This window comes from Myotis nattereri, assembly GCF_964212035.1.
Source record: "Myotis nattereri genome assembly, chromosome: 3".
Taxonomy (NCBI): Eukaryota; Metazoa; Chordata; class Mammalia; order Chiroptera; family Vespertilionidae; genus Myotis; species Myotis nattereri.
Window position 1 is genome coordinate 206811762 of NC_138077.1, and position 282054 is coordinate 207093815.

A 282054-nucleotide genomic window follows, 5' to 3' on the forward strand; every position below is an offset into this window, starting at 1 on the left:
TGAAATCAACAAAATATATATCTATGTGTGTGTGTGTACACACACACACACACACACACACACACACACTAGAGGCCTGGTGCACAAAAATTTGTGCATTCTGTGGGGGAGGTCCCTCAGTCTGGCCTATGCCCTCTTGCAGTCTGGGACCCCTCGGAGGATGTCCACCTGCTGGCTTAGGCCCACTCCCTGGGGAATCGGGCCCAAGCTGGTAGTCAGACATCCCTCTGGCAGCCCGGCAGCCCTCATCTGGCCTGTATTCTTCTGGCTTCCCTACTAGGGAGCTGTGTGGCCTTGGATGGTCTCAGGGCCTCTCTGGGCTTCAGTTCTTCATTGAAGGAATATTCAATCCAGAAGTACCCCCAAGAGAAATTTAGCCCAAACTCTATCTTGCCATTTAACAGATCGGGAAACGAGAGAACAGAGACAGAAAGTATTGGGTTGAAAGCAAATGACTGGTTTTCCAGCTATGCTGTCAAAAGTAGTGCTGTCCAGCCCTCGTGGTATGGCTCAGTGGTTGAGCATCTGCCCATGAATCAGGAGATCATGATTCAATTCCCTGTCAGGGCACATGCCAAGGTTGAGGGCTTGATCCCTGGTAGGGGGCAGCGGATCGATAATTCTTTTTTTTTTAAATATATATTTTATTGATTTTTTACAGAGAGGAAGGGAGAGGGATAGAGAGTTAGAAACATCGATGAGAGAGAAACACATTGATCAGCTGCCTCCTGCACAACCCCCACTGGGGATGTGCTGGCAACCAAGGTACATGCCCTTGACCGGAACCGAACCTGGGACCTTTCAGTCTGCAGGCCGACGCTCTATCCACTGAGCCAAACCAGTCAGGGCGATAATTCTGTCTCATCATTGATGTTCCTATCTCTCTCTCCCTCTCCCTTTCTCTCTCTGAAATCAATAAAAACTTTTTTTTAAAAAAAGTAGTGCTGTCTCATAGAAATAACCACAAAATTTGAAATATGTAATTTCAAATTTTGTGGTAGCCACACTGAACAGAGTAAAAAGAAACAGCTGATATTCATTTTAGTGCTACATTAAACTCCTAAGTCAAATATTATTTTGACATGTGATCAAGATAATAAGTTATTCGTGAGATCTTCCCCGTCCTTTTTTACTGTGCTAAGATTTTGAAATTCGGTGTAAGTACACTCCCGGTGAACATCTTGAGTGGCACTGGCCACATTTCCAGGGTGTTCAGAGCCACGCTGGATGGGTGAAGGTCGAAGTTGTCTCATCCTACCCAATGTACCAACACAGACCATTAGGACCAATTTTCCTTTGTGATCATTTTTTCACTGACACTGGACCAGAAAATTAATCTTCCAACTGGAGGTGGAGCTTCCTTTGGCCAAGTTGAATAGCATTCCATTTCTGGGAGGGACCTTCAAAGTAGCCTAATCTCACTAGATACTTGACCTTAAACACGAGAAAAAGCCGAGTAGCCTGCGGCGGGGTCCGGTGATGGCCGGCTGGCAGGTGGAATCCACGTCCCCACAGTTCTGCATGTGGCCTGCTTATGATCCCGAGCCAGCCACCTTGGAGATGCCCCCCACCTTCTTTCCCTCCTCCTCTTCCGGTTTTGCACCAAACTGATCTGTCCCCGAGAGGTTGCTCGATTAAAGTGAGATACAGTGCAGAGCACATCTGGGAGGAGGAAGTGTGACTTCCAGTTTGCCTGGGAGGTGCACCTCCCCAGGTAACATTTGTTACATAAGCGGCAGCGTGGCAGGCCTCACTGGTGAGTGTCTGCAGCGCCCGTTTCAGCCAGGCAGGCCGCGCGGGCTGTCCCTGGATCAGTGTGTGGAACTGAGGCATCTGACGAGTAGGGCCAGTTCTCGGGTGTTAGCCCCAAAGTGCTTTTCTGCTGCCGCACAACCTCAAGAAAAACCAGTTTTCGGAGCACCACACCTAGGATCATATGATGCAATCCGATATTAGCGTCTCATTGCATCAGCGTTTCTGACGCATGTGTCTTTTGCTCTGGCAAAGAGGTTCCTAATGGGAAAGGAGAGAAAAAAAAAAAAAGAATGAAAAAGGCTCGCAGGCTGAAAGCTTAAAGGTACTGTCAGTACTGTTCCTAATTGGCCACACAGGGCGTTTGGAGAATAAACACTCAACCAACTACCGCGGCCTGACAAGCAGCAGCGTGCCATTTCCTGAAGGGGCCTTGATGGCGTATTTAGGCGAAATTCTTCTCTGGTTGGTTCTATTTGTGTTTTATATCAAAGCATCAAGGTTTAATCTCCTAAATCTCTCTGACTGCTATTAAGAAGAGGCTTTCAAAGGGTGCTTCGACTCCCTGTCTCGACCTTTCTGAACATCTCATTTCCAACGTTCTTTCACATAACGCTCTTGGCTCCCTGGACACAGACGTTTGACTTTGATCAAATACAGTACCTTAGATTTGGACCTCGAGGTTTGTCTGTCTTTCTTTAGACATTATTTTGCCTCTCAAAATAATCTTGCTTCTTGCTATGATGCTTAAGGAATGAATGAACGGCAAACATCCTAGAACTCTATCCATCTTCAGGAAGTTGCCTGAAGAAGGAACTTCCTTGTACAGCATAGCTAAGGAAAAAAGGAAGCAGGTAGAAATCTGTGGTAGTGCCCTAACTGGTTTGGCTCAGTGGATAGAGCATCGGCCTGCAGACTCAAGGGTCCCGGGTTCGGTTCCGGTCAAGGGCATGTGCCTTGGTTGCGGGCACATCCCCAGTGGGGGGTGTGCAGGAGGCAGCTGATCGATGTTTCTCTCTCATCGATGTTTCTAACTATCCCTCTCCTGTCCTCTCTGTAAAAAATCAATAAAATATATTATAAAAAAAATCTGTGGTAGGAGACCATGTGATGATGCTGAGATCATAACACAGACCCCTCCCAGGAGGCACCAGGATCTTCTGGCAAAAAATCAATCCTTAATGTGGCTCACTAGGCTCTCCGAGTCAGCTCTTGCCTACGTCTTCAGTTCTAGCCTCATGGCTCTTCTCACTCAGCCCCAGAGGACGCTTTTCCTCCCAAGGGGCACGTCTCGCAAGATCCCTAGACTCTGTGTCTGTGTGTACTGCTCCCTCCAGCCGACCTGGGATAATCTTCCCATCCCTGTTCATCTGGTGGGTTGTTGTGTGTGTGTTGTTGTTATTTGTTGTTGTTTTAAGGGAAAGAGAAGAAGGGAGAGGGAGAGAGAGAAAGAGAAAGAAACATCAATCAGTTGCCTCCCCCGTAAGGGCCTGAAGTGGGGATCAAACCCGCAACCTTTTGGTGTACAGGACGACGCCTCAATGAACTGGGCCACTCGGCCAGCGCTGGTGAGTTCTATCCATCCTGTAAGTCGGCTGAACTTCCCACAGGGATGCCTTCCCTGGCCCCGTGTAGGATGAAGTCCCTTGCCGTGATGGTCCAACGAAGGCACCACTTTGCAGCGCTTGTGTGGGGGGAGGAAAAAGCTGTCCTCACCCCTCCCAGTCCCCAGCTGGGCCTGGAAATTACTGGCAAAGACAGAGACACAGGAGGAAAGGATACAAGTTTATTTTAATGTAAGTGCCATGTGAAATAGGAGGACACGAAGACCCAAAGGACAGCTTTTGTGTTTTTCTGTGAAGAGTGAGTGGATAGCCGTGGAGGACGAGGGTAGGTTGAGGAGTAGGAGGCAAGTGTCTAGTTGAGGGAAACTTATCGAGGCTTGTTTGCTAGGATTCTTCCTGGTGGCCCTTGATCACAGATAAGGATGCTCCTTTCCTCCCGGTACCCGCGGGGCACCTCTCCCCTGAGGGCTTTATGGCTTATTTCAAAGAAGGTCTGAGGGTGGGGGAGAGGGCCAGAGTGACCTGCCAGCTCCGGCCATTTTCTCAAAACTCCTTCAGCTTAAAATATTCAATGTGCCAGCCCGTGTGCTCAGTGGTTAGCGTGGACCTGTGAACCAGGAGGTTACCGTTGGATTCCCTGTCAGGGCACGAGCCGAGGCTGAGGGCTAGATCCCCAGGAGGTGTGTAGGAGGCAGCCAATCAATGATTCTCTCTCATCACTGATGTTTCTCTCTCCCTTCCACTCTGAAATCAATAAAAATATAGTATTTTAAAAGCTATACCCGATATGCCAAGGTGCCACATTTTGGGGTAGCCTGCCCTGAACCCACCCCTTACCACACGTGTATTGAGGGAAGTGTGCCTGTTAGACCTTGCATTCCTGCAGGGCGGGTATCTTGTATCCCCAGCACCTCATCCTGTGTGTCTTGCATGTACCAGGTGCTCACTAAATAGTTGTCAAACCATGAAAATTTTCCATCAAAACTAGCTTTCAGGACATTCTTGGCCTCCAAGTTAGCTACTAACTAATCAGCAAACCTTTATGTAACTCTACCAGGTAGCAGCATCCTACTACATCCTGGGGACACATCCATAGGCAAGGAGAAAAAAAAAAAATACAACGTTTCTTTTTTTCTGTACAGGGGGAAATTATTCAAATTGTATTCGTGCTTCATTCCAATCACTCAATTAGGGCACGTCCTTGCTGGCGGAGGCGTGAGCAAAGTATTTTCCAGCGAGTGTCCTCAGGTGACCTGTCTAGACATGCCGGGGAGAAACAGTCTAACACTCCCCCAAGCCCCGCAGGAACCTCTGGCGCTCGGCGGGGCAGGCCCAGGGCGTGCTGCGGGGCCCGTGAGACGGGCGGGGCCGGGGACCGCGGCGGGGGGTGAAGTCCGCGGGTGCGGCGCCCCGCGCAGGTTCCGGTGGGCCCAGCTGTCCCGCGAGTGCGGGCGCGGGCCGGGCCGCCGCGGGGTCCGCCGGCCGGCAGGGGGCGCGCGCGCGCCGGGCCCCCGCGCCGCCCGCCCCGCCGTGCGCTCGCTGGCCACCCCGGGCCGCACAAGTGTTTCTGTTTTGTGTGTAGCGTTGGTTCTGGAAGCCTGTATTTACATTTTAAGTCTATCTGGTGAGTGGGCTGGAGCCCTCGTCTGGGCGGGGGTGGGGGCGGAGGAGGGGGGCGGGGGGAAAGCCCTCGGGTTCGTCTTTTAGTTGCTCCTCTTCCTTTTTTCTCTTCGGATTCTCATCACTCCAACCAGGTAGGGGCTGAAAATCAAAATCAACAAAGATCAGTTTGCGGGATCTGGGAAAGTTGGTGTTTTTTTTTTTTTAAAGGAGAAAAGGTTAAAAGAAAAAAAGACCTGAAGAAGGGGAGGGGAGGGGGGTTGGGGGACTGAATGAATAAAAAGGGGAAGGAAGGCGGATCCACGTGGTTTAATCCGAGACAGACAGAGATCCCATTGTTCAAAATCAATAAAAAAAAAAAAAAAAAGGCAGACAGGGCCAAAGCGCAGGGACGCCCGGGGAAAGTCGCTGCGGGGCAGGGCGCTAGGCAGCCGGGATCGGAGGGGTCGGCTCAGGCGCACCTTTGGGGAAGGACCGGGAGAGTTGGGCACCATTAAAGTTTTTATTTTTCGCGTCTGTGCGAGCAGGTGTTTGGGGTTGGGGGCCTGCTTTAGTCGCCCCCGCTCCCGCGTCGGGGGCAGACCACCCAGAGGGATTCGGGACATGAGAGCCTGAGGTCGGAACCCCCAGGCTGGGGCGGGATTGGGGACTCGGGCGGGGGCGAAGGCGGAGGGAATCGCCTTTCATGGAGCGGCCCGGGGGCGGGGGGCGCGAAGACAAAAGCAGCAGGTGGGGTGGCCGGGGCGGGGGGCGCCCTTCCTCCCCCTTGGCGGTGCCTGGGAGGCTCCGCCAAGTGCCCCGACGCCTTCTCTAATGAGAACGCAGGGGCCGGAGGCTGCGCCTCCTCTCCCTTCACTTTTTTGGGAACCAGCCTGCAATGGTGCTGCGATGGAGACGAGCCTAACTTGAGGATGGGTCGGAGTCTCCATTTTTTTTTTTTCTTTCTCTCGCCGGATGGCGGTCGGGGACCCTGGCTCCCGTGTGGGATTCCCCGGAGGAGGCGCGCCGGGCCCGGGAGGGGCGCGATTTCCTCCCGGCTCACCCCCTCTCCGCCCACCCCGCGGCCGCCACTTTGGGGAGGGCAGGGGAGGAAGTGGAGGCCGGTGGCTCCGCGGCGCTCCCCTCCCCCCGCGCAGTTTATAACCCGTCCATTGTGCGCCGCTGCCCGTGTCTCTCCAGCGCGACCATGCCCAGGAAGAAGGCGGCGGCGGCCTGGGAGGAGCCCAGCTCGGGCAACGGCACGGCCCGCGCCGGGCCCAGGAAGCGCGGCGGCCCGGCCGGCAGGAAGCGCGAGCGGCCCGAGCGCTGCAGCAGCAGCAGCGGCGGCGGCAGCAGCGGCGACGAGGATGGCCTGGAGCTCGACGGGGCACCTGGCGGGGGCAAGCGCGCGGCGCGGCCGGCGGCCGCCAAGGCGGGCGGCGCGGCGGTGGTCATCACCGAGCCCGAGCACACCAAGGAGCGCGTCGTGAGTGCGGGGTCGGAGGGCAGGGGGGTGAGGCCCGCCGCGCGCCACGCGCGTTCCGGCCGGGGCGGCGGGGCCGGCGCAGGCCACGGGCTGAATCATCGCCGCCGCCGCCGCCGCCGCCGCACAACAAAAGGGCGCGGGGTGGGCGCGGGCCAGAAGCGGGCGCGGCCGGTGGCCTCTTCCCCCCAGCGCCGCCCGCCCGTCCGCGCGGCGGTTGATCCTTGGGGCGCGCGCCCCGGGCCCCCCGGCGGGGGAGGGGCGTCTGCGGCCCGCGCCCGCCCGCCCGCGCGAGGGGGTCATGGCCCCGCCCCCGGCGCCGCTCGAGCCGACCGCCTCCGCCTCCCCTCCCCCTCCCGCCCCGGGAAGGGAGACTTTTGCAAGTTGTCTGGGACCGGAGTAGGGGATGCGCGCGCGGGGCCTGACGCCCGGTGCCCCCGGCCGCCCCCGGCCTCCTGCGGCCGCCGGTCAGCCCGGGCGCGGGGGAGAAGGGGTCTCCTGCGCGCCGCGGGGAGCGGCGGTTTGCGCCTCGGCTTTGAGGTTCCCGCCGCCTCGGCTCCGGCTCTCCGGGGGGGCGGGGCCTGGTGGCCGCCGCGCATGCCCCTTGCGGCCCTGCACGGGCTCTCGCGCCGCCGGGGAGCCGGGGGCGGCCGGCGCTGGGGCGGGTGCGAGGGCGCATGCTCCGGAGAGTCCTCCCCCTGGAGGTCGGAAGCCCCCCGGCTGGGAGGTATTTGGGCTTTGTTCCCCGCTTGGGGTCCGGAGGCGGGGCGCTAGGTGAGAGCTCCGTGCAGCGCTCCGCCCCTCCGCTCTGCAGGAAGCATCTCCGTGTTCTGAGTGGGCTTGGGTTTGCTCGGTAGAGTGGGCCTTCGCATCGCAACATCGCGACCGTCTCAACTTAGGTGCCCGCAAAACCCTGCAGAGCCAGAGCTCTGAGCCTGGTGCTGCGATCCTGGAAACCTGTGAGATGCATGTTTAGGAGCGGGTCCGAGCTCCCCAGGCTCCCAGGCAATCCCGGGAGAGGAAGAACTTCCACGGAGGTCCTTGACGCTGACCTCTGGAGAGGGCCTGTGCTCTCCCCAAAGGGTTAACAGCGCCCGATTGCTTTCCTCCCAAGGAGCGCGGCCCATGTTGAAATGGTTAAAAATAATCCGCTTTATAGACGAGAAAACTGGGGCAGCGAGTGTCAGGGCCCAGCCCAGAATCACATGCAGCTGGGTTGCCACACGGGCCCAGGTGTTTTCTGACGTCATCCTCACGCCCCTGCACATTGTTCCTGTGAAAATGCTTGGTAATTGCCCTCCCTGTGGTGGTGGTGGTGGTGGTGGGGGGGGCAGGTCCCTAAAATGGCTTATCTGGGGTGGGGACGGTGCCGGGAAATGGCCACAGTCTTAAGAAACTGAACGGAAGAGCTGTTTCCCTCTGGCCAGTCGAATCCTCTGTGTGAGGCCCCCCGACATTTGCCCTCAGTCTCTGGATGGTAGGAGAGAGCTGAAGGGAGAGCAGGTGGGCGCTGCCTCTGCTCTCCTCTCTCCTGTGAGTTGACAGGCAACCTATCAGAGCAGTGAGTTTTGTTGTGAGGAGGTAAGATTCTTACCCAACGCTGGGACTCACCCCAGGAGCTAGCCAGGGAGAGAGAGTAGGGGGGTCTCCAGGCTCCCACCAGCCAGTGCACAGCGGCCTCTCTGGTGGCAGTGGCACCGCTGAGTCTGAGACACGGCTGTCCATTGCTGTTGAAGGTGGTGTTACACTTTCGTCTCCTATCTTTTGAGATCCCGAGAGAGACATCCTATGTGCATATCCGTGTGTGTACATCCCTTCCCCTATCTTCTTAAAAAGCAAAGGGTCTCTTAAGCAGTTTCCTTTGCACTGGTCAGCACGCCATCCTAGGCTCAGGAGACGGAGGGTTCAACAAATGCCTTTTTATGCCTCCTGGAAAGTGCATACCCCAAGTTTTTTAAGTTTTTATTAGCATCCAGGAGGCCCGTGCTGCCCCATTGCCCTGCCCCAGCTTGGGGTTGGCACTGCCCAATCCTGCATGGACCTCCCGCCCAGTATCCCCGGCCCCAGGTCCCTGGACTGCAAAGGAAAAAAACGCGAGGTCTCTGCCTGTTAAGCAGTCCCAGGCCCACAAGTCCCCAGCTCGTCTCAGGAAGAGGCTTTCACTGAGAATTCTGCCAGCCTCGCCACCGTTCAGGGCCGCTTGAAGGCGGTTTGTGTGAGAGCAGCCTCCAGGAGTTTGTCTGCAATTGTGCTGCCTTCAGTTAACGCAAAGCTGCAGACTTTGGGCTTGTGAAAGAGGAACCCCAGATACTTGTGTGGTTGAGGGGAGCTGCCTTACGTGAAGGGTGTGCATTTTTATAAAATGTCCTTATTTCGGTTTCAGGAAATGGTCTCTCCAAGGTCCTTGGGTTTATATGTCGCTGTGTCAGACGTGAGCATGTTGTGATGGTCTGGGGTTGATGCAGCCTGAATTCCCCATGAACTTCATGATCCTGTAGATAAAGCAAGCCACCTGGGCTCAACTAGAAAACATAGTTTTTACAGTGTTGGGTTGCTGAGGCTTTGTGGACCCTGAGACAAATCTCCCCTCTGAAAGGGCCAGATAAATACAACTGGAAGCCGAGCTTCACGTTTGGGTGGAAAGCCCATTCGGGAATTGGTTGTTGCTGGCATTTCTCTGTACGGTCTCCCTCCACCGAGACAGCAGCAGCCTTCTGAATGGATAGATGTTAAAGGTTGACTCTCGGTCTCATAAACCTGCTCCTTGCACTTGGGCAATAATTCAGAACTTGCTTTGGACCAGAAACCCCATTTTGTTGATTGAAGAAGCTCAGTGCTTTTTCGCACCGGGGCCGTTTATCCCTGCCCAGCTCACGTGGCCGGTTGTCAGGAGGCAGCAAGGTGAAGGGAAATTCATTCATCCGGTTGAGAGTCTTCTCCCTCCTTTAGGCACATGCAATGTCGCAGGCACAGAGTTCATCCATCAGTGAAGGTGGCTGCAACTTGGGAGGGTCTCCCAGCCCTGACAGCCACCCCTGGAGCGTCTCTGGACGGAGCCCCCAGGCATTCGGGGTCTCTCCCAGCTGGGTCATGCAGCTCTCTGACAAAGTGGGACGTGGGCTGTGATTTAAGGGGTGATAGGAATGCTCCTTATTTTAATTTTTTATTTCAGAGAAGATAGAGGGGAGAGTTAAATTATAGAGAAATACAGGTAACAGCAAACAACTGTATAGGTAATAAATAGCACGGAAAGAGGCAACTCCCTCCATCTGAGTGAGGAATTCAGGCCCATGACAAAAACCCAACGCCCACACCTCAGGCACTGCACCAGGCTCCATTTACCAAGGTGTTTTAGAAACACCACCTTGTGTCAGAAAGGTTGGGTTTTTGTGTAAATGCTTAGCTGGCTTGATGGGACCAGTGTCCACAGCCTCTTGACCACCGATGGCATCTCCAGGTCACAGAGGAGACCCTGCTCCTGCCCAGGGCGCTGGCAGCACGTTCAGGCGGCGATGGAGCTGCTGGTCCTGCACATGGCACCCAGGACCTCTGCCCGCCAGGGGAAGGAAGGGAGGGAGGGGGGCGGAGGGGACCTGCCAGCCTGAGCTGCCCTCATTCCACAGCCCCATTCCCACCAGCCATTCTCTGGCCTGGCAGCTCCTCCCATGGTGCCTTAGTTCCTCCGGTGTCTGCCGCCCTCCACACGCACCTGAGGAGTACTGGAGAGCAAGTCAGTGACATGGCAGAGGCCCAGGGCTGCTCCTTCCTTCCACAGGGAACTTGACAGAACCCACTGGCTGCCATTCATCTGCGCAGACCTGTAGAATGTTCCAGCCAGGCCCGCCAGTTAAACAAAGAAGGGGAGAGATAACCAGAGGAAACTAGGCTCCCATTCAAGTAATTCGAGTCTGGGTTCTGCAGGGATGGACTACCCTCCGATTAAGGCCGTTCTCTAAATTATTTAAGTGCAGCCAAGTCGGTCTCCATCCCTGGCTGTCTGTTCCTCCTCGCATGCTCGCTGCCAGAGGGGTCCTGTAGGTGGACCAGCTTCCAGCCAGGGAAAGTTGGCCAAGCGGGCGAGCGTGATGGGACCTGCACTGTGGGGTCACATAGAGGTCTTAGGAGACGGAGTCATGGATGGTGAAGACATGTTCCTCTTTACAAATGACGCACCGTATCGCCAAAACGTCCCACCAGGGCAGCCACCGCGTAGAGGTTAGAATGACTGGGTCCAGAGTGGGTTGGCCCTTTAAGCTCCCAAGAACAATTCCATAGACAGAGGTTGTTTCCTTCTTCCCCCGGAGGGCGGTTGGGGGCTGGGATGTAAGGTCACTGCTTCCCTTGCCTGGTGGGATGGAGTGGATAGTTCAGAAGTGAATCTTTGACAACAACCTATTTTACAAAGTGTATTTGGGCATTTCAGAAGTAGAGCAAAGTGCTGGAAATATAATGAGTGCCACCCAGAATTGGGCAGTGGCTTCAAAGGTGGCACATCCTCCTAATGACTTGTGAGGATGAGGACTGGCTCACAGCCTTCCCGCCTACGGCCCGCCCTGGGTGGTCCCTTGTTCCACTCCACTGATCCCGGGCTAATGGGCCAGCAGTGAGGATGAGGCCGGCTAGGGCCACCGGGGTAGGACCCGCCAGCCCCACCAGGTGGAGAAGCTGAGCGCTGCGCTGTGATGCCTTCCCCATGGAGATGCTCGGAGGAAGGATGGGGAATTACTGGCCAAATGACCGTGCAGAGATGACGCGGGCTCCCCAGGCTGAAGGCCATGTGCGGAACTCATCCTTGTGAGAAAATGTAGACTTTGCCCCCAGGACAGCTGCTTCAGATTCCCTCGGGGACACCGGCCTCTTGCAGAGTGGAGGGGAGGGATGTCATTTGTTTTGCAAAAAATATTTTAAAGAGAAATCAAAGGATAAAAATGGGCCCGTGCATAACTGGGGCAGCGCTGGGATTAGCATACTGAAGTGGGCCTACTAGGTGGTGAGCACGTGGGGCGAAAGTGTTGGTATTGTATTAGCTTTGTTTCCTGCTGTTTTGGGATGAACTAAGAAAGCTGGAAGCAGCCTTGCAAGCTAATTCTTTTTTCCTTTGTGTCTCTGCAGAAACTTGAAGGGTCTAAGTGCAAAGGGCAGCTTTTGATTTTTGGGGCAACCAACTGGGACTTGATTGGTCGGAAAGAAGTGCCTAAGCAACAAGGTATGACAAACAGTTCTAAAAATGTAAGAAGCTACTATTATGTGCTTCCTATGTACTAGATGTTCGATGGAATTTGGTGACCACCGCCAGGTAGGTATTCTCTTCATTTACGAGATTGCTCAGAGAGGCCAAGTAACTTTCCTGAGGCCACACAGCCATTCTAGGGATGGAGCTGGATTTGAACCTTAAGGCTCAACAGAAAATGTAAATAGTAGCCTCAAATAAACATGGACACCTTTCCCCCATCTATCTTCCTTTTCATGTCAGTTATTTTTATTAAAATGTAAAAGCTGGCCCTGTGGGATGTCAGGCTGTCCCAGACACCTGTCACATGTCAAGCTGTTAGAGATTTCAGAAGAGTCCACACCGCTTTGCAAGCTGCCGGATGTGGAGTCCCAGTCCGGAGCAGGGAGCCAGAAGTCGGAGAAGGAACGTCAGTCCCCAGATGCTCTTAGAAAATCGGTGTCTTTCCTCAGGAGAGTGCCGGCCCGTCGGGGAGAGGGAGGCTGGCACCGGGCCATGGTTTATGGCTTCTTGATTTCTTTTGGAGAGATTCCCAAAGGCCTTTCCAGCATTGCCCACTGAGCAAATATTTGCACCCTGACACTCCCTGCTGCCTCGGGCGTGAAGATTGTCTTATTTCATGAAAACACAGGAATCTCCGGGCTCGGGGTGGGTCCCGCTGTATTAGAAGTGGATCCCAGCCATTTTCTCCTGCTGTGGGAAGTGCCCACACGTAAGGCCCATGTCCCCCCGGCTGTTGGTGTCACCAGGCAACCGCTCCTGGTGTGTGATGACCTAAGCCTGCCAGCCTTGGGCATGGGTGGCATCTTTACTCAAAGCTGCTGCTCTCGTGGTGGCTCACTCGCAGAGATAACACTCAGGCCCACGGAGGGGAAGCAAACCGGTGGGAAGCGGGCGGCAGAGCCTGGGTTGTCTCCTGCGGGTGTGGGAGGGGCTCAGAAGGCAGGGAAGCCAGCCGCCTTGTGGATTAGAAACGGCTCCCAGGCTCCCACGCTCTAGATCAGCGGGTCGCGACCCCTTTGGGGGTCGAACGACCCTTTCACAGGGGTCGCCTAAGACCATCGGAAAACACATATATAATGACATATTGTTTTTGTGATTAATCACTATGCTTTAATTATGTTCAATGTGTAACAATGAAAATACATCCTGCATATCAATTATTTACATTATGATTCATAACAGTAGCAAAATTACAGTTATGAAGTAACAGCAAAAATAATGTTATGGTTGGGGGTCACCACAACATGAGGAACTGTATTGAAGGGTCGCGGCATGAGGAAGGTTGAGAACCACTGCTCTAGATGAAGGAATTTGGCCCTCGGGCTCATTTAAGAGCCTTTTGTCTTCTCTCATTTTCAATTTTGCTTTCTTGGTTTTTCTCCCTCTGAATGAAGTTTTATACTGTTTTAAAAAATATTTAAAATTATTTTTGAATATCTCTCAGCTCTCCCTGGCCTTGCCAGTAGACAGAAAGAGAAGGGAGACAGGATGCCAAATGTGAAGGGAAGGGGATGCCCCCTCACCCCAATATATCCCATGTCTGGCCATCCTTGAAGCAGGTCTTCCCTCAGCGAGGACTCGAGAGCCCTTAGACACTCAGAGCCCAAGGATCTTGTGAAATTAGTGATTCACGCTCCCTCTCTGCTTAGGACCAGGCCATGGGAGCTCATGCCCTCCAGCCTGGCCAAGGGGCCAGGACTGCTGCCAGCCATTTCAGGGTAGCCTGGGTCACTGCCGGCCAGGGTTCCTCTGCCCAGCTAGTCAGCTATGGCACTTCACCTCCATGGTGCCCCTGCTGCCATGTTCTTCACAGAGATGACACAGGTCACCTTAGCATTGGTGTTGGTGCTGTGCTACCATTGGTTCTGCCTTGATAAATAGGCCTTGGGTTTTTTGTTTTGTTTTATTTTTATTGATTTCAGAGAGGAAGGGAAAGGGAGAGAGAGAAACATCAATGATGAGAATCATTGATTGGCTGCCTCCTGCACGCCCCCTACTGAGAATCAAACCCTGACTTCCTGGTTTGACGCTCAATCACGGAGCCACACTAGCCTGGCGACCTTTGGTTTCTCTTAACCAGTTAACTGCCACGGATATTTTGAATTTAATTTAAAAAGGTCCGCCATTTGCGTCTGTACGCTTATGGCGTACAAATGCTTGAAGAGTTTTACTCTGACCTGTGAAGGCCGTCCTTTGGGGCTCGCCCTCTCCCCGGGAAGTTGCTGGTTTTTCTTCCCACCTTAGTAGTCGAGGCGTGGCTTCAGGTGAAGCTCATGGCTGTCGCTGTGACATTGTGACCTGTCCTGCGTCTAGACTGCCCTCCACCGCCTGACTGGCCCCTTGTCAGGAGATGAGGACACGGTGGCTCCCTCTGCTGGTGGGGCGCATGCAGGATGGGGCCTGACACTGAGCAGTCTCCTCGACACTCTTCACCGGAGCCAGGAAGTTGATGGAGAAAGGAGCCTTTCAGTCGGTTCCCGCGGTCGGATCGGCCTGACGGTGGATCTGACGGGCTGGCATTCGTCATAGTCACCAGAGGCCTAGAGACGCGGTCACGCTTCTGGCCTCGAGAGTCCCAAACTGAAAATATTCAGCAAACAATAGTGCCCCCTCCGCTAACGGTGCGGTGGGCTCTGGAGGCGGCAGCTATTTCTCCTTCCTCCCACACGCCCGCTGGCGCTGCTGGGTGCTTACCGTGTGCCGGGCGCTGGTGAGGCCGGTGGCCGGTGCAGAGTGGGAGGTGCCCGAGTTCAGTGGGCACGTGCTGTGACAGGATGCCCAGGCGCTGGTGTGCAGGGAGTGACAGGTTCAAGGGGGTGTGACAGGGAGGGCGTCCCGGAGGAGGGGGTGCTCGGCCAGAGGTTTGAAGAACAAGCAGGGGGCAGCAAGGGGTTCTCTGGGGAAGTGAGTACATGAGCAAACGCCAGGGGTCATGACCAACACAGGGGGAGCTCCTGAGAAAGGAGCCAGCTAATGGGGGGAGGTTGGTTGGTGGGCAGAGGTGTCAGCGCGGGGCCCTGCAAAGGGCCCGATAGGCTTGCAGGGAGGGCAGGTGGTTCCGTGGAGCAGGGCGGTGCCCAGAGTCATCCAGAGAGCGCCTCCTGGCTGCAGACAGTGAGGAGGAGGGCGAGGGAGACCCCAGGTCCACTGCCAGCTTTCCTGGGTTACCAACCCCCCTGCCCCCCGCCCCCCAGTGGGGCTGCAGGAAGGTGAGCACCCAGCTTTTGGCCACTGGCCTGGTGGGCATGCTCAGTAGTAGTTTCCATGGGTCACGGCCACAGATGGAGGTGGAACGTCAGGGCCCACATGGCCACCAACTGGGCCCGCACCAGCTCGGGGGTCGTTTGCTGGAGGCACTAAGGTCTCAGGTGGCACCCCGAGGACCCCTGCAGCTGTACCATGAGGGAGTGGACCCGGGTGGCTAGTGACCTTTTGGGGGTGCTCTGCACCGGCGCGACACTGCAGGAGTCAGGTTTGCATTCTTCTCTTTGCAGCTGCCTACCGCAATCTGGGTCAGAATTTGTGGGGGCCCCACAGATATGGGTGCCTGTCGGGGGTCCGGGTGCGGACGGTGGTTTCGGGGTCGTGCGCTGCCCACAGCCTCCTCATCACCACGGAAGGGAAGCTGTGGAGCTGGGGTAAGTACGCCGGCTGAGTGCTGGGTGACTCATGCAGCCGGTCCCCCGCGGCCGGCTTCCTCCTGCGCCGCCTCTGAGGCACAGCTCCTGGCTTCAGCCCCGTTTCCCCTTCCTGGTTCCCGACTCGTCTACACCCTGCGATGCATCTCCTCCCTCCACTTCTCTGCTTTTTAAAAAAATCTTTACACAGCCCCCTAATCCTTCAAATCCTCCTTTTGAGGCACCCTTTTCCTGAACATTCCATTGACTCTGGGACTTTCTGATAGCAGGGTGCCTGGAACTCAGCTTCTATTTCGGGCCTGCGGTTCCCCCAGCACACGTCCTGCCTCTTGCTTTGCAGCGGTGACGTAAGACCTCTCTTCTCGCACTTTAAATGCCACCAGCTTTCCTGGCGGCCACACGGTGACATCAGCCCTGCGTCTTCTCTGCAGCCCTGTTCCTCTTCCAGGGCTCACGCAGCTGGGGCAGCTCATTGCACATCCCGACCATGTCTTCCTGTGTCTCCCAGGCAGTTTCCCTTTTCCAAGTTGATTGGCTTCCCCTGCTGCTGGGTTTCCTTGCTTGGGGGCAGGGGCGGGGATGGGGTGGGCCCGCAGAGTTCCCCATCCTTGCCTCGATGCCCGCCCCATTTCAGTGCCCCCTGCAGGGGCCTGCGTGCATTGCGCCTCCCAGCCATGATCCAGGTGTTGTTAGGCTCAGCTCGCCCCACGCCCCCCTGGTAGCTGGGACTCTGCCTCTGCCCGGGAACTGCCGCGGCCCTGCCCTTCGGCCAGCTTTTAGCCCATGTGACTGCATCTTTATTTGGGTCTGTTTGAACCATTTTTTGCAATTTCATGAGCTGCTGAACCAAAGTTCAAATATATTAACATCTGCTCTCCCTGCACTCTGCTAATTTTGTCATTCAGTGGGAAAAAAGCTCACAAGTGTGTCTGGCCCAGATTTATACTTTCCGTCTCTTGACGCCATGCTGACATTGCCTTGATTTTCGCTTTCCCCGGCTGGCACAGAGGTGTGTCCCGCCCCCTCGTGTTCCAGCCCTGAGCACAGCAGCCTGTCAGCCCCCCTGTACAGTCTCACTCCCGATCTCCACCGGATTTCACTGACGTGGTGCTTCTAAAAACGTCCCCTCTGCCGGCCCCGTGGCAGGGGACGCACCTGTGGACTGTCCACCTGACCTGGCCCTGGGGCGGAGACGTGTCCCATGAGGAGTCGTGACGGGCCAGTGGGGGTGTCACGAGCCCACTGCTGGGCACTCTAAGGTGCCGGGCCTGACCCCCCCTCCCCCCCCCGAAGCATCAGGTCTGTGCGCACATCACCCACGAGGGGTCTGCCCCTGCCAGCCCCTCTGGCCGCAAACCCACCGGCACTTGTTCAGTGTAAAGTGCCTTTCACAGTGAACTTGGGCGGCCCCGCTGGAGCTGGTGTCTGCCTCTCCTGCCCCCCTCCCCCTCCTCCCCCGCGCTACACACTGTAGCTGAAACCAGGCTCGTGTGCAGACAGGCTTCCTCGGGTCACTCCTCCTCCAGCCCTCTCCAGGGCGGGTGCTCGTCTGGTGGCCCTGCTCTCACTTCCCAGACCCAAAGGTCAAGTTCATTGTTCCGAGGGGGTGTGAACACCTTCCCGAAGTGCCCTGACCTTTTGGGCCTGTGAAACCTCCCCAGACCCCCCATTTGTAGCAGGTGTGGTCTTCTCCACTCCAGGGACCTGCTGGGGCCCGTTGGGTGGTTTTGCTTTGTAGCGCTTGTAGCCTGTGTTGAAAATGGGGAGGTTTAGGGGTGTCCAGGCTCCTTGTGGCCCCCACAACTCGCCACGTCTGCTTTGGAGCTGAAGGGCTTTGCCAGAGGCCTGGGCATGGCGGGCACTAGGCACCGGGGTCGCCTCCTGGCCTCCCTCCGCCTGACCCCACAGCCAGCGCAGCTCCGGAGGCAGGGCTTGTGCTCAGAGCGGGCCTGGCCTTTGTCCATGGCTGGGGTTCCCACGGCTGGGCGTCCCGTGAAGGGTGGCCCTGGGACGTGGGTTGGCACTGTTCGGGGAGCTTCGTTTATAGGCAGATAAAAGGAGAGAAGCGGCAGGCAGAACCAGATGGGCCACAGTAGCTGCCCAGAGCACTGAGGTAATTAAGCTCCTGTGCGGCAGGTGTCGGAATGGTTGCCGACTTAAAATACATCGTGTAGCGCAGGGGATGAGGGAATTGGCTGGCGGCGACCGTGAGCAGCGAGTTTCCATGAGCTCTTTCGCTGGTGTGTGACATCAGGCCACACGGAAGTGCTCAGGGCGGGCCTAGCTGCCGCCCCAGAGAGAGGGTCAGAGAGGGTGACGCCGGCCCTGTGGCTGCCGCGGAGACGTCCCTGTCCCTGGGGACCCAGTGCGGCCGGGCAGGCCTCGGGAGCCAGCCCTTGACTGGGAAGCTGGCGCTTCCTTTCACCTCCTTGGCTGTCGCACTGGGGGTGGGGGCACGTCTGGGAGCCAGATTTGCCCCGGGAGCTGCTCCAGCTGCCCTCCTACCTCTTCATCCTGCTCTCGATCTGCAGGCCGAAACGAGAAGGGGCAGCTGGGACACGGTGACACCAAGAGAGTGGAAGCCCCCAGGCTCATCGAGGGTCTCAGCCACGAGACGATCGTGTCGGCAGCCTGCGGGCGGAACCACACCCTGGCCTTGACCGGTAAGAGGGGTCGGTTCCTTGGTGCTGTGGCAAGAGGCCAAGTGGTCCTCTTTGGGCAGTGGGGTAGCATTGCCATGGCGACCTTGGTCACCAGCAGAAAGACGCCCCAGGGAGAGCCTGGTGGATGCTTCCCCTGTGGGGAGGGCGTGGAGAGCCTCACCCACAGGCCGGGCGGTTGCCAGGAGGCGAGGCTGTGAAATGGCTTTGCTCTGAGCCATCCGCTCCACCACCTTTTGGAATAAGTACCATCTCGCTGGCGTTCTTCCTGGCAAAGGGGCTGCTTTTATCATCTGGGAGCCTTTGATTCCAAACCCGGTTCCGAACCCACAGCATTATGTTCCCTCCTGTGGTGTCATTCTTTCCTTCCAGAGACGGGCTCCGTGTTCGCATTTGGAGAGAACAAGATGGGGCAGCTGGGCCTGGGCAACCAGACGGACGCGGTCCCGAGCCCCGCACAGGTACACGCCTCATCGCCCTCGTGTGCTGACTGTCTAGGGTGGGAGTGTGGATTTGTCTTGATTCCTGGGACAGAGTCGTCTTTAAAACAGGTGTAATGTATGTCCACAGTTAAAAATGCCCTGACAGCAGTTCTTTCGGAATGAAGTAATTTCTTAGAGGCCTCATTTTAAGCTCGTTTTATCCCAAAGAAAGGAAGAAATCTTACGTGTGGGATGTGTTTATCTGCCAGTAGTCACCGGCCAGATGCTTAGAACACAAACAGGAGTTAGTGGAGGGGTGGGGTTTATATCTAAAAACTGAACTTACTGCAAGGCAGCAGGATGCTGATAGGTGTCTGGTGAGTGGGTTAAGGATGGACCCAGATCTCCTGGTGTTAGCCCAGCCGTGGGCAAACTACGGCCCGTGGGCCGGATCCAGCCCGTTTGAAATGAATAAAACTTAAAAAAAAAAAGACCGTACCCTTTTATGTAATGATGTTTACTTTGAATTTATATTAGTTCACACAAACACTCCATCCATGCTTTTGTTCCGGCCCTCCGGTCCAGTTTAAGAACCCATTGTGGCCCTCGACTCAAAAAGTTTGCCCACCCCTGTCTTAGCCTGTGGTTTGAAGGTTTTTGAAGGGATCCCGTTTTGTCAGCCATGTGCCCTGCAGCAGGTGTGAGGGTTTCTAGAGAAGCAGGGAGGGTGGGCAGGGCCCCGATTCCCACCCCATCCCGGCTCCATCGCTGACCCCTTGGTGCTGTGACTGCTTCTGCCCCTCGTCGGGGCTCTCCCAGGCCCAGCAGGGCGCCGGAAACAGCAAGTTTCCGAAGTACTTTCTTAGATTTGTTTCCAGACCCCATGTTCAGTTACTCAGGGCCTTCGCTGTCTTCTCCCTTCTAACTCTGAACCAGTGTTTCTTGTTCACACCTTCAGTTAAGACCGTTGGCCAAGTATCTCTGGAGAGTAGAGGAGAACGTCCGATAGTCCTTTTACTGATTGGCAGTAACACTTACAAAAGCTTTTCTTTGCAAAGTTGGGGCTGAGCTGTTCAGAGTGTCCCTGTGAGAGCTGAGGGTTCCTGTTGGGGAGTTCCCGCGTTCTTTCGTCCCCATGCCCACGCTGGTCAGTGGAATTCCCACTCACTGGCACCAGCATGCGGGAGCCACCGTGCTGGCTGTTTTGAGGGTTAGAGTTAAAGACCTGGGACACAATTGACCTGTCTTTGAACCTGACTCTGGTGGAAGGTAGGGGTCACGAGTATTTCTTTACGTACACACTGAGTGGCCAGATTATTATGACCGGCCAGATTATTATGACCACCCCATCAGTACTTTATTGACACTTCCAAAAATAGTGAATATTGAAAACTTCCTAAGCAAATACTCTCAAGCTTTTATTATTATTATTATTTGCATAACTAATTCACTTCATTGTACTGATGGGGTGGTCGTAATAATCTGGCCACTCAGTGTATGTATGCTAAGCTTTTGCCTTCAGAATTATTGAGCCCATTAAATCTCTTTTGTAGCCTAGTAACTGTTTCAGCACCAACCAGAGATAGAGACTTTTTAATCAATCTTTTAAAAAAAAATGTCTGAAAGTCTGCTGTCTTTTCTTTTCAGATAATGTACAACGGCCAGCCAATTACCAAAATGGCCTGTGGGGCCGAATTCAGTATGATAATGGATTGCAAGGGAAACCTCTATTCCTTCGGGTGCCCTGAGTACGGTCAGCTGGGTATGGAAGTGTTATTTTTTTGAAAGCTCTGTGATCTCTCTGTATATTTAGAGCTGAAGTCGGCGGGGCTGCACACCTGCTAGAAATGTGCGTAATTGATCGCAGATAATAGCCTTGGTCCACTAAGTGGGTCTCATGTCTAGTGGGTGGAGCTTGCGTGACTCACAGGGGTGCTGAGTGACTTGCCTTAAAGAAAAAGCCAGGGCTCTGGTCTGACAAAAGATTCCTTTTTCTGATTTGGGAGTTCATTTATACACAGAAGGATTTCAAAGTGGAAAAGAGGAGATCAAACCATCTTCGTTCAGTTTCATATTTTTAAAGATTTGCTCTTATTGGAAATGAGGGCATTACCAAGATGAAGTTGTTCTGGAAACCCTGGCCTGGGCGGTCATTTCCAGGACACACCTGGGGAACCACATGCTACAAAAAAGCTACAGGAAAAGCATCTGCATCCCTTCCCGTTCTCATCCCTAAACAGAATGTACGCTCCAAAAACATACCTACCTAAAGTTCATTGAGTAGAAAAGAAAAGCTCGGGAAGCAGCTCTCAGCAGTTCCAATAAGCGGACAAGTCTCTGCATCGTGATCTTACAAGGTCTCCATTTTCTTTTCCCATCTGACACCGAAGTGTTTTTCCCTTCCTGGCGCCTTCCCACCACCCCGGCCCCTTCCGAGTGGGAGGTGAGGCGTGGGCGCCCTCTGCTGGCGCCTTGCTGCATGCCACGCCAGATCCTCGCCCCCGGATCTGGGTTGCTGGGCTCCACGTCATGAGAAGCAGGCAGATGGGAGGCTGTATAAATAGAAGGAGGAGCATCTCGCTGGCCTTAGACTTCAGGGAACAGTGACTTTGTGAAACTAAATATAACTCAAGTCAGAAAGGAATAAGAAAGAACAGCCCCTTATGCACTTTCAGGGCTGGTTGCCGGGGAGTTGCCGGAGACGGCTGGAGGAGCCGTTTCCATAGCCACAGGCCCTCCGGCTGTCCCCAGTCCCGAGCAAAACACCAGAATTGCGTTTCTGTCTACTTCCGGAACGTGTGCGGCTCCCCTGCCGCCCATGGCTGCCCCAGCCTGCAGACAAGCGGCCTGCCAGCGACTGGATTTTCCTTCAGGGAGAATCAAGTGCTGTTGGTGATAAAAATGGCTAACACTTAGTGGCTGCTGCCAGTCACCTTTTAAGCACGTCATACGGAATCTCACCTGCATAGTTTATACTCGTTTAAAGGTATTGAGAAATTGCCTTGATTTGTAGCTGTAGAGTCAGTGATTCTTTACTTGCCAGCTTGCAAACCTGTTTCCAGTCTCATTGTCCAAATCCAGAGAGATCTCTTCTGGAAGTGTGACCTTGGAGAGGCGTACCGCCAGCACACACTCCCCTTCTCAACACATTTTCTGGGTCAGGCAAGGCAAAGGCGAGAGCTTGCCAACTTACTATTTTACCAACCATAGTGATACATTTAGGTTATAATAATGCATGAAAACGCAAGTCTGGGGCCGTGTGTTGAACTTTTCTGTCCATCCTTGGCCTTGTCCAGGGGTTCCTTGAGGCCCCCAAGTGGGGTACTGCCCATTCCTTTGGGCCTGTACTTTCCAACTTTGTCCCTTGCAGCCCACGGTATGAAGTACATTCAACATTGCAACCGAATCTGAATGTAGAAATACAAATACACAGAATAATGTCCTTATTGGTATTTATTCATTAAAAAAAATAATTCAGTAACTGGTTTCCACCCACAAAATTGATTTCATGCCACTAACCAGCTGTGCCCCAGATTGGAGATTGCTGCCTTAGTTGGCAAAGGTGTCCTGCTGGACCCCAGCCGGCCAGGTGGGGGCAGGCGCTCGGCCCGCTGCTGTGGGGACTGGGCCCTGTGCCGCGGCTCCCGCTGACCACCGGCTCTGCTCGCTGCAGGACACAACTCGGACGGGAAGTTCATCGCCCGTGCACAGCGCATAGAGTACGACTGCGAGCTGGTGCCCCGGCGAGTGGCCATCTTCATTGAGAAGACGAAAGACGGGCAGATCCTGCCAGTCCCCAACGTGGTTGTACGAGATGTGGCGTGTGGCGCCAACCACACGGTGAGTCCACCCTCCATGGAGAGGGTGCGAGTGCCCGGGGCCCCGGCACCTGGCTATGCGGCTTCCTTCCTGCTTCCGTACACAGGCTGAGCAGACATTTGGGGTTGGGATCATACAGTTTTTCTGCTTTGCTTCTGTCTAACAGAACTCCGCAGGCATCTTTCAGGTGGAGAGATGGCATCCTGTTAGAGATGTTGAATAGAAACATCAATGATGAGAGAGAATTAGTGATCGGCTGCTTCCCGCCACCCCACGCTGGGGATAGAGCCCACAACTCAGGCATGTGTCCTGACCGGGAATTGAACCTCTGAGCCACGCCGGTTGGGCTGTTGAGTAGTTTTTATACAGCTTTTAGTTACCCGTGTGGTTTCCTTACGGCGGTGGTTCTCAACCTTCCGGCCCTTTAAATACAGTTCCTCATGTTGTGGCCCAACCATAAAATTATTTTCGTTGCTACTTCATAACTGTAATGTTGCTACTGTTATGAATCGTCATGTAAATATCTGATATGCAGGATGGTCTTAGGCGACCCCTGTGAAAGGGTCGTTCGACCGCCAAGGGGGTCGCGACCCCCAGGTTGAGAACCGCTGCCTTAAGGTCACTAGATAAACGGCAATCCACTTTGTAAATACCGCCTCGTCTTAGTTGCCTCCTTGCAGCCATTTTGCTGCGAATGCCTGTGAGTTGCACGTGTTTTTTTTCTCTGTTGAAAGAGTGAGGGGTTGCCCTCGCCGGTTTGGCTGAGTGGATAGAGCGTCGGCCTGGGGACTGAAGGGTCCCAGGTTCGATTCCCAGGCAGGGCATATGTCCAGTTGTGGGCTCGATCCCCAGTAGGTGGCATGCAGGAGGCAGCCAATCAATGATTCTCATCATTGGTTTCTCTCTCTCCCTCTCCCTTCCTCTCTGAAATCAATAAAAATATATTAAAAAAGAAAAGGAAGAGCGAGGGGGGCGGGGAGTCCAGAGACTCAGCTGGTCCTGGTGGCCGACTGGCGGGGTGGCCTCGGGCTCAGCTCCTCACCTGGAGTCTTCCCTGTCGGTGCTCAGGGACTTGGACCAGGAGGCTGCAGTCGCTTGAGGTCTGAAAGCAGTCTAGTCGGGGGGGTAAAGCCAGATCTTGTTTAGGCCTCTTGTCAGATTGTTCTACTAGGTCGTACTTCACACGATCCAAACTTTAAACATCACAGACACTATGAAGAAAAGGTCTGGGTCACCTGTGCGCACGGGTGTGGAGTCGGGCCTCCCGGTTCCCTCTGAGGTCCAGTCCGCATTGTCAGGAAGTGGATGCGGCGGCTGCTCTGGAGACAAGCCCTCTTCTCAGGAGGGAAGGGAAAGAACTGCCCACCAGCGTGGCTCAGTGGCTGAACGTCCACCTATGAACCAGGAGGTCACGGTTCGATTCCCAGTCACGGCACATGCCCGGGATGTGGGCTCGATCCCCAGTAGGGGATGCGCAGGATCAATGGTTCTCTTACATCATTGATATTTCTCTCTCTCCCTCTTTCTTCCTCTATGAAATTAATAAAAATATATTTTTAAAAAGCCAACCAAACAAAAATAATAACAGAAAACAGTGTCCCCAGTGGAGCAGGCAGCCGAGCCCTCGTATTGCTGCTCCTGCCACCTCCCCCGCCCTGGGAGGCGGGTGACGGTCAGAGTCAGTCTGTCCAGTGTTGCGCCGTCAGCCCTGCACCGGTTTCTCCGGGACAGAAACGAGGCCTGTCCCTACCCTGTGCTCTCCCGCAGCTCGTCCTCGACTCCCAGAAGCGCGTCTTCTCCTGGGGCTTCGGCGGCTACGGCCGGCTGGGCCACGCGGAGCAGAAGGACGAGATGGTGCCCCGCCTGGTGAAGCTGTTCGACTTCCCCGGGCGCGGGGCGTCCCAGATCTATGCCGGCTACACCTGCTCCTTCGCCGTCAGCGAAGTGGGTGAGTGTTGCCCGTCTCGGCCTGGGCAGGAAGGCGCCGAGCACTCGTGGGCTTCCCTCCCTGGCAGAGCCCTGCGGGAGCCGGAGCTGGGCCCATTTCAAGGCCAGGCATCTTGGTCTCATCGGCTTCTTCCCAGTGTTTCTCCTCATACGACACTCCTTGGTCCCTGGTGCCGAGCGCCCTGTGCCTTTGTCCTTGATGTTGCTGACGGTAAGAATTCACAGAGGGTCGTCTTTGCCTCTCCAGGTGGCCTGTTCTTCTGGGGGGCCACCAACACATCGCGGGAATCGACCATGTATCCGAAGACCGTGCAGGACCTCTGTGGCTGGAGGATCCGGAGCCTGGCTTGTGGGTACGTGGCTGTGTCGGGTTGAGCAGGACTGTCCCCCTCTTGGGGGTGTTGCACCCCGGAGGTGCCTCTTCCCTGGAGGGTCTGCTGTCCGTCAGGGCATCGATGGAGGGGGCGGGGGGCTGTGCTTGTTCAGGGCGGCCGGTCCGAGAAGGGGACTCGTTTCGCAGTCGTTGTGGAGGTTTTTGTTTTTAGGCTTGATGTGCGCTGCTCATATTACAGATTCAAAATTATATTTAGTCGGAAATGGTGGGGATTCAGTTGCTCTGACACACTGGCTGGAAAAAATGTAGGCCCGTGATTTTCACCTTATTTGGAGGAGCCTGTTGAGCCGTCCAGCAGTTCTGGTGGGGAGTTTGTTAATCAGCGGCCAGGTTGTGGAGGGAGCAGGGCGGACGGGGGTGGGGGGGTGTCATCTGCTGGAACCTTTAGCTCCGCCCAGTGACTGGGTCCAGCCGTTGCGAACGAGCTTCCACTTCATCCTGATCTGGCCTCCTTTTCCCAGTGTGTTCACTTAGAAGTGACTACCACCCCCACCCCCACCCCCGGGGGCCTGGACCCCAGGGCGGAGGTGAGGTGGAAGGGGGGTCCTGTGTGAGACTCCGCAGTGGGTTTTCCCGCCACGGCCTGCGCTCACTGGCTTGCCCTCCCTGTGCCCAGTTGCTAGGAAGTGAGTGCGTGGTAGAGTTTCAGGGGGGCACGCTGACTTTAAAGCAAGAGGTGGCACCCGTCTTGAGCAGGACGCACCTCGTGGGCTGGGCAGGGCACAGCTCGCTGCCGGCCGCGGGGGTGACCGCCTTTGCCTGTTGCAGGAAGAGCAGCATCATCGTGGCTGCGGACGAGAGCACCATCAGCTGGGGCCCGTCGCCGACCTTCGGGGAACTGGTAAGCTGGCCCCTCCGGCGGGGGGCTCGCCCAGTCCGTGCCACTGACACTGATCCCTGAAGCACGTGGAGAGGAGACATGTCTTTTCCTTGCACATTAAGGCCTGTAACAGCTCTGATCTTTGAGGACATCAGTCTTCAAAGATGGTTCTGTGCCATCAGGTACAGCCGACCCTGGACAACACAGCTGTTATCAGTCGACTGCAGGTCAGGGGACCCGCACAGCTCAAACCTGTGTCCCAGGGTCACCCCCACAGTTGGGGATGTGTGTGTGCAGGGGGCCGACTGTGGTTACATGTGGATTTTCAACTTTGGGGTGATTAGTCCCTAACCCCCCGCTCCCGAGCTGTCCGAGGGGCAGCCGTACTCGTGATAGCCCTTTCTGTCCACATCAGCTGGGGCCCGTCATGGACGGGGAGGAGCCAGCCCTCATTTCCGGTGTTTCGTACACCTGGGTGTGGTCCGAGGGTGACAGGAAAGGCGATGGCTGCTCTTCCCTCCAGGAGGGTCAGCTCAGTAGGATCAAACAGCATCCTCTTCAAGGGGGTGAGCGAGCATCCACGCTCCTCTTCCCTGGGTGCCCGGAGCCCTTTCACTCCGCACGCAGCCCTGCTGGCTCGCAGAGCAGTGTGCCATCCGGCGGCCTCGTAGGTCACCCGGGGACATTCTGCTCTCGTGTTTTCTGAAAGGTGTAAGTCTGTGCTCCCTCCCGCTTTTATCTCAGTTGCTTGAGTGATTAGAACCGATGGCTCACTTTCTCCCACATCTTGGCCTTCCCCAGCCAAACGCTTCTGACTCTCAGGTTCTGATGCTGGTGAGGCCTTGACTTCCCATGTCCTCCAAGAACAGCTTGGCTGTGGCTTGTCCTCACCGTCGCCTGTTGTGCTTTGGTTTGATCCTCAGCGTGGCTCTTGTATTTCCTGCCGGGAACCCTGTCTACCTCTCTTCCCTGCTGTCTCCTGTCGCGGGCGGGAGCTGGCGGGTGATGGAGCTGGTGGGTGAGGGGGCTGAGGGGTGATGGAGACGGGGAAGAAGGGCTTGATCTCTGCGCCACTTCCAGGACTGCTGAGCTACGTGCCTCCTCCTGGGCCTGTGCACCTACGTTCAGTGGGCGGCTTCTGAGGGGCCCCATGTGGAACCTTGAACTGAGAACCTGGCCCAGTTTTTATGGCCTATTCTTAGAGAGGGGGCCTCAGAAATAGACTCTGAATTTCAATTTAAAACTAGAGGGGAGCCCAGCCAGCGTGCTCAGTGAATGAGCATCGACCTACGAACCAGGAGGTCACAGTTCGACTCCGGTCAGGGCACAGGCCCAGGTTGCAGGCTCAATCCCCAGTAGGGTATATAGGAGGCAGCCAATCAGTGAATGATTCGCTCTCATTGATGTTTCTATCCCGCTCCCTTTCCCTTCCTCTCTGAAACCAATAAAAATACATGAAAAAGGAAAAAAAAACAACAACTAGAGGGGAATGAGAGGGGCTTTGGGGCAGCCTCTCAGGGTGAGGCGCTGGCCTGGCACTCGAGGAGCCACCCGGAGGGAGGCCCTTCCTCACCCGCCTGCGTGTTCCTGTTAGAGCTGAGCTGCGGGTCTGCAGCATTGAGACCACCATCCCGAGCCTCTGCACATGGCACTCCGCCCCACCCCTTCCCCACCCCAGCCGGCCTTGACCAGTCCCTTTGGTCCCTGGTAGGGACCGGGGTGTCATTCCTAATAATACCGGTTGTTTGGTCTCAGCCCGCAGGGTGGGCAGGAGGCGGCCGGCATTCCCTGTGACCGCGTAGCCCTGAAGGGCTGCAGTGCCGTTTCTCCCGGTGTCTCACCAGTGAGCACCCCGAACGGCACCTGTTGTCACACACCTCTCCACAGGCTACAGTTTAGGGTCCGTCGTCTTCAAGAACCAGTCCGTGTTGGCGGCAGCTTTTGTGGGTGCATTCTGCTACCTCGGCCTGGCCCCGGCTGAGCAGTGGGGTTCGGTCACAGAGCCTGCCAATTCTGGCGCTGGTTGGTGGGCTGCCTCCGTTCCCATGTCAGGCCTCGCCACAGCGACACGGTTCTGAGCGTCTCCTCTGCTTCCTCGCCAGGGCTACGGGGACCACAAGCCCAAGTCTTCCACCGCCGCGCAGGAGGTGAAGACCCTGGACGGCGTTTTCACGGAGCAGGTGAGCGCGAGGCGCTGGTAGCCGAGGGATGTGCCAGCTCGCGCCTTCCTGTTCCCCTTGTGGTCTCTGCATGTGCTTGTGCTGGCGTTCTCTGAGCGTGACGGCCATCAGCAGGCACTCAGAGGCACCAAGGCCAGGCTCCAGGGCTGTCCTCCTGGGTGACATTCACCTCCCTCCAGCCACCAAGCGGGTTTGCTCCAGGGCGAGGCCATCTCACAGCTGCCTGTGGCTGCCCCCAAGACCGCACCCCCTTGGGATGGGGCTGGTGGTGGGGTGAGGCCCCTTCTCTCTGTTAGGTCTACCAGCTGCCGGCTCTGTGTGCCAAGACGGATGGTGGGTGCACCTCACACAGACAGACTGTGGTCCAGAGAGGCGGGCAGAACGGGGAGCGCGATCCGAGTGTCCCCGCCAGCCCCTGCTCAGTGGGTCTCCCTCTCTCTCCTCCTCGGGCAGCCTGGTTGGGGACAGGCTACACTGAGACTAGTGGCCCTGAGTATAGGGTTTTAAAGCACTTTTAGGCCATTTTCCTTCATATTGACCCATTATCCCACCTTTACCCTTCCACCTGACTAGTGTCCTGCTGTCTGTGTGTCTGTCTGCTCCAGACTCAGTGGCACGCCTGAGTGCCAAAGTGCCCAGGCACACCCAGCACTGATTTGTCCCCCCAGGTTGCCATGGGCTACTCGCACTCCCTGGTGATAGCGAGAGACGAGAGTGAGACTGAGAAAGAGAAGATCAAGAAGCTGCCAGAGTATAACCCGCGCACCCTCTGACTGCCCCGGGGCCTCCGCTCCCCCTCTCGCGGCAGCTGTCATTTCCACGTGCACTGGGACGGACGTCAGACGAGGAATTTAAAGGAGAAGTTGACAGGAGGTGCATTTTTGTTAGACTCCCTGAGGTTCCGTTTAGAAGTGATTCAACATCAACTACCTTTTCTGTATGCTTTCCAAAGTGTTTTTTTCTCCATGTTTGATTAAAATATTTGCTCATAGTTGACTTACCATTCCTACAAGAGGCAGAAACTTTGAGCAACCCAGGTTTTTTTTTTAAAGGTTTTCTCTTCCCCACCCCCTCAGATATACTTCTCACAACTCTCTCCTTTCCATTGTAATTAGCATTGTGATCGGAGCGGGTGCCACCGGGGGGAGGACCGCCATTTGCTCAGAAAACAATGTCCCTCACGGGCAGCGTTGTTGGCAGAGGGTCCCCGGTGGTCCATCTCCATCCGAAACCAGACCCACGTGCTTAGGAAGCATCTGGGTCACTTCCTTCCGCTTTGAGAGTGGCTCTGGCCGCCTGGGTTCCGTCCTCCCCGCGGCTGCTTGTAAGCCCCGCCTCTTGGCTGCAACATTAATAGAATCTGCCGTTTCCCCCCTGGTGGGGGCTCTGGGGTATGTGTTTAGCCATTTATATCTACTTTATCTGTACATGAAGTCCTAGTGACAAATCAGGTGACCATGGAACCATGCGGCTCCGGGGGGCCCGCCGTGGGGACATAGAATCTGGTTCAAGAACCAGCTTTACGGTTCCTCTGAGGGGCCAGGGCCGCCTCGCAGCGCTCGCCATTAGAGATTGATCTGCCAGCTGAGAAAAGTGCATTCTGAGTCCTTGCAAAGGACCTGCCCTGTGTACCAGCCTCTAGCGCCTTTGTGCTTGTTTTTATCACACCCCCGCCCCTGCCCCCGCCGCTGGATTCCGCTGCAACAGCCCGGGCTGTGTCTGAGACTCGGGTTCCAGTTCTGCTAACCCAGCTCTAGTCACGTTGGCTTGGCTGTGGTACCAAATAGATGGGATTGTGCAGAAGTCCCGTCCCCGCATGTCAGCGCAGAAGCTGAGACTGCCAGCTGCCTCCCGCCAGGCACCCTGTGCCCAGCGCGTCCCGCGGTGGCTGCTCTGCGTGAGCTATGAGGTGCCTTTCCCGGAACCCTCCTCTCACTGGGACCCAAGAGAGGCGACAGCGCTGCCTGGGGCTCTTGGCTTCGAGAGGGTCTGGACTGGTTTGGGTGCTTTAAAATAGGTTTTTTAGTTCAGTGGTGCTTCTGGGGGAGATGGGGATAGAACTTCAGCGTGAGACTTGGGTGGATGGGAAAGTTAAATATTGGTCTTTGATTTTGTTTTGCTATTGTTACCACTTGTCATTGTCTTGATGTTAAAATGCCAAAAATGATCCGGTTGTTGCTTTTCCCCTGCTGTCCTCCGCTCCTTGCCGTGGCGTCTGCCCTCACAGGGCCTGTGTCTGTCCCGGCCAGTCCCAGGCCAGGCGTGAGGAGCCCGCCTGTGGCCAAGACTCAGTCTCACTTCCTGCTCATCTCCGCCGTCCTGGGTCCAGCCAGTGCCGGGAGAAGCTTCTGCTAAACTAACCTGATTTGTCCAAATCACCCGAAACCATCTCTAACTCAAGCTTCCTCACGTGGAGCCCGTTTCCCTGAAAAGTCACTCTCGGAGGGGGCTCGGTGCCCGTGTTCCTCAGACCCGCACGGCTCCCCTCGGGCCCTGTAGGCACTGAGTGCGGGAGCGGAGCCTGGGTCCGGCTGCGGGAGCCGCTCGTGGCCACGCTGGGCTTCCATGGCCCGTCCTAGAGCCCGCGCAGGGACCGGAGCAGGAGAGGGACTGCCTTCCGCATAGAGACGGTGTCCTCTCCCCCAGGCACTCCTTTCGCTGAGTTTAAGGTGAACTTCCTACCGGGAAACCCTGTAGAACAGGAGGGGTGGCCCCGCGCTCCAGGGAAGGGCCGCGGCCCCGGGAGTGCTTGGCGCTGACCTGGGGCGCGTGCCATGTCTTCCAGCGCAGGAAGGAGAATTGGGAAGAGGCTCAGAGTGAAGGGGAGCCTGAGGAGGTGGTGATTTGGTCGAAGGTGCCTGGTTTAGTGCTGTAATTGTCTTATTTTTTTTATATATATTTCTTGGAGTAAACATTTTAAATAAACGACATCATTGTTTACTCTGTTTTGGCTTTTGCGCTTATTTTTCAGAACAAAGGTAAGAACGCGGTCACCTGTTTATCCCTGCACACACCTCCTGCCTGCTGCCCAGTGGAGGCTCCCGCCAGGGGGCAAGCCCAGGGCAGCGGCCCCTTTTCGCTTCTGGGCTTAGATTACAGGGGGGTTGGGAGGTGTGTGGAGCTCCCCACTCTGTTCCTTGGGGAGGGGGCAGGGTCAGCACCTCACTTGCCCAGACTCAGATTCTGTAGGTACCGGCATTGGGGCTGTGAGGATGACGGGCACAGAAAGTACCAGGACATGGGTATGTTTTGTGCCCAAACGCCTAGTCACTTCTCACCCTTCCCACCAACGCTTCAAAAGGGAGCCTGGTCACAAATGTGCCCCTTCGCCCAGCAGCCCACCAGGAGGCCAGGTGTGTGTGCAGAGGCCCTGGGCAGTTTCTATTCTGCTCAGGCTGCTGCTCCAGGCCTACGCGGCTGAGCTACCCCACACCATCCACCAGACCCCTGCAACCACCACATCAACCCTGCTCAGCCGTTCACGGAGCCCTCGATACTGGCTGTTGTACATCATCAGACTCGCCCTTTCCAGGAGCTCTTGGCCCTGTTCCAAGTGCCTAGACTGCTTGCAGCTTCCCATCACGGGAGGGGCAGGGTGGGGACGGCCATGCTTAAAGGTTCTCAGAACCATTTGCTTTAATAGCATCCTTGTGCCATTAACACAGGGCAGATGGGAATAGGCGGCTCCGTGTCCCAGGGCTGCCCTTGCTGTACCTTGTCCCTCAGGCTACACCGGACCCCAAGGAGACCAGAGCCACTTGTGGCAAAGCTGCTGCTCCTGAGGCAGGTATTGCCCTCCATGGCTGGGCCTCCTCCAGCCTGGACCAGCCCATCAGGCTTCCAGACCTGGCTGGCCTCATGCTTTCACTAGAGAATTCAAACCATCAGATTTCCTACCACTTCCCACTACAGACAGGATGGGGCTCCGTCACGTGGGACAGCCTGACTCCAGGTGTCCCAGCTGCTCCGCTCCATCCTGAGCCGTTATCCTTCCCCCAAACAAGGCAGCCACTGCCAGGATGCATTCAGAACAACTAGAGCTTTAATGGGCACCTAGTAACCACTTCTCAGCTGAAGAGTTTCCCTCTCTACCCAAAGCATTTGCCGCCCCACTGGATTCTGAGGGATGGGGAACAGGGTAAGAAGGGGGTTTCTCAACTCTCCAGGCTCCCCCTTCTCCCCCACGTAGAGGGGCAGGCAGGGCTGGCAGCACCAGGCCGGGTCTAAGGCATCATCTTCCACCATTTATAGGCAAAGGGCACGCGGCGGACATTGACGCAGGCGCAGAAGTCTCCGATCTCGGTCATGTAGCAGTCAAAGTCGTTGATGAAGGTGCATTTGAAGCCCAGGGGCTCCAGCAACTGGCAGATCCTCTTTTCCAGGCAGCAGGTGCCCTTGATCTGGGGCCCAAAAGGCTTGGGGATGCCCAGGTGCTTGCCCATCACAATCATCTGCAGCTGTCAGACAGGATGGGCAAGGCCTGGGTGGGCTGGCGCCACGGAAGAAAGCGCCACTGGGTTCAATGCAAGGGAACACCTGGCTGCTGCGGGCTGACTGGACCAGCAATAGCAGGCGCATACCCGGCCCTTCTCCAGGCCTGCGTTCATGCAGACATCGCCGTCAATGGCAGGTCCAGCCCACTTCTGCTTGAGCCTCCCACGGCCCTGCCCAAAACCCTGCCTGGCCAAAGTCTGGCTTTGCCAGCTTCCCTGGTTCCCGTCCCTGATCTGTTTGTTATTCTGGCCTTCAGTCCTGTCTGCGTCAGTCTTGCCTCCCTCGACTGGAATGTCCATTGGTTACATCTCAACGCTAGCATCTTTCCCCTTAGACCAGTGGTTGGCAAACTCAGTCAACAGAGCCACATATCAACAGTACAACGATTGAAATTTCTTTTGAGAGCCAAATTTTTTAAACTTAAACTATATAGGTAGGTACAGTGTTATTAACTTAATTAGGGTACTCCTAAGGCTTAGGAAGAGCCACACTCAAGGGGCCAAAGAGCCGCATGTGGCTCACGAGCCACAGTTTGCCGACCACGGCCTTAGAGCAACTCCCTCGGCCCGCACCTACTCCCGAGGTCTAGAACGGCTCCTGTGTCATGCCCAGAGGGCCACGTGGGTCTTGTCAAATTAACAGGTCCCCGTGTGTCCCTGTCTCAGAGGAGAGGCCTGCAATTGTTGAAGGAATTAATCAGCCCACACGTCCGAGAAAGCATGTGCAGTGTCCACATGGCAGGTTGCCGTTGTATGAGAAAGGCCAGGTCTAGGCCAGAGGTGCCCTAGGCTTGGCCCAGCAGGGGCTCATGTACACACACACCCCCAACTTCAACTCCTCGTCTACATAGGAGCAGTGCTCCCTGGAGTGGACACTTCCCGTTCCAGACGCAGCCCTGATCACAGGCTGTGTTGGCAGGAAGAACCTGTCTCAGGAGCTGTGCCCCCCCTCCCCCCCACACTCCCTGGCCCCCGTCTCAGCCAGCAGCTGCCTGGCCCCTTCGAGTCTGGTGGTAGCACAGCATCCTGGTAAGGTGGCTGTGTAGTGACTACCCTAAGGTTGGGGATGAGCCCAGAGCCAAGCCCATGGTCACTGCTTGGCAAGTCACCCAGCCTGGGCCCCATTCACTGCTCCCATGGGGGTGGAGGGGGGCGGGTCCTCCCTCCACCTTCTCTCAGCACCATGTATGTCAGGGAACCAGCCAGTTGGTTGAACAGCCCCCCACCCAGAGGGCAGCCAGCCCACCCCGTGCCTCACCAGGTTGGGGAAGTAGGGCCTGGCGTAGAGTTTCTCCGTCTGCTCCGCGGAGGGCACGTTGCTCAGCTGCTCCAAGCAGAAGAGCTGTGGGATGTGGACGATGTCCCTCTCCAGCAGGCCCAGCTCCCGCTTCAGGATGTCTCGGTTCAGGTGAATGCACTTCTGCGGGCGGCGGGTGGGCCGGGAGGGAGTGAGCTCACCGAATGGGGGAGTGGCCTCAAGTAGCTCCCACCTTTCCATCACTCGCTGCCGTGTGTGGGAGTCAAGGCCTGACCTTGGGAGGCCAGGATCTCAGAGCCTGTCAGCCCCGAGGCAGCTACTAGTCCTAATTCTGTAGCATGGTCCCCTTTGGCCCTCAGGCCTGGCCAGGGTGGGAGACCTGGGCAAGGGCAGGAAGCTGCAGGGCCTTAGGAAGGACGGGAGCAGTGGTCCCCACACGGGCACTGCCCAGCTCAGACCTGGTGCTGCCCAACACCTGAGCATCTCCCTGGTCTGATGCAGGGCTCCTGACCACTATTCCCAGGACACTGCCCAGGACTGTTCTGACCCCATACCCGGCCGGCACCCACCCTGCTGTGCCAGGAAGCCTTCCCTCCCTGTTTTGGCAAAGGTCAGGGCACCAGTGCACTGTGGCTCTGAATACGTCTTTGCCAGGAGCCATGAGGTCCCAGTGGGCAAAGCAGTTTTGTGCTGACCATGTGACCTCGGGCAACTCGGCCCTTCTTCCAGAAGCTAGGTAATCTCTCCTGGGAACTCCCCCTCCCCGCCCCCCAATGCTTCTCGAAGCCCACAGTCCTCATTTCCAGAGATCCGAGGTGCTGGGTGATTCTGAACAGCGAGCTGATGGGCCTGAGCATTGAGAAGGCCCCGGTCTGTTCCTAAGCCTCTTAGGGAAGTCAGGGCAGGGGGGCCTCTGCCCGGAGGCTGCCGAGCTACAGCACCGTATTCTGGTCAGACACTGAGTAACAGTGGATGCAGCATGAACTTGGCAGTCCTGTGGGTTCAAACCCAGGACCCAACTCATCAGCTTAGGCCCATGATCTTACGCTGAGCCCGTCATACACAAGATGGGTTTGACTTCACAGGGTGACTTCGAGGATTACAGAAACATATCTCTGCATGATGCTTGGGCTCTAGTAGTTGCTCAGTTAGGAGCCTGTCTAGATCGCCAGTGCCTCCCCCACTTTCTGGAGCAGGCCCCTCACGTCCTTGACTCCTGGCTCCTACCTCCACGTAGTCGTTCTGCTTCCTCATGTCGTCGTCATCCAGAAGTTGATTGATGGTAGTGGCCTCCCTCCCTGGAGGAAGGAGAAGGCAGGCGGGCCTGTAGGCCAGGGAGCAGGCAACGCTGTCCAGGGCTGGGGAGACTCAAGCCCCGAGCACGGCCAACGGGGTGTATTCCTGGGCCAGTGACTAGTGTGGGTGGCCTGGCTAGTCTCCAGGGACCCACCAAGGTCAAACGTCACACCTGAGTCCATGAAAACCCAGGGAGGACTTTTACTGCCACCGGCCACTCTGTTCCTGGTAGGATGGGGAGTCCATGCTTTGGGGGAGGCAGCCTAAGACAGGTTAGCAGGTGACTTCAGCCCCACGCACCTCGTACCTGGGCACCTCCGTGCTTTCTGTGGCCTGTACAACCGAGCCACCTTCTACCTGGGACTCTGACCCTTGACCAAGTTATTTAACTTTGCTCCTCCAGTGCCTCATCGTCAGGAACTTCAGTTGGGGTATCCGCATTCAGCGTGTGGTGTGTGATATGCGGCTCATGCTCTGCAAGGGTCACCTTCTAGGAGGGTGAGATTCCTGGGCCCCTCCCCAAAATTGAGGAGGCGTAGAGCAGGGCTGAAATTCTGCATTTCTAATAGGTGCCCTCAGACCTTACATGGCATTGCAAGGGTCTAGAGCAGCAGTTGCCAACCTGTCAGACCTCCACCAGTTGGGGACTGCTGGTCTAGAGAACTCCCAGAGCCCCACCCCATCCCGGGCCCCCACACGTTTAGAACAGGCCTGCCTCGGCCCCAGCCACACCATCCCTGCTGGTTTGCTTATGTCTTCTTTAGGGGCGGCCAGGAGACCCCTGAAGTCCTAGTGCCCAGGTACTTAACCTAACATTCCCTGAATAGTTCCGGAGACTGCAGTCAGCATCTGATCCGTCTCCTCCCACCCCCACCCTGAGCCATCTGCCTGCTGATCGAGTCCCCTCCTCGTCCTAGCAGCCTCAGACGTCCAGAACTTCCGGATCTGCCTGTGCTGTCCCTGTACCGCCCGCCAGAATAGCCCTGCACTGGATGGAGTCGGATGTTCTAACACAGTCCACGCGATGCTTTCAGGCTTCCCTGGGAACTTCTCTAGCAGGAAAGACAAAGTAAAATGACTCTCCAGAAAGGACGTCTGGGGAAGACGGGCCGGCCTCCGCCCCATAGCCGGCTTGACGCCTTACCGTTAGAAAGGAGCTGGTCCTCCCGCACTTCCTCGAACAGGGCCATGTCTCCATAGCCCTCCTCCTGTTTCTCCTGGAAGAGTTGGTAGCAGGAGCGGGGGCTGGCCAGGAGCAGCCGGAAGCCCTGGGAGACAGAATGAGGGTCAGAGGCCAGCATCCCTTCCAGAAGCTTCCAAGGGTCTCCAAAAGCAGGTGGGAGGCCCCGCCCCGTGCAGTCCCCAGCACAGACCTTGTCGCCCTCACCCTTGACCTGCGTGGGGACGAAGCACATGAACTGGTCCACGTGGCCGGTCAGCAGCCAGTCTGAGTAGAGCTCCACCGGGGCCTGGACTTGCTGGGCGTAGAGGAAGTCCCGGAGGTCCTTTCTCATGTCCCGGGCCTCCTTGCTAAAGGGAGGAGGAAGGCACAGCCTCTGAGCCCGCGTGGCCCACGAGGGCCGCCAACTGCTCGCTGAGTGCCAGGCTACCTTCAGGGAACCGGCTGTCCTAACCTTGGGGCTCAAGAGAGTGGCCCGTAGGGGGAGGGGTGGTGATTAAGAATCCCTCACTCTGGCCCAACTCGGGACTGAGCCAAGAGAGTCTAGAACAGCCGTGGGCAAACTACGGCCCGCGGGCTGGATCCGGCCCGTTTGAAATGAATAAAACTAAAAAAAAAAAAAAAAAGACTGTACCCTTTTTTTTTTTTTTTAAATATATTTTATTGATTTTTTACAGAGAGGAAAGGAGAGAAATAGAGAGTCAGAAACATCGATCAGCTGCCTCCTGCACATCCCCCACCGGGGATGTGTCCGCAACCCAGGTACATGCCCTTGACCAGAATCGAACCTGGGACCTTCCAGTCCGCAGGCCGACGCTCTATCCACTGAGCCAAACTGGTTTCGGCAAGACTGTACCCTTTTATGTAATGATGTTTACTTTGAATTTATATTAGTTCACACAAACACTCCATCCGTGCTTTTGTTCTGGCCCTCCGGTCCAGTTTAAGAACCCATTGTGGCCCTCGAGTCCAAAAGTTTGCCCACCCCTGGTCTAGAACCAAGACTAGACCCTGGGACACAGCGTTTCCTGGCTTTGGATGAACGGCCACCAAGGCGTCTAGCTTGGAGGGCGGCCCCCTGGAGGCCCGTCTTGTGGGGTCAGGAGGCCATCCTGTGGGGTCACAGGCCAGCCGAGCTTAGCAGGCTGCAATTTGAACCCGGGACCCCCGCTCAATGAGTCATTTGTCTGCTTTTCCCCCTTTTAGTCTCCGGAGATTGGCAGACTCACAATCCTCACGTGAGAGGATAAGGAATGGTGTGGGGCAGGTGACCAGCTGCGTCACGTGGGGGTCAGACAGAGCCAGGTGACGACCAGGGTCCCTTCCTTTAGTTGGAAGGCGTCGAGCCGCCACCTGACCTCTTCCCTCACCTGGGGTAAAAGCTGCCGCCAATGAGGATCCTGCCGAGCGGATACTCTTTCCCTTTGACCTTGACGGGTGGGGACACCATCAGGTTCCCAATGGAATCCATAGTGATCACCTTACCGTCCTCGGTGGGTCGGGTCACGTAGCCAATCCCCGGGCTCTGGAAGGAGACCCGGCCGGGGCAGGGGTGTTAGGAGGGGTGGGCTTTAAGCCACAGTCTGACCCCTAATCCAGCCTCTCGGGTAGACCCCCACACCCCTGCCTCCCCGAGGCCACCTGGGCCCTCTCCCCTGGCACCCCAGCGTTTCTGGCCAGGCAGCAGGCCTGAGAAGTTGGACCGAGTTCAGATCAGCCAAACCGAGCCCCACACCAGGGAGTATTTCATGGGGAAATCTTCGAGGTTGGAGACCCGGGGGGTGTCGAAGACCAAGGAGATTGTCTTGTAGGGCGCCTGGGTGTAGCCAAAGGCCATCTCGTCCTGGAGGGACAGGAGAACAAGTGGGATGTATTCTTGCTCCATCAGCTGCTTTCCGGCCTGGGACCGGCTCGCCTGGCACAGTGCTCCCTGTACCCGGGCCACCTCCGGGGACGGGGGGTGGGCAATAAGAACCCCTTCTTCCTGCCAACTCCTGCTCAGCCCTCAAAACTCAGCTCAGGCCCGGCTGGCATGCTCAGTGGTTGAGCATTGTCCTATGAACCAGGAGGTCCTGGGTTTGATTCCCGGTCAGGGCACATGCCAGCTGGATCCCCAGTGTGGGATGTGCAGGAGGCAGCCGATCAAGGATTCTCTCACCATTGATGTTTCTATCTCTTCCTCTCCCTTCCTCTCTGAAGTCAGTAAAAACATTAAAAAAACAACACCTAGCTCAGCAATGGCCCCTTCTCGGGGTTTTGTCCTCACCCATTCTCCCATCCATCAGGTTTAAGATGGGCGTCACCTGGAGTCTCACTGTCTTCACCAATCTAGGAATAAGCCTTGTTCGGCTTTATGTCTAAAACCCATTCAGCGTGGACGCATCCCTGAGGCCATGTGGGGAAGCCACCGTGACCTCCCGCTAAGCTACGCCAGGCCCTCCAGCAGCTTCCCTCCCATTCCTGCCCCTTCCCCAGACCTGTTCTCGCTCAGCCAGAGGCGTCTTCTCAAACCCAGACCAGAACATTCACACCCTGATGCGTCCCTCAGTGTCATCCCACCTTGCTCTGGATTCGCTTCTCTTCCTACCGTTGGCTAAAGAGGACCCCGACATACGACCCAGCACCTACCTGGCCTGTGACCTCTGCACTCTGACCTGGCCCGCCCAGCCCCTTTTCATAGTGCAGCCCACATTACGACCTGCAGGCAGCTGTCCTCTGCCCAGAGGGCTCCTGCTTCTAACCCGATCTTTGCCTGGCCACCTCCGGGTTTCCCGAGTTTGAAGATTTTCCACCCTGACCACCTCGTTTGGTCTAGTAACTCAAGACAATCACCTCATTTCTTGCATTTACAGCACTTGAGTGCGGCGTCTTTGCTAGAGCAGGGGCAGGGTGTTCCCTTCTGTTTTATCTCTAACACTTAGAATGGTGCCCAGCACGTGGCAATCACTCAGCTATTTGTGGAGGATGGAGCACCAGGGGACTTCCTGCTCTCAGATCGGCTGGCCCCTGGAGCAATGCGCCAGCTTGGCCCACCTGTAGCTGAAGGTGCCGGACCCTTCAGCTGCCTAGGGCAGTGGTGGCGAACCTATGACACGCGTGTCACAGGTGACACGTGAACTCATTTTTTTGGTTGATTTTTCTTTGTTAAATGGCATTTAAATATATAAAATAAATATCAAAAATATAAGTCTTTGTTTTACTATGGTTGCAAATATCAAAAAATTTCTATATGTGACACGGCACCAGAGTTAAGTTAGGGTTTTTCAAAATGCTGACACGCCGAGCTCAAACGGTTCGCCATCACTGCCCTAGGGTGTTCCATGGTCCTGACCACGTGCACTGAAATAGGAGGTAGACTCTAAGCTCAGTTCCTTAGGGGCTACGACATGGGCTGTCATTTCACCTGAGCCTCCATCCACTGAAGTCCTAAAAGCAGAGGCACCTCTAGTTAGGCTTAGCTTCGCTGGGAAGGTTGACCAGAAGCCTGAGATGCCCGTTGTGTGGGCTACAGTCGGAATCTCCCCTGCCCTTCCCCCACCGACAGGTCTCCCCAGGTGGGGCGTTACCTGGAGCCACCTGCCCAGGCGGTTGGGGTCCTCATAGACAGACGCCACCTGGCTGTTACTCTTCTCGCTGAGCTCGGTCACCGTCTTCACAAAACCATGCACCTGCAGCTCTCTGCCGGGGGAGAGAAGCAGGCGCTGGGAAGGCCTTGGGGCTCCCCCGTGGGCATCACCTTGCTGTCCCAGGGAAGGGGGCACCTCCTTGCGGTCAGGAGAGATTATGTCCCTGCCCGTGAGATATGGAGAGTGCTGTCCCCCAACTGCAGGGACACAGGCTGGTAGCTCAGAGCACTGGGCCCAGCTCATGGCAGGGTCTGGTCCAGAACTTAGTATCTGTTCCCGTTCTGGTGGCCTAGGCTCTGTCCTCATCTGCAGCCACATCCACATTACCTTCCACCCCTGCCCCAGGCAGCTGGGGAGCCGCCCCAGGCTCTCCTGCCTCAGTCTACCCAGAAGGCCGACTCCTCTCCCCAGGGGGCTGTATTTCTACCCCAAGAAGTCAAGAAGCAAAGTGTCGCCTTGCGATGGCCAATGAGGTTGTCATGTTTGTATGGGTAGCAGGGGATGGGCCTTAAATCCTAGGATCTTAGCACAGTTATCCTGTCCATAATGTATATTTGTTCCTTGTTGGAGATAAACAATGCTGTTTGAGATTAAGAAGATCGCCCGTTTTATAAACAGATCCCGAGTTGAATGCCAGCAAGGTCACACTATCGGAAAGTGTCAAAACTGGGGTTCTAGCTTGGTTCTGGGTATAAAACGTGCATCCCCATTCTATGTTATTGTTCCAGAAACGCCGTTTCTGGGGTCTACGAGGCTACAGGAGCTGATCAGCCTGACGATGTCTAGGGCGGCCTTGAGGATGTGTGCTGGGTAAGGACGGGTAGCCCCAGTGTCACAGCCATCTGTGGCTAAGCTGGATCAAGCCGTGCCTGAATCCCACCACTATGGGGACTCTCAGAAGACCAGGGTTTCAGCCGATGCTTCCTGTGAGTGAACATGTCTTTTTCATTTTCTTTTGTTAATCCTCACATGATGTTTTTTTTCCATTGCTTTTTTAGAGAAAAAGTGAAAGGGAGGGGAGGGAAGGAGAGAGAGAAACATTGATGTGAGAGAGGCACACTGATTGGTTGGTGACCTGGTTCTACATCTGGGGCCAGGAATAGAACCCATGACGCTTTAGTGTGTGGGACAATGCTCTAACCACTGAGAAACACTGGCCAGGGCTGAACAACATGTCTTCAGGTAGAAAAGACAAAGATGGAAGAGCTGGAGCCTGTCATGTGTTATCAGCAGCACTCCTCGAGCTCCTGGTCTTTTCCGTTCTCATTCTGAAACCTGCCGTTCCTCTGCGGACCCTGCTCCCCAGCCGCCCCCCTCGGAAGAGCTATTTTCCTTTACGCCCCACGGGCCTGGCGGAGGCTGTGGTCCTCGCCACGTGTCGCTGCCTCCGGGCCATCGTGGCCTCTCTGGGCCCTTGACTTGACAGATCTCATTACCTACCCTACCTCACCTTCTAGCCCGAGATCGTGATCTAATGTCCAGTCCCATCCACGCCCTCCCCCCTGCTCGCCCCGTCCAGTCGCCGGGCCAGAGGCCTGACCTCACGGGGACCTCTGGCCCTGGACTGCTCTCGTTCCCATCACTCTGTCCCTTCACCTTCCTTCCTCCCCGCTCCGAGTCTAGGATGCGTCATAATGATACCCTTGCCCACCGCCCACCTGGGCTTATTTGCCTGGCAAACCTCCAACCCTGGGAGACCTGGTTCTGTGTTCCTGCTTCCCCACAACTGAAGCCCCGAAAACAGACCAGTCACCATGGGCGCTTCCCCAGGTGTCAACCTAGAAAGACCCTCAGCACTGGCGGACTTTGAACCATTGTACTTGGGGTCTGTTAGAGCCCCAAGGCCATGCCCCGATACACAGGGGCTGCGGGGCCCTGCTGGCCTTGACCTATTCCCCCTCCTTCCCTCCGTCCTCCTGTCCCCTGCCTTCTTCCAGCTCTGCAGGCCTCCTTGCTGTCCCCAGAACACTCTCGTCCTTGCCATTCCTTCCTCTTACCTCGTGGTAGGGCGCTTATTGCTCCCTGAAGTAATGCCCTTTACTTGTCGGCCTCCCCTAACACCTGGGGGGGGACCGCTCACTGCTCCATCCCTCGCGCTGTAAGTGCTCAGACCCCTTTGAGGAGGACCCTCGGGGACCAGGCAGCTCAAAGGGAAGGACTTCACTTTGCTGGGGAGAAGTCTAGTTCTCTACTCAACCGCCCACAGATAAAAGGGGGTGCTGGGGAGGAAGCAGCCTGGCACAGGGTTCTCACCTGCACAGGTAGATCTCTAGAGGCATCTGGGTGCTCGGGGTGAAGATGCAAGGAGCCACCCTGAACACGACCATGTCCTTGTGCACCAGGGTCTCTGGAATTAACTGCAATAGGCGACAGGGTCCTATTGGTGACCTGGGTCCACATCTCCCGCCCCGGCCTCCAGCTGCTCAGTGCGGCCACCTGCAGGCACTCACCTGTGCTGTCTTTCCTCCAAGAGGGCAGGAGGCTCCAGCTCCACCCACCACGCCTTCTCCCCTCTCCCCGCAGCGGACACTGCCCCTCCCCACCCAGTCCCTGCTGCAAAGGTGGCAGCCTCCTCAGGGACTTACCATGTTTTCAGACTCTTCCACCAGGGCGACCGAGTAGGAAATCAGGCCGGAGAAGCTGGCGGATGGGAACTCCGTGGCTTCCACGTAGAAGGTCTCCTTCAGGGAGCTCTCCAGGGGGGGAAAGGTGTAGGTGTGGCAGCCAGGTCCCAGCACCAAGTCGAAGGTGAAGGTGTCTGAGTTGTCTGCTAGGAGGGAGAGGATGGACAGACCAGCTGTCACCTCACCTGCTGGCCCAGGGTCCCCGCTCCTTCCTCACAGCTCGCCTCTGCTGCCGCTGGCCGTGTAGAAGCTGGGCCAGCTGCGCATGCTCCTGGGGCCTCCTGCTTCTAGTCTTCCAGAGGCTTCTCTGCTGGCCCCAAACCAGGCCTCGAGGCGTCAGACTGCACAAGGTGAGTTCCACCAGGACCCCCACAGCTCCCCAGCCCGGAGGCACAGCCCTTTCGATTCACTGCAGGGCTTCCAACTGTGTGACTGTGCAGGGGGAGGGCGTTCCCAGCTTCATAGACTGGATCACGGCTGGCCGCCCCTAGAGTTGCTGCAGACCCAGCACCTTCAGCCACTCCAGGGCCCTGGGCTCCCCATAGCTGCTCCCCCCTAAGATGCTTCGCTATGTAGCAGGGGCGAGAGGGTCCCAAGTTCACCTGCTACAAGCCCCTTACCAGCCCTCTCAGTTCTTCTGCACTTGACCTTCTGACCCAGTTGCTGGTTTTGAAACAAAGCTAAGGTTTCATTGCGAACTTACTATGTGCCAGGAACTGTGGGGAAGGCTCACCGGCCTCCTCACCCCCGAGAGGCAGGTGCTATGATTATCATACCCATATCCGGAAAAGGAGGGAGAAGAAGTGGCAAGAAGCCCACGACCCAGGCACGACATGGTCATTTTACCTAGAAGGCCCTTTGGGCCTTCGCCTCACAAGCTGGCGCTGTTCCCACACTGGACACAGGCTGGTCCATTATATCTTTATTTTATTTATATATATAGTTTTTTATTGATTTCAGAGAGGAAGGGAGAGGGAGAGAGAGATAGAAACATCAATGATGAGAGAGAATCATTGATCGGCTGCCTCTTGCACACCCCCTACTGGGGATTGCACCTGCAACCCGGGCTTGTGCCCTTGACTGGAATCAAACCCAGGACCTTTCAGTCCACAGGCTGACGCTCTATCCACTGAGCCAAACCAGCTAGGGCAGGCTGGTCCATTATAAACCACAGGTTCAACAAAGGCCCAGCTGAAGCTAAACATGGCTCCACTTTCTAGAACAGGGGCAGGCCGCCTGCCTGCCAGGTGGATAAGGGCTGAAGGTGACAATGTGTGACATGGTGCCCGAGACGGACATGCCAGCATCGCTGCACCCGGCTTCCTGGCCTCTGCATTCTGGAGGCCTAATCTAGTGGGGTCCTGGTTCAGAAATGTCAGAAATGAAGGCCATTCCTCTGGCAGGAGAAACGGGGAGGGGCCGTTACCTAATCTGCATCGGCAATCACTCTCATTCTAGCTATTGTGCAAGTCGCCTCCTCCAGACACGAAAACCCGGCAGGACGGGCACCACACTGGGGAGAGAGGCCCTGCGGTGCAAGGCCTCACCCATGTGTGTAGACAGTTCAGTGGCTGTGGCAGCCAGACAATCCTAGGCATACAGGTCTGGCCACAACAGACCCTGGCCTGCACCTCTAGGACCCCTGCAGGTTTCTGAGGGGACCCTGCGGCGTGGGGGGTGAAGCCACAGCTCACCTGGAGGTGAGGGAGGAGGCAGAGCTGGTGCTAAGCACTCACCTTGGGGCCGATAGACTCTCGCCTTCTTGGCCTCTTCCTTGGAGGTGTAGAGAACCAGCCGGTAGGTCTTTAAGAAGCAGCTGGGCCCCTGGACGCTTAGCATCATCGGGGACAGATTGTTTATTTCTGGGCAAGAGACAAGGCCAAGGTTCGGGGTGTCTGGAGGCCAGCACTTCGGGGACCGGGGCTTGCGTATTGGAGCGCCGGGACCTCCACCCCCTGTGCTGGCCCAGGCCGCCCAGGCCTGCGTTGCGTCCCGCTCCCTGGGAGGCCACAGGAAGCTTGCGACCCTTGGGCCCACTTTCAGCGAGGATGGCCCTGACCCCACGGGGCAGTCCACGGGCACCTAGGACGAGGCCTGGCGTGGTCAGTTCAGCGAGGGGGTCCCCTCCAGCCTCGGTGTGAACGGCTAAGACCTAGAACCTAGGTCCCGACCCCACCTTGGGACCAGACCGAGACTGCTTTTGCCTGAGACGGTCCGGATTCCTGCCCCGGACCCAAAGGGCTTTTAGAAGAGTCTTACATGCCCTTTTGAGTCTTCATTTAGTCTTCTAGTCCACCTTGTAACACAGCGGTTCTCAACCTGTGGGTCGCGACCCCTTTGGCGGTCAAACGACCCTTTCACAGGGGTCGCCTAAGACCATCCTGCATATCAGATATTTACATGACGATGCATAACAGTAGCAACATGACAGTTATGAAGTAGCAACGAAAATCATTTTATGGTTGGGTCACAACATGAGGAGCTGTATTTAAAGGGCCAGAAGGTTGAGGACCACTGTTAAGGCATTGGTGTCACGCCCATTTTACAGATGGCAAAACAAGGTCAGGGACGTCAACATGCTCAAGTTCATAGCCAGGAAGTAACTGTGTGTCACAGGACATCAGATCCCATGCTCTCCCCATTGGGCCGTGGGGCCTCCTCCTTCCTACTTACAAGCTTCAAGCCACTGATAAGAGACTTGATTGGCCCAGATCAGGGACCTGGGCCTGGATCTGGGTTGGCTGAGGGGCGGGGCCATGAAGCTGGGGCAAGGCAGAGCCCCAGGAGGGAAGGTGGCAGCATCCCTGGTCGGGGCCGGTTCTATCTTACCCTCAGACAAGAACACCTTGGTCTTATCTATGTCCTGGGCCTTGCCATCCGGGTTGCAGTTCACCAGCAGGATGGCTCCCCAGCCACTGGGGCCCCAGGCCCAGTTTTTCTGCAAAGGCGATAGGAATGTTGGCTCAGGAAGATGTCAGGTGAATCCTCTGCTTCCCAGATGCCTCCCTCCCTATCCCCTCATTGGGGGCAGAGCCAAGTTTTTCTTCAGGGTGATGGGAACTTCTAGGTCAGAATCTGCCAGCTCAAGTGTCTTACAGCCCGAGGTCCGTGGACCAAGAGCAAGGGAACACTGCCCGGGGATGGGCCACCGGCTTCCTGCCTGGGGTCAGGGGAAGTGGGGACTGAGGACCAGGGGAGGAGGCGCGCCCCATCTGACGGGGACCCCTAACCCCCTGCTCTTGCTGGCTACACCACCAGGCGTGGATGTCGACCCAGTGTTGCCAGGCGTTCTCGTTTTGTGAAAAGCTAGAAACGGGCTTTATCAGCTCCGATCTATGTGGCAGCACTTCAACAGACAGGAGGAAGGTCACATAGCAAGGTTGCTGCCGGGTCTGGCTCCGGGGCCCCGGTCTGCACCGGCCCCCGCTGCCTCACCTTAGCCCATTTGTCACTCGCCAGCTCCACTTGCCCTCTGCGGTAGATGTCCGCATCCAGGGAGACCCCTGCAACGGGAGGGAAAGGTCGGCCCCTGGACTGCTGGGCGCAGCCTCAGAGCCGTGGCTAAGCCCCCGGGGCTGCCCAAGGCCGGCAGCAGGGCATTTGGGGTGCACTCGGCTTAGCAGAGAAAGTTCCTCAGAGATAGACGCTTCTGGTGAGGAAGCCTGGAGAGGCCCAAGTAGTCCTGTGTCTCCTCCAGCCCCTTGGGAACTCGAAACAAGTCCACTGTGGTCACGATGCCACTGCGTGCCTGGTGGCCGTTCCCCAGGGGACCCCTACCTGGAAGGCTCGCCTCCCCAGCCTTCTGGAAGGCTCCTGGTGCTCTAAGACATCGGAAGGTCTCAATACCTGGCCACCGCAAGCCCCTTCAGCGCTTAAGGACCCGCGCTCCGCCCAGGTGTCACCGTAGAGGCCCTTCCTGCCATCTACGGTTCACGTTCTCCGCTCCCCACCACTAAGGACCACCGTACACTTTTCCAGTTGCAGCTTTTGGCACCCGACATGCTGTTTCCCAACCGGAATGTCAGGGCCATGGAAACGGACGTTGGCTGCCCTGTGCACCTGGCACTGAGCTTAGGCCCCGATGCCGGCCAGGAACCAGGGACCCTTCTAGGTCCTAGGGCAACAGCTGCATGCCAGACGGCCCTTTCTCCTTCAACTGTAAAGCTGTGTGTGCGCACCCACAAGCGGCAGGGGGAGAAGACATAGCAACACACACATCTGTCCGATGGTAAAAGTGCCATGGGAAGGAGGAAGGGGATGGAGCGGGTTGTCTCTGTTTTAAATGATCAGAGGAATCCTCCAAGTGGAAACGTGACCAGAGCCCCAAAGGAGGCCAGAAAGCGATCCGTGTTAGTATCGGGAGGAAAAGCAAATCGCATAGGAAGTGCAAGGTGGCAAGGTCAAGGGGCAAAGACACACACGTGCCAGGGCAGAGTGAGCGAGAGGAAGAGAGGGCGCAGGTTAGAGGTCATGTGGGCTAGCTCTGTGGGTAACGGTAAGTGTGGGGGGGAGGGGGTGAGGAGGGAGACACTGGCTTTCTTCCAAGGCCATGGAAGCAGTGGAGGGCTCAGATCCAGGGAGACATTAGCTGATATTCTGCCACAGGTGAGCCGCTTGGGGGGCTGAGCTAAGACTGGACCTGTCAAATGGCAGGGACGGAGCAGGGAACCCCACTGGGGGGCCTGCGCAGTGACACAGGCAAGAGAGGACAGCAGCTCAGACCAGGCTGAGGGCATTGCACGTGGTGAGTAGCTGGATTCCAGCTAAACTGAAGGTTTAGCACAAGATTCTCGGATCAACACAGGCCACAAGGAGAATAAGGGTGGCACCAAGGTGCTTGGTCGGATCAGCCTAAAGGATTGACTATCTACGGCGATGAGGAAGGGAATTAAAAATAGGTGCTTGGGGTAGAGACATCTGTCCAGTTTGGGATATACTGCGTTTACGGTGTTGGTTGGACACTCAAGAAGTTGTGCTGGGTCAGCAGATAGCCAAGCCAAGTTTATGGGAGATGCTCAACTAGAGTTTGGGGAGTCGTCTGACTGTAGAGCCACGTAACAAGCTGCCCGAGCCCTGAGGCACTGCAGGGCTCCAGGAGGATCCATCAAAGCATCGGAGAAGGACCAGCCAGCTAGTTGTGGGGAAACTGAGGGCAGGGTCCCTGGAGTGTTTCAAAGGGAACATCCAAAGATAACAGGTTGTTTTAAATACTGATGGAGGTCAAGGGAGAGGAAGATCAAGGTGACCACTGGCCTCAGTGGAGAAGTTAGGATCCTCAATAAGGGCAGTGCATGTGCGAGGGGTGTCTGACTGGAGCAGGTTCGAGAGGGAGGGAGACGTTGAGGATGCAGATAGGTGGGGAGTGAGTTTGAAGATAATATAGAGGGTGTCCCCCCAAATGTATATACATTTTAATAGCTGATAGCTCAATTTTGAAAATGAAACGTATTTTTAATAAACATTGCCTTTATCATTACTCAAAGTGTATACATACATTTTTTGGGGGGGCACCCTGTAGAATTGGATTGAAGAGACTAAACAGTACAGCTTATCTTTAAGAGAATAGCCATTATAGCTTGTGCTGGACTGACCCAGAGGAGGCGCGAGGTGGCGGCAGCCTACATCAGTTAAGAATTAGGAAGGAATGTTCTTCGATAGGAGCGAGCAGGGAAAGGCTCTGGTGTGATCAAGTTAACTTTGAACCAGACACTTCATCCGTTGTGCCAGAGGCGGTGAGTGTTGGCACCAGACACGGGTAGGTGGGTCGATGACAGGAACACGGGGACAGATTGGGTCCGTCCTGAGACTTAGGTCACAGTGAGGGAGGTGGAGAGGAGTGGCTGAGCTTGAGGAGGGAGTGCGCATGGGCATGTCATGTGCACCCATCGAGGGCCCATGGAAGGCATCTCATTCCTGGGACAGCCCCTTCCCTGGCTTCTGCCACGCCCACCCCTCCTCTGCAGGGGTGGGAACCCCACTCACCGATGCCAGTGAGGAAGAGCTCAGCGGTGGCCACCGGGACCTTCCCATCTGGCTGATAGTACGAGACCGAAACCTGTGGAGACAGCATGCAGAGCCCGTGGGAGCACTGAAGCAGGAGCGGGGCCTGGGCCACGCACCCGATCCAGCCCCTTGACCTTGGCCTCACATCTCACGTCTGGCTGTGAGCGGGACAGGACTGCTGTGCTGGAACTCAGTAGGTGAAGAGCAACCCTTTCAACATGCCATGACCACTCTAACGACTTCCACGCTCGGGCCTCCTAACCACCCCTCCAGGTAGGCTCTACCCCGAGGGCAGAGGGACCCGGGACTTGCCCTTGACCTTCATCCAAGAAGGGGGGTCACACAGGACTGAAGATCCAGGCCACTGGCTCTGGAGGTCACGCTTTAAAACGACATCCTCCTCACTATACCTCCCTCCCGGGGTTCGCCTGTCACCCCATGAGGGGGGCAGTGGGGCCTCCTATAGGTTAAGCCACTGGCTCAGAAGGAAGTGGGACACCTGGGTGGGGACTGGAGTTGGAACTGTCTTTCCTGCAGACAGAGGCCCGCCCTTCAGCCACTGGCCTTGACCACAGGCTTCACCACGAACCTGAGAACCAGACATGAGCTCAGGCCACACCTACATGCCCGTGACCTCCTCAGTGGGAGCTCGTGTCCTCCAAGGTCAAGCTTCTCACTCCTACGCCCCTCCTGACAGCGCTGGAGGCTGAGCCCCGGGCAGAGAATGCTTCTCCGGTCGCCTGGGCTCCGCGGGGACACATCACAGCCTCAGCTCTCTCCTGGGAGACTCGAATGCTCGTCTAAGTGTACAACCTGCCCCTAGGGAACTGTCTGCCCAGGGCACAGTGTCCCATGGGCATGTACCACCCACCTGCCATCCCAGCCGAACCCTCCCAGCGGGCCACGCCAGCAGGCTCTGCCGGTAGGCGGCGAGCCCTGAACGTGCCTCACGTGCCTCTCACCCTCAGCATCTCAGTGGAGTCACCTGGAGAGCTGTGAGCTACCCTGAGGTTGACCTAATTGGTGGGGGCTGTGGCTCAGGTGTTGAGCGTTAGAGTCCCTGGCGCTTCTAATTACTCTGCACGAGGGACCTGCTCCCTCCAGGAACCACCACCAGAGCCTCACGCAGATGAGCCTCAGGGCCTGTCCTACCAGGTGGACACCAACCCACCTGCCACAGGTGCCCCGTTAGAGAGGCACTTGCCCAGGAGGGCGGGCACAGGCTTGGCTCAAATCCAGGACCAGCCCCCACTCTAGTTACGCCACTGAAGTTCAGATAGGTCCCTCTGTTTCCTCGTATGTAAACGGGGTAAAGTACCTAGCACATAGCATCGCATTAGCTCTTCGTTTTCATTAGAATCTCCGCCTCCGGGGGACTAGCCTTAGCCAAAAAGCGCGTGGGCGTTCTGCGGCCGAAACCTTTTAAGGCAGATTTTTAAAAGCAGCCGGTTTGGACGCTGGCCCAGCCTGGTGGTCAGAAGCACACACGGAAACGGGCATGTCTGAGCTTGAATCCCGGTTCTGCTGGTTACCGGCTTGGGCAGGGCACTGCCTCTCAGGGCCTCGGTCTCTTTATCTGTACAATGGGGTCATGGGGTGCCCAGCTCACAGGTTTGTTGTGAGCCTTGAAGAAGATCAGACATGCAAAACACTTGGCGCCCAACTTTTCACAGACTCGGGAAATGCCAGCTGTCTGGAGGGAGACCCCGTGGTGTTAGCTGCCCCTCCCCCAACCCCTGCCTCGCTCCCGGGCCTACCTTGTCTTCCTTGCTGATGTCAGAGCTGGGGGACTTCACCATCACCAGCACATCCATGGACTCACACAGAAGCAGCTGGGGGCTGGCCCCCTCCTTGTTGGTTGCCACGGGGACCAGGTTGGAGATGTTCACCAAGACCCTCGGGGAGCTGCTGATGGTGAAGGACGTGCACTTGTGCGGGGCACACCTGGTTGGCCCAACAGACAGACTTTAGGGCCTGGACTGCCCGCCTCTCTCCCCTGGGGGGCTGAGGCACCCTAACTTAGGCTCGGCAGTGGGGGGGGGTCCTAGGACAACTTCAGCCTTACTCTAAGGACCCCTGAGTCCTCTCTCCCACAACCTCCTGCTCAGACCCACCCTCTCACCAATGCTCCAGAAACGACCAAAGCTACATCTCCTCTATAAAGCCCCCAACTCCCAGGGAGGACGGAGCCACGGGGGACCCCTGTAGCAGAGAAGACATGGCCGGGGACTCAGGGGGTCAGGCTATGACCCCGGGGGAGACCTCGCCTCTTCCCGCCTCAGGCTCCTGTTTACAGGAGTCTCCCTTGAGAGCCAGCCTCCCCCCATCTCAGAGGAAGGGGACAGAGGGAGGGGCACCCGCTTCTAAGGCCCCGCAGCCCACCAGGGGCAGATATAGGATCTGGTCAGATCCCTGCAGCATCTGGACTTAGCCCTTAGGGACCCGAACTTGGCCCCTGGAGCTAAGACAGGAGGATGAGGGAAGATACGGAGAAAGGAGAAACCCCCAACCTCCACATAACCCAGGGGAGGCCTGGGCGGGGGAGAGCCAACCCCAGCAGCCCTGGCAGAGCCCCCAGCTCCTCACCCACTGAGTTCCAAGCACATCTCCATGCCCACCACACAAACGACATGGGTGGGCTCGTCCAGGGACAGGTGGATGATGCTCTGGTAGGCCATGGCACGGCCCTGCAGCTCAGCACCCTCACCCAACACAACAACCGCAGCCGACCCACGGGCGCGCCGCTGCCCTCCCCTCTTATAGGCTCAGGGCCGTCCCTTGTTAAGGAGGCGGCAGCAGCTGCCCAGGTGGGACTGATGTTCTCCTTTGAGGCTGCAGAGGAGCAGGTGGGGTCAGAGCCGCTCATCACAACTTATTGGGCAGCTTGTGCCTGCAGACACGAGGCCTGTGAGGGGCCGGCTGCTCAGGTCTCTGGCCTGCAGATGGGAGCAGGAGGGCCTCTGGGTGCCACTGGCCAACCTGGCCCCAGTGCTGGAGCTGGAAGCTGTCGGGCGCAAGTATCGGCAGGGGCGCTGGGGCGCTGGTCGGGGTGGCCAAGAGTGGTAGCCGAGCCAGGCTCTGGGGCCTCAGTTCTACGGGCGTTTCCTGGAAATCGACAAGGTGAGCCCTGCAAAGTGCTCGGTCAGTGGTTCTCAACACTCTAGAGCAGTGGTTCTCAACCTTCCTAATGCCGTGACCCTTTAATACAGTTCCTCATGTTGTAGTGACCCCCAATTTCATTGTTACAAATTGAACATAATTAAAGCATGGTGATTAATCACAAACACAATATGTAATTATATATGTTTTCCGATGGTCTTAGGCAACCCCCGAGAAAGGGTCGTTCGACCCCTAAAGGGGTCTCGACCCACAGGTTGAGAACCGCTGCTCTAGGGGTTGCAAAAATGCCCGGGGAGGCTGGTTAAAGTCACCCATTCATGGCCCGGGAAGCCATGCCCCACCCCAGGCGATGAGGGGGAGCTCCTTGTCCACACCGTGTCGCCAGGTCCCTGCGGGGCCCGGCAAGTGTTGGGAGGATGAACAGAGGAGCCGGTGTGGAACCGCGTTCACCAGCTGCGCCTCATCTCCGCTGAGCTCACTGAGCAGAGAAACGGGAACTCCTGCTCCAGCCCCCGGGCGCCCAGCTGACTTCAAAACGGTGTTCATTTCACGGGTGAAGTGAGGGCGTTGGTGATTCTTGAAAAGTACCATGTTCACCTGGTTCCAAGTTCAAAAGGGGCTGCTACCAAGTCTCCCTCCTTCGGTCTCTTGCCCACTCAGTTCCCTTACTCGGGGGCAGAGCCTGTGGCATCACTTTCTTCTCTGTCTTTCCAAACCAATGTGTGTGCGACCCTGCAAACATGTGTGCATACCCTCCCCTCCTTCTGCATAAATGGCAGGATATGCTACACAGTATTCCTTACCTGGCTTTGTTCACGTCACAGTACAACCCACACAGAAGGTCCTCATATCAGTGTGGAAAAATCAGCCTCGTCCTTTTTAATGGCTGTATAGTATTCCACACAGGGCTGTCCCATCCTAGAGACATAGAAGCGGTTGTTATCTGTTTTCAGCCCTGACCCACGACGCTGCAATGTGACAGCTAACGGTAAGGTGGGCGTAAGCTGGGTACCGAGTGAAGGCTGCTCGGTCAGCCAGGCTTCCTAAATTTGGGATTAAAAGTAAAGATATGGTGGTGGCTTTGTTTTGGGGGTTCTCGGAGGCAGAGGGTTGGCAAGGAGACCCCAAAAGCCCCTCTGGTTGGGTTGAAAGTGGCAAAATTGATCAGGCAAGTGGTGTTCCACACATCTGTGCTCTCCCCACAAGGGGCTCACCCACCCTTGCCTGCCATCTGCTCACACAGCTGGCCAGAGGGGCCTATAGGGCAGCGATGGTTAGATGGGGTGGGGAGGGGTTCTGGGAGCTCTGTGGCTCCCAGTCCTCAGAGAGCCCTGCTTAATGCCGGGCTCTGTGTGAGCTTAGTGGGGCTGGCACCCTTGATTTTTCTGGGCTTGAGAGGGACTTGGAGAGATCTAGAGGGGGTCCTGCTCCCCCTCCAGTGGGGCTTCCTGTTCACCCCTGAACCACCAGCTCGCATAGGAATCTTGGACATAGTAGATGCTCAATAGCTTCTTGGGCAGCAAATGGCTAACTGACCCCCACCCCACCTCCACCCCCCACCAAAAGATAACCCATAGGCGCCCACAGGGCTCTCCAACCGAACCGAGGGGTTTGCAACCACAGGGCAGTTCTGCAGGGGCCGGCCCACAGCTGCGGGCGCTATTAAGAGCAGGGAGTTCTCCAGCCACTCCTCGGTGGTCAAGCCCCATGGCTCCTCAGGTCACCGTGGTGGGCGCCCTTGACCCCCACACTCACCCCCACCCGCAGCTGCTGTGATGGCTCTCAGCAAGGCCTCCTGGAACCGTCTACTCCCACTACCCAAGGCTACACCCCCCTCCTGGGGGGCAGCTACATGCGATGTGGGGGACAAAGGCCAGACGACTTCTCTTAATTCAGGACAACTCCGAGGGCTATCCCAGCCCCAGAGCTTTCCAGGGGATTACCGGAAACTCTGTGGCCACCATTTCCCAGCCCATCCTCTCCCACTGCTCCCCACGCCTCCTCCCCACCCCAAGCCTCCGGCGGGCCAGTCCCCCTCTCAGAATCAGGGATCAGACAGTCGCCAAACAATCTCCGTTCAGAAGTTCAAAAGTCCAGACCCACACAAAAGAAAACCTCCAAACTCGGGCTTGTAAAGGGAAGTCTTTCCCATTAGGGTTTAGAGGAGGAATAAGGCTTGGGGCTGTGGGACGGGGACACCGGCTTCCTTCTATCCTTTCTGCCTGCGCAGCTGGGAGGGGTGGTTCCTGACCTGCAGCTGATTGAATAACAGCCCCCAAAGCTATCAGGCCCTGATCCCCGGAACCTGCGGGTCTCATCTGGCAAGAACCTTCACAGATGTGACGGGACCTGCAGGTGTGACCGAGTCTTTGCGATGGGACCTTATCCTGAAACATCTGGGTGGGCCCTGAATGCAATCGCAAGTCTCCTAATGAGAGAGGAACCCCCTCAGAGGAGAAGGCGCTGTGACCACACAGGCAGAGATTGGAGTGACGCAGCCACCAGAGGGAGGAAGAGCCGAGGAACAGACTCCCCTGGGGCCCGCGGAGGGGACCGGCCCTGCCTACACCTCGACTTCAGCCCCGTGGAGCGGAATTCGGACCTCTGGCCTCCAGAACTACGGGAGAATGAATTTCTGTGTTCTTAGCCACCCCGTTTGTGATTTGTTACCGCAGCTGCAGGAGACTAACCGTGGCCCCTGGGGGAGGGGGGGCAGCAGGCAAGTGAGGCACTGTCGCAGGATGGCCCCGGCTCTGTGGGGCTGGGAGGACTTACACCTGGCGCTTTCTCCACCTGGGCTTTCCTGGCTCCTTGACAGATGCCCCCCTGCCTGCCCCCCATGAATGGCTGGGGGTGCTCACTGCATTGACCTGGGTGCAAGGGCTGCTTTAGCCACCAGCTCCTCTCTTCTTTTTTATTTTTATTTTTAATTTTTATTGATTTCAGAGAGGAAGGAAGAGGGAGAGAGAAACATCAATGATGAGAGAGAATCATTGATCGGCTGCCTCCTGCACGCCCCCTACTGGGGATCGAGCCCGCAACCCAGGCATGTGCCCTTGACCAGAATCGAACCCGGGACCCTTCAGTCCGCAGGCCGATGCTCTATCCACTGAGCCAAACCAGCTAGGGCATCATACCTCCGTTCTCTGCAGCGTCAGGAGGCCTCGGCTCCAGGCAGCCCTATCAGCCAGGTTTGGGGATGACCTCACACCAACATCCTCTTGCACAGGCACCTTTTTTGCTTCGTAAGAAATGCTGGCGCATCATGCCCAGCACTGCGGGCGGGGAGCAGCTGCTTCTCTCCAGCGAGGCAGGAGGCAGGAGGCAGGAGGCAGGAGGCAGGAGGCAGGAGGCAGGAGGCTCGTTTCCCCAGGTTCATGGCCCCTTTCTCCCTAGTGCGAGGGCAGAGGCTTCTCATGCCCACCTTACCCACCCGTGTCCTCCACGAGCCACGGGACAGCAGTACCTCTGGGTGTCTGAGCACCCAGCTCTGTGAGCCAAGACCCGGACTCCATTTCAAAGACCTCAGGTCGTCATGTTTTATTTCCTATTTGGAATCTATGTCCCCATGTCAGGGCCATACAAGGAAATATGCAAAAAGGACACAGAAGAAGGGACTAATGAATCCATCCCACAATCACCCGGGGCTCCTACTGTGCACCCTACCCTGCTAGGTGGTCCTTGGCGAAGCCGCAGCAAGAGCCCCTGCTTCAGGGGCTTTCAAGCTGGAGGACTGAAACGATCGAGGGAGGACAGGCGGATTCGCCAACCCCTGGGCTCACTGACACACAGTCAAACCCCATGTCCCCTTTGGGCTCTTGCATCACCCATCTGCTGCCTTTTCCCCAAAGCACAACATGAATGGCATCCAATTCTCAGGCGCAGGCAGGAACACCGGCCTTCAAGTTTGCAATGTTCGGTTCAACCGTGACAGCGAGTGAGAGGGAATGAATGGTCGCTTGACTTCATGTACAAAGTGATGATTATGAAACTTTATTGCAGCTTCTCACAGCAGAACTGAGTTTGCAATGCCAGGACCATCTTGGGATCTTCAGAGGGGACAGAAGCAAGCTACTGCCCGGAGGGGGGCCACCCCTGGGGAGCCAACGTGTCCCCGAGAACTCTTGCTATGCCACACTGCAGGGGACCAGAGCCTCTGGCCAGGAGCTTCCCAAGGGAGAGGACGCCCGGGAGCCAGGCTCAGGGCACCATGTGCCACCACTTGAAGGAGAAAGGCTGCCGGCGCACGTTGGTGCCGCAGTGCACCTCCCCGTGCTGAAGGTGGTACGGGGTGAAGTCGTCGATGAAGGTGCAGTGGAGGCCCAACGGCTCCAGCAGCGACCGCACCTTCTCCTCCAGGCAGCAGCGGCCGTTGACGATGGGCCCGAAGGGCTTGGGGATGCCCAGGTACTTGCCCAGCACCAGCATGTTCACCTGCAGAGCGGGGAGGTCAGGTCAGGGGCGGTGGCGTGCAGCCTGCATCACTATCCCAGCGCCCCCTCCTTCTGACCTTCGGAAATAACAGCCCCACTTCACAGATGAGGAAACCGAGGCCCACATGGTATCGTGGGCTACCTAAGACCACCAGCCAGTCTAGGACTTCCACCCAAGTCTGTCAGACTCTGGGACCCAGGCTCCTTCCCCACCCACCAGCTTCTGGCCAACTCTACTATTCAACTGAGCTCAGCTCAAATGCCACCCCCTGTGTGAAGGCGCCTGCGAATCCCCAACTCCTCATGGATGTTCCCATAGCTCCAAGCACAGTGCCTGGCACACAGCAGGCGCTTAATAAATATCCGTTGAATGGATGAATGTGATGACCTCTTTGTAGCACTTTCTGTCTATTATCACTGATGCAAATGGCTGTTTCCTCCATTATACTGGGAGGTGGCCTGGTGAGATAGGATTTGGCTCCAGGCCAACGTGGGTTTGGATCTCAGCTCTACTACTCAGTAGCTGTGTGACCTCAGGCAAGTCCCTTGCCCTCTCTGAGCCTCATCAGCAAAATGAGCCCTACCCGGTTTCCATCGCTATGACAACACAGTAGGTGCAGAGTCAGTCTCCAGGGCTCATGAATCACTGACGAGGTACCCCATCGTCAGCGCTCAGACACAGGCCACACTGAGAGCCCTGCACGCTTAATTTCTCTGCCTGCTCCCCGCCCGCGCCCACCTCCCACTGCAGCTATGGGAGAGCGAGGCTTGTGCGGAGCCTCCCTGCAGGGGCCTCAGGCGGTGAGGCCCAGAGCCGGCCCTCACACAGCATTTGAGACCCTCATCCCCCGCAGGCCAGGCGGCATCAGCCTTCTCTCCGGAGCTTGGAAACCTGGCTGGGCCCCAGGGAGAGAAACAAATGCTTGGGGCCAAGGAGTTCTGTTCGGGGTGAGAGGAGGTGCCCCCTCCTGCCTGGTGTTGGCCAAGGAGTCCTTTATTCTAAACCAGCGGTTCTCAACCTGTGGGTCGCAACCCCTTTGGGGGTCGAACGACCCTTTCACAGGGGTCGCCTAAGACCATCGGAAAACACATATATAATTACATATTGTATTTGTGATTAATCACTATGCTTTAATGATGTTCAATTTAGAACAATGAAATTGGGGGTCACCACAGCATGAGGAACTGTATTAAAGGGTCACGGCCTTAGGAAGGTTGAGAACCACTGTAAACCTTCTGCAGAACTCCAGTGCATAAAACAGAAAAAATCTTAACCGCTGGATTTGAGGCACTGCCATGGAACCCTAGCATCCTGGGGAACCCAGTTTGAAGACCACTGTGCTCCTGTAACCCCAGCTTCCAGCAGGAGGGGGTGCCTGAGGGGCCCCAGGAGAAGTGGGTGAAGTTACTTTGAAGAGACAGAGTAACAGGAGGAGGAGTGGTAAAAACACAGCCAGCGAGGTAAGATGGGGCTTGGGTCAGAGTTAAAAGTTCTCCACAAAAGGTGGGACCCCTCAAGTCCCCCCGTCAGACAGGTGAGTGCCCCCCGGCACTGCCAATGCCACCTCCTCAGAGAGGCCTTCCCAGCCACCCAGTCTGAACAGGTGCCCTACCTTTATTTCCTTCGTGGCCCTTCACCCAACCTGGGAGCATTTTGTTTGCTGCATGTGTCCCCCAGCCCACTCCTACCTCATCCCCTCCCCACAGCCCCGCCCCGCCCCCCATGCAGGGAAGCCCAACTCGGGCAGTGCAGCCTAATGGTTAGAGTGTGGGCTCTGCCGTGGACCCCTGGCTCTGAGTCCCCCCTCTCGCCGGCTGTGTGTTCTTGTGCCAGAGACCCCCCTCCCTGCGCCTCATCTGTCAGTGGGGGTGACGATCGTCTCTGACTCCCAGGGTGCTGCTGACACGCCCACAGGAAGCCCGATGGGCCATGAGAACCCAGGCGCATGAGGAGACAACCAAGCCCCGGGGGCCGCACCCAGAGCCCAGCTGGCCTGTCTCCCCCAAGGCCACTTCCTCACCATGTTTGGGAAAAGGGCCTCGGCCTTGGGGGTCCCGGTGAAGTCCGTGCGGAGCCGGAAGAGCTGGGGGATGTCCACGATGTCCCGCTCCCGCAGGCCCAGCTCCCTCTTCAGCACCTCCCGGTTCCAGTCGATGCAGCTCTGGGGGAGGGGGGCGGAGGGTGGTGGGCATGGCCAGGGCCAACACTGGCCGGGTGGGGACTGCCCGGGGGAGGGGGGGGGCAGGGGAGGGTCAGGAAGGAGTGCAGACGCCTCCTTTTCTTCTCTCTTTCCCCCACTGTCCCTGTTTTCCAGTCCCCGTCACTGCAGCGCCTGGCCTCACTCCTGCCTGTGTCCCCCTGACTTTCTCTCTTCCGTGCAACACCTGGTGTGTGTGCCTGTCGAGCTCTCCATCTTCCTACAGCTACCCACATCCCAGGGCCCGCGCCCCTGAGCCAGCACGCAGCCCTGGAGGCTCTGCCTTGTGGGAAGGGGGCTGGGGTGGGGGTGTCAGCTCTGATCTCGGGGAAGAGGGCTGGGGTGGGGGGTGTCAGCTCTGATCTCAGGAAGGGGGCTGGGGTGGGGGAGTCAGCTCTGATCTCGGGAGGGGGGCTGGGGTGGGGGTGTCAGCTCTGATCTCGGGAGGGGGGCTGGGGTGGGGGTGTCAGCTCTGATCTCGGGGAAGGGGGCTGGGGTGGGGGTGTCAGCTCTGATCTCGGGAAGGGGGCTGGGGTGGGGGGGTGTCAGCTCTGATCTCGGGAATGGGGCTGGGGTGGGGGTATCAGCTCTGATCTTGGGGAAGGGGGCTGGGGTGGGGGTGTCAGCTCTGATCTCGGGAAGGGGGCTGGGGTGGGGGTGTCAGCTCTGGTCTCGGGGAAGGGGCTTTGTGGGGGGTGTCAGCTCTGCCTGGTCTGCAGCATCTCCCGGCACCCAGGCTGGCACCTCCACATAGGAGTTATGTTCTCTCAGTTTCTTGTTTGACAGAATGTCCTTTATTTTCTGCTGCCTTTTGTCTGTCATGAAGAAAAAGAAAAAAAATGCAGATGAATCAGACGAATCAGCGGCCCACTTCCCTCTTCCTAGTTAGCAGTGGGGACTCAGTTTTCCCACCTATACAATGGAGCAGCAACAATTCCTAACACAGGTTTGTGGTGAGCCTCTGGGGGGCACATGCCTTTAATGACATATTTCATCAGGGTGAGTTCTCATTAAAAGTGTTGCTCTCACTCCTTCAAAGGCTCTTCTCTCCAAAGGGATCTTGTTCACTGAGGGGCAAGCAGAGGTCAGGCCATTGCCCGAAGCCACATGACACACTACAGATAGTAGGTGGAAACTCTCAGCCACGGAGACTTCTCAACCTCTGACCCTGGCCTGTGTCTGTGGGTCTTACTTAAAAAAAAAAAAAAAAGAATTCATTCTGTGCTCGGGCCAGACTAAACTTTTTTTCAGGTCTGTGAACACATGTTGCATCCCCTTGCCTCTGAGCCCTTGCATTCACTATTCCCTCTGTCTGCAATATCTCTCTTCCTCTTACCCCACCACCCCAAACGCCTGGCCAACTCATGCGCATCCCTCATGCTCTTGCTTGGTCTTTGCCTCCTCCAGGAAGCCTTCCTTGATCTCCTTCCAGACGCCCCCCCCCCCCAGTCCCTTTGCTATAGTTGTTTCCTTCCTTTCTTCCTCTATTCCTTCCTTCCTTCCTTCCTTCCTTCCTTCCTTCCTTCCTTCCTTCCTTCTTTCCTTCCTTCCTTCCTTCCTTCCCTTTTTTGGTAGCTGTTTTCTTGACTCACTTCCCCTGGGCTGTAAACCCCGAGGGCCTTGCTCGCGTAGCAGCCCCAGCGCTGAGCACATTGCTTGGCACACAGTAGGTGCTCGGAAGCTAGCCAATGCCTGAATGGTTCCATCTGGCCATAGAAGGGCACTGAAGGCAGAGGAAGGTGCCCACATGGAAGAACAGGCATGGCCCACTTACGCTTGACCCCCTCGAACAGCACAGCCTCCCCATGGCCCTCCGTCAGCTGCTCCTGGAACAGTTTGTAGCAGGCCCTGGGGCTGGCCAGGAGCAGCCGGAAGCCCTGGAGGCAGAAACACTGGGGTCAGAGGTCAGCCTTGCCCAGGGGCTCCCAAGGAGAAGGGCTCTGTGGAGGGTGCAGGGAGTGAGGCTTGGACCCAGCTGGCCGCCTCCTCCATGCCCCCTCCTGGGGGGAGGGGAAGGCAGAGTGCAGAGCTGTGTTTGGGGCTCAGGAAGGAGCAAGTGGCCTCAGACTGCACCTTGTGCGCAGGGACGAAGCTCAGGAACTCGTCCACGTGGCCCACGTACAGCCAGTCGGAGTAGAGTTTCACAGGGGCCTGCACCTGCTGGGCAGCGAGGAAGTCCTGCAGAGCCTGGTGCATCTCCTGGCTCTTGGCGCTGCCCACACAGGATGAAGGGAGCATTAGGGGAGGGGGAGGGGTTCGCCGGGAGGTCCCCGAGGGACTGGGGGCTTGGCAAAGGAATCAGGAAAGCGATTCAGGAGCCTGGGCTGCTTTTATTATATCCTGAGGCAGGGAGTCAGTCAGGTAAATAGGACCAGAGATTAGCCTCAGAAAGCACCTAGTAGGTAGGTGCTCAGTGTGTATTCACTGGCCTAAGGAGTGTACGCGGCAGTGCAGGAAGGTGACCTTGGGTCTGTTGGGATCCCAAGCCCGTATCCTGGCCCTGCACTGTGATCCCTTTCACATGCCCTAAAGTTTGTTGAGCCCTTTTGGGTTGGGAGCAAGTAGGAAAGGCTTCCCATCTGGCCTCTGCTTTTGCCTGGCATCCCGGGGTCCTGGCCACCCCTGGCAGCCCTCCCCCCCTTACCTTGGGTAACTGCTGTGCCCAATGAGAATCCTGCCCAGCGGGTACTTCTTCTTCCCAACTCTGACTGGGGGGCTCACTTCCAGGTTCCCAAAGGAGTCGAGGTCGGTAACGCCCCCTGTTTGGGGCCCTCGAGTCACGTAGCCAAAATCTGGACCCTGAGGTGGGAGAAGCGCAGGCCAAGAGTCAGAGCACTGAGCCCCTGGGTGAAGCGAGGGTGGGGTCTGAGTTTAAAGGTTGGCATGGTCACCGGGAGGACTTCGGTAACCGTCAGCAGCGGGTCCATCGCCGGCACCATTATTACTGTGGAATGTCGAAGGCTCACTGGGTCCGGTGGGCAAGAAAAGGCACTGGCATTAGTTGGGTCCTGAGTGCCTGCCAGCTGCTTGGTAAGCCCAGCTTGTAAACTAGGACGTAATAGCCACAAAATATTCCTTTTCTCTTCACTTTGCAGAGAAGAGGCTAAGCTCAGAGTGGTGTGTGGCTGCTTCAGGTCCCCTGTTCCTCCCAGTGTTCTCAGGGAATGGTGCCTGTCTCTCCCAGAGGTCAAAGCCCAAGGTCACCGTTGCCCTCTCCCTCACAGCAATCAGGAGGGCTTCCTGGAGGAGGCACTGAAGCAGAGACCTGGAGGTTCGGAAGCAGCCAGACACACACCCTGGGGAGAGCACTGAGGCAGAGGGAACGGCTTAGGCAGAGGCCACTCGGGGTGAGAACAAGTTGAAGAACAGGAAGGAGGCCGGGTGCGCGACAGGGAAAGTGACCCTCAGTGAGCTGCCTGTTGATGGTCTCAATGCCATTCCAAGCCTATTCCTGAGTGATCGGAGTTGGAATATCGCAGACGAGCTTGGCTAAGAGGCCGCCGCCTGTGCTCAGGGGTCTGTCTGTCTGTGTGTCTGTCTGGCAGGACTCTGGAGGTTTGGCTTGTGAAGTCACAGAATCTGACCTTTGTCACACTTGGGATATCAAAGTGCGAGCAGAGGCCACTGACCAGAGTAGGACTGAAAGCAGGAACAGGGCCCGAGTCTCAGCGGCAGCTGGCTGGGCCTCACGCAGGGCACCTGGTTCCGGAGTGGGCATGACCAGGGCCAACAATGGCGGGGTGGGCATTGCCAGGAGGGACAGGGGAGGGTCAGGAAGGAGTGCAGACGCCTCCTTTTCTCTTTGCACCACACCGCTCAGCCCAGGAGAGTAAGCGAGACGCGGACAGTGACTGAGTTACAGTTAGGTTTCCTTTCAAAGCCTCCCGTGTGGACAGGGCCACCTCCCCTTCCTTGGGGTGCAGAATGCTCCTTGGAAAGCCATTCATCATAGCAACCCTTGCACCCCACACTCTTCCTCCATTTCCCCGGGCGCCTGGAGTCAGGGGCTGTGGGGGCGGAGTGCGGCCTGGGCTCCTCCCGGGAAAGCACGGAGGCGGGTGGTTAAGAGGGCTCACAGAGGCAGACTGGCCTGGTGTGAATTCCAACGTCTCCCTTCTCTCTCTGCGTGGCCTTCGGAAAGCTGCTTTACCTCTCTGAGTCTCAGTTTTGTCATCTATAGAATGGGCCTAGGGATAGCATCTACGCGAAAGGGTGTCAGACGAATGAAACGAGTCAGTGCATGCTCAGCAAATGTAACTGTTCGCATTCGAAGCTGAGCTTGCACAATCCCGCCAGGCTGGCCCAGCATCTGATTTAACAATATGTCACCCCCACCCCACCCCACAGACACATGTAAAGTCTTTGGCTGATACAGTCACACCTGGGAAATGACCACTCTGACCTTGAACCCGCCCTCTATCCCAGTGGAGCCCCTCGCAGGCCAGACCCCACCCGCAAGACAGAGCCTCCAGCTGGCTGCTGGGGAAGGCCCCGGCCCTGGCCCTGGCCCCGCCCCACCTTGCAGCAAGAGCATCTTCCATGGCACGAGGATGCCAAGCCTGAACTTCGTCCTCAGCAGGATTATCCTGAGGACGAGGTGAGCTCATGGCTGGAAAGGGTGTTGGGAAAGAAAGAGCCAGATCCCACCATGGTTATAACAAAACTAGAGGCCCGGTGCACGGATTTGTGCACATTGAAAGTAAATTAATTAGAAGGTGGCTGGCAGGGCAGGACTGGGCCACATGAGATGGGCCGGACACACCCTGGAGCCAACCTCCTGTGGTCCCTCCCCGGCTGACTTCACCTGGGGGTGGCGCCGGGGCTCAAAGGGCATCTGCGAAGTGAGCGGGGTCCCTCCAGTGGGTGGGGTCCCTTGGCCTGGCCTGCAGGGGTCAGGCCAAAACTGGCAGTCCAACACCCCCTGAGGGGTCCCAGAGTATGAGAGGGCACTCTGCAAAGTTGCTGTCCCTTGGCAACTCCTGCATTGAGCATCTGCCCCCTGGTGGTCATTGCGCATCATAGCAACCAGTCGGACGGTTGAATGGTCAGACAGTCACTTAAGCTTTTATATATATAGATAACAGGGTACACCTGCATGATCACTGCTTGGGCAGGAATCGCACCTGTGGGAGCTGGACGCTCAGCTGGAGAAGGGGTGCGGGGAGACAGGCAATGAAGAAGGATGCCTAAAGGCAGGGGTCTCAGCCGCCGGTGCCCCACCAGCACCTACCAGCAGGCACTTGACCGGGAACTCCTTCAGGCCCCTGTTCCTCGGAGAGTCAAAGACGACGGGCAGCGCCTTGTGCGGGGCTTGGATGTAGCCGATCTCGATTTCATCCTGGGCACAGCGAGCGGAGGGAGGCTGGTCACATGCTGCCTGGGTGTTAGCACCCAGCGCGGGGAGGGGCGGGGAGCACCCTCCGCACGTTCTCCCCGTGGCGGCCAAGGACAAGTTCATGCAGGATGTGGACCCCAGGGGAGGGGCTCTGAGAAAGCAGAGCTTATCGTCCTGGGTTTGCACCAACGTGTTGTGAAATTCTGAGTGTCCTTCACGCCCCTCCTGGGGGGTGCCCCGCTGGGTCCTGGGGACCCATCCTGAGCGAGCCTCAGGCACTGTCCTGGAGGTGAGAGCCCGGGGGCTGGGGACTCACCACCCGGGTTAGCAGGTGATAGGCAGGGAGGGAGGGGCCTGTGGAAACACGGAGGAAGGGCTGCGAGGGTGGGACAGGGCAGGGGGGAGCATTGCTGAGCCGAGGCCTGGAGGGCAGGCGTAGGAATGGCCTTCTCCCAAAGGGGGACAGGTTAGGGGAGCATCAGGAATGAATCGGGTGCAAATCCTGCCTGTGTTCCAGCAGCAGATGCGATACTGGGCAGAAGTCACTTAAGCTGACCCATATGAAACTGCCATTCCTGGAGGTCAAGAATGGAGGCCTGTCAGCCGTTTCACGTGGATCAACCTGATTTATCACAGAGGGAATGACAGAGGAAGAGAGGGTGTTAGAGGGTGGGGTGGGGGGGCGGTGGTGGAAAGAGGGCTGAATTCCCACGGGGGATGGGGCACATTTATGGAGGGGGAGCTCTCAAGCTGGGAGTGGGCAGGCATGATGTGGACGTGGGGATGAGAACGGGGAGGGTGGTCGGAGAGAAGGAACAGCATGGGCAGAGGTGTGTGTGTGTGTGGGGGCAGGTTATCGGCTTGGACAAGCAGAGCCTCGGGGCAAAGCAAGGGCACAGAAAAGAAGTTCGGTTCAGCCCACCAACAGCCCACTGGCACTGCCCAACGCCAGGCTGGGGTGCTGAGGTGAAGGAGACTCGGTCTCTGCCCTCAGGGAGCTCAGGGCATGATGGGCATGCCTGCATGGAGATAGAATGCTGACACAGTGTCGCCTGTGTGGTGGCAGACTGGCACCGGGGGCAGGGGGCAGCCAGATTGCGAGGGCCCTGGAGGCAGGCTGAGGAGGAGAGGATGGGAGCCATGGGAGGTGCTGGAGCAGGGGTGTGGCCCAGTCTGGTGGCTGAGCCCAGAAGGCTGGCTTGGAGGAAGGGCTACTGGCTGGAGCAGTTGAGCTCCAGTCCCCTGAGCTTTGAGGCATGTCCAGAGGTCATCTGAGAGTGTTTAGACTAGAAGGTGGCTTTCATCCTGGTGACTTGGATGGGCATGCAGCCTCCCAGTCAATGTCAATCAAATCAGTTGCCCGAGTCCCCTGTGCCAGGGCCCTCAGAGGCTCCAACTCCCTGCCCATCTGAGGAAGGGTGGCCAGCAAGGCTCTAGGCCAGTGATGGCAAACCTATGACACAGGTGTCAGAGGTGACACGCGAACTCATTTTTTTGGTTGATTTTTCTTTGTTAAATGGCATTTAAATATATAAAATAAATATCAAAAATATAAGTCTTTGTTTTACTATGGTTGCAAATATCAAAAAATGTCTGTATGTGACACGGCACCAGAGTTAAGTTAGGGTTTTTCGAAATGCTGACACGCCAAGCTCAAAAGGTTCAAAAGGTTCGCCATCGCTGCTCTAGGCTGAGCCCCCTGGAGCCTGGGTCCCTCAGTGACCCTTGACCTAGGGGTCACTCATCCTACGCCCCCCGTTCTGCTCACCCCACAGGGCCACGCACCTGCATCCACTGGTCCTCCCTGCTCTCCTCCAGGGGGCACACAGTCAGCTTGCACCTGGCTTTCTTGGCCAGAGCGGTCAATGACTTCACAAAGTCCTCGTTTTCAAATATCCTAGAAAGAGCAGAGAAGTAATGCTTTAGTGTTCCGAAACCAGCAGCCAGTGGCCGGGGCCCGGATCTGAGGGGGCAAGCTGTACCCCTGAAGGGTCCCTCAGCTGGAGCAAGAGCTCAGGCCTGGCCGGAACTGGGGAGGCACACAGTAGGTGCTCAGGAGATGCTGCAGCCTGAAGAGACGTCCGTCTCTCTGCTCTCAGCAGATATCGTCCCATTAAACCCCGTGACAGTCCATGAAAGGAACTAGAGGGTCCTGTCACAGGGGACCCAGACAGCTGATCGGATTGACATTGACTGGGCTGCTGCATGCCCATCAAAGTCACCGGGATGAAAGCCACCTTCCACCGAGTAGGGAGGTCAAGGCTCAAGGTCATGCTGTTTAGGGACAGCACTGGGATTTGAACCCAGGCCTCTCTGGCTTCCAGCCTGTGCCCTGATGACCAGGTTACACTCTCACCCCTTGAAGCAATCAGAAGAGGAGAAGGGAGGGGCCCCGAGACCCCAGCATATTTAAGAGGGGCCCCTAGGCTGCGGACTGGACGCTGAGGCTTCCCAGAGCAGCTTGTTAAATGCCCGTGGCCCATCCCCAGTTACAAGACCCAACGTTCAGAGGTTGGCTGGGAATGAGCATTTTAAACGAGTCCCAGAGGTTTCTGGGGCAGAAGGTCCAAGGGCCACACTCTGAGCAACTCACGGGCCGAGGGCTCTCCTCCTGCGGGTCTAGCAGACTCCACAGGCCCCCGGGAGCTAGAAGCAGCCCTCGGCCTGCATGTGGGCAGAGCAGCCACCACCCAGACAGCTGCAGTAGCTTCCCTGCCTCTGAGCGGGGCCAGACAAGCCGTGACCCGCAGCCGGTGCAGTGGGGGTTCCACTTCCGCCCATTCACACAGCCAGCGCATGGGGGCCTGCAGCCAGAACCCCGGGCTCCTGGACCCTGGCTCCCCCTGGTGCACCTATGCCCCGCCCCCGCACCCCAGAGCCCCTCACCTGCACACATACACCTCCTTCGGGGGCTGAGTATTGGGGGTCATGATCCAGGGGGCCACACGGAAAGCCACACTGTCTTGGAACACCAGGGTCTTGGGGAGCTCCTGCAGGGAGAGGGGCCGGGGAGGGGTTCTCACAGAAGCCAGGGTCCCCACCTACCCCCTCCCCTGCTGGGCCACTGCCTGCGCCCAGGGCCCCCTCTGCCTCCACGTTGGCCTACCGGGTTGTCCGTGCCGAGCAGGGAGATGGTGAGGAAAATGAGGCCGGGGAAGTTGGCGTCTGGGAAAGTGAGGCCCTCCACGTAGAAGTCTGTGCTGTGCTGGCCGTCCGGGAGCTCCAGGAGGTGTGAGGGCTGCTGGGGCCCCAGGATCACCTGGTACCCCGAGTGCTGCTTCCCCCCTAGGAGAGAACAGGGGACGCTCAGGTCCATGTGGCCACCGCATGTCAGCCTGAGGGCCCCTCACAGCTAAATCTGGCCGAAGCCTCCCCTTGAGAGAAAGGGACTAAAGCCCCAATTGGAACATAACCCCCCACCCCAGCCTGGGGGTCCAAGAATAGAGTGACGGGAGCGCCTGAGCCACTTCCAACATATACATTATGGTTCATTCATTGTTCATTTACTCATTCATTCATTCATTCATTCCTGAGCACCTGCTCTAAGCTGACACCTGGGGAGACCAAGAAGACCGTCCCTGTCCTGGTCCCCAGGGAGTGCACAGTCGCGGGGTGAGTAGGGAGGAGCAAACACAGTCAGCATCACAGAGGGCAATAGGAGCTGTGCTGGAGGGAAGCCCAGAGGACCAGGGAAGGCTGCCTGGAGGAGGTGATGCCTTGGCAGAGGCAAGGACTTGGTTTGTCGCCAAACCAATGTCAGTCGAGTCACGTTGGTCTAGAACAGCCGTGGGCAAACTACGGCCCGCGGGCCGGATCCCGCCCGTTTGAAATGAATAAAACTAAAAGGAAAAAAGACCGTACCCTTTTATGTAATGATGTTTACTTTGAATTTATATTAGTTCACACAAACACTCCATCCATGCTTTTGTTCCGGCCCTCCGGTCCAGTTTAAGAACCCATTGTGGCCCTCGAGTCAAAAAGTTTGCCCACCCCTGGTCTAGAATGTGAATAAAATCGTCATCTCCTGCACAAAACTCTGATAGCACCTCCCAGCCCCCACAGGCGAGAAGCCAAAGTCACCCCACGCCTACCTGATCCGGCTTGCCCCTCTGCCCCTTCTCCTCTGCCCTCACCTACCACCTACCCATTGCACACTGCACTCCAGATGCACCGGCGCCCTAGCATCCCTCAGCCCCCAGGCACGCTCCTGCCTCAGGACCTTTGCACTTATAGTTCCCTCTGCCTGGGCTGTCCTTCCCCAGGGTGTGCATGTGGCTGTTCCCATGCCTCCTTCTGCTTAAATGACACCCTATGGGGGGACACCTTCCCTGACCTTCCTCTGCCCCACCCCCTGACTCCACTCTCACCCATGTCCCTTTCCCTGTTCCATTCTTCCCTGTCGCATTTAACGCTATCGGAGGCACCGTTTACTTAATTATGTTCCTCACCGTCTCCCCCAGCCCTCTGAGATGGAAGCGGCCCGAGGGCAGGGCCTTTGCTGTGGTCTTTGCTCCCTGCCCCGTGCCTAGAGCCGAGCCTGGCATCACATCGCAGCAGGTGCTCGTGAGCTGCTGAGAAGTTACTGACGGATGTTGGAGAGCAAACCATCACCTAACACACGCAGTCAGTGTGGATGCAAGAATCTCCTTAAACAAGAGTCGTGTGTGTGTGTGTGTGTGTGTGTGTGTGTGTGTGAGAGAGAGAGAGAGAGAGAGAGAGAGAGAGAGAGAGAGAGAGGATGGTGACAGATGGCAACAGTCCTTGGGAGGGGAGTTCTGTCCTTCTCAGAGCTCCCAGCTCCAGACATCGCCTGTCAGTCTGTCTGCTTTCTGTCTGTGCCCCTTCTAGGAGGAGGTGGGCAGAGCCGCTATCCGTCTTGCTCCCGACTCTGCCCTCGGGGCCTGGAACCTGGCCCATAGTAGGTGCTCAGGAAATGTTTGCCAAAGCGGGTAGGAAGGGGCTGTGCCCGGGGCGGGGGCAGGAAGGGAGCATGGAAATGACAGCCTGGGACAACTCACGGCTGGCTTGGAACACTCGGACTTTGTCCATCTCGGACTTGGCCACGTGGAGCACCAGCTGGTGCTTGGAGAAGAAGTCCCGGGGCGTCCGCGTGCTCAGCGTCACCAGGGACATGTCCTGCACATCTGGGGCGAGAAGGTGTGGCCTGAGATGTGGGCCCCAGAGCCCTGCCCTCCCCTCCCCACCAGCAGACGCCCTTTGCCAGGCCACCTGGCTTTATGTGCTTTATGCCCTTCCCAGGAGTTAAATGATGTTTGTTTGTTTTTTTATTTTGGAATGAAAGCTGATGCTCTTATCCCACTAGGATGAGCTTCGGCCGTAAGCCCAGCAAAGCCGCAACCTTATGAATCTCGCTCACGGCTCTGTCCCCAGCCCTCAGAACCGAGACAACCTGGAAGCACCTAGAACAATGCCTAGCAGGGGCTGGCTACTATTTATGGGATGAATAAGTGGAAAGGGTTGTCCCCTGGGCCTGAGCGGGAAGCGAAGTCTGTGAACCACCCAGAATCATGGCCCACAAAGGCGTGCGGAGAGCCGAGCTGACAATAGTCACGGGCACTGGGATGGGCGGGCTTAGGGGAAGTTATTTCAGCTCTCGGCACCTGTTTCCTCATCGGTAAACAGGGCTGGGAGTAGTGCCCGTCCAGAGGGAAGGGTGAGGTCATCTGCGTAATGGGCTTATGACAGCGCCCAGGTCCTGGGAGTGCCCACAAAGGTACCGGCTGCCTGTGTGCCGGGCACCAGGCACAGGCTGCCCCGGCATCAGGCCAGGCCACCTGCATGCATCTGTTCCTATGCTATCCTGCCAATTCCCCAGGAAGGCCACAGCCGCTCCCCTCACTGGCCAGTCTCACCCGCTTAGCACCCTTCTCCAGGCAAGGTGGGCAATGTGCCTTCCGCCTGCCACACTTCAGAGGTGTGCCGGCTGAGGTCCTGCCCCATCACCATCCCTGTGCCCCTAAACCAGGCCTGGTCAGGATGCCCAGGTTCAAGTCCTGAGCCTGCGACTTACTAGCTTTGTGACCTCGAGGAAATTGCTTAACTCCCCCATGCCTCAGTTTCCCCATCTGTAAAGTGGGGAGGAAGACAGTACAGACTTCTCAGCCTGTGTAAAAGGATCGAATGAATGTGTAATTCTGAGTTGTCAGAGCCGGGACCCGAACACGCAGGGCCTCGGGGCTGCTCGGACCTGAGTTTGGGGAAGTAGCCAGGCTTTCCTTTTGAATTATTTCGGGCCCCAGTTTTGACCCCAAAGCAGAAATTTGGGTTGGGTAGCATGTGGGGGGCATAGAAACTGGGGCCTGGAGGAGGCGTTGGGGCTCGGCGCAGTGTTGCTCCCAATTCCTCTCTGGCTGCTGTGTGGCCTTGGGCAGGTCACTTGCCCTCCCGGGACCCTTGTCCATTCCTTCTCCTAGACCGTGGACACCCCAACAAGAACTCCCCCCCAATAGTCCCAATTTCTGAGGGCGGGTACAGGCTCGGGACAACGGGCTTCATTCAGGGACGAAGCTCTATTCCCATAGCTCTCGGGGGCCTTTACCTGCTCCGTCAAGCACGTGGTCATCTGTGCAGTCCATGGCGGAGGTGTGGGGGTTGTCCCTGTCACAGTTCACCAGCAGGATGGCGCCTTGCCCGCGGGGGCCCCAGGTCCAGGTGCTCTGTGGACACCCAGCAGAGACGGGGCACCCTCAGAACCTGTGTGTCCCTGCGGCTCCTGGGAAGGCAGAGCCACCCGTTCCCAGCATCTCGGGGCCTCGCACCCTTCACATCTCTTGCTCCCACACTAGGTCCTTCTTTGGTCCCCCAGAGTGGATTTTCGCCCTGAAAGTCATGAGCAAGTTCACCAAAAATGCAATCCACCCACTTTAAACAAGGAGCCCAGGACAGTACAACTCATTTTAACAGCCTTTGGAAACGGTCGGATTGGCAAACCAAACTGAGCTGAGTATCTGTGCCAAGATTCTAATCTAAATAGTTACTCTTATGCGAACTTTTAGTGACTCACCCACCCAAGTATGGGCACTATTCTTAGCAGCCAGTGACTGTCTGGGGAAGATTAAAGTGCATTAGGCCGCCCCTCGGGGCGGGGGCTGGTAGCCATGATGTCTTTTGTTGGTGGGAGAGCGCTGGAGCTCCCGGAATGGCTGCGTGTGGGGTGGGGACAAGATGGATTCCACCCGGAACCAACAAAGGGATCTTAAGCCTTTGACGGGTCATTTCCTCTTGATGGGAACACAGCATCAGGCAGCTCTGTGGCCTCGAGGGGCTACCCTGGGGTCTATCCATGCACCCCACTTAAGACTCCCCTCACCTACAGGCACCACCCCTCTCTTTCCGTAACAGACATTCCTTGCCCCGCCCGCCCGGCGCCTTCCCGCCCCTGCCCTGCTGGTTCTTCCTTTCTCTGTCATTCACCCCCCGTGGGCAGCATCATGGGACTCTCCCCGAACGGGCATTAAAGACTTTTGGGCCTGCAAAGCTTCCTCTCTTCTGCGCATTCATTGAGTGATTCCGGTTTCCAGTTTGTGGGGCAACACTCTCTGAATTCACAGCCAGTGAAAAGCCTAGCTTTGTAGAAGAGGTGGGAAATACGGAAACCAAAGTGGTAATGGTGTTTTAAATTCCCTTCTTTTTCTTGTTCCTCCAGTGAACACGGGATTATGTGAGACAGACCGCCAGCCATCCCACCACCGCCAGGGGGTGCCAGAGGAGAACCCAGTGGAGCTGCAGCGAGCATTTTCCTGTCCGTCAAGGTGCAGGTACCTGGTTCTTCCCGGCTTTGGTGGCCTTCACTTTGCCGGTGCGGGTGACGTCCGCGCTCAAGGTGATTTCTGAAACCCACCACGTGAGAGGAGAGGGTTGGTGAGGGTACAGGGTGGGGGCACCCAGCCTGACCCCCATGGACACTCCTTTCCCTAGGAGCCCCTCTACACTAGTGGTTCTCAGCCTTCCTCATGCCGCGACCCTTTAATACGGTTCCTCATGTTGTGGTGACCCCCCAACCATAAAATTATTTTCGTTGCTACTTCATCACTGTCATGTTGCTACGGTTATGAACCCTAATGTAAATATCTGATATGCAGGATGTATTTTCATTGTTACAAATTGAACATAATTAAAGCATCTTGATTCATCACAAAAACAATATGTAATTATATATGTGTTTTCCGATGGTCTTAGGCAACCTCTGTGAAAGGGTCGTTTGACCCCCAAAGGGGTCGTGACCCCCAGGCTGAGAACCGCTGCTCTACACCGAGGCCTCGCTCTCTCCCTTCAGAGGAGGCACAGGTTCAAAGACACCCTTGGAAAGGCCAGAGCGCGCGAAGTCTGCCTGCAGTCCGGACAGCAGAGCTGGGGCCCCTGACCACACGTATTCTCCTTTGGGGCACCCACCACAGCTGTGATGCCACCCAGACCCTGCCTGTGCGGCCGCCCTCAGAGGTTTCCCCCAACAATTCCCAGCCCCACAAGGGGGTGTTTGGTGTGAAGCCCCCGCAAGGACACTTTGCCAGGCTCTCAAGGCCTCTGCCCCAACTCCAGCCCCCGGCGACCCTGGGTGGAGGATGCAGTGGTCACTTCAACCCCACCTGCTCTTTTGTGACCCCCTGGGAACAAATCATGGCCCCAAACACACCTGTCTCTGTCCACGTGAAAGCATATGTCTGTTTCTAAATTCTTCCTCCCTCGTCAGACCACATGACTGCACTGTCATTCATTCATTCAGTGACATGGAGCCGTGATGTAGCGACCTTGGGAGCTCACAGTGCGAGATCCACCCAGATGGCCTTTTAAACATACCCACGTGTTACTGTGGGGCCAGGGCAGCAGGTGCTTAGGGGCCAGGACGTCCCTGCTCCTTCATGAACTGGCTGAGTGACCTTGGGCAACAGTTTTCTCATCCGTAAAATGGGATAATAGTAACAATTTCATTGGATTGTTGGAAGGTTTAAATGTAACGTCTAAACACAGTGCCTGGTTTATAGAGCTAGTGCTTTATTATTCATTATTATTATTAACATGTGTATCCATGAAATAAATGTGTAATAATGAATGAAATTGATTAATGAAATGAAACCTGAAGGTTTCAGATACAGTCCATACATTTAATGCACATTTAAATAATAATAATCCTAGATAATAAAAGGGTAATATGCAAATTGACCCTAACAGCAGAACCACTGGGAATGACTGGTCACTATGACACATACTGACCACCAGGGGGCAGACGCTCAATGCAGGAGCTGCCCCCTGGTGATCAGTGCACTCCCACAGGGGGGAGCTCTGCTCAGCCACAAGCCAGGCTGATGGCTGCCAGTACAGCAGTGGTGGTGGGAGCCTCTCCTGCCTCCTCAGCAGCACTAAGGGTGTCCGACTGCAGCTTAGGCCTGCTCCCCACTGGCAAGTTGAAATCCCCCGAGGGCTCCTGGGCTGCCAGAGGGATGTCTGACTGCCAGCTTAGGCCCGATCCCCTTGGGGAGCCAGCCTAAGCCAGCAGGTGGACATCCCCCGAGGGGTCCCAGACTGCGAGAGGGCACAGGCCAGGCTGAGGGACCCCACCAAGTGCACAAATTTTTGTGTACCGGGCCTCTAGTGTCATTATATTATTGTTTAAGATTTAGAAATATACTTTATTTAAAGACAAATATTAAATAAATAGGAGTCTAGGTAGATCATTGATATGGCAAATATAATGAGATGCCAACAATGGAATTTCAGGAACACTGGTGTATATTACTGCATAAGACAATGTCATCATCTACATTTAAAAAAAATAAGTAGTTGACGTGTCAAAAAGATAAGAGACTCAAATATTGAAAATCTGTGCATCATCTCCTAAGTTGAGAAACAAAATATTAAGAAGTTGAAGCTTCCTGCAACGCCCTCTCTCCCCAGTTGTACCTTCTGTGGCTCCCTGACTGAGGAGGGAACATTTGTAAGCCACCAGCTATGTGGCCGGCTAGAAGCTGTGCCTTTTCTCTGCTCAGTCTGAGTAAGCTCCTATGGGAGGGGGAGGGGGTCCCAGTCACTTACCCACCCCGGTGAGGTAGAGCAGCGTGTGGACTGGGTTGGTCTGGGGTCCATAGTATGAAATCTGAACCTGTGGGACAGCAGGAAACCACTCATGACGTCTCTTAGTCATTCAACAAACACAAACTGCCCCTGGCTGTGTGCCTGATCAGGGCAGGATGCTGAGGAGACCAGGATGGGCAAGAAGTGGTCTCAGCCCTAAGGAGCACCCCAGCTGGTGGGAGTGGAGGGGTCGCAACATTCTCAAATGCATAGACGAGGGTCCTATGGGAACCCAGAAGTGGGGGGGCTCATGCTGCCAGGGTGTGACAGGGAGGTACATATTGAGGTAGATCTTCTAAGAGGAGCAGCTGGAGATGTGGTGGAAGAGGCATGAGAGGGACAGTGCGGGTGACAAGCCACGGAAACTGGCTCTGCAAGTGGAGAGGTGGAGGAGACCTGGAGAGCCAGACCTGGCTGTAGCCCAGCTCTCCAGGGTCTGGGAGCAGGCGCTGTGGATGGGTGTGGTCTCTTCAGGGCAGGTGCCGTCCTGAGTAAGAAACACCGGCCCTCACTGCCCAAAGTCCAAAATCCAGGACAAACGCATCTGATTGTCTCGGCCAAGCCTGAGGAGGGCGGAGCATCAGATTGGACACTCCCAAGCTAAATGGCAGAGGGCAGTTTCCCAAAGCCAAACCAAGGAGCTGCCACTAGAGGAAGGATCTGTCCTGTAGACAGGGGGGGATCCAGGGAAATGTCACAGCCCCTGTCACCTCATGTCTGGGCCACGGCGTCAGCCTCTAGTCTACTGCCTGCATCCAATCTACTCACTACACTGTAGCCAGTGGGGTTGTTCGAACACACAAATGCAGCCTTGCTACTCCCTGGATGACACGTTTTCCTTGGCTTCCTGTTGCCTTCACAAAGAGATGTCCCTGATGGAAACCCTTTAATACTGGCTTTCTGTCTCTCTCCCCGCCCCCTTCCTTTCCACTCTCCCTGCTCACCATCCAGATCTTTCCCAGATTCTGCAATATGAGTCTCACCCTCTCCTCACCCAGAGTGAACACACAGGCCACATCCCCTATGTAGAGCTCTCACTCTTCTTTCCTTCTCTCTGGTGGGTCACTCAGACCATTCTTCAGCTTGCCTCTTCCTCCAGGAAGTTTCCCCTGATTTGCACCCTCCCCAACTTGCTTTGTTACCCAAGCTGTTTGCTCCTACAGCAGACAGCAACTCTCTGCCTCAGTGGGGAGCCTGCCAGGCCTGTCCTGCTGGGAGGACAAATGGTCCTTGGCCCAGCCCTCTGTGGGAACCCCAGAGGGTCTTGTTGAGCCCATCTACAGCCAATGAGGGTGCAGTGGTAAATGGTGGTGCCTCAAAAGATACGTCCACATCCTAATCCCTGGAACCGGTTAAGTGTGGCCTTATTTGGAGAAAAGATCTTTGCAGATGTAATTAAGGACCTGGGGGTGAGGTCATCCTGGCTGGCTGGCTGGGGGAGGCCTTAAATGCAGTGATGAGAGAGAAACAGGCAGGTGTGACAGGCTGACGAGGAGGCAGTGTGACCACAGAGGCCGAGAGTGGAGTGCCAGCAGCCACCAGACGCCGGAAGAGGCAAAGCCACGATTCTCCCTAGATCCTCCAGAGGGAGCGTGGCCTGGTGACAGTTGGATGTCTGATGTCTGTCCTCCAGCATGGCGAGAGGATACGGTTCTGTTGTTCTAAGCCAGTGGTTCTCAACCTTGGCTGCACATTAGAATCACCTGGGAATCTTTTTAAAATCCTGATTTCTTGGCCCCATCCTCCGGAAATTCTGTTCCTTTGTTACTAATGTTGTGGCCCCACCCCATAACAAAGAAACAGAATTTCCGGAGGATGGGGCCCAGAAATCAGGATTTTAAAAAGATTCCCAGGTGATTCTAATGTGCAGCCAAGGTTGAGAACCACTGTTCTAAGCCACCAGTTTGTGGTACAGCAGCCACAGGAAACGAAATACACTGGCATGGACCAGCGTTTCCTGGGGCTGCCTGGCTGCGGGCTTCATAGCGCTCACCACCATCTGTAACTGCTAACCTATACAGTATCCGATGCCCTCACCCATAGGTTGTAAGCTCCGTGAAGGCGGCAGCCTCCCCCATCTTGTTTATTTCTGTATCTCCAGTGCCTGGCAGTGCTTGGCATAGAGGAGGTGACTACGAAACATTTGTTGACTAAGTGAATCTCATCAGAACCCTGGCCTATCAATCACCCCCTGGCATCCCTATCTTGGCTGTGAGGACGCCATGGCTGGCATGAGCCATCGTGCGCTTTTTCAGAGAGATGGAAGCCCGCCCAGGGCTGGGCTCTGGGTCGATGCGGGCAGACTGTGGGGAGCTGACCTGCTGAGACCTGCTGGCCTCCTCCCACACAGCCCGCCCCACAGCGGCCGCACTCACCTTCTGGTCACCCATGCTGCTGCTGGCAGCCCTCATCCTCAGGCTCACCTCCAGCCCGGGGTCCAGGGGCCACTTGGAGGAACCTGTGGGATTCTTCTTGGCTGGAGGGCTGTGGGCAACATCCACAACCACCCCCGGGGAGGCGTTGATGCTGAAGAATGTGCAGCCCGTGGGGGCAGAGCTGTGAGAGGCACAGGCAGGGAGGACAGAGAGGCATGGTCAGTCTGGCCACCACAGCGCTCCCCAGCAGTTTTCCTTTCCCCAAAGAGTGCCCACACCAGAGAGCAGCCAGTCTGACCCTGACTGCGGGAGGTTGTCAGGAGGTCATGAGAAACAAAACGAGACCCCTGGTCCAGAGGGCATGAACTGGAACTAGCAGAGAGATGTGCACAGCAAAGACACACACACACGGATGAGTGCATGGAGCAGTGTGCACTCCCGGAGGTTCACTCTCCACAAACACACACAGGGTTGTGCCCAAGCAAAGAATCAGACGGACTTCTGCTTCTGGAACAATGGCAGGCCAGTACTCTGAAGGGCCTTCCTTTTTGAAAAACAACTGGATCTGGCTAAAATGTCATTTTTTAGAACGTGGCTGTGATCATGAGAAGTCAGGAAAATCTCCAAGGACTCCCTTCTCTGCACACATACACAACTCAGTAGTTAAACTGAAGAACAGCAAAGACAAAGAGAAGATCTTAAAGGTATCCAGAAAGAGAAGCCAGATCGCCTATGAAGGAATAACCATCAGACTGAGAGCGAACTTCCCCATAGCAACAATGAAGTCCAGCAGACCACTGAATAATATCTTCGAAATATATATTGAAAAAATAACTATCAGCTTAAGCTTAGAATTGTGTACATGACCAAATTATATTTTAACAAAGACATTTTCAGGTGAAGAGGAACTGATATTTTAAAACCAGCACACTTTCACCAAAACAATTTCTAAGGACATCCTTTAAGAAGAAGATGTCGGAGGCCAGAAACATGGTCTGACAGGCAAGAAAGAATGGTGATCAAATAAAATGGTAAGTATACAGTTTGTCTGTATAAAAACCGTTTTTCAAATATCAAAATGGTAGCCCCAGCTGGTGTGGTTCAGTTGGTTGAGCACTGTCCCATGCACCAAAAGGTCACTGGTTCAATTCCTGGTCAGGGCACATACCCAGGTTGTGGGTTTGATCCCTGGTTGGGGTTTGTGTGGGAGGTCTTTCTCTCTCAAGTCAATAAAAAAAATTTTTTTTAATATCAAAATTGTAGCATTAGCAGTGTTTAATTCTAGATTTTATAGAGTTAAAATTTTATGATTAAATTGAAATAGTAGGAATAGAGTTCATAAAATTCTGTACATGCAGAAAATGCCATAATAAAAAAGAACAGAAACATTCCATTCAAAAAGGCAATAAAAGAGCAAAAGATAACATAGGAAAAAAACCAGACAAATAAAAATAATGGTAAAAGCATATCCAACCTGGCTGGTGTAGCTCAGTGGTTGAGTGTTGACCCTTGAACCAGGAGGTCATGATTGGATTCCTGGTCAGGGCACATACAGGCTCAGTCCCTAGTAGGGGGCATGCAGGAAGCAGCTGACCAATGATTCTCTCTCATCATTGATGCTTCTATCTCTCCCTCTCCCTTCCTCTCTCTGAAAATTAATAAAAATATTAAAAAACATATCCACACATATAAATATTCAAAATAAATGAAAATTGATTAATGTTAACAGTTAAAAGAGAGTTTGGGATTAGATAAAGAAACAATAGCTATATGCTATTTATAAGAGACACCCCTAAAATATAAGGATCCAGAAAAGATGAAGTACTTTAATCCAATACTAACCAAACGAGACCTGGGGCGGGCATATTAATACCAGACAAACAATGCACTGTTAGCAATAGGAAGATCTCAACCAAAGAATGAGATTCAACTCACCTAGAAGATATTCTAAACCTGTATGTACCTAATAACATAGCTCAATAGATGCATAAAGTAAACCTTGGTAGAAATACAGGGAGAAGTTGACAAATTCACCATCATGATTGAAGATTTCAACTCCCCTTTCTCAATTAACAATAGATTAAGCAGACAAAAAAGGGGCACAAGTAACAAACTTGAGTTAGGAGACATATAGAATTCGGACCCCACAACTAGTGAATATACACTTTCCCAAGCAAAGCACACATGGATCACTAAAAATATATATATATAACCACCCTAGCCAGTTTGGCTCAGTGGATAGAGCGTTGGCCTGCAGACCTAAGGGTTCCAGGTTCGTTGCCTGGGTTGCGGGCTCAATCTCCAGTAGGGAGCGTGCAGGAGGCAGCCAATCAATGATTCTCTCTCATCATTGATATTTCTATCTCTCTATCCCTCTCCCTTCCTCTCTGAAATCAATAATAAAAAAATAATAATAAATGCAATAACCAAATATTTAAAAAATTATATATATATATATATATATATATATATATATATATATAGTCTCCATGTAATTCGCCATAACAAATTTATTTCATTTAACAAATATGAAAGGACAGGTAACATATGGTGTAGGTAGCATATCCTTTCATCACAGTCTAAGGAGTCACTAATCCAACCCAGCCCAAAGACCATCTCAGTGGGACCCGCACCACCGAATCCTTTCCCCATCACTCCAATCCAGCGGGGTTTCTTCCTCCAGGTGAGATTTCTCTCTGCAGGAGAATCACAGTGCCCCGAAGATGACAATCATATCAATCCCCAGAACCCATGCATATGTCATCTCACATGGAAGAGAGGACTTGCGAATGTGATTAAGGATCTGGAGATGGGGAGAATATGCTGGATTATTTGGGGTGGACCAGTGTAACCACAAGAGGGGGCGGGCGGGGCAGAGTGAGAGGAAATGGGTGATGTAAGCAGAGGCCGCGGTGATGCATTGTTGGAAGGGGCCATGAGCCCAGGAATGCAGGTGACTTCCAGGAGCTGCAGAAGGAAGGAGTGGATTCTCTCCGCCTCCACAAGGGCACAGCCCTGCTGACACACTGACTTTAGCTCCGTGAATTTTAGCCCCATGAGACCCATTTTTGAACTTCTGGTCTCCCAAACTGTAAGATCATACATTTGTTTTTTGTTTTGTTTTTTTTTTTCAGTTTTATTGAGAGACAGCATTTTAAGCAACTAGATCTGTGGCAACCTCTTACAACAGCAATCGGAAACCGCACACCCTCCCTTTCCACACTTCTGCCGCGGGGGTTCTCTCATCCCCCCTCAGCTAACTCCCTGCTCTCTCCGGTGATGGGCGGCTGGCTTCCTAACAACAAGGCAGTCTCAGAAGCATGTGGGTTTCACTGTGTCTCTGTGTAGGGGGCACACACGTGTGTTAATACAAGACAACTCAGAGCTGACTCTTCTTGTAACGTCCAGGAGCCTCTGTAGGGGCGGCACTGAGAACCCGAGCCCGCACGAGTGACATCATTTCTCCAGCTCTCGCACCCAGCATTTCCTTACCCACGACCTCCCGTGGGTCTGTGACACTCACACATGCAGGGGCTCATGCGACTCTTCTAGCAAAGGGGGACCACTCGGCCGGACACCTGGCCTGCATTTTAACTCTCGCCACAACCCAGCAAGGTGGGTGTTGAGTCTCCCATTTTACAGATGGGTAAACTGAGGCTCTGAGACACTAACAGGCTTGCTTATGCTCCTCGCTGTCCCACTGCATGGTCTCCTCTTGAGAAGGAGACCCTGGGAGGAAGAGGAGAAGCCCATCGCTGGCAGCTTCAGAACACCCACCGTGGTTGGGCCTCCTGGACGCTGCACCCATTCTAGGCCTTTCCCAAGCCCCGCGGAAGCTGCATGAATTCCACCAACCAGGCAGCCGTGACCAGCGAGGCCAACCCCGCAGCGCTCAGAGGCAGTGTGTGCTGGAGAGGCCTGGGTTCAAATCTCCTGCCAGGTAGCTGTTCTTGAAGCCTCAGATTACTCATCTCTAAAATGGGCATGATGAGAGTGTTTACCTTGCAGGGCTTCTGTGAGGATTAGAAATCCCAATGGAAGGGCTGACACTAGTCCCTGGGGTCACGAGATAGCCCTGACACCAGCCACAAGCATCACAGAAAGCGCCTCAGCAGGCTTCCAGGGATTTGTTTGCATGTAATCCATGTATTTCCTGTTCCAGGGAAAGTACTTTCCAACAGAGAATGAAAATCACTAGCAGAGGTGAAAGCAGCTCTGGAATAGGCACCCATACCTGTGGTCTGTCCCGCCTCTTTCTAACCCTGGGGGTCTGAGCCCAGTGGCAGGGGCACGGCTCGAGCAGGGTGTGGAGGCATGCGCTGTGCTGGGAGGGGCTCAAGGGTGCATGCTTCTGCCAGAGGGAGGGGGGTGGGAGGGTGGGGGGGGGGGGGACGGGCAGGGGGGTGTGCCAACCCAGCTGTGTTTTAAGAAGAGAATTCAGGCCGCAGTAAGGGTGGTGGCTGTGCAGATGGGACGAAGGCGCTGGCTGGGAACTGCTGTGCAGGGCAGGTTAGAAGTGATGGGAAGGCTGGTCCAGGGACCGAAGTGGAGAGAGTAGGTGAGGGACCCAGGCTGCCTGGGTTTGAATCCTCACCTACTAGCTGTGTGGCTCTCAGGGCCTCAGTTTCTCCTTCTGTAAAGTGGGAATAACAGCACTGCCTACCTCGTAGGGCTACGGAATGAGCTCTGTGTGGGGAGTGTGATGTGAATGTAGCCGTTAGTCTGGGAGACCTTCGGGGAGCTGAGTGGCAGGCTCACTGTCTCCCTGAAGGAGGAACCTCAGATGACATGAGGCTGTCTTTTTCCTTTCCTCCTCACCCTCGCGCTCTCCTGCCGCCCCTTCTGGGAAGCCACCTTAGCAGTTACTGCTGTTCTCCCGCTGCCCGGGTCCAGGCAAGTGGCACTTTCAAAGAAATACCCCAGAAATTCCTGCAGGTGCCATTCTAGGACCAGCCAGGGAGGGAGGAAACCAGGACTGCCAGTATTATTACTAACAACAACAATGACGCCGACCATTCGATGCACACCCTCCAAGAGCGTTCCTGGACCATTTGATGTAACTAGATCTTGCCCCAGGGCTTAGCACACAGTAGGTACTCAATTGGTATTTGCTGAATGAATGGGTGAAGGAATGAGCAACTACCGGGGATATGCCCCACGCTGGGCTGAGAACTTAACAAACATTTTCATGGTTTTTCACATTTAATATCTTTAACCGCCCTATGACGTGGGTATTATTCCCATTTCACAGACAAGGAAACCGAGGCTCAGAGACCCAAAGCCACCCAGCTAGCCAACAGCTGGGCCAGGTTTCCCACCTCAGCCTTTCCCACGGCCGAGCCTGTCTCATCACACCCATGCTGCTAGGCACCCATGGAGGGAGGCTTGGCTGCAACCATGAACCAGGTCTGGGTCATGAAGTCCAGGGTCTAGCCTTGCTTCCGGGGCACACTTGCTGTGTGATCTTAGGCAAATCACAAACCCTCTCTGAGCCTCTATTGCCTCAGTGATAATACTTTCTTTGTGGTGAGGCCCCCAGGGGACTCCCGCTTGTACGTGGCAAAGACCCCACTGCCCTGAGTCTGGGCACCTCCCAGAGACACTCAGGTCTTCCCTTTCCAGCTTCTCCCCCGGCAACAGCTACTGAGGCTGGAGCCCAAGCCAAGCGTCAGCAGAACCTGTTCATCCAGCATCACTGCACCTGCTCCCCGCCCCCAGGATGTCCCTGCTCACCCGCAGACATCTAGCTGAGTCTCAGTGCCCAGCACACACACGGCGTAGGTGGGCTGCTCTGGGGCCACGTGGATCACCGTCCCCTGGGCCATGATCCGGCCAGCTCGTCCCTGCGGCTGCAGGAAGCCCCTGGCTGGTTCCTTTGTACTGCCCAGCGGAGGCCATGAGTCAGCACCTGCGGTGTGTGCTCAGGGGCGAGCCCCTCCCCACTCAGGTCCGAGGCTGGCACTCTCAGCCCCTCCTCTGCCCTGGATCTGCCCCTTGACCCCTTGGGTGTCGGGGCCAGAATCAGTGGCAGGCTGGCTCCGTCAGTTTCCCAGGGAGGGCAGAGGGCTCAGGACGCCTGGAGGTGGGGTCACAGGTCTGGGTCCTCAAGTCCGTAGCCCCTCCCCCCTGCCTGGGGCCGTGAACACCTGGGTGCAGCCAATCTTGCCTAACTATGCCCAGCTGGGCTCTCAGAGCGGCTAAGGCTAGAACAGGGGGAGGTTTCAAGATTTTAGGCAACAGGTCACAGCCCGGGCTACACATGCAAAGACCAGCCTGGCGTGGGGCAGGTCTCCCCCAGCTGGGCCACCCACAGGGGTGCTGTCGGTGTGCGGGGCGCCTTGCCCTGCACTTGACGTGGAATAGCTCACGGAGACAGCTGCGTGACAGGTGCTGCTACTCCCTCATCTCATTCTCACGGCAGCTCTCAGCCGTCAGGACGTTCTTATTCCCACTTTACAGAAGCAGCAGCTCAGACAGGATGAGCGGCGAGGCAGCGGTTCTCAACCTGTGGGTCGCGACCCCTTTGGCGGTCGAACGACCCTTTCACAGGGGTCGCCTAAGACCATCCTGCGTATCAGATATTTACATGACGATTCATAAAAGCAGCAACATTACAGTTATGAAGTAGCAACGAAAATAATTTTATGGCTGGGTCACAACATGAGGAACTGTATTTAAAGGGCCAGAAGGTTGAGAACCACTGAGCTAGAGGCAGAGCCAGCATTTGGACTAAACATCCTGCTCCGAGTATGAGACATATTAGCTGCCTGCCCGCGTGGCATGAGCTTTTCTGATTGTATACAACATCTACTTTTGTTGTTGTTGTTAATCCTCACCTGAGGATATTTTCCCATTGATTTCTAGAGAGAGTGGAAGGGAGGGGGAGAGACAGAGAGAGAGAGAAACATCGATGTGAGAGAGACACATTGATTGGTGGCCGGGGATCAAGCCTGCAACCAAGGTACGTGCCTTTGACCAGAATCAAACCCGGGATCCTTCAGTCCACAGGGTGACACTCTAGCCACTGAGCCAAACCAGCTAGGGCTGTAATATCTACTTCTTACTGCAGTACGAGGTATATAGGAGCTGATTGCGACTACCTACCCATTTTATAGGAGGGAAAATAGAGGCTTGGAGAAGAAAGGCGCCACAGCTAGCGTGTAGCAGAGCGGGAAGCCAGCGTTCCCTGCACATTGCTGTCTGGCTGTCAGACTAGACATTGCAGGTGGGTCACATCTGCCAATGGGACACTGACTTGGCCACAGAGCTGTGCTTGCACCTGGGCCAGTGGTGGGAGAGGTGGGTGGATGAGCAGTCCCAGCAGGGAGCACCCAAAGGAGGCATCATACCTGGGGATCCGGAGGCGGTGGGGTTAGGCAGGCCTGAGTTCCAATCCTGCTTCCTGCAGCATCCCCACGAGGTGGGTCCCAGCATGATGCCCACGTTATAGATGAGGCCTCTGAGGCTCGGAGAAGCTAAATGATACTCCCTAGACCCCACAGCCCATAACATGGGTCCCAGGATCCAAAACCGCCTTCTCCAGGCTCAAATTCCATTTTCTGTGCCAGCAGCTGCCATGGCCAGACCTGGTACCTTGGTGCATCCACAGGACTGCTTGCACACAGTAGGTCTTAATAAACCCCATTTTTGTGGCTGGTCATATGATTGGGACTAGTTTGAGCTTCTAATGGAGGCTGGAGGAGGACACCATCAATTGTCAGCGTTAGGGGCCCTCAGAGCACACCAAGTCCAGGCCGAGTTCTGTGGATGGGAGACGAGGCACAGAGAGGGTGTGTGACACGCCCACGGTCACACAGCAAGTCAGCAGGAAGCCTGGGCTCTACCCCAAGGCTGAGGTTCCTTGGGGGTAGTTTCCTTTTTTTCTTTCTTCCCTTTTTATCTTCAGCAAGTTGAAGGTTAAATCAGCTGTGAATAAGCCACAAAGAGAAAAAACCAAAGCAGGTTTGTTAATTCAACACATATCTATCGTGTGCCTACTGTGTGCCTACTGTGTGCCTACTGTGTGCCAGGCACTGTTTTAAGCACGGTGGGTACAAAGTGATCAAAACAGACCAACACCCTGCCTTCATGGAGTTCCTTTTTCTAGGAGAAAGAGGCAGCTAATAAACAGGAATTATGTAGTCTGTTGGCTTTATGAAAAATGGCTCTTAACCTGCTCAACTTTTCATTTTTTCAGAGGTATAACTTGAACCCAGGAAAACCATCACCCTTCCAACACAAAGACCCTCCAAGCCTCTCTATAACATCAGGTAGAAAGTTGGGAGTGTGTCGATATTGTCCACATGTTTTCACATTTTAAGCAAGCGTAAGTCAGTCTCTCTCTCTCTCTCTCTCTCTCTCTCTCTCTCTCTCTCTCTCCCTCCCTCCCCAAAGAAACATTTGCCTGAATAGAATTACTTCCTTGATCATTTCCCTAAAGGTAGAATTTCTAATATTTGAAACTGCTTTCCAGAGGTTTACTGCTCACGTCACCCTGGCCCTCCCAGCAATGGGTTTTCCTTTCTGCTACTTTGACCGTGGTATTTGGTGTTTATTTAGTTCCTAATGAGATGAATACATGGTCCTGATGCTGGCCATTCTGTTGCTGATGTTACCTTAGGGCTGTTTCGATCAGGAGGGATGTTAGGGAGGGAAAGGGCCAGAGCCGGTGTGTGGGGCCTGGCAGGCAGTTCGGGACTTGCTTTTTCTGGTTGGCTATGGTTACATCTCTCCGGCAGCAACTTGAAGTTGGAACTGGAGCTCTGTTAAGAAAACATTGCCACGCAAACTTGAACGTAGGCCTGGTTTAAAATAACACTGACACCCTGCATTCTCCGCTGCCAGGCTGCGGGGAGGACTCTTCCCGGATTTGTTTGCCTGATGGATTTACAGAGGCCTTGGCAGAGAGTGCCTGCTCCTCCCGGTGCCGCGGGCCTCCCTGGGCCCCTCCTCACCGGGAGGTGGCCAGGCATCTTCGGCTGCCACTCCAGGGCCCTGTGGGTTTGCATGAACATGCCTCTTGGCCCGGTAAGGCCAGAGCCCTCAGATGACGAGGGTGCAGGATGACGAGGCGTGGGGCGGTCACACACCCTGGCGTTGTCGTGCTCTCCTCCTCGTTTTCATTGATCGGGCACCAAATGGCCACAGCATTGTGTTTCTGCAACACCCCTCCGCGCAGTTCACTGAGCCCTTGCTGGGTGCCAGACTCTCTCGCAGGCCTTAAGGAACCAGATCTTGATTGTGCTGGGATGTTCTGATTTTAAGGTTGGTCCCCCAACTTAGGGATTCCTTATGTGCCTTTGTGCAAGGAATATTAGGGTCTTGTTGTCTGTGTTCCCAACCAGTAACAGTGACTACGGGACCCTGAGCTCTGGGCAGGGTCCAGGCTCAGCTGCTGACACGCACCATCTCACCAGACCCTCTACTCAACCCCACGGGGAAGGGAGGATTAATCTCATTCTGTAGGCAAGGATATGCGGCTCAGAGAGGGTGAATGACTAGAATAAGGCCACACAGCTGGTAGTGAAAGAAGTCAGGGTTTGAACCCAGATTGAGCTGATTGCAAAGCCCTAACCACAAGGCTTTACCAGCCGATTGGGGAGCGGGGAATAAAAGACCCCAGGCTCTCCAGGCTTCTGATTCAGGCTCATTCAACAGACATCTGCTGTGCGCCCCTCTGTGCCAGGCATGGTGCCAGGTAGCAGGGACACAGAAGACAGACCTGTCCTCGTCAAAGAACACAACACGAAGATCAAAGAAAAGGAAGCCATAGGAGTCAACTCTCTAAGAATGTGTACGTCTGTGTTCCAATGTATAGATCCTCAGAGGGCGATTTCAAGGAATTGGCTCGCAGGATGTGGAGGCTGGGGGTGGAGGGCAGGCAGGCAGGCAGAGACCCCGGAAGAGCTGATGCTGCAGCCCAAGCCTGAAGGCCGCCTGTGGAAGAACCCCCTCGGCCCTGGAGGACATCCAGTCATTGCTCTTAGCCCTTCAACTGGTTGGACGAGGCCCACCCACACGGTGACGTCCACCGAGTTAAATGTGAGTCTCATCTCAGAAGCACCTTCCCCACCACGTTCAGGCTGCTGTTTGACCACATATCTGAGTGCCATGGCCTGGCCAAGCGGACACGTAAAACCAGCTGTCCCAGAACACGCAGCTCGCAGGAGGTGCTCTTAACTCTTATGGCGTCACTCACCCTTTTGAGCACTTAAAGGGAGCAATAGAGATGCCCTTGGCGTTCCGTTCCTTGTGGATGGGGAAACTGAGGCTCGGGAGGGAGCTGTCACTGGCCTAGGTCACGGGCAAGGTGGTGCAGAATCAAAACATGTCTCTCCTCACTCTCCACGCGTTCTCCGTCTCCTGGGGTTTTTAGTCTGGGGCGCCCAGGGGGAGACTCGGAGGCGAGAGTCTGAGTGGACATAGTTTATCTGGGAGGCAGGGAAGGCAGGAAGCCAGTGAGGGTGTGAGGGTGAGCCGGTGACCACCGTAACCAGCATGGTGATGAGCGGAACCCAGGGGGGAGCACTGGAGAGTGGGGTGGGGCTGCACCCCAGAGCGAGCCGAGCCCAGGAGCAGGGGAGCTGGGCATTTACACCCCCTCCCCCCTGCCATTGCTGAGGGCTGTTCCTGGGGACATACTCCCTGGCACTTCGGTTGGCAGGCTCTGGAGGAAGAGAAACCTTGGGCAGGTGCTGGTGCTGGGACAGGGTCCCCGGAACTGAGGAGGGAGGCAATGGGGGACACTGACAGCATCTGTCATAGGACGGGAGGGGCGTCCCCAACCTTCAAGGAGCCGAAGGCAGCTGAGGCCACATTGCCCCTGAAAAATGCACATGAAACATTTGCATGTAGTTTGATGAGTTTGCTGACCATGGGGTCACCTGGGAGACTGGGTTAAGACCTCTACCCCAGCGACCCTTCCTTCCTCTGCCCCCCATGCCCACACATCCCCCTCCACCAGGAGGTAGCAAGGCTTTACTGCCACAGCTGCCCTCTACCCGCTCCCTTCCACTCTCTAAAAACCAATGGAAAAATATCCTCGAGTGAGGATTAACAAAACAAAACAATTAAGAACTTCTATTTGTTAAAAGACAGATTCAGAAAGAAAAAAGATAAGCCACTGGGAGAAAAGAAAACATGTAATATATGTAAACGGTGACAGACCCATATACCTGTAGGGCTTATAAACAACTCCTTCTATTCAGTAAAGAAATGGCTGTCCCTCTGGCCTATGAAATTGGTCTATTCGTCTATCTCTGCTTAAGTTCTCCATTGTCTTCGCTGCTATAGCTGTATAGTAAGTCTTAATACCTGGTAGAGCAACTCAGCTCACGTTTCATCTTGAAGAGGGACTCAGTGATGTTTGGCTCTTAACACTTCTATATAAATTTTAAAATCCGCTTACTAGTTCTACACACACACACACACACACACACACACACACACACACATGTTATAGCCATTCTAGTTGGGTTTGCGTTAATTCATAAGAGAATTGACATCTCAATATTGAACTTTCAATCTAGGAACATGGTCTCTCTCTCCATTAGATCTTCTCGAATGTTTCCAGCACAGTTGCATGCTGTACTACATAAATATAGAGATGCAATTGAATTTTGTATATTAGTTTTACAGAGATTGCCTTGCTAAACCATCTTATTAATTGTTATAGATTAGATATTCTTTTGGACTTTCTACATATATCATCATTCCTTTCCAATCCTTAAAACTTGTATTTCCGCCATGGCCGGTGTGGCTCAGTTGGTTGGAACATCCTCCCGTGCACCATAAAGTGGCAGGTTTGATTCCCGGGGTCGGGCACCCGATTGATGTTTCTCTCTCATATCACTGTTTCTATCCTTCTCTCTCTCTCTCTAAAAAAATAAAAATCAATAAAATTTATTTTTGAAAAACTTTTATTTCCTTTTTTTGCCTCCTTGCACCGCATGAGCTTTCTGCTCAATGAACTTGCTGTTCAACAGAAGTGACGGCAGTGGGCACCCGGGTCTTGTTCTGATCCTAGGAGGAGAGTTTCAACATTCCATCATTATGATTTGTGATGAGGGTTTCTTGTAGGTCAGTGGATCTCAAAGTCTAGCAGCACCAGGGTTACCCGGAGGGCTTATTAAAAAGCAGAAAGTGCCCCGCTGGTGTGGCTCAGGGGTTGAGTGTCGACCTATGAACCAGAAGGTCAGGCAATTCCCGGTTTCATCTCAAACAAGTTCCCAGGCCACGCGGATGTCAGGGAACCACCCTCTGAGCATTATTGTAGATGCTCTTCGTCAGGATAAAGAAGTTCCTTTCTATTCTTAGCTTTATTTTAAGGTTATAAATGGAAATTTTATCAACTGTTTTTTTTTTCTGATTTATTGAGTTGATTGTGCAAATTGCTGTTGTTGTTTTTTTGACCTATTAATCTATTGAACTGATTTTCCAGGGTGAAACTTGCATTCCTGGGGATCTATTTAATTTGACCTGGCATTGTATAATCTGACATTGCATCCTTTTTGAATTTAGTTTGCTAAGAGCTTTGCTTAGGATTTTTGTATGCATGGACCCCTTGCTGTGTCTGTGGGTTTCCTTTCCCACGCTGTTCTTGACGAGTACAGGACCTAGCTCAGCTTAAGTGGTTAAAAAAGGGAAGCTATTATAGCTACTATTATTCCTTGATAATTGTACTCACCATGCTGTGTTGCCTTGTCTGTTTGCCAGCCCCGCTTCTCTCCTCCTCTGTGAGCTTCTTCACGTCAGGGTCCACGGCTGCCCATTCCCGGCTGGAGCGCCCGAATCTCTCCCTGAGCTGGCCCGCGGCCTGAGTACCTGTGCCGAACCATATGGTGTGAGTGTTCCGTGGCGTCCCGGAGACAGTGAGTGAGGCACCAGTGCTGTGGGACGGGGAAGGAGGGAAAGTGAAGAAAGGAACATTCGTTGGGGGCTTACCGTCTGCCAGGCCCTGGTCTAGTTCTCAACAGCCCAGGAAGGTGCGCATCGTTCACCTTTGACAGACGAGCAGACAGGGCCCGGCCCCGGGAAACCTCTCATCGGGTTCGCTGCTGCGAGGTCGTCGGGGACACTGACCACTCCGCGCCTTTCACGCAGGCTCCTGGGTGGCAGGAATCGCTGGCAGGCTGCCTTCCTCCTGACAGTGAGGGTGACATGGCTAATGCCGGTTCCCTTCTCTGCAGGGGCTGCTGGGAAGCTCAGCTCCTAACTCTCATCTTAACCACATTGATTCTCACGGTCAGAGGTGTCTGTCCTTGCCCCCCGCCCATCTTTCCTAGATTCCCCTGCTTTGGTGTCTTTCCTTTGCTATACTTTTCAGTCATCAGCTGGCTGACTTTTTGTAAGTGGCCTCACATCCCTTGAGGATTGTGTCAAGTGAATAAAAAAATCCAGAACTATAATGACTGAGCTGTCCCGTACCTTCTTGGGCGGTGTTACTCACATAAAATCGCATTTCTGAACGATGCCCGGCCCCGCCCCGCTCACGCCCCTGCTTGCCGGAGCCCTGGGAACTGCCTGGGGCAGCTATCATTTCTGTGATTGGGATGTTCCAGATTAATGTAATTAACACTGAGGTGCAGTTTCTCAGGATGTGGAGACTCCTTTAAAGACCCGAGAATGGTTCAAAGAAGAAACTGCGGAACTCACTTTCATGTTGGCCTTCAACTCTTCGGAGTTGCTTCAGAGACAGGCTTAGCGGTGGTTTCTTTTCATCTGGGTCACGGCAGACACTCTGCCGAGTGCCCGCAGGGACAGTGCCCACACTGGGTGCTCCGGGTGTCCGTTCCTTTCTAGGAATTCCAGGGGTGACTCCTGTCCCTGGCCTTCTGGGAGCAACCATCCCTAATCCTTGCCACCATCACAAGAAAATGCTGGGAACCGGGAGATCAAGGTCTGGTGCCCAGAACAGGGGTGATTCACTTTGGGGAATGGGAGCCCCGCCCCTCGCCTACCCTGGGCCTGGTGGAAATCTGTCCATTGCTTGTTTGAGCTTCAAGTCGTAGGGGAGTGGCGGCCATGGGCACATCATTCTGGACGAACGGAGACACCACAGCCCTCCTCCCAGTGGGTGGAAAGTGCTCAGACCTGCTGGTCAAGGCTTTGCTGTAGGCAGACTTCTCATAAAAAGTGTATCAGAAACTTCAACTTTAAAAAAGGTTTATCATTAGCCCTGGCTGGTTTGGCTCAGTGGTTTGAGCATTGGCCCTCGGACCGAAGGGTCTCGGGTTCGATTTCCAGTCAAAGGCATATACCTTGGTTGAAGGTTCGATGTGTCTCTCTCACATCGATGCTTCTCTCTCCCTTTCTCTCCCTCTCTCTCTCTCCTCCTCTCCTTCCTCCCTCCCTTCCACTCTCTCTCTAAAGATCAATGGAAAAAATATACCCAGGTGAGGATTAAAAAAATGCTTATTATCAGGAAAATGTGTGCAACAGGCTCCTTGGATGGCCGTGCAGAAAACAAGGCTTCCGAGCCCAGCACAGGCTGGCGGCCTGCGTACACAGGACGTGCTCAGTAAACATCCAATGCATGAAATGAGAGTGTGCTTCGGGGTCAGTTCCTAGTTCCTTTCCCACCTGCAGACTCTCACTCCTGAGCCCCAGCCAGGTCCAGGGTGACAGATGAACCCCCACCTACTTCCACATGGGCACATCAGCTGCTTCATCGCCACACACAGGGCAGCGGGAAAGCCAGACACCCACCCCCGCACCTTCATCAGCCACCAGGCCCTTAAGGAGGGCCTCGTCTGCTCCCCCTGAGGACTCACTAATCTCTCTCCAGGTAACCCTGCTTTCGTGGTTCTCAGACTGCGGGCAAGTCCCAGAACCGCAGCCGGAGTAGGCCTGGGAGTGGGGCGAGGAGCAGGCAGAGAGGGACCTGCAGGGCTTCGGCCAGCACGGTGTGACCGTGACCGCAGCTAGGACTCTAATTCCTTGAAGGTGGGACAACATGAGATGAACAGAAATGCAAGTTGAGCCGAAAACTAAAGGCTGGGACCTGGGATGCCTCCTCCGTGAAAGAAACCTTTTTTCCATCTCTCTCTCTCTCTCCCTCTCTCTCTCTCTCTCTCTCTCTCTCTCTCTCTCTCTCTCTCCCGGGTTTGGAGTGGCTGGCAGCCAGCAAAGACTTCCTTTGTCTATAACGTGCACTCCACTCTGGGAGGCAGCTGCCCAGGCAAGGACCGCATTTCCCAGAGTCCCTTGCACCCACATGTGGCCACGGAGTCCTCATGGTTGCTGATTCTTGATGGAGAGGCGGGTTACGAGGGAGGAGGAGGGGGAGGGATGCTTAGGAGGACAATATGGTTGGGTCACTGATGCTATATACAGACAGAGTCTCTGAGAGCAGGGTCCTCTCGCTGCTCGCTTTATAAAGCCTTCCGGGTGATTCTAATACGCAGACGGGCTGAGAACCGCTGGAGTGGCTGGTTAAGAAGCCGGGCAACGGAGGTTACCTGTCTAAGCTCAAACCTGTCTCCCGCCTTAACCGCTCTGCGGCCCAGGCAAGTTCCTTCATTTCTCTGTGCCTCGGTCTCCTCATCTGTAATGTGACGGTAGTAATAGTAACGGCCTATTAGCCTGTTGGGATGAGCAAAGGAGATGATATATGTCGTGTGTAAAGTGTCCAGCACATGCCCGGCACATGCCCGGCACGTGGCGCACACCCACCGTCATTATGCTGCAGGGGCTGTGGGGTGACATTGACTTTGTAGTGCCCGTTCTCACAGGCTCTGTGTGTCATCCAGAATTCCTTTCCTGCCATCTGCCCTGAGCCCCAGCCATCCCAGCCGCCCCACCCTGACAACCCCGCCCTCTGCGGCCGCCGGCCAAGGGGCAGGAGCCCAGCGTTGACCAACCTCCTTCCACGGCCCCGCAGTCACTTATTCCTAATTCTGAATAAAGTGTGAGTCAGGCAGGCCCCGTGCCACCCACAGCTGTAAATCCTCACAAGAAAGACAGGCCTTTGCTTCCTGCCTGGGTGGAGCCTCCTCCCCGATCCATCTCTTAAAGCCGAGACCAGCAGGATGCGATCTGAAAGTTGCCAGGACAGTCTTCCCTTCCTCCGCTTCCACATCTGACCTCTGGGTCTCACAGGACCTTTGTCCCGATCAGAATGCAGGAATTAGGAATTTATCTAAAGAGCAGTGGCTAGAGGAGGGTCTGGGGGAGTTACATAGCAATAGTCATCATTTATGGAGCACCTACTGTGCGCCAGGCACTTAAATCATGTCACTGAAACCCCATGCAAGCTCTGTGGGGCAGGCACAGTGATGCCCATTTTGCAGAGGAGAAAGCGGAGACTCAGAGGGGTTAAGCGCACAGCTGAGAGCACCAGTTCAGCACGGGACCATTGGACTCTAGGCACATGGCCTTTCCCTGGTGCCACGTTGCTTCACCTAGAGCCTGTGGTGTATGGGCAGAGTGCCTGGACATGGCCGAGCCCATCCTGCCCATCCCAGGGCCAACTGTTCTTACTGCCCTGCCCACAGTCTCCCCAATCTCCCAGAATCCCCCAGATACTTTCATCTCCAAGAAACTCCAGGAGGTTTTTGTTCAAAGCCAGATTTCTGACTGGCAGCCCGATGGGGAGTGGATAAAGCTATTGGGGCGGTGATGGCAGAGGCAGTGATTTCCTGGGGTTCTGTAGCAAGCTCGCCTGGCCTTTTAGGGGCTCCTGAGGCCTCCCCAGGGCAGGAAGGGGAAGCTGCCCAGGGCCCGAGGCAGGTTGCCCCATGCGCCACACACATCAGCTTCCCCCGTTGCCACACTCACAACGCAACCTTCCGGCCACAGCCCAGTCCCTTGCCCTGCCATGCTCACTTGGTCCTGCAGCCTAGCGTCTGACCCCTGCGCTTGCACTGATGTGTCCATGCCAGCTCTACCCATCCTGTGGCCAAGGCAGAGCAGTCTCATACTAGTAGTCTTCCTAAAACCTGGGCTTAGCGCCCCAAATTCTTCGGGGGCCAGGCAGGCCAATGCTTCGGCTGCAGGCAACTGTTCTTACTGTCCTGTTCTAACCCCAGAGAAGGGCCAAAATTAGACACAAACCATTTGTGCTTCTGTAGGTTTATTAGCCAGTGATGGAAACACAGCTGGACCCATACAGAACACATGTGTAACTGACACACATCTGGAGAAAACCACCGCTCTCTCTCCCTCTCCCCCTGCACTCAGAGGGTTCATTCCCAGCGCTGTCTCTACGGGTTGGACCCCTGTCGGCCCCTTCTGAGGTGTAGCAGGGCTAAATCCTGCCGGGAGTGTCCCCACCTGCAGAGCGAGGTCCCCAGGCCAACAAAGCACCTATGCGTTAGGAAGGATGTTTCACCCCGGCACCCACAGTCTCCCAAATCTCCAGGAATTCCCCAGATGCTTTCATCTCCAAGAAATCCCAGGAGGTCTGTGCACAAAGTCGGATTTCTGGATGGCAGATGATGGGGAGTTTATAAAGCTAAGGGACAACTATCATTTCTTCAGCCCACACCTAGAGCTCCTACGACGAGAAAGCTTATGTTGGGCACTGGGTGGGGTAGAGTTCAAGATCTGGTCAGGAGCTTGGCAGTTGGAGTGGTGGGCCCCCCCTCAAGCGCGTGGGCCCCCAGCGCCTTCTCTGCGGGTGAGGCTATGGGCGGAATCTCTCCGCTGGGGGAAGAACTGACTTTGGGGCTGGTCCCTTGCAGAGAGAGAGGCAATTAGACCAGAGCGGAATCATGGGCCCTTCCTCCATCAGACACACAGGCCAAAGGGCAGGTGAGATGCCTGGATGTTTCTAGACCCCAAAGAGAAGTTGGCTCCATGGGAAGGCTTTGGGGGTGCGGATGTGTGGAGGAGTCCCCGTGGGCCGCGTTGATCTGCGTGAGAGGCCACAAGAAATGAGGTCCCCTTGGAAGGCCAGGAGGCATCAAACCGAGAACCAAATGGGCTGCTGGTGAGGCGCGGACACTTGCAGGAAAACGGCTTCGGAGAGGGGCGGTCCCGCTCGGCATTCCAGCCGGACACTTGGGGTCTCCTGGCACTTCCTTAGGGGCCTGTCTCAGTCTCCATCACCCCGGCCCATGTCCCGCCCGGGGGGAGAGGGCCCCCGGGGGCCAGGCTCAGGGCACCATGTGCCACCACTTGAAGGAGAAGGGCTGCCGGCGCACGTTGGTGCCGCAGTGCACCTCCCCGTGCAGCAGGTGGTACGGGGTGAAGTCGTCGATGAAGGTGCAGTGGAGGCCCAACGGCTCCAGCAGCGACCGCACCTTCTCCTCCAGGCAGCAGCGGCCGTTGATGACGGGCCCGAAGGGCTTGGGGATGCCCAGGTACTTGCCCAGCACCAGCATGTTCACCTGCAGAGCAGGGAGGTCCCAGGTCAGGGGCGGCAGTTCATCCTTGGCTCCTACCCCGACACCTTCCCTAGACCTGGTAGGACCTGAATTTGTCTTTGAGACAACCTTGAAAATCGCTACTTGCCCTTTGAAGACACGGGAGAGGAACATGGGCTGGCAGGAGCCCTAGCCAGCTGTGCATCCCCATGGAGCATCTGCCCGCTCACAGTCACTTATTTCTCTGGTAACTGCTCTTCTTATTGGGGGACTGTGGTGGCTGCCATACTTGTGCTACCGACTCCCACCTCCTAGCCTGTGGGTCAAGGTAGACACCTGAGCCAAGCAGGACCCATCAGATTCTCTCTCTCGGACATTTGAAGCTGCTGTGGCAGGAGCCAAGCCAATCTCTGTGCCTGTATCTCTAATGCGTGGTCCTGCTCATATTCATCCCCAGGGGCAGAGAGGCAAAGGCAGCCACGCTGGAGGCGGGAAGAGGAAGGAAGAGGGAGGGGATAAGTGATGGAAATGGACGCAGAGATAAGAGATGGCTCCAGGTGTCCTTGTATGACACCGTCCTCTCTGGCTGAGGCTGGCTCAGGTGGCCCTCTGTTTCCCGCAAACACAAGCGTCTGAACTTGTGCACAAGCTCTGGGAGCACATACACAACTGCAAGGCCGCCCTGAACGTGCCGGAAGGAAGGGGAGTGATGAGAGGCCTTGCCGGTGGGGAAATGGAGGAAGGCAAAAAGGCAGGAAGAGGAAGCAAAGGGGATGAAGCAATGGCGATGTGGACAGGCTCTCTCTGCAAGGCTCTGATGATGGGAAAGTTGTGCTTCTCTGGAGGATGGGGGTGGAGGACGGAGAGGGAGGGGGTGGAGGGGGGAGGGAAGGGGAGGGAAGGGAAGGGGGGAAGGGAACTGGGTGACCTCCAGTGGTGCTACTCAATGTGCGGTCCTCAGATAGCATCATGGGTGGCACCTGGGTCCTGGTTGGAAAGGTAGCAGTGTCTAGGGCCCTGCCTCAGACCTGCTGAATCAGAGCCCCTGGGGTGGAGCCCCAGTGGTCCAGGCATTCCAGATGCAAGTTCAAATTTTGAACCCTCAGGGCTCAACCAAAGGCTACTTCTTCCATGAAGCCTTCTTGGATTTTCAGTCCTGCCTCTTAGGCTGCAAGTGCTTTGTCCGACCTCTGAACGGCCACATCACTTTATCATACAAGATAAATGGTTGGAACAGGTCCTCAGAGAGGGGAGGTTTCCCGTCTCGGGATTAGCTTGGAAGCTCCGTGAGAGCAGGGAGCAGCCTACATCATCCCTGCCTCTCCCACAGGGTGCCCGAATGTGTGGGGGATGGACGAAGCGCTGTGAGCTGGGACAAGGAGCAGAATGGGACCTCGGCCCAGCTGATGCCGAGAGCTTTACACACACCTCCTCGGGTAACCATCCATTCACTCCGCAAATACAAGGGGGTCCCTGGGAGCAGGGCGGGGCCCTTCCCTGATGGCCCTTGAGCAAGGGGCGTGGCCAGTGAGCATCTGTAGTGACCATGACCATCAGCCAACTAGCAGCCCTTCTGCCGGCCATGAGGGGACCCTGCTGCTCTCCGCCCCCCCAACCCCAACCCCAACCATGGCAGCGACCGTGCAGCGTGCCCCTCCGCAGAGGGGAGGCTAGACGCCCAACTGGAGGAAACCTTAGGTCACGGGGGCGGCCTCACCAAGTCAGGGAAGAAGGCCACCGCCTTTCTCCTCTCGGTCCGGAAGAGCTGGGGGATGTCCACGATGTCCCGCTCCGTCAGGCCCAGCTCCCGCTTCAGCACCTCCCGGTTCCAGTCGATGCAGCTCTGGGGAGAGAGGGAGGCAGAGTTGGGGAGCCCCCGCCATGGCCCCAGGGGTCATGTCTGGTTAAGGAGAGGCCCAGGTGCCCGTGGATCAACCCTCCACACGAACCTTATCTTTGCATCCCTTCGTCAAATATACTGTCCTGTGTCCCACTCCTCACAGTCCTGTCCCACTCGCGGGCTCAACACGAGAGCGTTCCAGAGGGTTCCATCCTTGCCCCTCTTTCTTCGCTAGATCCTTCCCTCCTCGGGGAACTCCTCCAGTCTCACGGTCTTAACACCATGGAGACTCCCCAGTGTCTATCTCTCAGTCTGCCTGCCTCCTCCTGCACTCAGGGCCGGCCCCCCCGTCTCCCCCAGCCCCTCCTGCACTCAGGGCCGGCCCCCCCGTCTCCCCCAGCCCCTCCTGCACTCAGGGCCGGCCCCCCCCCCGTCTCCCCCAGCTCCTCCTGCACTCAGGAGCCCTCAGCCATCTCCCCCACTCCTCCTGCACTCAGGGCCGGCCCTCAGCTGTCTCCCCCACTCCTTCTGCACGCAGGGCCAGCCCCCCCCCCCCCCCCCCGTCTCCCCCAGCCCCTCTTCTCCTGGTACAGGCACAATCCCTGACACAAGCCTTGCTGTCCAACCCCATCTTGGCATCTGTGCCTGCAGGGCCCAGGAGAACCGTGTGTCCTTGCAGACACGCTGTACACCTCTGCTCCATGCCCTGGGAGGCCCATCCTGGAGAATCAGGTCTCCCGTGCCACTGGCTTCCGGTTGGGTTCTGCCAATGGGGACACTGTACCTGCACAAACTTATTGTAGCTGATGAGGTTTTCATTGGAGAGGACCTGGTTGATGGAGATGGTGTTGACCCGGTTGTTACCTGTGAAGGCGAGAGGGGGGCGGAGGGGGAGGGGCAGGAAAAACGCCAGCCGTGAGGGCCCTGCTCTGGGAAGCAGCCAGGCAGAGGCCAAGTGCGCAGCTACTGGTCTGGCAGAGTCAGCATCTCTCTGGCCTTTCTGGCTGGTAGCCAACAGCCAGCCGAACTCAGCTTGGCCATGGGGCAAGTCTGGGGGTGGGAGGGTGGGAGGGGCCGGGGACCACAGTGCTAGGAACTCAGACCTTTACATGAGTTCATTGGAAGTGGTAATGCCTAAAATTGGAAATTTACAAACCCCCTCCCCGCAGGGCACTGGGTGATGATTCCTCTTCGTTGGTCTCATGGAGGGGCAGGGCTGGGCCACCCACCTGCCCACCGCTGCACCCTGCCCCTGCCCTCCAAGGGGTGAAGCATGGAGCTCCCCGGAGGCCTGGCTTTCCTGCCTGCTGGATGGGGTGCCCAAGGAGACAGGGCTGGACAGGGAAGGGGAGGTTAGAGCCAGCAGCGCACAATTCTCACAGCTGCTATTTATCCAGCTCTTACCTGGGGTCAGAGCTCTACCTTTGGTGCCTCATTTAACCCTCACTGCAACCCCGCCAGGCACGCATTATTGTCCCCCGCCACGTGCCCCATGGAGCTGCCAGTCCAGGACAGGGACAACTGGGGCCAGCCCCTCCCCCAGGTGCTGAGGGGACATGTGCCGAACCCTCCCACACCACGGCTCCCACAGGGTCTGCCGGCTGCAGCAGTCACCTGGCAGGGACGGGGAGGGGGAGCCTGGGGCTGGGCTCCAAGGGGCAGAGGAGTTGGCAGAAGGGGCTCAGCTCTGGGAGGTGGCAGGAGACGGACTGTTCACGGGGCTGCCATGAGCCCAGGCTCCAAGCCCCCATTAGGTGCTCCATCGATCCATGGGATTTCACTCACAAAGAACGAATTATTAAGAATTTCAGGACAGTGGCGGCCGAGCATTCAACCTCAAGGGAGGGGCCCTCTGAGCAGAGGGCCCTGTGGGGCTACCCTGGTCGTATGCCCATGAGGCTGGCCCTGTCTCCACTCTGTCCCTGCCCATCCCAAGCCCATCGTCCACCAGCTGTCTTGCCAGCTCTGTCCCCACCGTGGCCCATGGCGGCTGGAGGAGTAGGGCGAGCAGTGGCAGGGGTGAGGGCTCCTGAATCGGGGATGGGGGGACGGGAGGGACAGCCCTGCTTTAACATTTGCCATCCCTCTCTCAAGTCACAAGGTGTCTTGCTTTCGGTGGAGGGGTGGAAGGCTGTGATGAGGGACAGTGGTACCCACCAACAACCCCTTCGAACAGCAGGGCCCTGCCGTAGCCCCACTTCCGTTTTTCCTGGAAGAGCTTGAAGCAGGCGCCGGGGCTGGCCAGGAGCATCCGGAAGCCCTGCGTGGAGAGGGCAGACTCCTCAGCATGGGCCCTGGAGCTCATCCCCTGCCCAGGCGCCAACAGTCATCTTACCAAGTCCTTACCTTCCCATCGGGGGCCGGGACGAAGCTCAGAAACTCATCCACGTGGCCCACGGCCAACCAGTCCACGAAGAGCTCCACGGGGGGCTGCACCCTCTGCGCGTGGAGGAAGTCCCGCACCACCTGGGTGACCCTGCGGCCACTTGACCTGGGGCCCAAGGGGTTTAAAAAAAGGGGGTTGCTTAACTAAAAAAAAAAAATCTATGCAGAAATGGAAAGACAAGAGTTCAAGGTATCTGCAATATCTACCAAAAAGCATGCATTGCCTTTGTAAGCAGGAAAATACATACATGCATACACACATACATACATGCATACATACATACATACAGCATGTGATCCCAAGTTTGACCCCAAGGTGAGTTCTCCAGGAGGCACACAGGACAGGTCCTCACACCAGGGCTCACCACGCAGGCAAATCCTCAGAACCGCCTTTGCACCCCATCCTAACATTCTCCAAGAGACTGACTTCACCCCTACATTCCACCCCCCATGGCTGGTGGTCCTTCCTTGCGTTTGTCTTACATTTCTCTCACTGCAGCCTCACGCTCTGCACATCAGTGGGGAGAGAGGTGGGCAAGATTAACCATGAGGGGCCTTATGGCCCCAGCATTTTACGGTTGTGAATTTAAATCCCGTTCTTTGCCTTCTGAAAAAGGATCTAACTTCCTCTTTCTGAGGGATCATATGTTTGAAGGCAGGTAGTCCCCCAGCCCCAAAGCTTCTTCAGTTACCTGCTATTTGATCCCAAGTCAGTTCTAACTGCTCTGCTGAATTGGGTTCGCTCTATGTGTTGGTCTGTTGCGTAGCTAATGACCATCCTATATAATAAAAGCCTAATATGCTAAATATCTGACTGTTCCAACGTTTGACCAGTTGCTATGACCCACACTGACCACCAGGGGGCAGATGCTCCAACTGGTAGGTTAGCTTGCTGCTGGGGTCCGGCCAATCGGGACTGGGTGAGAAGGGCCAGAGACACCCTAGAGCCTTCCCGCAGTCCCTCCCCAGGCCCTGATCGTGCACCAGTGGGGTCCCTCGGCCTGGCCTGTACCCTCTCACAATCTGAGACCCCTTGGGGGATGTCAGAGAGCTGGTTTTGGCCCAATCCCTGCAGGCCAGGCCGAGGGACCACACCGGTGCATGAATCCGTGCACCGGGCCTCTAGTTATCACATAATCCCTTCTCTTTTCCATTGGTACCCAGGTGTTACATTTAAATAAGACATAATCTGTTATTCTGTATGTGTTACTGCCATTTCAATTTTCATGTCCTATATCTCCCTTCTCCTGCTCTCAGGAAAAGATTTGATATTAGTCATTTACATCATAGTATAAACAAGCTCTGACTTAAATGCAGTTTCTCCCAGGACTGCTGAGACTTAGAGCTTTTTCTTCTTTTTTAATTGGTAGCAACATCTATTTATTTTCTGAATGGGAAGACCTAAGTCTAGTTATAACTTTGCATTCTGTGTTACCTTCCCAGGTCACTCACCCTCTCTGAGCCCACTTGTAAAATAAAAGGGCTGAATGACCTCTTGGGGCCCTGCTCAATTACCTGATAATTGTGGACAGTGTATGGTGAACAGCCCACGGCCTCCCCTGCCGCACCTCCCCCTGCATCCAGGACTACAGTTTTATCACTCCTTTCTGGTTCTCTGTGAGGAGTGGAATAGCCCCTCACCCCCAGCCACCATCACCACCCCCTCTCCCGACTCAGCCTCCATCCCAGCAACACCCCTCCCTGCTCCTCTCTCACCCAGGCAGGTTGCCCCCAATGAGGATCCTCCCCAGGGGGTACTCTTTCCCGTTGGCCACCACTGGGGGGCTGACCTCCAGGTTTCCGAAGGAGTCCAGGCCACACACAGAGCTGTCTTGCGGCTCCCGAGTCACATAGCCAAAATCTGGACCCTGATGGGGGAAACTGAGTCAGGGTGGCTGAGGGGGGCAGAAGGCCATCATGAAGAGCTTGAAGCAACTTTCTGGGTTCCGAATTCCTTAAAGGCGGGGCAGGGGTGGCTGCCCATTCTTCAGATGGAAATACTGAGCCAAAGACTGGGATCGGATCTAGTCAATATTTCAGGTAAGCACAAGGGCCAAGGTTGGGACACACACAGGCCCTCTGGCCCGGCTGCCATGTGAGAGCATGTCATTCCCCATGGTCACAGGGGGACAGCAGAGAGGGCCCTGGCTGCTCCTGCACCGCCCATTAGACACGGAGCCCGAGGCCATGGCCACCCCCTTACTCTGCACAGACTTTCTGCCGAGTCCAGCCCCAGGGCAGGCATCTGGCTGCTCTAGAGTAGCCTGTCTCTGGGGACCACGGGGCTGGAGATGGCTTTGTGAGCCTCAGCCTTTCAGCTGTGGAAGAGGAGAGAGCTTCCCGGGCCTCCGCTCAGAAGGATGTTAAGAGGTGAGAGGCCCTACCACCTGTGTGAATCAGTGTGGGGGTTGGAGGGGCCCCCATGTTCTAGGCACCAATGGAATCTCCTCTCCTTCCTCGAGGAGATCATGGTCAGCACCCATCATCCTCACGGTTACCCTATTACCAACAACACCAGCAGGCTCCCTCTGCACAGACAGAGAACACCTATGAGGCCAGGGCGAGCATATCAGTTCCACTGATGAGGAAACAGAGGCTCAGAGAGGGAAAGTGACTCGGGCAAGGTCACACAGCATGTGAGTGGCAGAGCCGAGTTGTTCTGACGCCAAAACCTGTGTCCTTAGCAGCTGCACTGCCCTGCTCCCCCTGCCAGACGGAGCAAATAGAAACACAGGATGCCCAGTTACATCTGAACCCCAGACGTACGACAAGTATATTTTAGTGTAAGTATGTCCCATGCAATGCTGGGGATACACTTTCACCAAAAAATACTCATTGCTTATCTGAAACCCAAAGTTAACTGGGCATCTCCTATATGTTACCTGGCAACGCTACTCCTGCTGTTAGAGATCGTGGTTCCCAGCGCTGCCCCCTGTCCTCCACACCCCGGTGCAGCCCTCGGAGTCATGTCCATGCACCCTCAGGGCTGGGCTGCCCCCTGGACCACTCACCAGGATTCTCTTGTAAGGGAAGTCCTGCAGCTCGCCATTCCTGGGGGAGTCGAAGACCACAGGGAAGGTTTTGTGCGGCGCCTGGACGTAGCCCAGCTCCATCTCGTCCTGCGAACGAGAGAGACGCCCAGCTGGGGACAGCCAGCAACTTCCCACGCTTGCTTGACACAGGGCACGTCAGGGGAGACTGCGCACTGGCATTCTCTGCCTTGGGGAACTCTGCCCTTGGGGGTGAAGGAGGCGGGGGTGGTGATGCCTGAGGGCTGGAGGAGGTGCTAGAGGCTCAGAGAGGGAGTACAGTTGCCTAGGGTCACACAGCAAGAAAGGCCAGGAATGAATAAGAACATGGACATGACCTTGGGGGTGTCCCCGTGCTGGGTCAGGGCAGAGTGGACACAGAGAAGGACTCAGGGTGGCCCGAGTTGGACAAGGAAGGCTCTGGGCGTCAGCCAGCACCTCTGGCCTCCACACGCAGTCATGAGGGGTTGACTGCTAGACAGGGCTGAGGGGACCTGAGGAGATACAGATCTGCCTCCTTCTCAGACTCATAAACGTGCCTGGGCCAATTCTGACCCCTCTGGTCCTGTAGGCAAAGATAGCCCAGCATAGACAACCTACAAACCCAATGAGCAGCTCACTGTTATGTGCCCTGCCCTCAGCTCTTGATGGATATTAACTCCATTAATCCCCCCGACACGCCTATATGGAGACACTATTGTTACCCTGTGTTACAGACGAGGAAAGCAGAAAGCGAGGCACAGAGAGGTCTAGTTATGTGTCCAAGGGTGCACAGCCAGTCAGCAGCACAGCCAGAATCCAATCCAACTTGCCTCATTAGATAAACTTGGTTCATTGGGTGAACCTCCAGCCATGACAGCTCCTAGCCTGGCAGTCAAGGTCTCCCTCCTCAACTCTTACCCTTGACAGAACCTTGGCCCTGGCCAAAGTGAGCACGTGACATTCTTTCTCGTGCCTCCGACCTCTGGGCCTTTGCACATGCTGCGCCTCGGCCAGGACCACCATCCCCTGAGTCCCAGCATGGCCCTTACCAGCTGCTTGGCCCTGGGCATTTGCACCCCTGAGAGCTCAGGTGGGTAATGATAGGGACTTGTCAAGAAGATGGGGTGGCACTATGGCAATGACACATGGCTAGTAAGCGCTCACTGAATGGCACAAGTCACTACCCATCCACTTGCCAAGTCTGGTCCAGCTCAGATGCCCTTCCTCCTGGAGGCCATCACTGATCCCCCGACAGAGGTGATGCCACCTCCTGCAAACCCAGATGGCACTTTGCTGGTGCCCCTGGCGCATCTTAGATGGTGAGAGCTGGGATTTTACCACCTTGGGGCTTCTCAGCCTCGGCTCTATTGACATCTGGGGCCAGGTCATTCCTTTCCATAGGGGCCGGGAGCCAGTAGCATCACCACTCCGTGTGGCCATCTAAAATGCCTCCGACGGCTCCCTATCCCTCGGGGGACAAAATCGCCATCCGTTGAGAACCACTGGTCCAGGCTGCTAAGGGCAGGGCGTGTGTGGCCAACCCAGTGCCTAGCCCAGTTCCTGGGGGTGAATGGGTGTTGAATCCAGCGTCAGCGCATTCCTGCGTCTCCAGAAAGTTCTGGAGAGAGGGGGCGAGCTCTAGGTCTTTAATTAGAAAGAGCGGTGTCCGGGGAGGGCGATCCAGCGCCCAGGTCCTCCTGTGTGTTCCCCGTGAGCCCCACCCCACCCGGTGGAGAAGGGCCAGCCTCCCCTCGGGCTGGTGTCCTGGCTGGGCACTGCCCGGCGGCGCGGTACCTGGATCCAGCGGTCATTTCGGTTCTCGGCCTGCGGGCAGATAGTCAGCTTGCAGCCGGCCTTCATGGCCAGCTCCGCCACTGCGTCCACGAACCTCGAGTTGTTCCTCACCCTGCAGACAAGCCCGGGCAGAGTGGCTCAGGACAGACCCAGGCCAGGGGGGCCGCCAGGGTCGGAAGGACGCCCGTGTTCCCCAGACTCACTGGCACACGTACACCTCGAGGGGCGGCAGGGTGCTGGGCGTCATGATCCAGGGGGCCACCCGGAACACGACCGTGTCAGTGAAGATCGGGGACTCGGAGAAACCCTGCAAGGGGAGAGCAGAGAGGACAGAGCCCGGGCCTGGGGTCCGGAGGCCGGGCTCACTCAGACCCGCGGCCCTGAGCAAGCCTTCATCTCAGGTTCTAGAGAGGACCTGGGGGGGTGCGAGGGGGGCAGCCTGGGTCTTTCCCACCAGCAGTGCCCGTCTCTCCCAGGACAGAGCCTTTCTGTCTGCTTCTCTGCCCGCCACCCCTACCTCATTGGAGTCGTCCAGCAGCGTGACGTGGAAGGAGATGAGCCCCGAGAAGCCGGCGTCGGGGAAGGAGAGGCCCTCCACGAAGAAGCGCTCCTTGTCCCCGTGGAAACGGGGCACCTCGTAGGACACCTTGTCCCGGCCCAGCGCATGCCTGTAGGCCTCGCACGAGTCCTCGGGACCTGGGAGGGGACCGGAGTAGCAGCTGCGGCTCCCTGGTGGGCCCGGGGAGCGTGAGGGATGCAGGAGAGCTGTGTGGCCTCGCCCAAAATGCAGGCCAGACAATCCCTGCGCCTCGCCTCCCACTGGCAAAGGGGGGAAAGGTGCTTCATACGCCGTGTGGGCCAGGCTGGGGGCGGCATCGAAAAAAGTCACGTGTTAGATGCCCCCTAACCAGCGATTCCACTTCTAGGTATCTTTCCTACAAAATACACACATAAGGGTCTTCACTGGTTATTCACATGTTCATTGAACACACATTTACTGAGCACCTACTATGTATCTCTGAGGCACGGCTGTGGACTCAGGATACAGCCATGAGTTAGGTCCCTGCCCTCAATGAACCTATTGTCAAATCAGCAGCCGAATGACCCAGGGGACAGGGTGGGTTACAGCATCTCTGTGCTTCGGGATGCTATGGAGCTGGGTAAAAGAGTGAAGCAGACTAGATAAATACGCAGAAAGAGGGGTCGAGTATATAGTTCAGTGAAAGAAACAGGTTGGAAAGCAGAATATGCACACCACGCACGCACATGCACGCACACACATGCACACATGCACACACACAGAGGCACATTTAGTACATACAGAAAGAGCAGTTAGAACACATACCGGATCCTTAACAGAGTACACATTTTAAGAGTCAGGTTTAGGGATAGGGATAGAGGACTCTTATTTTTTACTCTAGATGCTTTATATTGTTTGGTCTTTTTAAAAAGTGAGCATCTTATTACTTGTGTCCATTTGTATTGTTTAAAGGTCTTTTACATCCTTGCTTGGACTTGCGATAATGGCATTGTGGCTACATAAAGCAATAGTCATGGTTTTTTTCTCCGGGAAATGCGCACTGAATTCTGCAGGGCCAACGCCCGTGGTGCCAGGACTGGCTCAGGAATACCTCGGTAAACAGCGAGGAATAGATGAAGCAGGAAGGACAAAGAGCGATCACTGCTGAATCTAAGGGGTTGGCCTCTGGGGGTTCGTTACACTGTTCTCCCTGCTTTTGCGCACGTTTGAAATATTTTGAGAGCAAACATTTCTAAACATGCTTGAAATACATTTTAAAAATTCATTCATCCAATAAAACAACCTCGGGCGACAGCTGTGCTGGCGATGCCAGTTGGCCAGGTCCAGAGCTCACGCATCTGACTGTTCCTCTGGCCCCCAGGGCACCCGGAAGCCTGGGCATAGTTGTCCACTGGCTCTGGGCGGCGGGGGAGGGGCGTGAACTCACCGCAGACGTGGAAGACCCGTGCCCGCTTAGCGTCGTAGCTGGAGGTGTGGAGGATGAGTCTGTGGTCATCGAAGAGGGCAGCGGGGCCCTGGGTCCGCAGGACCATGACGGACATGTCTTCCAGGTCTGTGGAGACAGAGAATTTAGGGAAAGGGCCTGGCACACAGTAGGTGCTCAGATAATGTTAGCATCCCCTGCTCCCCTGGAGGGAGAGGAAGGTGAAAGCTTATTTCTTGAGTTCCATCCTGGGGGCATGCATGGCACCGGGGAAGCTGCGAGGGGCACCTGCCAGGTTGGGAGAACCATCAAGGTGTGTCTGGGAGCTGGCCTCTGGCCCCGAGCTCTGCCTTCAGGGACATGCCTGTGGGTCGGAATCCCTACAAACTAGGTGAGCAATGACCCTGGACACCCAGGGACACGGGCTACCCTGGGCCCCTCACCTTGCAGGCAGCATATGTGCTGGTCACAGTTGTCCCGGTCATCACAGTTCAGATCGTCCCTGTCACAGTTCACTAGCAGGATGGCCCCATACCCATCGGGCCCCCAGACCCACTGGCGCTGCCAATGACAAAGCAAAGCTGGTGATGGGGGATGGGACCAAGCCTGTGCCTCCCTTCCCAGCAACCTCTAGGCTGGCCAACCCCATCCTGCCCTCTGAGGACAGGTCCACTCTCACTGAAGCGCCTCCTGCTCAAGAAACAGCAATGGCCCAGCCGGTGTGGCTCAGTGATTGAGCATCAACCTATGAACCAGGAGTTCGCGGTTTGACTCACAGTCAGGGCACATGCCTGGATTGCAGGCTCGATCCCCAGTGAGGAGCACGAGGAGGCAGCCAATCAGTGATTCTCTCTCATCATTGATGTTTCTATCTCTCTCTTCCTCTCTAAACTCAATAAAAAATACTTAACAAGAAGGAAAATAAACAGCAATGGCTCCCCACTGCCCACATCATCAAGTCCAAGCTGGTAGCTGTCTTTCGTGGCTGTCCGTCCTCTTTCTCAACAGGCAACCTCCTAATTCTAAGTCCATCCTTCCCTGCAGCCTTATCTCCTGCTGTTCCCTCCACCGGGAATACCCTCCCTTTCACATCCCTTTAGAGACCAGCTCAAGTGGACTTGCTTCCAGAAAACCCTCCTTGCTCACGCAGCCCACCTTGACCTTCTCCTCCAAACTCCTACTACATGAAGTGCCACCACAATTCAGCCCAAAGTTCTCTAACATTTCATACTTGGTAGATTTCCCTTTACACCTAGGTCAAGGAGTTAGCACACTATGGCCCATGGACCAAATCTGGCCCATGGCCTGTGTTTGTAAATAAAGTTTTATTGGAACACAGTCATATGCACTTGTTTACATACTGACTATAGCTCTTTCACACTTCAGTGGCAGAATCAAGATGCTGCCACAGAGACTGTATGGCTTGTGATATTTATTATCTTGGTTTTACAGAAAAGGTTTGCTGACCCCCAACCTAGATGGAAAGTCCAGGAGAAAGTTCCCACAAAGCAAGACCTAGCCCAGGGCTGAGCACCTGTGTGCTTCATCGTCCCTGGCAATGACTTTTCTCCTGGAAATAGAAGATCCCCACCATGCCTGGCTCCCCTGACCTCGGCATCGGCTGGGAGGCAGGGGGATGCCTCTATGAACCCAGCCTGGGGCAGTTCCAGACTCCACGCCCCCTTATGGGCCCAGGGGAGATGTCCTACCTTGTCCACAAAGCTTCCGTTCTGCCTGCCCTCACAGTCCAGGTCGCAATCCAGGGTGATGTCTGCAAGGGAAGGGCAGAGGGAAGTCACCACAGGGTTCCCAGGAGATCAACACAGGCCTATGACCTTCACCTTTTACCTCCTGCTCTCAGGGCCCACCTGGGGCTGGGCAAATGGAAATAATTTCCAAGAAGACCCTGCCCAGAGGTGGGAGCATCCGGAGTCTCTCTCCCTGGGCTGGGGAAAGGCAGCGGCCTTGGGGAGGAAGCAGGGTCAGAGTAAAGGCCCAGGACAAATGCTGCCCCCTCCAGGAAGCCTTCCCTGATCCCTCCCTCTTCTGTATCTCTACAGGCCTCACTGTCTGGGGCACACCCTGCACTGAGCTCAGGTTGCCCTAGACATTCTTGGTCTGTGTGAAGCTGTCTCACATCCTTGGGATGGGGGAGTGAGCCTGGACTTGGGTGTCAGACAGACGTGGATGTGAATCCGGGCTCCGCCATTTGCCGGCTGTGGCCTCTCTGGGTCTCACCTTCATCCCATACTCTTAAAATCCCAGCTTCCATCCCACCTTCTGAACGTGTCTCCCTAGAACTGGGGGAGATTTTATAACACAAATGGGGCATTCATGGGAGAGAGGTAGGGGGAGGGGGAAGAAGGAAACATTTGAAATAATTTTTAAACTTGAAAAGATGCCCAACCACCATGCAACAAGAGAATGAGTGTATCCCGCAAACAGAAGGTGGGCAAAAGAAGTCCCACCCGAAAAATAATATGTACAATGTGATTCCATCCATAGGAAGTTCAAAGAACGGCAAACATAGACTCTATGATTGGGGTATGCATATTCAGGTGACAAAACCACAAAGAAAAGCAAGAAAACACTTATCATAAGGTTGTGGCTACCTCTACAGGAAGGAGGCCAGAGATCAGAGAGGGGTATATTTGGGGGAGACTCTGGGGTGCTAGTCATGTTCTATTTCTTGACCTGGGCAATGGCTGTTCATTTGCTTTGTAATTATTCATTAATGTATAAAATTCATTAGTGTATAAAATAAAGCTTTATTGCAGTGGTTCTCAATCTTCTGGCCCTTTAAATACCGTTCCTCATGTTGTGACCCAACCATAATATTTTCGTTGCTACTTCATAACTGTAATGTTGCTACTGTCATGAATCGTAATGTAAATATCTGATACGCAGGATGGTCTTAGGCGACCCCTGTGAAAGGGTCGTTCGACCGCCAAAGGGGTCACGACCCACAGGTTGAGAACCGCTGCTTTATTGTCTGGCCGGTGTGGCTCAGTGCTTGAGAGTTGACCTATGAACCAGGAGGTCACGGTTTGATTCCCAGTCGGGATACATGCCAGGGTTGTGGGCTCGATCTCCAGTGGGGGGCGTGCAGGATGATTCTCTCTCATCATTGATGTTTCCATCTCTCTCTCCCTCTCCCTTCCTCTCTGGAATCAATACAAAAATGCAGCTTTATGCACTTTTCTGTGTGATATTTTCCAGTGAACAAGGGTGTATTGTGTGGTCAGGGAGCGGGGAGGCAGGGAGATCCCCAACCTCAGCCCTAACTAAAGGAAGGCGAATTAAAGCAACCATGAGATACAACCTCTCTGACTGGCACAAAGGGAGAAGGCTGATGGCGCCCAGTGCTGGCAAGGCACTCCCACCTGCTGCTGGCAGGTAGATAAAGTGGTACTGTCTTTTTGGAGAGCAATTTGGCAATATCTATCAGAATTTACAAAGTGCATTTTCCATAGAAGATGGAGCATTTTGAAATTTCTTGCTAATTGCTCTCCGCATGCTTGTAGCACCCGTAGTTGGTGCAAACTCCCACCCATAGTGCAAGGAGCTCCCCAGCTCCACATCCTTGGCAACCCTAAGTTCAGCATCTTTTCCTTTGGGCTCTGATCACTGGGGCTTTCTCTTCTGTGAATTGCTTGTTCATATTTTTCGCCTATTTCTAGTCATTTGTCTTTTTTTCTTACTGATTGAAGTTTTCCATAATCGCTATGCTCCAAGTAAGCCATATGCATTGCAGATTTCTTCTCCCAGTCCAGAGTTGGATTCCTCTGTTGTACAGAAGTTTTGAATTTAAATACAGCCTAACTTATCAATCTTTCCCCTTATGATCTGTGCTATTATTTTTCCTTGTTAAAGATACCCTTGAGTTTACAGATATTCTCTTCTAAAAGCTTTAAAATATTGATTTCACCTTAAGATTTTTAACCTGGCCTAGCTGGTTTGGCTCAGTGGATAGAGTGTCGGCCTGCAGACCAAAGGGTCCCAGGTTCGATTCCGATCAGGGGCACATGTCCAGCACATGCGGAGGGTTGCAGGCTCGATCCCCAATAGGAGGCAGCCAATCAATGATTTTTTCTCATCATTGATGTTTCTATCTCTCGCTCCTTCTCCCTTCCTCTCTGAAATCAATAAAAAAAAAAATATTTTTTTAAAAAGATTTTTAAACCATCTGGAATTTATTTTTCAGTACAGTAAGTATAGTACTAGATATGGTTCCAGGTTTATTGATTCTCACATGATACCCACGTGAGCAGGGGTCTATGGCCAGTTCTCTATTGGTTCTCTGGTCTGTATTTAATCAGCTGCCTCAAGTACTACAACTTGGAGAAAAGCCGTTGGTACCATGTATCCCTTCCTCTTGTTCTTCCTCAAAATTGTCTTGGCTATTCTTGCCCTTTGCTCTTCCGTATGAGATTTAAGCTCAGCCCTATAAAGTTCTACTTAGATGGTTTGATACTGGCCCAGAGCTGTTGAATCTCTGTTCTGTTATTTTGTTTGTTTCATTCTTTCTTTCTCTTTGTGTTCCAGGTTGGGTAACTGTTGCCCTGTCTTCGAGTTCACCAGTTCTTTCTTCAGCTGTGCCACATCTACCTATGGACCCATCAGAAACATGTCTCATCGGATTTTTATTTCCAGCATTTCCATTTGAATCCTTCTTATAGTTCTCATCTCTCTGCTGAAATTCCCCATGTATTCATGCATGTTACCCACCTTTTCCTCTACAGCCTTTAACATATTAATCACCTTATATTTCCTGTCTGATAGTTGCATGGTTTATATATCAGTTTGTGGAGAATTAGTCCCCCAAAAATTTAAGTTGGGAAAAGCAAGGTTCAGTTATATGTCTATATATGCTTCCATTTGCTTATGAAACAAGGGGTTGGGGGGGGGGGGTCGGGGGGATAAACATGTATGTGTGTATCTACTTGTATAAGCACAGCATGTCTTAGAAGGGTGCTGGGCCTGGGAACCTGGAGTCTTGGGTCAATTTGGAGGTTAGGGGCACTGACCTCACACATATAACTACAGTCAGCCCTCTGCAGACTCAGATTCCCAACCGTGGAGCTGACCCTTGAACAACACAGGTTTGAACTGCATGGGTCAATAGAACTGCGCAGATCAATTGAAAATAAAAATCCATATATAATTGGACCCATGCAGTTCAAACCCATGTTTTTTAAGGCTCAACTATATACTCTTTTGTTTGAATTTTTTAAATGTGTACTTCTTACTTTAAAAAAAAATACAACTCATTGATTTTGGTAACAAGATCCTTGCTCAGTGTCATTCCCAACCACTTCCCATCCTGCCTTTGGCCAACGCCCCTTGGCCACACCCTCACCATGGCCCCCAACTTACCAACACAGGTGAGGTAGAGCACCGTGTATGCCAGGGGCTGGGGCTTATGTCTGGAGTAGTAGGAAATCTGAACCTGCAGAGAGAGGGGCCCAGGGTCATGTTGGCTGAAGCCAAGAGCCCCCGCCCCAAAGGACAGGCCTTGGAATATCTGGCAAGGAGGGGAGGAGATCTCTGTGCACTAAACTTGAGTTTACCAACTCAGCTCTTCCTTTAGCCTTCTCTATGCTGTTTATTTGTCCATGCCTCGGTTGGCCCATCTGTAAAATGGGCCTATTTGTGAGGGATTCTATGGAGACCGGGCCCCAGTGCTGCCGACGACGACCGTGTGATTTTGGCAAGCCCCTCTCCCCTCTGAGTCTCAGTCCCACCATGTGTACAATGAGGAGTTCAGACCGGGCAGGGTTTGGGACACTCTCCAAGCCAATGTTTTTATCTCTGGGACTCAGACAGGCCTGGACCTCAGACAGCCCAGCACCTCTGGGTTGTGTGACCTTGGCCAAAGCCCTTCACCTTTCTCAGCCGCCTCAGTTTCCTCATCTGCAAACTGGGACCATACGGGTTCCTAGCTCAGAGGACTATGGTGCAGCCTAAAACAACACACGTAAAAGACGGATCCCACAGACAGTGCCAGGAAACATCAGCTGTTGTAAGTGGGGGGCAGGCGGCATTGCGTAATGGCTCAGATTCTAGATCAGGGGTGGGCAAACTTTTTGACTCGAGGGCCACAATGGGTTCTTAAACTGGACCGGAGGGCCGGAACAAAAGCATGGATGGAGTGTTTGTGTGAACTAATATAAATTCAAAGTAAACATCATTACATAAAAGGGTACGGTCTTTTTTTTTTCAAGTTTTATTCATTTCAAACGGGCCGGATACAGCCCGCAGGCCGTAGTTTGCCCACGGCTGTTCTAGATGCAGCTGAGGAAATACCCTGGGAAAAGTCCCTATCTGCTCTGGGCCTCCATTTCCTCGGCTGGAGAGCGTGGATAATAACAGTTCCTACCTGCAGGAGTGATTATAGGCTGTGAGGATTAGGGGAGGAACGCGGGTGACATGCTCAGCGTGGTGCCTGGCCCACAGCCAGCACCCAGTAACTGTCCCAGGCGGGGCCAGTGAGGACGCTGGAGCAGGTGGAGCCTGATGCATCAAAGCCACCTTGTGGTGAGGGCTGGATGGGCTCATGGGCAGCGCTCTTAAAGGGACCGTTTTCCAAAACATCGTTCCTGACATGGAGCGTAAATCCATCCCTCCTGTACGGCAAGTCCTGGTTCCCATCAGCCATATAAGGTGGCATCGCCTGTGCCACGCTCAGGGGCCACCCCATTTCTCCCACAGTTTAAGTTGTTTCCTGCCCTGGGGCCAGAATGTTGCCTACAGCTGGGGCAGGTTAAAGACACTCTCTAGCTGAGTGAGCAGAGAGGGGAGGGAAGGGAACTCGGGCAGGAAGAGAGTAGATTAGAGGAAGAAGAGGCAACTTGGGGAAATGTCACCTTGGGGAAGGGGTCTCACCAGAAAGAGCATCCCTCCCCTGCCCTGCTCCCTGCTCCCTGCTCCCCTGTCCTCCACGCAGAGCTGCAGGGACACCCTAACCAGCCCTCAGCCCACAGGTGGGGAAACGACTTGCCAGAGGACACACACTTTGTGTGTTGTTGTTTGTTCTTGTTTTTTGTTCATCCTCACCAGAGGATATTTTTCCCATTGCTTTTCAGAGAGAATGGAAAGGAAGAGGGAGGGAGGGGGAAGGAGAGAGAGAGAGAAACATCGATGTGAGAGAGGCACACTAACTGGTTGCCCCAGGAACCTGCCCTCGACCAGGAATCGAACCTGCAGCCCTTCAGTGCGTGGGCCCAATGCTCTAACCACTTAGAAACACTGGCCACGGCCACACGCTTGGGTTTCTTGTTTGTTTGTATGGTTTTGTTCATCCTCACCTGAGGATCTTTTTCTATTGGTTTTTAGAGAGAGCGGAAGGGCGAGGGAGAGAAGAGAGAGGAAAATATCGATGTGAGAGAGACACAGCAGTTGGTTGCCTCCCACCTGCGCCCCGACCAGGGCAGGGATCAAGCCTGCAACTGAGGTACATACCCTTGATGCTGATGCTCTGTCCACTGAGCACACTGGCTAGGGCCACACTTTGTGTCTTTAAGCGCACTTATCACCACGCTACTCTGCACTCTGGGTAAAAAGAGGGCCCAGGGAAGCTATTTCACTGCCTCCCCGCCCTGCCCCCAGACCACGGAACCCACTCACGTGACTGTCGTTGACGTCATTGCTGGGAGAGTTCATGACCACGATGATCTCCAGCCCTGCGTTATAGCGCCACCGCCTGGTGTCCGCACGCTCCCGGCCCCTCTCCATGCTGGGAGAGATGTAGACGTCCACACCGGGGGTCCCGTAGACCTGGAGCATCTCTGTGCCCTCCGGCACTGACCTGGGAAGAACAGGGAGCCATGGGAAGTGCTAGAGGGGGCAGCCCTTGTTCAGAGGCTTGAGCTTTGGTTCAAAGCCTTGCTTCCTCCAGGAAGCCTTCCCTGACCACCCCAGGCCTCTCAGACCCTCCCAGTAAGCTCCTGGGAGTCAAGCCTCGACCACCCACAAATGTATACACAGTCTTGCATTCCAAGGCTCCGTGTTCATTCACATTTCCCTTGTGAGTTTCCCGGGCATTAACTGTGGGATTAAGAAGTCTGTGATGTTATCTGACGCTGGGACTCCAGCTCGTCTGGGAGTCCTGTTTGAAGTCAGTCTGCTCATCTTCTTATTGTCTGAGGGGCGCCCACTGTGAACACAGGCACTGTTCTCCCCAGAGCTTTCAGTCCCACTGGGAGCTGAGGACAGAACTCTGCCCAGGGCAGCCAGATGGGGCTCAGGGCCACAGGGTCAGCGGTGGTGCCTGGACCAGAGGCAGGAGCCCGATACTAGACAGGCTGGGTCGCACACCAGCCAGGTGACCTCGAGTAGTCGCCTGGCCTCCCTGCGCTCGGTCACCTCACCTATAAAGTGAGATAATGACCCCCCACTTAGCCAAACTCACTGGCCATCATGAGGCTCAAATGTGGTCATTGGAAGGAAAGGCTTGGAACACTGCCCGCCAGGGTGGGGGAGGGGCTCTTAAAGGAGATTAAGGCCCAGGAAGCTGGAGGCGGTTTGAGAGCGTGGGCCGGGGTGTCTGCGAAGACTTCCCTGAGGAAGGCAGGGGGACCGAGACCAGGAGGATACACCTGAGGGGAAGACATTTCACCAGGGAGCCGGAGGAAGTCAAGTTTAATCAACAAAACCAGCTGTTTTTTCCCACCCCTCTGTCATGGGGAGCCGGCGATGGCTCTTGATTAGGAGGCGGTGAAGCCTGTGGACTCTGGGGCCAGGGCACCCGGGTCCAAATGCCAGGCTCGCCATTCACTAGGCGTGTGACCCTCTGCCTCAGTGTCCGCGTCTATAAAGGGGGGATAATGAGGAGATCAAAGGAGTGGGTGTGTGTAAATGCTCGGGGTGAGCGAAAGTCAGGGTCACCTGAACCCGTGCCCTCGTTTTACTGCTGGGAAAATGGAGGCTTCGGAGAAAAGGGACTGCGAGGTAGGGCTGCAGACTCCCAGGCAGTGCTCATGCCCCGCCCTGGAGGCTGTGTGTTAGGAAGATCAAAGGGATGGCTGATGGGAGGAGACCTGTGTCAGGTACGGGAGGATCTGGGTGTCCCACTTCCCGGAAGTCAGCAGAAGTGGTCAGGCCACCTCGAGCTGCCAGCATCCCGCTCTAGCCCGTGTCCCCCCGGCCCAGCCCCAGGAGGTGCGTGTGGCTTGGAGCCCCGGTTTCTCCCCAGATGAGGCTGTCCACGCACAGGACAGGCCAAGGCCCCCCCAGCACCACGCCCTCCCAGCCAGCCTAGGAGGCGGGGAATGGAGGGTGAGGTGCGGCAGGGGGTTTGCCAGGGATGGAGGCGTGTCCTGGGGTGCAGGACTCTCAGTGCTGAAACCTAGAAGGTCTTGGGCAAACGGACAGCTGGTCACCCTCGCAGTGCCCAGCCTCGGACCCACCCGGTGAAAGCAGATTCCAGAACCAGAGGTACTGCAGGCAGGGCCCTGGAACGGGCACCTACAACCACCCTGATGCCCAGTGAAGCCAGAAGCACAGCTAAGCGTGAGCTGTCTCAGAAATGCTGGAGCTTGGTGCCCCAGGGCACGTGGGGATGACTCAGGGTGAGCCCACCCTGTCCTGGGAAACAAGACTAGTCAGGTCTCCCCTTGGGTCTCGCGTCTTCCCTTCAATGGTGAGAATGGCGATGAAGGTAGCTCCCATAGCCATATTATCCCCACTTTGCAGATGAGGAAACTGAGGCTCAGAGACGACAGGTGACTTGTCACACAGCTAGTAAGGACAGCCAGGACTCACGGCCAGCTCTGTCCCCACTCCCTTGCAAACCCAAACCCATCAACCTCTGGGAAGACAAAAGCAGACTTTCCGAGCCAAGGAACTGGCAGGAAAGGTCCCTGTAGCTGAAAACACACAGGTTGACAAGATGACCACTTAGGTCCCCACCGAGTGGCCCCCAGGGGCCGGGGAGACCAGGTACCCGCTGCTCCTCCCGTTCAGTGAGGCTCCCAGATCCTGGCCTCTCAACAGAACCAGGGTCAAGAAATCACTGGCCCTCCTTAACCCCACGTCTTCCCGCCCCAGGAAAGTGCGGCCACACTTTTATCTTGAAAAGTTGGAGAAGTGCCGCCTCCCAGGCCCCGCTCCGCACAGCAGTCAGAGCCCTCGGTGAAAATCCGCTGCGGACAGCGGGGAGCTGCTTTGTCACATCAGGGACGGGGCCCAGAGGCCCCTGGGAGCAGAGTTTGAAACCCACTGCTCTTCAGGGCACACGGAGAAACTGAGGCCCAGGAAGGAGCAGGAGGTTGTTCCAAATGACACTGCGAACAGTGGCAGAGCTCGGACCAAACCTCAGGGCCACTGGCCCACAGGTGCCCGAGCCTTTTCACCCCATGAGACCACCTCTGCTGAGCAAGGGGTGACGTGGGCTGTTTGCCCTTCCACCGAGGGCAGCGGCTCTCAGCCCTGGCTGTGCGTTCACCCCAGGGGCGTGGCTCAGCACAGGAATCCCTGCTCGGTAAAACAGAGCCCCCTCACCCCGTCAGGGCCATCTCCAACTCAGCTCGAGGCAGGAAGACAGGATTTAATCCACTGCCTCAGATAGAGCGGCCCCGTGGTCTTGCCTGTGCTCATCCTTCAAGGCCCTGTCTGGTGCCCTTCCTCCAAGAAGCCTGCCCTGACTGCTCAGCCCAGGCTAAGGTCTCTTTTCTCATCTCCTCCTTCTCCAAATATAGTTTAGAGGTTGCTCCCCAGTGTACAGCAGGCTTGGGGACACTTGAGACTGTCCACAGGGTCAGGATAAAGCCTTAATATGGTGACAACGATGATAATCATGGTGACAGTCACCATCATTGAATGTTCACCACATGCCAGGTGTCACCTGCATGCTCTGCACCCATAATCTCCTTCAATCTTCCCTAGAGCCCTTGGAACAAAAGGCCAAATGGTTTGGGTTGCATCCTGGCTCTGCACTCCTCACTGGCTGTGTGACATGGGGCAAGTTACTTGTCCTCTCTGTGCCTCAGTTTCCCCATCTATAAAATGGGGAGGCTGATCATGTCTGCCTCCTAGAATTGATAAGAGAATTGGTTAACATATGCAAAGCGCCAGGCAGTGACTGGGTGGAGCAGGCTGTAAGTGTCATTGCTGATATTATTATCATCATCATCATTATTATTATATCATCTCCATCCTACAGAGGAAGAAACAGGGACTCCGGTAAAGCGACTTTCCTAGGGTCAGACAGCTGCTAGAAGGCGGAGCCAGGGCTGAGTCACCATGCCCACTGCCCACTGCCCTTCTCCCGTTGGCCCACAGTCCGAGCGTCAGGGTTGCTCAGTCCTGGCCTCTCCAAGCGGAAGAGACTCCGCGCTGACCCAGGAGTCTGACCCTCTGTCTGCCAGGCAGGCGTCCCTTCCACAGCCCCCAGGGGAGGTGACCCAGAACTGCAGGGTGGGCCCCTCAGAGGACAGGGACCACGCCTGCCTGTTCACCTCAGTGTCCCTGAGCCTGGCACACATTAGACCCAAAGGAAATACCAGGGGGGCTGGTCATCGAGACCCAAGAATCCCTAGTTCGAAGGTGCGGGAGGCTCCACCTACCACCCTGTGGCTATCCCACCGCAGCCTCCTCTGCAAACCCCAACATGGCCCACCCACTCCATTGCCCAGACACTGCTGCTTTGCCTCTCATGACCCCAATCTGTCCCCCATCCTCTCGGGAAGCTCTTCAGGGGAGGAGCTAGCCCCGGGCTTCCTGGGGCACATCTGCCCTAGGGACAGGAGGCAGGCGGGTGTGGGGGGGAGGGGGATGAGTCACCCCCATGGGCATGAAGTGCTGGAGAAGGCAGTGGTGCCTGGCCTCACAAGTACCCCTCCTCCCTCATCACTTCTGGAACAGTCTCTGTGGCTGCCCACTCCTCAGAAGCCACCAAACCCCCTTCCCACTCCTCACCGCCCCCCCCCCCCACCTCAACCCGGCTTTAGCTCCCAGGACCTCGCTGGGCCAGGCCTGCTCAGACTTGGTTCCCCCCATGACCAGCTCCTCACCCCCTCTCACCTACTACCCCGGGACCAACCTATCTCTGCTTCTGACTAAGTTCACTCCAATTTTTAAGTTTTAATCTAGGACACTGGTTCTCAGCTGGGGCGAGCCCCTCCACCCCGGGCACAGCTGGCAATGCCTGGAGACACTTTCGGTTGTCATCAGTGTAAGGTGCTCCTGGCACCCGGTGAGTAGAAGCCAGGGACACTGCTTAGCATCTCAGGGCGCAGACGGGCCCACCGGCTCTCCCCGGCCCCAGGGAACGGCCACGTCCATAATGCTGAGGCTGAGAAACCTGGTCGGTAAGATGGGAGCAACAACACGGCTCTGCCTTCTCCCCGCCCAGACCCTTGACTACCTGTGTCCCCGGTTCAGCCTCAGGAGCTGGGGCCCCTGAAGACTTCCCCAAACCCTCCCCAAAGGCTCCTTTTCCTCCTGGGAGAGGGAGAAGGTGGGGTCTCGTCTCCAGCTGCTGGCTTTAAGGACATGGGCATACGGTGGGGGCAGAATGCATGGGCATCAAACAGCTGGAGGAGACCCCTCCAACTCAAGTGGCGGACAGCCAAGTTCGTAAGACTCCTGACCACGAGTGGGTTTCAATCCTGACTTGGCCGCTTAGTCACTGTGTGACCTGAGCAAATGGCTTGGCCTCTCTGTGTCTCAGTTTCCTCACCTGTCAAATAAGATGAAGGATAATGAACTCAGCTCATATGGTTGTTGTGAAAGTTACATTTAAGAGGCTTGTGAAGCTCTTAGGACAGTGCCTGGCACTGAGTAAGTGCTATCTGCGTATAAGTAATTGGGGAAAAAAAAGGTTGACGCTGTTTTCAGGCTCATCGGCAGGAACTGGGTCTGGGGAGGGGCAGTGTGTCTCTTCCTATTCCTGTGTGCTCAGCCAGACTCTCAGCCCAGCCTGCAGCGTCCTCTGGACAGAGAACATGCGCAAGCCCCGTGTCTCCAGCACCCGCTCCCCCTCCCTGGCTCCAAGGCGCTGGCCAGAGCTCAGCCGCTATAAGCCTCTCTACCCACCTTCGGTCTCCCATACTTCAAGTTTCCTGGCTAGAGTCTTTCCTCGCAAAAGGTGAGGACCCAAGCTCCTGTGATTAGCTGGCGTGCCAAGGCCAAGGCTCAGGGGAAGGCAGCCACGCCAGGCCCGAGCCCTGAAGATGCCCTACACAGCTCATCGGGAGGACCCAGGGAGATGACCCCGAGGGCCTGCAAAAAAGCCCAGGCCTCTGGCTCTTACCCATAAATGTCCACCAGGGTCTCCACGCCAGCCACGCACACGGCACTGGTGGGATGCTCCAGGGACACACGCACGATCCTCTGCAGGGACATGCTGGCCTCGGACTGGGCCGGGGCCACAAAGCCCAACACTGCCTACCTACAGGCCCCAGGGCCAGTGGTTTAAAAGACCCTGGCCCTGCCCCTCCAGCCCAGGGTGCTAGCTCATTGGCTGCCGTCCCGGAAGCCCAGCCCCTTCCTAGAGCCAGGATCTCTGGATTGGCTGGAAGAAACCTGATTTGCATATGAACTTGGTGCTTCCACCCCAGCACTGAGGGAGTTAATTTCTGGCTTTAAAGGGGAGCAAGTCACCACAGGTACCTGGTCAGGGCTCCAGGGCCTGGGAGTGGGGGGAGTGGGGGGAGTGGGGGGTACAGAGCTGTGCAGTATGGGTCTGTGTCCCTCACTTTCCATCCTCCTCATCCCCTTTTCCTGCGTTTTCAGAGATGATTTGCTTTAGCGGGGAGCTTCTCTACCCTGCTGGGGAGTTGGAAAAATGCAGATTCCTGGGCCCGGCCTCCTGTCTGATGCATCTGGATTCTTTACAAGCGCCCCAAAGAATGTTGATGCACTTTGAGGAACACCAGCCTCTTCCTTTAAGAGTGTGGATTTTAGAAGCAGGGTTGGATGTCAGCCCTGGCTCAGCCACATCCTGGCTGGGTGGCCTGGGGCAAGTCACTTACTTGTTCTGTGCCTCACTTTTCACATCTGATAAGTGGTTGTTGTGCGGCTTAAATGAGACAACGTGGGTAGAGCTCTAGCACAGAGCTTGGCATTACTTCATGATGAGCGTTGTTGTTATTGTTATTATTATTATTAGATACCGAAGCCTCTGGGAGGGGTACGCCATGAGGGTGAAAAGCTCTCTGACTAGGGGGAGCTTAGAAGGTCAGAGAGGCTTGCTTTCCAGGTGGGGAAACTGAGGCCAGAGCGGACTTTTCGGCACCTGGAGGAACAGCAGGAGCAAGGGCTCTGGCAGGAGGAGTCTTGGGTTCAGACTCCACCATGAACAGGGCTCTGAGGCCTTGGCTTCCTCGTCTGTAGAGAATGTGGCTAATCACCAGCCCTGGCAGAGAGCGCGGCGGGGCGCACCCTGCCCCAGAGGCTCAGGAGGTGCTGAAGAGAGGTTTCCTCTCTTCTCCCTGGTGCTGCTGATGGTTGAGGCCAGGTGGAGACCAGGATCCGCCTCCCAGAGTCCCCAGCTAAAGCACTTGCCGAAGTCGGGGACCTCAGCAGGACTCTAAGACTGGCGCTCCGGTCTCCCAGTTTCTGGGGGGAAGTTCTCAGGGAGAGCTGCTGGGCTGCTGGGTCCGGTGACAGCTTCACGTTTTGGGCTGTAAAATGCTTGGTGGCTAACTCCGCTCTGGATAAGAGTTTGAGCTCAGGAGGAAGTCCTAGACAGCCTCCTCAGCCCACTGTGAGCACCGTTGGGAAGTAGATACAGGAAGTGGGGGCCTCCCCCCCGCAACACCGGGCACTGGCCCACTGCACTGGGAACAGAGCCCCGACTCTCCCTTTGGCAGCAGACCCAGGCCTTCGCCTCTCCCCAGTTATGACCAGCTTTTAGGAACAGATCGGTGGCTCGTTCAGACTAAAGTGCCAATGACGGATGGCAAAAAGTTTTTGCCTCTAAGTCCACAAGAAAAGCGAATGGAAGTGAATGAGTGGGTGAGTGAGTGAATGTCAAAGGGTGAGATCTGAGGCAGCAACCAGTGTGTAGGATGCGAGGGGAGATACTTTCAGCCCTGAAACCAGACCGCTGAGTAACGCAGTGTCTTAGAGGCAGAAATGAAAGGCAATCAGTGGCATGTGGCCCCGGGCACCAGTCCCCCTGGGGACCCTCCGGCCTCTGTCAATAGCCCCAGTGGCCTTCCCTCTGAGAGACGGCGGAGGTAGCCCAGGAAGGGAGACGAAATGAAGAGGCAGGGCCCACCTCCGCTGACAGCCATCTCAGCAGGGCCTTGGCCCCAGGCAGCGGGCATGTGCCAGCCACCCTGATGGAACAGCCCGCCTGGCTGCCTGGTGGTGTGATGGGTGAAACTTTCTTCCCTCCTCCTCACAGCCCAGCAAACAAAAGCGAAGGAGGCGGACCCTTGAAGAAATGCATGTTGACATTTTTATTAATCAGAAAGGAGGTGACCAGTCACCCGGTCATTTTCAGAGGGGACATCAGTGTCCCCCAGCAGCCCCTGCGGCAATCCCAGCGCTTAGCACACCCAGTGCCGCTCTAGGGACTTGCTCCCCATTTCTCTGCAGTGCCCCCTCCCGTCTCCGCCCTTTACCCCTGGGGTCCCAGCCCTTGAACATCTCCCTTCTCCTCTTGGCTCAGTCTAAGTTTCCTCGTGATGACGATCAGAGAATGAGCAGGTAAGACCAGGGGCTTGCAGACGGGGTCCCGACAGAGCCTTCTGGAAGGGGAAGGTTCAGGTACGCCGCCCTCGCCACCTTACACCAGAGCGGTTCCATTTTTATCCGTTTCCTACGTTGGGTTTCCATGTACATGTCTGATTCCTAATAGAGTTTAACAGCAGCGGGCTCAACCCAGACCTCACCAGGGGCCGCTGAAAACCCCGAAGGTGAAGGCCCAGGGGCTGGGGGCCCCCGAGGTGGCCCCTCAAGCAGTGGGAGACAGAGCAGAGGTCTGCTCCCTGCTGCCCAGGCCTGTCTGGGGCAAGGGCCACCTCTCACCCGGCACTGGCCAAGCCTGCCTGCCTGTGCACGGCCTGGTGACCTCCCCCGGGGCCGGAGCATTGACCCCTGTGGCAGCTGTATCTTCCTTTCTAGACGAGGGGACACAGGGCCGTCACGGGGTTTACCCACAGGTGAAACCCAAGCTACGCTCCGGGTCTTGGGGGTTGCTGAGGGAGCCTGGGCAAGCCTTTCCCTCCCACTGCCGGCAGAAGGAAGGGAATAATTAGAGACTATTAAAGGGAATTAAACCCCACCTTCAGAGATAGCCTAATGGCCCCCCACCCTCTTCTCACATCCGGGCCCCTCCCTGCTACATCTGGAACAGCCGGCTGCCCTCACATGCAGAGTCCAGAACCCCAGGCCCAGGAGCCCGGGACGCGGAAGCTTGGCCCCCACTTCTGTCCGGTGCCTCAGCCCTCTCTGCCAGCCTGGCATCCCCCCTCCTGCCAGGCTTCCTGCCAGGCTTCCTGCCTTTGATGCCCTCCCAGGCCTCTCTTTGACCTCATAGCCTTTTTGAGCTGGAAGCAGCCAGTGCTCATAATTAAAGGCTTTTCATGCAGATAACAAGCACCCTTCTGAGGAAAGAGTCAGGCATGAAAGGGTTTTTGTTGCCTTTTTTTCCTTTTAAAACAAACCCTCCACGCTGGCTTCTCCTGTCCTTATTTGCCTATGTAAACCCGGTTGAGGGGGCTGGGAGGTCACGGCCTGGGGGTCGCCTGCAGGAGAAGACAGCCCAGGTTCTTGGTCCTCCAGGAGCCACAGGTGACCCAGACCCAGGGCCCTCACGTCGGAGCCCAGGCTCCCTGAGCCCCGTTCCTGGTAGTTGGAAGAGAGGACGACAGCTGACAAGCACACAGGGCCCGTCAGGACAGAGGGGGAGCGATTCCAAGGGGGCGCCTGCCGAGGCCACGCATCGCCGCCCTTGAGCACGCCAGAGCGGTTGGTCTTCTCCAGGCCCCCTGGGAGCTGTGATGGAGAGGGGAGAGGGGAGACTGAGGGTGGTCCTTCTCGGGCGGGGCAGGCCGCTCCAGAGGTGAGGATGTGCGGTGCCCATCCCTGTGTCCCCGTGCCCATGGTGGCCAGCACGTTTGCAGGCACTTGAGGGATGTGCCTAGTAGGCCTCCCCCTAGAGGATGGAGGCCAGGAAGAGGTTCCTCGCTTTCACTCTGGCGGGCTTCCCAACAGGTGGGCAGAGAGAATGGTGGGTAGGGAGCAGCTCAGGGCACCATGTGCCACCACTTGAAGGAGAAGGGCTGCCGGCGCACGTTGGTGCCGCAGTGGATCTCCCCGAGCAGCTTGTGGTAGGACAGGTAGTCGTCGATGAAGGTGCAGTGGAGCCCCAGCGGCTCCAGCAGCGACTGCACCTTCTCCTCCAGGCAGCAGCGGCCGTTGATGACGGGCCCGTAGGGCTTGGGGATGCCCAGGTACTTGCCTAAGACCACCATGTTGACCTGTAGAAGAGACAAGGCAAGAGGGAGGCCCGGCTGGCTGCGGACACCGGGCACATGGGGAACCCTTCTGGCCTGTGGCTCTGGCAGACCCATCCCCAGGCCCTGTCCCACCCTGGCCAGCATCCCTGGGCCACCGGGGCTGGGGCTCTCTCAGAATGAAGGTCCTGCCCAGCTGGTGTGGCTCAGTAGTTGAGCATCGACCTACGAACCAGGAGGTCATGGTTCGATTCCTGGTCGGGGCGTGCAGGAGGCAGCAGGTGGATGATTCTCTCTCATCATTGATGTTTCTATATCCCTGTCCCTCTCCTTTCCTCTCTGAAATCAATAAAAAATATATTTTAAAAGAAAGAACGAAGGTCTATGGAAGCAGAGAAGGAATAGATTCATGGTTGGACGAGAGGATTGATAACCAGCAGGGCTGTTAGTAACATACATGGGAGATTTATATAAAGACACACCGCCCTCTACCACTTTCTCCCGTCCATCAGAAAACGGTCACAACAACTTGGTAAGAATAAGAGTTTACCATTATCTGACAGAAACGTATACAAAAAATATGCCATCGCCCTAGGGCTGGTTTGGCTCAGTGGATAGAGCGTCAGCCTGTGGACTAAAGGATCCCAGGGTTCGATTCCGGTCAAGGGCACATGCCTGGGTTGAGGGCTTGATCCCCAGTAGGGGGTGTGCAGGAGGCAGCCAATCAATGATTCTCTCTCATCATTGATGTTTCTATCTCTCTCTCCCTCTCCCTTCTTCTCTGAAATCAATAAAAATGTTATATATATACATATACCATCTACACGGTCTCCGGTGTGAATGTCCTTGTGGGGCTAGTGCATTTGTTCAGTGCGCAGCTTGCTCAGCTGTCCCTGGAAGCCCAGATAATCCCGGATAATTATCACCATGTATTGAACACCTACTATGTGCCAGATATAGCATCACTAAACCGCACAGCCTTCCTCTGAGGCTGTGATTGGGACAAGTCTGTAAACATGCTCAGGCCACACAGACAAGTGGAAGACTGAAATTTGGTTTGGTCTGACCATTACCAAGACTTACACTCTTTATCCTCTGCCAGCATGGAGCACTATGGCAGCCTGGGGCTGAGGTGGGGCAAGGGGCTGGGAACCTTTGGGGGCACCTGGGTTTATCTCCGGTGGCATCTCTGCTTCCCTATTTGGGGGCCCTGGCTGGGGGACTGAAGGTGGGGAAGGGATATCTCCCCAGTGCAGGCTGTGGAGGTTTCTTAGAGGAAAGGTCAGCCCTGGCTTGATGGCCAGAGGAGGGGACATTCTGGACCCGCTTCTAGAGGCCACCTCAGTGTGCGGTGAGCTGCCCTGGACTCTGTGGCATCCCATTCTCCAAGCCCTAGCCCCTCACCCTCAAGTCTGCCCTGCAGAGCTATCTAGGCTGGGAGCAACATCAATCTGGGGGGGTCCCAGGTCAGCTCCATGGACTTGGCCCTGAGCGACCCCCTTGCTCACTAATGGGCCAGGACTTGCCAGGGAAGGAGTGAGTCCGGGAGACTAAGGGGAGGGAGAGGAGCCAGGTGCAGGGTTCAGGACCGAGCCAGCCAGGTGGGCCCCTCCTGGATGAGGACTCAGGAGACGGAGGCTGCCCCCTGGCTCGCTGGGGACCATGGGCAAGCCAACCACTCCCCTCTGTGGCCTCAGTTCCCCCATCTGACAAATGAGGGGTTAACTCAGCATTCCCTAGGGGCCCTTCCAGTAAACACAGACGGGGACCCTATGGCGTGTGTTGGGGAGTGGGCTTCTGGCAGGTGTGGGCAAGGCCACAGCCAAAGGAGGGCTGGCCAAGGTCATGGGCTCTGACCCAGGCCTTACCAGCAACCCTCAGCCAGGCCAGAGCTGGTCACCCCTTAGAACTCTGATGTCCAGTACAGTAGCCACTAGCCCCCTCTGACTGTTAAAATTCAAATTAAAGTAAAAGTTTGGTCCACCACACCAGCCACAGTTGAAGTGCTCAGTAGCCACACGTGACTCAGTGGCTCCCATGTCATGTGCAAATACAGAACATTTCCATCACCCCAGAGAGTTCTTACGGCACTGCCTCAGGACGGTGGTTCTCCACCATAGGGGATTTTACCCCCTGGGGCATTTTGATTGTCAGAAGGGGGATTGCTGCTGGCATCCTGTAGGGAGGGGACCGAGATCCCCACATCCTTTCCCAAGGGAATAATGGGCACTTTGGCCCGGCCTGTGCCGATAGCATCGCTCAGGCCCCTCCCAGGGGCCAGGCTGGTGAGCTCACAATCTCTCACCTGCTTGTCAGCTGCTGAGCGAGCTAATGACAGCCTGGGAGGTGGCTGCCAACTGCCCCACCTGCTGGGCCCAGGAGCCCCACCGGGGAGCAGAGAAGGCGGCTGAGGCCCAGAAACGAAAGCCCAACACATTTGAAACCAAACCACACTTCCTTTTCCCATTTGGGGAAAACCACGCCCTGAGTCGTGGGGCTGCAGGGTGTTGTGCAGCGTCCCTGCCCTCCCCCACTGGGTACCCCTCACGGAGGCAATCCAAACGGCCCGGGTTGAGAGCCACTGATGGACGGTCTGTATTGGCATGGAAAACACACACATGCTGGAGGCTGCGGGCCCCCCCCCCGGCTGTGCCATCTGTCCCTGTACAGGGGGTGCTCTTCTCTGGAGGCCCAACGGGGTCCCCACCAGGCCCCAGGAACCGGAACAGCCCCGTGCCCTCACCATGTCGGGGAAGAAGGCTTCTGCGTGGGGGCCCCTCAGGTAGAAGAGCTGGGGGATGTCCACAATGTCCCGCTCCGTCAGGCCCAGCTCCCGCTTCAGCACCTCCCGGTTCCAGTCGATGCATCTCTGGGGGAGCGAGTGAGGATCCAAGGCTTGCAGAGTGCCTACTGTGTGCAGCCTCTGCGCCTTTTAGCTCCTTTGAGCTCCTTTGATCTCTGTGCCATTGCTACCCGAAGGTGGGAAAACTTAGGCTCAAATGGCCTTCCCTAGGGCCCTACCCTCCCCTCAGGTCTCAGCAGCCCCCAGCTGCTCTCTCTGGAGAATGGGGGACCCCCAAGAACAGGCAGCAGGCCTGTCCCTCACCTGCACATACAGACTGTCGCTCCGGAGGCTTCTGTCGGCCAGCAATTCATTAATGCTTCTCTTCACCTTCTCCTCTAACCCTGCAAGAGAGAGAGAGACCGTCCATGGGCTCAGGGAGTCCTGCCCAGGCCACCATGGGCCCAGGCCTTCGTGATCTGGGCCAGAATTTCCTCCCCACCTCAGTGCCAGGGCCTGAAGCAAGGACGGAGAAAGCCAGAGATGGAAATCCTCATAGGACCTGGCTCTGGCTGCCAGTAAATCCTGGGGATGGATCACAGACCCCTCGGGAAGGGACACCTGGGCTCAGGGCCTAATCATCTCCATACAGTTACTATTACTGAACACCCACCGTGTTCTGGGACTGCCGCTGAGTTTATTATTAACCTTTAAAGCACTGCCAGGTAGGGTTCATTATCCCCCCAATTCAGAAAGAGGAAACGGAGGCACTAAAAGGGTCAGAGCGCATCCGTGATGTCACAGCCAGCAAATGGCAAGACCAGGATTTGGACCCAGGTCTATCCAGGCCGCAGGCCACTCCACAGCCCTTCCCAGGCCCCATTCCTCAGGGGAGAGCTCTGAGCTCTGGAAGGGGGGGGGGGTCTGTCAATTCCCAAAGGAGGGTCTACAGAGGGGCCCTGACCACCCACCTGGCTGCTGGGCCCTCTCCCTTAAGCCCCTAGCCCTGCTGCTCCCTGCGGCTCGGCCCTGGGAAAGCCACCTCCCTCTGAGCCTGAGCCTCGGTTTCCTCGTCTGTGAAAAGGGATAAGGAGAGGGCGTGGGAGATCCGAAGGGGGGAGAACGAGTGCCCAGCACAGGATGGCACAGGGGCATGCTCATTGCTTCCTGCTCTTTTCCTCTCCCGGGGTGTGGCCAGGCACCGCCCACTGTATGGAGGAGGTCACCCCCTTGGGTGTGCCTAGGGCAGATCACCACCTCGCAGCTCCCTTTCCTAGCCCAAGAGAGGGAGCGCCCTCGTCCTTAGCTCCCACGTGAGAGTCAGGAGAATTAGTGACGTCAGGCTCTGAGCGCAGATCTGCAGACAAAGGGCCTGTAGACGGGCACAGTCAGGAAAGGCATCAGCGGTGCCCAGGGCTGGCAGTGTAAGGGCAGCGTCCCCGCAGGACGCCTGGGTCATTGGCACTCACCATCAAACTGGACCGCCTTCCCGTGGCCCTCCTCTTTCTTCTCTTGGAACAGTTTAAGGCAAGCGCTGGGGCTCGCCAGGAGCAGCCGGAAGCCCTGGCACAGAGGGAGGGAGAAGAGCTCAGTGCACGGGTTCCCCCTAGATGCAGGAGACCCCAAACTCAGGAGGGGCCTGAGTTCAGAGGCCAGACCGCGCACGGACACTCCTCTCCACCTCAGCGTCACCCAAAGAACTATCAACAGGTCCTCCAAGCTGGTTCAGGCCTCTAGGCCCTTGTCCATGACATTCTCCCTGCCTGGGGGTCCTTCCCTGCTTTACCCACCTGGGAATGCAGCCTCCCCTCCCAGGCTGCTTGCTCCCTGAAGGCTGTGCCCTCCCTGGCCATCTCTGCAAGGCGGTAAAGTGAGGGATTGACATATTGGCCCAGAGCCCACTGTCTGGGTTTGAACCTTACCCTACCTGTTAATTGCCCTTCTGAGCCTCAGTTTCCTCATCTACAAAATGGGGGCAATGATAATAGTAGCCACCTCATGAGAATTAAATGAATTAAAACATGTACACATAATAGGTGCTCAGTAAATGTTACCAACTTTTTATCACTGTCATTTCACAAGGGTCTTGGCTGTGTGGTGTGGATCAGAGGAAACACCCGGTAAGTGTGAGAATGTGTGTGAGTCGTGAGCCACTGAATGCCCCCCTGACCTGAGCTCTGACCTCCTCCAAGAAGCCCTCCAAGATTAATGCCCCCTGGCCTCAAGGGTACCCTGCCTCTGAGCTCAGTATGGATTAGGTGTTGAGTTGGTCCCAAGTAGCTCTGCCCTATTTCATCCCCTCAGGTCAGGCAAGGGCAGAGGTGGTTCACGCAGGAGAGGGGACACACCTTTTGGTCAGAGGTGGGCACGAAGGTCAGGAATTCATCCACGTGGCCCACGGAGAGCCAGTCAGAGTAGAGCTCCACGGGCGCCTGCACCTGCTGGGCCTGCAGGAAGTCACGCACCACCTTGGCCATTCGCCGCCCACCTGTCCTGTCGGGGGAGGGAGAGAGCGGCCATCACCTCGTGGTGACCTGTGGGTGTGGGGTCAGACGCAGGGCCCTGACGTCTTCCACAGCTCAGAGTTTTCGAGGATGTAACGCATCTGAGGATGTGGAATCTGCATTTTGACAAGCATCTTAGCTGACTCAAGAGAACCGCTGCCCCGCTCAGTTTGTGGTTCTTGAGATGAAGTCTGAGCATTTTCAAACCACCCTTTATTAGCAGAGACAGGGAAGGAGGGAGGGACGAGGGTAGCCTAGAACAGGGGACAAGGGAGCAGGAGCTGGAGTCCCAGAGCTGTGGGAGACATTACCCAGGCAAGGGCCATGTCCCTGTTTCACAGATGAGGCAGCTGAAGCCTTGTCTAAAGTCAGAACAATATATACTTTCCTTGACACAAGTTACCATGTGCAAACACACGGTCAGAGATTTTTTTCAATATGTTTTACAAAAAAGGGATCACATTCCTTGCCCTGGTTTTTCAGTTTAAGGACATATGGATGAACTCCCAGCCCGAATCCAATCTGGTGGTTCTACCTTAAACAGAACACAATCCGGCCTTTCCCAGGCTCCTCCTCTGCCACCACCCAGCCAGTGACACCTCCCTCACCTAAATAATCCCAGTGGCCTGTTCCTTTCCCCATTCTCTCAGCTTTCAGCCTTGCTCCTCCGCAGCCTAGCCAGAGGGAAGCTTTTAAATATGTCAGAGCATATCCCGCCTCAGGACAACACCCTCACATCCCTCCCATCTCACTAACTGTAAATGCAAAGTCTTCACAAGGACCTGCACAGCCCCACCAATCCTGACGTCCCCCCTCCTGCCACTCTCCTCTTCAATCACTCAGTTCCGGCCATGCTGACCTCCTGCTGTCCCTCGAATATAGCAGGTACGTTCCTGCCTCAGGGCCTTTGCACTTGCTATTCTTTCTACTAAGAATTGCTGCTCACTCCCCACAAGTTTAACTCAAATGTTTCCTTCTTCCACTATGAGGCCTTTGAAATTAAAATAAATCCCTCAACCCTCTTACCAGCTTTATTTTTCTCTACACCATGCGGTACTAGTTGGCACACTTGATGTCTTATTGTCTGGCATCCCACTAGGATGCGAGTTCTAGGAGGACTGGGATTTTTGTCTATGCTCACTCCGTATCTCTTATATAATAGGTGCTGAAAATATATTTGTGAATGATATTCATTCCTTTGAACCACCGTGTGCTACATAGCTCGAATATGTCATAGACAAAGTCTAGAAGGAAGTCCCAGCAAGGTAGAACCACCAGATCGGACAACACTGTTTTGATTTTAGGGATGGGATTGTGGAAAATATTTTTCTTGTATTTTTTTTTATCTTAATAGAGTGCTGGTAATTTTATTTTATCTACTTATTTATTTATTTAATCCTCACCTGAGGATATTTTTCCTTGACTTTTTTTTTTTTTTTTTTTAGGGAGCGTAGACGTGAGAGGGAAAGACAGAGTGAAACATCGATGTGAGAGAAACACACCCATTGGTTTCCTCCTGCACGTGCCCCGACCAGGGCAGTCTGTAACCAAGGTGTGTGCCCTTGATCAGAATCAAACCCAGAACCTTTTGGTCCTCAGGCCGACTCTCTATCCACTGAGCCAAACCAGCTAGGGCCAGTGTTGGCAATTTTAAAAGACTTCTTACAGAACACTGAGATGGTGGAGAAGAATTAGACTTTAGAAACTGCACGTGAGCAGAAAGCGGCCGGCATCAGAGACATGTAGGGTTGAGGAAGGGCAGAGGCCCTCCTAGGGGTGCTCGACAGCCATCTGCCTGGAGGCGGGGGCATGGACCAGAGGACGGCAGCCCTGGAGGCATCAGACCTGGTCTCTGAGCTACATCAACGCTGCCACCAGGAGGCAGGATCGCACAGGGATTGTTCTAAATGTGAGCGCAGAGCGTGGAGAAGCCACGATTCAGCACGGAGTGGCGTTTGTTGAGCCCTGTGTGCCAGCCTGAGGCTCCTCACACCATCCTAACCAGCCACCCGCTCACCTGCAGCCCATGCCGACCTCGGGCCCTTTCGAGCTTGGCTAGGACAGCAGATGTTTGCCCTCCTACAGGGCGAGGGCAACAACAGATCTGCCTCCTGCCTCTGCCTCAAACTGCACATCTCCCCAGCTCTTCTGACTTTCAGGAGGCTGGGAATCCGGCTTTTTCTGTGAGGCCTCCTGAGATATAGAGACAGACGTACATGATTCATTAAGCTCCTACAATTCTAGGCAGGCCAAAGACCATGACCATCAGTTTGTGAGTTTCCTCCTAAGATTCTGTGACCTTCCGAATGGAAGAATCTAGGCCTCTGAGTCTTTGATTCTAGATTCCACTTCTCAGACTGGAGACTTGTGCTCGTGGTGAGGGAGTTGGAGGGTGGGTGCTGCGGTCAGTGCCCTATGCCCTCCGCCTCCCTCCCGCCCTGCCTCTCACTTGGGGAAGCTGCTGCCGATGAGGATCCGGCCCAGGGGGTACTCCTTGCCGCCCACGGTCACCGGTGGGCTGACGTCCAGGTTGCCGAAGGAGTCGAGGCCAGAGGCGCCAGCGAAAGGGATTTCCTGGGTTACGTATCCAAAGTCGGGGCCCTGTGGGAGGACCAGCAAGACATACACACACACACACACACACAGAAGGAAGGGTCAGTTAGAACAGGAAAACCACCTCTATCCACTGGTCACAGAGTCCCCCATTCTCTGAGCGCCCTGCAATTCAAGTCCAAGCCAGTGAGCGAACAACCACTAGAAAAGCCCCCGGTGTTTGGAATGAGGCGAGACTTCTGGAGAACCACAGGCTACATCCAAGTGGACATTGGACAACCCTTTGAACAGAAAGGTGATAGAAACACAGCACATGGAAGCTGTCCTTCTGGGGAAGCACTCAGCTCTGAACACATATTAAGAAGGGAGAAGATTGACAACTCTCAGCTTCTGTTTCCAGCTGGGGGTGGGGGAGATGACAAATTAACCCAAAGAAAGTGGAAAGAAGGGAAGGATAAAGATGAGAGTGGACGTCCGGGGGAAAATGCCCTGGTCAGGTCAAGCCCTTGACGCAGACTCACGCTGCAGGGCTCACTGTCCCTTTGCTGGGTCTCGTCCCTGACCCCGCCAGGCTGGGGTGAATGTCCTGCTCTGTGTGCCTGGGCACCCAACTTCCCCACCACAGCCCCCACTCAGACACCGGGGTTATCCGGGCAGTGGGGGCGTGGGGGCCGGTAACAGGCAGAGACCCTGAGCCTCAGGACCTTTCTAGTTTAGCCAGGCAGTAAAGCGCAGGAGCTCTGGAGGCAGAGCTGTGTGGCCTTGGGCAAGTAACTTAACCTCTCTGAGCCTCAGTAAGGAGAGACTTTAGGTGCCCGCTGGATTAAATGAGTAACCTTGTCACATTGGGGAGTGCCTGGAACTCAGTGCACAGTTGCTAGAGCTGTTCTTGTGTGTAGGAAACGGCACACGCCTGGCACACAGTAGGTGTTCAGAAAATCTTTGTTACCTGAAGAGAGGCCCCAGCTCATAAAAGTAAGAGCCATGGGGATTTAACAAGGGTGCATTCCCCTCAAAAGGCAGTTTGGTTTCCCCAGGGCTGACCCTTCTGTTGGCTCCCCCTTGGAGGAGAAAGGTCCTCAAGAAGATTGTATTAGTTAGCCCCTCCCACATGGAGCAATTTGCATTCTATTTGCATATTTGCTCGAACCTCCCACTGTCACCCCATTTGCCATAGCCCACCACCTGTGTCCTTTTGCCCCCTAAAGGACCAGGACTCGGCAAAACTGATCGGGTCCTATAGCAGGAGCCACCCAAGGGTTTCCCACTCTGCCCTTTGCCACATACCAGGATCCTATTATAGGAGAACTCCTTCAGGCCCCTGTCTCGGGGGGAGTCAAAGACCACGGGGAAGGATTTGTGGGGTGCCTCCACGTAGCCGAATTCCATCTCGTCCTGGGAAGAGAGACCAAAAGACTCCAGTGACCTCCTTGGTATGTTACGGGGTGATCCCCCCAGGCCTGGGGCAGGACAGGGCAGCAGATCCTCCCCAAGATCTGGGGGGTGCAGGAGAGGTGGAGGTGAGGCCCCTTGGGAGCCTGGCTGGGAGAGAACTCTGTCTGGGACCAGGGCATTTGGAGGGAAGCAGGAGAGACTGGGGTGCTGCAGACAGCGGAAGCGTACCCCCGCCCCGAGTCCTGGGCCCCAGGTGGCCTGGCTTCTCTAGAGCCGGTTAGGAACCTGTGCAGGCCCCGTTCCCAAAGCCAGGTGAAGGCGGGGCTCAGGCTGCCCGGGCCACCCCACTCTCCCCCGGGGTCTGCTCCTGCACCCACCTGGATCCAGCGATCATTCCGATTTTCAACCCACGGGCAGATGATCAGCTTGCATTTGGCTTTTGATACCAGGTCAGACATGTCCTTCAGAAATTTCTCATTTGTGCCATGAGCGTCTATCACGCTGCAAACAAAGGGAGAGGGGAGGGTGAAATGGCCTCTGACCGTGTGACCTTGGCTTTGGGGCCAGGAGGTGGGGGACAGATGGGGTGGCCTTGATCTAGTCTGTGCTGGGCCCTGTGTGGCCCTTGGATGCAGGGTTCAAGCACAGCCCTGCCTTAGAGAGGCTCACAGGCTGAGACGGAAAATGTCCCACTATCACATCAGGTGACAGGTGCAAGGTGAGGGGCCAGCCCAGGGCTAGGGAGCCCAGAGTGAGGCCCCAGCAGGAGCAGCCGTGGAGGAGGTGACCCACGGACTGGAGCTCACTGGTTAAGGTGGTGGCCAGGGGGCAGGTAGCCCATCTACTCCTGTTCCACACGCCTGACCTGCACAGGGGAGCCAGGGTGGGGTTCGTGAGCCAAAGGAAAGAAAGAATTCCCTCTGAGCACCTGCGCAAGGTGAGCAGAGCAAACCTGTTTGGCCACACCCTTCCCTGCCTCTTGATTTACGTTTCAGATCAACAGTGGCCCTTTCCACTGGTCTGACCTCAATGCAGGGACCTGGGGTGGCCTTGCCAAGCACGGTTCACCTCACCATCGAGGGGAGGGGCCTGACAAGGATTCTGGGAGATGGCAGGAGGACAGGGACCTGGGATGGGCCAGGGCTCTCAGTCCACCCTGGAGTCTGGGTTCTCACGATTTTTCCAGGCCCAGGAGCACCCCCACATCAGAGAGAGGCTGGGTCTCCTGCAGCCACCTGCAGCCTGAACAGGGCCTGGTCTCACTGCCTAGACCAGTGTCAGAGGTGACACACGAACTCATTTTTTGGGTTGATTTTTCTTTGTTAAATGGCATTTAAATACATAAAATAAATATCAAAAATATAAGTCTTTGTTTTACTATGGTTGCAAATATCAAAAAATGTCTATATGTGACACGGCACCAGAGTTAAGTTAGGGTTTTTCAAAATGCTGACACGCCGAGCTCAAAAGGTTCACCAACACCGACCTAGACTGAACCCAAAATGTTCTGGGGCTGCTGCAGGCAGGACAGGGTAGAGGCAGGGGCACTGAAGGTTGAGTCCGTGACCTCAACCAGGGCCTTAGCTGCTCGGGGCAGGTGGGCTGACAGGCCCAAGCCCGCCTGCTGCTGTCCTGCTCCCAGCTTGCGCCTGTGGGAGCCCTCGCTGAATCCATCCGGTCCGAGTGAGGAGCCCACCACAGAACAGCTTCTGTTCCTAGCTCCACGGTTCCAGAGATGGCAGGAGAGCTGTGTGTGTGTGTGGGGGGGGGGGGGGGGGGTGAGGCCTCACCTGCACACATACAGCTCCAGGGGGGGCTGGGTGTTGGGGGTCATGATCCAGGGGGCCATGCGGAAGGCCACAGTGTCTGTGAAGATGGGCACCTCGGGCAGGGTCTAGGGGGAAACGAGGGGACTCAGGGGTCCTGGAGCCTCCAAACTGGTCCCCCAAGTCCCTCAGCCCCTATCCCAGCCTCCAGGCCATACGTACCCCCATGTCCACCAGGCTGACGCTGAGAGAGACCAGCCCCGAGAAATCAGCATTGGGGAAGGTGAGCCCCTCCACATAAAAGTTGATCTCCTGCTCCCCGGGCTGCCGCTCGACTTCGTAGGACAGATGCTGGGGCCCCAGCACCTGCTTGTAGTGTGAGAGGGAATTCCCACCTAAGGGAACCAGAGTCAGCACAGGGACCGGGGCTGGGACAGGGGTGTGGGGCTGGAAGGACAGGCGGAGAGGAAACCAGGGGCAGAGCCACCTCTGTGCTCGATCTACTTGGGCTCCTCTCCAGCTCTGCCAGGCACAAGCTGTGTGACGTCGGCTCAGTGACTCAACCTCTCTGAGCCTTAGTTCCTCATCTGTGAAATGGGCTAACATTATATTTCTCATGAGGTCAATTTAAGCTTCAAACCAGCTGGCACAAGAAGAGGTGAAGACAACCCAAATGTCCATCAACAGATGAATGAAAAAACGAATTGTAATATGTCCACACAATGGGAAATTATTCATGCATAAAAAAGAATATAGTACTAATAGATGCTACAACATGGGTGAACCTGGAAAGTGTTAAGTGAAAGGAGCCAGACACAAAGACCACACAGTGCATGATTCCACTTATATGAACTGTCCAGAATAAGCAAATACATAGAGACAGAAAGCAGATTAGCTTTGGCCAGGAGCTGGGGGCGGGGGGAACGGGGAGTGACTAGTAATGAGTACAGGGTTTTATTTGGGGCAGGGTAGGGGGAGATGAAAATGTCTTGAAACTAGAGAGAGGAGGTGGTTATACAACATTGAGAATGTATGAAGGTCCACTGAATTGTTCCCTTTAAAATGGCTCAGTTTATGCTATCTGAATTTCACCTTGATTTTTTAAAATTGAGTAGTAACCCTGGCTGTGTGCAGAGTTGGTTGGAGCATCATCCCATGCACCAAAAGGTTGCGGGTTCAATTCCCAATTAGGCACATACCTAGGTTGCGGGTTTGTTCCCCAGTGGGGGCGCATATAGGAGGCAACTGATCCATGTTTCTCTCTCACATCAATGTTCCTCTCTCTCTAAAAATCAATAAAGTCAATGTTCCTCTCTCTCTAAAAATCAATAAAAACATCCTCGGGTGAGGTTTAAAAAAAAAAAAAAGAATAGTAATATCGAGAGAGAGAGAGAGAGAGAGAGAGAGAGAGAGAGAGAGAGAGAGAGGAAGTGGTAGTTCTGCCTGCCTCCTTCTCTCCCGGGAACTGTCCATGGCGGGTCTGGTCTCAACTGGGAGGGCTGCCAGTTCACGCACAAAGACTTGCTCCTGCTCTGGTGTCACGGTGTCTCCAGGTCCGGCCCCTGCCTAACCTGCCACCGCTGATGCATTCAAAGGTTCCTGCCAGGCTCATTTAGCCAGAACAACAAGTTCTGGGTCTGCTCGAACAGAAATGCATAAAGAGGAAGAAGGAAGGGGCAGGAGAGGCCTCTTGCTATTAATAAAAACAAGTAAGGGCACCTCAGGGTTAAGGATGGGTATCTTTTAAGCCACAGACTTTGATGAATTAAATCTCTGGTAGAGCAGAGCTCCCAGGGAAGGCCTGGGCCTCAGCTTTGCTGGTTCCTGCCCCCCTTCCCCCCGACTGGACAGTGCTTGTCGGGGCATCGGGGGCTCATCCCGAGCTGAGTGACCAGAGGGAGAAGGAGGAGAGGACATGGGGGCAGTCAAGAGACCTGGGTTTGAATGCTTGCTCCACCCCCAAATGGTTGTGTGACCTTAAGACAGTAAATTCAGGCATCTGAGCCTCAGTTTATCCTTCTGTATAATGGGACTAGTTATCGAGCCTCCTTCTTGGGTGACATGTGTCCAGATGGAGTGGCTGTTTGTAAGCTGTAATGAGAGTTACGGAAGGTGATGGAAGGAAGAGAGAGATGTGGACGAGAGAAGAAAGAGCTTGGGAAGCGGAGGATGGACAGGGCAGGACACCAGGCCACTCACCCCGAGCACAGAAGACGCCCACTCTTTTGGAATCAGAAAACGGCACGTTCAGGACCAGCTTGTGGTTGTCGAAGAGCTTGTCAGGGCCGTCGCAGGTCAGCACCATGGGGGACATGTCCTTCAGGTCTGAAGCGAGTGGCACCCCTGAGACAACCCTCCCTCTACCCCGCTGACCGGCTCCCGTCCCATCCCCTCTGACCCTTTACCACCCCACACCATCACCCTGGACACCACCACAGGTCCCTTCTGTCGCTCACCCTCCAGTGACGTCAGCTGGCTGTTTTCAAGGTCGAGCCCCCTGGACCTGAGATCATCGCGGTCACAGTTCACCAGCAGAATAGCCCCATAGCCCGCAGGGCCCCAGCGCCAGGTTTTCTGTGGTAAAACCAGAGACCTTGGGGTCAGTGGGACCCAGGGGGCTCTGGGAAGGGGTTCTGGACATGGCTAGCGCTGGCTGCTTTGTTTGCTTGGAGAACATTGTATCCTGTGTTTGCGTAAAGAATTACATGCCCGGCCGGTGTGGCTCAGTGGTTGAGCGTTGACCTATGAAGCAGAAGGTCACGGTTCGATTCCTGGTCAGGGCACAGGTCCAAGTTGTGGGCTCCATCCCCGGTAGGGGGTGTGCAGGAGGCAGCTGATCCATGATCTTCTCTCATCATTGGTGTTTCTCTCCCTCTCCCTTCCTCTCTCTGAAATCAACAAAAATATATTTTAAAATGTTTCTTTTTAAAATATTTACAGAGGGCTCATAGATTTGGGGACTGAGCTCCATCCAGGTGTCGTTCACCTCTGTGGGGTGAATGACCTGAGCCACCGCACACAGCGGCCCCACCCAGCCATCAGTCACCATACCCAGCACGGCCTTCCTTCGCCAGCCTGCCCTTCGCCAGCCTGCAGGGTGTTGGCCCTGCCAGGGCAGAGGCTGCCTCGCTCTGACCTCGATGGGACTGAAGAGGCCTGGAAGGCCCTCCTCATCCCCGCACCCTCTGGGGCCTGTGCTCCCACAGCCCCGCAGGCCCCACCGAGGCCCGGGGCGGGGAGGATGGCTGGAGCCCTGCCTCCGTGGTTGATCGAATGATCCACGCTCTTCCTGATGCGCTTCTGCGTTCTCCCCACCAGCCCGCAGTGCAGGCCCGCTCTCTCTCCTCACAGGAGAGGGGAGAGAGGCTGTGGGAAGCCACGTAGATGGGATTCAAACTCTGGTCCGGGGGCCATACGGGGGCACTGCTAGCCTATATGGCGCTTGTGTTCAGCCCTCTGGGTTGGGGCTTCCCTGCACCAGGGCCCAAGACGTGCCTGGTAAGATCGGCCCCACCCACCGTCTCCTCCAGGCCATGCGTGCAGGGAACGGCCTGCACAGCCATCCGTGGCAGCCCTGTCCACAGACCCTGTGGTCCAGGCTTCCTCTCGGGGGTCCTTCTCTGCAAACTACATCTTCTACCCTCCAGGATGGCTTCCGGTACTTCCTGTGGGGTGCTGCCTTGAGCCCACCCCCGCCTGCCCCTCACTCTTTAGGGTGTAACTGGGCTGCCCACCCAGCCTCCTCCACTGGAAGCCTCGCCTTCTCCTCGCCTTCATTCAGTCAGTCAACAACCTTTATGAAGCACCTGCCATGTTTGGGGTTCCAAATGCCCCCCACGAAACAGAAAACCTACCAAGCAAGAGAACCAGCCCCAAGCCTAAGGTGGCATGAGAGAGACCCAGGGGGTAAGCTGCTGCCCATCACACAGTGTAAGTGACTCCCACTTGGCAGTCCCCAGATGGGTCCCCTGCACTGCTGGGTACCCCAGGCCCTCGGAGTCCATGGCCCTTCTGGAGGGAGGGCCCACCTCCCCCCACCCCATCCCACCCCACCCCACGCCCAGCCCCAGGTTTACCTGTCTACCGTGCTGGCTTGGGGTAGCCAGGAAAGCCTCACCTTGTCGCCTTGTCTCCTCTTTGCCTTGCCCTTGCGGGCTGTGTCAACATCCAGGGAGATGTCTAGAGAGGGATGGAGAGGAGTTGCCAGGGGCTCACCGGGCCCCAGCTTCTGCCTATAACATTCAGGTGGGGGAAAGCTTTGCCCCTCCCCAGGCCCCTGAGAAGTGGGAGGCCCTGTTCTGGGATGCCCTGTGGCAGCCCCATGTGGTGCTGGGTGTGGGAGGGGCCCACATCTTCGTGTCTTGAGATTCTTGCTCATCTACAGTTGCTGAGTTGGGGGCCCTGAGTCCCACGGTTGGGGACCAGGCCTGAGGCTCTGGGTGCTGGTTTCGTAGCTCTAGGGGCCAGCTGCCCTGGTGCTCAGGCTGGGGGGGGCACGTGGCTGTCCAGGGTGCAGTGCTGGCCTGGGGGTTCCAGTGGAGGTGACAGCTGGGACTCCAGGTGAAGGGGCCAGTTGTGGGTCTAGCTGTTGACACGGGGCAGTGCAGTTTCTAGATTCCTGTGGCCCTAAGTATTGCTGGGTCTCCATCCCTGGTGTTCTAGGGAGCCACACCCCTCAATGGTGGAGGAAGCTGGCCATGGGCTTGCACTCAGGGCCCCCCAAGACCCTCCACAGCCACCACGGAGGAGTGTGGGGATATACAGAGAGCCAGAGAGGTGGTACGTACCGACGCCGGTGAGGTAGAGCTCACTGCGGCCCAGGGCATGGTCCTCGCTCTGCCCAAAGTAGGAGACCTTCACCTGTGGGGACATGGTCAGCCCTAAGCCAGCACGGCCGCCCCTTCAGAGATGGCAGTGACCAAGGGTTTGGGGGTGACCCACACCTTCAAACACCCCTGCTTAGAGGCAGGGCAGGCCTGGGGTCCCCAGGTCCTCCCTGCTGCTGCAGGCCCATGTCTCACGGGCTCCAGGCTTGGATCCCAAGCTGCCTCCTCCAGCTAGAGAGGCTGTGGGTGCCTCCCCAGCTTCCAGGGCTAGGCAGGGTGCGGGCGGATTCTAGAGGGAGCTGGTGGACCCTCAGGAATTCATGGGGGATGTCAGAGAGAAAGAATGAGAGAAGGACCATCCATCACCACTGACTTAGGCCAAGTTACTCAAGGCCTCTATTTCTTCGCCTGTAAAATGGGAACAATGACCTCCATCCCATAATAGCAGCCAGTGGTGACGAGCTTTTCCCAGGATCCAGAACCCATGCCAAGTGCTCTCTCCAGGCCACTTCCACGCCTCCCCCCGCCCCCCCCCCCCCCGCCCCCCAGAATGGCCCCAGTAGACAGGGCCCATGCGTAATGCGGCCACCAGGGCCCTGTTGGCAGGCGCACAGCGCCTCAGCCTAGGAGGCAAGGTCTGAGCCCACGGCGGGCCCCAGGGCCTCTGTCTACCAAGGCTGCGCAGTCCCTGCGTTGTCCCTGCCCAGTCAGGTCACTGTGTGTGGTGGGAGGCCGGGGCAAGTTAGGAGGCTGTCATCTGAGCCAGAGAAGACCTCCCGATGGTTTAGGTGTGGGAGACGCTGCACGTCTACGTGCGCACCTGCGTCTGCCCAGGTGCGCGCACAGGTCCTGCCTGCACCAGCGTGGGGGACTTGTTAGGGCGTCTGTGTGTAGGTTGAGCACAGGATTAATGCGGGATGTTTGTGAACCTGACGGGAGAGCAGGCAGGCTGTGTTTTCAGGGAGAATTCATTCATGTGGACGTGTCACATTGGGCATGGGGTGGGCTTGCGTGTTTGGGGTGTCTACGGAGTTGTATCAGATTGTGTTGTGTGGACGCAGGTGTCAGAAGCCTTAGGGGGTTCGGTTGAGTCGGGTGAATGAGGTACGCTTTGGGGGCTCTTACCTTGGGTGCCGGTGGGCAGGTGCAGTCCCTTCCTGTGGGGAAGGGCCTCTTACCTTGAGATCATCTAAGGCCTTACTGGCTGTGTCCAAGGATACAGTCAGGTCCACACTGGTGTCCAGGGGCCAGTGGTCTTTGTCTGTGGGCACTGTCACCCGTGTTGGGTCGTAGACAATGAAGATATGTACCCCGGAGCTCCCAGAGACCCTGAAGGTCTTGGCGCCCTTGGGCACATCGCTGACAGAGAAAGCAGAGGGGCAAAGTCCGGGGCTCAGGAGTGTGACCACAGCAAGGCCACCCAAATGCCACCCCAACAGCTGGGCTGGGGAATGGTGGGCGAGGGCCACGGGCCAGGAGGCCAGCCTGGCTGGGCACTGGGCAGCCTAGGCTCCATCCAGCTGTCCTCTGACCTTCATGTGACTCACCCGGGCACATTACCCCCTGGCCTCAGTCTCCCCATCTGTAACACAAGGGGGTGGAGCAGAGCACAGGTGCTGAGCTATGTTTAAGTCTGGTTCTCAACCTTCCTCATGCCGCGACCCTTTAATACAGTTCCTCATGTTGTGGTGACCCCCAACCATAAAATCATTTTCGTTGCTGCTTCATCACTGTAATGTTGCTACTGTTATGAATCGTTATGAAAATATCTGATATGCAGGATATATTTTCATTGTTATAAATTGAACATAATCAAAGCATCGTGATTAATCACAAAAACAATATGCAATTATATATGTGTTTTCCGATGGTCTTAGGCGACCCCTGAGAAAGGGTCGTTCGACCCCCAAAGGGGTCATGACCCACAGGTTGAGAACCGCTGGTTTACGTACTAGAGCCCTTTCATCAGACCTCCCTGGGCGCCCTAGACATCAGACAGCCCAAAGGGAGCTGGGGCCCTGGCCGGGCTCAGTGGTTAGAGCCTCAGCCCACGGACCAAAGGGCTCAATTCCCAGTCAAGGACCTTAGTTGAGGGTTCACTCCCCACCCCCAGTCCAGGTGCCTGCAGAAGGCAACTAATCTGTCTGTCTCTCTCTCTCCCCGCTGCCTCTCCCCCTCCCTTCCACTCTCTCTGAAAAGCAATGGAAAAAAATATCCTCAGGTGAGGATTTTTTTTAAAAAGGGGAGATGGGGATGGGGCCAAGCCACAGAGTTCAACCCTCCATTTTACAGCAACCCCGAGACTCCAGGAAGCAGAGACAGCAAACCTCTGGACACCCCCACCCCACCGCACCCCACCCCAAGGCTTCCTGCTCTCATGCTGCCAACAGGAAATCCACTTGGACGACCACCTCCACTATCATTGCCACTCCCCGGGATCACTGGGCAGCCTCCTCACTGGTCTCCCTCCACCTAGGAGCCCTCTCTGGTCTGTTCCACACTCACATACGTAAGTCATATTGTGTTGCTCCTTTATGTTCAAAAATAGTGGATCCGTCACACTCAACAAAGTCCCCACAGTGATATACAAGGTCCCTCCTGATGGACTTCCTGCCCCTCCCCGACCTCCTCCTCCCCACTCTGCACCCCTCCCCCTTTCCCACTCTGCTCCAGCCACACTGACCTTCCTGCTCTTCCATGAAACTGCCAGACTGTCCTGCCCCAGGACCCTTGCTCTGGCTGCTGCCTCTGCATAGAATGGTTCCCCCCCCCCCCCCCCCCGCACCGCCCCAGGTATCCACAAGGCTCCCTCCCTTACCCTCTTCAGGGATTGGCTTAAGTGTTATATTCTCAATGAGCCCTCCCATCACCCCATTTAATCTGCAGCTCACCCCGCCTTCTCCCCCACTCTCCTGATACTCTGCTGATCCTGACTCATTCAGTTGATTGTTGCCCATCTCTCCTGCTGGAAGCTCACATCCATGAGGGCAGGGAGTGTGGTCTATTTTGCTCAGCGCTGTATCTCCAGCACCTATAACAGTGTCTGGCACGTAGTCGGTGCTCATAAGCCCTGGTTAAAGGCATAAATGGATTCAGGTACCTCTACTCGGCAGGGAGACTCGGCCCATCTGTACCCAGGAGGGATCTAGAACTTGGCTGGTGCCAGTACCCAGGGCAACTTCTCCCCGTCCACCTGGTACACCACACCCACCTGATACCCCAGGGCTCTGGGCTCTAGAAAGGGGAGTTGAGAAGCCCTCCGTCTGCCAGCCCCCAGCCTGGGGCGCTTGTCTGCCAGGCCTCCATCCACTCCTCACACACCAGTTGCTCCCAGCCACAGTGTAGGGGCTGGTCTTTCTGGGCCGTAGAGGAGGCGATGTTCTGCAAACTCCGGCCACAGGCACCCAGAGCGAAGCCAACAGGGCCTCAGAGGGTGCCTCTTGTCCTTCATCCCTGAATAAACCTGAACTGTACACCCTCTTGCTGAGCACTGCGCGAAGGCCCTGGGTTCCATGAGGGCCTGGGCCACGTGGAGCTCACGGCCTAGAGAGGAACCACTGCTTCTCCTCCCTATACATCAGGGCTCTCCACAGCCATCAGCAGGGCAGAGCCATTGGCCTCAAGGTCACCTCCCAAGATCAAGTCCACGTACATAGACCTATGGGGCGCGGCGACAGTGTTTTGGCCAGGTTCAAGCCTCAGACTAATGAAAGGACAGGGTCCTCTCATTGCCACGTGCAAGTCCCAGCTGGAGGTCAGGGCCCTCCCAGCGCAATTATAGCCAACGGCTGTGGTTGTGAGCTTGAACCTATGGTCCGAACATATGGCCCCACATGCCTTGTGATAGAGTTTGGGTGCATGTAGTTGAGTGAGGTTGGAGCTCACGAGAATGCTGTAAACAACTTGATCACGCCCCTACTTTGCCTCATGGCATCTGCTATAAAATAAAGATATGGCATGTGGGCGCTGGCGCTGTCTCCTCATCAGGGAGCAGCGTCCCACCGAGACCCAGCTTTCATTCTCTTGTCTTCTTTTCTTTTCTCAATCCTTTCACCACCACCCCCCCCCCCCCCCCCCCGCCCCCAGGATCACCCTTGGCTGTGCTGGCGCAGCCCATAGACCCACTTGACTGCAAAGACGCCAGGGCCAGAAGGGTCCTTGGATATATCTTCCCGCTTCCGTCCTTTCCTGGACCCCTGAGAACCCACCCAAATATTCAACATTCTTGGGGGTGGAACAGGCAGGCCTGGGAGTTTGGGTGAGTCCCAGGTTGCCCCCAGTGTGGTTGGCCTTGCCAGTTCTTTGCCTTGGTCCCTTTGGTGCAGGCCCCAGACACAACCAAAACCCCAAGTGCAGTGCCAGGCAAAGTAATGGCCTTGAAATATCCCTTTAAATCAGTGGTTCTCAACCTTCCTCATGCCGCAACCCTTTAATACAGTTCCTCATGTTGTGGTGACCCCCAACCATAAAATTATTTTCGTTGCTGCTTCATCACTGTAATTTTGCTACTGTTATGAATCGTAATGAAAATATCTGATATACAGGATGTATTTTCATTGTTACAAATTGAACATAATTAAAGCATCGTGATTAATCACAAAAACAATATGCAATTATATATGTGTTTTCCGATGGTCTTAGGCGACCCCTGTGAAAGGGTCGTTCGACCCCCAAAGGGGTTGCGACCCACAGGTTGAGAACCGCTGAACTACAGTCATTACCACCCGGGAGAGCCTGGCAGGGTAACTTCCTGATCTTGATCATCATTTCCAGGGTCATGCTGATGAGTCTGTGACCTCTCCCACCCTCTGCCCCCAGTGCCCTTCCCCCATCTTTGCGGGAGAGGGGGTAGAGAGGATGTGGGAGGGGCCATCTTTTGCATTCTTAAATATCCACTTCAAACACCCCCTTCTCTGTGGAGCAGGGAGTGGACTCTGTATGGAGTGTGGCCTCAAATCCCACCCCAATGTTCCTCCTCAGTCGCATGGATGTAACCCAAAGAGCTACTTCCTGGGGCTGTCGGGAGAGTCCATGAATTGATGTATTTAAAGTGTTTGGCACACAGTAGGTGCTTAATAAGTGTTAGGCGCCATCATTGCCACTCCTGTAACTCTTCCCTGTAACAGCCCAGCCCACGGGAGCCGGAGCCCGCGTCCTTTCCTCTGTCCCCAAAGCACTGGTTCGGACCTTCCTGGGGCCCTTCAAGTCCGTCCTTGTTGGCCAGAGCAGCTCCCTGCCTGACTCACGCTGCCTGCCCCTGCACCCCCTGCCCAGAGCAGGCCCGGTGCCCCAGGGCAGTAAAGAGGTACAAGGAGAATGGAGCCGGTTCTCAGAGAATCTCAGGAGAGCAGGCACGGAGGGTAGGACGGGGCATTGCACATCCACAGCCATGCCCACTTGCTTTGGCATAAGGAAAGCATGTTTCACGGGTAATGTGGGGGCGGGGTCTATCGGGGTGGTGTTTTCAAGCACTTACTCTATGTGCCAGGCACAAGCTCAATTTTTGATACCTGTGACCTCGCCCACACTTCACAACAACCCTCCCAGGTATGTGTTATTGTCCTTATTTAGCCGATGAAGAAATCTGAGAGGTTAAGGAACTCCCTAGGGTGAAAGAGGCGAGGAAGCAGCTTATTTGTCTTCTACTGCTGTCCTGGCTGACATTGAAATGAGTGTGCGTGCCCCGAGCGTGGCCCCAGCGGGACCAGGAAATGTAGGAAGGAGAGAAGAAAATGTTGACACTGCAGCACAAATTTCTGCTTAAGGGTCCTTGGGATCTGATAGGGAGGCCTAAGGCAGGATCTAGGACACCGAGGCAGGAGAGCCATGTTCCTCCCTCCCCATCTGCACACCTGAGCCTCACAGGAGTGAGGCCGTGCAGGCCAGGGGAACAGTGCTCCTGACTTGTGGGGCCCTGCCTGCCCCAGGAGAACGAGACTGTAGGGTATCTGCACAGGCCTTGGCTCAGAAAGGACTCTCGAAGGCCACCCGGGTCAGCCCCTGCCCAGCACAGGACTCCATGCTTGAACACTTCCCACGACAGGCAGCTCACTACCTAACACCCCTCTGTGCTTTGGAAAATCGAGTAATTAGAAAGCTTTTCCTTTTGCTTGGCTGGAACCTGCCTCTCAGAAGCTTCCACTCACTGGGCCTCCACAGGCCACACCTTATTTCAAGTTTACCATCTGGTTTCTAGGTAGAGGAGAGATACAGAGGTCATGGCAAAGTTCCTCCCATGCCATCCATCCTACCTGCCACTTAGACTTTACCAGCCCCTGGGGACAGAGTTTAGGGTCTGGTAGGGCCCCAGACCCCTGAACTAGGGTCTGGGCAGGGAGGTCAGAAAGGCACTGACCCAGTCTGCAGATGGGTGGGTGGGTAGCAAAGGACCAGTGTGCCTGGAGGGTTGCCCACGGCACTGTGCCAGGGACAGGCAAGGGCAGGAGGGGAGAATAATGCAGAATTGAATGGAAAGGCTGGAGAGCAAGCCGGTGGGCAGCCGTGGCTCCTCTCCACACCTGGACGGCCGCCTGCAGGCCAGGACCCCCCGGGGTGCCACCGCCCAGGTGTCCTGGACTTGAAGACCCCTGAACCGAAGCCACAAGAGATACCATGGGACCAGCCAGCAGGCCCCAGCAGATGGGGTCAGCTCTGTGGGCCCTTGTGCCTGGAGCTGAGACTCACCATGTCCGACTGGCCCCACAAACTCCAGTCCTGAAGGAAGGCAGCTCCCAGGGGCACATGGGTCTCCTGTTAGTGCTGCCAGCTGCTCAACACTCATTTCCTGAGCACCTACTGTGCATAGGGCAGTGGTCGGCAAACTGCGGCCCCTTGAGTGTGGCTCTTCCACAAAATACCACGTGCGGGCGCGCACGTACAGTGTGATTGAAACTTCATGGCCACACTCAAGGGGCCAAAGAGCCGCATGTGGCTCGCGAGCCGCAGTTTGCCAACCACTGGCATAGGGCATTGCACTGGGCACCAGAAAGGATGGATGAGTCACCCCAGGGTGACAAGGGTAGGGCCCACACAGAGCGGGCACATCGCAATCTACAACACACTTATCCTCCATTCCAATTCCACCCCCACGGCCCCTATATGCTGAGCAGGGCGGGGTAGGCGGAATTTTTCCTCTCCCCATTTTACAGAAGATGGACTGAAATTCAGAGGGAGTTTCTCCTTCCCCGAGATAACAATTATGGGTGCCTTATGCCTGCCATTGCTTGGGGGGTGGAGGGGGACGCGGAAGCCACACTCGGAGCCTGGAAGGAGGGCCCAGGATGGCCAGGCCTTCTTTTAAGGGGACCCCTGCCTGCCCAGGAATGGGGGCTGGGAGGAGGGGGGCAGCTTAGCCCAGGAGCCTTCCCGGCAGAGGCAAAAGGGGCTGGGACCAGAATGCCCCTGAGCGAAGGCCTCGAGTGGAGTCAGCGTCATGAATCACTTCTCCCCTCTCAGCTGGGTGTCCCATCTGTAGAATGAAGGCAAGCCAGCCTGCGCTCTGGGATTGTGAAATCCCTCATCTGCAAAGCGGGGTCAAATTCACAGGCGAAGTTTATCGCCATCTAGGAAGGGGGGAAGATCCAGAGAAGCTAAGCGATGGCCAGGTTCACACGGTCTGTGAGGACCAGCCCGACCCCGGCCGGCGGTGATGACTAAGACCTGTCCTGTTCTCAGCTGTCATCACGTGACTCTCATATCCCTCCAGCCCCACGGCCCACCCCCACATCTCTGAGCATCAGGCCCACTTGGCAGAGCTGAATCGCTGCTCAGAAGCACAGAGACAGGCAGAGCAATGGAGAGGACAGCACGTCACAGGGAAGGCATTCTGGGATCGAGGAGGAATCTCCATCGCCAGTGAGCGACACCCCCACTCCTTACATCTGGAATCTTCTCTCAGACCCTCCCGCCCACCCAGGGCAGAGGGGCGGGGTCTGGGAGGAGAAGAGAAAACTGGAGGTGGGAAGTGACAGGAGCTGGAGAGGGAAAGGAGAAGGGAAGAACTGGGGTGATGCCAAGACTGGAAATGATAAGGAGGGGGGCACAGGGGAGCGGCGATGGGGCCAGAAGGGGCTGATAGAGCTGAAATGGCGGGTGGCAGCAGGGGTCAGGGGTCAGGTAGCCCCCTGAGCTGAGGGGTGGCTGGCCACTGATGAACAGTATTGTGCGTCTCAAGAACATACACTCCACATCCAGAGTCTACAGCTCACAGACCTCTTGTGGTCCCGGGGAACTTATGGGGGACCTTGGCCTCCTATTTTCCAAGAACCTCAATTTCAAACATTAACACGTGCAGTGGAATGGGATGCGGAACAGGAAGGTCCTCATGAGGCGTGAAACCCGGGTCCCGGCCCGGCTGTCGGAACCTGCCAGTCACTGTGATTTACCCCGGCATCAATCCCATCATTAAATTACCACGTGAAGAGCACAATTACGCCTCATTGCACTTCTGTGCAAGTTAAAAGCCTTCATTTGTTCCTGAATAATTAAGGAATTACGAACATATTGGCCACGAGTTTAGAACTCTGTTCCGGCATTTTCTTGTTTTGAAATAAGGGAGCCCCAGAGAAGGCAGCCGCCTGGGTCCTCTCTCTGGCTCGTCTGAGAGGTCCCATAGCGACCTCCCCCTGCGCTCCTTGAATTCTAGTCTCAGATCCCAAGGGTCTCTTTTGTGTTGATGCTTTTGCAGGGCTGCGGGAGGCTTGGGGAAAATTCCAGGAGAATATCCCAGTCCCCTACCCAGCCAGCCTTCTCCTCCTCCATCCCGAAGTAAATGTTCCCAGCTGCCATCATGGCCTCCTGGGCAGACAAGGAGGGCCAGGCTGGACCACTGATGGATTCCCCATGTTGCCCAGCCCCTCTTTTTATGTACGCATCCTCTGAGGGCCACCTCCGAGCAAAGATGTAGACAGCCAGGGAAGTCTGGCCAACCTGGGTCAGGGTGGTGAGCTGGCCCTCTGGGGTGAGGGGTCAGGGTGGTGAGCTGGCCCTCTGGGGTGAGGGGTCAGGGTGGTGAGCTGGCCCTCTGGGGTGAGGGGTCAGGGTGGTGAGCTGGCCCACTGGGGTGAGGGGTCAGGGTGGTGAGCTGGCCCTCTGGGGTGAGGGGTCAGGGTGGTGAGCTGGCCCTCTGGGGTGAGGGGTCAGGGTGGTGAGCTGGCCCTCTGGGGTGAGGGGTCAGGGTGGTGAGCTGGCCCACTGGGGTGAGGGGTCAGGGTGGTGAGCTGGCCCTCTGGGGTGAGGGGTCAGGGTGGTGAGCTGGCCCTCTGGGGTGAGGGGTCAGGGTGGTGAGCTGGCCCACTGGGGTGAGGGGTCAGGGTGGTGAGCTGGCCCTCTGGGGTGAGGGGTCAGGGTGGTGAGCTGGCCCTCTGGGGTGAGGGGTCAGGGTGGTGAGCTGGCCCTCTGGGGTGAGGAGTCAGGGTGGTGAGCTAGCCCACTGGGGTGAGGGGTCAGGGTGGTGAGCTGGCCCACTGGGGTGAGGGGTCAGGGTGGTGAGCTGGCCCTCTGGGGTGAGGGGTCAGGGTGGTGAGCTGGCCCACTGGGGTGAGGGGTCAGGGTGGTGAGCTAGCCTGCTGCAGAGAGGGGTAGGATCTGCAGCACATGCTACAGGGGAGCGCTAAGGTTTTCTTGAGCTGAGACACCCTGGGGCACATGATTACTCAAACACAAATATCTCTCCAAAGCCCCAGTCCACTCTGCACCTGGGGGAATGAGTCACTTCCCATGATGTCACCCCACACGCCCGTCTCCACGGGCTCTCCTGGAGGGTTCAGACTCCGGGCAGCTGAGGTGACGGCGCCCCTCCTCTTCTGGGAGGCTCGCCCTTCCACCAGCAAGGCTGGAAAGAAACTCCTTGCATGGCCTCAGCTGCCCCTTGCATGGCCAGGCACCCAGCAAGGGGGTGGGGAGCCCCAAGTTCATGATCAGGTGCAGCCCTCTTCCTCCTAGCTGGCCAAGGCCTTGCAGTGAGCCTCAGGCTCCCCTTCAATCTCTCCCAGGTTGACAACACCATCCCCCTTTGTTCACCTCCCGTGACAATGCTGGGTCCCTCTCTGCACCCACGGCAGGCCTCGCCTGCAGGGAGTTCTCTAGGTCACTTTCAAACCAATCTGCTGCCGAAGAAGCTCCTGTTTCTAGTGCAGAGACGCAGTGGCTATGACCTTGTCACCACCACCACCGGGGAGAAGGTTCCTGGCGGGCTCTTGAGCGGCGGCCTCTCAGAGGGCTCACTCAGGACCCCGAAGCAGCAACCCCTCCCAGAGACACGCAGAGCCCGGCAGCTACGAGCATCCCAGGCAACATCCTCGTGCCCTCAGCGGGGCAGGGCCCGCACTGGAGCTGCTAAGGTGCTTGATGGTCCCAACGGAGACACAGTCAGCACCGTCCTCTGTTCCCACCACACGCACCCCGACCTGTCCTCTGTCCCCCACGCTCGGAGGCATGATGGAAAGCGCAGGAACCGGAGGACCCCACAGAGCCGTCACTGCTGTGAGCACTCTCCGCGCACAGGGCCCTGCACAGGCACGTCTCAGATACCCTCCTCCTAACCCATGACGGGGCGTGCCATTGCTTCTCCATTTGCCAGATGAGGACACTGAGGCTCAGAGATGGGCAGCAGCTTGCCCGGGGGCACTCTGCCATGAATGGGGGCAGCGAGGACGAGAAGCCAAGTCCGTCCAGCTCCAGAGTCTGGGCACTTCACCTCCACGCTGAACTGAAGAGGGGGCGCAACTCATCTTGTTGGGGCTCAGAGAGGGCCCGTGACTTGGCCCAGGCCAGACAGCAGGTCAGTGGCCGAGGGGAAGGCTCCCAGAGGTCCCCGCTTCTAACTCCGTCGGAGGTGACCTGGCTCCCAGTCAAATGCTCACCAAGGGCCTGAGGTTCTGAAATTACTTCCAGAAACAGCCACCCCATGGGATGAGAACAGGGGTCTGGAGTCGGGAAGATGGGGCCCACTAGGGACCTCTTCTCACCCCTGGGTGTTAAAACAGCGTTTCCGGAGAAAGTACAGGATGCCTCGCTCGATTAGAATTTCAGCTGAACAGCAGATTTTTAAAAATACAAGCACGTCCCATGCAATATATTAGACGCCCTTTATCCACAAGGGAGACGTTCCAAGACCCACAGTGGACCCCCAAAACCGTGTGGGTGGCATTTCTACATACCATGTTTTGTCCTACACGTACATACCTACGGTCAGGTTTAATTTATAAACTACGCACAATAAGAGATGAACAGCAATAACTAATAATAAAATAGGACAATTACAACAAGATCCTGTAATAAAAGTTATCTGACTGTTGTGGCCTCTCCTCTCTCAAAATACCTTGCGGCACTGTGCTCAGCCTTCCGTTTCCTGTGATGACGTGAGAGGACACGGGGCCTCCGTGATGAGATGCGAGGAGGTGGGCGCTGGACAGAGGGATGACTCACATCCCAAGCCGAATGGAACGGGGCAGCGTGGTATTTCATCACACTTCTCAGAATGGTGCCCAACTCAAAACATCCGAATTCTTTGCTTCTGGAATTTTCCATTTAATATTTTCAGACCATGGTAGACCACAGCTAACTGAAACCGTGGAAAGCGAAACCGCAGATAAGGGGGGAACTACTGTACTTTAAAAAAAAAAAAAAAGTCGCTGTGTATCTGAACCGCAACCCTCACCGGGAGTCTTCCGTGCTCATTTGCTCAGTCTGGCAACCCCTGTGTTAAAAGGGCAGGAGGCGAGGAATAAAGGGCGGCATAGGGAATCCAGTCATGATATCGTACGGAATAACTGTGGATGGTGTCAGATGGGCACTAGACTGATCCGGCTGGTCACTTCCTGAGTTCTATAAGTGTCTAACCACTAGGCTGTACGCCCGAAGCTAACATAATATTGCATGTCACTGGGACTGAAAAAAATGGACCCACTGGCCTTCCCAGGAGCTTGCCTGTGCTTTTGCCTCCCCCCCCCCCCCGGCTCCCCCGCAGGAGTGCACCTCCTGAACTCTAAGGGACCCCAGGAGACTTGCAACCAGGGGAGCAATGGGCAGCGACAGCGGGTCCCCCGAGCCTGTCCCCAAGGCCCTTTTTCTCTGACTCTCCAGGGAGCTGACAGCAGCCCCGCCTTCGCTCCCTTCTTTCGCAAACATTTCTAGAGCCAAAGCAGCTCTGCCTGGCCTCTCTCCTGTGGCTTCTTCTACCCGAGGCCCTTCTTTGTCTCACTGTCTCCAGCTTTAATAAACATACTCTCAAAAGCAGAAAGAGGGGGACATTGTGTAAAGGAGCAAGAGATAATGGGGTCTCTGCTGGCCACTTAGTTCTGAGAGAACCAACCCCACCGCAGGCCCCCCCCCCCCCCCCCGTATGACTTAGAGGCACAGTCTGACCTCCAGGGCCCCTGGCTCTCCTTCCCAGCCCTTCAACGGGGCCTCAGGCCACTGCAGAGAGAGGGTCGACCAGGATGGCTTCTGGGTCAGAGGCTCACCTGAGGCTGGGTGGGAAGCCGGGCCGGCATTCATTCACCAGACTGGGAGAGCGCAGGTACTGAGAACCAGGAGGGCCGTAGGAGCTCAGACCCCCACCGTGGAACAGCCCCAGCCCCCTCTAGGAGAGGGTTCCCTCTTGAGTCCCCATCTGCTGGGGCCCCAGCCCTATCTGTACAGCAAGATGGAATCCATAGCTCATCTGTCAGAGCTGGGAAGGCCCCCAGGGATCCTCAGTCTAACTCCATCAGTGGCCAGGTGGGGAACCTGGGGCTGTGCCAGGTCCCTGGACCTGCCTCCACCTGGGCAGAGCCAGGACAGGGAGGATTTGGGCCGACAGAAGCTGCTGCTGCTGCTGCCCCTCAGATGTCATCGCTGCCACCATGACCCCCACCCCCACTCCCATCGTGGCCAACACAAGCCCTGATCTTATTGCAAGTTCTTTTCTTTTTTTAACTCATTAAACCAGCCCCTAATTAGTCCCTCCTGATGCCTATCACCCTGGTTAGCCTCCAAGGATCCAGTTGCCACACACCTCACCCCTCCACCTCAGAGAGGCGAATTGTTGGCAAGAAACTGAGGGACGCCCAGCCCTGTTCTCTGGTTTGAGCAATTCATTCTGATGCTCCACGCACGCTCCACACAGACCCCAGGACGCAGAGCCCAGACCCCAAAGCCTGACCCCAGGGCTCAGAGCTGGAACCCTTGTCCAGGGGGCGCTCGAGACCAGGGTCCTGACCCTGGTGCCCACGAGCCAGGGCCCCAAAGTGGACCCGATACCCTAGAACCTCCCTCCCAAGCTCTACAGCCACCCCCACCTGCTCGGCTGTCAAAACAGGTACCAGGCGCCCATCCCACACCCACCCATTGCCTCTGCTCCTTCACTCTGCGGCCCGGCGAGCGCCTCTCGGGTCTCACCTGCGAACATCCACAAAGGTCTCGACTCCCACCACACACACCGCATGGGTGGGCTTCTTCAGGCTCAGCCGCACAGCCCTCTGCGAGGCCATCCTGCGCCCTGGCTCCCGACCTCCTCGCGCCCGGTGTCCCAGGTCCTCTCCCGGGCACCTGGGAGCCGGGACGAAGTGTGAGTTCTGATGGAACTCGTGCTTTCCTCCTCCCTTTTAATTTCACCCTGGGACCTGATTAGCCTGCCTGAGCTAAGTCCCCACCTCCTGGCCCCATGCCCAGCCCTCCTCACTCAGGCCTGTCAATCCGGAGGCCTGGGGAGGAGGCCCCAAGGCTTCTCTGGAGGATGGAGAAGGGAGTTTCAGCTCCTGCCCCTGGTGGGGAGCTCAGCTGCCAACACAGGACTACTGAGCTCCCATCAGCCCCCGTGCCCCTCCCCTGGCTCTGCCTCTCTCCTCAGACTCTTGGTGCCTGACCCCACAGGTAAAGATGTCAGCGTCCTCGGAGGGCTGACTACACGCACCAGGCACTGGCTAGGCAGTTTACAGATCTTATCTCATATGACAGGAGTTCAGGCAGCATATAAAGCCCTGTGAGGTCGGAATGCCTGGGCTCCAATCCGCTCTGCCTCTACAGCCTTGACCTTGGGTAGTTCACTTCTCTGCGGCTCCGGCTCCCCATGGAAGATGAAAGTTGTGGTAGGGGGATTGCGTGAGCTATGTGTGAGAGGTTCAGTGCAGTGCCGGGCACCTAGCTTTCAGTAAAAGAAATGCCAGCCCGACCTGGTATGGCTCAGTGGATAGAGCATCAGCCTACAGACTGAAGGGTCCCAGGTTCGATTCCAGTCAAGGGCACATGCCCAGGTTGCGGGCTCAATCCCCAGGAGGGGGCGTGCAGGAGGCAGCCGATCAATGATTCTCATTATTGTTTCTAGCTCTCTCTCTCTCTCCCTCTCCCTTTCTCTCTGAAATCAATAAAATATATTTTTTAAAGAAATGCCAGTAATTATCAGTAGTATCTCCATTTCACAGGAGGAGAATCACAGCTGCAGGTCACACAGATAGTAAGCGGAAGAGCCAGAGTTTGCACCCCGGGTCCCTCTGACTCCAGCACTGCCACCCCCCACAATGTGAGGGTCTGCCTTCCTACCTCAACTACAGAGCTGGCGCTCAGAGAAGGCGCTCAGAGCAATGGCCTGGGGAGGGGTGATTCGTTTCTGAAAATCCCCTCCTTTTAGCATTGGCAAGTGCTGGCTCCCGCCTGTGCTTGGGTGTTTATGGAACTTCATTCATTCATTTGACAGTCATTCATTGAGCGCCAGCTCTGTGTTAGGCACTCCTTAGGGTGATGGGGACACAGGTGCTGGGGATGGACAACACAGACCGCAGTCCCTGCTCTGACGCATTTGTATTCTAGAGACAAAGACACAGGGAATAGAGCCTGCTTTGGCCATGCATTAAAATTCAACTCTTCATATATATATATATATATATATATATATATATATATATATATACATATATACATATATATACATATGTATATATATGTATATATGTATATATATATATGTATTGTTGATTTTTGTAAAGAGAGGAAGGGAGAGGGATAAAGAGCTAGAAACATCTATGAGAGAGAAACATCGATCAGCTGCCTCCTGCACACCCCCACTGGGGATGTGCCCGCAACCAAGGTACATGCCCTTGACTGGAATCGAACCTGGGACCTTTCAGTCCGCAAGCCGACACTCTATCCACTAAGACAAACCAGTCAGGGCAATTCAACTCTTCTCAAGTGTGGTTGACGTTAGACGGTGCAGTGAAATTCTCCCAAGCAAAAGATGGTGGTGGCTTGGTCCTGGGGGCAACAGTGAAGGTGGTGAGAAGTGGTTGGATTCTTGAAGCTGGAACTGAGAAGGTTTGCCGATGGACTGGATGTGGGCATGAGAGAAAGAGAGGAGTCAAGGATAGCTGGACTGTTTGGGGCCCTAGCAGCTAGAAGGAATTAGTTGTCCTCAGAGAGATGGGGAAGGCTGGGGGTAGGCAGGCTGGGCAGGGGGTTGGCTGTTCCAGGTTGGACTTGTTAGACATGAAATGTCTAGTAGACCTCTGAGTGGAGATGATGAGTGACAGGGGGCATGCTCCCTCCATGTGGGCGGTTGGGGGTGATGAGGAGGAAAGTTCCCTCAGGAACCACAGGACACCCCTCCTCAGCCACGGGGTCCTCTCATTCCGGGTAGTCATTGCACAGACGGAATAAAGGACGCACAACCAGAACTCCCTCCTCACAGGTCTGGGAAGATAGCAAAGAGGGAGGTGGAGAAAGGAAGGATGCCCACTGTCTGGGAACCAGTCTGATGGGGCCAGAGGGGGACACAGGCTCCCAGCCTCATGAGGGAGACGAGAAGCATAAAAACAGCATCAACATATTTTTGGTTACTTTCGCTTTTGAAGCTCTTCCTGGAATGATCTTTCTTACCGCCAGCAGATCTCAGTACAAATATTCTTGGTCTACAAAGTGTATTACACCCAGAGCACCAAGACAAGTCTAGGTTTGCCCACGGATACAGAACCCAGCATAACCGTGTTTCAGGGATTTGAGGCCATTAACCAGGACCAGAGCCATTTTGTTCATATGTAATGTAATGTAGAGTGTAAAATGCAGGTTCCCTAAGGGCACATGGCATATTCCCATTAAAAAAGGAGGGGTGGATGGGTGGTGGATGGATGGGTGGATGGGTGGGTGGGTGAGTGGATGGATGGATGAGTGAGTGGATAGATGTTTGGATGAGTGGATGGGTAGGTGAATGGTGGATGGATGGGTGAATGGGTGGATGGGTGGATGGGTGGGTCGGTGGATGGGTGAATGGATGGATGGAAAAGATGGAATTGTGTACAAAGAACTATCTGCAAAGATGATAATAATGGTGACGATGATGGCAACAATGACAACAATGATGATAATGATGACAAAATGCGAGCAAACACATACAGAGCCCTCACCACATGCCAGGCAGTATTCTAAGCCCCTTCCACGTCCTGACTTATCTAATCCTCACAACAATACTAGATGGCAGGTACCAATTAAGCCTGGAATCCCAAGTTCAAACAGACCACAGCATGCGTGTGCAGGAGGTGCCTTCTGCAGGTTGTGGGCAGGGCAGGGGCCAGACCAGGTCACTGTATCTTAAAAGAAATGTTCTCAGAGCTGGAGGAAAGAGGGGGCAAATAGCAGAGCAGGCAGAGAGGCTGAGAGGAACATCACTTTACAAATGAAAACGCCAGGGCACAGAGACGCTAAGGGACCCTTTCAAGATCCGAAGCTGGAAAGTGTGGAGCCAGGATTATGGAGCCCAGGCCATCTGACCCTAAATGGGCTCGTAATTTTTGACTAGATCCTTGGGAGGGAGGTAGAATATCGGGTCGTTCTACCTTCTTCCTCATGCTTTTGTGTATTGTTTGAACAGCTTTGGTGAGCAAAAATGTTTACTCTTGGGGGAAAACCAGAGGCGTTTCCTGTCCTGGCCTCCCTGCCCACCCTCTGCTATCTGCTCCCTGCCTCCCTCCCTCTTTTCTCGTCTCTGAGAACATTTCTTTCAAGACACCATGAACTGCCAGGGCCACTACCCTGCTCAGAACCCTCAAAAGTCACCTCCTGCACACCCATTCTGTGGTCTACTTGAACTTGAAATTCCAGACTTAATAAATCAAATTTGGGAGGCGCCGGGGCAGCGGAGCGGAATGACATCATTGGCCCCTCTCCCCTCCCGGTAGAACATACCAAACCGCTGGGAGGGCCTGTCCGGGTCAGCCTCACACGCATCCCCATGCAGAGCGGGGAGGCCTGCCCACTGCCGGGTGAGCGTGGGACTCCAGCTCGATTCCAGGATGTCCCGGAACAACCCAGGGAAACACGGCAGGAGGGTGTCTGATGCCGGTGCTGCCGTCTAAGGCCTCATATTCCCCATTCTTCAACCATTTCTTTCCAGCATCTTCCATGTGCCAGGCATTATTCTTGGCCCTGGGGATACGATAGTGAATTAGACAAACCATGACCCTGCCCTCAGGGGGCATACAGGGTAGCAAGAGAGACAGAATAAACCACAGGCTAGAGACTAGGATGTCAGGAGGGGTGAAACACGAGGAAGCGGGGTGCAGGGGCAGACTGGATGGGGTGCTGTACCCAGTGGGCTGGTCAGATTAGGCCAGTGGTCAGCAAACTGCGGCTGGCAAACAGTGACTCGTGAGCCACATGCAGCTCTTTGGCCCCTTCAGTGTGGCTCTTCCACAAAATACCAACTTCTGCGCATGGGCCACGAAGTTTCAGTCGCATGTACATGCGCGCCCGCACATGGTATTTTGTGGAAGAGCCACAGTGAAGGGGCCAAAAAGCCGCATGTGGCTCGCGAGCCACAGTTTGCCGACCACGGGGTTAGGCTTATCTGGGGAAAGACAGTAGAGCTGAGATCTGAAAATACGACCTTGGTGATGTCATGGGATCTTCCAATCTCAACAAATCTAGGATTCCATTGATCTAGACGTACCCCCTCTTCAGTCTCCCTACTTACAAATGGGGCTGTTGAGCTAGACCGTTTCCAACCTCAGATGCCTCCAGGGGCCAGGCAGAGAGCATAAATGTGTGGAGCTGCCAAATGCAAGACACTAGGGAAGGGTGGCAATGGTGGCAACGGGAATAGAGCCTGCTCTGGCCACACATTCACATTCAACATTTCTTACCAGCAGAACGCTATGGGTCCAGCAAAACCCATCTGTAAGTCAGGCCCGGCCATCGGCAGTTAGTTCCAGACCCCAGCATTGCCTAGGTATGGATTGGTGGGTAAGGAGGGTGATGGAGAGAATAACGCTGGTTGGGGAAGTCATTTGATGCTGATGAGAAGTCACTTGGGCCCAGGTGAGTCTTGCCACCATCAGGCATGGAACTCGCCTGCCTCAGGCCTTGTGACCAGTCAGAGTGGGTTCTGGGCTGCCCCCATGATTGCTGACACCAGCTCTTCCACTCTGGGGGACACAACCCCTCCCCAACACACACACACACACACACACACACACACACACACACAGAGTCTGTGCCTGAGCTTGCTTGAGACAGCCATGGAGGAGGGAGGATCTACAGAGCCAGCCTCGGCCTTGCTCCACTCGCAGCGCCCCGAGCACAGGGACAGTGCTCTGCGGAGTCCCCGACGTCAAGCTGGAAGGGCCCCTAGAGACCATCAATCCAACCCTCGCTTCCGGCTGGGTAAACCGAGGCTCAGAGAAGAGCAATGACATACCTGTGATGACACAGTAAAGTCACCGGAAGCCAAGCCTGGGCCCATGGCTTTCATTCATCCCCTCACTGACAAACATCTATTGGACACTGTATACAGGTGTTGTTCTAGAAGTCGGAGTTCTCACACCTGTTGAGAACTCGCAGCTTCTTATATTGACTTACTCCCCTGGGGTCCCCTAGGTCATCCCCAACCCCTTCCTGTGCCCCTGGGACCCAGGGCAGGATCCTGGCCCCCCAGGTGGGTGGAGAAGGGACCTCAGAGGCTCTGACTCAGCCACCGTGAGAAAACAGGGTACACACTGCTTCCTGAGGGGCAGAGAGCCCGGGGCCAGTGGCTCTAATAGCAGGAAGTAGTGAGGGTCACAAGTCACCCAACTCCATCCACTCGGTGCCCTCAGAGCCCGCACCCCAGGTCCAGGTCTCTGCTGGGCACCATAGACCTTCAGGAATCACCAACTCCTGCTGGGCTTGGGGATGCCAAGGTCCTGTGTGGCCAAATTGGCTGTGCTAATGACACCAGAAGTGGGGCTGGCTGGGCACAATACAGACCTGGTGGTGTGTGTGTGGGGGGGGCGGGGGGATGGGGAGCTTGTAGTCAGTGGAGTTATCCCCCCCGCCCCCCAGCAAGCACATCACCTCCTTCTCTGCCCCCAAGTAGCCTGTTCCCATCTCAGCAAATGGTGCTGCCTCCACCCCAGGTGCCCAAACAAGAAACCCAGGAAACCTCTTTTTTAAAAATATATACAGTGGGGCCTTGACTTACGGGTGTCCAGACTAATGAGTTTTTTGAGATACCAGCTGTCTCTCGGCCAATTTTTTGCACTGAGTTGATAGAGTAATTTGAGTTAACAAGCTCCTTAACGAGCTCCTTAACGAGTTTGGTCTCTGAACAAATTAAACTTGTAAGTCAAGGCCCCACTGTATTATTATTGATTTCAGAGAGGAAGGGAAAGAGAAATATAGAGGCAACATCAATGATGAGAATCACTGGTCGGTTGCCTCTTACAAGCCCCACGCTGGGGATCGAGCCCACAACCTGGGCATGTGCCCTGACCAGGAATCAAACTATGACCTCCTGGTTCATAGGTTGATGCTCAACCACTGAGCTACACCTCCCGGACCCAGGCAACCTCTTTGATCTTCCCCTACCCCACCCCCAACATCAAAACAGACACCCCCCTGACCTGTCAGCTCTACCTTTCAAATCTCTCTGCCCCATCCCTTCCTCTCCACCCCCTACTTCACCCCAACCATCACCCCGCCACTGCCATCTCTCAGCTGAGACCTGAGCAGCCTCCTGGTCTCCCGGTCCCCAGGATCACTGTCCTCCACACCACAGACAGCAGTGATCTGTCAGAAGCAGGCGACATCGCCCCCCTGAAGAGCCTGCTGCCTCCCCGTATGGCCTCCAGGTTAAAGGAGGGTGGCCAAGTGTACAAAGCCTAGACTTGCGGCCCTACAATCTAGGGTTTCAATCTGGGTTTGGCCATGTCTTGTATTTCAGGACCCTGGACAAATGATTTAACTTCTCTGAGGCTCAGTCTCCTAATTCCTAAAATCTGGAATAGTGTAGAAGTTGTCAATGACTTGTGTAAAGTGCCTGGGATATAGTTGATCCTCAAGAAATAGACATTTAGCCTGGCGTTCAAGGCCCCCAGACCAGACCCCTGATGACAGTCCTTCACTCAGCGCCCACCCCCTGTCCTGATCATACTCCTCTGCTTCCCCCACCCCTGCAGCCCCCTCTGGGGACTTGCTCCCTGACTGGGCTTTTCCAAAAGCTTCTGTCCATCTACAGCCTCCCTGTCCGCCTCTTCCCTCCTTTCCTTGTGCCTCTCTTCCTGCAGCACCCACTCCACGGGAAGACTCAACATTCCTTCGTGAATGTATATCCCACACCCGAATGAAAATATGCCCAGGACAACAGTTTATTTTAAGTGAGAAAATTAAGTCAAAGAGTTGGGGGCAAAAAAGACAAAGACTGAGGTGGACATCCTGTCTGGTTAGTGTACTTCCCTCTGAGTTCCCTGGTAGCCCAGGGAAAAAGGGGAAATACAATCTATTCCATGAATCATGGTGCTCACAAGGTAAAACTAACCCAGACAAGGAAGAGAAGCCAGCTGTTCCAGGCCCTGCGAGCTGCAGGAAATCCCCCCACCCCTGGGTGGGGTTTAATAAATAGGGAAGCCCAGCTGGCATGGCTCAGTGGTTGAGTGTGGACCTCTGAACCAGGAGGTCAGGGTTCGATTCCCGGCCAGGGCACATGCCCGGGTTGTGCGCTCGATCCCCAGCGTGGGGATTGTAGGAGGCAGCTGATCAATGACTCTTTCTCATCATTGATGTTTCTATCTCTTTCTCCCTCACCATTCTTCTTTGAAATCAATAAAAATATTAAAAATAGATAAATAAATGGGGCAAATGTGGGACAATGAACTAAGTGATTCACAACATCCTCAGGATTGTGTCTGGTTGATCCTCAGGTGTGTTGGGGGTGGGGTGTCTATAGGAGTGTCTGCTTGGCATCCTTCAGACCCTCCTCCATGAGCATTCTTTGCGTTATCTAAACCTTTGATGAAGTAGGGAGAGGCGGGGGATTTGGGGGTCCCCTCTCTGACATTTGCCTTCCTTGCAGCTGCCAGAGCGGAGATCCGGTATTTTCCAACGTCAGCCACCCTGGCTCTAGTTGAGGTCTCACTGTGAGAATCAGCCGGGCCAGCACCTCCTGCTGGCTGGGGACTCAGGCCTGGAAAGGGGTGAGGAGCGGACCTCTCTGGGCATCACCTGACACAGAGCTTCCCATCTCGGCAAGCCCTGCCAGGAAACATGGCCCACCTGCCTCATTGAACACCCAGACGCAAAGAGGCCCAGAGAGGGCGAGAGCCACAAAACACAGCCTCCTGGAGGCAAAGTGGGATGAAGGACAGAAAGCCGACTCCAGAGTCAGAAACGTGGATTCTCGGGCCGCCCGACATGGTTCCGTGAAAAACTCCTCTTTTCTTTCCACCAGGGCAGCTCTGTCCAATGGGACACCCCACCGGGGCCTGGCCTGTGCAACCGCTGTTCTCACCATCAATGCTGCTGACAAGATTGCCTCTGCCAAGACCCCCAAGGGAGAAAGCATTACACAGACCGGTCCGACATCTTTCCCAAAACCACTCATTCATTTATTCAACAACTAGAGGCCCAGCAGGCAAAATCGTGCGAGACCCAGAAACCTGCCACACTGTGAGACCCATCGATGCACCTCCTGGTGACCAGTCGTTTGGTCGTTAAGGCATTACGGCCACTGGCTTTTTATAATATAGATAATAGTTATTGGGCATTACCATGGACCAGGCCACGGGGGGAGGAACAAGCCTGGCCCCAGCCTGCCTGAGAGGAAAACATGGTTGATGGAGAAGGTGGGATGCGTGAACACGTTGTCACGAGGAAGTTTTGGAAGAGCCACCACGGGGGATGCGCTGAGGACCGCAGGTGCGGGTGTGGGAGGCAGGGAGGGTAGCCGTGGAAGCCCGTGTCGCTGAGCACGTCCAGTGTACCAGCTCTGGGCCGAGCACGTGTCAGCACCGTCTGTCAGTCTTGCATCAAACCTGGGAGGTGAGCTATCATTTCTGCTCCGAAGAGGAGGGACTCCAGGCTCAGGGAGTTGAAGCAACAAGTCCCAGGTCTCCTGCTAATGAGGATGGAGGCAGAGCTGCTGCCCCATCCACAGGAATGGGGTGTTAATTGCTACGTTCTCCTGCCTCCCGAGGGATGGGACGGTGGAGCCAGGGTAGCTCTTACCTCGTGTGTGTGCCGGTGCCAGGGCTTCCAGGCTCAGGGACCACTTGGCCTCCGCCTCCTGTTGCATCACATACACCCCAACGCCCCCCCTGGGAAGGCAAAACTGTCCTGCGTCTGGCGACACCCCTCCCAGCTGCCTCACACCAGTAAGGTCCTTTGGGCACTGGCTGCCCAACTCTGTCACCCTGGCACCCCTTCAAGCCCTGTAGCCTCCAAGCTTTGGCTTGGTCTGAGTCCTGGGGCCAGCCTGGGGGCAGAGGCCCACCCCAGGGAGGGCCCTGATGTCTGGGGTGGGGACGTGGGGCACCTACATTCCTAGAAAATCAAGGGAAGAGGAAGCTTTGGAGATAAACCTGGAAGTCTGTGGCTTCACGTTTAAAACACATAAGAGAATAGACACTCAGAGCCAAGCAGAGTGGGGGCTCAAAGCCCACCCGTTCCCCCTCCCCCTCCAACAGTCCCTACAGCCCTGTGAGGAGCCTGGCTTGTCACGGATAATGAGCCCAGAGAGGACCAGCACTCGAGCCAAGGCCACACAGCCCATTCCCTGGGGAGAAAAGTAGGGCCCTGGGGTTCAGGTGGTCAGTGGTTGGGCAGGCTGGGCCAACAGTGGACAGAGCCCTGGCCCATCACTGACTGGCTGTGTGACCCCAGGCAGCCACTTGACCCCTCTGGGCTACTTCAGCCGCCTCTGCAAAATGGGGCTTGTTGTTTTGTACTGGACTTGACCACACGGCCTCCTTGACATCCCACCCTGCAGATGAAGAAGCTGAGGCTGGGAGCCATCAGGTGACTCAGCCCGTGAAACCGGCCCCAGCCCTGCTGGGGTACAGGCGGCAGGTCATGGGCAGGGAGACTGCGGCCGGGAGAGGAGAGGTGAGCGGCTCTGATCACACAGCAGTCAGCTGCGGAGCGGAGGCTGGGAGCCAGCTCCCGGCACCTTGCCTGGCTCCAAAGAAAACAAAGAAATCTCCCTAAGTCTTTGGCAAGGAAGCCAGGTCTTACCAGATGGGCTGTGGCCAACACCCTGGAAGCTGGCGACACCCCTGCCACATCCTCCTTTCCTGCCCACCTCCCACTGTCTTTTCTGGGAAAGGCAGCTCTTACCACACAAACGTGTCCTTCCTCAGAACCAGGCCCCCGCAGGTGGCACCTCCGCCTCCCCACCCTGGCACCCTGGCACCCTGGCACCCTGGCACCCCGGCACTCCTTGCAGAATGGATAAGAGGCAGGGTAGCTGTTGCTACACCCTAACTTTGCTGGCATCAGCAACGTGAGAACTCAGGCTCCCCCAAAAGTGCTCTGCCCCCTCCCTCCCCCCCCCCACCCCAAGCAGGAGCATGGAACCTTTTTTCTGCCAAGGGCCATTTGGTATTTATACCATCACTCGCTTAATATAATTCACTGAATATAAATTTATGTTGCTATGAAAAACGCTCCTAGCTTTATTGAATTTCGAGTCCCACCTGCGGTTGTCTTGGCAGGGCCAGACCAAATGATTTCATGAGCCTTATGTGGCCCTCGGGCCGGACGTTCCCCACCCTGACAGGAAGGGGGGAGGACACACCCTGAGCACCTGCTCAGAGCACTCCCAGAGCTCACGTGGTCTCCTGCATCCCAGCAAGGCAGGTACAGGGGAGCAAAGCATGGCTCTGAGAGGGGCCCAGGGTCACACAGGTCAATCAGGACAGTCATCCGACCCCGAGCCCATGCTCCCCAGCTGCTGCTCTCCAGTGCTCTGCACCCACCCCTGTCCTGGGTCAAAGGTAGGTCCCCCAGCCCAGAAGAGGGGGACACTCCTGACTGAGACCTCAGACAAGTCAGAGCCCTCCTGGGCCGTGGTTTCCCTATCTGTACATGTCGGGGTGCAGGAGACAGTGTGATGGTCTCTGAGTGCTTTGGGCACTGGCTGCCCAACTCTGTCACCCTTGCACCCCTGAAGCCTCCCAGGACACAGGCCGAGGCCACCCAGCCCCTGCTGGCCTTGGCCTGGTCTGAGTTCAGGAGCCAGCCTGGGGCAGAGGCCCACTCCAGAGAGGGCCCTGATGGCTGGGTAAGGAAGTGGGGTGCATACACTCCCCCTTCTGGGGGCCCATAGGTTGCCTCTTCCTGACCCTCGCCTTGCCCACATGCCCTCCGGGACCTGGGGGCCTCACTTCCACCCTCCAAGGTGGCTGTGATGCTTCGTGGGCTGATCAGGACTCCCAGGCCTCCAGGAGGCAGCACCCGCGGGTCTTGGGGGACAGCAGAAGGCATGGATGTGGTGATCTGCTTGGTCCCCTGGTCCCACCTCCTGACCCAGGAGGGCCGACATTAGGCAGAGACGACGGGTCACACACTAACCCCAAGACGTTAAGAGGATGGGGGTGAGAGTTCGGGTCGGCGCAGTTCGCAGAGGCCGCGCGTGGGTGGCCACCCATCCCCAGAGTGCTGCCTGCCCTTCCCCCGCCCCAGGCCTTCACCCCGTCTCGTCTGTGTCCATGGCTTATGCACATATGCATGCCAGTGCTTTGTTGATCTCTTCCTGTCCACGAACTCCTCCCTGAGGGCCTGCAGTCTGTCCCATGCTTCTGTGTCTCCGGATCTATTCCAGGCTGGGTGTTCATTCCCGGGGTCAAACGCACCCCTTGCTTCTCTGTCAGTCCCCTGGGACCTGCTCCAAGGTGCCCACGGCATCTCCTTCCTAGACAAGCTTCAGAGAAGCCTCACAGATCACAGCACTGGGGCCCTGCGAGGCCACCCGCACCTTCTGCCTCTGCCTACAGCCGCCCTCCTGGACACACTGCCCCCAAGCCCGCGAGGCCCTGTCATCTGTGCGCTGACCGGCGGGCTGCGGAGTTCCTGCGGCCTGGGCCCCGCTTCCATGCAGGCCCACCTGACCCGGCCCCTGCCTGGTCCCTTCCCTCCAAGTGCTGGCCTGCGCCCTGTCTGGCTCACATCCTCCGAAGCCCCCTTCAGGGTTCGCAGCCGAGGGGTGGGAGGGGGAGTCTGGCTTTGGCTGACATGGCACACACTGACCCCAGGACGGGTGAAGACTTCAAAACCGGACCCAGCTCCGCAGCGAATTCCCCAGGCCTGACCCACCCCTGCTCCCCACCAGAGCCCCACCCTCCCGGCTGTATGACTCACCTCCACGGAGCACCGGCGACCAGGTTCCGGGGCCAAGACTTCGACAATGCCCTGCTGGGTCCAGACAGAACACCCAAACCAGGTGGAAACCAGGGGAGAGGTCAGCAGGTGAGCTCAGGGTCAGCCAATGGGGCTGGTGGAGTCAAGGAAACTTCTAGAGGCAGTGTCACCCCAAAGGATTTAAAGACTCAGCCCAGAAAACAAACACGGGGAACCCTCTCCTTTCACCCTGCCTGGGTTCCGAACACATTCTTCTTCACTAACCTTCGTAAAGAAAACGTGTGAGTGTGGCGGGTGGGACTGGCCCTTGTTTCCGTCCCATTGAAACCCGTCTCCTCCATCAGAGGTGAGTTCCCTGGGGGCAGGGGCCCCAGCCATAGACCTGGTGCCCAGCACCAGCACAAACAGGGCTCGGCCCATCCATCACTGACGCCCGGAACGAGCTGATGACTAAAGGAGTTACATTTCCACTTACAGGAGCGGATACGCGTAGCTCCTGTATCGGACAAAGGACTGACACCCAGATCAGAATGAGAAACGCCTGCAAATTGACGTGAAGGGACAAACCACAGGCCCCATAAGTGGAGTGAAACTCAAACTCCACACGCCCCGGATCCTCAGCCAGACCTTCAGGGGGAGTCTGCACCCACAGCTTTCCGGCTGCGACCCCAGCCGCCCCCCGCCCCAGGCATGCACCCACGTGCCTTTACTGGGGGTAAACTTTGGAAAGTCTCATGCGAAGTGCCCAGAGGAAAGGCGGAAAGGCGCAGGGAGTCTTCCAGACAAGGCCTAGGCTCTCCCGCTGGGTGAGCTGGGCTCAGCGCTAACAGGGGGGTGAGGATAGGGGTTCCAGCCACCCTCGGATGGGAGGGGAGGCTCCCTGACTGCACAAGCTGGGTCTCCCCAAGAAGTAGGCAACCAGAATGGAAGGGGCACCAGGCCAGGAGTCAGGAGGCCTGGGTTCCAGCCCTAACACCCGGCAGACTGGCTGGGCGACCTTGGGCACCTGCCCGTGACCTCCGTCTTTCCATCTGTAAGGAGAGGATTGGGCAGCTGATCCTCAGAGACTCAGCCCGCACCTCCTGCTACCCCTCCCCCACTTCCCCCTGCGTCAGTCAGCCCAGCTCCCCCAGCCTCAGTGACCCCACTCCCCACTTGACCCTCAGTGAGGCCAGTCAGGGTGGGACTGAGTCTGAGAACCAACCAGCCCCAGCCCAGGCCTGAATCACCCAGCCCGACCCTGGCTCTCTGCCCTGGGTGCTCTAGGTGCCAGCGTGGCCGGGCAGGGCGGGCACCTCGTTCCAAACCACAGCTTTCCTTAGCACCTGCCTCCTGCCCCACTTCTCCTGAGACCACGTGCGGCCTCCTTCCTCCCAGAGGTCCAGCACTGCTCCCCAAGCGCCAGCCACACACAACACCGCCTCCTGGCTGCTGGCTCTGAAGGAGAAAGACAGAGGAGGACAGGCGGGGTGTGCAGAGCCCATGCTCTGTGGGAGCCCCAGACCAACCGCCCGTCCCTCAGAGGCATCCTGTCTGATGGGGGAGGCACAGTCCTATCCCTGGGAAGCTTCCTATCTGATGGGGGAGGCACGGTCCTATCCCTGGGAAGCTTCCTATCTGATGGGGAGACACAGTCTCTGTCCTGGGGAAGCTTCCTGTCTGATGGGGGAGGCATAGTCTCTGTCCTTGGGAAGCTTTCTGTCTGATGGGAGAGGCACAGTCCTATCCTTGGGAAGCTTCCTATCTGATGGGGGAGGCGCGGTCCTATCCCTGGGAAGCTTCCTGTCTGATGGGGAGACACAGTCTCTGTCCTGAGAAAGCTTCCTGTCTGATGGGGGAGGCACTGTCTCTGTCCTGGGGAAGCTTCCTGTCTGATGGGGGAGGCACTGTCTCTGTCCTGGGGAAGCTTCCTGTCTGATGGGGGAGGCACTGTCTCTGTCCTGGGGAAGCTTCCTGTCTGATGGGGAGACAGTCCGGCCACACAGGTCATCTAGCCTGCTGGGACAAACACTGCTCCTCCCTCATAGGAGTTAGGGTTAGCAAAGCCCCTCTCTCCCTTTTGCAGATCTTCTGATCTGATGGAGGAGGCTCAGCCCCTGTCCTGGAGGACTCTCCAGTCTGATGGAGGGGCCCGCAGGAAGCTCTCTCCCTGTGGGTGGAAGGGACCCGCTCTCTCTCATGAACACTTGCTTACTTCTGGCGAAGAGCTCCCACGCGCTGTCTCCTGGAGCCTCGTCACCATCCAGGCGCGAGGCCAGCCAGAGATTGGCCTCTGTTTGACCACTGGGGACACTGGAGAAAGAGAAGCAGTGGGGGTGAGGCCCTATTGCAAGGCAGGACTAGAGCCGAGTGTATCTCCAGAGGGAAGGAGGAACGCGGAGAAGAGGGGTGGATGACTAAGGAACCTGGTTCCCCAGGCTCTTGATCCAGAAAGGCTGGGCAGCCCATGCCCTCTGCCCCACTGGCCCTGTGGGGGCCTGACTCAGGGCTGCCAGAGCAGGCCTTTCTCAAGCGGGTTTGGAAGACATTTTTTATTTGAGGGAGGCCGCTGCCCTGCCAGGCATTTACGAGCCCAGTTTATTGATCTGGCCCAGGGAGCCTGAGGCACAGCTTTTGCATGAGCCAAGGGAAATGCCTGCCTGGGTACAGCCCCAGCCCCAGGCCACAGCTTCTCTGAAAGCCACAGCTGGGGGAGGCTGGAACTCTTCAACGTCAGAGCCAGAGGGACCCCAGGGCTGAGTTGGCCAACCCCTGCCTCTTACAGAAGGGAATAGTGAAGACCAGAGACGGGTAGTAACTTGCCCAAGGTCACACAGCACATCAGCAGCAGAGCTGGGGCCTGCCACTGGCCCCCCTGGCCCATGGACTATTATAAACTGTAATGAATGTTCATATTTAAGTCTTTTCCAGGACATATGCTTTCATTTCTCTTTGGCAAATACCTAGGTGTGGAATTGCTAGCTCGTATGGCAAATACATGTTTAATTTTAAAAGAAACCGTGCCTGGTCATTTTTAATAGTCTCGTATCCCGTGTTTCTGCGTTCGATCCTTTCCTTTATCTGTTTAAGTTGTTGAGCGCCCTTATTTCCTAATGCGCATGCGCTAATTCCAATGCCGGGAGTATTTGCAGGCCTGAGCCTCCTGTTTCTTGTTCTGGTAAAACATGTTCATGGAATCTTGGTTTTTGTGGTTTTTGATTTTTTATTGTGAGCTCGTGGCCATTAGGACTCAATCTGTGGGAACGGTAAGAGGCTTTGATTGCTTTGCTTTCCTCCAGAGAGGACTTTAGTTTGTTTTGTACTGGCCCCTGGGAGTGCTAGTCGCCAAGGACGACCTTAAACTAAATTCTCAGCTCGAGGTCTCTGAACAGAGCAAGAGGTAGGGACGGGGGCTCTAACCTCACTCGGGGGGGGTGGGGGGGGCGGTGCAGGGGAGACTTATTTCCCCTCCATCCTGAGTCAAAGCCACGGCCAACCATTTTTCTGGCCACCTCCTTTGGGAAGACAGATATGTTTCAAGTTTACCCCCTCATTAGTGGCGATGCCCGAGGAGGCTCTGACCCGATGGGGAATCTCAGATCCCATGCTCTACCTGGTCGGGTCTTGGGCGATGCCTCCTGTCTCGTGGTACGTCTGTGAAAAGCAAGGCTCCACGTGGCTGGTCGGGGAGGGGGTGGCCAAAGGGCACAGCCTCTTTGGAACACAGTGCGGAAGTTTCTTCCATAGCGAAGAAGCATGCACGTACCATACGACCCGACAAGCTCACTCCCAGCTGTTTACCCAAGTGGACTGACACCGACAGGCACCCCATAACCTGTGCACAGTGTTTAGAGCAGCTTTATTCATGACCGCTGCCAACCATCCAGCTGTCCTGCGACAAGTGGGTGGAGAGACGAGCCGTGGTACCCCGTGCCAGGGCGTAGACTGCTGACACACACCATCCCTCCGAGGACCCGCGAATGCATTCTGCTAAGAAGAGCCAGACACAAAAGGCGACATACGGCATAAATCCATCTAAATGACCTTCGGGAAAAGGCAAAACTAGATTAGGATAGAAAACAGGTGACTCAAGGAGCTTTCTACTAAAAGGGGTGAGTTTCACTCTCTGTGAATTGGGCCTCAATTTAAAAACCGACATAGGTCTGGTCTCCGGGAATCTTTTAAGGGGGTTGGCAGTCCAGGGCTCCCTTGCCTCTCTCTTGATTTGTGTACACATTCGTCTTCAGTTATTATTTTCATTATTACCTTTTGGCGTTTAACTGCTTCGTCTGCTTTCTTGCCGGCTCGATCATGCATCTTTAAACCTTCTTTTAGCTCTGTGCCCAGAGCTCCAGACTAGTGAGGGAGACAGCATCGTTATCCTCAAAGGCTCCTGGTCCCATGGAGAACGCCAAGCCAGGCCAGCAGGGAGGCGCTCCTCCCCAGCTCCCCTGGGCCTCCCAGATCACATAACTTTTTCATAACGACAATAATGGCGATAATTAACTGGCATAAAACTGTGATGCACAGAAGGCAGCTGACTGGGCTCTCGGCCAGGGAGGCAGAGCTGCGTGACTCACGGCCCGGCTGCTGGTAACAGCGGGGCAGCCAGAGGGGCGGCCGCCTGACCGGGCTCCAGGATGTCCGCTCACGCACATGGGTGGGCGGGCCTCGAGGTGCAGGACTCTTAGGATGGGCCTGGCTTGGTCCTGTCAGCGTCCAGAGGCTTCCAGGGCCTGTGCTCCCTGAGACCAGAGGCGTAGGGTGGCTGACTTCAGAGGGGACCTGTTTCTCCCGCAGGTCCTCTTAGAATCCCTCCAACAGAGACCGCAGCTCCGGATCCAAAGGTTGGCCTGGCTTTGCAGACGACAGAACCTCCCGGAGGCCAGCCTAGCACTTTCCCTACGCCCACCCCACCATTGGGGCCGGTCTTGATGACTCTCCCTCCAAAAACCTCACTTATGTCTTTCCTCTCCTCAGCATCCATGGCTCCAGGCCTCACTTCCTTCATTCTCTCAAGAAATACTGAGGACCTACTGTGTGCCTTGTTCTGAGCTGGCCATGGGGATCGCATTTGGCCCAGATACAGCTGTGCCTCGGGGTCCAGTCTGGGAAAGGCAGGTGGGTAAACTGAGGATGATGGTGGTGGTGATGGTGGTGACAGTGGAGATGACAGGTCCCGTGTGTTGAGGGCTCACTGTGTGCCCAGCACCGTGCTAAGCGCTTGACACTCATTAACTCATCATCTTCATTACAGCCCTATGAGGTCACAGTCATTATTTTAATAATGGGTAACATTTACCACTTAGTAAGTGCCAGGCACGGCTCTAAATGCTGGACCAGGGTTAACCCATGGTTAACCAAGGTCGGCACTGTGACTGCCCCCGCTTATACAGGCGAGGAAACTGAGGTACGGAGACATTTAATAACATGTCCAAGGTCACACAGCCAGTAACCGGCAGAGCAAAATGCATTTGCTATGATGGATGAAGACAGGGTGTGCTGTGGGACACAAAGAAGGGTCCATCCCTCCTGAGCAGATCAAGGAAGACTTTGCAGAGGAGGCGACATTTAAGCCAGGTCTTAAGGGACCAGTAGGGCTTTGAGGGGATCGGAGCAAAGGCCCAGCAGCACATTCAGGGACAGGGCGTAATTCGCGTGGGGATGCTCAGGTGGGAGAGGTGGGAAGAGCGAGGTCGCAAAGGGCCTTGGGGTAGGCTGAGGGGCTTGGGCTGACCCTGAAGGCAACTGGAGGCTGCACACCCCTCCTGTCTTCCCTGAGCTGCTGAAACTAACTCTCAGCCCTGCTGGGTGCAGAACCGATAAACACCTTCCTTAAACCAGGCCCCGCAGCAAACACCACCTGCTCCAGAAGACTATGGGCCCTGCCTCCCCCACCCTTCTTGTTACATCCCCTATACCAGTGATGGCGAACCTTTTGAGCTCGGCGTGTCAGCATTTTGAAAAACCTTAACTCTGGTGCCGTGTCACATATAGAAATTTTTTTATATTTGCAACCATAGTAAACCAAAGACTTATATTTTTGTTATTTATTTTATATATTTAAATGCCATTTAACAAAGAAAAATCCACCAAAAAAATGAGTTCGCGTGTCACCTCTGACACACGTGTCATAGGTTCGCCATCACTGCCTTATACCTTGTTCCTGTGACCAAATGCCCTCCATTCTCCCATACACCTGTTCTTCACCTGGGATTGGCTCAGAGAACCCCTCCTCCTCAAAGCCCTCCCAGAGTCTAACCCGGCCGTGGGCAAACTACGGCCCGCGGGCCGGATCCGGCCCGTTCGGCTGTTCTATCCGGCCCACGGAGCCAAAAGAGCGGAGGGTTCTCTTGCTCTCCCCTGCGCTCCTTCACCAGCAGCAGTGTTCACATGGCAACGTCGGGAAACACGGCCGCAGCTCCTTCTTCTGAGTCCAGTTTAAGAACCCACTGTGGCCCTCGAGTCAAAAAGTTTGCCCACCCCCTGGGTGAGTTTCCATCTTAACTCTTCCCCGATGCATAGCACTTGGAGCCCATATCATGGCTGGAATGAGGACTCCCGACTTGCTTCTTACCATCATGTCTTTCAGCTGGAATGTAAGAGCCTTAAGGGCTAAGACCATATCCTCACAGTGCGTGTAAAAGGCAGGCGCTGTTTTCTGAATGCTGTATACTGTGCCAGCAGCATGACGGTGTGAGCCTATGTCCTGTGCTCATGCGGTCACTTGCAAATTGAGGAAACTGAGGCTCAGAGAGGTGAAGGGATTCCTCTATGGTCACCCCCAAGTCTGCCTGACTCCAAGCTCCATATAAGCAGCTGCCTCTCACCTCTTACCCAGATCCCACCCTCCCTGGGTGGAGCCTCACAGCAGGTGCTCAGTAAAGAGGCAGAAAAGGATCCCAAGGCTGGTCCAGCCCCGGAAGTCACCCTCTGTGCGGGGTCTTGCCTCGCCTCCCGAAGGGTTGCTGGCTGCCCTCTAGTTGCTGCCATGGGCACGAGCCGATAATAACACAGGGGTCTGGGTGGCCCACCGTCCCCAGCAGCTGGAGGCCGAGACTCAGAGGCTCTGAGCTCCTCCATCAGAAGCCGGGCTGGACTCACTCCAAAGGCCACGGGCAGGAATCTGAATCCAGGCCCAGAAGAGACCAGCAGAGTGACATGTGCAAGTTCACATCACTTTGCCCTGCCAAACGGCAGCCAGATAATAACCATCTCAGTCACCAGGCACTGGGTGGGCACTTACCGTGTGCCAAGCCCCTCCAGGCATGTCTCATTTCTCCTCCCTGTTGGGGAGTCAGAACCAGTACCATCGAACCTTACGAACCAGAACCTTACGAAGTCAGAGCCAGTACCACCCCCCTGTACAGAGGAGGACACGTTCGTGCATTTGTTCCATCACCCAGTCACCCATATTTACTAAAACAAAAATGTATCGAACACCCACTACGTGCCAGGTCTAGAGTCCAGAAACGGGGATAAGAATGTGTAACACATACTCAGTGCCATCTCTATGGAGCACACCATCTGAGGGGTGCCCGGCTTGGGGTCCCAGCCACAACCCCTGGGTGGGGGGACGCAAAGGCCTCACTAACTCATTACTGAGTGTGGGGAAGGGAATAATGTACAGCACATCCAGAGGGAACTGCGGGCAGCGTCATAATCACTTATCCTGCGGGCCGCACTGGGGACACCCCAGAGGGAAACCCCATGTGCAGTTGGATGTGCCCCTGGGAGGGGCTCTCCCAGAGGGACAGCTGAGTCTGGCTGAGTGTCCCCCGTCGCCAGCACCCCGAAAGGGCACAGGAAAGGAGATGGCAGGGACAGGGCATAATTCGCGTGGGGATGCTCAGGTCAGAGAGGTGGGAAGAGGTGAGGTCGCAAAGGTCCCTGGGGTAGGCTGAGGGGCTTGGGCTGACCCTGAAGGCAACTGGAGGCTGCACACCCGTCATCTCTTCAAGAAGGAGGGGACCTAGGAAGCTGCTGTCACCCATCGCAGGGGCGGGGTAGGTCATAAAGTCAAGGCCACTAGGCGGTCAAGGACTGACCCCTGGCTTTGACAGAAAGGACTCCCTCCGGAGGGCCCTGTGTGGGCACTGGGAGCTGAGAAGGTGTGAGGAATGACGCGGCAGGGACAGGACCAGGGGAGGGGCCTGCAGCACCACATTTCCCGGACTGAGGACTCCTGGTAGGTCTGGCCTGAGGTGACTGAGCCCTAGAGGGACAGAGCTGTGGACACTGAGGCCCAGAGAGAAAAACAGCGCCACCCAGCAAGCGGGGGAGGGGAGCAGCCAGGGGGGATGGTGGCGCTGGCCCAGGCACGACCCCGCGGGGCAGCTCCTGAGTCACCAGTCCCACACCGGACTGTGTGGCTTCCTCGTGAGGCCCATCACGTCCCCATGACTGGCAGCCCAGCCACCGGGCAGTTACTCACAGGCTTGTTTCAGAGGCTGGACAGATGGAGGAGCAGGGAGGCAGTAGACATGATTGGCCTTGGCCTTGGCCTCTGGCCAGCTTCCTGCTCCAGCTTCTCCCTTTCCTTGGCCCCTTCTCACCCCCGTCTCTTCTTTCCTGGGCCTCTGAGCCTGCCCATCAAACTGGGGGCTTCTCCAAGGCACCTGTGTCTCCCCATCCCCTGGGAGTCCCTGGACCCCTGGCTCTGGGAGACTGGCCAGCCCTGGTAAACGTATCCTCTCTATTTGGGGTCTGTTTGGAGGCACCCACTTAGAGCCTCACCCTGCCGAAGGCCAACGGCTGAGGGACAACCCCCAGACTCACACTGACCTGGCTCTGCATCCGGCATCGCCGCCTCCCAGCCCTGGGACCTGAGGCCATTTGCTTAACCTTCCCAGCCTCTAGCTCCTCACCTATAAAACACGGACAGTAACAGCCACCTGCCTCGGAGGGTTGATGAGAAGTAAATGACAATGTTTGTCAAGGGTTTAAGGCGGTGAGTGTACCATAAATGGGCACAATTAGCATTGTTAGAAAAAGAATCACAGGTGATGGCCACACTCAGAGGTGCCCGGAGCAGCACAGTTTACGCTTCCATCCACGGTCTCGTGGGAGCCTCCGTGAGGTCACGTGGGTGGAGGTCCTCAGTAGAGGCTCCAGAGGTCCAGGCTCCTTGCCTGGAGTCGCCGAGCCCAACCTCCTGGCTCCGACTTCGTAATCCGGACCCACCAGTTGACAGGAATCTGTGCTGCATCTGAGTATTTACAGGCTGGTGCCTGGAGCACATTACTTAACCTCTCTCGGCCTCAGTTTCCTCATCTGTAAAGTGGGGATAATAGTAGTACCTCTCTCATAGGCTTGTTGTGAAGAGTAGATGATGTTATGGGTGTACAGGGCGGAGAAAACCCTCTGGCAGAGTCGGTGCTAACCATGTAAGTGTTCGCTGACGTCATTATTTACTGAGCACCTACTCTGTATTTAAAATATCACATTTAACCTTCATGACAATATTGTTTCCATTTTACAGAATGAGGGAGCTGGTTTGAGTGTCCTACATTCAGAGATGTCCCACTGAGGTGAGGGGTCACCAGATACTGAATATGGGCAAGGCAGAGCTCCCTTTGGCTGAGGGCAAGTCTTAGAGAGAAACTGATCTGAGAGCTGCCAGCCATCACTATTCCTCCAAGCTGGAACATATGCTTCAGGAATTTTTTTTTTTTTTTTGATGGGGGGAGCGTCCAGCAGCAGATGGCAACATCCACCGGAGTGTAAATGGCTTGCCAACTAGAAAGTGACGCATCCAGAATTTAAAGCCCCTCCTCCGCGTTCATTCTTCCTTCTGCTTCACTCTGCTTCCCATCAGAGAGGGAAGGAAAAAAACATAAAAATGGAATCAGCAATTTTCCACGCAGAAGACTGCTAGATGCCTGTCCCCCAGCACTGTCCCCTTCTTTTCTTATTTTTTAGATATATCTGTATTGATTTCAGAGAGGAAGAGGGAGAGAGAGATGGAAACATCGATGATGAGAGAGAATCACCCATCAGGCGCCTCCTGCACGCCCTCCACGGGGATCCAGCCCACAGCCCAGGCACATGCCCGGACTGGGAATGGAACCCTGACCTCCTGGTTCATAGGTCATGTCAACCACAGAGCCACACCAGCTAAGCCACTCACCCCTTATATAACAGTAAAAGCGTTAGCTGGACACATGGCTGCACAGCGTAGGACGCCATTTCCCAGCATCCCTTGCAGGTGATGTGACCATATGCCCAAAATATGTCCAAGTCATACAAAAGGAAGTGATAAATGAAACTTTTAGATTGTGCCCTTAAGAAACAAAAGAAAGGCTCACCTCCCCTCCTCCCCGCCAAAAAGCTCCCCGTCACCACCTTCCACTGGTAAGAAGAGGTATGTGCTCAGGAGCATGGGGGCGGGGCATGCTGAGGAGAGCAAGGCCTAAAGAATGGTGCTGGGACCCTGAACCAACGAGTCACTGGGCCTCCTCCTGGGCCTCCTCCCTCCTCTCTCCTCTCCTCCCTCCTCCTCCTCTCCTCCCGCCCAAAACGCTCCTCCAGAGGCAGCGCCTCCTTCCCTCCTTCCTCCCCAGCGGCTCTCTTTCTCTCTCTCTCTCTCTCTCTCTCTCTCTCTCTCTCTCTCTCTCTCTCTCATCCTTGGCTGCATTCGAACCTCAGGCCCTTCGATCTGTGGGCCGAAGCTCTATCCACTGAGCCAAACCAATCTTTACTCTTCTCCTCTCTTTTTTTTTAGGGCCTAAAGTAGAGGGTTTCAATCACCTTCTTTTTTCTGGCAGATTCAACTAAGACCACTTGTTGAGGTGAGAGAGCTGGGGCACTCACATTTGCCTCTTGTTGATCACTGAGAGAGAAAGAATTCGACAGGGCCCCTGTAGTTCACTTGTGAAATCCCTACATGAGGAGAGAGAAGGAGACGATGTCATTTTTTTCCATGTCTCTAACATTCAGAAATATTCCCCCGAGAAAAATGGCGAGAAGAGACAGGGAATGAGGTGATGTGTGCCTAGCTGCTGAGAAGCCTTCTCAAACTCTGAAAGAATCACAGGATAACTCCTTGTGGGCTAAAAGGCATCTCTGGTCCGCCTCGGTCTGGAAGAAAGTCTTGGCTTAATCGTCCTTTTCCAGAGAGCGGGTTGCCTAACTTAGTGAAGAAGTTGCACCATGTGTCTGTTTTCCATCCCATTCCTCTGACCTCATCCTCTTGGATTTCTTCTCTGCAAAGCCCATTGAACAGTTGTATCTCAGACTCAGGCTCAAAAACCTCTCGGATGAGTTGTCACACCTGTATACTACCCTCACCTCACCCTAGCATAGCCATGTGTACATGTTTATCTAGATTAAAAGATGGTGAGAATATCAAGAGAGAATATTGGGAGACCTATGGGTATATTGACAACTACTTCTTATCTCATCCTAATCTCTAGTTTATTATGGCAGTTCTTCCAGAACACTAGTATTTTGCTGTGCTTTTCTCTGCTGTTTTCCCTGCCCCTGCACTTCATCATTGACTGAACCCACTCTACAGGGACTGTCATGTGTTAAGAGCACAGTGTAACTAATAGAAATAAACAGTGCAATGCCCCCTCCCCTAAGGTACTCCTTCTACATGGAGTCTCTCACGGATGGTCAAAGACAAACAACAGGGTAGATGGATGGTAGAGGGTTCAGTGCGAATGGGTAGCAATTGGAGATGCAAAACCTTAACAGAATGGTTCTTTCTCTGGTTCTTTTCCCTTTCTCTTTTTAGAATGACCCACCTGTTGCAACTCCAGAGTGACTGGTTGAATGAGAAGAGACTGGGATCTTCTCTCACCTGTAAGAATGAGCTTCCCTTGTGAAATGCTAATCTACTAAGACTTTATGAAACACTGACGGTGGGGTGGGAGGGAGAAGACTGCTTAGACCTGCCAGTAGGGAAGGGAAATCATGTTGAAAGGGAGAGGAAGGTGACATTATGCCCTTCTTGTGAAAAAGTCAGCCCTTAGATTCTGAGAATATGGGGTTCTCTTAACAGAAATAGGGTGGATGAACAGCTTGGAAAGAAAGGTTCTGAGCTGGATTATATATATGTTGATTTTATTAATCTTTTTGTTGGACATAAGTAGGTGGATTGTTGGTTCCCAGGAAACTTCTCGTTGAAAATACTCTTCATAGCTCACCCCTTTCTCTGGGGAATCCTTTTTCTTTCCCCCACCTTCCCCTCACACCTACACATAAAGCCAAAATGCAGTCATGTGATTTGTCTGGAAGCAGCCGTTCTCTTTCTTGACCCTGTCTTCTTGACTTTTATAATGGAATAAGAAGAGCACTTGATTCATGGGGGACCTCTCTTGGTCTCCACAGTGATTGGATCTGGGATTGACACATGACTCAGCCTGAACCTACGAAATAAGGGTATCCCAAAATTCACGCAAGAACTAATTTTGATAGAAAACACAGGTTTATAATTAAAAATTGTAAATTTTTTATTGATCCATAAAGTATACAGTATAGGGTTATGTATGGAATAGGATGTCGGGTAAATGGATTATCATGTCGCAATAGCAAGCACCATTAACTGTTCTTGCCTGACCAGCCGCATTAAAGGGTGACGGCATTAGGAAGGTTGAGAAGCACTGTAATTAGAAAAGAGTATCAGAGTGGTTATTTCCATCTTATATGACTAGAACCATGACAGAGATAAGCACAGGATAGCCCTGGGCCCCAGGGGAGAGGACCTGGCACAGACAGGAAAAGGTATTAGAAAGACTCTCCTGGAGTACATGCCCTTGACCAGAATCAAACCTGGGACCCTTGAGTCCACAGGCCGATGCTTTAGTCACTGAGCCGAACCACTCAGGGCTCTTCTCCTCTCTTCTTTTCCCTAGAAGAAGGAAAGCGGAAAGGCAGAGGGTTTTGAATCCGTATCAAAAGGAGGGATAAAGAACTCTACATGAAGACAGAGCAGTCCAAGTAAGACCCCAGAGGCTTGAAATAGTGTACAACTTGGGGGATTAGGATGTGTTCCAACCATAAAGTGAAAGAAAGGATGGAAGGAGATGAGGTTGGAGAAAGGGGGGTTCCAGGCTGTCCTCACGTGGAAGTCATTACAAAGCCTCTCTTTCCCACACTCCCTCCTCACTCTCTTTCTCCCTTTCACCAGGTCATCTATTTGCTTTCAGATAACCCCTCAATTGAAAATTGAAAACAATTCAGGCCTTCGTCAGGATTTTCACCTTTATCCTGAGAACAATAGGAAACCATTTGGCAGACTTAATTAAATGAGTGGTCAGAGCAGGTTTTCTTTTTAAGTTGATGCTCGTTGCTGCATTGAGAATGGTCTGAGACGGAATGGACAAGAAAGATTTGGACAGAGCAGTCAGGTGGTGATAGGTAAGAGAGATCACGGTGAACTGAAGTGGTGGGAGCAATAAGATAGAAGGAGTATTGGACAGGTGTGGAAAGTATTTCCAAGGTAGAATTGATAGGTCTTGCTGATGGGTTGAATGATCCTTTACCCTCTCTGCATCCACCCCCTTGGGCATTTAACTTTGAGGTGTCCTCTGCCTCTGTCTCCTGACTTGACCATGTGCCCCGCTTTGGGTAATAGAATGAAGCAGAGGTACAAGTATGGTGCTTCTAAGTCTACAACTCGAGAGGCCTTGCTCTTTCCTGTGCTTCTGTCATCTCCATGAGGACATTCCTGAGGTAGCCTGCTGGCATGGAACAGATACGTGGCAGAGACTTGAAGTGCCCAGTCAGCCCAGTTGAGACTCATCTAGATCAATGGTCGGCAAACTCATTAGTCAACAGAGCCAAATATCAACAGGACAACGATTGAAATTTCTTTTGAGAGCCAAATTTTTAAACTTAAACTATATAGGTAGGTACATTGTTATTAACTTAATTAGGGTACTCCTAAGGCTTAGGAAGAGCCACACTCAAGGGGCCAAAGAGCCGCATGTGGCTCAAGAGCCGCGGTTTGCCGACCACGGGTTAGGCCATCTTTAAAGCACATTACCTTCTAAGGTAGGAGAAAACATCCCCTAACCGGTTTGGCTCAATGGATAGAGCGTCAGCCTGCGGACTCAAGGGTCCCAGGTTTGATTCCGGTCAAGGGCATGTACCTTGGTTGCGGGCACATCCCCAGTAGGGAGTGTGCAGGAGGCGGCTGATCGATGTTTCTAACTCTCTATCCCTCTCCCTTCCTCTCTGTAAAAAATCAATAAAATATATATTTTAAAAATAATAAATAAATAAAGTAGGAGAAAACAGATACAGAAGTGTTCAAAATTTACAAAAACATTCCGAATTCTAATTCATACAAAGTAAAGTATCAGAAATAGTACAACGTAGTAAAGGGGTATCTAGAAAAGCAGTACATAGGGTTTAAAGCCAAACATGTTTGAATTAAATGGATAATCGGTACAGCTCTCTCTTGGTCAATCAATGGCATGACGGAATGTACTGTGTTTGACCTGTGCCTGGTATTGTGCCAGGGTGAGGGACTGCGGCATGGAAGGGTTACAGAATGTTACAGAATGTGCTAAGGGGAGGAAATGGGACATGAGAAATTGAATGTGCTGGGAGGGGGGACTGACGTATGGAGGATTGTGTCAGGGTTAGGAACCATAGAAGAAAAATTGCTAGATTGTCTTAGGAAAACAATGTGTTATGATATGCTCCAGCCAGGTGTGACTCTGTTTACCCACCCCCCCCCTTTGTGCTTATGAACTTCCTGTGAACTTCTAAGGAACAGCGAATGGAATGCTTTGTATTTTTTTCTAACACTGTTTTGCTCTAAAGGATCATACTGCACCCTTGATCTCTGCCACATGCTCCGAAGCTCCCAGAGGGGGAGATAGGCACTGTGGTCAGCTGGCCAGCTTAATAAAGGCTCTTAAATTTAAATTCTGAGTCGGCGGTCTATCTCGCTGAGCCAACCCATAACAGTATGTCATCCCATTACTTACCAGGAATATGATTTGACCTGTGACCTAGTCACTTGCCGTGGCCTCACTAATTTGATGGTTTCTTTAAAATGTAGGAATGTGAATCTGGTGATGTTTTGTTCAACCCACTATGATCCTATAATCTTGTTTCCTGGATTATGATCCTATAATCTTATGAAGGTTTAGTTAGGGAACATAATTAATACAGGAGGCCAGAGCTATATTGAATGGCAAATCTATACAGAACAATGAAAACATCCATATTCACTGACATAAAATTGGAGATGTCAGACACAGGGGGACTGTGAGCTGAGAAGGGAGGCAAGTATAGGCAGGAGAATGACCGTAAGAAAGGTTTGCAAGCACTTGAAAGTGTGAGAACTTGGAGGAAGTAAACCAGGTTAGAGAGGAAGTGAAACAAAGGAGTTTAGATTTGATGATGTAATCAGAGAGATGTTTCTTAAATAAAAGAGTAAAAAAAAAAAAAGAAACAAAAGAAAGAAATCTACCCTCCTTTTCCCTTTTCTCCCTTCTCACTAGATGGAATGCAGATGTAATGGAGGGGCCTGTGGCAGCCAGGTTAGATCATGAGGTGGAAGCCAAGTATTAAGGAGGGCAGAGCCACAAGACAGAAGGAGCCTGGAATCCAACCTGTCAGTCAGCTCCCACATCACTCCTAGATGGTATACGTCCTGCATGTTCTTCTCGTCTCTTGGGAAAGCCACTACTTTTCCGGCCTTTGCGTTGGTTGCAAAACCCGTTTGCCAACTGAATACAAACCAGGGTAGCCCCATCAAAAGGGAACCTATGCTAATATTTGATGTTTCTCTTTTGATTCTTTCTCCTACTTATATCAATATGTACATGAATGATCAACTGTTTATACAGGCACACGTATCTAAATACAGGGTGGGGCAAAAGTAGGCCTACAGTTGTACATATGGAAAATAATACAATAATTAGTACATAATAATACAAGGATAAATTCTGTATTTCAGGTACTCACAACTGTAAGCCTACTGTTGCCCCACCCTGTATGCAGTGGGTGTGAATTTCCCAGGCCACAAATTCAGGTATGCAAGAAATACGACTTTATTTTTCTGCAACTGAACGGAGTTTATGTTTCAAGCTCCTTGTTTCCTGCTGGTGGAAACCTAAACTAGCCAATGGGTAACTTTGGTCACTTCAGATTAATTTCATCCAATTAAGATTTGTTTGCCTTGAGCAAGTCAGGGTGAGTACCATAAATGTAGGGTTCATCCTCCCCATCTCTCGCCCCTTCCTCCTTTCTCAGTTGCATTTAAGTTTCAGTTAATAAGTTAAACATAGCATCAGAATGTTACTGATCAGAGCCAGGCCATCTAGCATTCGGGCAGAATCAGAGATGGACACTGTGCCATATGGAGTCTGAAGTCTGCATCCCTGTCTGGTTTCCAGTTGTGAGTCTCGGCTACCCTGCTTGGCCTAGAGCAGCCATGGGCAAACTACGGCCCGCGGGCCGGATCCGGCCCGTTTGAAATGAATAAAAGTAATAAAAAAAAAAGACCGTACCCTTTTATGTAATGATGTCTACTTTGAATTTATATTAGTTCACACAAACACTCCATCCATGCTTTTGTTCCGGCCCTCCGGTCCAGTTTAAGAACCCATTGTGGCCCTCGAGTCAAAAAGTTTGCCCACCCCTGGCCTAGAGTCACCTGGTCGGGACCCCACAGTGCCACCACACACCTTCGTTGGAAGTTTTGGCTGCTCTGCACCTCACATGAGGGTGGAAAACTCAGGACACTGCCTGGAAGCCCTCCCATCGTCACTGTTTCTAGGGAAGACAAGGACCAAGGTAAGGATTATGCACATTTTACAGCTAAAGAAACTGAGGCCAAGAGGGGAGAGGTGACTTGGCCCTAGTGACCCAGAGATGCTACACACACACACACACACACACACACACACACAGAGCTGTGTGTAAGCACCCAGACACACACACACGGAGCAGCACTGACCTGACCTCCTCCCCATGGCTTCATCCCAGAACAAAAAATCATTACCTGGCACTCTGACTCTGCTTCCCTCTCTGGGCAGCACTGCCAGGCTGCCCCAGGGGAAAGTGGAATGCAAAGCCATGATTAACTCTCAACCTCAATTACCTGCATTCATTTCGGAAGGGCCTGTCCTCTCCTGGAACGAGGAAGAGCAACATCAAACACTGGCTCCTAAGTGCACCAGAAGCAAGTCTGGACCATTAACCAGGAGGTGGTTACCATGTGGGAGGGGGAGAGGTGTGGATGGCGGCAAAGGGAGCTGAAGGCTCCAGGTTCAAGTCCCAGCTCCACCACTGTGTAGCCTTGGAAATGTCACTACCTATCCATGACTAGTTGGGGAGGCTCCTCTGATGTTAGCATCTATACTCATAAAAGGGTAATATGCTAATTAGACCAGACATCTTCCAGACAAAGCCACGGTGGCAGGGGCGAGGCAGAGGCGGTTAGGTGTAATCAGGCTGGCAGGGGAGAGCAGTTAGGAGCAATCAGGCCGGCAAGGGAAGGCAGTTAGGGGTGATCAGGCCAGCAGGGGAGCAGTTAGGGAGCGATCAGGCTGGCAGGCAGAGTGGTTAGGGGCAATCAAGCAGGCAAGCAGGCAAGCGGTTAGGAGCCAGCAGTATCAGATTGTGAAAGGGATGTCAGACTGTGGGATTGGGCCTAGACCAGCAGTCGGACATCCCCTGAGGGGTCCTGGATTGGAGAGGGTGCAGGCCAAGCTGAGGGACTCCTCTCCCATGCATGAATTTTGTGCACCGGGCTTCTAGTTTTTTAATGATAAAAACAACATCTTACACTTGGAAAACTCTGGACCCTTTGGATCAGGGAATCACATCTGTCTTGTCCATCATTAGATCCCCATCATTAGATACTATAAAGATTAGAATCCCCACTTTATAGGTGAGGAAACAGGCTCAGAGAGCCTGGGACAAAGTACAAGCTTGTGATATTAATTTCTCCCTGGCTTTATTCTATCTGAACTTTATTTTATTTTCTCCCTAATTTCTTTTTCATTTGAATGTCTCACACACACACACACACACACACACACACGTGTCATGACATCCAAAGGTATAAACATGACCATTGCTCTGAAAGAACAAAGCTGTGTGCCCTCACAAAGGGTCCATGATGATGACTGGAAGGGCCATGCCATAGATGCCCCAGCATCCATTCTCCTTTCCTGATGGGGCCTGGAATTTGCCAACCTGGTGCTTTGGAATGAATTGACTGCACCCCCAGCTTTACAGGCAGGCACCAACTGGCTTAAGTCATTCAACATGTCCTCCTTCTGGCCGCAGCTATTGATTGGAAGATGGACAGATGACCCAGGGCAGACCAACAGGGGCCAACAAATCCCATTCCAGAATTTCTTTGAGCCACCAGGGAAGTGAACATTCTCTTTTCTATTGCATTTGTTGCTAGAAACAGGGTCCCAAAAACTTCTTGAGCTGTCTTAGGAACACAAGGGTAAAGTTTGACTGAGAATGGAGCTTGTATTGAGGCTATAGAATTGAGCATTCATGGGCTGCTGGATCAAGCTGTACCTGAAGGCTAATCTGCTTCTGGCTTTTCAGTTCCATGAACCCACAAATCCCCTTTTATTGCTTGAGTTGGGTTTTCTACAACTTGTACCTGCTGAAAAGTAGAACAACAGATATAAGCAGTTTCAACAATATCCCCATGATAAACACACGACTGTTTTTATAGGGCTCTCTTGACCCCAGTTGTTATTGAGGTAGATTGTAGGAAAGCAAGCAGCAGGGGAACTGCTACTCACCTCCAGCTCCACCCATACTGCCTCTTCTCTCCACAGCTTTTGCTAAATAATGACCTCCGGGTTCTACCCCCAAATGCCAATCTCGGATGAAGCCCTGGAGGCTGCTGGGTAGGTGGGGAGGCAGTCCTAAAGAGCCCACCGTGGAGAAAACGGGCCAGGACCAGGCCAGTCTTCCCAGTTCCACCTTAAAGGAGCCACGTCTCAATAGAGGTTACAACCAGAGAGACAGAGGAGCAGGGTAGGAGAGGTCACTGGGATTTGGGGTCTGGGTTTAGGTTCAAGTGCTGGCCCTGCTGCTTCTGGGCTGTGATTTTGGACAGACCACTTAAAATAAATAATGGTCCCCCAAAAACGTGCACGTCCTAATCCCCACAACCTGTGGTCATAGCAAAAGGGATTTTGCAGACGTGATTAAGATTAGGGATCCTGAGATAGGGAGATCTTCCTAGACCAGTGATGGCGAACCTTTTGAGCTTGGCGTGTCAGCATTTGGAAAAACCCTCACTTCACTCTGGTGCCGCGTCACCTATAGAAATGTTTTGATATTTGCCACCACAGTAAAACAAAGACTTACATTTTTGATATTTATTTTATATATTTAAATGCCATTTAACAAAGAAAAATCAACCCCAAAAATGAGTTCGCGTGTCACCTCTGACACGCGTGTCATAGGTTTGCCATCACTGTCCTAGAGCGTCCCAGTGAGTCCAGTCTAATCACATGAATCCTTCAAAGTTCAAGGCTTCCCCAGCTGGGGTCAGAGGTGACGTGGCCACGGGAGAGGGGTCAGAGAGATGCAACATTGCTGACTGAAGCAGGAGGCTGGAGGCTCGACGCCAGCAACTGTGGGTGGTCCCTAGAAACTGGAAAGGCCAGGGACGTGCATGGACCCAGAGCCTCCGGAAGGAATGCGGGCCTGTCGACACCTCGATTTTTGCCCAGGGGGACTTACTTGGGAAGTCTGATCTCCGGAAGTAGAAGATAATAAATGTGTATTATTCAGCTTCCCCCTGGTGGCAATTCGTTACAAGAGCCACAGGAAATGAATGCAGGCACTGAGCCTCAGCTTCCTCATTTGGCAGCTGACCTCCACAGCATCCTGGGAGAACTAGCAGTTGAGAGCCCAGCCCTGAAATCACAACGTCCAGGGTTCAAAAGCAGACTCACAAGAGTCTCGGTCGTCTCCAGCCAGGCCCCCCAGGGGTTCAGCCCTCTGCCTGCCCACCTCAGTGAGGCCTTTGGCCCAGCACCACCCCAATCCTTTCGGTCCTTTGATCCTGAGCGGTCTCACCTGACCAGGTCAAAGCAGAAGGGATTAAGGGAGAGTCTTGGGAGAGGCTGCAAGACACAGGGGCAGGGCCCAGGGCCTGGCCCAGATGCCAGGTGCAGCCTGTGGGTTGAGAGAAAGAAATAAGCCATCATCTCCTGATGTGGGATTCTCAATCACCCGACGTGGAATTGGGGAGGAAACGTAAAGTAGCTAGCTCCCACCCGCATGCACTGCACTGGGGAGCACAGACTCCTCCAGGTGCTGGGCTGGTGGGTGTGTGGGAGGGACCACGTCCTTAAGCCCCATCTGGCTCTAGTCCCAGGGAGGAGGCAGGGAGGAGGTGGGGCCTCCACAAACTTGGAGCTGTGACAGCCCCAGCCAATGAGCTTCGGGGTGAGACTAGGCCTAGGATTGGAGAAGGGCGCAGCCCGTTCCTCGGTTCCTTGGAGTCGGGCGCCTGGGGCTGTGGCTCGGGCTGCTTAGTCAATAATTCGTTCGCCTCCCGCCCTAATCCCGGGCTAATGCCTTCCTAAAACCTCGCTGTGGGCTCACTCCCAGGCCTGCCGGGCCGTCACGGGTCGGTCGGGATCTGCAGGGCGCGCCTCTCTGGCCCAGCTCACAACACGCTGTTCACCCCTTCGCACCCTCAACCTCCCAACAGCAGCAGCAGCCACGCCCGGCCCCACGCCACCCCGCAGGACAGAGCCAGGAGGTCCCCGCAGCTCTGGTCCAGGCTGGCGTACGTGTCACAGATGGGGAAACTGAGACCCAGCAGGAACTTGCCCAGGGCCAGCGGACCTGGATTTCCCGGTGGAAGTCATTGTCTGTTCCTGGGGGGCCTGGCATAGAGTCGATGTTGAGTGAACAGAGAGAACTCCACATTGAACTGGTGAGAAAGACAAGATTGTGGCCTGAAGACTAGTGGGAGGCGTGAGCGGATGGGGTGTGCTGGAAGGCGTGGAGCAAACCAGTAAACGGCGCCTTCTTATACAGACATCTGCTGGAAATACGGACCCTCGTGCCTGTGGAACCAGAATTTGCCCATTTTTCTTCTTCTTCTTTTTTTTCTTTTACTTTCTAAAATGGCTGCTCCGAGTTTCCGTGGCAAGCTCTGGGCTGGCAGCCTGCTTGCATGTTTCATTTCACCCTTTGAGCTGGAGATTATATAACCCTTGCTCGACAGATAAAGAAACTGAATGGAATCAGACAGGTTCCGTCACTTACCCAAAGTCACACACCTAGAGAGAGGTAGAGCTGAGATTTGAACTCAGGTCTGTGCCTTTTTTTCCAGCTGAATTGAACTAAAAGTCTGCCGAGGGCCTTCACTCTTGGGGTGGTGCCCCTGCTTTTACAGTTAGTGTTTTTGAATCGGTCTTTCTTGAAAAGGCAAAAGCGGCTCTCCTGCACCTGGTGCCTGAGTCTGTCCCCGGCCTCCCCGCCCCCGGCAGCCTGCAGCTGCCAGAAGGGTGCGTCACTCTGATTCCCCAGCCTCCTCTCAGGGCCACTGCTTTGCAGACAAGCTCTCTGAAACCTGCAAGATTTCATGCACCAAACAGCCACGTGTCCAGTTTTTTTTTTATTATTATTACTTATTTATTTATTTATTTATTGTTAATCCTCACCTGAGGATATTTTTCCATTGATTTTTGGAGAGAGTGGCAAGGAAAGGAAAGGGAGAGACAGAGAGAGAGAAACATCTATATGAGAGGGGGACACATCCATTGGTTGCCTCCTGCACGCACCCCAACCAGGGCTGGGGAACCTGCAACCAAAGTACATGCCCTTGACCGGAATCGAACCCGGGACCTTTCAGTCCACAGGCCGACACCTCTATCCACTGAGTCAAGATGGCTAGGGCCACTGACTTGTCCAGTTTTAATAGAGAGAGTGGAAGCGGAGACTTGGGAGAACTGGGCTATTCATCTCACGCGAGTCACGTGCATTGCGTTTTCCTGGCACTGTGTGACAGGCACTGTCCTGGAACTGGAAATAGGGCGCTCCCACTCCCTCCTCCTCCGTCTCCCTCCCCACCTGTCACATCACTAGATAACAGGTGGCAAGTTGCATCACACGCGGGCCTTTCCCTTCCACCACTCATGGCAGACACTGCTCGTTGATCACAACACACTTTCCTGCTGGCACACATCTCAGCCTCCAACATACAACTCCCAGCAGCCACCAAGCACCGAGGATGGGGGTGCCAGGGAAGACGCAACATTTCGCCCTCCCTGGACTAAGGTAGCTCAGGTTCTGCCTGGTCCTGCCACTCAACTCAGTATCTTCCAGTTCCCCGAGGGGCCCATCCCTGTGGGTACTCTGCTCCTGGGGAGAGGGTCAGCCAGAGAAAAATCCGGTGGCAGGTGAGACTTTGGGCCCAGCCAGAGAGCCACAGAACAGAGCCTCCTGCCTCTTTCCTGTGGTGCAGAGGAAAGAGACTTGGCAAGCCCCCTAAAACCTGCTCCCCCGGCAGGGCCCCCTCAGGGCTGCTTCCCAGCCCTCCCCAAGGAGGCTCCGCACTCCTGCAGTCGCACACCAGCTGCCGCCCCAGCAAGGCCTTGTTGGCTCAGGCTAACGCTGGGAAGGGGAAGAAGTCATGGCAGTGTGGGGGTCAGCCCGAGAAGAATCCCACGGGATTGGCGTTTCCCCGTATCCATCACCCCGTAGCACCCTTCCAAGCCTTTCACTGCCGTTCCCTCTGATCTGACTGCCCTGCCTGACAAACTCCTTCTGTGCATCCCTCCACCCGCTAAGCAGGTATCATCTCCCTTAGGAAGCCTTTCTCGCCCTCCCTCTAGGCCAGCAGTTCTCAACCTGTGGGTCACTACCCTATTGGGGGTTGAACGACCCTTTCACAGGGGTCGCCTAAGACCATAGGAAAACACATATATAATTGCATATTGTTTTTGTGATTAATCACTATGCTTTGATTATGTTCAATTTGTAACAATGAAAATATATCCTGCATATCAGATATTTACATGACGATTCATAACAGTAGCAAAATGACAGTTATGAAGTAGCAACGCAAATAATTTTATGGTTGGGGATCACCACAACATGAGGAACTGTATTAAAGGGTCGCGGCATGAGGAAGGTTGAGAACCACTGCTCTAGGCAGCTCCCTCTTCTTGGGCACAATGTCTGTGCTTGGTGCGCACACAGGGTTTTGCATGCTGTCTCTTTCCCTCGGGGCTGCGTTTGCCTTGAAGGCCGTCTTCTCCAACAGGCTGTGGCAAAGAAAGGGAACTCACTGAATACTTGGGGACCTGTTGCTCCAACCCCAAACTACCACCCGAGAAGTTTAAAACACCCTAATGAGCCAGGTGCTAGCACCATTATCTCCAATTTGCAAGTGACTCACTCAGACAAAGCGACACGCCAAAAACTCACTGGCTCACGCCACGAGCTAAATCAGGGCCAGAATCTGGGAGTCCAAGCTCCTCGGCATTCCAAGGCGGGGAGGTGGTCCCTCCCTCTGATTCTGCGTGTGAGTTGGTCAATCCTAAGTGTCCATTCGTACTTTTTCACTGTTTATATTCTGAGGCTGCAGCAATTAATGCAAGTGGTTAGAGCTAGCTACCACAGCCAACAGCTCGCACCATTTCTTTCAGCCAACGCCACTTAAGAAACCAAAAGACAAATTAGTAAGATCCTTAAATAAACAAAGAGCTCTTACAAATAAATAAGAGTAATAAGTCAGTAGTAAAATGAAAAATAAAAATGTCACACAGAAGCAAGTCACATGATTTAAAATCAATTCAACAATTACTCACTGAGCAACTATTGTAGGACTGGCAGTTCTAGACACGGGGTGCATGGTGCACAAGATTAGGTCCCTGCACTCATGGAGGGACCTAGGGAAGGGAGACAGGCGATAGCAAAGAAACAGGCAAACCTATATCTCCCACAGAATGCAGTGAAACGTACTGTACAGCGAAGCAAAATGGGGTGATATGATCAAGGTGGCAGAGCTACCGTGGGTGGGGCGGTTGGGAGAGGTCTCTCCAGGAGGTGCTGATGTCTAAATGACAAGAGCGGGCCAGCCATGAAGCGGTCATGGGGAGAGCGCTGCAGGGCGGGACCAGCGAGGAGGCACCAGGTCTCCACGTAGGATGCGCTTGGACGTTCAAGAAGCCAAAAGAAGGCCAGTGTGGCCAGAGAGACGCGGGCAAGGGAGAAAGCATCTAGTACGGAGGGACCAGACCACGCAGGGCTCTGTAAGCGCGGGAGAGAGATGAGATCTGAGTGAGGTGAAAAGTCATTGGAAGATTTTAAGCAGCAAAACGACATGATCTGGTGACATTTAAATGTTTTATTTATTTATTGAATTTAGAGGGAGAGAGGGAAGGAGGGAGGGAGGGGAGGAAGAGTCAGAGAGAGTCCCCAGTTGGAGTTCCTTGTGAAGCATAGTAACCCCCATCTTGTACAAAACTGCTGTTTGAATTCTCTGCTATTGTTAGATAGTCCCTAGTCCTGTAAATTCTGTCAGTCATTGTAAACTCTGTCACTTTAAGACAGTCTCTTATTCCATAAAATGACTTTGTTTTTAGTTCAAATAATAGAAAAAGATAAACTTAACTGTCTGACCTTGCAAGCTAGCCATCCAATGTAATAGACTAATTCTGATAATAATTCCCATATTCGTATGCCAAGTACTAACTCATTATGTATTCAAGGTTACAACGGTCTGTAACAATAACTCACACAGAGCTCTTTGTAATATCTGCAAACAAAGAGGCTCGAAAAGTATAAATAAGGGAAACTTCCTGTATGTAGTGCTCAGAGATTTGGGAGAGACACCTCCCTCTGGGCCGCACGCAATAAACGACTCCTAATTAATTGCTTCATGAAGGCGTCTTGTATCTCATTACTGATTTGTGATACAACACTTGAAGCCATAGCTGCCCCTGTTTATTTATGTCTGGATCGCCGGTTCAGCCCCCCAGGGGCTTGGGTCTTCTGCCAGCATCCACGAAACTGTGGCAGGAAGCACATTAGCGTAAAGGTTAGATCTCTGACCCTTCACAGGGCCCACCCAATGGCCAGCACAGTGCCCAGCACACAGCAGGTGCACCCCAGGGTCCAGCACAGTGCCCATGACAGAGTGTTAACCGAATGAACTAGAGTGTTTCCATGATGATGATTAGTTGTATCCTCAAAGGGGGCTGAGAAAGCAGACTTGAGATCCTCCCAGAGCTCAGGAGCAAGATGCAGCTCCCTTAGGGAAAACCTGTCCCCACCCTCCCTCCCCGAGGTCTGCACCCACATGCATCACCTCACTTTAGGAGAGGCAATTCGCCGTGGGCCCTAAGCATCTCCGTGCCTTCTTGCCGGGTTGCCTCGAATGCCAAGTCCCAACTGCTCTCTGCCGAAGCCATTTCTCAGGGTTGCCTTGGCAGCAAGCAGCCTGGAGGGGCAAGGTGGGGGCGAGCAGGCTTGCTTCCGCGGGCAGTAAACGCGGTGGATCCCTCTGTCTCAGCGTTTGTCCACTGAGGTGTGTGCCCCTCCCACTTCCTCTTGGGCCCCTTCTCCAGCCCTCCTACCCACGATTCCCCACCTAAAGTGCTCCTCCTACAGCCGATCTCTCCCCTCCCTCCACCCAGCCAGCTCTCACTGGGAAGGAAGCTAGCCCTGGAGTTACTGACCCTGGAAACAGCTTCTCCACTCTTCCGCAACGTGTCCTTAGCTGGTGCAGCATTCAGTCGCGTGGGATCTCCTGGGAGCAGGTAATTCCTTTCAGAGTGCTCTGTTATTCCTCTGATGACCTCTAGGAGGCAGTCTCAGGTGGGTGATGGTCTCTTCTTGAACACCTGCGAGTCTCCCCCTCCAGTGAAGGGAGATCAGGCTCAGGCTCTCAGAACGTCCGCCAGGCTAATAGCCCTGCGTGGCTTTGATAAAAACGACTTCACTTCCCTTATATGTATTTTCTAGGAATCCATTGAAGACACTGGATTTTCATTTATGGCTGTGATAAGAACGTCCCTCCTTATCTGAAGTCTAAAAAGTGAGTTAACTTGAAGACAAAATCTTTCATAAATAACAATTCAAGAAGAACATGGACCAGGCAAAGGTTGGAAAGCTGAGACCATGCGGCAGTGTGCGGGAGGTAGCACGAAGAGTGGAACTTCAGGTCTCCAGGGGTGAGGTGGGCGCTCTTTGGGCAGCGACACCTCCAGCCCCTGTGATCTGCCCCCACGCTACCCCCCACCCTGATGTTGAACCTGAGCCCAGGAAGCAGAGGAGTGTGCACCTGGCAGGGAGGTGCCACCTGGGATCTCTGCTGGTCGCTGCGTCTCCAACTTAACCTCACATAGGAGGTTCTCTGCTTGAACCATGAGATGGGACTGCCCAGGAGAACATGTCCCCAGCCCCCATTTCATAGCTGAGGCCACTGCGCCTGGACTGACTCAGCCACCACCCTGGTGAGGGGCACCCGTGAGCTCTGCCCCAGCACCCCCGGGAGTACACGGTGGAGGGCTCCTCTTCGGGACCGTCTGGAAGCCCCATCCTGCCCCTGAGTTCCTCCCCCAGGGAGCTGATCTGGGCCTCAGCGTCCCAGCCAGACACTGGGAGCACTCCTCTCCTCCGAGACAAGTCAGGCACAGTGGCATCTGAGTGGCCCGATTTCTCCCGTGCTCACTGGGAGGCAGGCCAGCTCATCTACAGCAACAAACTAGAAGTCAACTCACCCAACGACCAATTCTGCGAGGAAGCCGTGAACCAAGTTAGGGAGCACTGTGATGTTTTAGACCAGGGGTTGGCAAAGTACAGCTCATGGGCCAAATCTCACCCATGGCCTGTTTCTCTGCAGCTCACGAACTAAGAATGGTTTTTAAAACATTTTTAAATATATTTTTATTGAGTTCAGAGAGGAATGGAGAGGGAGACAAAAATATCAATGCTGAGAGAGAATCATTGATCAGCTGCCTCCTGCAGGCACCACACTGGGGATCGAGCCGGCAACCCAGGCATGTGCCCTGAGCGGGAATTGAACTGTGACCTCCTGGTTCATAAGTTGACAATTTACCACTGAGCCATGCAGACTGGGTGGTTTTAAGATTTTTAAGTAGCTGGGGAAGAAAAATCAAAAGAAGAATATACCATGACATGTGAAAATTAATTGAAATTCCGTTTCCATGTCCCTAAGTACAGTTTCACTGGGACATGACCACACACCCATTCCCTGCCTGCTGGCCAGCGTTGAATACTTACGACCCTCATGGCTCTCGTCACTTCGCACGCTGCTCACGCACGTGGCAGGGGCACAGCTGTGCGACGACGGCATGTATGCCACCGTAGGGCAGCCTTTTATTTTTTACGACCTGTGCACAGCCATCATGTCAAACAAGAAAAGTGGACTTCAAATGCTGCGATGTTTAATGTGAGGAAATAACACAAAACATAAAATCTGCCACCGCAACTATTTTACGTGTACAGTTCAGTGGCATTAAGTCCATTCAATTGTTGTGCAACCATCACCACCACCCACCCCCAGAACTCTTCATCTTGCAAAACAGAAACTCTGCCCCATTAAACAGGAACTCCCCATTTCCCACCCCACCCCACCCCACAGCCCCTGGCAACCACCATTCTATGTCTGTCTCTGCGAATCTGACTACTCTGGGTGTCTCATATAAGTGGAATCATATCTGTCTTTTTGTGACTGGTTTCTCTTAGCGTGGTGTCCTCAATGTCCCCCCATGTTGTAGCATGGTCCGAATGTCCTTCCTTTTTAAGGCTGACTGATATTCCATTGTATGCAAGCTACAATTTGTTTATCCCTTCATCCATTGATGGTCAAATGTTGCACCTTTTTGTTGTTGTTGTTGTTGTTAATCCTCACCCGAGCACATTTTTCCATTGACTTTTAGAGAGAGCGGAAGGGAGGGGGAGAGACAGAGAGAGAGAGAAACATCGGTATGAGAGAGACACATCGATTGGTTGTCCCGCACGTGCCCCAACCAGGACCAGGGGTCGAGTACGTGCCCTTGACCGGAATCAAACCTGGGACCCTTCAGTCCACAGGCAGACGCTCTAGCCACTGAGCCAGATGGGCTAGGGAAAATGTCACACCTTTAAGGCACAGTGGAATGTGTATCATCTTGTTATCGATTTAGATGGCAAAGCGTCATGCTTATTATGCAATGACACTACATCTGTGCTAAGAGAGTACAATACAGGTGTGGGGTCACAGCACCTAAATATTTACTGCCTGGTGGTCTATGGAAAAGGTTGGCCGATCCCCGAGTTTGGTTCATCCTGGCTTCACAGCAGCCAAGGGCCTGGACTGCAAGTCTGACTCCATTGCATGCCGATGTCGGCATGGTTTCCATTCACATACAAGCTCCAACGCTCAACCTTTTATCTGCAACTTGGCCTGGGCTCCCCACACGTGCACCTGACGCTTTCCCCTTCGCTCTGCCCACACCAGCCCTGCCCTCGGCCCAGAGCCTCCCCTGGCCCCTACCCCCATCCCAGCCAGCCCTGTCCTTTCCTGCCCAAACAGCCCGTCGCTCTGAAAATATTTCCTGATTCCTCTTCTGTACCCAGCCCTCCGAAAGTTGACATTCGAGGAGGGTGGGGGCAATGCTTATGCACCAGACATGCCCTTGCCTTTCTCACCCACACACTCAGCCATCTTCCTGAAATTAATCACAGAATCCGCAAATGACAGGGTGTAAAACAGAAGGCTACTTAGCAGGTGTGAATTATGCAACCTCCGAGCTTTTAAGCTCTTGGGTTAGAAGCTTAGAAGGGAAGAAATGCAGGACATTGGACCATTAAAATGTTAGGATTGGGAAATTTTAGAGTGTTGAATTGTTAAAAATGAAAACATTAAAATGTTGAAGGACTTGTTTGACCTGGGCATGATGGAATCGCAGATTCTTACGACAACGGAATATCGGAGTGTCCTGGTGGAGAGACCTTCTGGGTGGTCGGGAACCCACGTCCTGCTTGGGACAGGAATCCCTTGCCGACCCCTGCAGCCGTCCTCTCCCTGTCTGACTTCCGTCCCAGGGTCTCATTGCCCAGTCGCATTGTGAGCTGCCACCAGAGCTGTCCAATTCTCCAAGCCATCATCACAGGGTCCCCTCTGCCCGGCTCATCCTTCCCCTCTCTCTCACCTCCCTTCCTCTCCCTCTTGACAGGCTAGCCTCCCATCAAGGGTCTCCCCAAATGTCACCTCCCCCCGGATGTGCCCCTTCATTTCCCTGGGCAGAGGTCACAGCCTCCTGTATCCTCAGGTTCAATGTAAGACTACAGGTCACTTTCATTCTCAGAGCCTCAGTTTCAACATCTGCAAAATGGCCAGAATGAAAGTACCCCGTCCGAAAGGATTGCTGTGGGAATGAAATGAGAGGAAACACGTAGGCCACCCCTAACATTCGGTGAAGGTCCCCGGAGGACACTCTGGCTCCAGAGCCCTTGCTGGGTGCTCCAGGCACAGCCCTCCAGGGGCAAACTCCGAATCGATTGAACACGGTGTTGAACCTGAGCCCAGGAAGAAGAGAGGTGTGCACCTGGCAGGGAGGTGCCCGTCCGGGAAGACTTTCTGGCGGAGGATGGCTTGCCTTTTCCAGGAACCATTTAGATGATGGTGGCAGATGAAGGTCAAGTGCAGGGTGAGGCCAGCATGTGACTTCACCCCAGCATTGGATGAGTGACAGGTTAGAGGGCAGGGCTGGGGTAGGAATGGAGGAGTGTTTTGAGCAGATCTGGCTAGAAATGCCTGGGGGTGCTCACCTGTCCCCTGTGAGCTCCCCACAGACACCTCCCTCTTTCTAAACAAAAATTATGACTGGATCAGCCCTGTGGTTCTTCTTTTTTAATTTTTTTAAATTGATTTTAGAGAGAGAGGGAAGGAGAAAGAGAGAAACATCAATGTGAGAGAGAAACATTGATCGGCTGCCTCCTGTACGCACCACAACGGGAGCTCAAACCCCAGGCATGTGCCATGACCAGGAATCGAACCGGCGACCTTCCGAAGCATGGAAGGACATTCAACCAACTGAGCCTCACCGACCAGGGCCCTGTGATTCTCGTTACAATCACAAGACGCCCTTCAGCAATAACCATCAGGAAACCGGGGGAGGGAAAGCTTTATTACCTGCAGGGCCTGGAGGTTACATGGCAGGCCTGGGCCCACAGCGAGCTCACAGGCGCAGAGAGGGCACATGGGCCTGGGGTCTGCTTTCACGGGGGAGGAGGTCGGGGGTGGGGGCCTTGGGTTTCACAGGCCCACTATTGGTGAGTGGAAAACGTAAGAGTGGGCGCTCAAAGTGCAGGAAGAGAAAGAAACAAGTAGCCCAGACAGTCAGTGGTGGAACCAACCGAGATTTCTGAAACAAAGAAGCCTCAACGCCGGGAGATGCCTTGGCTCTTTACCGAGCCCGGTGGCTGGCCCCGGTTTAATCAGGATACGCAGCTGTCATTGAAGTGCCGCACTCAGAGCTTCGGCCAGCACTTGCTTTACAAAAAGGAGAAAGCCCACCTGTCAGGACTACACTACAGGGTCAGTCATCTAGCCCGGTGGGATGCTAAGGGTGTTAAGATTTTAGCTCTGACAGAGGCACCACAGCAAGCAAGGAAAGGAGCCGTGCACGTATTGAGCACTTACTGTATGCCGAGTGCTATGTTAAATATTTGCTGTGGGCTGGTTTGGTCACCATCAGGCCTGCTGTTCCGATTGAAAGTGTAACAGAAGAGCCAGGTGTCCTGGGTCCAAATCCAGCTCTGCTGTATGACCTTAAGCAGGTCATGGCCCCTCTCTGAGCCTCAGTTTCCTTATCTGTAACACAGGGATAACAATATTAGGCTTAACCAAATAGATGTATCAACCTTTGACAATTTTTGGCCTATAAAAATGGCAATTTCACATAGTTTAACCTGAAATCCACCCTGGTAAGTTATTGGGAAGATTAAATGAATAAATTTATCTAATTTCCTTGGCCTACTGTCTGGCACATAGTTAAGTGCTCAGTAAACAGTAGCTTGTCTTATTTAATTGTTCTCCTTGTTCTCATGACAACATTGAAGCTCAGAGAGGTTAAGGAACTTGTCCAAGGCCACTCAGCTGGCAGGCAGCAGAGCAGATTCAAACCCAGAAGCAAACTCACTCTTCTCTGGAGCAGCCAGGACAGGGAGCAATGCCCAAGTCTTCTCTGCACGCCTGCTAGCTGGATCCTGGGGCTGGGACCCATGTTACCTGAATCACAGCTGGCTGAGGCTGAGAAACAGGTGACAACCCAACCTGGAGGGCACCCTGGAAGAGCATGGGGGGGGGGGGGGGGTCAGGAGAACCCAGCAGGCAGGGATGAGGGGAGAGTGGGGTCAAGGTCAGAGCCGGCTACAAGATTTTCTAGACTCAGCTTCCTTTCCTGGCACAAAGAGCATGACTCTGTGTATGTGGGAGTCTGGGAGAGTGAGTCTGTGCCTGTGCGCACACGTGTGTGGGTGTGTGCACACCTGTGTGAGGATGAGTGCTGCCTTGTGGAGGGGGCCTGGGTGGGTGGGGCACGAGCACATGCGTGAGCCTGTGTGTGAGAGATGTGTGTTTCTCCTGCGTGTTTCGTGTGTGTGTGTGTGTGTGTTTGCGTGTGTAGGGTGTGTGGGGCTATGATGGCAGATCTGAGGCACAGAAGGCCTGGGTCTGAACCCTGACTCTGCCACTTGCCAGCCATGTAACCTTGAGCAGGTTACTGTCAAGTAAAACCCAACAATCCCAGACATGGAAGGAGAGATGGTTTCAAAAGGATGATTGCCGCTCTGCCCAGGGAAAGGATTCCACTTTAAGGGACCTGACTCACAAAAACTGAGTCCCTGAACCCCGCCCCCAACTACCTTAGGGGGGGAAAGAGGTCCCAAAAGCTGAAGGAAGGCGCTAAGTGAGGTTAGACAGAGACAGAAGTCATCCCTGATCTCTCAGGATCATGCGGGCTGGCACCTTCTCAGGTGAGAAAACCTCCAGCCGCCTTGCTGCGAAGATGGGTGTCTTGCGCCACCTTGTGGTCACCCCCTCTTCCATCGCCCACCACCTTTTCCTTCTGCGTCGTCTTGCCATTGACCCCACTGATGCCCTCTGAGAACGCCAGAGCAATTCCAGTCTCTTCACCAGACATTTATCTCCGGTGCCCAGGCAGCAAGGCTCAACCCAGGGAGACTATTGAGAGCAAGTGGCCACAGTCCCTGCCGAACAGTGCGGAAGAGTCTGGACCAGCACTTCCAATAGAAATACAACACAAGCCACCAAGGCTTTTGTTATATAGGATTCATCTAGGCCAGTGGTCGGCAAACTCATTAGTCAACAGAGCCAAATATCAACGGCACTTCTTCAAAAGAGACTCGCCCAGGCCGAAAACCGACTTCTGCGCATGGGCCACGAAGTTTCAATCGCACCGTACGTGCGCGCCTGCACTTGGTATTTTGTGGAAGAGCCACACTCAAGGGGCCAAAGAGCCACATGTGGCTCACGAGCCGCAGTTTGCCGACCACTGATCTAGGCTATGGCACCCAGTCATTTAGCCAAACACCAGACTGGATGCTGCTGTGAAGGGATTGTTTAGACGTGATTCACATTTGAATCAGCCAACTCTGAGTAAAGCTGATGGGCCTCCAGACCGTGGGTGGGCCTTATCCGATCAGTTGAAGGCCTTAGGAGCAAAGACTAAGGTTTCCAGAAGAAATGCTGCCTCACGAATGCAACATAGAAACCTGGCTTCAGTTTCTAGCCTGCAGATTTCAGACTCAAGTCTATAACATCAACTCTTCCCCACTTTCCAGATATGGAGAAGGAAAGGAGGGAAGGAGGGAAGGAGGGAGGGAGGGAGGGAGGGAGGGAAGGAGGGAGGGAGGGAGGGAGGAAAAAAGACCCATTTCTGTGTAGGTGATGGTAGCCCTGAAGGCTTTGAAGGGTGAGGATGGAGCAGGGCACACCTCCTCATTCTGAATACCTCTGGTAGAACTACATTGCTCACCCTGCATAAATGCAATAGGCAGCCCTCCCCTCCCGCTAAGGGAAAGGTGCTGCAGGACAGAGGGCTGAGGCAGGAGTGGAGATAACAAAAACAGGCAAACAAAAGAAGTAGAATGGCTCTGGCTGGTTTGGCTCAGTGGATAGAGCGTCGGCCTTTGGACTGAAGGGTCCCAGGTTCGATTCCGGTCAAGGGCATGTACCTTGGTTGCAGGCACATCCCCAGTGGGGGGTGTGCAGGAGGCGGCTGGTCGATGTTTCTCTCTCATCGATGTTTCTGGCTCTCTATCCCTCTCCCTTCCTCTCTGTAAAAAAACAATAAAATATATTTAAAAAAAAAGAAGTAGAATGAATGCCCCCATCCCAGAGTCCCTCGGTCTCCAGCTGGCCAGAGACCCCTGGGATCAGAGGGTGGGCTTTGCTGGGAGAAGGGGCTGTGAGGGAGCAAGGACAGGCCTGGGTGTTGGGGCTGCTCTGAGGGCAGGCCTGCCAGGGGTCCTGGGACTGTGGAGTGAGGTTGTGGGGAGGTTCCTGCGCACAGAATGGCTGCTCTGGGGATGGATGGCCCAGGCCCCCAACACCTCACCAGTCTGTCCTCCTATCAGAATTCCTGCCAAGTTCAGCTCCACCTGGCAGCCAGAGAGATTTTCCTAAAGCGCAGGTGGACGAAAAGGTGCACACACTAAGCCTGACCAGCCAGGGGAGGCCTGCACGGCGGGCCTTACAAACGCAGCGACCGGCAGCAAGCGCATGGGATGGTCTGAACATAAACATTTCCAACTAAAATCGGGCCATGGGGCCGTCACATTGGGGCCTTTAGCTTCCTCAGCAAGGGCCGGTCTTGGCCTTAATCGAGCCTGTCTGTCGTCTTTTTTGCATCGGGGGTAACAGGCCTTTGAAATACCTCAGGGTACAGCCTCCGCGCAGAGCAGGAGACCACAGAAGCCCTCACTATTTTCTTGTTCCCCGAATACCGTCTCCAGGTGCTATAAAAGAAGTATGTGTCTCTCCGTGTTACTGGGGATCCAATCCCAGAGATTTCCTCACTTTGCTTCCTCCCGCGCCCTCAGTCTACCACCCAAGGGTTTCATGTAACCCTCCTTCCTTCTCCTCCTTTGATGCTAATGTATAAAGTAAGCTGCCACACTGCCATCCCCCAGGGACTGCTCTCAAGCCATTTAGATTGTGCTTCTCAGGAGTTGTCATCAGTGTGGCTCAAATAAACTCATAAAAATTCTCTACGGGTTTGGACATTGCTTGCATCAGGACAACCATCACAGGCGTCATTACCATGGTTCAAGGTCACTCGTGGCTTTCCTGTGACTTTAATAAAGCCAAACGTTGTTCGAATGACTTACAAGGCATTGAATGACCTGACCATGGCCAAGTCAGCCTCTCCCCCACCCACCTGCCTCATGGCTCTCCACTCTGCTTCCCTACCCCCCACCCCCCACCACCACCCCTACCTCCTTCCCTGGCCAGGTGGAACTCGTCTGGTCCTTGCACATGCACTTCCCTCTGGAACATTCTCTCTCCCTTCCCCACGCTCAGCCCATCCTCCAGGTCTCACCTTAGACACCTGGCTCCCTCCCCTCATTCTACATGGCAGTCCTGCCCCCCTCTTCTGGGTCCCAAGGCCCTGGCCCCTCCACAACTTCTGTTAGGCATGACCATGTGCTCGGGTGGCTTTGGGAGGCCTAATGGTGATCCCAGGGCACGCCCCTGTGACCACCCTCCCCGCCCAAAACTGACCACAGCTTCACTGAGGCTGCTGTTTTCACATCTCAGTCCCCCTGGCGCCTGGTGCAGCCTGGCACACAGTGGTACTTGCTCAATAGCACCCTCTCCTGCCCTGCTTCCCTTCCTTTGCTGTCGGGCTGGGTGGCCTTGCACAGTCCCTTCCCCTCGCTGAGTCTCCTTGGCTAATTAGAACCTTGCTTGGACTTGCAAACCCTGAAGTTCCAGACAATGGGAAGGGGGCGATGATGGCACCCTAGGAATGAATGCTCAGAACACATTGTGGAGGTTTTCTAAACATGTTATCAAATAGCGTGTACAACCGGAAGCCTGTTTTTACAAAAATTTTAAGTATCTGCACATATATGTAGAAAATACCTGCCATTCACTGGGACTCAGTCTACACCAGGCCCTGATACGCTGAGCGTTATCCTGTGTTATGCCTTCCCTCCTGGGGGCTGGGGCTGCTGTGACAGCAGTGCCCCTTACCTGCAGTGTGGCTTTCCCTGGCTTCAGTTACCTGAGGTCAACCATGGTCCAAAAATATTAAATGAAAAATTCCAGAAATAAACAATTCATAAGTTTTAAATTGTGCCCTATTCTGAGGACCTGTGTAGTAAGGGGACCAGTCTGCCATCCACAAATATGCCTTTTTGGGGATATTTGAGCTGGTTATTTTTAAGAAACAAGAGACTCGGGAAAGACCTTTGACCTTCCCCCTAACTGCCTAAAAGAATCTAGATCAGTGATGGCGAACCTTTTGAGCTCGGCGTGTCGGCATTTTGAAAAACCCTAACTTAACTCTGGTGCATTGTCACATATAGAAATTTTTTGATATTTGCAACCATAGTAAAACAAAGACTTATATTTTTGATATTTCTTTTATATATTTAGATGCCATCTAACAAAGAAAAATCAACCAAAAAAATGAGTTTTCGTGTCACCTCTGGCACGCGTGTCATAGGTTCGCCATCACTGATCTAAATAGAGGACCTGCTTCAGGGAGGGAGCTATAATCACAGATCATTACAGTTTCAGATGAACTAGGTGTGACAGGGAGGAACCTAGGAAGGCCTGCTTGATCAAAACCCTCCTTGTGTCCCATTATTAAAGACTAGTGGCCTGGTGCACAAAATTCGTGCATGGGCGGGGGGGAGAAGGTGTCCCTCAGCCTGGCCTGCACCCTCTCCAATCTGGGACCCCTCACACATCCCTCTCACAATCCGGGACCACTGGCTCCTAACCGCTCAGCCGCCTGCCTGCCTGATCACCCCTAACCACTCTGCCTGCCGGCCTGATTGCCCCCAACTGCCCCCAACCTGCCAGCCTGCTCACCCCCAACTGCCCCCCATGCTGGCCTGCTTGCCCCCAACTGCCCTCCCCTCCTGGCCTCATCACCCCTAACCACCTCTGCCTTGGCCCCACCACCATGGCTTTGTCTGGAAGGACGTCCAGAAGGTCTCCCGGTCTAATTAGCATATTACCCTTTTATTAGTATAGATGGCCCAGCAAACATTTCTGTACCAAACATGTGCTTCTCTCTCTCCATGTGAATTGCCTTCCTGCCCTTTGAAGTCCCAAACCACTGTCCCACCCCTTTCTCCTTAGGTCAAGATGGCATTTAAGCCTCAACTGCCCCATTTGTCCTGGGGCCCCAGATTCTTATGGGACCTTCATATGTGTATACGTCATTAAATTTGGTTATTTTCTCCTGGTAATCGATCTCATGTCAATTTTATTATTAGACCAGCCAGGAGAACTAAGAGGGGAAATTTTCCTTGCCCCATGGTAGCAAGATGAAATTTCATGCCCTGCCTCTCTGCCCTGCCTGGGATGGGAATCATCCCTTCGTCCACAGCATCCACGCTGTGCAGGGTACCGCCCGTTAGTCATTTAGCAGCCGGCTCTGTTATCAGATTGACTGTCACAGTGCTTGTGTTCAAGTTACCCTTATTGTACTTAATAAAATCACATTCACATAACTTTTATTACAGCTTATGGCTATAATTGCCCTATTTTATTAGTTACTGTTGTTCATCTCGTACTGTGCCTAATTTAAAAATTAAAACATAGTGTATAGAGGGTTTGGTACTACCCATGTTTTCAAGTGTTCCCGGGGGGTCTTGGAACATATTCCCCCACAGATAAGCGGGCACCACTGTCTCCCCCATACGAAGGAAAAAGCCGAGGCCCAGAGATGTCCCCCAGCCAGTTAGGGGCAGAGCTGGCCTTGACCCCAGGTTAGCCAAGTCCAAAGGCCATGTAAGCTCTTTACCACCCGGCTGCTGGTGCCTCTGCACAAATTGGGGATAATAATAGCTCCCACCTGATAGGGTTGTTGGGAGGATTAAATGAGCTAAGAGGTGTGAAGCCCTGAGATCAGCTCCTGGCACAGCCTCAGGGCTCAGTGGGTGTGGTCCCCCACAGCCCCCTCACACTGGCACTGCCTCCGGCCGGCAGCCCCTGCCAGGAGGTCATTCTCAAAGAAGGGGGTCACTCTCAAAGGCATTAGCAGTGATCATCTGGTCCTGGGGTCACGGGGCAGATTTTTTAAATGTTCCCAGCCATCAGGTATTACTTGTGTTTTTCTTTCTTTTTAAATTCTTGCTCATATGATGCCCCCAGTGAGCTGTCAGGCTCCTCAAGGCCGGCCCCGGGAGATGTCTGAGTCACCTTGCAGGTTCCCCCAAGGCCTGGCCCAGAGAGACCCCAGTCAAGGATCGTAAGAGCCCCTCCCAGCCCAGGTTCTCTAGCCACAGGCCTGGCAGGAGCCCGAGTTGGGGGCTTGGGGTGCAGATCCGTGCCAGGAACCTGCCCACGCTAAGCCTGCCCTTTGCTGGCATTCCCCAACAGGCACCATGAGATCATGAGATGCCTCGGGGCTCTTCCGGGCCCCAGGGGAGCTGTGGGAGCCGTCTGATGCCTGAGACCTCCGGCTCTGAATCCACCAACAGCTGTGGCCACTTCAGCTATTTTAAACCCTTGGGCACCAGGAGGCTCCCATCACACCGATGAGCCCTGCAGCCCAACATCAAGGGCCCCGAGCCAGGAGCAGGAGCCCTGAGCGTGGGTCGCAGGGCCAGACTGGATTGTAAAAGAGAGGAAAATGTCTTTTCTTTTTTTGAGCTCTCCCTTTTTGCCAGACACGCACTGGTGCCTCCCATAGTTTGTCTCATGTAATGTCACCCTTACATCTCTGCCGGGAGACCAGTCGCTCCCAGATGAGGGAAGTGAGGCTGCGAATGGCAGGGTGAATTGTCCGAGGCCCCACAGAGGCAGGGCCGGGGCTAGAGCTGCCTCACCTGCCAATCAAGACAGCATTCCTCCTCTGTTCTCACCGCGTTGCCCCCCTCTGTCCCCCCCCCCACCCCCCCCCCCCCACGTCCGTGCAAGTTCCTACCCTGGCTCTGCCGCTCTAAGGAGTCATGAGGCCAAGGGCAAATTCCTTAACCTTTCTGGGGCTCACTTGTTTCATCTGTAAAGTGGCAGGGTTACTGGGAGGGTAGGATGATCTCATTCCAATACATGACAAGTGCCCTGGAACAGTGCGTGGCTCACAGGAATGCAACGAGGCTTACTTTCCTTCCTTCCCTCCTGGCAACCACCTGTCGATCACTACCCCGCTCCTGCTGTGGCCTGCCCGACCGGGCTTCCGTGGGAGTGCAATGTTCCTCCCCGACTCTGGGCCCACTTTCCCAGTGGGTGAAATAAGGGTGCCATGCTCCACGGTCCCCAGGAAAGTGGGAACCCTGGCATTTACCCAGTGCTGCCACACAGTAGGGCGCAAAGGTAATTCCTGGCAGAGGGGTGCCCAGACGGGAGCTCACCTCAAAGGCCTCCAAGTGAGCTCTGAGCTGCACCTTTGACAGGTGGCCACCAGCTAGCTGTCTCCTGATTGGATGATGCACTCCAGAGCCAATCAGAAGTTACCAGCATCTCCCTGTGCTGAGTGCCTTTGGGGTGGGGGTGGGGGTGGGGGTGGTAAGGGAGAGACACGTGCCTGCCTAGCCTCACTCGGGCTCTTCCCCTTCCCCACCCACATTCCTCCCAGATCCTAGCCACCCCGAGCAGCTGGGCTCTTCACCACCTCCTAACTTGGCTTCTCGAGGAGGCTGAGGAGGCCGCTGGGGTCAGGGGTGTGTCTGAGCTCTTCACCCTTCTGAGTCTCCATCCTTCAGGGCTCCCATCCTCCCAGCAGACCTTCTCCAACATTCATCCCCTCCAACCTGTCCCTCCCCTCTTACAGCCCATTCGCACACACCCCTCGGCTCCCGTCCCCAGCAAGGACTTGCTCACACGTGGCTGAATTATTGGAACAGACTTGGCGTCCAGGCTGGAGGGACTGGGACAGCGGTGGGGGCTGGACTGGATGTCCCCCTGCACCTCAGCCTCCACAAGACACAGACTGGTGTCCGCAGCGGCACCTCTGGCGCCCTCCTTTGCCCAGTGGCCTGGCCAGAACGGGGCCCCCTCACTGTCCCTCCACTAGAGCATCAATATTTCAGCTCACCAACACTGGCCAGATCAATCCCGTTCTCTGCAGCCCCCACGCAGCCCCAGCGGGGGGTCTTCATGGACCCTCCCCAGGGGCACCTCCATGCACCGCAGCCAGAATGGCCCCTTTAACTTCCACACCTGACCATTCCTCGCCAAGCCGAGGCTCCCAGCGCCCACCCACCAAGGCACTGGCTTGGCATTGTGGCCCTGTAGGCTGCTGGGGTCCCGCTCCCCATTCTCCCCGACCTGATTGCTGGGGGGTGGAGGAGGTGTCATGCTGTATCTGACTTCCCGCCTCCGCTCAAGCAGCTCCCTCTCCTCCCTTCCCTACTTTGCAAAGGCCTCCTTTAAAAAGGCTCTGGAAAAAAATAAAAATAAAAAAATAAAAAGGCTCTGGTCCCGGGCCCCAGGCCAGGTTAGAGCACCCACTCCTCTGGGCTCCCGCCACCTCCTGCCCTCGCCCCTGTGGCAGCTCTGCATTCGCATTATCTACCCCGCAAGGCTGGGGGCGCCCGGAGGAGGTACTGAGCCTGCATCCTGGCGCCCAGCAGCGGGGAGCCCGCTGAAAGCGTGTTGAATGAACTACTAAGTCAGACGCTGAAAGGAGCAAATTGGTCTCAGCTGATCTCCTCGCTGCCACCAGGGGGACGCGGAGGAGTTGAGGGCGTGGTCGTGGTTGACTGACGGGCCCTCCGCCCAACGGAGAGGAACCAGCAGACCGCCCCGCCCACGCCCCGCCCACCGGCGGCCGAATAAGGGTGCGCGGAGCAGCGGCCGGCGCCGGCGGCGGCAGCGGGCTCACCTGTGCAGGTGCTTCAGGCGCCCGGACCCTCCAGCACCCGCGCGGGGGCACTGCGGCAAGATGCTGCGCGAGCGGACGGTGCGGCTGCAGTACGGGAGCCGCGTGGAGGCCGTGTACGTGCTGGGCACGCACCTCTGGACCGACGTCTACAGGTGAGCAGGTCCCGTGTCTGCCCCACCACCTCGGACCCGGGCCACAGATGTCTCGATGATCTCCCGGGACAGCCTTGCTCCAGCCTGAGCTGCCCTTCATCCCGCGCCCAGAAAACCTAACAGCCTCGCCCAGAAACCTGACGGCCCCAAACCTTGTATCAGTCTCCCCGAAATCCTGAGGCCCTCCTAGACACCCCAGCACAGCCCCGGAGCCCTTGCTGCCTCTTTCCCAGGCCCCCTCCCCTGCACCCCAGTCTTCGGCCCTCTCCAGCACCCAGGATGACCTCAGCACCCCCTCTGCCTCCCCGCTGTCCTCTCCCCTTTCACTTCCCCACTCTCCCCTCAGAGCCTCCCTTCTCCCTTATGCCCCCCTTTTCCCTGAGCCCCTCACTCTCCACCTCACCCACTCCCAGCTCAGCTGAGCTTCCTCTGGGATTTGCTGGGAGCTGCCCTGGGGTGGACTCTGGCCCTTGTGGGGTGCTCAGACTCCGGTTTCACCCTGTGGGGGCTGCTGTCCTTGGGCACTGGCTGTGGGCTCCATGTCCCCAAATGCCTTCCCTTGACTTCACCCTGGGGTCCAGGAGGGACCTTGTCCCACACGGCTGAGGGTGCGGAGGTGGGGGTCTTTTGTCAGAAGAATGCCCCTATTGGGGACCTGTTCCCCTACCCTTCTCCTGTCCATGAACTTGGTGGGTGCAGGATTTCTGAGACAGCAGAAAGAGGGGTGGGGGAATTGAGATCAGGGCCCCACCACCACCTCCCCCAACCCCCAGGAAGCAGCCAAGTCGAATGATCCATTCTCCCTTAGCTGTGTGAGGTGGGCCTGGTGAGGGTTGACTGATGTCAATGAAACCATGGGGAGTCCAAGGATCATGCATTGCCAGGGGGCAGGGCTCTGTGCTGAGAGCAGGGAGCATGCAGGACTGAGGTGGGACCCATGCTGATATCTTTGGGATGGGTCCCCTAACATCTCTGTGCCTTGAGCTGAGCTGGAGGCTCACATGTGGCTTATTGCTCCCAAATCATTGTCACCTGGAGCGCCCTGCCTCTCTCAGGCCCCCACCATTCCCCATCCCTGTGTCCCCCACACACCCTCCCCAGCCCGGTCTCTCTGTCCCCTTCAGGGCCCTGGCAACACTGCCCAGCCAGCCTCCTGCCACCTCAGCAGGCACTGGGCACGGGGACACCATCAAGGCCCAGGCTCCTTCTGAGGCAAAGGGCCTGCTCACTAGACCAGGAACCCTCCCCACTCAGCTGCCCCGGCCTCGGTTGTCCCACATGTGAATCGCAGGGTGGTTTCTGAGGGTCACAACACAGCAGTGGGGTGCAGCCCAGTCCTCAGTGGCCTGGGGAGCTCCTCTTTTCCCACCCCCCATCCTGAACTGGGCACTGCCAGGGAGCCGGCCGGGAGCCAGGACGTTCAAGCCTCTAAGCCGCTGCTGTTACCATACCCGCCTGTTTATTCCCTGGATGCAGCCTGGAAGGCTGGCAGGGTACCTCCAGTCGGGGGTGGGGAGCAAAGAGGGGGGGCCCAGCCTAATTGGGGGGAGGGAGTGTGGGAGGTGTGGACTCATCTTTGTTCTTTCTCAAGAAATCAGTCACAGCCACAATGACCCACACCTCCCACCCACACTTCACTAAGACTCCTCCCCCCCACCCCCCCGGCCCCCCCACCCCCCCTCCCCCCCGCCGAGAGAGGTGCAGTCTAGACCGGCACTGCCCAGCGCAGGAGAGTGCCAGCCGCGAACAGAACCTCGGGTCATTTTCCGTTTTCCAGTCGCCACATTTTTAAGGTTAAAATAAATAGGTGAAATTAATGTTCGCGATACACTTTATTTAAGCCACTATGTGCAAAAACATTTGCATTTCCGTTCGTAATCAATACAACAAATATGTATTAGGTCATTTGCAACCTCTTTTCCATATGAAGTCTGTGGAATTCAGTGCGTATTCCATACGCACATCCCATCCCCGTGCGGTAACCGCCTCTCAGACGCTTCACAGCCACCTGTTGCGGGTGGCCGCCCTGCTGAACAGCGCAGGGCTCCTTCTGAGGCAAAGGGCCTGCTCACTGCAGACCAGGAACCTACGACAGGCGCAGGGTTTCTCAGCCTTGGCGCTGTCTCATTGTGGGCCAGAGACTTCGTTGTTGTAGGGACTGTCCTGTGCATCGTAGGATGTCTCGGCAGCATCCCTGGCACCTGACCCCGAGATGCCAGTAGCAGTCCCCCGTTGTGACAATCAGAAAAGAAGCCCCTTGCCCTAGCTGGTTTGGCTCAGTGGATAGAGCGTCAGCCTGCGGACTGAAGGGTTCCGGTCAAGGGCATGTACCTTGGTTGCAGGCACATCCCCAGTAGGGGGTGTGCAGGAGGCAGCTGATCGATGCTTCTCTCTCATCGATGTTTCTAACTCTCTATCCCTCTCCCTTCCTCTGTGTAAAAAATCAATAAAATATATTTTTTTGAAAAGGAAAGGAAAGAAAAGAAAAGAAGCCCCTTCAGGAACTAAAGAGGCTGGGCTGTAACTACTGTTGTTACTCCTGTTTCTGTAGTGGTAAGAGCTCCTGTCGGTACTAATAACAGCAGAGGATATGAGTAAGCTCTTATGAACCAAATGCATTATCTGCCACCTTCCTCCCCATAGACCTGGAGGTCCTGCTGGGATCAACCCATTTTGTAGATGAGGAGAGTGAGGCTCAAAGAGATGAAGCCATTTGCCCAACCTCACTTAGGACTCAGGTCCAGTTCTGTCTGACTCAGACTCAGACTCAACCTCCACTCTATCCTGTGTGACCCTAAAACCAGCAGGGTGCACTGGATGGCCCTCTCAGCCAGTGCCTCTTCCCCCCTCTGCCTGGGCCATGGCCCCTCTGCCCCCAGAGACCTCACCCATCTGCTTTCGACCCTCCCCTTCCAACTGCGTCCCCCCTGACCCAGACAAAGGTCCTGACTCAAATCCCCAGGTGCTGCCCCCCAGGGTCTCCAAAGAGACCCCAAAGGACAAGGCCTGGTGGACCCTGGGCCCAATCAGTTAGGGACTGGTATCCTGACTCCTCACTCCTTCTGAGTCACAGACATAAGGGAACAGGCCTTAGCTCCCATGCCCTTTCCCAAGGACCCTGGGCCCCCCTTTCCCGAGATACACACACAGCAGGGCCCTCACCTTCCTCATCCCAGCAGACCCTACAACCCACCCACCCTCTCCCAGCAAAACTGGCCCCTTTGGGGACGGATGCCCCGACCCAGCCACCCTCAAGCTCCGAGCAGATGCGCAGAAAGAGGGAAGTGCGATTCTTTTTGTGGCGATGTACGTTGAGATAGTCGTTGAAGATACTTGCCGGTTCCTTCCCTGCTCTCACGTGCACTTATCGCAGTCTGGCCCGCGCATGCCTTGTCCACCCGATCCCCGCACGCCCCCCCACCCCCCCCCCACCCCTGCCCCATGGTCTCTTTACCTGGCCGTGGCTTCTTCACTGGGCCTGGCCCGAGTCCCCTCTGGTTGTGTCTTGAAGCGGAAGAGGGGCCATGAAGGGAGTGGTGTCCCAGGTTGGTTTCACCATCTCCGGTGAGTGATGCTTTCCTGAGCGGGAGCCAGGGACACCCGTGGAGCCTGGAGAGACTGGAGAAAGGGCAGCCTTGGAGTTAAGTGACGGCGGATCACACACTGCCAGCTCTCCCACTGGCCCACAAACCACCAGGGAGACAGCTCCCCCTGTCCTTCCCTCGGCTTCTTCCAGCGCATCGCGTCACGTCGCGTCTCAGTGCGGTAGCCGCATCTCAGATGCTCCACAGCCACCTGTCGCTAGTGGCCACTGTACTGAACAGCGCAGGCTCAGGGTTCCCGACTGGGCAGCTACCCCCAGTCCCTGGTGGGGAGAGGCCAGGGGCTGTGCCCTGACCCTGCAGGAGCTCCAGGGCAGAGTAGGTGTTAACAGTTGCCTCTTGCCCCTGCAGGGCAGTCGTCTGGTTACATTTGACCTCAGGATGAGCCCGTGAGGTAGGAGGTAGGAGGTGATCCCTGCCCCCTTCCCCAGGAAACCCCAAGGCACAGGCTGACCAGTCACTTTCTCAGTGGGGCCTTGCCCCTCACTCTCTGGCAGAAGATGGAAAGAGGGTGCCAGGGCAGAAGTTCCTAGACGTTGGCACAGTAAAACGCTGGGAAGCCAGGAAGAGTGCGATTTGTATCCCGTCCCCATCTCGCTCCCTCGACTCGCTCCCAGACTTCCTCCCTCTGGCTCTTGGTTGGTGAGTTTAGAAAGTATCCTTAGGACAAAGGCCAGGGAGGGTCTGCGATCCGGTCTGAAGCGATGGGGACTTGGGGTGCCATGGTCTCCCCTCCCCATAGAGTCCAGGCCCTGCCTCACTGATTTTTCTCCTGCCAACTCTCCAGCACAAACTCTGCTCCGGCCACATTGGCTTTGGGATGCTGTGAGCCCTGGAGTGCACCAAGCTCACCCCCACCGCAGGGCCTTGCAGGGGCTGTTCCCTCTGCCTGGAGCACCATCCTCCAGACCCTTACAAGCCTGACCTCCACCCACCACGTCTCAGCTCACTGTCACCTCCACCAGCATGTCATGCTGCCCTTCCCCGAGCCCCAGGCACTCTCTGCCTCACTACTGTGGTTTTTTCTCTGCAGATCTTCTTACTTACTGCACATTCCTAGCTAACATTTAGTTAACACCTCTTTTGAACCAGGCAGCCTTCTCAGCACCTTGCACATACATCTTATCCATATTTAATGATTTACATGCGTTCAAACTTCATAACAACTTAAGGAGTTAGTGCTGTTATTGCCCCCTCTTATAGTCAGGGAAACTGAGGTACGGAATGTTTGTCCGAGATGACACAACTGACAGTGGTGGCAGCGCAGAGCCCAGGCCCCTGACTGCACTGCCAGTGGCTGCCTTTGGGGACTCGTGCTTTAGGTGTGTCCCCGCTCCGTGCTCACTGCCTTGCTGGTTCCCATGCCCCTCCGCCCCTAAGTCAACGAAGGGCTTCTTAGTTGAGTGAATGAATGAATGAATGAATGAACGAATGAACAAACGAGCGAATGATGTGCAGCCTGTGATGTGTGTGGACTGGCTTGTCATTGGGCTGAGCTCTTCACCCCCACTGCAAGGGACAGACTCCTCTGGGTGGGCCCGTGGAAGGTCGGGGCATGTGGCCGACCTTGGCCAGAGCAGCACCTGCTCCTGAGAGAATGATGGGCAGGGGAATCAGGCCAAGTCAGGCGGCCCCATAAATCACAACAGCACCCAGAGCCCTCAACCCTGAACAGGAGGCCCTGCCAGGAGCTGCTCCAGGCTCAGGTTTCAAGCTCATTCCCAGAGAGCGGTGAGGTCCCCAGGAGGACCAGGCACTCTGTGGGTCGAGCCCACAGCCTCCTGCACAGCTGGGGTCCCCGAGAGCCTTCCTTCCTGCCCACGGGGCCTGGAGTCATGATGGGAGCACTGTAGCAGGGGCTCACCCCGGTGCCCACCCCCCAGCTGGACAGGCACACTTCGGCGGAGGCCGGTTTTCAGAGGCAGCTCTCTCCTGCCCAGCCATGCCAGACCCTCTGCCCAGGAATTTTGACTAGTTCAAGCCTCAGTCATTAACCCAAGAGCCCAGGGCGGAAGCCAGCCTTTGCTGTCCCCTTTCTGGGCCTCTGACCCCCACATGAGAATAAGTAGGGGGCTCTAGAGCAGTGGTTCTCAACCTGTGGGTCGCGACCCCTTTGGTGGTCGAACGACCCTTTCACAGGGGTCGCCTAAGACCATCCTGTATATCAGATATTTATATTACGATTCATAACAGTAGCAACATTACAGTTATGAAGTAGCAACGAAAATAATTTGATGGTTGGGTCACAACATGAGGAACTGTATTTAAAGGGCCAGAAGGTTGAGAACCACTGCTCTAGAGGCTCCGAAGAGCTTCTCATTTGACCCTCTCCTGAGCCAGGCTTGCCACTCACCCCGCCCCCCACCAGGTGTCCCTTCCTGGAGGACCTTTAGAGACCCTCTCTCAGGAAGGGAGTAGCCAGACCTAGAACTGACCTCACCTTCTGCCATTACTGGCCCTGAGACTTAGGTCAAGGGGTTGCCCTCTGTGGGCCTCAACATGCTCATCTGTAAAATGGGATGACATTAATACTGGCTTCATAGGGTTATCAAAAGGATGGACTGATATCATGTGGGCCCAGGGGCTGGAACAGTACCTGGAACCTAATAAATACTCATAAGTAGCTATCATGAGTTGGTATTGGGTTCATTATATATTATTAAATCAAAAAATAATGAGATATGGCCTCAAAGAGTTCTTAATGCTCATGAGAGAGAAATGCTGAGCATTTGTTAAGTGTTGTGTGAGGCACCAGCAAAGGGAGGGAAAGATGAGTCCTGACTGATGGATCAGGGAAGACTTCCTGGAAGAGGTGGCAACCAAGATGCAGAAGGGACAGGTGTTCAGTGTGATCAGGACATGCTATGCAGAAGCAGGGGTGCCCAGCAGGAAACGTGGGGCACATGGGGGCCGAAAGGGCAGAGTTCAAGTGTCCTGCAAGATAAAGCTAGAGAGTCAGGAAGCTCAGACCAGGGTTTTGAATGCCAGGCTCAGGCGATGGACTTTGTTCTGTAGGCAGTGGGGAGTCATCACGGTGTCTGGGGAGACAGTGACCATAGAGTACATTGTTTCTTCCCTAAGGAGAGGACCCGGGGCAGAGGAGGCACCAGTGCCTGGAGAGAGGCTGCTGAGGTTACCAAGCAGAGAGGGAGGCTGGCTGAAGGCAGACATCATGGTTGCCTCCAATTCCTGTCTAGAAGCAGCCACCCACCTCAAACCCAGCCACCACCTTGCCAGTACCGAGGCCTTGCCTCCCTCCCCAGCCCCTCACCTTGAGGGGGCTCACCTGGGGTTGCATGCCAGGCTGGCACCCACACCCCCTCAGACTCCTGCAGAGACCTGAGGACGGGACGCCGCGCTCAGGCTGCCAGGAGCTGGGGTCAGCTGAGCCCGGTTGGTGTTAATGAGGCTCAGGGCAGGTGGACGAGCTGAGAGCCAGACGCCAGCGAGGAGCAGGCATGCCGTGCCCAAGCCTGGGGCTGAGTGAGCTACCCCCGCCTGCAAGGCCACACCGGTGACCCTGACCACTGACTGGGTGAAGCCACCGAGACTGGGTAGCTCCCGGCAGCTGTGAAGCTAGGCAGATGTTAAGTCAGAAAGCCCAGAATTCCCTGGGGTGGGCCAGTGAACATCCCTCTTCTACGTCTGACACTGCTTTCCAGCCTTGCTCAGAGATCCTTTGACACCAACCAACCAGCCTTTTCTCTCCATTTCCATGGCCACCACCTGGTCCCAGACCACCACCATCGCTCACCTGGACAGCTGCAGTGGCCTTCTCGCTGTTTCCCTCATCCCGGTGTTGCTCTCCTGAAATCCATCCCCCACCCTGCACCCTGGGCCATCTGTCTACAGCGCAGAAACAATTGCCATCCCCCTGCTTTGAAGCGTTCATGCTCTCAGGAGAAAGGTCAGCTCCTCACCATGACCTGGCCCTCTCCTCCCACTCCTCCCCTCCCCCGGCTCACCAACTCCAAACTCACAGACCTCCTTCCAGCTTCTCCCACGCGCTGGGCAAACGTCCTTTTCAAACCCTCGCCCTGCTGTCCTGGCTGCTTCCTCTCCTCGCTCTGTCCCAGTCAGTGGTTCTCAAGCTGTGGCCCCCAGACCCGCAGCACCAGCCTCTCCTGGGAGCTTGTTAGCAACGCCTGTTCTCATTCACAGCGTACGTGTGTCTCAAATCATCACATCGGACACTTCACATACATACAATTCTGTTTGTCCAGTGTTCCTCAGTGAAATTGGGGGAGGGGAGGAAATGCAGTTCCTCAGGCCCCAGCCCAACCTAGTGAATCCGAAGCTCTGGGACTGGCCACCAACCTGTATCTTAACAGGTCCTCCGGGGCATGCTGACTCATGCTCAGATTAAGAAACACTGGGCTATTAATTCTTGTCATTCCTTCAGAGGGGAAAGTGTAGATCTCAGCTCAAATGCCACTTCCTCCAGGAACCCTTCCTTGACTCCCTGGTCAGGGCCTCAGGCACACCATGCGTCTCCTTTATGGCAATGACCACAGCTGTAAACACACAATCAATTGTGTAATTCATTGAAAGTCTTTCTCTTCCACTAGAATATAGGCTCCACGCGTCTAGGAGATGTTTTTTGTCAATCTGCTCCCAGCACCTAGAACTGTACCTGGCACATAGTAAGTGCTCAATAAACACATGTGGCGTGAATGACTAACAGCATAAGCAAGCCCTCCTCCTCCAGCCCTTCCTGCAGCAAATATTTCTATGTACTGCATGCCTGCACTAGGGCAGATGCTGAAACAAAAGGAAAGACAGCCCCAAAGAGCTAACAGCCACAGGGAAAAATAAACATGTGTCTTCAAGTAGGGAGGGACTGTTGCCAGGCAGAGAATTCAGGGAGAAGTATTGCAGGGAGAAGGAACAGCGTATGCAAAAAGCGCGGTGAGATGGAGCAGTGCAGGCAGTGGAGAGGTTGGAAGGAGTTGCAGAAAATGAGTCTGGAGAGTCAAGCTGAGACGTAGTGGTGAAATGCCGCTGAGTGAATTCCAGGCTAAAGAGTTTGGGTTTTATTGTACGGGTCGGCACTGGGGCGCCTCTGCATAATTTCAAGCAGGCGAGGGACCTGGTATCTTTTTTTTTTTTTTTTTTTTTGAGTCACTCCAGTTGCAGAGTTTGGGAAGCCAAGAAGGGTGGCTTCATTCATTCATTTATTCCCAAAGTCTATAGTGGGTATGGCCACGTGCTGGGCACTGGGATACAGTGGTGGGCAGAGTAGAGGAGGTCCCAGGACGTGGCAGCCGGTCCTTCTGTCCACACTATCCTTATCTTTGCTGCTATCCCATAAGCAGGAGATCACAGCCACCTCCAACGCCCCCACTCTCTTGCCCTGGATACTGTCCTGGGCGCCTCCCTGCAGCCCCCAGGGACAGCAGAGGCGCCCACTGCCCCTGGCTCTTGGGTTTTTGGGGGGGGATTCTGAGAGGTTCTTCTGGGAAGGGAGGCAGCCAACAGGATCCGCCTGAGACAATGGGTGCCTTTGTTGCTTCTGCCAGGGCTGCTCCAAGAATAGCTGTTTGCTCAGCTCGGAGCAGGGCTGGTGCTGGGTAGTAGGAGGGTGTGGGGCCCTGGAGCTTTAGTGTGGGCCAGGCGTTAACCCCCTGAGCCTCTGGGCCTCCCCCAGCGTCTCCCTGGCCGGGAGGAAGGAAAGAAGGCAGCAGGAAGCATCGCTTACAGCACTAACTGTTGCCAGTCTGGGTCCGAAACCAACATCCTGCCCTGCGAGTTTATAAAGCGTTTTTTTTTTTCAAAATAGAATTGTATGCAGAAACCCAACATATAAAGCCAGGTGGAATAACAGTGGCTCTAGCTGAAGTGGGGAACCCAGCAGAGAGAACCCCAGCTTTTCAGAACCTCGGACCTTAGCCCTGGACCTGGTCCCATTCACTCAGTTCGCACTTGATGAACCAGAGAGAGGAGAAGCATCTTGCTCCAGGCCACCCAGGAAGTTGGTGGTCACAGCAGGGCCTTGCACTCGAGGAATATTTCCCAGGACTGAGCCCACGATTGCCCAAGCTCTTGTGATTTTTAGCAAAACCATGTTGCACCTATAGTGCTATTAACAGTTTTCTTTAAATTGACTCACAGTTTTCTTCTAACTTTGTTTTAAATGGAGATCTTATGTCATTGCCATACGTAGCAAGCCTTTATCAACTGCCTTAAAAAGATAACACATTTAATAGATACATGCATCTTTTAAAATGCTCATCCGCGTGCCGCCTAAAAGCATCTTACACGTGTACCCACACCTCCCTTTGGGAAATGCTGCCTGGTGCTTCTGAAAGGCTCACCTCCGTCCTGCTCAGCCCCACACTCACATCACAGCCCCTTAGCAAGCCAGTAGCAAATTGGGCTCCAACCCACATCTTCTGTGCATGTGTCCCCAATCCAGGGTTTTTGCTTAGTCTCTCTGCTTCTCCTGATGACAGATGACAGCATGGCCATGGTCCAGCCTCAGCTCAGCCCAGTGTTCGTACGATAGGCTGGGAATTTAGAGGGTAAATGGACAAGAATGTGAGTGGCCTTGGCGGTTCTTATGGCGCTCCTTTCCCAGCGATGAGTATGAGCTGCCGGATCCTTGCCCACTTCTCTCCTGCCAGGAGCCCCTGTCGTGGGGCCCAGGTCACAGAGGCCCTGCATGGTGGCTTCTGCAGATCCACGCTCACCACAGTGGCCACCCAGGGCTCTACCCACCAGACGGCACTGCCGAACATCTAGACCAGGGGTTCCCAAACTCTAGCCTCTGGGCCAGCAGCACCAGCAGTTCCTGAAAACACGGTGGAAGTGCACATTCTCAGGCCTCACCCCAGACCTACTGAATCCGAGACTCAGAGGAGGGGCCCAGCAGTCAGTGTCTTGGCAAGCCCTCCAGGTGCGGCTGCTGCTGAACTTCGAGAGCCATTGGTCTAAATCTCTCATTCAACCCTGGCCACTGTTCACACCTTCAGCGGCCCCAGCCACACCTCAGCCCTGCCAGCCAGACTCTCCAGGGATGGGATCCATAGGTCTGTAGCCTTAAAATAAACCCTGAGAATTTCAACAGCACCCCTGATGATTCTAATGCCCAGCCCATAGTGGAGAACTATTCTGGTACCAGGAGCACCAGGCCCTCAAAATAGCAGATACGCCCTTCAGGCAGACACGTGTTCATATGTCTTAGTTCCAAATCCCATGAGAATTCCACCTAAATCCCTCTGAGCCCTCTTTGACCTTTGGGAACCTTCAGACCATAAACTGGATTTAGCAAAACCATCAGCCTTAGGTACCTTTCTCGCCTAGCCTCTTTGTCCTTCCTGTTACCTCCCCTTAAGCTAGTGTCTTAGGCAGCTTGCGCTGCTGTAACAAAATACCATGGCTGGGTGGCCTAAAAGCAGAAATTCATATTCTCACAGTTCTGGGGCTGGAAGTCTGAGATCAGGGTGCCAGCACGCTCAGGTTCTGGTGAGGACTCTCTTCCTGGCTTGCAGCCAGCCGCCTTCTCACTGTGTGCTAACATGGCCCTTCTCATGCGCGTGGAGAAATCTCTCCCTCCTCCTCTTAAAAGGCAACCAATTCTATAAGAAGACCCTCACTCTCATGACTTCATTTAACCTTAAGTATGTTCTAAACGTCCTATCTTCAAATACAGTCGCATTGGGAGTTAGGGCTTCGATATGTGAATTGGGGGGGGTGGGGGGGCACAAACATTCAGTCCATGGCAACTGGACCTAACCTGTTTGTTTCCTGCCCTGAAATCTTGATGGCTTTTCAAGAAATTCCAAGTATTTTCCTCTCAATAGAAAACCACTCTGGAACCCCAAGGAATGACTCAGAGGAGGGGACTCCGAGCTGTGGAAGCTGCGGCAGGAAGGAGGGGTCTCTGTGGCAAAGCCAGCTCACTCCTGCCCCTGCAGGGCCCGCATTCCCGGCTCCATCCCTGTGCAAACCCAGCACGTGGATGACCGCCTCCTGGCCTTCATCTGAGTTCTCCTGGCCTCCAGCTCACATACCGGATGGGAGGGTGGGAGGCAGGGTCTAGGCTCAATGCTGCCTTGGAGGCGAATTCATTCCTCGCCTGCCCATCAGAAGCATCAGGAAGCTTGCTGAGAATTCAGATTCCCAGCCCACCCCCCCACCCCCGCCCTCAAACATTCTGACTCAGTAGGTACAAGATTGGCCCGGGAATCTGTACTTTAACAAGTGCCTTCTTCACCACAGGTGTTTGCAATATAGCTGGGTCCTTTGGAGTCCCCCAGGCCAGACAACCTCGAAGGTCCCTGCAGCCTCCAGGAGTCTCCTCCTGAGCCTCCGGTCCCACCTGCCCCCGGGACCCACCTAACCTGCTTTCCTCTGTCCCTGCAGCGCAGCCCCAGCGGGGGCCCAGACCTTCAGCCTGAAGCGCTCGGAGCACGTGCGGGTGGAGGTGGTGTGTGACGGGCAGGCCGAGGAGGTGGCCACCAACGGCAAGCAGCGCTGGCCTCTCTCGCCCAGCACCACGCTTCGGCTCAGCATGAGCCAGGCCAGCACCGAGGCCAGCAGCGACAAGGTACCCCTGCTGGGGAAGTCCACCCGCCCCCCGGGTCGGGGGAGCCAGGGGCCGCGCTGGAATCTAGACAGGCTAGACCTGTGGTCGGCAAACCGCGGCTCGCAAGCCACATGCGGCTCTTTGGCCCCTTCAGTGTGGCTCGTCCACAAAATACCACATGCGGGCGCACACGTACAGTGCGATTGAAACTTCGTGGCCCATGCACAGAAGTCAGTATTTGGTGGAAGAGCCACACTCAAGGGGCCAAAGAGCCGCATGTGCCTCGCGAGCCACGGTTTGCTGAGCCGCAGTTTGCCGACCACTGGGCTAGACCAGAGCTGTCCCATAGAAAGAGATGCAAGCCACACGTGTCATTTTCCGTTTCCTAGGAGCCACATGAAAGGAGAAAAAGAAACAGGCGGACTTAATTTTAATAATATATTTTACTTAACTACACATACCAAAATATTATCGTTTCGGCATGGTATCAGCATAGAAAACGTTGATGAGGTAGCTTACACTCTACTTTTATCCCAAGTCTAGATCGGGTGTGCGTTTCACACATACAGCACATCTCCATCCGATTTGCCACGTTTAGAATGCTCATAGCCACCTGCGGCCAGTGGCTGCTGCAGGAGACAGCTCCGTGTTGACCAGGGGATGACAGCTTCGTGGAAGGTTAAAATTGCGGGCTGCTGAGTGATGGAATATTAGAATCATTGGGAGTGACAGCCACAGATGTCCTTGTTTTGGTCATGTATAAAATGGGCTGCTGGGTGCCCAGGCCACCAAGTGATTTGCCCAGGTGGTAAAGCCAAGACCAGACTCTGCTCACTGGGTTCTCTAGTTCTGAACTTCATGTGCCCCATGGCAGGGATGGGGCTGGGCCGTATCCAAGGGAAACCACCTCAGCCCTGCCCCTGGTTGCAGATGTGGGGACCCCGCAGGCAGCAGGATATACCAGGGGGCACAGGTGGGCAGTCAGCACCCTGGATGCACTCTGAGAGGATGGGAAGCCCCTATCTAGTTTGATAATCTGGGGGAAGCAGCCCACCAACCCAGGAGTGCTTCCTGGAGGAGGGGGTTCAGATGTTTGGGAAAAGCTGGCTTGACAGGCTGTGAGCTGAAAGGCAGGGAGGGTGGTCACTGTAGAGTTTCCTGCCTGAGATAAGTGATCTCTGTTCTTCTCTCCCTCCCACTGCACGCCCTCCCTACCAAGGTCACTGTCAGCTACTATGAGCAGGAGGGAAACAGCCCCATCGACCAGGCTGGGCTCTTCCTTACAGCTATCGGTGAGTGGACAAGGCTCTGGCCTGGGAGCCTCATCCCAGGGCCTGGCATGCCGCCCTTCTCAGCGGCACGTGGGCTGCTGTCAATGCTGCAGACCTGGCACTCGGAGCTTCCTCTGAATAATGCAGGACCGAGGAGCAGTGCCCAGGCCCTTCTCTACTAGGGTGGGGGTGTCCTGCCAGCAACTCACCCCAAAGTCAGGGTCCCCGTCCCAGGCTCTCTGGCTCACGGGGGAGGAGAAGCCTGTTCCTCCCCCCGCCCCCTCCCCTGCAGCCTAGAGAAGAGCTTGCCTCTCATAGTGAGGGCGATGGCCTGCCCACAGTCTGTGCTCTCCTTGACAATCTAGCTATTCCTTTACCCTCCCTGGACCCAGAGATGCAGCCTGGGTCCTTAACTCGCCTTGTTCAAGCCCTTCATGTCACTCATGAGGGCAGTGAGGCCCAGAGAGGTTAGGGGACTCACTCATAGTCACACAGCAACTCGGTGGCAGGTTGAGTTCAGAACTCAGGATGATTCCCTCCCAGGTTTTCCCACTGCACAGCAGCCCCCTGTCCTGGGTGGGCCCAGCCTGGCTCAGCAAGGCCCAGAGGTGTGGTCTTCTGAACCTGCCGTCCTCCAACGCTTCTGCAGTTGGGATGTTAATTATATGTATTTTTAAATCATGCACTGTGATTATATTTCAGAGGATGATTTGCCCATCCAGCCTTGGTCTAACATTGACAGGTGCTACATGGGGTGGGCGGGGGGTCGGGAGGGAATGCCGGCTGTTGGGTGTTGACTTCGTGCTGAGTGCTTTAAGAGAGATACTGGGGTCTTCCGTTTAGTGGACACCTACGCTGTGTTCAGGACCGTGCTGGGGGCTTTGAGGAGGAGGAGGAGGAGAGACACCTGACATTTATTAAGCACCTACAGTGTGCCAGGCTCTAATACTGGATGCCTTACTGTCATGATCTTAGTGGTCTTACCACTGTTCCAAGGATAGACACTGCTGTTGTCCCCATTTCACAGATGAGAAAACCAAGGCTCTTGACAAGTGAAATAAACAAAAACTTGCCTGAGGCCACAGACCTGGGAAGTGGTTTGTGAAAACCAAGTCTTTTCCCTTATCTGGTATTCTCCAGGGGTCTTGGAACTCACCTCCCCGCCCCACACACACCTCCCCCACCAAAAAAAAAATCCAGCTATGTAGTTCCCAGCCTGGAACTACACCCCCTCCTTCTCCAGCCTGTGCATTTAGCTGCCAAAATAGGCTCGATGGCAGTGTCTTCTGCTTCTCAGCTTATTCTCAAAGGGGTTGGGTGCCGGTCACCCTGTCCCTCCTACGCTGAGGGGGTGCCCAGCCTGGGGTGGGGTCCTCAGGAAAACCTCAGGGTCCTAGAGAGATGGAAACTAGAGCTTACCAAGCTGCAGCTGAGGGCGGGCACGGGGGTGGACCTCGCATGCACGCATGGCCCCCAGGTTGTCTCGGATGACCGCCCCAAGGAAACCGAATCCCACAGAGATGGACACCTGAGGACGTAGGCAGGAGGGGCAGCGGCCGGAGGCCTGTGAAGTGAGGTGATCCCAGAGGCTGGCTGCAGCATTAGCAAGACTTCACCGAAGCAAGGCAGACTCGGGATAGATGGCAGGACTTCCCCTCGCCCCAAAAGACGGCAAAGCTTGTGCTGGCGCCCCAGAAGATACCAAACGCGCCCAGGGTGGACGGCCAGGCTCGTCCTTCTGACATTCTGAGGTTGTGGTTTCACTGGGCAATTATTTTTGTTGTTGTTAATCCTCACCCAAGGATATTTTTCCATTGATTTCTAGAGTGGAAGGGAGGGGGAGAGACAGAGAGAGAAACATTGATGTGAGAGAGACACATCGATTGGTTGCCTCCCACACGCGCCCTGACCAGGGCCAGGATTGGAGCCTGCAATGGAGGTACGTGCCCTTGACCAGAATCGAACCCGGAACCCTTTAGTCCGCAGGCCGGTGCTCTATCCACTGAGCCAACCCATCCAGGGCACTGAGCAATTACTTATTTAACTGCCACAAGGTCCAGATATTTAGGTTCCACAGGCCAGTAAAATGCCCACCACCACCCCCACACACCAAAAATAAATAAGACTGGCATCTTTGATGCTTGGCCCCAAAAAAAAGACATTAATAATTTGTCATCAATGATCACCATCATTTCAACAGATGAACACCTAAAACGTAGGCAGGCATGATGTCAGCACAAAAGAGTCACCAGCATCGCAGCAATAAAGCTTTATGGAAAACGCACCCCACTGAACCGTTTCCTGTTCCGCCAGGGACCGTGGCGAGAATTTGGTCTCTCTGCCTTTCCAGGTCTTGTCTTCTCTCGAGCATCTACCCAGGGGTGCTTGAGCCCCACATCCTGAGTAATCACTCGGGGGCAGCACCTCAGAGGCAGGAACAACCCCAAGTGGTGGGGTTGTCTCCCAGGGGCATATCCGAGTCTGTCTCACCCCAGTTCTGTCCTGAGCAGAAAGAATTCTGGACCAGAGTAGACAGAACTAAGTGTAAGTACTGGCTCGGTCCCCTCCCGTCCATGGTGACCGTCACACCTTGGGCCTCAGTTTCCTCATCTGCAAAATGGGCTCGCAGTGCAGTCTCGCACATTGCTCGCAAGGATTCGGTGGGATGAGTGTGCAAAGAGCCTGGCGTGGAGTAGGTGCTCAGGCGATGCTCTCTTTCCTTTCCCCCTTCCTCTTGGAGTGGCTACACCTTCTCTCTGCCTGGGGGAAGCTGAAGAACCTTACTGCCCTCAGTCTCCCTCTTGAAATTTGGGAGCAAACCCACAGTGCCCTTGGCCAGATGAGGTTCTAGGTCTTGGTCTCAGGCCTGCCAAGGACTTGCTGTGTGACCTTGACAAGTTGCCCACCTCCTCCAGGCCTCACATTTTTTAGGCTATAACATGAGGGGGTTGAGCCCTGGCCAGTGTGGCTCAGTTGGTTGGAGCATTGTCCTGTCCACCAAAAGGTTAAAGGCTTGATTCCTGGTCAGGGCACATACCTAAGTTGTGGGTTTGATCCCTTGTCCTCTGAGAGGCAACCAATTGATGTTTCTCTCTAACATTGATATTTCTCTCTCTCTCAAATCAATGAACATATCTTTGGTCACAGTTTTTTTAAAAAGAGGGGTCTGAGTTCATTGATCCCTGAGGACCTTCCAGACTCCAGCTAGGACTGATTTGCAAAACTCTCCTCTTGAGGGAGAAGGTGGGGGTGGGAGGAGAGAGGTGAGAGTCTCAACCTCCTTGCTGTTGTTCTGGCAACGGGAGCCGTACACCAACCAGAGCCTTGACAACTTTTAGCATCCACCTGAGGACCTCATTGCTCACACCCCCTTCCCAGCGCCTAGGATGGCTGTGGGGGACGAGACCTCCTTCCCCACCACCCCCCAGGCTGCCCGTGAGGGCAAGAAAGCCAGGCGCCCTGCCGCTGCCCATGGGGCTGGCCGCCCACCAAAATGCCTGTGGCTCTGTGTCAGAGCTAAGGCTTCAGTGTCTAGATTCTCACTCAGGCAGACTGCCTAAAAGCCAATTTGGCATTTTCCGTTCATCTGCCCCACACCCCAGGCGCCACCTGACACCTTGGGGCTATTCCCAGGAGCCGAGGTAGGACTCGGAGCCTCTGGGGAATGTCTAGAGCCCCGAGACCCTCAGACACATGTCCTCGCCCTCCTTCCTCCCCAGGGAGGCATGGCCATCCCAGACGGGCAGAGGTCACGACCCCACGAGGATCGTCCCCTTGGAATCTCGTTAAATTGGACACTGGGAGAAAGGTTGACGGGGAGAAGTCCTCCAGGGATGGCTTGTAGCTTGGAGGGGATCCCGAGGGAGGGGGAGGGGCGAGAAGGCCATTGCAGCTGAATTTGGAGACGGCTCCTGGGTCATAAGACAGAAAATGCGCAGTGGGCGGTTGGAAGGTGGGTGACATAGAAGCCCAATTACGTAATGGGTTGCATAACGGGAAGCCAGTGAAACCTCCCCGAGTTTCATAAGTCAAGAAAGAGCAGTGAGCGTCGTACTTAGTGTGTGGAGGCTGCTTCAGGCAGGTGCGGGGACGGGCCTGCCGGGGGACGGCTGTGTGTCTTTAGAACAGCGGTTCTCAACCTGTGGGTCGCGACCCCTTTGGGGGTCGAACGACCCTTTCACAGGGGTCGCCTAAGACCATCGGAAAACACATATATAATTGCATATTGTTTTTGTGATGAATCACTATGCTTTAATTATGTTCAATGTGTAACAATGAAAATACATCCTGCATATCAGATACTTACATGACGATTCATAACAGTAGCAAAATTATGAAGTAGCAACGCAAATAATTTTATGGTTGGGGGTCACCACAACATGAGGACCTGTATTAAAGGGTCGCGGCATTAGGAAGGTTGAGAACCGCTGCTTTAGAAGCTATTCGGGACTATTCGGTGTCTTGTGCGTGATGTGCACAGAGTCATAAAATTTTTCAACGTAAGAAATCCTCACGAAGTAAAGCACAATGAAGTGCTTTATCCTGGATCTCAGGGACACACCCAGGAGCCGCCTCCTCCGGGGATGACCTTCAGGGGAGCAGGTCAGGTGTGGGAAGGTGGCCTTGACCTTGGGAAGCAGCCCAGGGCGGAGGGCAGCCTGGATCCGTGGAGGGAACAGCCCAGGGCTGGGGTCTGCATCCAGAGGCCTGAGCTGGACGCCTGGCTCTGCACTCTCTGGGGACTTCCTGTCACTTCCCCGCTGCTGCCTCGGTTTCCTCATCTGTGTGGGCGGGCTCGAAGGGAGAGCCTGCATGGGAAGTGCCTGCCGCTGCCAGAGGGAACTGTACACCTGAGAGATTATTATCTTCAAAAGCAAAGAGAGCGACTCCTTCGGGAGGCGGGTCTGCGGCCGGTTCCAAGGGAGGAGTATCCGTGGGGTGCGTCCAGCTGGAAAGTTCCTGAAGGTCCGGAGCCAAAATCAATAGAGTTCCTCCACCTGAGCCTGCAGCCTCTCGATCAGCAGCGGGTGGTTCTGGCTTCCCCGCTTTCTCCCTAAAGTCCTTAGCCTGCCCCAGCCTCCCAGATTTCTGGCAGGGGACGCCTCTGAGTCTGGGTTTGCTCACCTCTAAAATGGGAACAACACTGTGCATCCCATAGGACGGGGACTCCTTGAGAGCAGGCCCTGTGCCCCAATGGCCCACCCCTAGGGCTCGGGACCCAGATGCTCACCAGTGACCTACTGAGGGAATGGGGCCAGGAGGGAATATAACTGCCTTACAGTATCTAAGGAACAGGAGGGCTGCCGACTGGGGGCACTGGAGTGCCCCTCCCCAAGGACCAGGTGCCGTTAAAGCCGCCCCTCCCGCGGCCTCCTCTCCCCCCAGAAAAGCCCTGTTCGAGGGTAGGAGGGAATCGAACTGTGAGCAAAGGGAAGACGTGAACATAATCCCCAGACTCGGGGTGAGCCACCGGAGGAGGGCTGACATCAGTCCCTTCCTGAGCCAGGACCCTCCGCCCCACCCAGTCCAGGGAGAGAGCATGCCTGCCAAGGGGACTCACCAGGAATCCATTCATTCCCACCCAACTCCCATCGCAGTCCAAGTCATGCCCAGCGTGAGGCTGAGCCCTCTGGGCAGTTCCCGGGCCTGGATCCGGCTCATCTCGTTCTGTGTGATGCTCCCATCACCTTCCCAACAATTCCCCTGCCCCGCCCTGCTAGTCTATAATGCATTTTGCTTCGCAGGGACATTCAGCAATAGCTGAAGACATTCTGGTTGTCACGCTGGGGGCTGTCACTGACACCCAGGGCCCAGAGGCCAGGGAGACTGCTAAACATCCCCCGTGCACAGAACAACCCCTCCACACAAAAGTGTCCGACTCAAAATGTCTGTGGTGCCTACTATTGCAATTAGTGCAACTCCTCTGGCTGGAAAGGGCCCCATTCTGCAGGTAAAGAAACCGGGGACCAGAGAGGCTGTTTAATCTGGCCAAAGTCACACAGCTTATAAGCAGAGAACCGGAGTTCAAACCCAGCACTGTCTGATGCTGCATCTTGGGTTCATGTCACTGCCCTGCACAGGTTCCATGAAGCCTGTCCTCACACAGGTCCCCAGGAGAAAGGAGAAACAGGGACCTCTCCCGGGATCCTCTGTCTCACAGCCTGGCCTCTCGAGCACCCTCAGACTGAGAGGGTCAGAGACCCAGTTTCCCTCCCCAACTGAAGCCCTCGGTTCGTGAAGGTGGGATCTGGGCCACTAAGAATTCTGGGAGAGATACACACGCTCAAACACACCTGTGCACACATGCCCTGGCCAGGCTGGGAAAGGCAGTGCGAGAATCCTGTGACAGGTTTCAAAATAAGAACTTCAAATCAGACAACCGCAGTGGGTGCCCCAGTGCCGCTAGTGCCACTGTGTAACCCTGGGCAGGATCTGGCCTCCCCGGACCGAGGCTCCCAGATCCGTGCAGTAAGGCTCACCCCACCCACCACCCAGAGTTGACTGGTGGGAGGTCCAGACCTCGCTGCCTGCACCTCTCCGAGCCGTAAGCAGGCAGGGGGTGTGAGGCAGGGGGTTGGATGAGATGACCACAGCAAGGCCCTCTCCTTCCAAGGACCAAGCAGATGGTGAGCTACACCCTCATCCCACTGTCCCTGCCCCTCCCTGCCCCACCCTGCCCCTCCCTGCCCCACCCTGCCTGGCAGCTCCGCAGCTCACCCGTGTGTCTGTCCCCAGAGCTCTCCCTGGATGTGGATGCAGACCGGGACGGCGTGGTCGAGAAGAACAACCCAAAAAAGGTACCTCGCTGCCAGGGCAGACTCACGGGGGGCTTCCGGGGCAGAGCCCCAGGCTGGGTCCTAAAGCAGCCTGTCCTCCCAGGAAGCACAGGCAGCTCTCAGTCTCCGAGGAGGAGACTGGGGCCCGAGACAGGCTCCCCGACACACCACACACCGTGACAGACACACCACACACCATGAGAGACACCGAACACCCCACAAACACACAGCACACCGTGAGAGACACACCCCACACCGCGACAGACCCACCGCACACCCCACAAACACACAGCACACCGTGAGAGACACACCCCACACCATGAGAGACACACCGAACACCCCACAAACACACAGCACACCGTGAGAGACCCACCGCACGCCGCGACAGACCCACCGCACGCCGCGACAGACCCACCGCACGCCGCGACAGACCCACCGCACGCCGCGACAGACCCACAGAGCAGCCGCACTCCTGTGGGAACAGGCTCACTTTCCCCGCCCACAGGATGGGGAGCCCAGGTCAGAGAGTTGTTGGAAACATTAAATGTCCTGCCACAGAGGAAGTGCCACCAAAGTATTTGCTCTTATTATTATTTTTTTTTCCCCCAATCTGAGCAGGAGAGACCGCCAGGAGCAGAAGGCTGCATTAACCCTCAGTTCAAGTTTAATGCTGCACGCACAACCCCTCTCCTGTTTACTTATTTATTCATTCATCCATCATTCATTCTCTTTTCTTCCTGTTCTGCTCTCCCACAAAGGACCATTCTAATGGCTTTACTGTGTCCCTTTCTGTTCTTATGATTCTGGCAAAACCGGTCAGCTGGCTGGCGTGCGTGTATTTTTAACTTGTGCAAATGGCACTGTGTTCTTGACCCCATTCCGTTCCGTACTTTTGCCTCAACCCAGTTTTTTTAAGCTCCATCGGTTTTTCTCTGTTACATCCTCTCATGATTTTCCACAACAATCTAAAGCCTGGTTGAAATGATACATAGGTGGATACTTTAAAAAGTTAACTGAATACCCCCACGAGGAGACTAGGGACTAGCTGCTGGCCCCAGGTTCCCTGCTTGTTGCTAGCGGGGGGCGGCTCAAGCCTATTGGGGAACCCTTCTCCCAGGCTCCTCAGCAGGGCTCTGCCTTCCCAAGGCAGCCGAGGCAGCCTCACTCACTCAGCCTCTGTGTCGGTGGCCAAGAGGTGACACTAGACTCCCCGGAGGCCTGTGAGGCCTCCAGCCTGGCCCGAGGACAGCAGCCTTGGTGAAGGCACGCAGTCCCTGTGGGCCTGAACTTACCAGACTTTCTCCATGAGGTCCAGTGAGGTTTCATATTTCATTTATCATTTCATAAATATTTGTTGGGCATATTTTACATTCCAGGGCTGGGTCAGGCCCTGGGGACATAGCTCCTGCCCTCAGGGAGCCCACAGGCCAGTGGAAGGGGGTGAGGGAGACCCACATTAAATAAAGGATGTGGTGGCTGTTTCATCACAACTGTCCTAAATCCACCCCAGAAGGGCATGTACAGTGTCTTAAGTGTAAACCCAGGGAGGCTGCTCTGGATGGAGAACCGTAAAGGCTTTCCGGGGAAGTGGGACCATCTTGCTGTGACGGGGAGGAGGAGTGGCACTGGCGAGGTGAAGGGAGACGGGACAGCATTCCAGGCAGAGGGACCAGTGCAGGGAAGGCTGAGAGCTTGGTGTCTTTGGGGAGCAGAGTGGGCGAGAAGGAAGGTGAGGGGCACAGATGGAGAGGTGGCAGGTCGCTCAAGGCCTTGCAGGCCACAGTGACTTTATCCTGAGTCAACAGGGAGCCCCTGACCTGGGTGGAAGCAGGAAAGCAGCCTGATCGGGGTGGAGTTCCTTCTAAACCATCTGGCTGCTGGATAGAAAGTGGATCGCCTTGCAGGGCCCGTTGGAAGCACTGGGCGTCTGTCCATCCAGGCGTCTTCCCCTGAGCCCCCTGGGCACTTCAGAGCCTGTCGCAGAAGGCCTGCCTGCCCCTTTCTCTGGCTGCCCTCCATCTCCCTGCCCCACCCCTCTCGGGGCACAGGCCCACCCGACATGAGGCTCAGGAGTGCCTCAGAGCCTTCCAGTCTGTCTTTCTGCCACCATCCGTCCGCCTCCTGAACTTTCCGTCGGTGCTTACACGGACGTCTCTGGGCACCAGACGTCGGATTCAAGTTTGCCAGGTCACAGCTGCCCCGATGGGGGGTGGCTGCTCTTTATTCTTCTCTGGGGCCGTCTCTCCGGAGTCCTGTGAGGTCTGGGCTGGGACTGTCTGCCAGAAGGTACAGAGCAGGGAACTGACCTCTCTCCCTGCCACTGCAGGCGTCCTGGACCTGGGGCCCCGAGGGCCAGGGAGCCATCCTGCTGGTGAACTGTGACCGGGAAGTACCCTGGTTGTCCAAGGAGGACTGCAAGGACAACAAAGTCTACAGCAAGAACGGTACCGGCAGGACCCACACGTGGGGTTGGGGGCAGGGAGGAGCAATGGAAGCCCTCCTGCTACATCCTGTGCTGGGCGGAGGGTGCGGCAGGAGTGACCAGGGTCTCCTGGGGGTGGAGGACTCAAACATCCACTCTCGCTAAAAACAGAAGACAAAGCTATTACTACAGTCCAATTGGAACTGTGTTTTATAAAGAAGATTCACATACATAGAAAAAAGACTGGAAGGAAATTCCCCAAAGGTTATGGGTCGACTGGAATTAGAGACGACAGCCGGTTTTTATGCTTTTCTATAGTTTCCATAATACACACGTGTGGGGTTTTCTCCATCCTGATTATAACAGTAACGACAGCCCTTTGGAAGCCAGCACTGCAGCCCCAAGTGTCTTCATTCTAACCTCCTCCTGTGTCCACCCGTCAGACCTCAAGGACATGTCGCAGATGATCCTGCGGACCAAAGGCCCCGACCGCCTCCCCGCGGGATACGAGATCGTCCTCTACATTTCCATGGCGGACTCGGACAGAGTGGGCGTGTTCTACGTGGAGAGTGAGTGGCCCCAGCCCAGCCCTCGAGGTCCTGAGCCATTCAGCGCTCACCGAGCTGCCCCCTCCCCCCGCCCCGGGGACCCAGCTCTGCCCTCGAAGGCTCCCAGGCCTCCCCTAGGCAGTGATGGCCCCCACAGGGGCAGGTGCTGCAGAGAGCCCCTGGCCTCTTAGTAAGCACCTGGGCCTCTTAGGGACTGAAACGATTACTCAGTTGCATTACTAGTAATGGTCATGGTTGTCCTGGGAAGTCAGGAGGCCCCCTGGGCCAGATCTCCCCTCTTCAAAGGAGGTGGTCGTGCCGCAGGTTTAGGTAGAACCAGAGGCCCTTCTTCCCCATGAACCAAGGGAGGAAGGCCTTTGGAGGTCCTTTTCCGGGGTCATGTCACCTCCATGATACCTGAAGCAGGTACCCGCTCCCCCCCCCCCACCCCTGGTGTGTTTTGCCCATCTCAGACTTCCTGGAGCTGAGCACTGCCTCCCAACTTTTATATATATACATATATATATACATATATATATATATATATATATATATATATATATATATAATTTTATTATTGCTTTCAGAGAGGTAGGGAGCAGGAGAAAGAATGGAAACATCAGTGATGAAAGAGAATCATTGACTGGCTGCCTCCTGCACACCCCACACTGGGGATCGAGCCCACAGACGGGGCACGTACCCTGACCAGGAATCGAACCATGACCTCCTGGTTCCTAGATTGATGCTCAACCACTGAGGCACGCCCGTCAGGCATGCCTCTGACTTTTAAAGAGCCCCTGGTGCTGCTGGGGGCACCCTGAGGGTGCTGACCCCTTGCTCCTCTTGTCTGTGTCAGGCACCCTGGGCCCCACAGTGTAGGGCACGTGCTCCCCCCACAGAGCGCCCTGCTCTGACCCATTCTTTCTGTAAGTGCGCGTTGAGCGCCCTCAGTGCAGGTGCTGTTCCCAGCACTGGGGTCCCCACAGTGAACGCTGCAATCACACGCTGCCCGCCCTGGGGAGGTGACAGTCCAGTGAGGGAGACATAGGAACTAGCGTGATTGGAGGAAATGACACAGACCACGTGATAGAGAGTGCGCAGGGTAGGGGTCAGGTACCGCTAGCCTGAGCAGGTGACTGAGCTGAGACCCAGACCAACAGTGGAATGAACCAGCCCTTTATGAGCTGAGGGGAGAGTGTTCCAAGCACAGGGAACAGTACGGACAAGGCGCAGAGGGGGGAACCAGCCTGGGGGAGCAGACGGAAGACCAGAGCGAGGAGATGTGTTGGAATCAAGGTCAGCGAACTGGGCAGGAGCCAGGGCATGCAGAGAAGGCCCAGCATTTCCTCTGAGGGCAGTGGGAAGCCATTAGAGGGTTTTAAGCAAGGGACTGTCAAGATCTGATTTATGTGTTAAAACGCTCTCTCAGCAAAACAGTGAACTTTGCAGTTTGCCATGGATGCAGGGTGGGGCTTCCCCTGCGTGCCCAGCTGCCTGGAGACGTGGGATCTCTGGCCCAGCTCTGGGGCCCACCGCTGGACAAGCCCACTGCAGCCAGGGCTCTCACCTGGAGGAGTTGGGCACGGGGTTCTCTGGACCCTACCTCAGGGAGTGATTTGGCCAGGACAGCAATGGACAGCTGCCACCTGAAGCCAGTCATCCACCCTGGGCTTGAGCAATGACCTCATACAGGGTGGAATGTCCCCAGAGTCAGGCCGGCTCTGCAGCCCCAGGGGGCCAGAGATATTGATGTTTACCCCGGCCAGGCCAGGGTTGCCACAGGCCAGGGTTGCCCCGGGGGATGGGGCTGTGGGCAGGGGCTGGAGGGGTACAGGCAGGACCTTCACCTGGGTGTCTTGACCATGGCATTGAATTGTGACGCCTGGATGTTACCCAAAGGGCTCTTTTTACTGATGGGAGTGGATTGAGGTCTGGCCCTGAATCACATCCCTCCCCCGCCCTCGCCACCCGAGATGGGTCCTGAGCAGACAAGACGGAGAGGAATCACTAGGCAAGCGCTTTGAATGCTTGGACGCCGGTCCCCAGTCTGTGTCATCTGGGCCGGCGTCCTGCAGGGGTGGGGGTTGGGGGGAGGGTTACAGAGACAGACAGCGATGAGCCCAGAATAGTCCGTTTCCCACAAAATGTTCCGTCCTGGATGACTGCTCAGGGTCACACGAAAGAACAGGATGGAAAATGGCCATTCTGTGGCAGTTTCCTTTTCTTCTGTGCAAACGTTTTGGGGTGGCGTCAAGATCCAGGTACACCTGTGGGTAAGAGGGTGCTGTGTTACAGGAATGTCATGTGTCACCCACGACCTGTCACTACCAGGTCCAGTAAGCAGAGAGAAGGGTTGGATCTTTATGGGAGCTGTATTCAGACGGCCAGAGATCTGAGAAGATGGTGGGTTATGTGCCCTAAAAAAATCATCTTACATCTCATCTCAAGGCCACCCTTTTTAAAGGAGGAAAAAAGTGTAGATAAAGAGTTTGGAATTCAGGGGGAAAAGTTTAATCAGATGGTGATTCTTTATAGGTAGATAGATAGATATTATTGATTTCAGAGAGGAAGGGAGAGGGAGAGAGAGAGAGAAACATCAATGATGAGAGATAATCATTGATCAGCAGCCTCCTACACGCCCCTTACTAGGGATCGGGCCTACAACCTGGGCATGTGCCCTGACCAGAAATTGAACCGTGACCTCCTAGTTCATAGGTTGGCACTCAACCTCTGAGCCACATCAGCCAGGCTAGAGGGCGATCTTCATCCGCATCCTGGGCAGGGACACTCTTCCTGGAGCACACGGCTCCGATACCGTCTTGGTTGCTTGCAACCCTCCCGGGGCACGAAGGTTGGATTGCTTGCGGGTCTCTTGAAGTCAGGGCAGGTCCAGTCATACACTCCAGGCCCTGGAACAATAGCTCCTACACACACCAGTTACCAAGCCTAGTAACTCTATAACTAAAACGAAAAATATTTAACTTCTTGAGTTCCCCATCAGGCAGGGGGCTGGACTGGAGGCTAGGGACCCCAAGAGGGGGCTCTGGAGCACAGGAGATTCAAATCCTAAATCTAAGCAAGTCTAACAAATCCAGACCTCGTGTGCCTCATCTGTGATATGATTTGGGGACAACAAGAGGCTGAGCCACTGGTGATGGGGATTCAAGAGGAGTGAGCATCAGGCACTCGGCACAGTAGCTGGTCCATGGAGCGCTCTCTCTAGATGGCACTTGTGGCTTTTGTTGGAATTATGATGATGAGTGTTAATAATCATTAGAAGTCTCGAATGCTGTTAGGAAGATCCAGCCTCAGCTTCGGCTCCAGGGTCTCAGAATTGGGCCTGACCTCTTTCTATCAAGGATACAGAGACCAGGGCGTCTGTTTGCCCAGGACCTTCCTAGGTTTAGCACTGAAAATCCCTCACCCCAGGAATCCCCTCAGTCCCGGGCACAGCAGGACAGTGGCTCACACTGTCACACTGAGGAGTCTCCTTGGGAGGTGGAATATCGCCAAAGTGACCAGAAGGGTTGTGCCAAATCATACCAATGCCTGGGGCTAAGGAGAGGTCAGGGTGGCCGGCCGACCCGGCTCCAGGCATGTGGCCGCTCCATAAAGGGGCATTGTTGGTTCCTGCAGGGAGAGCCAGCCATGCCCAGGCCGGCCTGCACCCAGCTGGGGACGGGGGACAAGGGAAGGAGGCTCCTCGGGACAGTGGCTGGATTGTTCCCACCGAGGAACTGATCTGCCCAGAGCTGGCCCAATCCACCAGAAAGAGAGACACATAGAGATCGCCGGCCAGGAGAGGGAGAAAACTGCACGCAGATGGGCAAGATCATGTCCCTCCAGCTGACCCAGCTCCCCTGGCCAGGTCCCTGCCCTCCACAAGCCCTGGTGGAGCCCCTCCCCCACCACAGCTTTGGCGTTTTCTGCAAAGACAAGTCACCTTCTAGGCCTGAGATCTCTCCCCCTGAGCATCTACTGGTTCAAGTGCAGCCTGGGTGTGTGGGCATGGACCAGCCTGTGTGCCCAGGGGGGAATGTTTTTAGTTATGCAGATTGGGAAACAGGGCACAGGCTGTCCTTACTTAATGAGGAGGACTTCACCTTCTGCGTGGGGCTGGGATGAGTTCCTTGGAACATTCAGTGCCTGAGTCTATATGCCTCATTCCTGGGCCCATCCAAGGGGAGGTGATGGAAGATATTATTTCTTTGCCTTCTGTTGTTCACGAGCCATTTGATGAAAAGGTCATGATTTTTTTTTTCAGGGAGGAAGGGAGAGGGGGAGAAAGAGATAGAAACATCAATGATGAGAGAGAATCGTTGACCGGCTGCCTCCTGCATGCCTCCCCACCGGGGATCAAGCCCGCAACCCAGGCATCTGACCTGACTGGGAATGGAACCATGCCCCCCTGATTCATAGGTCAGCGCTCAACCACTGAGCTACACCAGCCAGGCGAACAGGTCATGAGCGTTGCAGTAAGGGGTGTGCTGGCTCACGCGCAGTTCTCATAGTAGCGATAGCAACAGGTCCCAGTTGTGTTACCGGTGGTTACCCATGGTTACTAAGTTTAACGAAGGTACGGATGCTGTGTCATTTTATCTGGCAGTGACCCTATGGCACAGGTATTGTTATCTTCCATTTAACAGATGAGTGAACTGAGGGGAGGGGCGGGTAAGTGAATTCCCTGAGGTTTCACAGCTTATAAAGCCAGCGTGGCATTTGAACCCAGGTCTCTCAGACTGTGGAAGCCATAACCACTCAGGCGACCGCCCTCAGGGAGGTATACAGGCTGGGGGGAAAGTAGGTTTAAAGTTGTGTGAATACTCGAAACACCGAGTTTATTCTTGTGTTATTATTTATGGATTATTGTATTATTTTCCATATGGACAACTGTAAACCTACGTCCGCCCTGTCTGACCAGGGTCCAGTGGAACACACTGTCCTCTGTGAGGAGCTATTCGAAGCCTGGACTGCAGTGGTTCTTTCCTTCATTTTGCAAGTTCTAATCAACCACCCTATTTGTGCCAGGACTGTTCTGGTTACATGTTCTAACCCTTGGGCGACTGGTCACCAGCCATGTTGACCATGGCGCTAAGCTGAGTCTGATTCTGCCCTTCCAGCTCTGCGGGGCATAAGGAAACTCCTTCTGGAACCGCATAGGGTCCTACGCCCATGGCTTCGCCAATGCAAGTAGCCCTCTCCTCACTGCACCCCACCTCTGCCACCCCAAAGGACATCTCAAAGCTGCCCCCCCTCTGCTCAAAAGCTTCTTCCCATCCTGCCTCCTTCCCCTGCCCTCCCCGCCCCAGTAACCCCATGGGATCGCTCCCCCACAGCTCTGTTGTGACGCTTCCCACCTCTGCTCTGTCTCACCATCAGCTGAGCGCTGCTCTTCAACAGAGATGCTGGGTCCTTGCCCCCAAGCCCTTGCCCATGCTGGCCACAGAGGAATGAGTCAATACAGGCGCCTGAATTGGCCCAAAAATCCTCCTTCGGGGAGCGGTACGGGAGCCATCGGTTCAGTGGACATTTATTAAACCGCGAGCCAGACCGGCTGCACCCGTCTCTGCCCCCACAAAGTGACAGCCTCTCGGGGCCAACAGTGAGCACGGAGGTCATCGCCATTCGGAAAGGCTGGGATGGGGAAGGACGGGGCTGCGGAGGCCCCAAACAGAGCCCCTGGCTTGGTCTCTGAGGGACCCGGGCACAATTCTCAGAAGTGACACAAATTTTTTTTAAAAAGTGACACAAATCAAGGCCTGAAAGGAGGGAGACGGCTGTTCCAAGCAGAGGAGCAGCGCTGTGAACCCTGGGAGGGTTCAGAGCAGCTGGACACACCTGCCTGTCCTCCCAGCCACGGAGATGTACAGCCAGGGGCCCACGCAAGGATCTTCACGCAGAAAGTTCCCCTCCAAGAGTACCTGGAGGGGGATTGGGGTGCACATGGGCACACTGTGTTTTATTCTGTAACGGGGAAGGGAGCTTGGGGTTCGGAATTGGATGTGACTTTGAGTCCCAGCTCAGCCACTTACTGGCTATGTGACCTCGCACCAGCCGTGTCTCCTTTCTGAGGCTCCGTCTCCTCGTCGGTAAAACAGGGAGAATGATCGCTTTCTCGGCGGCACTGGCTGCTCAGCCGTCCTCTGCCGTCATCCATGAGCACCATTCCTGGGAAAGTCGGCTCCTTTCATTTTTCTTTTTTTAAATATATTTTATTGATTTCAGAGAGGAAGGGAGAGGGAGAGAGAGATAGAAACATCAGTGATGAGAGAGAATCATTGATCAGCTGCCTCCTGCACACCCACATGGGGATGGAGCCCGCCACCCAGGCCTATGGCCTGACAGGGAATCGAACCGTGATCAGTGTTTGCTCCTTTTCAGACAAGGAAGCCCGAAGCCAGAGAGGTCGTCTGGTTCAGGGCCACACGCTGGCACACGGCAGCGCCGGGACAGTGACCAGGCCACGGCCCCTCTGGTGGCTTCTCTGCTTCTGCTTTTTCTCTCTTCACCTGGAGGACAAGTTCCTCTGCCCTCTTGTCCCCCATCAGCGACCCCGCCCCGCTGACCTCTTCCCGGTGGGCGAGGGTCCGACATTGGTCCTTCTCCCTCCAGACCCGTTCTTCGGCCAGCGTTACATCCACATCCTGGGCCGGCAGAAGCTCTACCACGTGGTCAAGTACACAGGCGGCTCGGCGGAGCTGCTGTTCTTCGTGGAAGGCCTGCGGTTCCCCGACGAGGGCTTCCCGGGCCTGGTCTCCATCCACGTCAGCCTGCTGGAGTATATGAGCGAGGTGAGGGCTCCAGGCCTCCCCCGTGCAGGGCTGCCCCTGGGCGCCAGGCGGGGCTCCTTCCCGAGGGCCAAGCCCAGGATCCCCTGCCCCCCCCCCCCGCCCCTGCTCTCCCTCACTATGCTCCACTCCCCTCAAGGCACCAAGGGGGAGTCCAGGCTTGGAGATCTAGATGCCCCCACCATTCACGTTCCGGTGAGGCTGGGTCCAGCTTACATTGACCAGAACAGGCTCTGGAGTCAGACTGCCCAGGTTCAGGCCCATGAGACCCCTGGCAGGTGAACGGACTCCCTGGGCCTTGGTTTCCGACAAAAGCTCCTACTTCCTGGGATGGCTCTGAGCCCTGGAACTTGTAAGAACTCATTCACAAGCACCCTCAGGTCCGCAGGAAAAGAGGAGGCAGAAAAGGCACAGCTAACAGCACAGGTGGGGAGGGGGCCTGGCCACCAGCGTCTCAGACTGGCCCCTCCAGCGGGCACCGCAGAGACTCAAAGGGCAGCCTGGGCGGGAGCCTGTGGGCCGGCTCCTGGAAGAGAACGTTGGTGGGGCAAGATCAGAGCGTGGTCAGGAGTGTGCGCTCAGCCATCAGACAACCTGGGTTTCAAGCCAGCCTCTACCACTTACTAACCATGTGCCCTTGGGCAGCTACCTAAGAGGTCTGTGACTCCGAGGTCTGTGACTCAGTTTCCCCATCTGGAAAACAAGGCTTACAGTGTATCTCCCCACGGGGGGTGAGGCAGAAATGAGTCAGTGCGTGTAAAACCACCACGGGGCCTGGCACACAGTAAGTGCTCAATAAATGTACTATTGTTATCAGTGTCCCCCACTTGGGAAGGCAGGAGTGACAAGCACCCCTCCGCTTCTCTCCCACACCCAGGAGATTCCGCTGACGCCCATCTTCACGGACACCGTGGTGTTCCGGATTGCTCCGTGGATCATGACCCCCAACATCCTGCCTCCCGTGTCCGTGTATGTGTGCTGGTAAGCAGTGGCCCCGGTGCAGACGGGCAGTGTGGTAGAGTGGTTATCGCCGGGGCTTCGGGGCAGAGAGACCCGGGTTCAGATATGTGACTCTGCAAAACTCACTTGGCCTCTCTGAGCCTCCATTTCTCTGAAAGGCTAACGTCACCGAATCTCTGAGGATTAAATGAGACGGAGCAAAGTATCCATCCAAGGTCCTGGCACAGAGTTAGAGTTCTCGCTCTAAAAATAACAGTTACCATTTATTTTCTTACTCTTGGCCCATACTGTGAAGTTGGGAACCTTCTATGCAAGGGATATTCATCTCATTCATTCAGCAGTGCTTTTATTGAGCACCTATTATGTGCTAGACAGCCGCAGCGAGATGAGAAGCAGGGGAGCGAAGTGCCTGCAGGTGGGTGCTGGCCACACCCAAGGACCTGAGGTCCGGGCCCATCCCCTGCCTCCGTGCTAAGCAGGGCTCCGCCTCGGAATCCGGGGGAGTCAGAGACAGGTGGGGGTGAGAGTCCCCCTCCTCGTTTTATTTGTTCATGACCTTGGCAAACACCGCATGTGGGCGTTTGCTTGGCCCTTGAGTCCAGCGGCCTGTGCAAAGGTGACTGAACACAGATGTGGCCTCAGCTGCCTGGCACAGCCTCCAGGTGCCAGCTGCTCTTGCCAGCTCAGTGGCCCGGCCCTCGTCCCTCCTCACGCTTTCTCCTGGCCTTCCCCTGTCCCTAAACGTCTCAGCATGAAGGACAATTACCTGTTCCTGAAAGAGGTGAAGAACCTGGTCGAGAAAACCAACTGCGAGCTGAAGGTCTGCTTCCAGTACATAAACAGGGGCGACCGCTGGATCCAGGTGAGGAGCCGGGCTGGGGAGGGCATGGCCCAGGGCTTGGGCAAGAAGAGTTGGCTTAACGTCAACATCCTGGCACCCCGCCGCGCCACGCGTGGGAATTCTGCCATCAGCTCACACATGCACGCGTGCTCAGAGACATACATGTATAAGGCAGTTCACTGCAGCCTAGGCAGCAAAAGCCTGTAAAACACCCCAAATGTCCCTCCACGGGGGGCGGGGAGGGACACACAGGACAGGACAGCCTTCCCGTGGAGGACTGTACAGCAGCGAGGAAGAAGCCAACTGGAAATACAGAATGAGCTCCGAGTTAAGGTGTTCCCTGCAGGAGGATGTAGACAGGATGCTGCCAGTGGTGTTTTATAAAACGGGGTTGATATGAACACACACATGCCTGGGATGCCCAGAGCCCGCCCGTGGAAGGATGCGTAGGAACAGAACCAGAGCCGTCACTTGCGGTCAGAAAGAGGATTGGGAGTGCTGGCTGGTACTCACTGGTGGTGCTCTGACTCATCTGATGGCTCCCCGTGGTGTCCCCGCAGGATGAAATCGAGTTTGGCTACATCGAGGCCCCCCACAAAGGCTTCCCCGTGGTGCTGGACTCCCCCCGAGACGGAAACCTGAAGGAGTTCCCAGTGAAGCAGCTCCTGGTGAGATGCTGAGGGCCCCCCTGGGACGGGGTGGGGCGCAGTCCTGGGGACTCTGACAGGACGGAGTGGTCAGGAGACCTTGGGCACCCTTGACAAATTAGTCTGTTGCCCAGAGCCTCCTTTTTCCCATCTGTGAAATGGGTCAGTTGGAACAGTGATCTCTAAGGGCCTTTCCTGCTCTGGTAACTGATGCATTTCCAACAAATGGAGAGCTTTCTGTTAGATGAGAAACAGGAACTGTGTGTCACAAAGGCAGGTCAGGGGCCCTGGCTTCTGCCACTGCCCCACCCCCAACTTACAGCAAAATAGGTTTCCAAGAGGAAAATTATAGTTAAGCAACTGTCAAAAATCCTGGTTCCAACTTCACAGCTCATTAAAGCTGTGGTTTTCAGTTCATGTGTGTTTTTTGTTTTTGGTTTTTTAATGTTTTTATTTATTTTTAGAGAGAGAGGAAGGGAGAGGGATAGAGATACAGAAACATCAATGAGAGAAACATCATTGATCGGCTGCCTCCTGCAGACCCCTCACTGGGGATCAAGCCCACAACCCGGGCATGTGCCCTGACCGAGAATCAAACTCTTGGTTCATGGTTCAACGCTCAACCACTGAGCCACACCGGTCCGGCTGCATTTGTTATTTTTTAAGCAATCTGACCCCCCCCCCCATTTTCACTCCCCTTTAATACCCTCCCCAAGACATCAGGGCTACTCAGAGCCAACCCCTTGTGAACCTTCACTCGCGAATCCCCCTCGTCACAGGAGATGGGGAAGCCGCTGGTGTGAGTGCAAAGCTCTGGAATGTCAGGCAGACTGGCCTTGAGTCCCGGTTCTACCCCTTCGCAGCAGTGTGGCTTCGGGCAAGCAACTCAATCTCTTTAGGAGTGGCCTGAAGCCTCAGCTTGCTCATCTGTAAAATGGGGATGGAAACCGTATCCATCTCACAGGCTTGTTGTGAAGATCGAAGGCATTCTCTGAGGCATCCTGCTGAACCTGATAACACTGCCCGTCACTAGCTGTCATCATGTTTGTCGTTCCACAGCCCTGGATACGGTCCTCAGTGAGGACTGTCCATTCCCTCCAGCACTGGGAGGGGCAGAGTCAAACCGGCCCGCCGCAGGCCTGAGAACCGAGGCCTCCCAGACGCTCCTCTCACGGTCCCTGCGCCACCACCTGCCTTCAGCGCTAACTGCCTGCCTCCACAGCCCTGGGCTGCATTGTTCCCGGAGGCCTGTGCCAAGCCCGGCTCTGTGCCGAGTGCCCGCCCGCCTATGTGACGCTGTAAAGCCCCAGCTGCCCCAGCCTCCGGCAAACCGCACCTTGCCATCTGGGCTCCCAGGCGAGAAAGCGCTAAGCTTCAGCCAGCCATCCCACCCGCCACAGCTGTCCCCGGAGCCTCTCAGCTGGGCCAGGATAAGCCACACATCTTCCCACTTCACTTTTCTTATTACAAGGATTTCTGTCAGACAAGCTTCATCCCAGCCCCAGTGCAAGTTCCCAAGCAAGACCCCTATTTTTTTTTTAACCAAAAATATCATAAAAGGAACCATAAAATTCAAGTGGTCACCAAGGTTATATCAGCTGGGGACCACTGGGGTTATGCCAATTCCAGAGCTCTGTGCTAAGAAGGATTCTGAGGCTACATCTGGGCTCAATGAACAAATATGGTTGTTTGGGGATAAGTTGGAATATCATGGGTCACCTATCTGCCATTCCTGCTTGTATCAGTCAGCTTTCACTAGGTAAGGATGCAGTAACAAACAACCCCCAAATTTCAATGCTTGACAACAGCAAAGGCCCATGTCCTGCTTACACTCGTGTTGGTTGCTGGTTGGTGGTCTGCAGCTCTGCTTCCCTGTCCCTTCCTCATTCTAGAGCCCAGGCTGCAGGAGCAGCCCAAGTCTGAGTAATGCCGTTCTTCTAGCAGGAGGATGGGAGAGAGTTGACAGGCATACGCAGTGGATCTTATGGCTTTGGCTCTGAACTGGCATGCGGCACTTCTGCTCACATTTCATTGGCCAGAATAGGCATATGACCAAGTCTGATACTGGGCAGGGAAGTATATCCCTTCTACAGGGAGAAACGGGAAGTCACACGGCAATAGCTCAGGATGCAAAAGCCTCTTACTAAGAAGGGGGGAGCAAGTCTCTGGAAGCAATAAAATAATCTACCGCCTTGTCGCAGGTCACCTGATCCAGCACCTCTTTGACAGATGGGGAAACTGAGGGTTGGAGAACTGAAGAGATGAGCAGGGACATCCATAGCACAAAATGAGGACTAATCCTGAAATCACTGATGTACCTCTGTGTTTGGGAAATACTAGTAGAGGCACATGCAGAAACTCAGATACATGTGTGCGTATTCACACACACACACACACACACACACACACACACACACACACATACAATCACACACACTTATATGCTCACGTTCATGCCCACACTCACACCAACATGCTCACAAACTCAACCTCCCCGCCAGGCTCTACTCTTTGGTGGGAATAAGAAGACCATGGGTGACCCCCACCCAGAGGCTACGTGCCCACAATGCCAGACCCTAAGTGGTCAAGGCATGATCATCAGAAGGTGACTACGTTGGCTGCAGGACACTAATGATGGGTGTGTGTCCCTGCCTAGGGCCCAGATTTCGGCTACGTGGCCCGGGAGCCCCTCTTTGAGCCTGTCACCAGCCTCGATTCCTTTGGGAACCTGGAGGTCAGTCCCCCAGTGACCGTGAATGGCAAGACATACCCCCTGGGCCGGATCCTCATCGGGAGCAGCTTTCCTCTGTAAGAGAAGCCAGGGTGGGCTGGGGGGCAGGGTGGGAGGTTACTCCGTCTCTTTAGGAGGGGACCGGGTTGCTCGTACATGGAGCAAATGACAGAGAACTAACCCCTCCCAGGACTCTCTGATGAGATACAGACATTTATGGAAAGAAAACCAAGTTAGCCATTACATCTCAGCATCAATTAGGACCAAATGTAAAACTAAATAAAAAGCTATCTTCCCAAAAGGGGAGGCTCTAGTCTATAGTGAGAGTATAGGCCATGTAGGAAGGGGATGAAGGAGTCCGGAGAAGGAATCCTGAAAGAGAGGAGTGGGAGCACCAACCAATGAACATACTCAAAAGAGTCATAAGACGGCATGGCCCTGCCCCAGAGCCCGAGTCCCTGGCTCCATGGCTGGTCCACAACACCCTCCTTCCGTCCCCAGGTGCCGCCCCCCTTACCCCCCAGTCAATGAAAAGGCAGAGCCTCCCCCTGGTCAGGGCAGTTGCTGGGGAGGTAGCAAGTACTGTGGGTCCTCACTTCACAAAAGGGCTGCCAGGAACCTGCACACAGGGGACCAGCCAGGATTCGTGCACCAAGCCCCTCAGCCACATGGGATGCCCTACCTTCTCAGGGGAGGCCACTGGCATGTCAGTGACCATTTGCCCACTTTTCTGTCCTTCTCCCTCCACTCAGTAGCCCTGCTCCATTCAACAGGTATTTCCCAGGCCCCAGCCAAGTGCCAAGCCCTGTGTCAAGCATCAGGCTCCAAACAGGAAGCCCAGCCCTTGCCTTCAAAGAACTGGTGATTGAACAGGCACGAAACAAGGGGGGTGTACGGTGATATAAGGGGTGTTAGGGAGCCCGAGGAACCCAAGGAGGGGGTGTCTGAACCCCATGGGAGTTCAGAGAGGGCTTGTAGAGACAAATATTTATTGAGAGCCTTCTCAGTGACCAGGCATTCTTCTAGGCCACTGATAGGCAAACTGCGGCTCGGCAAACCGCGGCTCGCGAGCCACATGCGGCTCTTTGGCCCCTTGAGTGTGGCTCTTCCACAAAATACCGGCCCTTCCACAAAATACCGACTTCTGCGCATGGGCCACGAAGTTTCAATCGCACTGTACGTGCGTGCCTGCACGTGGTATTTTGTGGCTCGTGAGCCGCGTTTTGCCGGCCACGGTTCTAGGCTCTGGGGACACAGCAGTGAGCCAAACAAAGTCCCAGCTCTCGGGGAGTTTTTTTAGGGATGAGGAAGTACAGAACATAAACATGGAAACAAGAAAATAAATAAGTTACCTCTGGGTGCTAATAAGTACAATGAAGAAGATAAAGTAAGGTTATATGATATAGAGCGATGGGGCAAGGGTACTTTAGCATTTGTGGGTTTGAGAAAGTAACTTGAAAACGAGGGCTGGATGATGAAAAAGAGGCAGCCATGGGGAGATCAGAGGGAAAGAACATTCCAAATAGAAGGAACAGCAAGGGCAAAGCCTTGAGTGGTAACAAGCTTAGCAGGTAGCTGGAGCAAACAGAGCAAGGAGGGGAAAGGGGACATGAGGAAGGAGAACCAGGCAGGGGCCAGGCCAGAGAGGAATTTGTTGTCTACCATAAGGACCTTCTGTTGTATTCTAAGGGTAATGGGGAGATTGAAGACCTCAAGGGGTCTGGAAATCAGGAAGGGCTTCCTGGAGGAAGGGTGGGAAGGAGGTGTCACTTGAATAGATTAAAAATGAGTTAAGTTAATGTAGCAAAGAGGCACAAAGGCTAGAGCAGATTTTGGAGCCATGCCTGTGCCCTAGCCCCTCCAGCAGTCCAGGCGGGACCCCTGAGCACAGAAGCTGGGGCTGAAGGCTGGGCTCCAGGCCCTTTGCACAGGCTCTAGCTGCAGCGAATGCTCCCTTCTCTCCCCTTCGGCTCAAACACCTCCCTGCCTGCGCCAGGTTCTCTCAGCCCTGCAGCGCAGGCTCCGTCCCATGACTGCTCTGCTGATGCCAGCCTGGGTTCAGGCTGGGTTCCAGAGGCTGCAGGCCTCCTGGTGAGTCAGGCATAGTGGGCAACCTTCTAAAACGCTGCCTCCTCCCCAACCCTGCCCCAGGTCCGGTGGTCGGAGGATGACCAAGATCGTGAGGGAATTCCTGCAGGCCCAGCAGGTGCAGGCGCCCGTGGAGCTGTATTCAGACTGGCTGACCGTGGGCCACGTGGACGAGTTCATGACCTTCATCCCCATCCCGGGCACAAAGGTGAGCTGGATCCTGAGGCTGGAGTGAATAGGACAGTGGAAAACCCAGGTACTTGTCAGCAGAGGGTGGGATCTAGAGGAAGTGGAAGAAGGAATTAGGCCAAAGGTGGTTTGTATGTTGTCGGTGTAGCAGCTAAATTTTTTTAAAATATCTTTTTATTGATTTCAGAGAGGAAGGGACAGGGAGAGAGATAGAAACATCAATGATGAGAATCATTGATCATCTGCCTCCTGCACACCCTCTACTGGGGATTGAGCCTGCAACCTGGGCATGTGCCCTGACCTGGAATGGAACCGTGACTTTCTGGTTCACAGGTCGATGCTCAGCCACTGAGCTAAATTTTTAACCCAATATTTCCAAAATATTAGCATTTCAGCATGTTATCAATGATAGATTTTGCATTCTTTTTTGCATAAGTCTTTCAAATCTGGTGTGTGTTTTCCTCTTAACATCTCAATTCAGACTAGGCACAGTTCAGATGTCCAGTCGCCACACAGGCTAGTGGCCACTGCCTTGGCTGTAATGCCCCAGAGAGCATGAGTAGGGGCCTGGGGCTCTGGAAAGAGGTTCTCTCACTCCCTGAAGTAAAAGGAAAGGCTGCAACTTCATACCCTGGCAATCGTGTGCAAATGGCCTGGCCTCTTGGCCACTTGAAGAAGCTCTTCCCTATGTCCAAGGCCACCCGGACTCTGAGCGTTGACTCCCTGGAGGGATTTCTATGGCAGGAAGAGTGGGAAGTATTCCGCTGACATGAGTAAACCCCGCCAGGCAGCCTGAGCCACGCGGCGGCCACTGGGCGTGGGGACACTTGAGACAAACGCAGACAGGGCCCTGGGTCCTCAGGGCAGGGCCCCCTCAGGCTCCGCGGCCACTTCCCCTCCGCTGACACTGTCCCCCCTGCAGCAATTCCGGATGCTCATGGCCAGCACCTCGGCCTGCTACAAGCTCTTCCGAGAGAAGCAGAAGGAAGGCCATGGCGAGGCCATCATGTTTAAAGGTGAGTGCCCACGGGGCCCGGGCAGGGGGCGGGGGCTGAACCCCCAGAGAGACCCTGGGGAGGATGGGGCTGATGACCGGGTTATATTCTCAGGGTGATGGGGGAGATTTCACCTGGGGTTGCCCTCCTGTCCCTGAGCATCCAGCTCCGTGGGCGTCTGGTCGGCTCCAGGCTGCCCCCGCGGTGGGAAGCATCCTGGACCGCGAGCTGCCCGCTGCTCCTTAGTGTATCCGCGCCAAGGGCTCCTCCGGGACCTGGAGTAACTTTAAATGGCACCAGACCCAGAGGCAACTGAAACGGTTCAAAACTGATGTACGATCTGCCTTCGAGGAGCTTGTGTTTTAGAAAGGGAGACAGAGAGACATTTACACCCTGCGTTTGAGGGGCAGGAAGGAAAGGGGGAGTCAGTAGGCCTGCTCTACAGCCAGACACCACCACTGTCAGTCCCAGAGTGGGACTTACCTGCGTCCTTGAGACAGCCACACAGAACTGGGCCAGGCGTGGGCGGGGGTGAGGTTTGCTCGTAAATGAATCATGGGAAGGCGGACAGCGGGTCAGGCGGAGAGAGTGAGCCGGGTCCGACGGGCCATGGCAGTCTCTGACGCTTTTCTTAAATTACTTTTGGTCGCTTGCAGGTTGGGCTCTCCAGTCCACCTACTTCCAAAGTCTCCTCCCTTAGGCGGGCTGACACTTACACACGTTGCTGCCCTCCGCGTGCAAGGGCAAGGTTCCTGGCAGTGACTGTGGCTGGGACAGGCAGTGCCCGTTTCAGACTTCTGTCCTTTTTAATCCTTCCCCGGGGAACTTGTTTATCCGGGGTTGGCAGGCATGAGTCTTGACTTTCTGGAGGCTTCTTTCTACATTAAACATGCCTCCAAAGCTATCCATAGGACCTAAAAACCATTATCTTTGTACAAATACAGCTCGGGTATAGGGTGAGAGCCCCAGTCTGTCTGCCCTGACAAGCTACAGGCTGGGAAGTACAATGTACCAGAGACTCTTCCCAGGATGTGCCACTAGCTTTGAGACCTTGGCCAAGCCATGGAACTTCTCTGTGCCTCAGTTTCCTCATCTTTCAGTGCAGCTCATGGAAATGTGGGAAGATTACTGCGGTAATCCGTGCAAAACATCTGGACGCATGCGTGCACACAGTAGGTGCTCAATGAGCACCAGGTGTTACTCATCAGGGCAGGAACCACATGAACCACGTAGTAGGATAGGAGGCAGATGCCGGCACAGAGCAGGGCAGAGGCCGAGCGTGAGGCAGGTCTGGAAAACAGGGGGGTGACACCTCTGGGCATCTTGCTCCTGCCATCCTCACCCTGGAGGGCTGCTTATCCTCAGAAGCAGGCTCCAGGTGGAAGACTCAGGTGGCTCACTGTGCCACCCCACCCTCTGGCCAGAGAGAGAGCAAGGCACCTGCCACCCGCTCGCTGGCCTAGGGCATATGCCCTGCTCTCCCCCCGCGCCCCCAACCCCCCCAGCCCTGGGAAAGGAGTGTGTGCTGCCGTCCCCAGGCAGAGGGGCCTCGTTTCTCCCAGGATTGCCCTCCTGTGTCCCAGCCCGTTCCCAGCCCCATCTCCCCCGCCCCTGCAGTCAGCCCAGAAGCTGGCATACCTGAGGCTAAACTGTCCCCTGTCCTCTGATCCCCACAGGCTTGGGCGGGATGAGCAGCAAGCGAATCACCATCAACAAGATTCTGTCCAATGAGAGCCTGGTGCAGGAGAACCAGTACTTCCAGGTGCGAGCGGGGGCAGGGGCCCAGCTGCTGCTGGGTGGGGTGGGGCAGAGGGTCCCTGGGACTGTGCCCAAGGTCACCTCTTACATCCTCAGGGCCTCCATAGGGAGTGGCCAAGGGTTCAGGGCACATGACAGATGGAAAAGCTTCAATGACATTGGCTTCAGCCTCCCACTTGACCCCTGTGCTATAGCCGGAAGCTACAGGGTGACAAAGACAGGACATGCGTCCGCAGGGGCCGGAAGCAGATAAGGGACCTGGGAAGGTAGGCATACTAGCCAGTGCTGAAGACCCCAGACTCTGTACAGCTGGAGAGCCCATAGCATTTGGGGGAGATGCACCCCTTTAAAATATGGTGGAAGCGCCAGACCTGCTCTCCAGAAAAATGCATATATGAGTATATGCCCTGAATTTAGCAAGATGAAGTGGATCCCTGGGCGAGGAACAGATAGTCACAAGTACTAGTATGTAATGCTACCAGGTATGGGGCATCGCTTTACATGCGTGACCAGGTCAGGACAGCAGCCTGTCCCGGGAACCAGCACTTCGTGAGAGGCAGGGAAGGGGTGCTGATTTATGTCAGAATGAACAGCAGTTATGATCTGTCTCTATGGGGGTTTGTAGTAAGCAATCTTTGTTCTGGCCTGAATCTAGCTCATGAGTCCAGCAGCAGTTACATCATGAAACAGTCTCTCTTCCATAAGTACCAAGTTTACACACACACACACACACACACACACACACACGCGCGCGCGCACGATTTAAACAAAAACACATGATTGGCTCATATAAGTGGGGAGTCCCGTAGTGGATTGGATTTCAGGCACAGGTTGATCAGGACTCCAGCTCCATTTACCTGCACTTCTTGGGTCTGCAGGTGCCCTCGTGGGTGGAAGCATAGCTGCAACAGTCCTCACATCCACCCAGAACACCATCCATAAAGACAGACAGAGGTCTATATGCCCCCAACAATGAAACAAAATGCCTTCAACCTGATTTACTGTCCATCCCCAAACCCGTCCCTGGGGCAAGGGACCCGTCCACTAACTAGCTCTCACCAGGAAGTGAGCGTGTGGTCAATCCAAGGCAACCTTGCAGGGGAAGGGGTGGAGTGGATGCTGGGGAAGCAAAATCCACGAAACCCAAGCCACGTTCACAAACCCCTCGGTGGCTATTTGAAAGTTGACTTTATCATAATCTCTGCTCTCTGGTCATTTTTTGGCATCCGATAGATCTGAGGCGAATTCTGGGGTGAACTATGAGTGAAATCATGCCCCTCCCCACTGTCAGCTGTAGGACCTGGGGCACCTCACTAAGAACTCCATGCTTCAGTCTCCTCAACTGGGGTTCAACTGCCTCAGGGTTCCAGGTGGCGACCCCAGTATTCATTCCTCACCAGCCTCTCCCACACCCGCTTGGCTTTCTCCCTGCAGAGTAGACACCCTTGGCCTCCCCCTTCCCCGAGGGTCCAAAATGCCATTAGATACAGGGCAAACTTTTGGACTCGAGGGCCACAATGGGTTCTTAAACTGGACCGGAGGGCCGGAACAAAAGCATGGATGGAGTGTTTGTGTGAACTAATATATATTCAAAGTAAACATCATTACATAAAAGAGTACGGTCTTTTTTTTTTTTTAGTTTTATTCATTTCAAACGGGCCGGGTCCGGCCCGCGGGCCGTAGTTTGCCCACGGCTGCGTTAGAACCTTCCCTGGAAGCAGATTCTAGCCGAGCAGCCTTCTCCATTCCCCAGAGGCTCCTTCTGCCTTGCCTTTCTCCCGGACACAGGTTCTCCCAGATGCTTGGGGCCTCTCCCCAGACAGGCCTCCTTGTGGCCGGAGAGTTCAGTGTGTCCAAGGCCCTGGGGTCCGCCACACCCACCTTCTCTTGCCTGGTTCTCAATTCTAGGGCCATCCTTATTCTCGCCTCCTGGGGTGGCCTGAAGAGTCCACGAGAGACTGTGTAGCAAGCACTTAGCACTGGGTCTGGCTCATTTACTGAGCCCTTCCCAGTATGACTGCTGTGATCTCCCACTCTATCACTGCTGATCCTGAGCCCTGGTGAGGGCACTGGAGAGGGCAGGGTGCGAGGTGAGCCTGGAAGGCTCCCTGAAGTGCTGGGCCCTGGGTCTGACACTGCAGACAAGAGTGGAGTTGACAAAGGTGGGGACACCAGAAAAGCCAGCGCTCCTGTATCTGTCCCTACCAGAACCAATAAGCAGAGACAAGGATTGAGTCTTTATGGGGCCTTTACTCACATAGCCGGCCATCAGAGAAGACGGCGGGTTACATTCCCTGAAGACCGTCTTACATCTCATCTCAAGCCGGCCCTTTTCATAGATGAAGGGGTTTGGAATTCAGGGGGAAAAGTAGATCAGATAAATGCTGCAGTCTAGTGATCTGAGCATCCCCTGAGCATCCTCTCATGACCATGATTCTTCATCTGCATCCTGGGCGGGGACACTCTCTCCCTGGAGTGCAATGGCTCAGATACCGTCTTGGTCCTCCTGGGGCACGAAGGTTGGATTGCTTGCGGGTCTCCTGAAGTCAGGGCAGGTCCAGTCATCACTCCAGGCCCCGGAACAATAGCTTCTACACGCACCAGTTACCAAGCCTAGTAACCATATACCTACAGCTCTGTACAGTTCTGTATCAGTGGCAGGGCTGTCCTCTCACTCACCTGCCCTCCCTCCCCCCTCCCAGCGCTGCCTGGACTGGAACCGTGACATCCTCAAGAAGGAGCTGGGGCTGACGGAGCAGGACATCATCGACCTGCCGGCTCTGTTCAAGATGGATGAGGACCGCCAGGCCATAGCCTACTTTCCAAACATGGTGAGGCGCTTGGGGCCCCAAACCCCACCCAGGCCAGTCAGGGGGCAGCCAGATCCAGAAGGACCCCCGGGCTGAGGCCGCCCATCGAGAGGCCCAGGTCCCAGTCCTGGCTGAGCTGCTGTGTGGCCTCAGCACCCACCCCAGGCACTTGGCCTCTCTGGGCTCACTCCCTCTGAAGGGAGATAGGCTCGTCCTGGCTGCCTCACTGGGCTCCTGGGGAATCCTCTACCTTAAACAGATAGGAAAGGGCTGTGTAAGTTAAAAAGGCCTTTATGGAGCCCTGACAGTGTGGCTCAGTGGATAGAGTGTCGGCCTGTAGACTGAAGAGTCCCGTATTCATTCCAGCCAAGGGCACGTACCTTGGATGCAGGCTCCTTCCCAGCCTGGGCCCTGGTGCAGGAGGCAACCAATTGATGTATTTCTCAAACATCAATGTTTCTGTCTTTCCCTCTCTCTTCCACTCTATCTAAAAATCAATGGAAAAATATCCTCGGGTGAGAATTTTTTTAAAAAGAAGACCTTTATGGACATAGGAATTCTTGTTATCATAGAGGAGAGTCTTCTATGAGATAGAAAGAGGTTCAAACACACACACATAGATACATGCATGCATTTACATACATACATGCATGTACACACAAATACACGTGTGCATTTACATGCACGTGCTGCTACATACATATATAGCTATGTGCACAGGCATGTACATGCACCTACATACCAAAAAAAGCCTGCTTTTCCACTTCAGCTCTGCCATGTATGAGTTGCTTAGCCCCCTCTGTGCCTCAGTTTCCTCATCTGTAAAGTGGGGATAAATCACAAGACGTACTTCATAGAGTTGTTGGGAGGGTCCAGTGGGTTTAGAACAGGGCCGGGTGCATAGTAGGTGCTCACTAAACAGGAGCTGGTGCCCTGCCCTCCATCACAGGTGAACATGATTGTGCTCGACAAGGACCTGGGCATCCCCAAGCCGTTCGGGCCCCAGATCGAGGAGGTGTGCTGCCTGGAGACGCATGTGCGCTCGCTGCTGGAGCCCCTGGGCCTCTGCTGCACCTTCGTGGACGACATTTCCGCCTACCACAAGTTCCTGGGGGAGATCCACTGTGGCACCAACGTCCGCAGGAAGCCCTTCGCCTTCAAGTGGTGGCACATGGTGCCCTGACCTGCAGCGGGCGCTGTGTGCCGGTCTCAGCCCACCAGGAAGCGGTGTTGCGGCTAGGCCGGCCCTGTGGTTCTCATGAGGGCAAGAAGCCCCTCAGCCATAAGCATCAAGAAACTTGGAAAAAGCAAAACAAAAAAGTGTATTACTTACAGGACCTAGAAATTACACAGCACACCTGGGGCCACACGGCGAGGTCGTGAGGCGAGAGAGCGCATGGGCCTGGGGTTCTGCTTTTATTGGGGTCGAGGGTGGGGGCCTAGGGTTTCCCCAGGCTCGCTCTTCATTGGCAAATTTAAAACGTAATAGGGGGATGTTAAAGCACAGAAGAGGAAAAGCCAGCTGCCCAAATGGTCAGTGTCAAAGTCAACCAAGATCTCTGAGAGAAAGGAGCCTCTTAGATCAGTGGTTCTCAACCTTGGCTGCACATTAGAATCACCTGGGAATCTTTTTAAAATCCTGATTCCTGGGCCTCATCCTCCGGAAATTCTGTTTCTTTGTTACTAATGTTGTGGCCTCACCCCATCACAAAGAAACAGAATTTCCGGAGGATGAGGCCCAGAAATCAGGATTTTAAAAAGATTCCCAGGTGATTCTAATGTGCAGCCAAGGTTGAGAACCACTGGTATAAGAGGAAGTGGCCAGGGTGGGGCCAGCAGAGATGATGTGCTAGAGCCGTCATGGAAGTGGCCGCCTTGGCAGTCAGCTTCAGCCAAGCTCCTGCATGGCAACCCAGAGATAACCCCCCGTCAGGGCCACACTACCAGGGCTCGGCGCTTCCCTCCCCTCCCGAGTTCCCCCCCAGAGGTCCCCCTGCTCGACCAGACCCACAGGAATTGGGGAGGGGTTTGGGATGTCGGTGCCTTGCCCTCCCTCAGAAGGCCCTCAGTGTCCACTGACGTCACCCCCAGGGAACCTCACTCTGTCCTTCCTGAAAAACAGCCAGGCGTTTGGCCAGTATCGATACAGCCCTGCCATGAAACACAGCAAAGCCGCAGCTACCCAGATCCTTCCCCAAAGAAGCCTAGTCCCTTGTCCAAAACTGCATGCAGGTGAAGGGAGGAGGTTCAGGGCTCACCAGCTCTCCTCGTGGCCATGCCCTGAAGTCAAGGTAGATGGCGTGGAAAGGGACCTGGGACCCTGCCCTACCTTAAGCTGCCATCAACATTTCAAATTCACCTGCCTCCGGGTTCCAGGTGGCGACCCCAGAATTCATTCCTCACCAGCCTCTCCCACACCCCCTTGGCTTTCTCCCTACCTTGGCCTCCCCCTTCCCCGAGGGTCCAAAATCCCGTTAGAACCTTCCCTGGAGCAGATTCTAGCCGAGCAGCCTTCTCCACTCCCCAGAGGCTCCTTCTGCCTTGCCTTTCTCCTGGACACAGGTTCTCCCAGTTGCTTGGGGCTTCTCCCCACACAGGCCTCCTTGTAACCAGAGAGTTCAGTGTGTCCAAGGCCCTGGGGTCTGCCACACCCACCTTCTCTTGCCTGGTTCTCAATTCTAGGGCCAGTCCCTGGCCTCCCTCCTCTCACAGGTGCCTCTACTTCTTTATCATTCAGACCCCTGGGGTATAATGAAACACCTGCCCCTCCTCCCCAGTCATCAGACCCAACACACAGGGACCTGGCCCAGCCTCCAGCCAGGAGAGCTAGTTCTGGGCCAGCTGCTGGCCTTGGGGATGGCTTGATCCTCCCATTGAAGTTCACCAGAGCATGTGCTGCAGACCCTCTTGTGTGGACATAACTAGGTTAGTTGTCTGGCTCCCACTGACAAGACTCAGCTGCAACTGAAAAAAAAGTTCCTTTAATGCCAGCTGATGGCAGGAGAATACATGAATTATAGTTCCACATTGAGGGTTAAACGAACCAATTTATAACTGATGAAAAGATTATAAATGTGTAGTCTTGAGAGGAAAGTTTTTTCTTCCTGGGTTATTTCATTCAGTCATTCAATAAACATTTGTTGTGGGCCTACTAAGTGCTGGGCACAGTGCTGGGTCCTGAGGCTACAGGGGTTAGTAGCAAACTGGACGTGGTCCCTGCCTCCTGGAGCCGTCAGTTCCCAACATGGCACGCCCACCTTTTAAAAAGCCAGCATTTGGTCCTTCCGTGATGTGCTCTTTAGAAATGCCAGGCTGCTGTATTCAGGAAATGCACTGGGCACACAGCTTCCCGAAAATCAGTGTCTCAGAGAAATAAAAGGCTAGGGGGGGAGGGGGAGGGGTGTCTTCAAGACACAGACCTCCTTCCTGTCCAGCTGGGCCAGGACCACCCGAAATATCAGACCCCAGAGCCTTCAGAAGCAGATGTGTCCCTGTGGGGACAGTGGCCCCTGTCTTTGGGGGACAAAGCCCCAGACCTTCAACCCCAGAGCTGAAGACACCAAGTGCCTATGGGAGGGTGTTTTTCTGGAGACTAAGAGTTTGTTGTGTGTGTGTTGGGTTAATGTGGGTTTTCGGGCTTGCTTTCATTTTTTTCTAGTCTATCTTAAGGGGAAGTAAGTGCTTCCCATGTAGAGACAGTGTGTGTGTGTGTAGGTTTTTCTAAAGCTCTCCCCGTCGATAAGTCAGTAATTCCTGATGATCCTGGAACCCTCAGGACTCAGGCACCTGTTCCCATCTGGCTTGCCCACCTGTGTGACTACCCTGGGTGTGGACACTCCCTCTCCCCCCGAGCCCTGTGGACTCATTGCTCTTTCCCACCCCCACTTCCTATAAATTGTAGGCCTAGAAGATACTTCTGTGTTGCAAATCTCAGCAGAGTTCCTGTTTCGATCCTTATTTTGAAAGACTTTATGTAAGAGGGCAGGGGTGTTGTCAAGATAGCACAGTTTCAACTTTCTGGACAAGAGGCCATGATGGAGATCAAAAGATGTGGGGGAAGAGCCTGATGAAACCGCAATAAAATAAACGGCGAGAGGGGAAGTCACGTGGCTGTTGGTGTGATGTTCATTGCTGCCTCCTGGACATGACCTGCAGGCATGCAGACCACATGGCCCCGCTTCTGGTCCTACAGCCCTGCTCTTCTGGGCACCCTGCTTTTCTGGGCACAGGGTCGGGGCCTTTCAGCAAGAGTATCTCAAGGGTTTGGAATCCCCACACACTCAGTGGATGTATATGACATGGCTACTACCCAAGGTCAAGACCAATATCCATAATACAGTGGGGCCTTGACTCACGAGTGTCCCGACTAACGAGTTTTTCGAGATACGAGCTGTCTCTCGGCCGATTTTTTGCTTTGAGTTGCAAGCTAAAATTCGGGTTACGAGCCAGCTTCAGATACCCCACCGCTAGTTGGCGCAGCGAACGTCACAGTGGACGCCACAACATCAGCCCAGCATCACGTGTCTCACTCGTTCACTTTTTGATTTGACATATGAGTACTTTGAGTTACGAGCGCCGTCGCAGAATGAATTAAACTCGTAAGTCAAGGCCCCGCTGTAAAGTCTGACTGTGTTTTTCTGGTGGGGATCCCCAGAAGCAGACCCTGAGATGAGCATGTGAGAACCAGTGATCTATTAAGGAAGTGCCTCTAGGAGAAGCCAGGAAGGGAGTGAAGAGAGCAGGACGGAAACAAGAGTGTGGTTGCAGCTGCAGCCTCAGCCTGCTCACGGGGGAGTCTGTGGCATCTGAGTTCCTGCATCTGCAGATGGAGTGTTGTGCACCCGCACCAGCCAATCATTGGCTATGAGAATAGTGGCCCTCGGAATGGGTACGAGGGCGCTAGTAACCCATGGACAGTCACCTAAAGAGAATCGTAGCTGTAGTTTTTAGCAGCAAAGTCACAGGAACTGGGGATGAGCTCCCAGAACCAGAAAAGGATCTGGGCAGGGCACCAATAGTGTCCACTGCTCTGGGGAGTCCCATGTTCTCACAATACGGGATTGTTACACATGGGTATTTGTGATTTAACCCGTGGTATAAAAACCCATACAATATAGCCATGGTCTAACAGGGTCTTCGAGGCCTAAAGTCGCCTGCTGAGCCTAGAAGCCACTTCCAAACTCTTTGGGGTACACCTGGGGGCTTCTTAACCCTGAGTCCCATCTTGGGCTTCTGGATTGATGTTTTGGTGCAGCCATTTGAAGGGGCCACTGCAAAACAAGAATCACTAGTTCTCTTACTTTCAGACTTAACTCATAGGCCCAGCCCCCTGAGGTCACTCTTCTCTTTTATACCCAACTCATGTGGCCCAAGCCACAGAGAGGCCAATCTTCAAGGGGGTTTTCCTGACCCACCTACTTCTGAGACTCCCCAAGGGATGCTGGTGTGCTAAAGCCATCCTGGTGGTGTTTTCACATTTGACCACTCACTCGCCTCAGGATAGGTGAAAAGTCACCCAGAGACTCCTAGAAGAGTACTTCCCAATAGAAATATAATGCGAGCCATGTAGGTCATTTTACATTTCCTAGTAGCCACGGTGTCCAAAGCAAAAAACTGGTGATATTCATTTTAATAATATGTTTTATTTAACCCATCATATCCAGATTATTGTCCTTTTAACATGTTATAAAGCTTTATAAGTACTAATGAAATAGTTTACATTCTTTTTTGGTAGAAAGTCTTCGAAAGCTGATGTGCACTTTACACTTGCATCTCTATTCAGACTAGTCAGATTTTGAGTGCTCAATAGCCACAAGTGGCTACATACTGGAAGCCGCTCTGCCAGGCTGAGCCCCAGGTATAGAAATAGGCACATTTCTTAAATCCCCAGAGCCCAGCTAGCCTGGCTGACACCCCTAACAAAAGTTTAGCATTGTAATACCAAAAGGAGAAGTCTAAAGCAAACTTGGGTCCTCTCTGCCCTGGTATGCAGAGCCTTGCCCGCCAGAGGGTCCTCTCGCCTGAACCATGGCTGCCGCTTTGTTACCAGGTCTGGCTTGCTTTTCAGCAAGGAGAGTGCCCTTGGCCAGGTCAAAATGGGAACCCCACCAGCCCCATGGAAAGGACAAGCACAACTCCCTCACCTCTAGCCTCCTTCCCTTCACCATTCCCTGGGACACAACTTGATTCTGCATTTTAATGTAAGATGTTGTCATGGGGTCCCAGGTGAAGGAAGTTGAGTCCTCATTATCCCAGCCCCTTCATTCCAGCTCTGAGCCATACTATGACACAGCCAAAAGCCTGTGGAAGTGGGGTTCTCCCCTCCCCCCCAAACAAAAGAGCCACCAGGGATGAATTCTGCCTCCACAGTGGGACTTACCCAGGATCCTCACCCAAGTGGCATTAGGTCCCAGGGGCTGGTGGCAATGTTATTTGTAACTGAATATAGTAAGTGACACCAAAGGACAGCTTGCGGACTCTCTTCTCCGGATGGACAAGCAGAAAAGGACATGCTCAGGCAGAAAGCTCAGCTGGGCAGCCTGTCCCCCGCCTGGCTGGAGGGAGAAGCCACCCCCGGGCCAGCTGGTCTCCTTTGCAGCCCAGTTCGCTAAGAAAGCACAGGGCCGGTCTTCGCTAGCTGGTCACGAAGCAAACTGCCCGGTTCGGGGCACCGCGCTTTGCCTCAGCCCCTCGTGCTCTGCAGGCTGAGGCCCGCTTTCTCACCGTCATGGGCCACCCCCAGCTGACTCTCCAAGAAGCCCCTGACCAGCACGCCAGGGCCCTATTCACAGGCGACCGTGCTCCTGAATGTGTCGAAGAGATACGTTGAACCCTTGAGAGGAAGGTCTTGTTTTCTTCCTGATGACAATTCCTCGCACATGGCTGGTGCTCAGCAAATATGTTTTGGATGAAAGAATGGAACGTCTGTTCAGCTCATCAATAGAAGCAGAAATGTCAACCCAACCAGATGTGAGGTCATCACAGCCACTATTTCCTTAACACTGACTACATGCCAGACACCTGCCAGGTTGAACTATATGAAATGCCATCTTGAAGGTCAACATGGTCGCATTGAGTGGTTCAGCCGAATATTTTACATCATCGTCTCATCTCATTCTCACAACAAAGCTATGAGGCTATTATCCCCACTTTACAGATAAGGAAACTGAGGCTCAGAGAGAAAGTGACTTGCTGACGGTTACACAGCAGGAAGTATGGGACGGCTCCACCTGCTAAGTCCCTGCTCTTGACGACCTCATCTTGGAAACAACTTCCTAAGTTCAATGTCATCATTCTTTTACTCATACATGTTGCCTTTGCACCAGTCTTTTTTTTTTTTAACATACTAGATGGTCCTATTAGAATCTTACAATTAGAAAACCCTGTTACCTGTAAGCAGGATGTCTAGAGATTCTAGGGTTCCTATAAACCCCTCCAAGGCAATAGAGCCCAGAGAGAAATGACCTCTACATAGCACAGTATGTGCTCTTGAGGTTTTAGCTCAGAGTAAGATGGCATCTCTAAATCATGCAACCCAAATAATATTCATTCACTTGCCCATTCATTCTCTTTTTTTGCCATTAACATTCAACTGTAAGCATCTATTGTCAGAAAAACTAGGAAGATCACATAAGTTTTCATCTAAACCGCAGTGAAAGAGGGCACCACAAATAATTCCACCAGGATAGCAGGTGGAAACCAGAACCAGGCTGGGCAAACCGGCATGTCGGTTCTCCCTGGAATGAGACATGATCTCAGCCCCCAAGAAACTGACTGACAGCTGAGACAGGGAGACAGACAGGAGAGAGCAAAGAGGCAGACTGATGGAGCGGGCACTTGGTAACTATTTGCCAAGTGGAGAAATAAATAAGCTGCAAAAGGCTGTGAATTCACACACACACACACACACATACACACACACACACACACACACACACACACCACAATTATTTCCAGCTGGGAGAGAGTGTTCATTTGGGCTAGGATGAGTGACTGTGGAATGAATGCATATAGGGACGAGTGACTGGGGAGAGAAGGGAGAAAGAGCTGCCATGCTGAGTGGAGATACAAAGGGGCGTGTGTGACAGGTTTGGGACATGGTGATCATAGAGTGGCTAAGATACAGACTGAAGTCACGCTGGAAACACTAGGGTTTGAGCAATGGGACCCCCTAAATGTTTAGAGTAGCTGGAGCCACATGACCAACCTTGTATTTTAGAAAGAGGACAGTAACATATATTTCTGTATTGCTATTAAGCCAATAGGAAAAACATTTTTTAAAAACTACCCAAGGAATGATCAAACCATGGTACATCCCCACACTGAACTATTTTGTACCACATAACATGAAATAGATCTGTGTGTACAGACAAGGGAAGAATTCCAAGACCAAGCACTTGATGCTGGCTTTTTTTTTTTTAATCAAGCAAAGCCATGGATTTCTGTAGCAACATACATATGCTTATGCATGCAATCCCTTGAAACTAACAATAGTAATCACTTCTGGGAAAGGAAGTGTGGCAGGGAATTTAAACTTTATGTTGCTTGAAATTTTACATAGTGAGAATTTAATTACTTACATATTTTTAAATTATAGTTTAAAGCTGCCTGAAACCCTTGGCATCTTATTTATGCTGAAGTCTCCCCATCCTGATTAGCATAATCTCTTTCCTCTAATAATTCACAGTTCTCTTAACTTCTTGGTTCCCCCTAACTGGGCTTCCTACCACCAGTTTAAGAGTGATAGCTCCTCACAGATATTAATTCATTTACTCCTCCTCCATGTGAGGTGATTATGATTCTTTTCCCCACTTTGCACAACAGGAAACTAATGCACAGAGAGGTTAAGTAACTGGTTTAAGGTCACACAGTAAATGGCCAGTATAATAGGATTTGAATTCCCAAAGGCCTGCATACTTAACCACGCCACCTCCCTGCCTCTAGAGAAGGTCGACTTGCTTTTTTGTAATAAAGATCACTCTTTTTAAAAAATATGATTTTACTGATTTCATAGAGAGGATGGGAGAGGGAGAGAGAGAGATGGAAACATTAATGATGAGAGAGAATCATTCATTGGCTGCCTCCTGTACGCCCCCTACTGGGGATTGAGCCCACAACCGGGACATGTGCCCGGACCAGGAATCAAACCATGACCTCCTGGTTCATAGTCGATGCTCAACCCCTGAGCGACACCGGCCAGGCTTGACTTGCTTTTAACGTTCTGCATCCCTCTGACTGGTTCTGCTGCCCATGAGTGGATATGTCACCGCTAAAGATGAATCGTTACCACTATTCCTTTTCTGCATTCATTACCTGGTTCTGTCCCTGATAGAAAGGGGTGCTCAAAATTCAGATCAGCTGGAAAGGGAGTTGTATTATGGACTGTGTCCACAAAGCGCACACCCACACACACCCAGAGGCCAAATTAACCGCTAACTTGAGGGTATGCTGGTGATGTGGCAAGCAGATGGGAGTGACACAGAGGTTCACAGGGTGAGTGAGTTCGTGTGTGTGTGTGTGTGTGTGTGTGTGTGTGTGTGTGTGTGTGTTGCTATAAGGTCCAGCAACGTGACAGTCCCCAGAAGGCGTTGGGCCACTTGCTAAGTCCCAGCAGCTGAGCTGACCTCAGCGGTATGAAACGCAGCCCCATCTGGAGCAGGGGTGGCTCGGGACCTTTTGCTCCGGGAGTTTCATAGAGTCTGCTCATGAAATTGGAGAAGACTGTAGCATATGAGTGTCCCCATCCCACTCGGAGAGAATATTTTGAGAAGTCTAATTATATGGTGGGGTTTAGAGGGAAGAGGGTTCTAAGGGCAGGTTGGGAAGCCCTGGCAGTTCCGTGGGGTGAAGGCGCCCTCTGCAGGTGGAGCAGCGTCGTTGCAACCACTGCATTCCCATTGACCTTGGGCCTCTGCCCACAGCACAGTGGTCTCCCTAACTGAGATGCTGACCTCCTGGCTATGTGACTTAGTTAGGGGATTTGTTGACTCCCCTGAGTCTCAATTGCCTCAACTGTAAAGAAGGACAAAAATCCCTATTCATGAAGGTTATGATAATTAGAGAGAGAAAATGTACCCAAAGTGCTCTGCGGAGGGCCTGGTGGGCACGGAGTCCTCCAAAGATGGCAGCTACGAGCAGCAGCAACAATGGCAGCCCTGTCATCATCGTCACTGGCATCTTGAACAATAACAGCAAAGATGACCAGCAAGTGCCTTTGCCAGGACAAAGAAGAGCCCGAGTGATTGCTCCCGATTCCCTTGACTGACTCAGTCCTCTGGGTGTTGTTTGAGAACAGTCTTCAAATTTTGACATTTTATTCATCATGGATTTTTGCATTTTTACTTTTTTAAAGATTGAATTAAAATATTATTTATCTTAATGACGAGCGTTTTTAAATATATTTTTATTGATTTCAGAGAGGAAGGGAGAGAGAGAGAGAATCATTGATTGGCTGTCTCCTGCACGTCCCATGGTGGGAATCAAGCCTGCAATCTGGCCACACGTCCTGATTGGGAATCGAACCAGGACCTCCTGGTTCATAGGTCAGTGCTCAACCACTAAGCCACGCTAGCTGGGCATGACTGAGCTTTTTGACCCTCTCAACTTTTGTGCACTCACCTTGCCTTAGTCCTGAACCAGATATTAAAGTTGCCTGGATTTTCACGGGGCTCCCTGCTCCCCTCACCACCCACCCCACCCCCAGTCTCTCCTTTCACCTTCTACAAGGGACAGGGACAGCGCATCCCCTGTTTCTATTTATTCCTTCCTTCAACCAACCAACATCTAAGCAGAGCTACTGTGTGCAAAGTCCCAAGCCATCTGTGGAAACAAACATGAAGCTGTTCATTCATTGAGCATTTATTGGTCACCTGCTATGTACCAGGCTCTGGGGACACAATAATGAACAAGACAGACATAGTTCTTGACCTCTGGAGTGGAAGATTCAGACAAAAAAATCTATAATAATAAAAAGCGTAATATGCTAATTACACTGGACATCCTTCTGGACGAAGCCAGGACTGTGAGGGAAGCCCGGGTCACGGGTGCCAGAGGGAAGCCGGTGCCGGCAGCCGGGGGAAGAAGGGCCTACTCTTGCATGAATTTTGTGCACTGGGCCACTAGTATATTCATAAGGAACTAAAATTAAACTTGCAGATAGCAATAAGTTCTATGAAGAAAATAAAGTGAATGGGCCATGCCCTCAAAATGCCACAGTCTGGGAAGACAGACATGTAAATGGGTAATTGTCAAACCAGGTGTTTGTGCATTGATGGCAGATACAGAAGATGTACTGATGAGAGTGGCAAAGGGGTGCTTTCTTAAGGGAAGAGAAAGTTGGAGCTGAATCCTGAATAATGGAGAATTGGCCACGTGGAAAGGAGGAAAGGGCACTCCAGATCCAAGGCCTGGAAATGAGCCAAGGTGTGGAGGTGAGAAACGAGGCGGGAAACAGAACAGGTTTCATCACCAGGAAAGATGAGACGGGAAGGGCGAGGGTGGGCCAGCCCGGGAAATCTTGGAGGCTAAGCTGGGAGTTGGTGGTTGATCGGATGTGGCAGGGGGAGAGTCAAGGACCACACTGGGTTTCTGGCTTAGAGACCGGATAGCTGGCTGGTGGAGCCAATAAGAGGAGAGCTAAGCACTCCCAGGCGATATGTACAGTTGGGGGCAGGTGGATGTAAAGTTGGGGGCAGGTGGAGTTTCAGAGGCCATTGGGACACCCCATTGGAAGGCAAATGAAATCCTGAATTTTGCATGTAAAGGCCCCCAATCCCATCAGAGGGATTCATTGGAGTGAGGTGGGTTTTTCTCAGAGGCAAATACCACAGGCAATAAAATCATCTGATATTATCCCCCCTAAATCCAACCCTCCTTAGCCCTCTGGCTGCAAGGAACCCCGCCAGGTGGCCCTAAATCACAAGACACTAGGTTTGTAGTTGATTGTATAAACAGCAATGCTTTTTGGTTTTAATTTTTAATTCTGGACTTGATTCCCAGCCCTTTCAGGGAAGAAGGAGCTCCTGAAGCAAGATTCTCACCCAAGATTGCTCAGCTTTCCCGCCCAGCCGGTGTGGCGCAGTGGTTGAGCATCGACCCATGTGCCTAAAGGTTTGCCTCCTGGTCAGGGCACATGCTTGGGTTTCAGGCTCCCAGAGGCAGCCCATAGATCATCACTGATGTTTCTATCTCTCCACTCTCCCTCTCCCTTCCTCTCTCTCTAAAAACCAATAAAAAACATTTTTTTTAAAAAAGACTGCTCAGCTTTCATTCTCATTTCTCGTAAGGAAGTCTGTGAAATGGAGAGGTATTCCAACCCAAAGGGGTTGTTCAGAGGACTGAAGGAGACTTTCTATGCTCACATTTGCAAATGCTGAGGTTCAGCATAAACTGAAAGCGTCTAGCAGACTGGTGAAAAGCAATACTTCACTTGCCAGGTAAGGAGTAACAAACAAACAAAACCTTGGGCCCTGTCCCGAGGACACCTTGGGAAGATGCATCAGGAGCAGGCCATGAAAACCTCTAAGTCCTTCCGCAGTCGTGCCTTTCTGAAATCCCAAAGTTCAGGGCGGAGGTGCAGCCGCCCAGGAATGTATTCCTCCATAACTCTGAGCTCCCCAAATCCCCATGAAGCCCAGGAATGATATGACTGGAGGGTGTGTGGGCCCATTGGCACCGAGTGCCTCTTCATAAATCAAGGTCTCCATTCTGCTGGCCTCGGGCTGTGTTTTCCAAGGTGACCTAAGCAAAGTGAAAGCGTGGCCACTTATCTAGGAGTGGCACCAGGGCTTTGAGATGAAAGAACCTTGAAAATGCCAAGAGGACCAATTCTCTAGAAATATGTCCCTTGGAGAAAGAAAACACTCTTTCTTCATCTGAAGGTAATTCAGCCAGAAATTAGGAGAGTGACAGTATTTCCGTGATTTCTGCCAACTTGGGTGACCCAACAGGCCCCTTGGGGCAGACTCAGGGGAGCCCTGTTCCAGAGCTGGGTCAGCCCCAGTGAAAAGTCAAGGTGACCTCAGCCCTGTCACCAGCCACACCCCCACGGCAGCCCCCCAAGGCAGCCATGTGAATCACAGAACCTTACATCAGCCGGCCGCACAGCCTGATACAGGCAAGGAAACTATAGGCCCGAGATGGGGAGGAACTTGTCCAAGGTCGCCAGCCTTGGGGGGAAGGTTCAAGGTTAGACCCAGGGCACCAGACTATTTCTCATGGCCTCCTACACATCTCCTTCATGAAGCCACATGGCAATGTAGCTGGGTTCCAGCCCAAGACCTCAGAAACTCAGCCCCATCCAACCAATTTGTCTGACCATCTTAATCTCTCCAGTAGCATCTAAATGAGTGTGAAAAACAAAGAACATATGACATACAACATATGTCAAAAACAATCGGCTTGCCCTAACCGGTTTGGCTCAGTGGACAGAGCGTCGGCCTGTGGACTCAAGGGTCCCAGGTTCGATTCCAGTCAAGGCCATGTACCTTGGTTGCGAGCATATACCCAGTGGGGAGTGTGCAGGAGGCAGCTGATTGATGTTTCTAACTCTCTATCCCTCTCCCTTCCTCTCTGTAAAAAATAAATAAAATATATTTCTTTAAAAAACAAGTGGGCAGAAGGAAAAACATCATTCTTTTTTTTTTTAACATACCATGATTTTATTGTCATATAATCAAATAAAATATGAAGCTTAGAACTGGATCACTTGACCCTTTCTCTTCTTATCTCCTCCCAGTCCAAAATGCTTGCATCTCTTAATAGCCAGCATTCTCTTAAATCTGCAATTAGGCTCAACGCATTCAAGCCTCAGCACAATCTTCTTTGTAGTTTTAGCCTTTTTTTTTTAAAATCGGCTTAGTCTGCCCACCATAGCCACTTTGCTTCCTGTCATAACGCCGCTTTCCCTGCACATACAGAGAATCCTGGCCCTTCTTGTACTGTGTTACTTTGTGGGGTTGATGCTTGCCACACTTCTTACAGAAAGTTCGGCGGGTTTTAGGAACGTTCGCCATGTCTGCGAGAGCTATCAGCAGGGAAAGCAAAAACATCATTCTTGAAAAACACAGGTACCTGCAAAGTTAATTACCTACATCAATGCCTGAGGACACTGAAGAGGCCAGCTCCTGGCACATAGATTATTCCATACATTTTTAATGTGTGTTTTTTTTTTTCATTGATTTGAGAGAGAGAGGAAGGCAAAAGGACAGAGAGATAGAAATATCCATGAGAGAAACATCTACATCAATCAGCACGCCCCCTATGGGGATTGAGCCCACATCCCAGGCATGTGCCCTGACCAGGAATCGAACCAGTGCATGGGTAGACACTCAACCACTGACCACACCGGCTGGGCCTCCATACATATTTTTTTTTAATATATTTTATAGATTTTTTACAGAGAGGAAGGGAGAGAGATAGAGTCAGAAACATCGATGAGAGAGAAACATCGATCAGCTGCCTCCTGCACATCTCCTGCTGGGGATATGCCCGCAACCCAGGTACATGCCCCTGACCGGAATCGAACCTGGGACCCTTCAGTCCGCAGGCCGACGCTCTATCCACTGAGCCAAACCGGTTTTGGCATATTTTTTAATGAATGGATAACACCTTTGTCGGTCTTCTTTGAACTCCCCTGGGTTCATTCAGCAACCCTCCCGATTTGTCTGGGAATGTGGGGTTTCTCTGGGCCCGGGACTCGGGATTCGGTGCTGAAACCTGGACAGTCTCGGACAAACCGCTCTGTGTCTGACAATGTCTGACTAAACCCACTAAGCTACAGAGATGAATGATAGAACTGAGTAATTTTCAGAAAGAAAGGGCTTAACATCCGGACAGAACTCGGATCGGATGGCCCCGCCCCCTCATGGCCTTAGCCCCACCCCTTCTACCGCCAGCCCTCTCTGACTCCGCCCCCTTTTGGGAAGGTCACCTTAAAAACGCGGGGGGCCAACTGGGCATGCGCCGGGCAGTCCGCTACTGCGCATGCTCGCCTCGGCCTTCTTGGCCTTCCCTCCCCCACCCGGGGAACCGGAAGTCGCCTCCCTCTCTGCGGCTCGGAGGAGGCTAGCGGATCCCGGGTGGACTTTGGCCCGGCGCCGCGGTGCTCGGCGGGACGCGGGCGCAGAGCGACCTCGGGGTTAAGGGGTGGGGCCCGCCATTAGAAGCCAAGATGGCAGCGGTGGCCAGAGTGTCCTTGAGGCGCCGGTTCCCGGCCGCGGCCCTCGGCGGAGCCTGCCTGCAGGTGAGCTCCCGGGGCGCAGGGAAAGGGCGGGCGCGAAGGGCTGGAGCCGGCCTGGGGCTGCGGGGGAGGCCGAGGGGGCACCGCGGGCCACGGGGCGGGGAGGGCCGCTCCCACCTGCGCGGTGCCCTGATTTATCCCTGTCAAGCTGCTGCACCTGTCGCGGCCTGCGAGCGGTTCAGGACGAATCCGATTTTTAGAAATAAGTCCAGAGAAGGGACTTGAACCGCCCAAGGTCACATGGCAAGTGCGTGACTGGTGGAAGCAGAACGCGATCCCAAACATCTGGGCTCCCAGCCCGTTTTCCGTCGCCCAACTGTCTCCTCTGCGGGGTGGGAGGGGTGGGGACCGGGGCGCCAGGTCCGTCCTGCGGGACGCGAGGCGGGGGGCTCAGGAAAGAGGTCTGGACGGGGGTCGGAAAGGACAGGGCAAGTGAATCCTTGGGGACAGAGAGGGGAGAGGAGACTGGAGGGAAGTCCAGCCCCTGGAGGACCCGGACCCTTGCCTAGGGGGCTGCGGGCCGGACTCGGTTCCGTACAGCAGGTCCCCCCTCGGCGCCCTGTCCGGGAAGGGCGCGCAGCAGTACCGGCCTCGCAGAGGCTGGGCGGGGAGCACATCGCCGCAGCTCGCGCTGCTCCCACGGATTCTGTTCCGTGTGCCGCTCTCCCCGGCCTCGTGTGTGTCAGGAAGCTACATCCTTCTGGTCTGCATCCTAAACGGGAATATGCAGGAGGGGAAGGGAAGCTGTCATTGCACACCTAAGGGACTAAGGATTTGCAAATCCGTTCCAAGCCTGCCACCTCCTCTGGGCTCCCCAGCCAGCCCCGTTAAGGTGGCGAGCAGGGATTCTCACCTCCTTTCCAGAGGTTTGAAAACGGAGGCTTCAGGAAGAAAATGTGTTGCTTGCTCAAAATGTCATGGCCAAGAAGTGGCAGGTCCAGATCTAAATCCAGTGTTGTTGTTGTTGTTTGCATCATCATGGGAGGACCTCCTAGCACAGATCTGGGCACGCGGTCGGTGCCCGGGGAGTACGGGTTCCTTTCCGCTGCCTTTCTTGCACTCAGATGAGAATATCTCTCATTTCCAGCACCTGCTCCGGCTGCATAACACCACGCACGCGGCCTGTTCCTAATGCTGGCTCTTCCCAGTGTGCTGTCGGGGGACTTGCACACGTTCCTTTTAGGACTGCGGACCAGAGCTGGTGTCTTCTGAGCATTAAACTGCTGGCTGATAATGGCCTTGTTTACCAGCCCCTTTCATCGCCGTTGAGCAAGCAGTTAGGCGGTGAGAGCCCCACCAATGAGAGTGCGTCCACCGCTCGTCCCTCTCCCAAGAGCGCAGTGTAGAGAGGGCCAGTTTCACAGGTCAGTGTGGTCATTCCCGGTGAGCCGTTGTAGGGCCTCCTGAGGGCAGGAAAACAGAAGGGTCCGGGCGCCCCCTCTCCCCCATGTAGGAATGTGCGTTCATATCCGCAAAAGCCGCTGCAAAAGAATTCAGTAATGAATGCGGTGTTGCCGGCGGGTGATATTCAGGCTCCTAGGACTCTAGGACACACTGTGGTTTCTTGTCTGAATTCCTTTCATGCACTAGTCTGCCCCGCCAACCACCGTTATGCCTGTAAGTGATCAGTTCTCTGTGTTGCCTTATTTCTTCATCCAGACGATGAACTCCTTCAGGGCAAGTACCACCTCCTCTCAGGGGTGTATCTCATTGCTCCTGGCACTGGCAGAGCTTCGGATACCTATCTGCCAATCAGATTAGTACAAAAACTGATAATGTTGCCAATATTGGAAAGTAGAGATCATTTTCTGGACTATACTAGAGCTTGACCCCTCCAGTTAATCTTATGAGGTAGATTTTAGGAATCCCTGTGCTTTCACAAAAGAGGAAATGAAATCAGAGAGGTTACCTAATATGCCAGTGAACACACAGCTTCTGGCCCTGGCCGGGTAGCTCAGTTGGTTGGAGTATCATCCCAATGCGCCAGGGTTACAGGTTCGATCTCCAGGCAGGACACATAGGGGAATCAACTGGTGAATGCATGGGTAGGTGGAAAGCAAGTTGATGTTTCTCTCTCTTTCTCTCTCAAATCAGTAGAATTAAAAAAAAAAAAAAAATACAGCTACTAGAGCTTGGATTTGAACCTGGCCACACATTTCTGAAACTTTGCACACATCTCCCTTCATCTCAGAAGCACGGCTCAGGTTTTACTCAGATCTCCTGCCCTCCTCCTCTCCATTTGCGCACCTTTCTCCTATCTCCAAATCTGAATCTGCTCTCACTAGTTCCAAGCCTGCTCCTTGAGGAATCTCCTAAAGCAGTGGTTCTCAACCTTCTGGCCCTTTAAATACAGTTCCTCATGTTGTGACCCAACCATAAAATTATTTTTGTTGCTACTTCATAACTGTAATGTTGCTGCTGTTATGAATCGAATGTAAATATCTGATATGCAGGATGGTCTTAGGCGACCCCTGTGAAAGGGTCGTTCGACCGCCAAAGGGGTCACGACCCACAGGTTGAGAACCACTGTCCTAAAGGCATAGCAAGCAGCCTTCAGCATGAATCAGAATTCACTCTTCTCAGTTTGGTTCAGTCCAGCTGTTATCTTCCTTCCTTAAACTATTAACTATGAAGTTAATTTTTTCCAAGGTACACTCGGCCTCGGGTACTCATTAGTTTTGTAGATTAAAGGAGAGATGCTTTTTAAAAAAGTATTTTTTTATTGATTTCAGATAGGAAGAGAGAGAGATCAATGGTGAGAGACAGTTATTGATCGGCTACCTACTGGGAATTGAGTCTGCAACCCGGGCATGTGCCCTGACCAGGAATTGAACCATGACCTCCTGGTTCATAAGTTGACGCTCAACCACTGAGTCATGAAGTAGAAATGCTTTTGAAAAACCCTCCTCTGTCATGGGTGTATAGTAAATTGCTTGATAGGCAACAAAGGGGGAAAACCTCCCTGCTTTTGCCCATATAGTCTCCTTTCCTTCCTGTTACTGTGGGAGAATTGGCAGTTCCCCCTTTACTCATCCTCTGCATCCCACCACTCCTTCAAAGATAGCTGTCCACATGGGCTCGCACACTGAAGGGTCTCCAGTTCAATTCCCGGTCAGAGGCATGTACTCAGTTACAGGCTCAATCCCGGCCCCCGTCGGGGCATATGCAGGAGGCAGCCGATCAATGATTCTCTCTCATCATTGGTGTCTCTCTCTCTCTCTCTCTCCAGCTCTGAAAATTTTTTTTTTTTAATTATAGAATTGCCCTCGCCAGTGTGGTTCAATTGGTTGAAACATTGTCCCATACACCAAAAGGTGGCAGGTTTGATCCTCAGTTAGGGCGTGAACAGGAAGCAAACGATGTAAAAAAGAGAAATCAATAAAAGCGAAAGATGGAAATTGTAGCCAGGATCTCCTTCCCCCTCCTTTTTTCTCTCCATAACACTTACCACCGTTGGACATACTAGAGATTTTATGTGTGTGTCTCCCCCATTCATTGTGTAAGTTCCATGAGGGAGGAGACGTATGTCTGTTTTGTCCTTGACCCCAGGCCTAGAACAGTCCCTGGAACAGTAGCCACTCCATGACTATTTATTGAACAGATAAGTGAATGAGTATGTCTAGAACATCTACCACCAAGATCTTGCGGATTGTATGACTGCTATTGTTTGGGACCTGTTTGGGAAAAGAATTCTCTCTTTGTGTTGTTCTGTTTGGGATTTGCATTTTTACTACTCTCTCTAAGCATGTCCTCGGTGAGGATTTTTTTTTTAATTTACCTTTTTTTTTTTTTTTTTTTTTTTTTGTCAGGCCAGCAAAAAATATAATGTAATTTTGTCTTGGCATTCCATGAGATGAAAGGGTTGAAAATCACTGACTTAGTACAATGTCTGACACATGATAAGGCTTCAGTGAGTGAAAACTATTGTTATTATTTCTAAATTTACTATGAACACCTAGAGAACAGATGTTTAGATTTCTCTATACAGATCATTTTTTTAACTCACAGCTGCCATAACGCTGTGGATAACTTTTGTTCAGCCCTCGGGATGAGCAAAACTCCGTCACTTTTAGACCCAGCCTCCTCTGGTCGTTTTGATTCTCAGATCTCCTCTCCTCATTCCTGTTAACGTCCCCTCACCCCTCCAAGTGTTGTATAAAATAGGTTTTTAACTCAAAATGAATTTAAATTAATTGTTTTGAAAAAATAGTGATACTTTGGGGTACCCCAAAACTTACCTTGGGGTTTACTGCTTATGATACTCTGTTGCGATGCATCCTTGCGTGGCTTTTGTCTCACATTCATTTGAGAAGAACTTTTTTAATGGTTTCTAAATAACCTAACCCCTTTGGGGAAATCTTCGTGGTCCAGTTGAGACCTTTGTAGAGTGAATGTAAAGCGGGCATCTGAGTACTAGAAAGAGGTGTTCAGTTGGGAGGCATTGCAGGTAACCGTGGTCTTTGGCAGGCCTTGTGAGAGTGAGCCCCAACTGGATCAAACCAGATGCCTATTGCCCACTGGTAACACTGTTACATCAGGCTTTAGAACCATAGCTGACAACCCCAAGTTCCCAGGTTAAAAACTTTTTAATTTATATTTTTTAAAGGCATTTTGTCCCTTTCCTCCTACCACCTACCTTAGCACAGTGACCACGTACTGGACACAGTTTGACGGTTTCTTTAAAAAAAATAAATAAACAAACACGTAGCCCTAACTGGTTTGGCTCAGTGGATAGAGCATCAGTCTGCAGACTGAAGGGTCCCGGGTTCGATTCCAGTCAAGGGCATGTACCTTGGTTGTGGGCACATCCCCAGTAGGGGGTGTGCAGGAGGCAGCTGATTGATGTTTCTCTCTCATCGATGTTTCTAGCTCTCTATCCCTCTCCCTTCCTCTCTGTAAAAAATCAATAAAATATATTTTAAAAATAAACATGCAGCTACCATATAGCCCAGCAATTACACTCCTGGACATTTGTTCCAGAGAAATTGAGACTTAACGCTCACTCAGAAACCTATTCCCAAATGTTCATTACAGCTTTATTCATGATAGACAAAAACTGGAGACAGTCGAGATGTCCTTCAGTGGATGGATGGCTAACAAACCAAAATGAAACAACTATTGAGGCACACACAGCTAGGCTGAGTCTTCAGAGGACTAATGCTGGACGAAAAAAGCCAGTCCCAAAAGGGTGCACACTAGATGATTGCATTTCTATGAATTCTTGAAATGAAAAAAAGTATAGAAATGGGAACAGATTCTGATTGCTATGGTTAAGGAATAAGGGAGAGAGGCATGGGGGCCGTGGGTGTGGCTGTATAAGAGCAACACTAGGGATCTTTGTGGTGATGGAAATGTTTTGTGTCTTGACTGTATGGTTGTGATATTGTGCTGTAGTTTTGTACAATGTTACTATTGGGGGAAATTGAGTAAAGGGTATGTGGGATCTCAGTATTATAAATTCATATGATTCTACAATTATTTCAAAATGAAAAGCATTAACTTTTTGAAAAAGCAGCAGACTGGATATACCCAACAACATGGATGAATCAGAAGCATTACGTTAAGTGAAAGAAGCTAGACACAGATGTACTCTCTGATTGCATTTATATGAAATTTTATAAATTTCACATAAATCTGTAGTGATAAAAAGCAGATCAGTTACAAGGGGAAAGGAGAGGCACTGATTGTAAAAGAACCTGGAGGACTTTCTGGATGGAAATGTTCTATCACAATTGTGGTAGCAGTTATTCCACTTTATCAAAACTCATCAAATTAATCATGTGCCCACATAATGTTTAGAGCAATGACACCCTGCATGTACTACAGTGGTCCCATGGGATTATAATGGAACTCAATTTCTGGTGAGAAATGAAGGCTATGGTTCAGGGGGATTTTTCCTCTGACGGGAGCAGTGTCTGGAGCTTGGCAGTGGACTCCCTCTCACTCACAGCACCTCAATTCTGAGCGCACAGATTGCACCCCAGTCCCTCGACCACTGACCTGTTTCCTCCCAGAGGAGCCCGTCCCCCAGCGATGCATGTTCAGAGGGCGCTGCAGCCCCCAGGCCCGGCTGATGGGCTTCCGAGGACCCGGCTGTAGGTGCTCTGTTGAGGACCTAAGGTCCTGTACACGGACTCAGGCCCCCGGGAGCACCTTAACCAGTATGAAGTGCCACGGCCACTCCAGTGAGAGTTTTCCCTTTCCCTGTGGGGCCAGCCTGTCCCTGGACATTGGAAATATTGTCAGGTTGTAATGGTGTAAAGCAGAGATAGTTTTATTTCCTCCATCAACTCAGTACCAGAGAGAGCCTTTTATGCCAGATAGGGCCAGTGGAACCCAAAACAAATTTCGAAAGTCAAAACAGTGAGTTCCGAGTCCTACACTCTCTTCATGATAACACCCTCTTTTTCCTGAACCACCAAAAAGTTCCTTGATCTGACCACTGCTCCAGCGGCAAGCCACCCACGTGGCCATGACAGTCCCTGTGTGTTCCTTATCCTTCGTTCTGGTTTCTCATTCCTGCTGACCCTCAGGCCACCGTCACTCCCTCCTGACAGTCACTGTTACGGTGACCGGCGTCTCCCCCAGCCAGTTTCTCCTCGATATTCCCACCCAGCCCACATCCCTGCTCATGGGGCAGCGGTGACAGCTCTGGTTCTCTGACCCTGTCGGAAGGAAGCGGGGGGAGGACTTGTGGGACAGAGTGATAAAGTCTGCAGTGTGTCCAGTAATGCCCAGGCCTTCCCCCTCACTCATTGACTTCCCGGCATCTTCCAGTCCTGCAGGCTCCAGTCATGGTCAGTGCCCTGTACAAGTATATGTTTAAAAAAAAAATTAATATAGTTTTATTGATTTCAGATAGGAAGGGAGAGGGAGAGAGAGATAGAAACATCAGTGATGACAGAGAATCATTGACTGACTGCCTCCTGCACATCCTCTACTGGGGATCGAGGCTGCAACCCAGGCATGTGCCCTTGGCTGGACTTGAACCTGGGACCCTTCAGTCCGCAGGCCAGCACTCTATCCACTGAGCCAAACCAGCTAGGCTTTAAAATTTTTTACACTGTATTTTTACTGTACCTTTTCAAGTTTAGTTATGTTTGGACACACAGACACCACTGCTGCATGGCCTGCAGTGTTCAGCCCAGGAACCTGCTGTGCAGGCTGCAGCCCAGGATCAGTAGGCGGCACCTTAGCGCCTAGGTGTGGAGTGGGCTGCACCCGGGTTTGTGTAAGTGCCTCTGTGATGTTCGCACAAAGATGCATTTTTGCCTAACGATGCATTTCTCAGAATGTATCCCATCATTAAGTGGCGCCTGACTGTACGGAATGAATTATACCTCCTTAAATTTCACCAAAACAAAAACACTGGTGGGCACGAAGCAGCGAAAGCTGCTGGAGCCATCTTCAGGAATCCTTTCTTTTCACTTCCTCTTCACTACCACAAGGTGGCGGTAGCCACATGTTCCTGTCCATTTACAAAATGGAGTCCCTCATGGAAAATGTTCGTTTGTAAAAACGACATTCCTTTTATTAATGATCTAGCCAGCTTGGTAACAAGGTAAAATACAGCTTCATCTTCACATTCACTTTCTTCATACGCTTTCTTTCCTACTGAAAGCTGATATTTTTCTTTTCAGCTTCACTTAATTTGGGGCACTTTTTGCCAGCAAGTAATAAACAGCATTACCTTCTTGTAATTACTCAGTTAACCTTCAGAGTGTTTACTTTCTTTAACAATTTATAAGCTATTCAGCTAGCTGGGAATACAGTCTGAATTTTCTATATAGAAATTGAGGGCTCACCTTATACTTGCTCTTTGGACTGACAGGATCCCCTCCCCGTCACCATAGTAGGAGCTTAGAGGACTTGGTGGGTCTCTGCCCAAACGGAAAAGGGCTGCAAGGATTGTGGGATGGGGAGGGCTTAGCTGTTGACTTAGGGGTGTTTCTTTATTTTTACTGGCTTGATATAGGTTGCACTATTCAGCCTTTTAAGGTGCATTTAAAATAAAACACACTTTTACATTAGTATAACACTCATTTTTGCTCTTTTCTTCAATCTTTCCTAACCATGGATTGAGCTGCTATATGCAAAGGCCTGGACCCGGGATGCTGGGCGGTGTAAAACAGCCTGTCCCATGCTGTGACCGTTCATCTACTGGGCCCTGGGGCGCCCAGATAGTTGGCCAGTTATCCTGGTGTTTCTGTGCGGGTGTTTTGGGGTGAGTTTAACATTCACATCGAAAAGCAGTGATGCAGATTGCCTGCCCTGGTGTGGGTGACCTTATCCAATCTGTTGAAAGGCTGATTAGAACAAATTCCCTCTTATTCCTTCGGATGAGAGGGAATTCCTCCTGTCTCACTGCTGTCGAACTGACATCGGGGGTTTTTCCTGTCTTTGGACTCAGACTGAAACATCAAGTCTCTCTGGGCCTAAGCCTGCCGGTCTTGGCCTAGAACTGTCATCCGCTCTCCTGGGTCTCCCCGCGCACTGACTACAGATCTTGGGACTTGTCACCTCCATAATTACATGAGCCAATTCCTTATTATAAACCTATTTTTATATCTGTATAAGTGCACATATATGTATGTCTATGTGCGCATATACGTATATCACACATATATGCACACTGCTGGTTCTCTTTCTCTGGAGAACACTAATACACATGCCCTGAGGGAGTTTAGGACATAAACAGAAGACAGCACCAAGAAGAGACCAGGGATATTCACAAATAAATAGCATAGTACAGTGTTTAGGAACATGGATTGTGGTGTCAGACAGACAGACCTGGATTCCAATTCTGGCCCCACTCCGCTCTGTAAATGTGGGCCCATAACTTGGTCTCTTTTTCCTCATCTTTAAAATGCAGATTCAGTGGACTACTTCATAAAAAACACTTAATACAGTACCTGGCAATAATAAATAGTGACTTTAAAAATGAGTATAAATTGACATGTCTAGCATATGAGACATGCTTAGTATTTGTTGAATATTGGATGACTGCCTTCCCCAAGAGGCTGTCAGTAATGTGCGGGTTTGTATCCAGTATTGCAGTTTATAGTGCAGCTAAATAGAAGGATTTACGTTGCATTTTAAAGAATTTATTTTTCGTTCTTGTGAACTTTTTAAATTTCAGGCCTGCCGAGGGGCCCAGACAGCTGCTGCCACCGCTCCCCGAATCAAGAAATTTGCCATCTACCGATGGGATCCAGACAAAACTGGAGATAAACCTCGTATGCAAACTTATGAAATTGATTTGAATAAGTGAGTATCTCAATGAAAGCTGGGTATTGGATAAGTGAAGGTGAGCTCTTCATCTGATTCAGGGACGTGCTTTGCACACCCTTGGTCATCCAGTGGCTCTGGAATTTTATCATCTCTTTCAAACAAAATGAGAGGAAATATAAATAATAAGTTTTTTAAAAGGAGAAGAAGAAAAAGAACAAAAAACAAATACAACAAGAATGATGTGGGTGCCTGAATAACTTTATAAAATTCTTTTTCTTCCCTCAAATCAAAGCATGACCCATTTCTAGGAATCATGGTAGAGTTGGCTGTATGCATAGTGTTTGAAGTCATTTAACACATTATCAATTTTAGAATGCTGAATGTTTTCGTGTTGATTTTATGTATCTGGACTGTGTAAACCTGGCTGGAGTGGTGCGGTTGAGTTACACTGTGGGACACCCACCTGATGCTTCAGAATTGCTTAGTATGGGGAAAACACCCACATGTTTGGTGATGAGAAATGAAGTATTGGAAGCGAGTAATCCTAGAGAAAAACATAGGAGTTTTCCCTTTATAAGAAGAAAGCTCAGATCTTCAAAAGCAATTTCCCAGGACCTCAGTAGACAGAGTCAAAGAACATGCACAGACTGAGTCCCCTAGAACCAGCCCAGCAGAGTGACCCTCCATGGGCAGGAAGTTTCATCTGTTTTGTTCTCTGGTGTATCTCCAGCACCTAGAACGGAACCTGGCACACAGAAGACTTGCAATGAATAATTGGTGAGTGAAGAAAAATTAATGTATTTATGACAAATACTCAACCATTGTAGTTAGTATTCAAAGCTCTCAAACACTGAGAATAGTAGAGGTTTTTAAAGGCTACATTTCCCAGTGTTGGCAAAAGTACAGTGAAAGGGTGTTTGCATGTTGCTGATAGAAATACGGATAATGCAAGATGTTAACTAACCTTATTGTGCTAATCATTTCACGGTATATACATATATTAAATTGTCACGTCACACACCCTAAATTGACACAGTGTTATGTTTGATTTTATCTCCATAAAGCTGGGGAAAAACAAATATAGGTGATGCTAAAGAGTATTTGGGGAGGGGGCATATTTTTTAAATCCCATGCATAGAAATACTGAGGAATCAGGTGGCAACCAGGCAGTAAGATTTGTTGAGCACTTCTGTGTACTCAACATAAAAATTGCATGTTTTTATTTAATCTTCATTACAGTCTTGTGATACAATATTAATTCCATTTTACAGATAAACTGAGGCTCAGACAGGCAGCCATTTTCATAGAAGCACAGACTCTGCATGAGGATAATTGTTAGTTTGTGGCAGGCAGTGCTCTCCTTGCTTCTTTCCTCGTGCATTCATTCACCAGCAGTGCTGTGAGATGTCGGTGTTGCTCTCTGGGCTTCATCGACAGGAAGCTGATTGATTTGCCTGTAACCTAGTAAGTGTCAAGGCAGGATTCAGACCAGGCTCTCGAATGCCAGGCCTGCACTTTGGATCCCAAAGCCAGAGCTGCTGCCCTTTTTTTTTTTTTTTTGTAACATCTTTTTATTGATTTCAGAGAGTAAAGGAGAGAGAGAGAGAAAGAAATATCAATGATGAGAGAGTATCATTGATTGGCTGCCTCCTGTACGCCCCACACTGGGGATCGAGCCCGCAACCTCGGCATGTGCCCTGACTGCGAATCGAGCCATGACTTCCTGGTTCATAGGTCGATGCTCAACCACTGAGCCACGCCGGCCGGGCAGGGCTTGCTGCCCTTATACCCTTCACTGCACCCATGCACATGGAACACTCAGTGCTTGAGATTAGGGGACTGTGGGTGATTTATCTTTTATTCTCTTCCATGTTTTTGTGGTGGTTGTGCATTATTATTATTATTATTATTATTGGTATTAATGAACCGTTTAAAGCTACTTATTGTTTGGATTTGAAATTTCTAAATTTGAAATAAACTATTTGGGAAAGCTTTGCAAGGAGCTTTAGAAGAAAAAAGAAAAACTGCCAGTACATGGAAGTTTTCTAACCTAAATATTTTCAGCTTTCCATTTTCTAGAAATGTATATTCAATGTGATCACCAAAATAGAACTCTGCGGTACTCCAAATGTGTAAGAATGTGCAAAAATAAAATGGGGAAATTCTCTAAGTGCCCCGCGAAGGCCAAGTGGATAATAAAAGCAGCTGCTATAGGCAGATGTCTCATCTTATTATGATAAAAGTGTAGGGAGAGTGAACTTCACTTAAATACAACTGGGTTCTTTTGTTCTTGTTTTGGTTTTGGTCAGATGTGGTCCTATGGTGTTGGATGCTTTAATCAAGATTAAGAATGAAATGGATTCTACCTTGACCTTCCGAAGATCTTGCAGGGAAGGTAAGCAGTTCCTTCCCTGGTAGGCCCCGCATACTTATGTTCTGGTTCCCGAAAGGCTGGCCAGAGCTGACAGAAATACCTAGAGAACGGCTGCAGGGCTCTGCCAGCTGACCTGGCTGTGCATTGCACTTCCTTTTCTTGGGTAAAGGGGTCGGAAATTTTAACTGGTACAAGTTCTGGTTTCTGAGTTTGCTTCCCTTCAAGAGCTTTCTGTCGCGTGGTTGCTGCATCTGGCGACCCCTGACAGCTGCTGCTGCCTTCGAAGACTGGCTCGGTATGCTGGCGGGCTGCCTCTGCTCTGCTGGGCTCATGGATTAGGGGGCAGTAGAGAAAGTCTAACTGGTGCTTATGCTCACGTAACATTTGTCCAACAGGGAGACGTGTGCGTCCCTCCAGCTCCCAGCATTACATGCGCACAGAGCAGGTGCTCAGTAGGATTGTTCTGGATGGGAACAGCGTGTCCCATGGTGTGCTGCTGGTGCCGCATGAGCTGCTTTCCGGCAGTGTGCACGCCAGCCTTTTTTACCTTAATAGCTATGTATTTCTTTACATGTTAGAAGAACATAATTACTGCTGACAGTGTAGCAGTGATACAGACATGGTTTTTTAATATGAATTTAAGTAAAAATGATTTGATTTAAAGAAAGCTCCTAAATAATTGTTCAGGTGGTCCTCAGATGGCAAAAATCACACAGGTGTGAAGCCCGGCGGGCCTGATGGCCGTGGAGCACAGCGTGTGTGCCAGGCTCCGTCCTGTGCGTTCGGTGTGAGATAGATCAGTGCTGCTGCTGTTTACATTCAGGGTGCAGTGAAGAAACCGAGCCCAGGGGTAGGGACTTCCAAAAGGACGCACAGCTAGTGAGCTGGGAGCCAGGAGTCAGCCCGAGTTGTCCGATTCCAGAATGCATTTCAGGCAGCACAGCACAGGCAGCACAGCACAGGCAGCACAGCACAGGCAGTACAGCACAGCACAGGCAGCACAGCACAGGCAGCACAGCACAGGCAGCACGGCACAGGCAGCACGGCACAGGCAGCACAGCACAGGCAGCACAGCACAGCACAGGCAGCACAGCACAGGCAGCACAGCACAGCACAGGCAGCACAGCACAGGCAGCACAGCACAGGCAGCACGGCACAGGCAGCACGGCACAGGCAGCACGGCACAGGCAGCACAGCACAGGCAGCACAGCACAGCACAGGCAGCACAGCACAGCACAGGCAGTACAGTACAGCACAGGCAGTACAGTACAGCACAGGCAGTACAGTACAGCACAGGCAGCACAGCACAGGCAGTACAGTACAGCACAGGCAGTACAGTACAGCACAGGCAGTACAGCACAGGCAGCACAGCACAGGCAGTACAGCACAGCACAGGCAGCACGGCACAGGCAGTACAGTACAGCACAGGCAGCACAGCACAGGCAGCACGGCACAGGCAGCACAGCACAGCACAGGCAGCACAGCACAGGCAGCACAGCACAGGCAGTACAGCACAGTACAGCACAGGCAGCACAGCACAGGCAGCACAGTACAGCACAGGCAGCACAGCACAGCACAGGCAGCACAGCACAGCACAGGCAGCACAGCACAGCACAGCACAGGCAGCACAGCACAGGCAGTACAGCACAGGCAGCACAGCACAGGCAGTACAGCACAGACAGCACAGCACAGGCAGTACAGCACAGGCAGTACAGCACAGTACAGCACAGGCAGCACAGCACAGGCAGTACAGCACAGTACAGCACAGGCAGCACAGCACAGGCAGTACAGCACAGGCAGCACAGCACAGGCAGCACAGCACAGGCAGTACAGCACAGGCAGTACAGCACAGGCAGCACAGTACAGGCAGCACGGCACAGGCAGTACAGCACAGGCAGTACAGCACAGGCAGCACAGTACAGCACAGGCAGTACAGCACAGGCAGCACAGTACAGCACAGGCAGTACAGCACAGTACAGCACAGGCAGCACAGCACAGGCAGTACAGCACAGGCAGCACAGCACAGGCAGCACAGCACAGGCAGTACAGCACAGGCAGTACAGCACAGGCAGCACAGTACAGGCAGCACGGCACAGGCAGTACAGCACAGGCAGTACAGCACAGGCAGCACAGCACAGGCAGCACGGCACAGGCAGTACAGCACAGGCAGTACAGCACAGGCAGCACAGTACAGCACAGGCAGTACAGTACAGGCAGCACAGCACAGCACAGGCAGTACAGCACAGGCAGCACAGCACAGCACAGGCAGTACAGCACAGGCAGCACAGCACAGGCAGCACAGCACAGGCAGCACAGCACAAGCAGTACAGGCTTGGAAACCCGGGAGAAAACTAAAAAGCGTAGCTTGGGCCAAGACCGAGGGCTGGGACTGAACTCTCTTCCTGAAATAACCTTCCAGAAAGGAAAAGTCACTGTAAATGTTGGCCCATCACTTTTTACGTTTGTTCTGCTGTGCATTTCAAGACCTATTTCTAAGACATCTGTTTTGATTTAGCTAATCTTACAGGACTGGGTTACTGTAGCAAACGCTGACAGATATTTTGATAGTTGGGCTGAGTCCTGCTGTTCGGGGAGCATTCTGCTGTAATTGAACACCAGCTTTCCCCACATCAGTCCTGGCAACACAGGAAATAGAGATGCTCTTCAGTCACCTTCTCGCCCCCCGCCCCCCCCCAACCCCCGTCCCCCCCGACTCAGAGCCAAGAACATCAGCTGTGGCCCATCTGGACTAAAATATCCGAGGCAGGATGAAATTAATTGCCGCTCCTTTTTACTCCCTTATTACTTGTTAAGAGAATTTCCAGGGGAGCCTTTTTAAGAGAAGATTCATTGGATTTATTTTTTAAATTATATACCATTTCTTTTAAAACACAGTGCTATGTGTTTAAATAGAAACACAGTTGAGTGCCAGGTATGCATCAATATATCAATACTATTCAACCTCTTGAGGAGTATTTGCCTAAAACTTTAGAAGAAGAAGAGATCTGCGTGTTCTCTATGTTCCTACTAAGCTTGACTGGAGAAGGAGAAGGGAGAGAGAGTCTTATAAAAGTGGTAACACCCCCCCCCCCAAAAAAAAATGTTTTAAGTGGTTATCCAGTGCAAGTTCCATGAGTAATCCCATTTCCCTGGCCTGATGATCAAAATCCAGCTCCAGAGAAGCAGTACCAGGGGTTGAATTTGCATAGCCAATTTTAAACTCTGAAATACCTCGGAAATTTCCATGCACAGGAAGTGAGTCCAGGCTAAGAAAATTCTCATTTCAGGGTCCCTTGGTCAGCACCTCGTTTGTGCTTGCTTTGCTTTGCTTTGGTTTCACATTAGTTTATTCTTCTCCTTGGAAAGTTAGTGCTCAGGCAGCTTTTGTGGGTTTCATATCCTCCGTGCTGCTTGTCTTGTAGAGACAGTAGAATAAGAGCTACCTCTGGATCATCTGTAGCCAGGCCTCAGCCTTATCATGACCAAGACAATGCTGATTTGTTTGGGGATATTGTAGCTGTTAGAGTTTGTGTTCAAATAACAGTGGCTTCCGAGATCAGAGATGGAGCATATGGCCAGAGACAGTGGCTTTTAAAAATATAGGCTGATTTTTCTCTCAAAATACATGAAGCATGAAGCTAGGACTGGTGCTGGAAACTCCGTGGTGCCAGCTGGATCCCAGGCTCCTCTGTCCTAGTGCCACCCACCCTCAAGGTTGCCTCATGGTCACAAAATGTTTTTGGAACTACAGCCCGTGGATCTGCATTCTAGATAAGGAGGGGGAAGAGGCCGCAGGCACCTCCGCCAGAGCTGTGCTGCCTGCCAGTACTGCTCCCGGTGGCAGAGTAACTGGCGACAGTCCAGAGGAAAGAACTTGAAGCTGGGTGACTGAACCGAAATCTGGGTAAGGACGTGTTGGCTGTATTTGTCTCTCAGGCATCTGTGGCTCCTGTGCAATGAACATCAATGGAGGCAACACTCTAGCTTGCACCCGGAGGATTGACACCAACCTCAACAAAGTCTCAAAAATCTACCCTCTTCCACATATGTATGTGATAAAGGATCTGGTTCCTGTGAGTTTCTGCATCCCTCCCTGCCTCCCCCCCCCATATTTTTTGCAAGGGTAGGAGGAGAGGTGTGTTCGGGTTACGCTATTAGTTCTTTCGGGCAGTTTTTTCCTATCTGAGTTGAACTAAGCAATTTGACTGTTGAAAGACAAACAGGCCTGGAAGATCTTCCAGCAGCTCATTTGGTGAAGATTTTTTGGAAATAACAGGGCACAAAATTGTAACAGTCCCAGAAACGAAGAATTTGGCCATAACTACAAAGAATTCATGTGGGAAATACCAATTGGGAAGCAGCAGTTGACACACAGTTTACTTTCATTTCTACTCCCTGTACTTGACCGCCTTCGCTGAGGGTGTTTTCGAGGGTGGGTGGGATGAAGGGGAGATTTGCTAACAGCGCTCAACATGGTGACCATTTCTCCCTCTGAGTCTCTGCCCGTATCCTGCCACAGGAGGATCTGCCTTCAGTCTGTCATAGGGCAGGAAAGTAGGCCGAGAAATGGGTGGAGAGAAAGCTGCGGGGATGGTGGAACCTGACCCTTCTCCCTCTTGCCCTCAGGATTTGAGCAACTTCTATGCTCAGTACAAATCCATTGAGCCTTATTTGAAGAAGAAGGATGAATCCCAGGAAGGCAAGCAGCAGTATCTGCAGTCCATAGAAGATCGAGATAAACTGGTGATTTCCCCCATTTATGATCTTGATTTGAGGAATTTCATTGCAAACATGTTTTCCAGGAAGTGTGTCTTGAGGGGGTGGGAGTGGTCGGGGCGGGTAAGCGCATGAGGTGATGCAGACCTTTTAGTGTGTTCTGGAAGGAACTTCAGAAGCATCCGCCCACGGGTTGGACACCTATCCTCTGCGGCCGGTGGGTAGTGTGAGCCCAGAAGGGCAGAGCAGACCAAGGAGCAGATTGTTACCGTATTGCAGATGCTTGTCTTCTGCAGAAACCAGTGTGGGAACTGCCCCTTCTGTGAAAGGTGACCGCTAAGTCAGGGTTGCACTTGAACATGGTTTTATAGGTGGGAATGAAATCGTTAATGGTAAACTGGGCCTAGAGCCTCTGTTCTCTCCTACCATCGCACGTCTGGTGATTGCCTTCACACTCCCTTGGAGTTGCTGTTCTCTGTGAGGCTAGGGAGTCTTTGAAAGTGAAGGCGTTATTACCGAGTTTCCAGTCTCCTCCTGTACTACCTTCCCCTCCTCTCAGAAGTGTCTGATTTGCACTTTTACCCCCTGCACACTTTGGGTCCTGTGGAGAGGAAGAGGGGGGAGGGGACCACATGGAGGTGGATCCCAACCAGGTGCCTGCATGGGGCCAAGGACATGTGCTTCTGATGGTCACCACTTCGTGTGCTCCTCCAGCGAGCGCTGATCCTAAGGGAGTCCTTTACGTTCCTGCCCGTCAGACTGAGCCATCGTAGGGACGGTGTCTTACTCCTGGATCCAAGACCCTGGCACGTGTTATTTTACCAATTCATAGTAGTTATGTGAATGAGTAAATGAATTCACTCTGACATGGAGACGATGGGGGCAGCACGGTGATGTGAGTCAGCACAGCCCCCACTTCAAACTCTATGGAGTCGAACACATCCCAGGGTCCAGGTTGGAACTGGCCACTCTGGCCCAACTAGTCATCCCTCATGCTCGGGCAGCTTGTAGCTAGTAAACATCTCCTTGATGTGGGGTTATTAGGGATTGAAGCATGTTTTCTGGATAATCACAATTTGCTCATTTAAATACCAAACATTTACTTACTTAGCATTTTTCACTTCCTTAAATTAATATGCTAAACATAACTTTTTCGTGATTTTATGGAGCTGGGGTCAAAACGTAAATATGCTTCTGTGTCCGCGCTGTTCCTTTATTTGAGCATCTCCCACAGTCTTAGAAGTTCTTCACAAGCATGAGCTCACACTTGACTTTCTGCTGCTTCCGGTGTGCACGCTGTGTGTTCTTTTTTCTTCTTCTTTTTTTAATATTTTTATTGATTTCAGAGAGAAAGGGAGAGGGAGAGAGAGATAGAAACATCAATGATGAGAGAGAATCATTGATTGGTTGCCTCCTGCACATCCCACACTGGAGATCGAGCCCACAACCCGGGCATGTGCCCCTGACTGGAATCGAACCCGGGAGCCTTCAGTCCGCAGGCCAACACTCTATCCACTGAGCCAAACCAGCTAGGGCACATTGTGTATTCTTTAACCATTCCTACTGTTGTTGAACAATGAGAGTGCTTCTTAAAATATTTTTCTAAAGTAGATTAAAGAATATGACTATAATTAAGGTTCTTAATCCTATTATCTTATGCTTTCTAGATCAGTGGGGCCAGTTTATACTCTTACCTGCTGCCTGAACAGAACATAGATTTTGTTGAAGACTCATAAGGTTATAATCAGGACCAACAGGTCTTTGTCATCTGTCATGTGAGTCAGGAACAGATCTGACCAAGGAGCTGGGTGACTGAACCGGAATCTGTTTTGTTTTAGCTAATCTTATACTAGACCATTCAATCTCTTGAGGAGTATTTGCCCAAAACTTTAGAAGAAGAAGAGATCTGTATGTTCTCTTATGTTCCTACTAAGCTTGACTGGAGGAGAGGGGAGAGTCTTATAAAAGTGGTAGCCCAGTGCAAGTTACTTCAGATGGCGGCGTGCCCTTCTGGTCGCTGCCTTCAGTCAGTTTCTGTCCCCAGAATCTGGAAGTCCAGTGTGTAGAACTGGTTGGGCAGATGAGTCAGTGTGGCAGGTGTTCCAGAGTCAGGCTGCCTGGGTGCCATCCCAGCTCTGCTACTTGAGCTCTGTGACCCTGGGCAAGTGACCTGACCTCTCTGAGCCTCAGTTCCTTACCTGTAAAATGGGAATCTAATAGGACTGTGATAATCAAAGAAGGTAAAGTTGGTAGAGCATGAGGTGCTCAGTGCAAGTTGGCTATTATTTAGGATGATGTTGGTTCCCATTGAAAACCTGGTGTCTCCTGTGCTGAGCGGGCAGAGGCTGCTGTAGACTACCAGAGGCCTCTCTCTGCGCCAGGCCCTAGCTGCTTCCACCCTGTATTGTAGGTAATGCGTTTTGTTTGTTTGTTTGTTGGGGTGTTAGTGTCTATTTTTATTTTTGTTTGTTTGTTAATCCTCACCCAAAGATATTTTTCCCATTGAATTTTTTTTTTTTTTTTGAGAGAGAGTAGAAAGGAGGTGGGGGGAGAGAGAGGGAGAAACATCAATGTGAGAGAGACATATCAATTGGCAGAGAGATGGTCTGCTCCTTGAAGGGTCACAGGTTTGATTCCTGGTCAAGGGCACATATCTTAGTGTACTTGGACTTAAACTCTGGGCTGTAATCCAGCAAATGATTACATTTCAGATCCAAGCTCTTTTGAATGGCTCTGGTAAATCTCTGCAAACTACTCCTAGGATTTTCCCAAGAAAACTCCCATGCGAGTGGATGCTTTGTTCATGCTCTAACCTCAAATACCGCCTTTAGTCAACTAAGGACACGTGGGCTCTTCCGTCCCGGGCTCCTGACCACGCTTCCTCCTTCCGCACAGGATGGGCTGTACGAGTGCATCCTCTGTGCCTGCTGCAGCACCAGCTGCCCCAGCTACTGGTGGAATGGAGACAAATACTTGGGACCTGCAGTGCTCATGCAGGTGAGGTGCTCCGCCATTGCTTTAAGAAACGCTGAAAAAAGCATCCAGAAATCCAAGTGCACAATATGTTGTTGGAAACCAGACATTCTGAGGGGCGATGGCTTCCTTGATTTGCATCCATTCCAAACAAGGTCACAGATTTCTTTGTCTTCACTTGGCTTTCAGTAAACCTAGGGCTTCATCTGCAAAATGCCTTTGTTCTGGTGTGGCGAGGGTCCCGCCCTGGGTGGTGACATGCTGGTGGGCAAACCATGCCTTGCCGATATTTAAAATGTGTTTCCTGTGCAGCTGGCTTTTACCTACCCACTTGCCTGCTTTCCCCAGAATGCATCTGTCATGGCTCCCACCTCCCTCTCACGGGATTTTAACACCCGAGCAGGGGAGAGCGAAGTGCCGTTGAGGGAGGACTGCCAGCTCTCAGGTTGGAAATTGTTTGCAGGCTAATGGACGCCTGGAGGACCGGCTGTAGGGGTTGCTCAGAAGAGAAAGTAGTATTGCCTTTCACGATATGAATAGTTCACTGCAAAGAAAGTCACTATCTTTGTTCCCAGAAAGCTTATGCGTTAGATTTATGGTCCGTGCTTTCCACAGACTCTTAAGCAACTCACAAAACAACTCAACATTTATCATTTTCCCACAAAAAGAGAAGTTATGTGGTTGTGTGACCATGTGGCAGTGTTGATTCCCAGCCATGGTATAGTTTGACAGCCAGGTGCATTCATAGTTGGCCCTCGAGCCGGTGACCTGAGTTGTT

At 54.3% G+C, this 282054-nt stretch overlaps 7 protein-coding genes and 1 pseudogene across 9 annotated transcripts in view; 3 read left to right on the top strand and 5 right to left on the bottom strand.

Moving 5' to 3' along the window:
* Positions 1 to 5149: 5149 nt before the first annotated feature.
* On the top strand, positions 5150 to 30457 carry RCC2 (regulator of chromosome condensation 2). The gene is made up of 12 exons (XM_081087897.1): positions 5150 to 6402; positions 11512 to 11605; positions 15127 to 15270; positions 17802 to 17933; positions 18303 to 18391; positions 20000 to 20114; positions 22026 to 22192; positions 23939 to 24119; positions 24366 to 24471; positions 25281 to 25353; positions 27435 to 27512; positions 28181 to 30457. Exons 1-12 carry the CDS (start codon positions 6124 to 6126, stop codon positions 28283 to 28285), a joined length of 1563 nt encoding a protein of 520 aa, XP_080944023.1. The 5' UTR covers positions 5150 to 6123; the 3' UTR covers positions 28286 to 30457.
* A 1278-nt stretch (positions 30458 to 31735) lies between these two features.
* On the bottom strand, positions 31736 to 50670 carry PADI6 (peptidyl arginine deiminase 6; the record flags this gene model as incomplete). Its single annotated transcript, XM_081086118.1, has 16 exons — positions 31736 to 31969; positions 33264 to 33425; positions 34491 to 34561; positions 35704 to 35827; positions 35933 to 36089; positions 37110 to 37264; positions 37475 to 37582; positions 39306 to 39417; positions 41619 to 41722; positions 41951 to 42135; positions 43726 to 43851; positions 44819 to 44927; positions 45425 to 45492; positions 47972 to 48044; positions 49750 to 49936; positions 50579 to 50670. The coding sequence occupies 16 exons, from the start codon at positions 50668 to 50670 to the stop codon at positions 31736 to 31738; spliced, it is 2067 nt and encodes a 688-aa protein (XP_080942244.1).
* A 4414-nt stretch (positions 50671 to 55084) lies between these two features.
* PADI4 (peptidyl arginine deiminase 4) lies at positions 55085 to 81367 on the bottom strand (the record flags this gene model as incomplete). Its single annotated transcript, XM_081086119.1, has 16 exons — positions 55085 to 55546; positions 57567 to 57707; positions 58488 to 58558; positions 59518 to 59620; positions 59817 to 59955; positions 60388 to 60542; positions 62974 to 63081; positions 64864 to 64975; positions 65965 to 66068; positions 66185 to 66363; positions 68097 to 68222; positions 69638 to 69755; positions 70861 to 70928; positions 73129 to 73195; positions 75543 to 75723; positions 81276 to 81367. The coding sequence occupies 16 exons, from the start codon at positions 81365 to 81367 to the stop codon at positions 55313 to 55315; spliced, it is 1998 nt and encodes a 665-aa protein (XP_080942245.1). The 3' UTR covers positions 55085 to 55312.
* Positions 81368 to 93637: 12270 nt separating this feature from the next.
* On the bottom strand, positions 93638 to 118185 carry PADI3 (peptidyl arginine deiminase 3; the record flags this gene model as incomplete). Its single annotated transcript, XM_081088383.1, has 16 exons — positions 93638 to 93871; positions 95565 to 95690; positions 96472 to 96551; positions 97845 to 97947; positions 98034 to 98178; positions 99789 to 99940; positions 101084 to 101191; positions 102878 to 102989; positions 103081 to 103184; positions 103395 to 103573; positions 104845 to 104970; positions 105285 to 105402; positions 106551 to 106612; positions 110218 to 110290; positions 112468 to 112648; positions 118094 to 118185. 16 exons carry the CDS (start codon positions 118183 to 118185, stop codon positions 93638 to 93640), a joined length of 1995 nt encoding a protein of 664 aa, XP_080944509.1.
* A 3854-nt stretch (positions 118186 to 122039) lies between these two features.
* Positions 122040 to 151547, bottom strand: LOC308514917 (protein-arginine deiminase type-1-like; the record flags this gene model as incomplete). The annotated part of the gene is made up of 16 exons (XM_081085264.1): positions 122040 to 122273; positions 124993 to 125118; positions 125356 to 125435; positions 126501 to 126594; positions 127380 to 127524; positions 129985 to 130136; positions 131376 to 131483; positions 131861 to 131984; positions 133274 to 133377; positions 133472 to 133644; positions 135449 to 135574; positions 135706 to 135823; positions 137367 to 137428; positions 138037 to 138109; positions 139254 to 139434; positions 151456 to 151547. 16 exons carry the CDS (start codon positions 151545 to 151547, stop codon positions 122040 to 122042), a joined length of 1992 nt encoding a protein of 663 aa, XP_080941390.1.
* Positions 151548 to 203583: 52036 nt separating this feature from the next.
* PADI2 (peptidyl arginine deiminase 2) lies at positions 203584 to 258167 on the top strand. 2 transcript variants are annotated; one of them, XM_081088308.1, is made up of 16 exons: positions 203584 to 203791; positions 215758 to 215941; positions 217140 to 217212; positions 223927 to 223988; positions 226294 to 226411; positions 226833 to 226958; positions 233550 to 233728; positions 234603 to 234706; positions 235436 to 235547; positions 236087 to 236194; positions 238830 to 238981; positions 241056 to 241200; positions 242104 to 242197; positions 243853 to 243938; positions 246637 to 246765; positions 258021 to 258167. In XM_081088308.1, the coding sequence occupies exons 1-16, from the start codon at positions 203700 to 203702 to the stop codon at positions 258036 to 258038; spliced, it is 1782 nt and encodes a 593-aa protein (XP_080944434.1). In that variant the 5' UTR covers positions 203584 to 203699; the 3' UTR covers positions 258039 to 258167. The 2 variants fall into 2 exon arrangements, with proteins under 2 accessions (XP_080944434.1, XP_080944433.1); XM_081088307.1 differs by lacking the exon at positions 258021 to 258167 and adding an exon at positions 247694 to 249897.
* A 2267-nt stretch (positions 258168 to 260434) lies between these two features.
* LOC308516571 (large ribosomal subunit protein eL42-like) lies at positions 260435 to 260756 on the bottom strand (annotated as a pseudogene). The gene has a single exon. The product of its transcript is annotated as a large ribosomal subunit protein eL42-like (transcript).
* A 1011-nt stretch (positions 260757 to 261767) lies between these two features.
* The window catches only part of SDHB (succinate dehydrogenase complex iron sulfur subunit B), a 21689-nt gene continuing 1402 nt past the window's right edge, over positions 261768 to 282054 (top strand). The window contains exons 1-6 of the mRNA XM_081086473.1: positions 261768 to 261985; positions 271122 to 271249; positions 273523 to 273608; positions 277524 to 277660; positions 278214 to 278330; positions 281199 to 281300. Coding sequence (XP_080942599.1) covers positions 261914 to 261985; positions 271122 to 271249; positions 273523 to 273608; positions 277524 to 277660; positions 278214 to 278330; positions 281199 to 281300 — 642 coding nt within the window. The 5' untranslated portion in view covers positions 261768 to 261913. The remainder of the gene's footprint in view (positions 261986 to 271121; positions 271250 to 273522; positions 273609 to 277523; positions 277661 to 278213; positions 278331 to 281198; positions 281301 to 282054) is intronic.

Bases quoted from the DNA above. Each gene is read 5' to 3' on its own strand.
- PADI2 (XM_081088307.1), top strand. From the start codon at position 203,700: ATGCTGCGCGAGCGGACGGTGCGGCTGCAGTACGGGAGCCGCGTGGAG. The intron at 234,707-235,435 runs GTAAGCAGTGGC...TAAACGTCTCAG, and splicing joins GTGTCCGTGTATGTGTGCTG to CATGAAGGACAATTACCTGT. The intron at 243,939-246,636 runs GTGCGAGCGGGG...CCCCCCTCCCAG, and splicing joins AGGAGAACCAGTACTTCCAG to CGCTGCCTGGACTGGAACCG.
- RCC2 (XM_081087897.1), top strand. From the start codon at position 6,124: ATGCCCAGGAAGAAGGCGGCGGCGGCCTGGGAGGAGCCCAGCTCGGGC. The intron at 24,120-24,365 runs GTGAGTGTTGCC...TTGCCTCTCCAG, and splicing joins CTTCGCCGTCAGCGAAGTGG to GTGGCCTGTTCTTCTGGGGG. The intron at 24,472-25,280 runs GTACGTGGCTGT...TGCCTGTTGCAG, and splicing joins ATCCGGAGCCTGGCTTGTGG to GAAGAGCAGCATCATCGTGG.